Here is a 287,669-nt window from a genome sequence, read left to right on the forward strand (position 1 = left end):
TTTATGAGTAGTAATGTCTACATTGTACCGTCGTAGAGAAATTTAAACTGTTCTCTCCCCTTTGGCCACAAAGTCTTGGCAATGAGCAAAAGAATGGGATTGTGGATGCGAACGGCTGAAATGAGTTTTCTTTTCTCAGGGTGTCTGGGCTCACCCGTAGGGACGGGGTCGGGAGCTCGAAGCGGAACTGCCGCTTTCTCCCTCTCGTTGAAAAGCGTCTGTTGAGGTGATTTCGGCATCTAATTAGGATTCTTCCCTGTGGAGGCATACCAGGCCAACTGGGAGGGAGCCCCAGTTCCGGCCCAGAACACTCTGATGTGTATTTTATCTTTGGGGGGTTCTTAGCAGTGTTGTTTCACCTTCAATCACCGTGACCCGAACACGGACACGAAGCAGAAAATGGACGGACCGGTAGCTGGAAGCTGTGGCAACCACCATGATTAAGGAGTTTAAACTTGTAACACCAGTCAATCGTGCAAAAAGCCCCAAAACATACCACTCTTTTTTTAGATTATCATCCTGACAGTTTTGCTTTTTTTGCTCTGCAGAGAGTGACAAGAGGGACACGAGAGATGACATCGAACCAAGGTCCCCAGCCAGAGTGGAAGTAGAAAAAAACCATTTCCACCAAAAATGTTTCATCAATAGTTTTCTTTCTATCTTCCTATAATAGCAACATTGAATTCAAAGCCTTGTCTCTCTTAGCATCATCATCATCATCATCATCATCGTCAATCAATTCCTTGTCTACCTAGGCTGTGATGAGCCTATACTTTCCAAGTCCTATTATCTGAAGATAAATTGTTCAGTCAAAAGTCACATTCAATTACCACAATCACGCTTCCTCATTAAAGTGATTGCTCAAAAGACACCATAGTCAAGTGATCTGCACAGGTACGTGGGTTTCTTAGAAGGATAGCTGGAAAATGTTCCATTTTTGGGGGTTGATTTCCACCTTTATTTGACAGAATAGAAGCTGATTGGAAACGGGGCGGAGGGATGGGCATGCAACAAAGGTCCCAAGGCTGGAATTAAACCTGGGGCGTTGCAGTAATGTGGCATGAGCCAAGGCGCTCCAACAGGGACACGATAGTAGTAGACTTTTCTTCACCTTTGTGAGCACACTTCTTAATAGACACAATATTAACACAATTCTCAATATATTGTCAGGTTCCTCTGTAAGAAGCAGAAGGCAACCTCCGCGTCTGAAAAGAGAAGCCAATGCTGAAGTGCCTTAAACCTGCATTCTCTCTAATGGCCATTGGGGGGCGACTCCTGGTTGCAAAAAGGTACTTAGGACAAGAAAACAGACCTTACCCTGCTTTCCCTAAAAAAGTAGATTACCTTACCCAACCAAAAGGAAAAAGTACAGTAATATCCTTTATTTCTGATCCCCCCCCCTTATCATTTTTGTAGGGTCCCTAAGGTTTTAGACAGAGGTGGGAGTGGAGAAATCATAGTTTGCATGGCATGCATCTGAGAACATATAATACATCTTCAGGTATTTAAAAGGAAATAAGCACAGGGTTAAATCAAGGCCAGAAAAGAGACATTAAGCAAGCAGAAATGTCAGCACAGCAGCGGGAGATCTGCACAGGATATGAAGCTTCCACCGGCTACCTCTTTCTGACGGGAGATCTGCAGCTTTTAATCTCTGAGAAACAGTCGGACCAATAATAGTCAGAACACCGAGAGATGTTCAAAAATCAAAATCAAATGCAAATTTCCCCATTATCTGTTTTGTCTATAGAACTAACGGCTAACCCACAGCTTAACGGTATGTATTTAAATTGCTTTGGTTTATCCGACCAACAGTACAAAACCTTCCCCCTCATATGTTCAATAACCCAACACTACCTCACTACACTTATTTGCAATATGTGCCATTTTATTACTTAAAACAATATAATTTAAAACTGTACCCCAAACTCTACATACTAGCACCTCTCTTGTCCTTGTACATAGTACCACCCCTCTGTATACATCACCACTTCTGTACAGTGTTCTTTCTTATAATATAATGTTATTTATGAAACGCTGACTTGGAGAGCCCTGCATAAGAGTTCCAATGTGTCTGTTGGTCCAGACACAAATGGCAAATACAAATCTTGAATCTTGAATCTTTGAATCTTGAATCTTGAATATAATGAAGGAAAGTAACACATCTTCTCATTTGAGAGGCTTGAACCAGTGAATGTTTCTCTTTTTTTTTGCTTCCGAAAACCATGAATCGATTATCAAAATAGTTGGCGATTAATCAACTAATTGATACGATACAAACGCAACAAGTCCAGGTAAATTCCCGGCTTTATCAGTAAATCCACAAATCAGAAGTTCATATTGAGAGCACAATACCAACAACTGTTCCATTTCCCTCTTCCTGTTTCGAGATGAAAGGACCCTTCGGGCTAGTTTTAGCCTTGAAGCTATTGTGCAGTCCAACACACTTAGACCCCAGTGTCAAACAGCATTATTTGCACTGCAAGGCCAAACCTGACGCTGAGACATTTTTTGTTGAGGGACTCCATTGCAGGAGGCGGTGTTAAATGGAAAATGGAGATTGCGGCAAGCAACGCGGGTATTTGGGCCCCAAGGACTGAGCGATTTCTATTCCTCAGAGGCCCGTGGGAGGGCTGTTATGTATGGGGGACGTATTTTTGCTTTTATTGTTGTATTTGAATGGATTCACAGAGAGATTGGAAGCCTTGAAAGAGGGATTCTCCCCTTTTAGAAAGAAAAGAAAATGCTCTCAGGGCCTCGCAGGTTTTGGTGTTCTAAGGGAAAATGGCTGCATCGATTTAACCAGGCCCGACTGAATTCTAGGGAGGGTCCCATTGGTCTGTCCATCTACCGCTGCTTTCTTCTGCATTTTCCCTTCTCTCCGGCTGCATCTGCATGCTTTCTGAGTGAAATTAGCCCAATGAGACGATTGATGTGCCACTGGGGCCCCGCTGATGGCTGCCAACCACCTCACCTGGAGGCAAACTGCCGAGACGGGAAGCAGCATGCTTCCTTCCCAGCAGATAAAAACACAAACATGAATTATTATTATTATTGTCCTATCTCCCGTGTCTCAAATCGGCCCCAGAACTATTCAGCCACCGTCCGTCCCCTCGTGGGCTGTCAACAGAGGCGCCAAGAGCCTGCAAATCTGTCTGTTTATATACATCACATCAAGAGCAAATATTAATGCTCAATTTCCTAGCACTGGGCCATCCTATAATGCATTTATCCTCTGCAAATAGCAATGTCACGCTAACTCTAGGGAGAGGCGTCAGCTGAAATGTTATGAATAACATGATCAAATTACACAGTGAGAGCAAGAGGGGAATAATAAGGCTGGTGCTGTGGTGCTTGGCAGCCCAAAAGGGCCCAGCCAGGTTACAGCACCAAGCCAGACACCATGCCTGGAACTAAATGAAGCTGTTAAGAAATGCTACAGGTCCTTCCTCGGGGCCCGCCATCTGCTGACACATGAAATGCCAAGACAAAAAGATTTGTAATACTTTCTCAAGAGAAGTTGGACTGTTACGGTCCCTTCACCTTTTCCCCCCGAGAATAAAACTTTAACTAGGGGGGGTAAAAAGTATTTATAGCCCTTTTCTCCGCAAGCTAATTCTTTCTTTCCCTTTCAGGCCACCCTCTGCTCAGATATGTGTTTATTGTTCCTCACGTGGATGTTTGAGCTTCACTGGGCAGAATGGTGTATGTTCAGAGCTGGACACCGGGAGGCTGTTTTCACATGAATCCGCTGTAGAGGGAAAGTTCGCCCTTAAATCTTGACATCACAACTGGCTTTGAAGCCAACTGTTGACTCCAGTAAACTCACATTGGTATAATGTGGAAACAGCAGGTCACACACACTCAGATGTCGGAGACATCTTGTGTCTGGCATTGGAAATATATATTTTTTCTTCATATTCATAGATTCTGGACTTTTCTATGAGGTCTGAAGAGTATCTTTTTTTTTTCTTCTTTCCAACAAAGTCATTTAAGCTTTTTCATTGTTAAAACTACCGGTAGTCTTTCTTAGTAAGATTCAACAAAAAAAAGAATATATAACATGTGACCCAGTCAGTTCCCTCCTCATCAAACACTTGCCAAAAACACTGTCCAAGTATGTGGACGCGCCCTGAGCACACACACTTTTGTGTACTTTTGATCTGGGTATGTGTTCATAGTTTTTCTTTGTTCTAACCAAGTGAAATATTTAATGTGATTGCTTAATAGACGATTGAGTGTGCGTCAAACTTTGTGGCAACAGTTTGGCGGAGCTCTTTCCTGTTTCAACATATCCACATTCACAAAGCTGGATCAATAACATATGGTTTCACTGATGTGGCCGAACAAAAACAAATCGCTGCAGTTTGGTCAGGTTTTTTGTCTTACTAATGAATATATCATTTCTTTAATAGAGTATGATTATTAAAGACCAGATGCAATGCATATGGCCTAAAGGGTCAAGAAGTTTTGTTTTGATAACGCCACATTTCAGCCACGTGAAACCTCAGAAGAAGTCCAGAGACGGGGCTCAGTAAAGCGCTGCAGTGAATTATTTTATTTTTTTGAGATCTCAAATGACAAAAAGGGGTGTCGGGCTATAAGTCATTATGTTCCAGCAAACGAGTTCCCGAAAACTTTTCCCTTTCCTCACACTAATTCAATTATGAATCCAATATATTTTCTCCATATGCCAAACTACGTGCAGAATCAGTTGGTTTTGGCCAGAAAGATGTGAACTGAGGCATGCTGGGATGTGGCTGGCCCAGCTATGTTTCTGCAGGGAGCTTGATAAAGAGATTATACACCCCCTACGTCTTGCCTGAAACAAGGTCATCCGGGGAAGATACTGTACATAAATGTCTATCGATGTCATCTGCAGGTCTTCTCGCAGACTCTTAACATCCCTCTGCAATTATGAAGAGAAAACAGAAGACTTTTATCAGTGTGGTGGCTAAGTTTTTGGAGTTACTTCCCTCGAATGAGCGCTGACAAAAACAATATTTAGAGGAACAAAATCACTAGATGGCTTCAAACAAGTGTCTCAGAGCATGCTGGCTGCGTATGAAAGGAATGCTTTGTGTTAAAGCAGATCCAAAAGTATGTTAAAAGGGCTGTAAGTGGGAGTGGTCAGTGAGCTCAGATATCAGAAGATTTCTCTCATTTTTTTAGGGTTATGCCTCAGTGATCAGATGAGCTACTGATATCTGTCCGGTGGGACTTTTACAACCTGGAACTTAAAAATACAACAAATGAATGGATTACATATCACATATTAATTTAAATGAGTATGTCTAAATGTGCTAATACGGAATTAGCACATTTTAGCATGCTTGCTAAAATGCAACGTGTTCAGCCTCCCAGAGCACTATTGCTGTAAACTCTTAGTCTTGTGTATGTCACTTTAACTGTGGTTATGGATAACCTGAATTTAAATATTATAATATATTAGTTTTCGTAAGGTGAGATTTTCCTACACACACACAGCTTTTAGCTTTTGCCATAATGTTCATTTAAAATGTTATTTTCTTACTTACTCACTTACTGTACACACAAATGTGTGTCACAGGGCCAGTTCCAAATGGAAAAAATACTGAAAGTGGATTTACATATTAAATATTAAAATTTAAACGGTGGGGAGTCTAGAGGGGGTTGTCACCTCAAGCCAAACTGAATTCTTAAATAATCTGTATCATGAAATGTTTAAGTAACATTTCTATTGATTATCTTATTTACTATTTATTCATTTATTTCCCATTTTATTATTTTGAAATTCACATCAAATCGGAGATCTTTCAGGTCCCACAAAATCGGACGCAACACTGATCCTGACCTCTTGACCTTTACGTTCAGCCAATAGCGTTGCTGAGTGCTAATTACCAGAAAAAGACAAATGAAGGAGTCCCGTAAAGACTTCCTTTCTTGGCCCATTGTTTAAGACTCTGTCACCCTGATTGTGTCCTGCTCCTCATTGTTATTCATGAGCTGTCTCGACGTGTGCGAGGATGCTTTATTGCTACTCTGCCATTCTGGCTGCAATGACTCTGTGATGAGGCTCTTAAGCCTGTAGTCAAGTTCAAAGAGTAATTTGCCAGAGTGTTATTTCAATGGAGGGAAATGGCTTCTCATCATGGGCCCTTTCCCTCCCAATAATGCCAGGCAGCCGCACCGCCTGGCGCTGCTGGCACAGTGCATATACCTCAGAGAATCATGATGAGGTGGCTGTTTAACACACGCACACACACGCACACACACACACACAAAGGGTTCGTACAGGTTGGCAACAGATGAAGCCCACTGTTGATTTGTCTTGTATTTGCACTTTGCTGTAGAGAACAGTAACGCTGCTCGCACGAAACTGACGAAAAGTGTCAATCACGTGTGGATTGTTGCGGAGGCTTCTGACTTCTCCCGTTTTCCACGACAACTTCAGACTGAAAGAGCAAAACGCTTGGTCTCATCAGAAAATTGCAAGTAATATTCATCCGTGTTTCTTTGTCAAAATACATAATAATTGAAGCGGCATGCTGGTTTCTGTCTATTTTCTCTGTACGATTTTTATTTTCTCTACTTTGGATTTTGTTCCTATGGTTGTACATAAGTTCATTCAATAAAGACCTTCATTGGAAAGGGAAGAACAGCTCTATAATTAACGATACAACATTCCTGCCAACCTTTCCTCTTTTGAAGGGCAGTTAATTCAAAGTTAAATAAAAGTAGATTGGTGCCACGCAGCCAATAAGCTACGATGGCTTCCTCCGTTTTGGACTCTCCGTTCCCTCAACGGTCAAAATCAGTCAAGATGACTTGCTGTTGGCTATCTGGTGGACATTCATCAGTCCCAGAAACCTTAACATTTCCGCTGATGTACTTGCTATCAAATCCACTAATTGCTGTTATTCCAATGGACTGCATTGAATTTAATCACACAAAATGTGTCTGCATTGTAGACGGCTTCAGGAGAGGAGGATACAAAAGTATGACTCAACACTCAGTGAGAAACGTGAGGCCGTTTCTTCTGGGATTAATTTTGTCCATTTGCAAAAATGGAAAACAAAAACATCCAGCCATTACTGCAACCCAAAATGTTCATCAATCCACTTTAGCTCCCAGCTGCCACTCTTCATTCGTTTGTCTCTGTCGTGAGTGATCAAATGGTGAAAGCTCACCTGGCTAGCAACAACATATTGTTTGGGTATTTCTGAGATGGAGTGAGCTTGTGAACATATTAAGCACCGAATCACTAGATTCTTCACTTGAACCCTTTGGACCGTTTATTCCTGTAATTATCCTGAATGCATGTGTGAAAGACCTACTGTGGACCGGTCAACTACAGGTCAACACACACACACACACACACACACACACAAACAGGTGGACGGATGACCTTTCACCTGTTTGTTATGCTGCAGAAGCACCAGGTCCATGACCAGCAGAGGTGTAACACTGTCCCCTCCTCGACCACCTCATCTGTCTGGGTATAAATAACACTGAGTCAGACAGAGAGGGGCAGGAAAAAAAAAGAAAAGGCAGCGAGGCAGAAAGTTGAAAGCCAGAGAGAAAGAAAAGGGAAAGCTTGTCTATGAAATCGTATAATTGCGCTGCAGGGAATATTAATCAATTAGAACCGCAGAGCTAATTAAAGGCGGCATTGTGTTTACTGACTCAGAGCGGCGAGCTCAGGGGGGGGCAAACACAACACACACACACACACACTTCCTGTTGACACAAATGCCCCAGGCATATACTGAACCATGTATGTCATGGATCCAATAATGATTCACACCATTTTGCCATTTATGCCTCCATCTTTCCATTAGAGATCACACCTGAAAGCTTTAATAATGCTTTGAAAAAAACACACACCCACACACACCCACACACACATATACCTGCGTGGCCATGGGCTCCCGGATCCATTCACGAGCACAAAGCCCAGTCACGCTTTATCTGTCAGTGTTGAGCTGAGAGAGCTGACCCTCTCGAGCAGCCGGGTGCTGAATGTCTAATGGTGTTTGACAGTGTCCAAATGGACTCCGGTACAGTTCAGAGAAGGTCATTTACATCATTTAGTGCTACTGATGAAATGAATAATAAATGAATTACTGCCCCCAATGGGAGCAGGGGGAGGAAAAAAAAGAAAGAAAAAAAAGACAATTGAGACAGGAAGCTCTGCCGTTGGCTGTGAATTAAGGAGACGCAAACAGGTGCTGTGTTTACCACGCGCGCTCACTGAGGGGCCTCTCTCCAGCTGCAACATTTTCCTGACATCTTCCAGAGTGAAGGTAATTTCATTACCCGGCATCCAAACTCTACATGCTTGACTAGTAGAGGCGAGAAAGGAAATCAATAGACACTATTACCATGGTTCTCAGTTGAGGTGTAATGGATATGCAAACGTGCGCGCGCGTGTCTTTGTCGGTTGGTCGGTGTGTGTCTGTGTGTGTGTGTCTGTGTTGCAGTGTAAAACAAACCTCATTTACTGTTGACTAATGAAGATTTAAGAACCCGCTGTTTGTCTTTTTCTGAGCAGCTGTCAGGGGTTGATTACATCTTCACATCATAGCGCGGTCGTTGCCAGAGTATAACGGCGTCCTCTTACGTTGCACGCCTGTCTCCTCCGACCGCGACCTCGTGACCCCACAGGTCGATGGGGAGGGGGTCGGGGAGAGTCGGGGAGAGTCATCGAATCGCGCCACGTCGGGGCCACCAGACTCCTCCGTCTGCTATCTGCACTACGCCTGTCTGCTTGGTAATTAAAATGAATTACCAAAAATGAACTGCAGGCCTGCTTTCTCTCTCTACTGTCATATACACGCGCACACAGATACTACAGCAAGTCAACACACACACACAAAACATCTAGATAATGCGCTTTTGGCAAAGATCTCCGAAAGCTCGACAGTTACGACGCCGTCCTTGATGGATATCCCGTCTGCTCCCTCTGTTATCCGTATGGCTCATCGTCGCCAGCCGCTGTTTTTGTTTAACGGAGTTATCTATTTCCTGCTAAATTCGTCTTTTAATTCTGAGACAACATCACTTTGCATCTTTCATTCCAGAGACGGTGGGAGACTGACTCTGCCTCTCCTGACGTGAGCAGCCGTATCCGTGTCCCACTGTGATGTGTGGATTAACAAAAGCCATCCCGACAGTCGGCGGCACAGCCGCGAGAGAGCAAACGTCCTCACGAATCCACTCACCACATGCTGGCCTCTGTGCCGAGATGAAAAGCAATCTCCATAAAGTTCTACCAATAGGGATACATAATTGAGTTATCTGTTAGGCTTCAGTGAAATTGAAAAAAAAGAAAATGTAATTTTTATTTATTTTTTTATATTGTTTGGCATCAGTGATGATAACTTTTTACTCCATTACTGAGATATTGGTTTGAGAACATACTGTAGTCCAGCAGGTTGAGCCAAAATGAGCGGTCGGTCGCTCAAACAAGCAAAACCAGTTTCCCCACATTATTTCATCCAAATGTGTGAAAAGATCCACTGCATTGTTAAACTGCTCGCAATTATCCTAATTATCCATGTGTGCACTACAGGTAGTTAGGATAGAATACATGTTGGGGTTCATCTCAGAAAATAATGACAAACTCACATTGCACGTTGCAAGCTGACGACCAAAATCAAGATGGGTTCAATTGTATGGCGCTCTGACTCAAAGAAAAGCTTCTTTTGAGAAGCAGGAACCATCTTTGTGGCTTTTGTACTTGATACATGACTGGAAACAATATATTGATGATTCAAATTGACTAATTACTATTGTTTATTGCCTTTAGTCAGAGCCAGGCCAGCTGTTTGTACCTCCAGACGCCAGTATTGTTGCTAAGCTAAGCTAGCTATCTCCTGGCCCCATATCCATACACTGCCTATTAACGACAGTGTGAAACCTCACATTTAATTGTGCGTGAGTTTTCATATTACACACACACTGATATCAGTAACACAAAGGTTTGTATTAGCAAGTCAAATTAAACCACTGCACGACTTCTCTGACCTGCAACCCACGATGACAAAACAATGGCTTCCGGGACAAAAAAGGAGAACATAAAAGATTCAAACTTTACACATTAAAAGTTAGCCGGAAGTTAGCGGCCCACCTTCTCATTCACCGTTCAGCTTACAATGCACTATTAAGTCGAAACATAGTTGATGTGTGGCATTGCAATAAATTAATTATCCGCTAATCAGTTCATACTGCCATCAAACAAATGAGTTGTTGTGAATTAATTCAAGCAATAAAATGGGGGTAAGAAAACAATTTGCATTTATTAACCACACGCTCATGTGTCATTACTTTATCACTTAATTAGAGTGACAGACACCAATCATTCAGGTCTCTGACAGTAATGGTCACAGTTATTCATAGTCAACATAATTAACACACAGTTACAAAGTGTTTTACATTAAAGGACTTTAAACTAAATGTAACATTGTTGAAGTCTTCGGGGGGACAAAGTCTGTGGTGAAGGATGAATTTGTAAAGGTTAAGATATACAGCAGAGCCATTTTCCAGTCTTTTCTCGAGAAAATTTACGGGGCGGAATAAAAAAGAAAAAGTTCTGGTCCAGCACTTACTTCATCTTGGCAAACGGTTTCCCCCCATGAATCAGCAGAGATTACATCAAATAAATCCACTTAGACAGCAATCTGTGTGGTGACCGCTGTGTCTTGTGCTGCTGCTGCTGCCGTGATTCAGATGTTGGCACATTTTCTCCCCCCCCCCCAAAAAAAAGAAAAAAGAAGGTGAAACATTCATCACATTACTTGGAGGAAAAGCTGACAGCGCTAAGCAGAGCAGATCTGTTGTCGCGGCAGTTGAATAGCATGTATGGAAAGATGTAGGTGGACGACGTGGAAGCTAGAGAGACATCCTGCATGAGAAACAGTTCACTGTGTTTTCTTTGGAGCAGATAACAGACTTTCCTATCTGGGTTGAAAGTCGGCTTTTAAGTGTAGAACACACCTATTGGCGGGTTGAGCGGTGGTTTGTGAAATGCTTGGAAAAAGGTCAACTTTAACTTAATTTTGACTTTCCTCTATAATGACTGTAATGTTGTAATTGTCCAGTTCAATAGACAGAGAAAATGTTTTATGTGCGCATATAAATCAATGAAGAAGTAATTATTTAAGAAGTAATGAATTGCTTCCCAGTGAATAATTCCTGCTCTCCATTGAACGGCTAATGTTAAACAGGTCGGCATTATAATTTAAGCAGAATGTAAAAGGTAATGGAGGCATTTAGGGGATGCGTTCATGTGGCTGAAGAACGCGAGCTCGCAGAAGAAACCTGGATAAATACGGCGTAAACTCAGAAATCGGTGTCCTTTTAGTTTGATGTCCCTGTGCTATTCATCAGCACTCAAGGCTGCTGACAGCTTCTCTCTGCAGTCTAAATCAATACAGCATCACACACACACACACACACACACACACACACACACACACACACATGCCGTTAAAGGATAACCTTGAGACAGATTCCACAATGGTGCAAAAGAATGCAAAGTGAGTGAAAGAAGGAAGGAAGGAAAGTGTGTGTGCGTTTGTGAGAGAGAGGATGCCAACATCAGAACGCTAAAGCACGCTCCCAATGACAATACGACCATGCTGATGTTAAAGGAGCAGCAGATTTGGCAACGTCTAACGGTGAGGTCTCCTGGCTTTGCCTCCGCTAATGGCCCTGTCCGGGGCGAGTGTTTGGTTTGTCCTTTCTGGGCTACCGTAGAAACATCAGAGAAGAGGACCTGCTCCCTATATAGATACAAACGGCTCATTGTTAGGGAACAAAAAACACAACGATTCTTATTTTCTGGTAATCAATCATAAGAATCGTATTGATATAATCATACACTAGAGAGATCATGAGTATTCATATTATGTTGCCAATCATCTCTAAACCCAAAGTACAGCCAAAGTTTTCTCGATGTTGGTCATAAAAGTATTGGTCACATTACAATTCAGACGAAAGGTCAGGGGATCAACAGAGGTGTTCCATTAATATTGGAAGGGGCATGAATAGTGGTGCCACATTTCAGTAAAATAAAAAGAGGACCTAATTGTGGCGCTGGAAAAAAATCACTTATCCTCAAAGTCAATTCTGGGAATCAAATTCAGAGCCATTAAAAATATGTCAGTAAGATTGAAACATTTTGTTGTGTAAGATGGATCTAAATGCGACAATAAACATGAGCCTTTGCTGCCATTGTGATGAAAAACAGAAGCCAGTCAGACACTGAATGTTTAATCATGCTTAAAATGTGAGCTTGAGGTCATTAGCAGTGCACAGAACATAATTGTAAGATGTGTGATTGATTGGACGTGTTACTGTATGCTGACATGACCCTGGCTGTAGCTTTTATTTCCACAGAGTTGTAACTTTGACTCCTATCGAAGAACCAGACGTCTTCGAACACAGTTGTTCATCCTCCATACTGACGGTTCAACATGTCCATTCAAGCCTTGTACTTGCTTCAACTGCCAGTCAACGAAAATGACGACAATGAAAAACACGCAAAAAAAACCAAATGTTTTTTTGTCTTGAATGCAAAATGGATTTCATTTTCCTCAAAATCTGAAATACAACGTGTGTTGAACTTCTTAATTATGCTCTCCCAAATGTCATATTCTGATTCTATGAAACATATAACATATATGTATATATATTATATAACATTATATAACATATATATAACATATAACACTAATAGATGGTTTCGACAGAGAGGAGAGATACAGACATTCCCTGCTTTCTGAAAGTGAGGGTTACGGTTGACCGTGAAGAGAGAGTCTTAATTGTTTCCTTGGAGACGGGCAGAAAGTGCCCATGAGTTCAGCCTCTGACATCCACGTTGTTCTCATTAACGAAGTACCTGACATTCTGAGCAGGAAAAAAAGAAAGAAAACAACATTCTCCGGCGGCTCTCTCTCACCTCTAAAACTGGTTGACAGTCAGACTGACAGACGGAAACAGCGTCCTCATCATCCTTTTGTAATTCTTTGCTCGGTCGGCTGAGTCAACAGCCTTAATCTCTCTCTGCAGAATGATGGGTCTTGTTTATGTTGAGCTGTGTGGACCTTTTGACAAAGCAGCACCAATACGTTTCACCCGTTACGAGACACACGCCAGTGCTGCAATGCGACGAGAAGCATCCACGGTTACCATCATTTGATGTGTCTTTATTCATCCAAAACAATCAGCGGTCACTCCGTGACACCGCGTGAAGGCCTCAATATGCTGATCGTCTGAGTCTGGCAGAATTGGAATCATCTCACCACCTTTGTCACTTTTCCTCAACAGAACCCAACCCACTGACAGAAATAGTCAGGATGTAAACTGCTCCCGATCTCTCATTGTTTATTCTTCACACAATTCCATCACTTTTCACAATTCTGAACGTGTACGCGGTTATCTCCATTTATCCCAACTAATATACCTAGCATTGCACGCGATATCAGAGCGCATGAAGACTATAGTGTGTACAGGGATGATGTGGGAACCTTTTCGAGACATTTGCTTGCAACTACACAATGCATTCAAGAGAAATTCTGGTTATTTGTTAATCCAAATGTGTACCAAATGTGGTGGAGGTTGTGTGGAATAGTTCAATTCAATGCAATTTTTTTGTATAGCCCTAAATCCCAGATCCCACATTTTCCTTATAGGGCTTTAGAGTCTGTACAGGATACTTTGTCTCACAACCCTAGCATCAAAACAGCAACAACTCTCCAAATAAAAAGCCAATGATTTACAGTTTACAGGTATTATCTGTCGTGTGGTGACAACACCCAAAATCTTTTGCCAGATTTCAATAAAATATGTTCGAGCTTTTGGAAAAGTTAGCCAACTAACAATCAGACCAGCAACTGAATGAACCGTTGGTGGAGGTCGAGACAGTCTCTGACTACATAAAAGTGTTCAAAGGTAGCGGACCATCATTTCACAGTGAATCTTTTAACAAACATGTTAAGCCCTTTGTTATTTTTCTTCTGAGGAGGCCAGATATTTATAAATGATCTTTCAGCCAATCATTTTTTTTCACCGAGGATAAAACCATGTAACACTCATCTTCAAAATGATCGGTGCGAGATTACTGGCGCCTCTCCACTCTCCTCCTCCAGCTTCCACGTGTCCATGGCAACATTTCAGTTAAGTATTGATTTTGCTATTTGAACACTTTGCAGATCTTGTTATGCCTTATTATTGCTGGAGCAAAATGTCCTTCTCCAGCCACCGGACTGTGCTCTCGGTTCAGAGCCGCGCAGCCTCCATTAAGAGCAGGCCTCGGCCTATTTGGACCCCAATGAAACACTCTAATGGTGCCATTAGAGCAGGTAGATTAGTCACACATGAAGGTCCACTCACATGCGCTCGCACTGGGTTATACGTTCACGCTGTGAATGCAGTCAGAGAGAAAAGTAAAACGTGAACTTCGAGAGAAAGTACGAGCTTCAGGGGAAATTATCTTTATGCTATGTGGCAAAAAGCAAAACCTGCTTCTTTTTTTTATTTTTTATGACTTGCTGTCGTATGCATGAATCACGCAGGCCTGAACATCAACGGTCAATAGGTACCAAAGATGAAGGTTCGAGTTCAGGTCAACCCGGTCTCACTCCCAACCCGTCGCATAAGCCCCCCTTTAGCATCTGCATGGGATGCCCCGAGCTTTCAACTGACCCCGATGTAAACCCATGCGAGTCGTTATTTGACAGAGCAACTGATATAGTATAAACCGTGCAAACAGGTCAAACAAACACAGGACCTTCACCCAGGAGGCTGCTGTTTGTGTCCCATGGGAAACCATTTAAACTTATTTGACCATAGCATACATAACTTATTAACGCAACAAACGTCGTTATTTTACGCATCATACGGTAGTTACTTTTAAAAGAAACCGTGAGCTTTTCCTCAACCTAACAATGTCCTTTTGTTGCGCACACAAGTTAAGTTAACTCTTCACAAAGAGTGGAAAATGTGCGTTTGCTGTGAACACAGAAGTTTATTTTGTAAAGACAAAATATATATATATATATAATGAGCGGAAACTGACACACAACTGACGGTGGAGGTGTTTTGACAAGTTGGCAGTGAGAGTGTGATGCACAGTGGGGTTTACGGCAGCTGGAGCCTGTGAATTAATATCAGGTAACTCCAAGTATAATGTTCATGCTTTTACTAGGTCAAAGAATGGATTGTCCTTGGTGCCTGAAAAACCACTTCAAGACACAGACATCATAAATCATCTGTCCTTCGTACTCCCCGAATAGAAATGATGACTTATAATATTAAAATAAAATTATGGCAGGAGCATTTATTTGAGTTCTTTGAACCTGCCGCGCAAAGGGCTCAACTGTTGTCAAAGGAGAAATACTGTCTGCTGACAGTATATGTGATATACAAGACCGCCAGCTATCAGGCCTTGAATAAAGAAGTACATTTTATCCTTTCTATAAACAAAGTTATTGAAATAACCTACAAGGGTCCAATACATTGTCCACAAGTCATCAGAACATTTCATTAGCCATGCTCTTGTGCCACATTATTTTGTATTTTTTGACCTGCCATGGATAATTGATGACATTGTTTATAAAAAAAAAATGTATGTGTTGTTTTTTAATTCAGGCCTAATTTACATATATTTCTTAAAGGTTAGGTTTTATATGCCACGGCCTCCTCACTACATAAGTGTTCCTCATTAATATTTGTTTAATTTGTCAATTTTTATGAAACAGCAGAATTTCTATCTGTAACGAGACCATAATTCAGTCATTAATGGTTTTGTATTTGCGTCCATTTTAGATGAAATGTCCTCCGCAGGTCGGAGGAAATGTTAACCAAGTGGGAAAAGCTTAATTACAGACTTGATCCCACAGCGGCTCTCGTGAGCGCCCCTCTTTTTGTCCCCTCTCCTCCTGTCAATAGTTCAGCTGGGCGTCCGTTCCCCGTAGGCTCCGTTTAGAGGACTTGTTTTTATTTCTTCACACGAAAGATCACTCCATCTTTAAAGGCTTGGGGGTGGCATTTCCCCACTCTGACCTTTCCCTTCCAGTCAATAAAATGAACCCTCCTTTCATCACCAGTGCCCACGGGAAAAAAAATAATGCATGATTTGCTGCTGCTGCACATTTGCTATAAAACTATTGATTCTGGATATCTCCATCACCACAATTCTGCTGCTGTTGGCTTTACTGGTGAATGAAACATTTTATTTATACAGCCAAAACTCACAAATACAAAAAAAAAAGTGTTACCGACAATGAAGCAAATATACTTTGTACAATTGAAATATGTGTGATGAAGGTGGTACTTTACTGAAATATTTTCCTTTTGGATCTTTTGTCCTCAAATACTGCTGCCAGTACACTGTAAATACGTTTACATTGGACACCTAATGAAATACTTACAAATTACACGTATTTCTCAAAATACATGGATTACGAGGTACAGGCCCAGGGGCCAAAAGAGGTTAGGGGGCCCCGATCCAGCGAGACGTGTTGACATTGCTCACTGACAAGGCACAGGGCACAGACAATGATCGAGATCCCACTCCCTTTAAAGAGAAATGTGTCACTTGTCCCATCATCAGTGATGATGGTAAATGTGGTGGAGTCAAGCAATAAATGCGTGCCATGTTGACATAGGAAGCTGAGTTCTCACAAATCTGTTATACTTCCTGCATCCATTGACGTAGCGACAAGGAAAGAAAAGTGCTCTCGATGCTGCTTCAGAAGCTCTCCATCTTCCCAGACCGACGGTGGCCTCAAAGGCCCAGATGTATGTCTGACCTGTGCAGGTCAGATGGCACACGGCTGAGGGGACGGAACATTGCACTGACACTGACTGAACTGGCGATGGGCAACACATTGATGCTGCATATGGGATCCTATAATCATCCTATATGCAGATGTGTTTCGTATTCCATTCCTCGACCTGTCTCGCGACATGTCTGCAGACACACTCTCTCGTTTTCAAAGTTGTTCCGGTTTCCCAAACACCCTCCGGACATGAAGAGTTCACAGCTCATTGAGGAGGAGTTGTCGTAGTAACGCTGGTGTATCCCAAAACATGGTCATGTACCTGCTGCTGCTTTACAGGACTCTGGGGGGGGGTCGTGGGGATGTAGCACGAGGATGGGTAGATAGCCATCAGTGGCAGCATCAGGATCAGGATCTTACATCTTCCATTCAACACACATACCGCTGATCCTTCTTGATCTACTATTTGGTTTTCATTGGAGGCGGTCATGCAGACTAGAAGTGCACTACTGTCCTCTTCTGGTCAATGAATGCAGAGCAGACAACTTTCCTTCCCCTTTAAAACAAATATAAATGTTTTTTTTTTTCCCTCATCACCTGAAAAGAATAATAGTTAATAGTTTAAATAGTTAAAACTAAAACAATTGCTTACTTTACAGAGTAGACTAATAGGCTCATTCATGTGGGCTCGTTTAGGTGACCACATTTATTAATGAGCTAAGGCTCTGTGTGGATTACTGGCAGCTTAATGCAAGAAGACGGCGAGATGCTTTCTCTCTTCCATGCATCGAAGAATCCTCAGATGCTTTGAACTTTGCTCACCACCCTCTCAGGTGGAGTAACGTAAGCTAACTTTAGCTGGTGCCGGTACTTAACCCAGTCCCTGTCACCCATGAAACATGGCTCCTATGATATTTTTCCAAAACCTATTAACAACATGTCTTAATAACACAACATTGCCCAGTAAACAACAGACCCCATCACCCAATCAGCCTATTGTAAGTATGCCCCACTAATCCCAATATACACCAGACATATAGCTGACGCGCCATAGCGTTTGGACACACCATACATATAATACGACTCGTACTATCTGAACTGTACAAAGTTAAGCACATATTAGCAGTGGCTAACGTTAGCTAAGTAGCTCACTTTGGCGAACTGCCTTCTACACTTAACGTAGCTATCTCCTGGTGGTTCTCTTAGACCAGGGGTCGACAACCCATGCGGCTCTTTAGCCCCTCTGTTGCAGCTCCCTGAGGCTGACAAAAAAAGAAAAAGAAAATATATATATATAGATTATTTATTTATTTTTTCCCCAGTGGACAATCTTTCAAAGGGAACACCTTATCTTTGAGTTTGATATATTGCTGTGTCACTGAAAATAAAAACATGTTTTAATATTTTTCTACTAAAATGTGTGTCACATCCCATTACGTTGCTGTCAAGCGTCTTTCCCTGCAGGTGGCTCATCATGACTCTGTGGCAGCTCGTGAGGCCTTGAGGAGTCAGTTAGTGAAAACGTGTCATAACTCCTTCGTCCTCGGTGCTCTAGTATAAAACTCCGGCATAGTGAGGACGCTCAGTGTCAACTATGCGTTTTAAAATGGTTTCGTAGTAGTGTGGACATGGCCGAGTTATTTTATTCAAATAATAAGTTATCCATCCTTAGCATTGTAGAATCAGTGGGCTACAATGCTAAGATCAACTGGGGGAGCAACTGGGGGTTCAATGTCTTGCTAAAGGAAACTTTGACATAGGAACTGTGTGGTGGACCGGTATCAAACCTGCTAACTCGTGGTAACAGGACAACCACTCTACCCCATGAGCCACACATATGGGGAGGGTTCAAGACCTGCATAGTTGTGTGTTGGATAAAAGCATCAGCTAAATGTAATTTAATGTAATGATTAATTGACCTCAATGTAGGCCGAAACATGACAGTGTATTTTTTTTTTCTCCTCTTCATAAGAGTTTGATATTGTTATAACCGGTAAAATAGCAATACAATGTTAATTGTCTTTATTTTGGTTCTATAATTTCATAAATACAACACGCTATAGAGCCAGGACCAGCCTCTCGAAGCACCTCATGGTGATGATGGGTGTAAGTGCAACAGGGCGAAAGTTGTTAAGGCTCGCTGTAGTTGAGTGTTTTGGCAATGGCACGATTGAGGTGGTTATAAAGCACGTTGGAACAGCTGCTTGGGCCAGTGACAGGTTGAAGATGTCAGTCAGGACCCCAGTCAGCTGCCCAGCACAGTCCTTGAGCACACTTCAAGGGCCCGCTGCCTTACGTGCTTCGATCCTGCTCAGCGCAATCCACACATCTGTGGGGGAAAGGGTGAGGGGCTGGTGGTCTGCAGGGGGCACAGTTATGATGGCCACCTCCTGGTTATCCCTCTCAAAGCGAGCATAGAAGTTGTTCAGCTCATGAGAAAGGGAGGCATCGCCGGTTGGGTGGGTGGTGTTGGAGGGTTTGTAGTCTGGATGCCTTACCACATGCGTCGGGGTTGTTATAGAAGTATTCCTCAACCCTTAGCTTGTGGCTGTGCTTGTCCCTCGTGATGCCCCTGTTCAGGTTGGCTCTGGATGAGCTGTAGGCTTGCAGATCACCTGATCAGAAGGCGGTGTCGCGGGCCTTCAGTAGTAGGCGAACTTCACTGCTCATCCAATAGATAGGTAAGATATGATTACAATATTACAAAGAGGTACAGTGGTCACAGTGATTTGATCATTTCTGAACACTGTGAGAGAATGAAAGTGCAAAAGAAAGAAGAGCATTGAACCGTATGTTTAGTGAAACATGTTGTGTACTTCACTCGTTACCTTCAGTGCATATAAGGCTCCTACAGAATTAGAAAAGGACTTTTAAAGTGTGGCAGAATTAAGGTCTGACGCACTGGCGGAGTGACGCATAGACGACCACAAAGATTCGTACACTCACCTGCAAATTATTACATGTCAAAGGGCTTTTAATGTGAACGGTAAGAACAGTAGGAGAGGATCTGGTATGCGCTGCCTTTTTTCAGATTTGAAGGAGTGATAAAGTTGTCCAACTTGGTTCAGACTACAGAGCCTTTGTATTGTTTTATAAAAATAGACGCAACTTAACCCGTTCTGCACACAACGTCCCAAAAAAATCCTTCCTGGTTTCATAAATAAAATGATGCATTGTCGCCGCATAAAATTCTGGATATGTGTAAAAGTACTTATGACAAAAACAGCCTAAAGAAAAATGTATTGGCATGAGTTGTCAAAGGTTTACTCTTGTGATTTTATTTAAGATTTTAAATGGTGGCCTGCGTACTATTGTGTAATTGAGAGTTAATATTTTTAGGCAAACCTTTATGCTTTATTTTGTGTATCAACTGACAGCTGGGTGGGTGCAGACTACAGATTGGAATGCTTTATAGTGCAGCGCCACATTTGCATTGCACTTTCCAAACTCAGCATTGATTCAATGTGTGTGAGCTGTGGGCTCGGCCTGCTGTTTACAATTGGACCCACATATGTTTGATATTGTTGCATAATGCAGTGATGTAAGTGTGCTGAACGCTCGCATTACCCTGATCACTGCGGACTGCCGGCTGCTGACTGACTGACTGATGGGCCGTCCACAGGAGGGGGCGCAGTGAGTGATAAAGAGCTCGACAGAGTTTTAAATAATGGTGTCTATCCAAGGTCAGAGTTAGTGCGTCGGTGAGCCGGGGCCCCTGAATTGATTGATCACATGCTGCTCTCACAGTGTCACATGCCCAGTGTGACATACATTGATCTGCTTCTGTGGCCTGTGACAACACTCCAGATACAAGATCCAGCCAGCCATTAATCCATTCACCCGTCCGCCGCTCATTATCCTTTCATTCGTCCATCTATCGATACATTTACCCAAATGCTGACAAATCTACCATCCACCCGTTCATTCATCATCCATCCATTAATTCATCATCATCCAACCATGCATCTATTTATCCATCCATCCACGCATTCATCCTTTTACCCATTCTAGCAATCATCCATCTATAAACCAATCACCAATCATTCATTCACCCGTCGATTCATTGATCGCCTATCTTTTCACTTATACCATGCATTCATTCATTTATTCCTCCATACGCCCTTTTATTCATCCTTTTACATCCTCTGTTTACGCATCCATCAATCTATCAACCCATTCAATCATCCATCCACCATCGCACCCTTCATCCATCCATCCAATCATAAACCTTAGTATGTACAGAAATAAACTGCGGTCAAGTCAAATGAAATAACCTAAACTTGTGAAATAACTGATAATCTACACGCCAAGTCTGTAAAAGTGTGTGTGTATAGAATAATCTTAAAAGAAGAACCGGTATTTGCTCCCTCGATCTCTGCAGACAGGCCTCTCCAGAGTCCAGGAGCTCCCACAGTGAAGGTATGATTACCTGTGTGACTAAATCTGGGCTGTGGTTCGATGGTGCCTCTGCATGCTGATTGCCTTTTCTCTGTCCCCACAGTTCATCACTCCTCAGTCAGTGACACTCTGTCACCACACGGCTCCAGCTGACCGTCGGGGTAGTGACCCCTGAAACTGTCTTCCATTAATCACAGTTAGACAACACGCAGGTAGCCGTATTGGACGAAAAACAAAAGCAGCTGGAGGTCAGTCTGGCAGCCAGCAGCAGGTTTGCTGCAGGTGGGGAAGCTGCTGACGTTTCTGAAATGAAGTGAAGCAATAACTCCTGTCTGTATGCAAACTCATCAATGGCGCAATATGGGCGCTTATACCCAAGAAGAATGTTCCTATACAGGAGCATTATAAAAGGAAAAGCTGCGACATGCTGAGTAAATCCCCTTGTAAGTCATTAACTCTGAGATGACTGATATTTAATTCACTGATCTCTTCCAGAATTTTACTCCACCAATTGGATCATTTTCATGCTATTTATGAGCGTGGGAAACCAGCGGGAAGTCTCGACAGCACATGCTCAATGGGCCCAAATATGCAAAAGCCCAAGGAAGCCGGAAGAAACTTTTCTGCCGTATGAGAAACTTTCATCTGAATGAATGGGGTGACATCTTGGAGCCTTGGAACCAGTTCTCTTAGGACATCCGTGCTGAAGATCGGGTACTGTTTGACATCCTAGCACCATTATGATACCTGTAGGTTTTGGTAAAGATACTGAAGCTTTTTGCTACACTTTATACTTTTGAACCAAACCTTGAAATGTTTCATTTAAACCTGCAATAAGAACAATGGTTGCCACATGGGGGAAGCGGAAACAAAGCTGCGAACACAACACTAACACATTATAAGGTATGTCGAACAGGTGCTTATTTCATTTAGAGCCTTGTTTTTGTCTCAGTCTCAAATTTAAGTCCAATATTCACTCTCCTTGTAGCTCTGTTTTTGGTCTCCACCAACCCCTGGGGAAACATCTGTCACGTTGGCTGTTAAATGCTCCGCTGTGTTCACCTGCTTGTCGCTAACTGCGTGTCTGATATTTGGTGGTGAGCAGATAGGCCACGGTGGGCTTTTTAGAGCTTGTTCTTTTTTTTGCTTTCTTTTTAAAATGAATATGTTGCAAAAAGAGAACGGAGAATGAACCACAATTGAATTCCTGGAGATTCCAAATTTGGATGAAAAGCTGTTGCATCATGACTTGGTTTTTAAAGCACTGCACAGAAAACCCCACGGTCATCAAATTCCTGTCATTTTTGCCAGCGAAAAACATTTATGAGTTGCTTTTGCACCTGATATCAGAGGCCATTACTGTGGCGTCTTCTGAACTCACAACCCCACTTAAGGGAACAAGTCCCAAGGAAGCTATCAAACAGCAGGATAGCGTAGCTTTTTCCTTTTAAATTTATTTGCTATTCTGTCTTTATTTATTATTTAATAATAAACCAGATGAGGAATTTTAAACAAGCTTGCATGCGAGGAGAACTTCACCTTGGTGCCGGTTGGAGGTAAATCTCCGTAAAAAACTCTGAATTCTTTGCGGCATTAGGCGGTGCTGGCCTAACGGTTATGCAAAATGCAATAAACAGGCATTACAAGCGTGTGACCTGCTGAGTGCAGCCCGAGTCACCAAGGAAACAGTTGGCGCTGCCGTTACCTGTGAGGACAAAGCTTTCATTTCAAGATCAAACAGCTTTACTTTTTTCATGCAACAACCTTTTAGGGAGCCAGCTAGTGACCCCAGTATTGATCACATCCAATCACCTTTCAAATAGTGTATATCATTCTTGATTGACTTTGACGATTGCTTTAAATCTCTGCATCTCATCTTACTTTGCTTTTTTTTTTTTTTTTTCTTTATTTAACTTATCTTGGTTTTCTTTTACTCTAAACTTGGTTTTGTTGTGAGATATGTATTTGTGTGTAAAAGGTAGCTGACAAACAAAATGATAAATACCTACAGGTAGGCCTATTTATCATATTTTTGTTTAAATCATTGTATATTATGATAACTCAACATCCAATTATCTCATTTATGTCTCCCATAGTCTCTTGTAAAGTAAAATCCTTTTTGTAGCTGCAAATGTTTTTGATACATTTTACAACTGGATATTTTATGAAAATAACGTCAATATACCCGTTCATAGTGTTTATCTCATCCTGTTCCATGGACTATAGGAAAACCCAATAACTATTTGTGAACATGAGCTACTATCTTTCTTTATTGGCAGGATTAAGGAGGGAGTTGCTCATGTTCACTAATATTTCTGGACTGTCTCAGACCATATAAATAACATGTTTGAATTTTTAAAATGGCCGTAGTTCCCATTCAACGTTACAGCTGCTGTTCTGTCTGTTGGCCCTCTAGCACCATCTGCTGGAGGACTTGATACAACGGAGTCGCATTAAATAACAATTTCTGATTGACACAACTATATTATAGAATAATTATTACCTGAACAGGTTGTCCATAATCAACATCAAGGCAATTAACATGAAATGAGGAGAATGTCTGGGCCTAAACATGAACACCTGACTAAGTCCTTTATTTGTGTGAGTTAAGGTTGTGAAAGGTTAAAATCATCCGCCCAGAGAAATATATGTATGTTTGGAAACACAGTTTTATGAACTGCCCCAGAGGGAGCCTGTGTTTTTATTACCTCATTTAGATTATTCTGGTCGAGATATATATATATATATATATATATATATATATATATATATATATATATATATTGTGGCATCACAAGGGGACAGGTAGTGGAGGGGCGCTACAGAGTGGCCACCAGTGCAAAAACTACATCTCCCAGCCTGCCTCACCGCTCACCCAGCTGCAGCTGCTTAAGGCACCTGATTGAGGCAGGGCTGGGAGACTTAAGGGAGAGCACCTGGGAAGGAGAAAGGAGAGCGGAAGGTGAACCCACGAGCACCTGGAAGAGGACAACAAGGGAGAGGACCTCGTAGCCTGGATTCACCAGGATTGAGTTTTTGTTTGGTTAATTAACTACTTTCTCCTCCGGGATGTTTTGTGTTATCTAACTGGACCTTTTTTTGATACTTTGTTGTTTTTGGATGTTACCTTGCTGGTGGGATGGGAAATAAACCTGGACTTTTGTTAAATACCCTCGGACGTGCCTGTGTTCATCTCTCTCTTTGCACCGCCCCAGGCTAGCCTGTCCTAGCGACAGCCCGTGACACTACAATATATATATATATCCGTTGCTGTTTTAGTCAGGGGCCTCATACCCTACCCCGGCTCACTGTCCTCCGTGTAGCTGCTCCTCGACGCCAATCCCAAACCCTCCGTTCACTCTTCCGCTAACACACCTGTTCTCCCACTCTCGAAATCATCCCCCGAACTCTAGCTTCACCTCCCCTTTATCTTCACTCACCTCCCTCCTTCTTCTGATTGGCTCCCCACCCTCTGGACACCTGAACCAGCCCAGAAAAGTCGGGACACAACAGAACTCATAACAAAACGCACCACCACACACATGTAATCAAATCAGCAGGGCGCTACATATATATACACACACACACATACGCATATGAGTATCTCTCAAGTGATGCAGAACTATTTGACTGCTTTCCCAGCATCTCAGTCCAGCAGTCAGTCAAGACGCACTCTTTTAATTTGATTATATACTTCCTGGAATATCCAAGCAGCATAAATTAAGCTACTGTTGCTCAATGAAACGTTAATTCTCTTAACTGTGTTTGTGTCAGCAGCTTCTTTCTAAATCCCAATGTTGTTGAAAGTCACCGTCTGCCCGGTGCCTTTAAACGAGGTTGGCACAAAGAAGCAATAATTAGCTCAAGTTATCTGCTTTCTTTCTCGAGGCCTCACTTGTCTCCCCCTCCCTTTGTTTAATGGCTAAGGAAATTAACCACATGCAGGTCATTTACGAGAGTCCAGTAAAACCAATCAAGTGAAAAGAAAACATTAAACACGATAGAGCAGTGAAGTCAGCTCTTTACTGGTGAAGAACAAACTTTAATGCGTTCACCTTTTCAGAAGTCAGTTTGACCACAGTGGTAACTTTGGGGACATTTTGGAGGCAGTCACGTTAACTGGTACGCGATCCGCGGCTGTTTGGATGTGTTTGGGCTTTTTAGGCCAGACGAAGAGAAATCTTGGTGCTACAATAAAGTAACCAAACCAAACCAAACAAAGAATCTAACTTGAAAAAACACAAATGGATGGCTCAACTTCCTGGTGTAGACTTAAAAAGGCAACAGCGTCTGGTTGTCATGACTGAAAATATTGTTTCCATTTTTAGTCACCTTACATTTTGTGTAATCAAGAAACTATCCAGTTCAGACTCAAACAGGCTCCACCCTCTACTGGACTCTATGGCAGAGCCTGTGCTCACAGAACTAGGGTTACAATATCGTAATCTTGGTTAGACGCCTTAATAGTGAAAATGCCACATTGAATAATAAAAGCTTTATTATAGTAACCAGACAAAATTCTTTGAAATTTGTGTTTTTATCTGATACTTTGCAGAATTTGGGTTGTTAGTTAACTTGGGCAACCACAGTTACTGGTGTACAAAATAGCAGCGGGCGCACCTTTTATCAAGTTCTTCATAGATGACCTCCAGTCTGACCCTGAAACCCCTCCCACATACAGCTGAAGAGCCAATGACCGTCGAGCCCTGCTGAGTGTTTCAGGGTTTCACTGTTTTTGGCCAATCTAGATAATTATATACTTGCAATGAAGTCTGCAATGTTCCAACACATGACCTCACAGCATTTATTGCCCCGTTTCCATGTAGAGTACGTAAGCGTACAAGTACGCCGATGACAAGCTTTAGTTTTTCGTGGCAGTATTTTCAGTCGGCTCCTCTGGCAGGTGACCCCTCTGGTGTTTCTTGAAGTCGCTGCAGTGCATGAACCCTTTGCCGCAGGCCGCGCAGAAATACGGCTTTTCCCCCGTGTGGACCCGCCTGTGCAGCTTGAGGCCGATGGACTGAGTGAAGCGCCTGCCGCAGATGTTGCAGCCGTACCGCTTCTCCCCCGAGTGGATCGCCGCGTGGATCTTGAGGTTGCTGGGGTTGCTGAACTTCTTGTCGCACTGGTCGCAGGCGTACGGCTTCACCCCCGTGTGGATGCTCATGTGGTACTTGAGATTGACCGTGCAGCGGAACTTCTTGCCGCACACGCCGCAGACCGGCTGCTGCCCGCGCTTCCTCCCAGTGTGGATCCTCATGTGGTTCTGGAGCGCGCTGGCGTGGCCGCAGCGCTTGCCGCAGGTCTCGCAGACGTACGGCTTCTCTCCCGTGTGGGTCAGCATGTGGTGCTTCAGGGCGCTCCGGTGGCTGCAACCTTTACCGCAGACCTCGCAGGAGAAGAGCTTCTCCCCGGTGTGCTTGCTCAGGTGACTCTTGAGGACGCCGGCGTCGCTCGATCCGAGGCCCAGCACGTCGCAGCAGTCGTCCTTCTGGCCGTGGGTCACCCGGTGGGTGGTCAGGGACGAGGACGAGAAGAAGCTCTCGCCGCATACCTCGCAGACAAAGTCTCGGACTCCGGAGTGGAGGTTCTCGTGATCGGCCAGGCTCTTCCTGCACTCGAAGGCCTCGAGGCAGAGCGAACAGACGAACGTCTTCCTCAGGGCGCCGCACCGGTGCCGCTGGAGCTCCAGCGCGCTGCTGAACTGGCTCTCGCAGAGCGCGCACGTGCGGGCGCTCGGCTTCTTCAGGCTGTGCCGGCGCATGTGACGGGCCAAGGTGTATTTGTAGGCAAACTCTACCCCGCAGTCGGAGCACTCGTAGGGCTTCTCCCCGGTGTGGCTCCTGGAATGCGCAACGAGCCCCTGTTTCTCAGAAAAGCATTTCCCGCACTCGGCGCAGAGGTGTGGTTTGGTGTGAGTCAGGTGGTGTCTGTCCAGCATACACTTCAGGGCAAAGGTTTTGTCACAAGTAGGGCAGTTCAATGGCACTGTGGTCTTCTTCTTCTTCTTCTTCATTTTGGATGCGGCAGTCAAAGAGCCTGTATCCTCTTCCTCGCTCACATCGGAGGCGGCCTCTGTTGACATGGCGTCAGGTACAGACGGAGAGCCAGAGTTACTCTCACGTGTGGCCGCATCCGCTGAAACAAACAAAAAGCTCCATCAGTTTTTAATGTCTAAAAGAATCACCAGGATGGATAATCTTCATTGACATGATACTAAGCAACCTGGACTGGATTTAATATGGAAATGTACAAGATAAACCACACTTAGAAATGCTTCTTTAATATTAGGCCGTCAAAAGCCACATTCTAAAAACACGTTTCATGTAAAATGTTCCGTTCTAAATTGTCTAACTTCTGACTGTCTAATTTGTGAATGTTGTATGATAACCAGATGTGTGAACTACTCTTCACTGCCATTTCGAACAGGTCGCTCTTCTAAATCAGACAATGTTTCTCAAGAGACTTCCTGTTTAATTAAAAGGTGTTATTGTGTTTTTATTATATAAACTTGTTCTAACACATACATGAAAGTATTTGTTCTGCTGGTTGGTGAAGACGCATTAGTTACCAGGTGTGGTCACTGATTCAGAGTCTTCCGCTGCTGTTGTTGGTTCTTCTGGATTTTGCTCTTCTGAAAAGACAAAAATCTGAAATTAACTTCCGCGTATCTCTCAATAAGGGAGCAGTTTGCCCAATCCGAAGCAGTCTGTCCTGCTCCCGCCGCCCATTACAATTGCAGGTAAAGCAATTCATTTTTTTAGTTGGGTGCATCATCTGAACATTTCATTTTGAAAATGTAAACTAAAGGCAACAGCAAAGCTAAAACGTGGCTGTATGGCTTTGGGAAACGACACGACTAACGGAAGCTGTGAGCAGTTAGTAGTTGGATGTAAAAAGGGATTCTAAACATGTGAAGGTCATTGCTTAACTATGTACAAATGATTCTAACTTGAAACATGCGTGGCTGGCACATACACGCCTTCTTTGACTGTTCGGACTACTGAGCACACTGGAGATCAACAACATGCAGCAACACACACTGCGTGTTCAATACGATTTAATGTAAAGTGTGTCCAATACCTCTGTAATATATGTGGTCATTCGGCTTTTTCGGTGCCGGCTTGGATCCTCCCTCCATTTTCTTTCTCTTCTGTCGAGAGCTTCTTGTCGCAGATTCTGTAATTTAACAGCAACATATGATGAAAGTGAACATGAAAAGCCCTTACACACACACACACACACACACACACACACACACACACACGCGCAAGCACGCACGCGCAAGCACGCACGCCTCCAGCTGACTTACGACTTTTCGGCCCGGCCAGTCGCCCCATTCTCGTCTTGGCGCTCGCCCGTTTGGTCTCGCCATCGGGCCCAGACCTCCGCTCTGCACCAGGACCGTCCTCGGCCTCACACACGGACCCTTTCAACATCGTCAGTATTTTCCGTACCGCACCTTTGGTCCACGTTTCCATGAGGGATGCAAACTGGCCCTGTGAAGTACCGGGGTAGGAGAGAACGAGGACCCAGGAGCTGTTACGTGTATATACATGTCAATTGTTGAGTGACTGAACATTTTTCTGCACAACGCAACCCGGCGAATAATCGTTTCGCAAATCTATCGAGGAAAAAATAAAAATCCCAAACCTTTTTGTCCCACGTGAGCTCCACACAAATGTTTCAGATGTGTTCATTTAAGTTAATATTACACTTGATGTTATTCTACAATAATTATATACAAGTGAATATTGTCACATCAGTATCCTGGAATAGATGGAATTTGATTCATTTGTTTATTGCGTGTGCAAATGTTTTTCTTTTCTTTTTTTGCAGCATCCGTCATTTCAAAATGTAAAAGCATATCAAAAGAGAATAGATGAAGAGTAAATTCATATATATATATATATATATATCCATCCATCCATCCATCCATCCATCCATCCATCCATCCATCCATCCATCCATCCATCCATTTTCAATATCGCTTATCCTCATTAGGGTCGCGGGGGTGCTGGAGCCTATCCCAGCTGACATAGGGCGAAGGCAGGGGACACCCTGGACAGGCCGCCAGTCCATCGAGGGCACATGTAGGGACATACAAGCATTCACTCTCACATTCACACCTATGGGCAATTTAGAGATCAATTAACCTGCAGCATGTCTTTGGACTGTGGGAGGAAGCCGGAGAGCCCGGAGAGAACCCACGCTGCCACGGGGAGAACATGCAAACTCCACACAGAAGGACCGCTCCGACCAGGAATTGAACCCGCGGCCCTCTTGCTGTGAGGCGACAGTGCTAGCCACTACACCACCGTGCAGCCCGGTAACCTCGTAAAGTCGTCATGCAAAATGTGTTAGCGGGAGATTACGATGCATCCTCTTTCATAAGTCAAAATGTTTGGGTGTTAAATCTTCATCTGCAAAGTAAACCGGTGACTAACAGCCATCACGTGTATGATGCAGTGGAGTTGAACATAACATTAAACCAATTACATTTATAGTATTGATTAATCTGTCATTAAAATATCATAAACAGTAAAAAATAAAATGTCTTTAGTCTGAGCAACATGAGAGGAGGACGTTCTCAACAGTCAGACCCAGAACCCGCGACCCTCTTGCTGTGAGGCGACAGTGCTAGCCACTACACCACCGTGCAGCCCACATATGTTGTTCTGAGTTTGGACTCACGGTTTAATGCACTTATTGTAAGTCGCTTTGGATAAAAGCGTCAGCTAAATGACATGTAATGGAATGTAATGGAATATATATACACATACATACACACGCACACACGCACGCACACACGCACGCTCTCAACAATATGCTGCTTCTCTAAGTTGTATAATGTCTAATGCTGAAAAAATAATAAGTTCTTAATTAAAAAATAAATAATAATTTCAAGGTCCCTTCACTTAAAACTTAATTCACATGTTTTTAAGGGAAAGCTGAGAGAGTTACTTTGAGTAAAGGTTTGTTGGTTGTACTTCATCACATTTAGTGTTACGAGTCATATAAATTGGTTATGACGCCAAACAGCTGCCACACGTCAACGTGCGAAGCTAATGTTTCGCACACACCGTGAACGTTACATGGCGTATAGGTTACGTGCAGTTCTTATGTTCTTCTTATGATCGGCATAGCTGTATTCCTCCATGACGTGGGCTAGCCAGTTGTCATTAGAGTCGTCGTTACCGTTACGGCTTCATTAAACGGGCGCCTCTCCTCCGCCGGAGTCACTTCGCTCTCGTCCTCGCTCTTCACCCTCGACACCGGAGGAGCAGCGCGGTGCCGGGCGGCCGGCATGGCCGAGCACTCCTCCAGAAGTCTGCGGAGCTCCGTCACCGTCACCTCCACCTCGGCCTCCATCAGAGCAGATATCTGACTCTCGAGGGTCTCCAGGCTTAACATGTTTGGGACGGAGTTGGTGTCGTAATTCAGTCAATATTACAATTTTTTTTTTTCTGCAATCGGCAAGTGGTTCCGGTCATGTTGTTGTTGTTCCGGTTCTTCTCTCTACTTCTTCTCCTTCTTCTCTCTCCTTCTCCTTCTTCTCCTCTTTCTTCTTCTTCGCGTGATGATTTGTGGCAGTCTAGGAGGACTTCCGCCCCCTAGAAGAGATGACTGCAGGGTGTATTCAGCAGTTATATCTTAACTTGTTATATATTTGGGGTGTTGTTCCATAAAATGTGATTCCACCTATTCATTAAAACACAAATTAAGTTTAGCTTGAATCATTTAAAAAACATTTTTTAGAATCAAATCCTGTCTTGCTACCTAAATATGTCCTTTGACGATTCTACTTAATATAATTATAATAACCACTGATGGAAGCACATTTATACAAACGCAAAATGTAAATGCATCTATTTTTATTTGACCAGAATATGTGTAAATATCAGCGTGCTGTTGTAGTTTCTCACTGCAGCCACTAGTGGGCGTTGTACATTTACTATTCTGAATACAGTGGGGACAACCTACAGCTACACGTTTAAACACCACCATTTACAGGTACAGAATGCAGGCACACAATCTTATGATACATATATATTAATATATATATATATATATAAATGTATTGTGTGGACAGTATCTTACATAATAATAATTGAGGATAAACTATCCTGAAATAATACCAAACAAAGACAAAATGTGCAACTTGTGAACAAGAAGAGATTCCTCTGTCAGTCTTTCCCTTACTGATACAGTGGCTGTAGCAGGCTGCGTGGCACAGCCACATGTTCATTGTACTTTTCCTCCCCGAGATGTCGCTTGGCATGCATGACAACATGTTGTGTGTGTGTAGACTATGGACTCAGTGTGTTTGATCAAACTGCTATCAGCTCAGAAGACACAAGAGGGAGGCCAGATGTTTCCTCTGAGTGATCACCGAGTGTCACATTCTGCACATGATACGAGACATAGCATGGAATTATCATTTCCGTGCCAAACATATTTCCTTTATTGTAATAAAAAGTAGGCAGCTAAACATCAAGCCCTCTTTATATTTCCAATGAACCATTATCTTATCTTTGTCCATCTGTCCTACAGGATCTCATTGTTAAATAGTTCATCTGGCAGCATTGCAAAATGTCAGTCATTGTGCACAACAAAGGGAGAGAAGTTACAGAATACAGAACATCTGATCAACCTGCAGCTGAAACATTATAAAAATGAGCTTTTCATGAGGTGTGGATCTTGTTAGACGATAATAAAAATCCAGTAGTTCATCCAAAACGTTTAATTTATGGTAGACCACAAATATGTCTCACAGATAATTATCCATTTGTCTTGTTGTGGGGCTTGAAGATACTCGCAGGGATAGCCAACCTTTTTGGCCCACGTGAGCTCCCGTCCTCCACATAAACATTCCAGATGTTATTACACTTGGGATTATCCAGAGGCCCTTTGCTACTCAGTATGACCAAGGAATGTTCTAGGCGTTTTGTAGTTTCACAAACCTTTTTCTCTGGAACCGCCTTTTTTAAAATGGCAAACAATCCACAACAGGCCGTCATCTATGAATTGTGAGCAGAGTACATTTTTTTGCGTAAATGAACGCTCCTCGAAAACTTTACTTCACCCTTTATTATCTTGAATAGTTCAAACCATTTAATAATTGGAGTTGTTTTTCATTGTGATGGACTTGAGAAGATTAATGTATCCTGGTGATGTCGAGGAGGAGCTTTCCTATTAACAATGGACGACCTAAGTGAAAGAACAGAGGCCAGGCACACACTCAGAATGGTAAGTGTAACCTTTTAGTTAACATACAAATAGTTAACTGTGTAATAATAGTCTCGGACTTTCTTCTACTCGCAGGTATCATGTTGAGTGAAGGAAGAACTGTATCATGCAATCTGATGACCGTATGAAACATGACTGGATGATAGTAAACTCATACTGAGCACACAGATGTTTACAATCATGCGATAAAGTTAAACAGCAGGTGACACTGTCAAGAGATGTGGATATTATGGGATTAATCCCAGTGAGTAAATATCATGTGATGAATCCATGTGTGTGATATATTGTAGAGCCCTGATGTAGTTGAATTGATGTATAAAAGTATGGAAAAATATCAATGTTATCAGAAATTGCTAATTAAGTGATGATTGTTTTGGCAAATGGGTCACAATTGTTTGCTGATTTTTTTGAATTATCGGAAGCAAACTGCCTGTATTTGTTTTGATTAATAATTTGAAGGGACATGTCTTTCGCATTATGGAAAATTGCATATTGATAAAAAGAAGCAATGAACCTGAAATAGTCTCATACTATACTATTTGTCGACTTTTTTCAACATACTACATTTCTTATGATTTATTTTACTATATTACTTTTTTAAAGCATATCAGTCTCCTTTAGAACACTCAAAACTGAAAATGCAGTCATCTGTACTGTTGATATTAATAAGACAAACAGCAAAAGTATGAATGTTTATTTGTAATACTTGAACAGTTAAAATGCAATAGCTGTACAAATTCAACACTGATGTACCCCCGACTTTGTAATAATTCCTGTCAACCAGAAAATAGCAATCCAAAATATTTTGGTTGTCAACTCTAAAAACAAATGAAAATCATGGTTTGTAATAGCATCAAAGTATTATGAATCTAATTTTGTTATGCTTGACCTTTTAAACAAGTACAGGTCATGCTTTATTTCACAGCAACAACAAGTATATGAACCCCAATAAGTAAGTATATAAGTAAAAAAATAAAAGCATGGTTTCTAATCAGTTAAGTAACACTTTCATTTTGGCAATATTGATCTTAAGAAATTAAAACATTGTGAAAACCATAACAAATGTTGGATTCATAAAAAGAGGGCACATTATCTTTCACAGAGTATATCAATTAGTCATGACCTGATGTTATTCGAAAGAAAGCCTTCGATATGTTCAAAATGATAGGAAATAACCATGTCACTGTACAATTACTTAAAAAATATACCCAGTATGAGTTAAATGACTACCTATAATGTCAAAAGGTGGGACAAAACCACAGCAACTCTGCTGCTGTAGAAAGATTGTTCAGTCTCGTGCTCAGAATGCAGAAGCACCAAAAACGAGCAACGAGCTGGTGAAAACATGGCGGCATTTAGCTGCCAGAGCCCGTTGTTCTTCTGAGGGCTTGATGGAGACCAAACCAGAGGAGTTAAAGGAGAGCGAGTGTTGAACTTGCATTCATCAACTCGACAAAAACATAAATCCAAAAGGGCAGTGTTTCACCTTCCCCTTTCCACATGTGCTAACTAAGCCTCTCAGAGCCCTGTCAGTGGGAGCAGGAGCAGCAGCAGGTCAGAGGTGGTGACATGACAGCCACAACTATTTTAGGAGAACTGACATTCAACACTCAATCTCAAAGCCAGTTCCCGAGCTTCTCTGTGCCTTTGAAATGTAATATGTCTGGACTGCACAGTTCACCGCTGGTCTATGGGGTGACGCTTCCAATGAGTTCAGGGGCCAGGTAGCCGTCTGGTGTTGGCATGATTTTTGTGATTGTCAGTTGGGGGGAAGGTATCGAGTTGGGTGTCAGTCGGAGGCTGTTCTGCCTGCCAACAACCTCGACAACGGTGTAGACAGGAGCGGGGGAAAGAGGGGACATGGGGGTGGTATCGGATTTCTGGTAACACGACAAGGACGGTGAAGAACATGTTTCACTCACGTCTCCTGGGGACAATATGGGGCTCATTTTCCCCGCGTTGAGCTCTGAGGTGTAACCTCTGTGATCTGGATACGCCACCAGGAGCTGAAGGCCCTTCTTCTCTTTCTCTTTCCCAACCGTGATGTCTTTCCCCATCTCAGTCTCTTCCTCACGTGCCAGCAACACCTTGCCAGAGGACTTCACTTCGCTCACCTGGGTGTACAGCGCCTCTCTGCCCGGTGCTGCAAAACAAGGCTCACAGGCGGTCGGGCACGACGCCTCCTTACTGTGGGTTTGATTCGGAAGGAGAGAAGCGAAAGGGCACGCTTCCGGGTCGCTAGGTAGATCTGGGTCGCAGCAGCTGGCGCGGCCCGAGTCGTCGTCTCTGAAGCCGATGGAGAGAGGAGAGCAGTTGGAGGACAGGGAGCGCTCCATGAGGCAGTCCGTGTCCAGGTCTGTCAGTCGGTCACTCTGCTCTTCAATGTCCAGATCGATGAACTCCACCCAGGGGTCGTTGTACAGCTCCGGCCTCAGGTCAAGGGGGCCACCCAGGATTGACGTCAACTCCCTCAGCTTCCCGTTCTGGGAGAAAAACAAAATAGAGTTGATACACATTCAGCTGGTGAGTCAGGTTGGCAGCTTCAGGCATAATTACAGTCTATTATTATTTGTGTAACGTTGTTCTCAACAATTTAATTGCTCGGAACTGGAACATGAGAATAAACAAGGTCAGGAAACACAAGCAGCCTGAAGGTTTTCCACCAGCCCACAGGTTGGCCGAGCATTGTGCACATAACACACGGACACACCACCTCGCCTGACCAACCCTCACAGAGCACAACACAGGACAGAAACGTACAGATGAAATAAATACCCCAAAACCTTTTGGAGTTTCTAAAACGTCCGCCTTTACCCCACCACAATGGACTCAAACAGAATTGAGTCAGTGGTGCTCAAATCTCAACATAGTACACAACCCTCGCTATAGAGTATGGATGGGTACGATTAGATCTGTAAACCATCATAAAAAGTATTTTCCGATATCGAAATTAAAATTTCTGTGAGCCTGAAAATGGTTTCCCTTTTACATTTTTAATACATGCCATGATCGACCATAATAACATCTCGAAGAATACCTTGAGTAGTTCAGGGTCAATCCCTCTTATTTTAGGTCCAGGAACAGGAGGCAACAGAATAACCATAAACCTTAGGGGGGAAAAAAAGGAGTGTGAAATTTGACGCGAATGCCAACAGAAAACAAAACACACTTGAGATCTCAGTGAACACATTGCAGAGAGGATGTACAAAACGTCACACTTCTCCACACGCTTAAATGATAAAAAAAAGGCTTTTTATCAAGGTCTAGCATCCCACACAGTGTGCTGGTCCCTGAGCAGCACACTGCACTCTCATTTATCCATTAATATTATAAGAAAAGAGTCTTACAGTCCTACACAGGCATCCTGAGGGCTAAAAAATACGTACTTCTCCTGCTGCGATATGATCACCAGCATCAGGATGGTCACCAAACACAAGGCACCAAAGATGAGCAAGGCCACCACTGGGAATCTCGACACTGGGAAAGGAAATGCACACAAATTCACGAATACTTTCAGGGTAACTTTGGTATTTTTCAACCTGGACCATATTGTTTTATGTTTTTGTGTCGAAGTGACTAATCAGTATTGAGGGATGACTGTAACAGGTTTCCCCGTTACGCCGTGAGTCTCGGACGTAACAAAGGCAGCAACACGGCTTGACGTTTGTTCCAAATACCCCCCCCCCTCCCACCCCCCCCAACACCTCTCAGTCTCTCTACAGCTGAGTCTAACCACACCCCACTGTCACAATGACATAACCAGCAGAAAGGAAAGGAGCTGCGAGGGGCAGCAGGACGTCCCGGCATTGTTCCTCTGTGGGCATCGGGTGACAGCACCCACAGGAGCTCTTCATCCGTACTCTCTGACTCAAATAAATGTAATGTAATGTAAAAATAAATAGGGGCGTCCATCGAATTCAACAACCACATTTGAGCGAGACACTTTCCACGATGTTATTAGTCTCTTAAAGTAAGTATTAAAGTAGTATGTGGCAGTGGGGTGTGGTTAGACTCAGCTGTAGAGTGGGTGGAGCGGGGGTGTGGCTCAGGGAACAGTGCCGGAATGATGTCTAATCAGTCTCAGCTGGGGGTTAATCAGCCTCAGCTGGGGTTAATCGGGTTGTCTCTTCTCAATAAAGAGCAGGAGGGACTGAGAGGCGAGAGGAAAGAGCGAGGAGCGTCACCGAGCCTGTATGTGTGTTTGTTGGTAATAAAAGCATTTTGGAACTACCTCAAGCTGTGTGCTGCCTCTGTGCAAGTCCGAGACTCACCGGGTAACAGGGAAACCTGTTACATAGTATTATTCTATTACTATCCTTAAATGTTAAATTGTTTGTTTGTTAGAGGAAACATTTAGTTTGGAGCAGCAGGACAGAAGAGTCTTGAAGTAATATGAGACGTGTCTTCAAAAAGAAAGTAATTAATAAGAAACGTGTTTTTCCGCTTGTTTTTTTTGACGATCGAGTACAATCGCTTACTGTGTCTCATCAATGCAAAATTCTCAAATATTTAGGTATTATTTAGGCATAAATTAGGGCTGGATTCCCTCATGGCTACATTGTGATCACAGCATTAAGAAGATCACAGAGGATCAAGCCCCGGGATCCGACATCAAATTAAAAAACGTTTTAAAGAATTGAACTGAGTTGTGATGGTCCTTGAGGGAGTGGGGGAGAACATTTAAAAAGTGGTAGTCCCAGGGCCCATGCTACTTTAATTTGGCCTTGAACACGCATAACTACTGAAATATAATACATTTTTAATATAGTGATTCTGATGCTCATCGGAAGAGTGAACACAGAGAGTCTATTAATGGTGACGAGGACATTTGGCCGCAGCTTCTGCAGGAATAATGTTTAAAGAGCTCTTTTGATAGCGTTTGGAAGAGTTTTTTCCTCATCCAGCCTCATGTGAAGCGCGTGTTTGTTTACCTTTAAAGGGAACGTGCACAAACACAGAGTCACTGAACTCGCCAAACTCCTTCCCACCGAACATTTTGCACCGGACCCGAACCTCGTGGTTGACGTCAGTCTGGAGCCCGAAAATAGACCGACGTGTGCTTTTCACAAGGTCGCTCTGCGGGGATGAGAAATAAGGATAAGGCACGCGAAGCATCACAATGTCCCCGTTTAAGAAACGTCCGGTCAATGTATATTGAAAATAAAACTTAACTTATGCACACAAATGTACGATTTAATATGATGCCACAATTCAACTGAGGTGGTGATAAAGCACCCCGAAGTAAAACGCCCACCTGTTCCCACAGCTCAGAGTTGACGTTGCGGTGCTGGACCTCGTAATGCAGCGTCATCCATCCCATCTCCACGTCTGCAGACTGAGGCGGTTTCCAGCTCACCTTGATGTCATAGAAAGTGCCGGTGAGGCTCATATTCAACAGCTCCCAGTTCAAGTCGACTGGAGGATCCGGTTGCACTGCAGGACAGAAAATCACCGTTTTACCGTCAGGAACTAAGCAAAACTCTCAGTGTTTTAACCTCAGAGCGTATTTACACGTGTGTATTCATTTTGTAATACAATGGAGGCATGATAGTTGGAGTCAGAGAGTCTCTACTGGTTTCAGGCTTTCCACCAGATTTTGGAACCTGGCTGCAGGGATCTGTTCCCTCTCAGAAACCATAGCATTAGTGAGGTCGTCCTTCAATCAGAGGATCGGCGGTTCGATCCCCGGCTCCGCTAGCCCATGTTGGTGTGCGCATGTTGAGCAAGACACTTAACCTTAAATGTGTGTGAATGTTCGTTACTCCTCATGTGCAGGGGGATACCTTGCATGGTGACTCCTCCCATCAGTGTATGAATGGGTATGAATGGGTTTCAAGCTGTGTTATCGCTCTGAGTGGTCGTACGACTAGAAAAGGGCTACACAAGTATAGGTCCATAACATCCAACGACATGTTGCCATGACGCTTCGACAGTGTGCAAAGAGCTAAGACTCGTGGGATATAATTATCTGACAATACGGACACAAGTTTAGACCCTTCGGAGAGACTGATGCTTGTGAAACAGTCGCTCATCTGGAAGTTGGGGAAGAGCTTTGGACCTTTACCAGGCTGCCAACACGTCCCATCTTTAAACTTTGGTAGGCACAGCTACGGGAGCAATTTAAGAAAGTAGCGGAAGAATATGGGAAAACCTGACATGGGCATTCAAATCCTGTAGATCTGAGCAAACTCACCGATGTCATGAACGTTGAAAAGGTTCTCATCATAGAGGATGGCTTGATCCCTGGAGCGCAGCTGCACACTGTAATACGTCCAGATGGATGTGTGGTTCTCATTGAAAAAGCACTCGTTGGGCCTGTCGGTGCTGTAGTGAGGACACTCACTCCACTCTTTAGGAGAAGCAGGGGGAGGTCTGCAAGGGGGGGGAGAGACAAGATACCGTCTACAAAACAGCATGAACAAGAAGAAGAAGGCGACAGGAAACGCTCATAAGCATGCATACAAATTATAATATAAATGAATACAATATAAATTGTATTGTATTACGCATTTAGGGGTTGTGTTGAAATTAATTCTATTGGATCGGGTCTTAAAAGTGTTACTTTTTGAAAGTGAAAGCCTGAGCGTAAGTTAGTTCCCAGCTGAGAAAAAATACAAAAATAAAACTATAGTATTGTGAGCATATTTTCTTTTCTTTTTAAGATCTACTTCTTCATTGGAAGCGGTGGGCTTGAGGTCGGGAAGACTAACACATTGTCGAGTCTTTTTAGTTTTTTGTGGGATGTGTTGACAATTAGAAAATAGCATAATACGACATATAATAAAAAGACGTCCATCGTTAGGAAATCTCGTGGCCTCATGGTGTGCATTTATGAATTTTGTTCCCCAAGTTGGTTAATGGAAACTATTCATCCATCCATCCATCCATTTTCAATACCGCTTATCCTCATTAGGGTCGCGGGGGCGCTGGAGCCTATCCCAGCTGACTATTCAATAATAGAGAAACCCGACTGTGTCCTCAGATATAATGAGCCTGAACTGGACCTTTGCCTCATCAACACAGACGAGCAGGTGCGCCAAATGACAGATAAGGCTTCCGCGTGCAGTGATCCTGCTGGACCTTGAAAATGTGGGTGAAGAAGTTTTGGTGTTTTAAAATGGTTTACGAGTCAACTGTATCCTACGTTTACTCCCACCTACATGCACAGTTCTGACAACTGGCCCTTCTTTTCTTATCAGACATTTACACTGTGTATGACACATGGAATGCATTGTTTTCGTTTCTTTCCTGAAACTCTTCTTTTTGTCTTTTTTCTGTGTCACACATCCTGGATAGACCAAACAAACATATACAAACATATATACTTTTTATATATATATGGTTTGTTTCTTTTATTATAGTTCATACCAATGCAAAACACTTGTTTCTTATTATATATAAAAAATATTTTTTTTTCCTAGCTGTTGAAGTATTGCTTTCTTTTATTGTAATTACTATCTGTCCTTTACTCTTATGCACATTATTGAAAAGGCCGGGCTTTTATCTTTTCTTGTAGAGACGACATTATTTGTACCCGGCCTACTTCTCCTCTCTTCCTCGTGGTTATCTGTGACCTTGACTTGGGGGAAGGGGCACATCCGTTTAGCCCGTAAAGCTTTCTCCCTTACTTTTTGTTGATGTAGAATAAGCGCAGAGCTCCCGGCTCGGAGAGTTTACGGGAAGTGCCGACATTCCATCTGCAGCGGAAAGTCTCCATGTTGGCGGAGACGCAACCAGTGACCTGGGGGTGTGTCTGTGGGAGGACTGCAGGGAACGGAGAGAGAGAGAGAGAGAGAGGAAGGGAGAGGGAAAGAGAAACATAATCATATATTCATCACATCTAATTCTTTGTTGATGCAGTATGAATCGGTGACGCTCTCTTTCTGGTGTTGCAGCTGATCGTTACGATGCATCATTGCTGCGCTGCACTTCAGTGACGGGACACCAACTATTTGAAATGTTTATCCATCACTGTAACCTAAATCCAGGAGGCACCCCAGGGCGAGTGTCGGCGGCCTCTTGATGTCGTTTTTACGGCTCTTCATGCGAAAGTTCGCACTGCCACGGCTCTCGTGGAATGAGCTAATTGCTCTCTCTGTACTCTGAAGCCCTCTCGCACATGAAGTTCTACTCCGATCCTGTTTCACAGGCAGAATGAACTCCAACCTTTGTCCACCTCTGCTGCAGCAGACCAGCGCTGCAGTGCGTTCACACTGGCAAAGAGACGACATGAGGTATATGCAGTATGCATACTGAACAAGCTTGAAGTGCACTGTAGGTGAATCGTATTGTCCCACGGAAAGATTGAGTATAAAATATGTATTAAGTAGTTGCATTGTGGGTATTGTATGCACCAGAAGTGAGTTATAAAAAATAAAAGAGGAAACCGTTTCTGCAGAATCGATTCATTTCTTATTTTGACTGACTGATTTTCGGTGGGAAGAAAATAATCCTCCGATGCCGCTCGTGGTATCTACGGCAACTGCTGACTGTGAGGTCTGTGGATTGACCCGAGTAACTGGGAAGAATATCGTAAAACTAGAGGCCTACCAAAACATGATTATTATGATTGTGGCAGTGGGGTGTGGTTAGACTCAGCTGTAGAGTGGGTGGAGCGGGGGTGTGGTTCAGGGAACAGTGGAGTGGATTTTTTGTTCCCAAATATATACCCCAAAAATATAAAAAAATATATATTAGCCAAACCTTTTATTATTATTTTATTAGCCTTTATTTAACCAGGTCGGTCCCGTTGAGATACAATGACCTCTTTTTCAAGGGAAGCCTGGCCAAGACAGCAGCTGAAATCACATAATACAGATAAGTTAAGTTCTGATTGTTTTACAAAACAATCAGAACTTAACATAACCAAACCTTTTTCTAAAGCACCTCAAATAAGTGGAAAGGGTTTTCTCTACAAATCTACGCTACTGTTATCGATACGTTTGTAGGCTATAATGTGGGCGAACTGGCCCTTTTAAACAAAGAGCCGAGGGAGCTCTTTCACGTGCCTGATTGTGTTCCTAGGAGGCTTTGAGATATCAATAACTCCCGGGACGGCAGCAGCAGTCAGCTGACCACATCAACATGGTCAGAGAGGAACAACACTTGGGCCCCTGCTGGCCCGCTGAGCACCGAGGCGTGCAAAGAACAAGATGGCTCCTTCACAGCTGAGGAGGCATCACCCGGAGCAGATGAATACATCCGACCTGATTAGGGGGCTTCTGGGAAAGGGAGTCACGGGTTAAAAATAACCTGTTTACCAGATACCCGACTCCTCTCCTCCCCGAACTCTGCCTCGCTCAGGATTACAAGAAAAGTCCATTTGATACTCAGCTATGCGGAGCATTTACGTAGCTCATTTTACCACGTGATGGGGAAATGCATCGCATTGATTTATTAGAACTTTTTTGGGACATTTGAGAGGTACATTCCTGTTTTAGTATAATTATTATAAATATAATTATTATTGAACTTAAAGATCTAAATTAATGAAATATCCACGGCTGAGAACAGCAGATTTATTCAAGTACTGCGCCACTACTGTGCCAAATCTTTAAAAGGAAGCTGGCAGAGGGTTGCACAACGCCATGCAGTGTATTGCGCTACACACGAAAAGAAAACAGAACAGAATGCATATTCCTGTACATTATTATTTTCTTATCAGGAGGAATGTATGAGCGGAAACAAAAAAAAACGCTGGTGGATTCTCAGAACCCCGAACGCGATGGTGCGCTCTGTGTGCCCACAGTACATGGTGTACTGTGGGCACACAGAGCGCACAGGTGGGCATCCTTAGTCCCATGGAAGGATAAAAACAAAAGTGAGTGAATTCGTCACGTTCAAGACTTTGCCCTTTCCTTGACCTTAAAGTCTGGGTAAAGCCATACTTTAAATGTATCGCACCACAGATTAGATTAGGGTTTAAATCCCGCCCCCTCACACCTCCAAAAAGAAAGCAGTAATCCCAGCTCTGAAACGCTGAAACGTCCGATGTGCTATACTGGAGACAATATAGTAACTATATAGTTCAGTCTTTTCACGTGGTTTCAGCTATTAATTTCTAACATGTATAATGCGTTTGAAACCATATCTAACAGCAATTTAACCAACTGCTTTGAAGCGCATGACGTTTAATCATGTGTTGGTTTAAACATGCACATATTGCAGATATTACATTACATAGAAAACATACATTTCATATTTATATATACATACATAACACATAAAGCTTGACCTCCACCAGCTTCAATATTAAAATGATATATGTGGTCTATTTGATATATATAGAGCTAAAATAATACTTCGTCATTAGCAACAATTGTAATACTAGATTATTTAATTTATCATAATATGATATTAAGTTAAGCAGCAACAAAAAGCAGCAACAAAAATAATCTAGTAAAATATATCAGATGTACTATTATGTGGAGAAAGAATATCAAGGGAACAAAAAAGGAAAACAGGTATTGCCCCACGATGCCTGATTCTGACCCGGTCCGCCTTATCAACCTGCAACTCGTCACTGTGCTGCTGTCCTTGTCGAGCTGAGTGCCGCCGTGTTTGCTCACCAGCTGCCAAACAGAGTTCACTACTGGAGTAAGTAAACATGTGTGCAGCAGAAGCCCAGCACTTTCAGGTCACAGTCATAAGAGCCACAAAACACCCCCCCCCCCTCCCCCCCCCCCCCTCCCCCCCCCCCCCCCCCACACACACACACACGCACTTTCCAAGCAGGTAATATCACTTTATAAGATCTTGTCATTGCGGGACTCGATCAGGAGAAGAGCCGAAGAAGTAAACATGTTTACGTCAGCAGGATTTCTCTCGAAGCTCCGCAGAGTGTCCACACCCGTCTATTTCAGGGTGAAAGAAAACATCCTCGCTCACTCTGTTTGGCTAAGCCCACAATATGTTTCCTCTTCGCCGACATTCCCAAGGAAGAAGGAAACAGTGGCCAGTATTAATTACCTCTAAAAGGGCTCGCCCGTACCTCCGGCTGATCCCATATAGGATCAGGCAACACAATATATTGCCTTCAGAGTGTGGTTTTTGTTCTGATTATAGCATCCAACAACATCTGCACTGCCTTCATTAATGTCTTTACTGTGACCACGCAAGGCAAAAAGGTCACAGAGTCACATGTTCAGACATCAATCAGTGCACGCTCGAGAGGAAATACCTCATCCTCAGCATTTAGGCAAAAGCCATTTCCTTCCTTGGCCGAGAGCCACCGTCCATGTTCTCAACGGTGATTACTGAACCTTTTACTATCCTAACAAGCCCCCTGGGCGAAGACAAGAGAGAGAGAGAGAGAGAGAGAGAGAGAGAGAGAGAGAGAGAGAGAGAGAGAGAGAGAGAGAGAGAGAGAGAGGAGAGAGAGAGAGAGAGAGAGAGAGAGAGAGAGAGAGAGAGAGAGAGAGAGAGAGAGAGAGAGAGAGAAGGTGACCACGTAATCACATCAATAACCAGTGTCATGTTTCCTGGGTGATATAAACAGGGGTGCTCAGGTGGTGAAGAGTAAGAATCACACGTCCACCGCCTCACGGGGAGCATTCCAATCTCCAGAAGCAGCATCCTACGTCCTCCTGCTGCTGCTGTTCAAAAAGACTGGAGGAGGAGAGGAGTTATTTTGAGCTACCACTCATCTAAAAGTGTCATTCTGTCGGCGGACTGACGCAGGACTCGCATAGCTTCAACAGACATGAAGATAGCTTCTAATATTAAAAAATGAAACAAATCAAAGCCTTTGGACATGAAACAATGTAAAGACAGAGGTCCACTTTAGTAAGAAACATCCAATCACGATTACATTTTGTAGAAACCTAATGAGAGGATTCAGCAAAGATTGTTTTAATAAAAAATCACATCAAGCCAGATTGGCAAAAGCCAGCCGGCTGTTTCTTGATATTCTCCGTCTGCTGACGGGCGCTGGTGGCCTCCGTGTGCACGATGAAGTGCTGACTACCTCTCTAAGGAGGTACTGAGATCCTGCACGTTACATTTTTGCTCTTCAGCTACAGAGCGGCTCGTCTCCACTAGCAACGCCAGGAGGCTTGAGAGCGAATCGCTCAACATGTGAAGATGAAGGCGGCGTTTCAGGAATCTGCAGGCTATTAATTAAAAGTTGGCCAAACCTGCTCCAAATGTTTTTTTTTTTTTTTTTAAACGTGGCTCCAATGAACACTTTGGCAGCGTATCCTCACTTATTATTAATCGACAGGAGGAAACACTGGAGCCTTGTTCATACAGGAATGAAAATAAAGCCACACCTCACTAAACTACCCACAGCATTATGGAACAGGGCTGAGCACATGGACGTCCGCACGTGACTTTAAATTTATATCTGTGTAAAATACAAGGCATGTATACACGCACACACACACACACACACACACACACACACACACACACACACACACACAAACACAAACACAAACACACACACACACACACACGCACACACACACGCCTTTCCACTGCCGCCGAGGGACTGTTTTGCAGAAAGCGGGGCCCCGGACACACTGAACAGCTTCCCATTGTTCAGCAGGAGAGCAGCTCTCTGCTCTCTTCTCTCCAGAATTCCTGGGAATCCACTTCACGAGAAACTCTGCTGGCAGCCCTCTGTGTGCAGAGGGCTTCGCTGTTGTGCAACACTTCTCTTTTCTTTTTAAAAAAAAAAATATTCATCTGAATGCTAAAGCAGCCCCGAGCACACAGTAACAATACATGTTTGACATTATTCCAGGGCCTCTGTTGCCCCCGTGACTCGTTAACAAGCAGACACCTCGGATTAGTTCCATCTGCTGTCGTGCAATTTATGAATCCAAAAGCAACAAGAAAGTGTACTACGCTACACATGCATAGAAGCTGCACACAATATTACACAACATTATTATCATTATTGTGTACGTTATACAATAAGCGTAAACTCAAATCTGTCTCAAGTGTTTAAAATGAGAAAAACTAATGTTTTTAAAATGCTGATCTTCCGAATAGATATTCATAAACATACCTTGCTCGGAGGCCGATTCCCATGCCGAGAGAGTGAAGACGTGAAGGAAGAAGAAGAGCACGGGTAGAGAGGCAGCCATGGTGTCGAGCTGTGGAAGGAGACATGTGGCCAATGTTATAGTTTCTCAGCGCGTCCCACCCAGCTGAACCACATAGCCCATGAAGGCCCAGCCCACCACCACCATCACACACTCCTCAACCTTTTTTTTTTTCTTCAAAAAGGAGAGGCTGAGTACACCCATGGTACAACTGTGCGGAGTCACGGAGCCGTCGAGTCCCATCGAAGCATTTAGCATTCAGGTGTCAAACGCCGCTGGGACACGGGCGTTCACCTGGAGGGACTCTGGTCCCGTGTTGCAATTACATTCGCTGAATACCTGCAATGCGTTAGCACAGACACCTTTGTGCCTTGTTGGACCTGTTGAGCTGAGCACTATTTACTGTTGCACTGCCCTGCAATATTCAAGTCCTGCAGGTCTTTGGGGGGTTTATTTGACGACTGAGTGTGAAGTTACAGCTTTAAAATCATCTTATTTCAAACTGAAAGACACTTTCTCTGCTCTCTGTTTCTACACTTGAAGTGACATCTGCAGAAAGATCTTTTCAGAACCCTTCACACCAACTCGTCCCGGCTCTGTTTTTTTATAACTTGTACTTTTCAACTCAATGCATTGCTTTCACTTCATGTTTGTACTTCAACTACTACTTCACATTCCTCTCAGCAGCTACACTTCAAATACTTGAAATCACAGTCAGTGCCAGTGAGACTTCTGTTGCTTCAGCTTCATTCGATGCGTCCACTTTAAACATTCTTCAACTCTTTTCAGCACTTCAATTTGAACTACCGCTTCCACTACTTTCAGAAATGGTTTTCCGGTGTTTACACTTAAACTGACACTCGGGCTTTGTTGATGCTTTCTATTCACTTGGACTCCTTTCAGCACATTCACTTCAACCTCATTCGCTGAAACTTCAACTGCTGGCACTTCCACTGTAATTACTTCACTAATTCTTTACACACAGTCACTTCAAATGTCTGAGCGCTTCAACTTTAGACACAACTTCATTTTCTTCATCACCTTTCATATCGTTTTCATTTAAAAGTCGCCAACGATTCAACGTGTTAGGAAATCAAATGTCTTTTGCAACACAGAAAGTGTTGCAACATTTGAAATACATTTGAGAGCTCTCCAATGTTTGACATTGTTTTCCATCTAACTCCGGAATAACACGGAATAGTAAACTGCACTTATTGCACCAGCATGTCTACATTGGAAAGCGAGGATGTTTTTTTTCCCCCATATTATCTTTGTGGTATTCACACTGTTTATACTGCCTTGAAAAAAACAAGTTTTGTTGTAGACGTGACATCCATCTCCAGCCAACACTTCTGGGTTCCCGCCAGCAAATGTGCAATCCATCCACGACATTACGGGCCTTGCTTAGATCTGGCTTACTGAGCCTTGGATTCATATCATTTTCATCTTGAAAAGCAGATTTTTCTTTTTGTGAGCTTGTGATTGGGACACCCGCTTGATCATTTATCATTTATAGAACCTGACTAAGAATGTGCATAGTCTGATTGGTCAAGTCTTGCTTTTGCTTTTTTCTTGCTCATTGAGGGCCCTCTGTTTATGCTTTATGTATCTCTAAAAAAATGGTAAAAACAAGAAATTATTGTCCGACACACATGTTACTATTGCTTAGCTGCTGTCTCAGTGCCTTGGCACGGGGAAGGGTCAGTCAACAGTGAAGATGTGAGCCAGGAAACACGCTTTTCTCGCCTCCCTGAGCTAATTTTAGAGACACATTCATACATTCCAACTATATCTAGTGCTCTGGGAATGCTGCATTCCTTATGGGAGTGCTCCAACTGATACATATAGGCCTATTCTTTGATTTTGAAATAGTCTTATGCCGTTATTCATGAACAATGAATCATCTTATAACCCCTAACAATATAAAATACTTCACCGCATCTCTATGAACCTGGATTGTTGGGACGGTAAAAAGACGTATAAAGTCTTTTTGTTTTTGACAAGTCTTATTCTCTGTCTGTCGAGTTCGAATGAACTGTGCAAACTTCCAAACACCGGCTGGTTATTAATCTCTCGAGCGTGTGGATTACTGAGCCTTTGAACGCCTCTCAGATGTAATGTTTGACTATTTTAGGAGACGTAGCTGTTCACAGGCACACGTGTTGTGTTCAATTGTGATGCAGTCACATGGGGGGCACTTGACATACAGATGAAATCATATAACCTATTAATGATTTACGCGTCTCGTCTTCCTTGTGATGCCCAGTCTGATCTCCACACACCCGACTGACGCTGACCGAGTGAGCTGTCTGGTTAGTTCTGTGTGTTTGCTCTTCCTTTCACAGCGCTGTGGATGGAGGACGTGCAGCGTCTTCATAGTTTATCACATTGTACTTTATTCATTCTTCGGGTTTCCCGGTACACAGTACTACATTATCATGGTTATCATCCTAATCATCAATATGTGTATTATTATTCATTATCAATTGAATTATTATCAATGTCCCTTAAAGGAATAAGAGCCAAAATCAGACTAATAAACAACGATTGAAAAACCTGATTGAAAACAAACAGCATGCAACTATTATAGAACTAAATAAAGTTAATTTACTTGTTAGGTTTACGACTAGATGGAAAATAACATCAGCTGTGAGCTTTTTAAATAATATCCTTTGATTATTATAATTAACATATGCAACGGGAAAAGAAGGGTTGGATTATAGATTGAGGAACGAATTTCTTTTCAATCGCTAACTCACTAAAATGACAACTGCTACTCGGCAAACAAGCTGTGTTTGTGTTTATATATTAAGAATACCTTCAATATTTCCTATGTCGTCCTCAAAAGTTCAGCAGGCTCTGTGTGATTCACATATGCAACACGCTAAACATATTTACTGTCACATATTCTTCCACTACTCGTGTCGGGTTCTGATGAATACATATTGATATCCGATGCCTGAATGACAGCGCTCAGCAGCATTGCTTTGTAATCTCCGCTCACTACTGTTGGGACCAGACATCTGGGATGTCTCATGCTGATTGGACACTCAACTACCCTCTTAGCTCCAGATGGCACTCTGTTAAGATGAACAGGTGTGTGCTTTGCAAACATGCTCGAGGTCATGACAGGAAGTTTTGGGAATACCCATCGCAAACTGCGTACATGTACTTTGCTTACGTTTAGCCCCGATTTATTTCCATACACAGAATTATAAAAAATAAATACAACTATTCCCAAACAATCCGTCTTGAGCTTGTTCTTGTGTGCAAGCGAGTACAACATAAAAGCGTCCCCGATACGTGGACCGCACAAGCGGGGCCCATGTTGTCTGTGTTGACTGTTGATGTTTTGGAGAAGAAACCCCAGCAGGAAAATAAACCCAAAAGACTTCTATGCCAGATGTTGTTGTTGTTGTAACATGAGTATGCGCACTTCAAGAACATTATTGTAGCTGCGTGCACGTGCATGTTTGTCAGGGTCTTAAATAGACTAATTGTTTTGTTTACACAACACACTTCTCAGCAGTTAAGACCAATTAAAGACACAGTGCGTATACAGTGTTTTTTGGAGAGCAGAACAAGCTGTACCCACAGCACTGACATATTATCACCTCGTAAAGTCCATCCATCCATCCCATCCATTTTCAATACCGCTTATCCTCATTAGGGTCGCGGGGGCGCTGGAGCCTATCCCAGCTGACATAGGGCGAAGGCAGGGGACACCCTGGACAGGCCGCCAGTCCATCGAGGGCACATGTAGGGACATACAACCATTCACTCTCACATTCACACCTATGGGCAATTTAGAGATCAATTAACCTGCAGCATGTCTTTGGACTGTGGGAGGAAGCCGGAGAGCCCGGAGAGAACCCACGCTGCCACGGGGAGAACATGCAAACTCCACACAGAAGGACCGCTCCGACCAGGAATTGAACCCGCGGCCCTCTTGCTGTGAGGCGACAGTGCTAGCCACTACACCACCGTGCAGCCCGGTAACCTCGTAAAGTCGTCATGCAAAATGTGTTAGCGGGAGATTACGATGCATCCTCTTTCATAAGTCAAAATGTTTGGGTGTTAAATCTTCATCTGCAAAGTAACCGGTGACTAACAGCCATCACGTGTATGATGCAGTGGAGTTGAACATAACATTAAACCAATTACATTTATAGTATTGATTAATCTGTCATTAAAATATCATAAACAGTAAAAAATAAAATGTCTTTAGTCTGAGCAACATGAGAGGAGGACGTTCTCAACAGTCAGACGTCGTGAACCTTCGAGGCTCAGCCCAAACCGAGGGGGGCCCGAGAGGCCCCGCGAGTGGTGGGATTTCCCATGAATGGTAGTGATTTACACTCTATGCTTAAAAATCTGCACATCACTTTGGAAAACCGTGATGGTTGCCAAGTTAAAGAAGAGTCCACATCCTGTTCTCCGACTGTCTCCATTAGTCCGATACTGACTTTGATTCTTACCCGGAGTCGTTGCGTCTTTGTGCTTTCTCGCCTCACAGGTTTCACAGGTCGTGGTCCATTACTGCTTTTACTATTATTCTACCATATCCACTGCTGCTGTTATTATTAGTAGTGGTAATTGTTCCATTATAATTCTGCTTACGACTCTCTCGTATGAATAATTTCGTTCATATGCATTGAATGTGTTGTAACTCTGTTATGTTGTTCACGCTGTACACATCTATTGCACTTCCATCCTGTGAGAGGGATCCCTCCTCTGTTGCTCTCTGAAAGGTTTCTTCCTTTTCTTCCTCCCCGGTACAGTTTCCTGTGCCAATGTGAGGTCCCGGGACAGAGGGTGTCGTATGTGTACAGATTGTAAAGCCCTCGGAGGCCAATTTGTGATTTTGGGGGCTCTATAAATTGAATTCAGTTGACACCAGACTGACCCTCACAACTGAGAAGTCGGTACGAGGCACCATTTGACATACATACTGATTGTAAAATTCCCAAATAATTGCCATTTAATGTTGGGACATTTGTTTACCAAGTAATCGTTTAATAATTTAGCAATTTAGTAATCGTGCTTTTTACTTTCCACCCTTTACCAACTATAGACTTGACTTAATACTCTACCTCCAGACTACTACAGCGGCTTCTTCTTCTTCGCAGTGTCCGTCGAATGAGTTTGTTTACAAGCCGCCTCGCGGTTCACGGGTTTCCCACCCGTGCGCTCCCTGAGATTGCGCAAGATTCGTGGCACGATAACACGCACGCCAATAAGTACGAGCCGCCGCTGCAGTAGTAAACAGTTCAGTGTTTAAGTGTATTTCACATATGATCAGATGCGGTCTGTTAACACACGTACGCGCGCGTACGCACACGCGCGCGCACACACACACACACATGCAGGACAGACGGGAGAACTAACTCACCGCGGAGGCGAAGCGGTCCGCAGTCTGCTCCCCGTCACTCACAGGTTTCCTCGATACCGCGCGGCACCATCGAAGTCTCTCCACGCGCGGAAGGACACCGCAATTCCTTCCGAAAACCGACCGCGTCACAGCCCTGCAGGACTCGACCGAGAATGTGTTTTAACCGCGAGGCGGTGCGGTGTGATACGTCTGGCGTGGAAAACCCTGCCCCTCGGTCGGCTGTGCCTCTGCAGCAGTGCACACAGCTGTGACACCCATTCCTGGGGTTCAGGTGGTGGGGCGAAGGGCGCCCTCTGCTGGCGGAGTCTGGGTGCAGCAGGGGAGCGTCAAAGCCCTGTTCAATATGATACTCAATATGATACGTCAAAGCCCTGATAATATGATCCTTCACTTCGAGCTCAACACTCAACAAAATCACGACTGTTTGCTGTGCTGGCTCCTCATTGGTGGAACGAGCTCCCCATTGAAATCAGGACAGCAGAAAGTCTCTACATCTTCCGTCGCAAACTAAAAACACATCTTTTTCGACTATACCTTGAATAGGGAGGGTAGAGCCGTAGTAGCACTCTAGTAGCACTTAAATGTCCCTTACCGATAGCACTTTGTTGTTTAGCACTTTAGTAGCACTTAAATGGCACTTACGGATAGTACTCTGTAGTTTAACTTTATTGAAGAAATTGTACTTGCTTGATTCTTGTTGTTCTGAGTTTGGACTCATGGTTTAATGCACTTATTGTAAGTCGCTTTGGATAAAAGCGTCAGCTAAATGACATGTAATGTAATGTAATGTAATACTCTTATATAAAAAACTAGGGTTACCAATTGATTTAAATATTTAATTAATTGTCGAGAATCCAAATGAATCAGACATTGACTGGTACATGTTGCTTTAAGGGAGATTTTTCAAGTATTCAATACTTGTGTCAACACGAGAGTGGACAGATGTTCTTGGTTTAAACTCAAGCCCAACTGGCAACAACTGATACAACCTGCTAAAAATCATTAAAGTGTTCTTATGTGTGTCACCTAATTGGATACTGATCCAGATGTGGTGATGATGCTTGTTGTGCAGTTGGTCCTACTCTCTGGGACCAACTGTATGATTTGTCAGTACTGTGTCCTCTTGGTAAACACGTTTATCACTGTCTTTTTGTTTATTTTTGTAGCTGTTGTATTTTTTCTTGTATTTTATTCATTATATTCCTCAGGACATGTCACTTGTTGCTGTATGTGTTTGAATGTAATGCACATTGAGTTTTCTTGTGATAAAAAGATTTTTAAAGGATTAAGTTGCACAGTAAATAACGACACATCATGTTTTTAATTGTTCCCCAGGGGAAAACAAAATATTTGACTAGACTTAAAGACATTAAAGGAAACATATCTATGGAACTGAGTTGTATTAACACAAATAAAACAATACAAAAAAAGACATGACAATAGGGGCTGCATGCAGGTGGTGGTGTGGCTAGCACTGTCACCTAACGCCCGGGTTTGTTTCCCAGTCCAGCAGTCAGCGTGGCGACCACGTGCTCCACCATTGGCCAGGACAGCATTATCAGCTGAGAGAGCAGTGCAGAGCGGTGGCTGTGAGCTAACCAGTGGGTCACGCTCACGTGCACTAACATGCACTAAAAGGCACGCACGGCCGGCCGGGCTGTGTTAACAAAGCACAGAGAAGATCGGATTACAACACACGGTAAGAGTTGTTTGCTGCAATGTTAATGCTCTGAATAGAGGGCATTTAGATGAATAGTCACATGAAGTAATAATTAGGAAGTTGTAATTACAAAGGAAGATGTGGATATTATTACCACATGCATGTTGTGTTTACAGAGCAACAGAGTCAGATGCATTCCAATATTGGCCAAATGGGGATTTCTTTGATCTTTGCCCGAATCATGCAGCTTCTGGTGTTCTTATCCAAAATAAACAATTGTGATGCAACTGGTGCTGTCACACTCCAATCAAGCACAACTTGTTATTGGAAATGAATTCAAGGTTTTTGCGGTGGAAAAGAACACAGGGTCTCTGTCCATGACTCATTAAGTGAACAGAGGAAGTCCAAATCTGGTTGTTCCGATTCGGTGGATGAGGATGTCTTTACAAGGGTGATTCCTGCACTCTGGGATCTGTAGTCTCCTCCCCCTGCTGGTTATATGACCCTCAGTCTACCAGTGCTGGACCAGATGCGAGGGCCAGTCTGAAGAGCACATCATGAAGGTACTGTGAACTCCACCCTACACAGTTACCATTCAGATTTGAACTAACAAAAAAAAAATCAAAATTTCCAGGCAACAAAGTATTGAATTAAGGCTTAGAGTTAATCTAAAGTAGAATTTTTACTTCTGGTAACTAACTACAAGTTAAAGTAATATATTATTCTATATCATCCCAATTCAGAATCTCACCCAAAGTTCGGGTGAGTGGAAGCGTCTACCTTTCTTCATCATCATAGTTTTAGTTTCACTCAGAGAGACGACCTTTTCACTCCTCTGAGAATCATATCACATCATGTAACTTTCAACATATCAGAAAAAGGACAGATTTCAGATTTGCAATGCATACTGGGAAGTATATGCAAATATTCTTCAAATGCTCTAAATAACTATGAGTTAAGTACAGAAAGTATGGGAGTGAGTAAGCTTTTGTTTATATGGCAACTGTAAAAACAAAGTTACAAAGTGCTTCACAGGAGACGAGTGCAGAAAGATAAGAAATATTCACATAGAGCTATAAATGCAAGCGAAGATGTGATATGGGACCTACGGTTGGATTTAGTTAACAACATGGCCGCAGCGTTTTGAACGAGTTGCAAGTTTCACTGAGACAGGAGAAAAGAGAATTGCAATAGTCTGGGCATAAAAAAATATAAGGGTATGGATTAGTTATTCTAGATCTCTGGTTAATAGCATTGATTTAAATGATTGGGATGATGGGATGCTGGAGAGGTGGTAGAAGCAGGTTTGAAGAAGCCTGTTCATGTGAAGGTCAAAGATCGTCTGGACATTAAGTCGACCATTAAGCTCTGGAAGTTATCATTAAAAAATGTAAGCAGGAAACTGATACACACACATTCTAATAAAAGGAACTGTTGTTGATTACTTTTGTAACTTCTGAGATTACAGAGCAAAGGCTAAAGTAAACAGAGGGAAAATGGGTTTCCCCTCATTCCACAACTGAAGAGTTCACAGAGCGTTCTTGTTTCGTAATGAATCACAGATAACATGTTCAAAAGTATCAGGACTCATGATGACTAAACACAACTCACATCTTCTTGAATGTACTAGGACCTCTATTCATAAGGAATACTGACAACATGGGAAGTGTAATAGAACTGTATGATGGCTGCTGCCAAAAGCCTTTTGACAAGAGTATTTCTAAAAGTATGATTCAGGTTGAGTTAACAGTGTTCTTGCTTTTGTCTACAGTTGGATTTGCCTTTGTCTTCTTTGGCATTGTTGGTCATCTTTCTGTCTTCAGTATGGTAGGTTTAAGCTGTCTCTGCATCTTCATCACTTGGATAATAATGTTCTGACGATGTGAAGAAATGTCTCTCTTCTCCACATAATCTATAACCCTACGACCTAACAACTTTTAAAAAAAAATATTGATACAGTTCAGTTAATTGTCAAGAGAAGACTATCATATGAATCATTGTTTTTTTTAAATAATATTAATGTCCATTCCTCTCAGCTGTCAGCGGCCTGTGAACTGCAGATGGGGACCTTATGGAGAATGGTCCGAGTGTGATGGCTGCTCCAGTACAAAGGTACTTCACAGCGCACACACACTCATTGTATCGACTTGAATTCATTACCTGATGGTGTGGTCAAAAGGTAACCCTAATTGTGCAATACCTAAACCCAGCCCTTAACCTAACCTGCATTATTCTAAAATTACCTGTAATACCAAGTTTTAACCCTAACATACTGGAGAGTAAATGGCTAACCTTGAAGAGACTAGAGTTGTGTGTGAACAGGCTTTTGTCCTTTTGCAAACCTATATTGCACTTGACACAAAAGGTTTGCTCAGATTTTATATTTGCACAAAAAAAGCATATGCGTTGACTGTGGTTTTGAGTGCTGGTGTAACGGGGCCGATACACAGTTTCTCAGCTTATCATTGGACATGTTTAAGACCGACACAGTGATCAATGATGACAAAGAATGAATTCAGACTCTGCCAATCATTTCATTTGTTCACGTCTTTAGTTCATTTCACCTTCACGGCCGCTTCCTTTTCCAGGTGCAGACTCGCCATGTGGAGGTGTACGCCCAGTTTGGGGGTGTGCCGTGTTCAGGGGAAGCCACTCGAACACATCCATGCGTCCCACACAGAGGATGTCCCCTGGCAACAAGCTGTGGAGACAGATTCCGTTGTACCTCTGGTATGTTGCAACATATATTGTATTTAATCAAATTGAACTAAGCTATTTTTTTCATACCATTGCTTTGAATTTAACATTTAACAACACGAGTGCCATGATACCAATTAGTTTACCATTGTAGAGTTTGTAGAGTTTGGGGTGGAGTCTTTGTGGATTGAAGTTAAGTTAATCTTTGTCTCTGTTTTCTCAATTCTTTTTGACACTTCATATAATAAAAAATACTTTACTTATTAAATAAAAGGGATTCCCCTGCCCCCACCCTCCCTACATTATGTATCTTGTAATGTGGAAGGAAAAGTCTTAAATGAAACCCTGATGCAGGTCAGTGTATCAGCCAGTCTCTGGTGTGTAACGGAGACCACGACTGTGAGGACAGCCTGGATGAGAGAAGCTGTGATCAAGATGGTAGCCAGTACTCATGTGACCTTGACAAAACACCCCCCAGCTCTGACTTCACAGGCAGAGGGTGAGTAGCTAATCCAAGCCAGTTTTTACTGTAAATAACAGCTTGGCAAGTGATGCTTGGTCTGAAAAAGCACACCAGCTATGAGATAACAGTCCATCAACCGATGTGTCCCGTTGTTGCTTTCCAGGTACAACGTGTTGACAGGCAAACTGAGGGCAGGCGTGATCAACACTCTCAGCTTCGGAGGGCAGTGCAGGAAGGTGTTCAGTGGTGACCATAAAGTCTCTTACAGACTGCCACAGAACATCCTCAGGTACAGCTTTGAGGTGAGTCAATGTGTGGTGTTCATGTTCACGGAGGAGGGGCTAAGGCCGGACTTCTCAACTGCACAGGTGATATGTTTTAGATAAATACTATTATTACTGAGGTACATCTGTTTTTGGTAACCTTATCTTTTGGCCACTCAATGAAACCATCATAGACCTCACAGCATCAATATACAGCAAACCTAGAGCCATGCAGCCAGCATGTTCTAAAAACAGAGTAAATACACCGAGGATGATGAGCAGCTGCTCCAATGAAACCACGCGTTGCCTTTGTTGGCGCCGCAGGTGGAAGTAGACAATGAGGAGAGCGATGAGTCCTACGACAGCTTCTGGTCCTACGAGCAGCACATCCAGTCCAATGCCTTGGTGGGACACGACCGCCGCACGTTCCACAAAGAGCTCCGTGACAATAAGGTGATAGATGACGAGACCCCGATTCACTAATCACTTATCTCAGATTTCATATTGTAAGTGTTGGACAAAGTGACTCATATTGATGTTGCTGTCCTTGGGCTCTGTCACTAGTTGGGTTAAATTGTTGGCCAGCTAATCACCTAATTTCAGAGAATGACATCACTTTTTTTTTTTTTTTACATATGTCATCCAGGCTTACAGATTTATAATCATGAAGAATATAGTGAAGCTGGCCCAGTTCCAAAACTCTGCCCCTCAGTATTTGACGCTGGCTGAAGGCTTTTGGAAGGCCTTGTCCTTGCTGCCCAACACGTACGACTACTCTGCCTACCGCCGGCTGTTTGACACGTACGGCACACACTACCTCTCCGAGGGCTCACTTGGAGGCAAATATCAAGCCTTGTTGGAGTTGAACCGCCAGGCTCTCGAATCGACCGGTAAGAACTTTGATAATAATAATGATGTTGCTCGACGGACACTGAAGTCGTGCTTCTGCAAACTAAATCGGAAGGCGATACAATGTGGGTTATTTTGGGAATGTTGTGAGTTAATTCCTAGCTTTTGCTAAAAAGAAGCAAAGTCCCGCTTCTTCCAGTTGACGTTGATGTTTGTCAATTTAAAAGATAGGGACTTTGACTTACATTACAATCTTTCAATTTAGATGAGTTCAATACCAATAAAATCTTAAAAATATCTCCATAAATATTACGTTCATATTCTCGATGAACTGAAATGTGGTGCCTGTCATCTGATAACTTCAGAATTCTGAACAGTTTTAAATCTCTTGCCTTGTGTGTGTAAAGAAACAACAAATATAGATTACCAGAGGTGTTGGCGAAAGGTGAAACGTCGTTTTTTCCGGAAGAAAGTCAAGACCGTCTGTGAAAAACTGACAAAAGCTCTATCAAACAACCACGGTGAGTGAAAGCGTTCTTATTTAGAGCATTACACCACACAGTGGGCTCTTTAGGGTCAAATGAGTCCGTTTTAAGATTCAATGTTGTCAAGTTCAATAACTTATTCAATAAATTATATTAATTTAACGTGGGCATCACACAGAGTAGCCTGAGCTCTGTTGCCACTTGCCTGCAGGAAACAACGTGAACAAGACGTCCATAAAGGTCAACGTGTTTGGAGGGGATCCGACCTTTACAGGCGCTCTGAGTCTTCTGGATCTGGAAAACCCAGAAGCTAACGGAGAGATCTACGACAACTGGGCCTCCTCTGTCAAAGACTTCCCTGAAGTCATAGACCAGAAGGTATGACAGTCAGCTAGTGCTGCTTATAGTGTTTGGTTAGTTGATATAAAAGCTTTAATTTTGATACATATTGAGTTTTTTTTCCCATTTCAATATTTTGTTGCGATTACCTCCATCGTCCAGTTCAACTGACCCTTTGCTGAGCCCCGCACCCCTTTGGTCACTGTTGCTGACACATTGTACTCACTAGCTCGCTCGCTAAATAGCATTACCTCGGTGAGTTACCACCAACGGTGTTTAGAAATCCCAACCTTGGCAAAGGCAGCGATATGGCTACATATATGATATGCTATGCTAAAAGTAAGAGTGATTTACCAGGCCAAACACATCTTCACCATGGACACAAAGGAGCTGCAATGCTGTTGTATTGAACGGTGGTGATATTCAGCCATTATAGAATACAGTAGTATGATAAAAACATGTAAAGGTTTTATTCAAGCATAACCCCTGTTAGGTTGAAAATAAGGTTAGATTGGTGTTTTATTGTTTGCATTATTATTTTATTTGTACAAATGGCTTTTAACATATTGTTATATAATATATGTTAGATAATAGAGATAACGCTAGGCTACTGTCGGTAGTTAGCCAAATATTCTAATGTTTGCACGTCCTGTGAGTGTTGAAAGATACAGGATTATTTTATAAATATTTTGTTTCTGTTTTTTATCAATTTTCCCAATATTGCTGATGATGTGAAAATGTTAACTAATATATTAATGTACTTATATTCGGTGTATTTCTTCCGTTTCTTTACGTCCGCATAAATAAAGTGTCAACTTGTTTCCCAGCTGCGTCCTCTGCATGAGCTGGTGAAGGAGGTGCAGTGTGCGGGTTTGAAGAAGCTCCACCTGAAGAGAGCCACGGAGGAGTACCTGGCGACGGAGCATCCCTGTCACTGCCGGCCCTGCCATAGCAACGGCCAGCCTCTTCTAACGGGCTCAGAGTGCAGCTGCATCTGCCGTCCAGGAACCTCTGGACCAGCCTGCGAAATAGGAGCCGTGATCGGAGAACAACCTGGTAAATGGACACTTTTGTTTGGGTTGAAACCCCCCCCAAAAGAAAACAGATGCTCTGTTCAACAATTAAATGTCAAAGATGTCCAAAAAAAGTGTTATTTCATGTCGTCTCGTCAGTCACAGAATAACAAAGTGAATCTTTCTCTTTTTCTCTCTCTCTTTCTCTCAGGGCTGATCCATGGCAGCTGGAGCTGCTGGTCCTCCTGGGGATCCTGCTCTGGGGGTCAAAGGTCAAGGATCAGAAGCTGCAACAACCCCGCCCCCAGTAGAGGTGGCCACCAGTGCTCCGGACTGCGGCTGGAGCGGAAGCCGTGTGAGGATGCAGACATCCACTTCTTACAGTAAGGACATGCACACACAAACGTGACATGTAGTATTAGGACATGAATCCAAACCAAAATCTTAACCAAAACAATTCCTCACTCTAAAATGTAATGGTTCATTTTGTGGGAATGAGATTTGTGTCTCGGGATAGGAGACTTTTTGCAACCAAAGCAAGATTAAAACCAGGAAATAAGACCTATTTTACTGCTCTCCTGGATTTGATCCTAGATATAGATTTTAAAGTGATCAATTATTGACCATTTCCTCACGAACTCAATGCTCATTAAGCAGTACTTTAGTTGTCTCACTGTAGTTGTCTCACTGTAAACTGTTTGTGTGCAGGATGATGGAGCCTCAGTGCTTCAATATCTCTGTAACTCCACCGATGACATGTGGAGCGCCTCCAAACCTCAGGAACGGATTCATCCAGGTTAGTTTGCTTGACTGATGTTGTGTTTTCGTTCATGTAAACCTCGGAGACCTTGTAGCGCTCTTCTTGCAAATATTCCACGAGGTGACGAATTGAATGTCTTTGAGCATAGCTAGCTACTGCTGTTTCATTTCTTTCTCAGAATCCCAAAGACTTTTACCTGGTTGGAAACACGGTGGAGTACTCCTGCATACCAGACCATTACCTCAGTGGAGACGCTGTGGCTCAATGCACTGAAGACCAGAAGTGGAGGACAGGCCCGTTGGTTTGTAAAAGTACGTCTTCACCCCATCAACTCCGCCAGGGATGCGTTCGGTTGTTTGTTCATTAGCAGGACATCTCAGGAGCGACTTACAGTACAACAGATTGAAATAGAGTTGACTGCCATCCCAGTCATGGCCTAAATCTAGATTTGAATGCAGAATAAACATTTTGCACTCAGGATCACAATGTCATGTTTCCCTCACTTCCTCTTGCTCAAGTTCCCCCTCTTCTCCTCACAGATTCCACATGTGGGATTACTTCACTCAACAGCCAAGTTATAGCCACGCCCACGCAAGCAGCCTATCAGATTGGAGACAGAGTGTCCCTCTCCTGTCCTGTGGGGTCAGTGCTGGATGCTGAGGTGTCAGAGATCGTGTGCAGTCCCAGTCTGCAGTGGTCTCCTTCCCCGGCCAGCGCTCATTGTAAAGCCGGTATGTTCAACAAAAGCTCCCTTCTCAGATGCTGTGAAATATTTAACTGGATAATTCTCACTTACTCTGCAGCTCTAGTGAGCTTCTTTTTGTCTTCCTCTTTCAGCTCATTGTTTTGGTTTTGAGGAACATTCCCTGTATAGTTCAGTCTCAGTGCTCTCACCAGCCCTTGTTTCCAGCTAAACAAGCTCTGACAAACCAAACAACAGATGATGTCAGCAACAACAGCCCATTGAGAAACTGGTGCCATCAGTCGCTAAAGAGACCTTGAGGCCGAACCACAGCGAAACGGAGAGCACACTTGCATTCATTAAGAGAACACAGATACGACTTCAATGAGACGACACGGAGTCTACTGGATGTGAAAATAGGCATATGTTTGAAAAAGTTTGTTTTGTCAATATTCTGGCCTCCATCGGCAAACAATTACATTACTGCAGCAAATTTGATCAAAATAACTTACCGGTACACTTAACCTAAAGTTTGACTTACTTATTTAAAAAACGTCTGTCTTACTTTATTTAATTAGCAGTGTGAATGAACCAAAGTTGCAGCTGGAATACCAAAACAATGAGCTGAAAGTGGCTATTATGGACTTTACGGCTAAGAGGAGCTGCAGTCGGGTTATTATTTTTTGTGGATTGATTGCTATGAGGGACACCTTTCACATACAATGCTTACTGTAGATCATGTGATCTACTGTGGCCAATTGTAAAATGTTGATTGTAGTGGCTTAAAAGTTTTTGAATATCTTATTATACACATATATATATATATATATTTATTTATTTTTTTCCTTTTCAGCACCCTCTGCTCCTTCTCCATCTGGCCTGAAGTGTAAGTTGTGGGAGAACGTCGGAAGAACTGAGTGTGTGTGTAAAATGCCATCTCAGTGCCTGTGAGTATTATTTTCAGTATATAATAATACATCTGCATCACACACACACACACACAGTGGAAACATGAAACAACATTGACACTGCATTTTCCCATATATTGTCTTCATTTAGGCCTTCTCTGCAGTTGTGTGCCAGACTGGGCTCAAGCCGAGCCCGTTTGCTTAGCGTTTGTCAGCTTGGTGCTCTGCAGTGTTTGGGGCGGAGCTTCGAGTTGGCCAGTGACTGTGATTGGCCAGAGGAGACGCCCACGTCCTGCGCGAACTGCCAACCGGGGACAATCTGTCAGAGTGAGTCTCCTGGACCGTCTTAAAAGGATCTTCCTATTAATTACAATCAGTTTGTTTCAATTGGGGTTCTTGTTGCTTTGATCATTAATGTAAAAGGTTGCCAGATTCATATGGAGTTAGAACAGTGACTTTACATTTTAGCATCAGAAATCAAATTTGGCAAAACCTGAACTTAAAATGGACAAATTAGTATTGAAGAAAGTTCTCCAAAACAAAATGAAGGTGGAAAACAAGTCAATGTAAATTATACTTACCTAATACCTAATACCAAAGAATGTATACATTTTTGCCAACATTATTATAATTATAACTTAAATTGTTCCGATACGAATGTTTCCTCAGTTCAAGTTTTATTTTCAATGCAAAGTTAAATTTTCAATGCTAATTTCCAGGTTTCTACTTGGATTTGGATTGTTTTACGTGTTTACATGCTTTAATGTTTCTTTTCTATTCTAGAATCGAAGTGTGTTTGTCAAAACGCCTCAGAGTGCCCTCTTGACTCCGCCCCCCTGTGTGTGAACTCTGGCGTTGGCAGCGTTGCCATGGCGATGACCGAATGTGAGGTGGGGGCCAGACGGTGTGCCGGGGAGAAGGTCAATGTTTTCAGTATTGAGGCTTGTCCACAATGAAGATGGCCGTTCATTTATTGTTACGGAGCGGTCTCACACTGCGTTCTTTCTTTCTTGTTAGTAAAATCTAATCTTTTTTTCTCACACTTGAATGATGTAAAGATGTTCCTCTGCCATCTTGTGTTGTCTTTTTATATTTGTCATGGAGGAGTGATGATAGAAAAGCTATTCATTGGGCTCAAGCATAGCCAAATAGCACTGAAGGTCGGGGCTGGACCATCAAGAGACGGAGTTAAACTCACTGGTGGATGTGTGAATGCACCATAAGCACCACCACGCACCATTCAGTACATTCAGTTTGGCAACAATGTATGAAGTATGAAGAAAGCATAAGGACAGCACATTTCTTGAAGCTTTTTGAAATTGCATTTGAAACAGCTTCATTTTACGAAAACAAAAGAAATCCGTGCATTGAGGACTCAGACTCAATGAAATTACTTGATAAGAGGCATATTTTGTAAGTGTTTATTTATAGTATTTTGTTTCCTGCATTGTCTTTGGCCTCCATTCAATGATCGCCAAGTATTGGGTGTTTTTGATGCTATTTAATCAAATGTTAGTCTTTCACATTTTAGAATACATTAGATTAGATTAGAGATACTATAATCATCCCAGGGGGGAATTTATTTGTAGCAGCAGCAGGCATGTTTAAAATATATGCAATTCAATAAAATAAAATAGCAGGGCATATTACATTTAGGAATTTAAATAATATAGGAAATGAAAATGAAAAAAAATAAAAATGAAAACTGTATACAGTGTATCTACGTGTATATAAAGTATATAAAGTGAAGCGGTGCAAGTGTTATTGATGTTGTTCAATTTGAGGAGGATCAGTGGTGATATATTGTACAGTCTTATTGCAGTGAGCAGGAATGTTCTCCTGTACCTGTCCTTGTGACAGCAGAGCTGAAGCAGTCTGTTGGAGTCATTTGTTTATTTGAGTCATTATAAAATAAATTTTTCATTTAATTTAGTCTGGTTCTCTGTATCTCTTTGTCACATCAATAAAGAATTCCTAGTATGACTAAGGGATGGAGATAGTACATGTTGTGGTCTTATATGCCTCAAGCTGAGAGCAAGAGAAGCAATGACAATCTCAAAAGAAATCAAATATCAATGTTTTTATTATTGCGTGTGAAGCACATTTAGCAAGCAGTATTTTCCTCTGTGCCTGTTGGATCAAGTACAAAACACATGGTTGGAGAACAATAATGTTTAATCTTCATGCTACTTCAGTGTCCGATCTGAAGCAGTTGAGGTATTCCTGGAATATTAAGGCTTGCATCAATGGAATGTTATAGGTCTATATTGTGCAATAACCAACAGGTATTTCACACACTGTTCAAATGTCACCAAATTTGACATACCGATCCTGTTTGTCTACCAGTAAAGTCACGCCAACTTGGTGGTCATCCAACAAAAGGGGTTATAGTTGCTTTCACACATATTTGAATGATTAATGATATTTTTGCACCAATACATAATCCAAATGACACACATTGGATATGCTTGACAAGTGCATCCGAAACCTCCGGATCAAGCACAATTCAGAGTTGCTCTTGATTTTCCAAGACTTTTATTTTTTAAATGTAGATTTTTAAAGAATAGCAAAGTTAGCTGAACTCAAGGATCATCGGGACTCACAGGCGCCTTCATACAGAATCTCCATCTGATAGCGGGAACATTTGAGGGCTGCCGCAGAACAGAAGTCCATGCTGCGAGTCCTCTGGGTCCTGGTCAGCTTCACACAGAACATTTGCTCTTGAGCTCTGGGGCAATCCCGAGCCGCTCTGCACTCACACTTCTTAAATGCTGTGGACAGACATGAGTTAACAATGAACAATGTGGCGTAATATATACGCGCAATGTCTTCAAACCACCTCATTTGTGTTCATTAAGTTGCCTTTTGAAGTTTTAACACTTTCGAAGCGATGACTCAAGAACCCGCGCTGACCACGATTGCAAGTTGAAGATATAACCAACACCCGGTTTAAAAATGAAGGGGTCATTCTAAGCTAATGAATACAACGATTTCTGGTGATTATTCAATAATAAAAACATTTCATGACTATTATTTTCCATTTCTTCCAATAAATCCCTTTCAAACCTAAACACTGGACCTTTAACACAGGCATAGGCTGGGGTCAGTGACCATGTTTGCCTCACACTCGCACCGTGAAATGTTATCATAACCCCTCACGGCGACAGCAAAATAATAATGTAATACTCTGCACTAAATCATTGAAACAAATCAGTGTTTGTCAAAAGAGTTTCATGTCAGACGAACTCACCGGAGCAGGTTTCCCATTCATAACAAGTGTCCAGGCCACATGGCTCCTGAACAGAGCTCTTAGAGGACATGTTGGCTCGGAACTGTGCCCACTCCAATTTGGCCAAATCGGCCTCGTCACACGCGCCCTCATTGACGAAGAAGAGCGGATCGCCGTGGCAGCGCCCGCCATGGAAGGAGCAGAGGGACATTGCCACGGTGACCCCGACGTCCAGGTTCAGGATGCAGAGATTCTCCGGTTGTGAGCTGCGCACAAACACTCACGTGTCAGTCAGATGTCAAATAGAATGACGTACCACACTCGGCTATTCAATAACATTTATGAACAGAGAGTTGTTTTATGCAAAAACGGAGTGAAATAATTCATAAAAGCTTACAGGCAGCTCTCCCGTTGAATACAGACACATTTAGAGTCCTCCCGTTTCTCTCCGAGACCACACAGCCCCTCCGGAACAAATGGCTCCTCTGCACACAGGAAGTACACAGAAACAACGCCATATCCTTCATACAGAGTGTTTGTCATACAAAACAGACCCATGTGTCTAATCCAGTGTGTGGGAGTAAGTCTTTTTGTGGTGGAATAGGCTCATTGGCGCCTCTTGTGGTCGTTCGGAGAAAAACACCGACAGCAGCTGTCTTGCTCCCCCACCTGGGATGCAGTGAGCTGATTGGGACTTGGGCACCATAGACAGAACTCATAAAGATGGGATTTTTGCTTTCTCAGAAGGGGTTTCCAACTTTAAATAAAAGACTTCAAGGTGGTTGGACCACACGTCTTCCGAACTGGTTCTGATCAGATCCCAGTGATCTGGAGCTGAGAAGGAACCACGAGTATCTTTCTGCAATATGTTGAGCTCCTCTGTGAATCCGCCTGCATGGAAAGCTTTGAAGTATTAGCGTCCTAATTTCTCAGGACTGTGAGAGCTCAAAATGAGCAATCGACTGTACCGTCGGTGCAGCGGAGGTCAGCAGGTAGTGGAGGCTCCCAGGTGAGACCTTCGCTGCATTTGTAGAAGCCTGATGGCTGCGGCATCAGGTTCTCCTCGTTACAGTTCAAACCCACTGATTGCCCCACTTTGTACTGGTCTTTGCTGGGGAACAGCGTCATGCCATCGGGGATCTCAGGAGGAAGGCAGAGTTTCCCTAACGGGACAGAAGGGCAGACTTTAACCGGACGTAGAGATCCGGTGCAGACACATTACAGTAAATGGCTTTCTAAGAAAGGTGTTTAAAGCAAATCCACAGAGTTCTGAGACCACCGTTCACTTGTCTGGTGAGAAAACACACTTACTGGTGCAGCTTCCGCTCGGTTGACTCCAAGACCCGTCAGGAAGACAGTTGATGTACTGAAATCCTTCCAGGGAAAATCCAGTGAAGCACTGGAACTCTTCGTCCTCACCAAAGGTGTAATACTGCTTCGCTTTCTGTCAGAGAACGAAGTTACTAAATAATAATAAAACTTCTGATAAAAGTGATATAATTTTGAGATTAGTATTGTGTATAGTTATTTCTACTGTACTATGGTATATTAAAATGGATAATTATTCATAGTTTTTTGTTCGTTTGCTTAGACATAAGGAGTCTGGAGCGTTGTCACCCAAATAGGAACAGCTTTCAGAGCTGTTTTTGGAGAAAAGATAATGCCATAGTACAGTAAAAGCAGCGGTGGTTATTGTGACTCCAAAAACAAATAGCCAACATCAGGAGCCTCCTCAGACACATTTTCGTCACACAAGCTTCCACACAACAAGGAACATTTTTTATTATTTGGCAAATTTGAGTTTCTATTGCATATTTTAATCTAGCATTTTAAATATTTTGTAGTCAATTTGTTATTTATTTTTAAATGCCACACTTGACAATTTAACTCCCCCTCTGTGCAATCTTCCGATATGCATTTATTTCTTGTCAGTAATGAACTTCCACGTGACAATGAGGCAAGCCTGCAGAAGTGAGTATTGCTCAATATCTTTGTCAGGTATGCGATAAGCAATAAACTACAGTATCAATGTTTCTCTCGCACTGGCCCCGTGTTTACCCTGAGGTAGCTGTTGGCGGGCCTCTGGGGCCTCAGACAACCCTGCACACCGGGGGGCAGCTCGTCCCTCCAGCCGACAGTGAAGTCGTCGTCGTTGTCACAGGACTCCTGTCTAGACACAGAACAGTAAATCTAAAGTTAGAGACAAAATACACAAAACTCCATATTTTGTACATTTGAGTTTTCTTGTCTAAAGCAGCAGCAGTGCATAGTTGCATTGTATATGCACAAAAATAGTGGTCATGTTGTAAAAAAAGGGGCAACATTTCAGAGAACATACATGTTTTAATTTGATCACTCTGCAGTTCAAGAGTTTGAGTTAAAGTTCTGTCTTCCAGGTGTGGCATGAAAACGACTAAAATAACTTTTCACGACTGCATCAAACACATTTTAAGCAAACAGTTCGTCCTACTTTTCAAAGATGGAGATGTGACATGGATCCTCATGCCTGTCAGGACCCTCGCAGGGTTGGCCTCCTCTGAGGGGGGCGGGGTTATCGCACCTCCTCCTCCGATGTCTCTTCATTGAGGCTCCACAGCGACTCCACGGCCCCCAGCAGCTCCAGTAACCATCCACCGCCTCTGTGGAAATCACACAGAACAAAATTTCTCAGACACAAACGCATAAATGAGGTCATAACATAAAATCCCCTGCGTTGTTCAATTTATCCGGGAGACACTTGGTTGTCCTCCTTTTTCTTCCCTCGTTCAAGTTGTGCAGCGGTCCTGCTGTACCTGAAGTGAAGTCGGGAGCTCGTGTCTCACAGTGAGAGCCAAATGTGCCGGTTTGGCAAACACACTTGCACTCTGTGCCGGAGAGAACCGGCCTGGCGTTGTTGGGGCAGGGAGAGCACTTGCAGGTATCAAACTCATCCAGGTATTGAAGCAGGGCCTTCCTCAAGTGCCTCCTCTTTGTGGCAGCACACGGAATCCCTCGAACCACATCTATAATGGGAAGTGCCTACAAACACACGCGTGCACGAACCCACCGTCAGCTTTTTACTTGAGTTATTTTGTTTCTCATTTTGTTTCTGCGTGATATAATAGGCATTTTAATGGTGTTTAATTTCACCTCGGATTCTACCACAACAGGGTTGTCGAGAACAGACTTGGCCCAGTTCTTGTAGGATAATCGGTCCGGAGTGGCGCACTGCCTGTCCCAGGCCAGAGCCGCTGCCTCTTTGGTTCGACCTCCTTTCACCATGGAGAACGACTTCTCCGCTGCCTGAATGTACGAGCCTGGGCCACAGAAAAACGTTGCAGGCATGAATAAAAAAAAAAGGCAATGTTCTTTCCACAGCCTGTAAGCTGTGGACCGCAGAGTTGAGAATAAAGAGGGAGTAAGTCATTATAAAAAACCTTTATAATTCTGAGTCATCCTGTCGTCGGAGCATCGGGTGACACTGCTGTATTCTGTGTAGAGGATCACGGTCCACATGGTATCTCGGCCCAGGCAGCTTTTGATGCGCTCTTCCGTTACACCTGGTGGAGAGAAAGAGTGTCGAGCCACATGACACAAAGGAGCTGACAACAACACATTACATTGCACAATAAGGGTTGTCTTTTATATTGGAATATTACACTAGATTTTCCTCCAGTTCTGTTTATTCAATAACTGTCCACTCATTTGGGGTTTCTTGCGTGCCGACTATTTGTAATCTAAGGACCAGAACCACATGTTTATAACATGAGTCTGATTTACATTTACATTACATAAATCAATACGTTTGGGTTACCGCTGCAGCTCAGGGTGTCATTCTGAATGTTGACCACCCAGCTGTGCTGTTGTACCTGAACTGGAGATCTTCTCTTGGCTGTACTGGTACAACAGGTCGTAGATGCCTCCCAGTTTCCCTGAGCTGTAGTAGTGTGTTCCAAAGCGCTGGAAGATGTCCCTGTACAGGGCGTAGTTGTACTCGAGAGGAAGAGCGTGAAGGAACTGGAGGAAGGGCTGCGACAAGACGAGGTCCCCCGGGTCTCTCACCTTGAACGTGGATACGGGCAGAACCTGGTGCACCCGGAAAAATTTGGAGTCCTACGGAAGGAAAGATAGGAGACAAAGAAGAAGAAAGGAAAGGTGATACAAGCACAGATGTGTCTTTGTTTTGCCTACATTGTGGGGACATAAATCTGATTACGCAGTCACATGGTTTGTGGGACAAAATGGGGACAATTGCACGTCCCTAATATGTAAATTATTACATTTCAGGGTGAAGACTTGAATCAAGGTTCGGGTTAGGTTAGGTTTAGGCTGGTAGCTGTGTGTGTGTGTGTGTGTGTGTGTGTGTGTGTGTGTGTGTGTGTGTGTGTGTGTGTGCACACACTCATGAACGTGAGGACCATGTTTCAAACTTTTAGAGTCAGGACATTGTTTCTGAGACACACATTTCTTCGTCAGGGGATTAGGTAATGCATTTAGGGAATGAAGGTCCTCACAAGTGTATCGCGGCAAACGTGAGCGTCGCTGTTTGAGTCACTCACCGTTTTCTTTGATGCTTCGAAAGCGTCCTTGCTCGAGCTGGAATGCTTCATAGAACTCAAGCCCAAGTAAAAGATGGCGAATAAAACGCTGTTCTTATTTTGCGGTCTGTTTACAGACGAACGGGACGTCTTCATGTTGATGGACTCTGTGTGCAGCTGCTGGGGCTCGGTGTTGAAGTCTTCCAGCCGTCCGACCTTTACAGCCACAACCACATCAGTTAGTCCAGGTCCATCACAACCAGAACAGCGAAAGCAAAAGCCAAAGCTGAAAAGACATTCTCTGCAAACCACTGATTGAACAAGGATGACATTGAAGCCCCCGAGTGAAGGATGTGAAAATGTCTGACCACGGCTCCTCCTGGTGGTCACGAAGATACGACAGCCACACTGATACAAACGTCTCTTTTCACCAGGACTTTTACAAACACTATGGTAATGCCATTTTGTTTTACTTCGTCCATTCAGTCTAACATTGTGGTCATGTGAGGCGATTTCTGGTCGGGAGTGGGCGTTATTGAGGGTTTTGTATGCATAAAGTTATTTCCAGTGCTTGGATTGAAAAAAATAAGTAATTTACTCCATTGAGAATTGCGCTAGAAAATAAAAATAAAAAAGACTAAAAAGATGACATCCCCGTTTTTTAATTCTGCCTCCAATTAATCCTTCTCCGATTGGCTGGTTGCTTCTCCAAACATAAAAACAGATGTCAGTGGTTTTGAATCATGGAACAAATCTGAGATGTGGCTAGTTTTACTGAAGGGCAGTACATTTAAATATTACAAATAATAACTACCTTAATGTCAAAGCTCTCAAAGTTGTGAGGGATGCGATAGTAGATCAGCGTGTTCCGAGGCCTCTTGACGATGCAACTTCCTCCCATAAACATGTTGTCCAGGACCCCTCCCCTCGGCTCCTCTGCTAGAGCGTCAAAGCTACAGACACAAATCGATAAAAAGTCAAATCTCACTGACTTTTTTTGTTTGTAGAATCGGCTTGAAAGCCCAACAATACATTGAAAGACATATATTATGGGCCAATATGGGATTATTACTGGTATGTGAAATATACTTGTGTTTTAAGTTTTGATATTGTTTGTTTAAACAAATATATATTTATATAATAATGTTGTGATGTTTATTGTTCAGAATGTAGTTTTTATCATTTTTGTATTGTTCAGCTGTTCTGAATCACAAAATACATATTATGTAAACAAAATGTGGGCTATAATTAGTATAATTGTATTTCTTATCTTTGCAGCAGTTGGACAATAATATGAAATAATATGAATAGTGAAATAGTGAATATGAAATAGTGCAATAAATATTAATAAACATGTTTTGAAGAGGCCTTTGGAGCACTTGACAGAAAATTTATTATAGCTTAATTTATGAACACAGCAGGAAGGAATGTAAAAAGAAAAAGTCAGCAGTGACCTTTTGACCTTTAGCTTACCCATTTCCAACCAGGTCCACCCCGGGGACCAGCCTCTTCTCCACCGGACACACTATTTTGAAGTCGCTACAGTCTCTTTCATCAGAGTTATCGACACAGTCGTTCTGCCTGTTGCATGTCAGCGTTGAGTTGATGCAGCGTCCTGCAGCAGAAAGAAGATACATATGTGTAAATGTGTCTTTCTGTGTCCGTTCATTGTGACAACAGATCAGAGATTAAATCATCACTCATGTTCAAACACTATTTACCATTATCACACGTAAAGTCTCCTCTGCAGTCGATGGGGGCTAACTTGCACTCTGTGGAGGGGTGACAGGGCCTCTCCTCGGCCAGCTCCACGCTGCAGGCCGCTCCGCCAAACTGGGACGGCCTCTGGAGAGACCGCGTCCGAAGCTGTAGCCACGACATTTGTGAAAGAGACTTTGAATCAAAAAACATGTACACTTTTAAATGTGTACCCATTACCAACTTAGTGGTCATTTCTTTTAATTAAAAAAAATGAAATGGTTGGAACAGATATGGGGACAAAGTTTTATACAAGTTTGATATACTATAATACACATCATTTATTTTTCTCCCCATTTTTAATTGACAAATACATAAACATTACCATAATGGGTTAAGTTTGATCACCACTCAAAACCTGCAGAGAACTGTACATGAAATGAAGCCTCAACTATGAGAACATGGCAGGGTTCTGCAGGGTTCTGCACTGCAATCCATGTGTTTCCTTGCCTGTTTCTTGGCGCACGGCGAGCAGTCTGACCACGCCCCGAAGTCCGTCAGCAGGCAGTTGATTGGACAGTTCTGCTGGTTACAAGCTCTCCCGTCATGTTTCTTACACAGCTGATGGCAGCTGCTCTTCCAGTAATAATCCTCCTTATAATTAAATGTCCTGTCGACAAAGTGTGAACGTCCCTTTTAGATACAGAAGCTGTCGGCATCATCTGCATTAGGTATTTTTTGTGTTTCACAACAATAACTGAAAACGGCAGAGCAAAGGCTTAAAATAGTTCTTCATTGCAGTATTTCACAATTGCTTTGGGCTCGGTTTCAATTCGTCGTGTCTGTCCGGGGGTCTCACCTGTGTCTGTGCTGTGTACCGTAGTTGCAGGTCTTGGAGCAGGCGGACCAGGTTCCCCAGGGGTATCGGTCACAGAAACAGGCCATGCCGACTGATATCCAGCTGAGGAGCTGTAGCATCAGGACCAACCGGCCGGAAGCAGCCATCGTGGAAAGTTCACCTCCTCAGAAAATAACCTCATGAGCAGAATCAACATGCATTTTTTGGGATCTTCAATACACTGCTAAGTTGTTCTTTCAACTTGCACTTTCACTTGACAGTATAAAAACATCGGCATTTATTAACAACACCGAACATGAACTCAAAATTCAAAATATGACTCCCACACATTCTCCTCAGAGGAACATCACAATGAGCCGTCCTCAACATGTGAACATGACGACTGGACTGAGAGGACATGCATTAACCCAAACCCTGAACTTAAATCTACTAAGTATAATTAGATTTGCTACTTTCCCTTCGAAGATGTTTGTTCTTGAAGATAATATGTGGTTCGGATGCACACAAAATGGCTTTTAAGCAAAGAAAGGCAGGTTTTAGTTTTAGCACATGTCATTTATCGAGGGAATTGAGTGTTTCTCATAACGCATAACAATAAGGCAAAAAATTATAAAGACATACAAAGCAACAAAGAGCTTTGTTAACAAAAACTACATCTGACCTACCACGTCTCTTCAGAAGATATAAGGGAATATGATTCGGTCCTCTTACTGAGTCCACGCTGCACTGGAGGCTGAACACATTCTGACTTTGGAGCAGCAATATAAAGCCTCCCTCTGGGATTTCTCATGGGAATCCAGTTGCTTTTTGACTCCCATTGCCCAATCTGCATCCATAAAAATCTCAAATATATAAATGACTTTCTGTTATTAACCTCTCCCTCATTGATACGGGAAGTCAGGAGTCCTGGAGTTTCCCGGCTGAAGAGACGTGAACCAGATGTTCTGAGTTTGAGACTTGACAGTTCAGAGACGCTGAGGGGGAGAAAACCTGTTTCCTTTCCACACTTTCTTTAGTTATCCAAGTATTTGCTCAATCTGGCACTTCACACAATCACAACATGTTGTAAGAGTCTCAGGGAATTTGGCCCAATTTGTAAAACTGCAACAAATATGTGTATATAAAGATATGGGTTGTCACCACGTTTATGATTGGAACATTTTTGACTTCCATCCCACTAATTCAAGTAAATATTATTATTTGGTTTCGGGTTATTGCTTAATTTCCCGAGACTTTGGGGTAGGGGAAAAAAAAGTATCATATGACCAAAAGTTGATAATTTAACAGATGAAGTGGTGCACAATGGGATAGACGTCTAGTCAACATGTTAAATATATATTTTTAAAGAAATGGAGAACCCTTACAAAGAAATAGTCTCTAGATAGTTGAAGAACAACTCTGCACTTTACTCAAAGGCATTGAATTGATTATTGCTCCTCTCATCTCACTCTTGGAAATAAAGCAAATCAATATTAAAAAGATGTTGCATTCGTCCTTGAAGAGAAAGACAATTAAAAAATTAAATATCATCTTACTTGTATATAAAACTTTATTCACATTATAAAATGTCCTAAACTGTACACGTTAAGCTGTGTATTCTCTACATTGCAGGACACATTAACTACACATGGCACCACCACTCTAGATAACATTAAAGAAAGAGAACATCACAAACACGTATTTACAAATTACAATATACATTCAATGAGCAAAAATGCCTCTAGTGAAGTGCTTCTGATGAATGAGTTCACTTCAATTAGTTTTTAGTATGTGGGTTTTTCAATTCTTCTGTTTATTTATGTGGAACAAAAAAAAAAAGCCCTAGTGAAGGAAAATTAAGCTGAAAGGAAGACTGCAAATGACGTGCTGGACATTTGTGTACAACCAGACTAAAAGCCCTGCTAGGCCGCAACGGTCATTACACGCCGAAATATTAAAGGTGCTATGTGCGAACTTCAGAGCATATCTACGTATTGCCTCTCAACGGCTCTCAACATGGCTGCAGCTGAGCCGGTGGCTCACAACTAACAGTGCTAACAGTGCTAAACAGCAATAAACAGCGCTAAACAGTGCTAAACAGAGGTGACAGGGATAACAGTGTTTACCTGAGGGGACGGGGGTCGGAGGTTATCAGCTGAAACCGCTGTATGAGTGGCGTACAGAGCTGCGGCCACTAGCTAACCAGCTCGCAAACTCCACTATAGGGCTCGAGCGGCTGGTCCTAACAAAGCACAGAGAAGCTCACATTACGCACACATTGGGAGGGTGACTTCATTTCACTGCTCAGGTGGACGCGCTCCTCCATATCTTCACATCGCAAATTGTTGTTCGCTGCCATATCTATGCTCGGAGTATCGTACGGAGAACCTTGAACAGAATGAACACTGACGATTCAGCTTTGGAGTATTGGAGTAAACAGCAATTATAATGTAATTTTACAAGAAAAAGTGTAATAATAATAATAATGATATTATACAATTGAAATGCTTCAAATATCTATAAGCTTTGCAGCAGCTGCTGGTACTTATTTGGCTTAACGTTTATTTTTACCCACACACTGTTGGACCAATTCAAAATCCTTTCTTTTTTCCTATAGAAGAAAAAAAATCAATAATTATCGGAGCCATTTAAGAGTACACATCATAACACTGCATATTAAATGCTTTGTGAAAGAGCTTTCCCACCACACAGGCAAGAGCCTCTACTGAATGATGTTCAGTTATGTTACTTCAGGAGGTCATTGGGACTAAAGCGTGTCACAGTGTGACACATTCAAACATGGAGGTGTGACACAAGCACGGTAGCCTGAATATGTACATTTTTATTCTTCCATAATAACAAAATGGCACAAAAACAGAAAAAAGATTAGTTGGAATGGCTGCATACGTGAGAAAGAAAAGGAAATAAAATAAAAAGATGACTCCAGAAAACAAAGTAGAGTTCTGCACAGTACTATATCTTTTGATGCATTTGATTCATTACCGACAGTTAGCTCGCCAGGCTAATGCAACACTTTGGCTTCACTATTTTCCCCTCTCCACTTGGTATTATATATGAACCATCTACTCTGAATACATATTAATGAAATACATTTGAAAATAACCAAACTCGATTCAAGCCTGAAATGTTACGCCACTAAATGGACGGAACCGGAACGAGGTGGTTCGCAGAACTCAAGTGAAAAAAAAAGCTAACATCAAGATGAAAAAGACAAATGGCATAGAATTAGATAACAGTTACTACAAGATTACAATTTCAGATATCATCTTATTTCATTGCAATGAAATAAGATGAATGAATCCCGTATGTATGTGCGGCCTGTAGTGCAGCCTTCAGCCTCTCAGCCAGACACCATGCAGCAGAGTCCGGGGAAGCGTCTCTTCCTCTGTCTGACCAGCGGGAGTGGAGTCAGATTCAACAAGCTGCTGTCGTCTGGAACAAAGAAACACGTTTGTGATGGAAGCACTGAGCGGGTTGACATGATGACGGCCGACTGCATTGACACAAGGTCCGCTGTCACTCGTTCCCACTCTATTTACTTGTGAACCCCTTCAAGTTGGAGCGCTTTTACATATAGATGAACGTCCGTTACAGTCAAGGCCGAAAGAGTGAAACAATATTGAATAAAGAAGGGAGATGCATCACGCTCACATACGCACTAATGTCTTAAACATGCATCAACAGCGTTTGTGTAACAACTCTCACTGCCAGAAGGGGCAAGACAAAAGTTCCACACAACAGCTTTAATATTGGACCTGTTAAACACGTCTAAGAGTGGTGAGCAGTTATGTATGTATCATAATAATGATGAGTATTTTTGCTTAATTTTTTTCTATCTTAATTTGGGATTTGCAAAATGTACTATTATTTTGGCCTTGATACTGAGTTTCCCGATTGGGAAGAACATGTTGAAAAGGTTTTTGTGTGTGTGTGTGTGTGTGTGTGTGTGTGTACCTCTCTTTAAATTGTGTGAGATTTACCAGCAGTCTCATCAAGAAAGTGAGTAAGAAGATTTTAATGATTCTCAGAGGCCTGAAGATGTAAAATGATAGTTTGTCACAATAAAACAAAGTCATTAACACCTGATTTTGTGTAGGAATTTACAATTTCTTACCCTGAGAAACATACGACAAACCCCTTTAAAATCATCCATGTTGGGAGCGACTGCATCAGCTTTTAGGTGTCAGTTAATTTCCTCATGGAGGGCTCCTTTCATCAGTGAATATTAACGCCTTATTAAACGATGAATGAGGGCTGTATCTACTTCAATGGCCAGTCAAATCCAAACCAGTCGTAACCAGTTTTTAAAAAATTTAGTCTCAGTCCATTGATGCATCTGTTGTAAATAACCTGGGATTATGTATGGAAACTTCAGAAATAATTATGGAATATAGTGCTACAAAAGTCATTCGCAACTGCAACACTAATGATGTTATGAATCTTCATCTCCCACAAACATGACACACCTTGGTTTTTCAGGGGCAATGGCATCGTGTCCCTGAGTTTGCTGAGTAGGTTTCTCATCTCTCGCATGTCTCTGTGAAACCAAAAGAAACACCGGCTTACGTGAAGTCCGACTGAATTATTATAAATTCACCGCAGTATAAAAATACAGTTAAACGACGGACAAATGAATTGTGAAAAAGCAGATGCAGTCGGTGTACCTCTCTATGTTTTGAATATCCATTCCCACCAGCCACTGCTCATGGGGAAAGTCGATGGGGGAGGAGGATCGGTCTTCCAGGATGGGAACGTCCGAGCTCTCATCCAGCCGGAGGTCCAACCTCGGCTCCGAGTCTGTTCCTTCAGGTCGGAGCAGAGAGGCATCGGCAATGAGGACAACTCAAACACATGCAAAGCATTCCTCCAAAGCAAAAGTTCACGTGCTCTTCTGTGTTCAGTTTTTATGTGTACTTATTTTTTTTCTTCTTCAAATCAGTCTTTTAAATTTAATAATGCCTTGTGCCATTGGTGTTGTGTTTTCCTTTTGTAAAACATAAATTCAATGTGTGATAATCGTAAAACAACATGGGCTTTTTTTCACCGCAGACATTTGGACCCGTCACAGCTGTTACTAATAACGTTAACAATGGCTCCGCTCTATTCAAAGGGTGCCGGTGACACAATAAAGTCCTTTTGTTCCTCCCTCTTCTCAAATCACGTAAGCCGGCATCTTGGACAATTTAGTTTGCCTGGAGTACACCAAGGAATAGAACCGATCTGTCCTATTATGACTTCTTCTTTTAGTTTCAAGCAGCTAAATGGAAGACACCATCAATTACTTTAATCTTTACACGTGTATCTGTCCCGCTGTCACTTCCCCTGGATAAAAAAAGAAAAAAGTCAATGTAAAATATTTTTTACTGGCTTTCTTTTGTTGTTATTGATAGGGAAATATTCCCAGTGAGATCTAGTGACACAAACCAAGTACATAATTAATTGATTATAGGCAAAGTCCTTATTATAGCAATGGGATTCACATGGAGGTGGTTGCACTGACTCCGCAGGTTATGTTGTTAAGTGTGTTGAAATTCGATTACGTCTAAAAAAAGTCATCTGCCCAAGCTGATCAATTATTTTTGGAATTGGCTTGAAAAGTACCATGGATCGTCATCCCTCTGGTAATTTTTGTGGCGTCATAATGTTGTGATATTTTGGAGATGGTACTTTTTCTGTGCAGCTGCAGCACCCCCAGCAGACACATGGATTTGAGCATCTCTGTTATGAACATCTCCAGACAGCACTGCAGCTGGATGAAGAGCCTACAGATCTCGGGGTGGATCTCTCCGTCCTCCAGACTGCAGCATGGAGCAAGGAGGAGAGGAGGGGGGGGGGGGGGGGGGGGGGGGGGGGGGAGAAAGGGGATGAAAGGGAGGAAGGAAAAACAAAGCGAAAAAATCAAACAAAAAGAGAAGTGGGATGTTAGTGTTTGCATCCCAGCTGGCTGAGTTACAAAACATCCAGCAGATTAACGTTTTAACAGACAGACACACACGCACACACACACACACACACACGCACACACACACACACACACACACCTAAACCACCTTGCAGAGTGAACTTCTGTCAAAGGTCACAGCAGCATTGTTTATTAACATTTCATTGTGTTTTTATATTCATCTTTTTACCTTCACACTTTTCCCGTTTTATCTCATAAATATAAATTCTCTCTTTTTAATGATCTAGTTTTACTGTCAATCACTTTGTTTAGAATAACATGTATTAATTGCATTACTATTTAAAGGGTGAATTAATGGGTTAAAGAGGTTAAAACGTGCTTGGAAACAAACACGGAGGGACAGCTGTTAAGTATTATGTATGGGAGCCAACATATGCCCCCCCCCCATAACAACCGTCTTTGGCTTTGGTTCCTTCTTACCCTGACACAGAGATGACGGTGAGGTCCTGGTGCGCGGCCCGGGCCATGGAGCAACCTTTGGACCGCGTGTGGTGCATCTGAGCCCGCAGAGACGGACAGTCGGCGGAGATCTCCCCGACGGAGATGACCTGCTCCCGGTACAGCGCCACGAGGGTGTTGAATTCCTGCACCGTCTGGAGAGCAAACACACCGTCAGACCACCGGGCGCTGCTCAAACCGGAACAAACCGAGAATGTAGTATCTTCAAAGGAAGGCGAGAACAAAAAACGATGGCAATAAAAGGATGCTAAGAGCTGTTGGTTTTATTTGTTACTAGTGTGGTCCCTTTTGCGCCACTGCTGCACCTGTGCACCTGTACGTGATGAGACCAAAATAACGGCTAAATAACAAGCACCTGTGCTCTGGTGCAGAGCGATGCACGCCGACCACGGACCACTTGCTCATCGTGCACGGGGAAGACTCATTTCGGTGCTCACCATCCTGCTGCCGTCCACGGCCCCCTCCGTGCTCTCGCGGCGCTCCGGCTCCGTCTGCGCCACTTTACTGGTGGGAAAGACGCTCCCTGCAGATCTTGGGCGCTTTTTCCGCCCGTATGGTGCGGAACACATGCATGCACGGCCACCACCTGAGCCCAGACAGACGCAGTCACACAGAGAGAGAGAGAGAGAGAGACAGATAAAGAGAGAAAGAAAGAGAGAAAGAAAGAGAGAGAGAGAGAGAGAGCGCTCTTTTCTTTTCTGATAGCCGCTGTGTCCTCTATAAAGAAGGAATGTACCCGCTCGGACGCAGCGGAGTCGCGGGGGTTTGGTTGATGCTCAAAGGACCCCACTCCCCATCCCTCCTCCCCCTCCGCAGGGTCTGAGTGTCGTCTATTCTGCCCGGAGCAGGACCGTGTAGCGGGCCGGACGGACCCCCAGCAGCTCGCTCTGCATTCCAGCCGAGAGGAGAGTCACCTTCAGCCCCTCCTGAAGGCCGAGAGGGAGGCTCCTCCGTCTTCCGCCGCGCGCTCACGTGTGAGGAGGATTCGGAACGAGCCAACAGCAAAACAAGTCGTCACCCTCCGACTGACAATTAACTGTTTAGGAGCATCCAGAAAAGAAAAGAAAAGCCAGGTTTTTCCTCTGTGACATTAACGTTATTTAAACTCAAGGATGAAGGTGCATTTAGTGCATTACACGGCCCCATTACAGGGGGGAACACGACGTTTCCACAGTTTATAGAAAAGTTCAATCAATATTGGGTAACACGAGCGACCGTACAGCCTCTCTAAACACATATGATGTCATCAGGAATTAAGTCTGGAGCTCCAATGAATGAAAGACGGATTATTTATTTATTTTTTCTTCCTGAGCTTTAATCTATATTGCTGTGAAACAAAAAGGACCCGTATATACTCAGAACAGACCCCTGGTGCTGACCGTGTCATCCATAATGTCTTTCTTCAAGATCGTCTTTAAAGCAGTTCCACACTTGTGAGGGGTTCTTTGAGCATCAACCAAACCAACAAATGACAATAGCTCCCCGTTCACTTAAATACGATTGTTTAACAGATCAAGTTATTGGTGTTGATAGACTGTTCTTTCTTTCTGTATTTACAGCTGCATCCGTTATGTTGGCTACTGGGAGGGGAATAAGCTGAAACCCTGACATTGTCCATTATCACCATATGAAGTTGGCTATAGTCAAGCACACAACTGCAGATGCAAAACAGTATTATAGCACCGTGTTTCGTGCTTAGTATTCATATATTATATATATTTACACTTATTCTTTCACTTATGTAAATATCAGTTCTGTCTTTTCACGTTACCTGTCCAGCTTTGATGCCCTTCTGCCTTGCTGTTATTTCTACTTCTGTGCATGTACATTGAGAGAGATGGAAAAAAAAACAGTCAGAGTCCTTGTGTGTGCAGGCATACTTGGCCAATAAAGCTGACTCTGAATCTTAATAGCCGGCTGCTGGTACTGGAAATAGTGTTTGCTAGAACACAGAGACTGAACAGAGCAGTGCATGTGAAACCCCAAACTATGAGCTAAAAGAGTGTTGCGATTCAAAGCGCGGTTGCAAAATAAATATTTAAGGAAAGAAAAACATTGGAGGAGCCCTTTTTTCACTTACACCACCGTTCCTTCAAAAACAGACGATTAGTGATCACTGAATGCTGTAGTATTTTTATTTGAGGCCACCCATGAATACAGAGTATTCTGTGCCAGGGAGCTGCTCACTTCCCGTTTCATATTACTTATTAACAGAAGGCAAAGACTGAGCAAAGGCACCATTTCTTCTTGTTCTTGCTCAAACACCCCCTCATTCATTCATTCAATCAATCATGATTTCCATCCATAATAACTGCTACTTTTTTCACTTGCTTGATATTTGATTCCTGACATAGCACTTCTTTGTAAATAAAACATGTACAAATATAGAAGCAAAACTTTCTCAGCAGCACATCTCACTGCAAAGGTTAAAAAATACACCCATTGACACTGCTGAGGCTCACTGGTAAACAAGTTGCATCTCGTTTGTTTGATTCATTTCTTACATACATAAACTTCTTATCATTCGCCACTTCCCTCTGCTTCCAGCCCTTATGCTAAGCTAAGGCTAATCGCCTCCGGGCTACTGCACTGTTCCGAACACACAGAGTAGCATCAATCATGTACCTCTCTGAAAGAAAGGGAGCAAGCATATTTCCCTAAAATGTTCAACTATTCCTTGTTAAACAAAATTGTCAGATTATATTATGCATCAATCATGTGATTTTCTTTTCTTCTGTCGGATCATCACCTACCACTATTAACAAATAGTTCTACCACAAACCAAAGGTTTCACTAACAAACGGCACACATTAGACAAGGTTTTCCTGCTGTCCAAAGTAACAGAATTAACAGTAACACTACTTTGCTTCAGGCCGGGGCTTTTTTCTGAACTCTAGACTTACCCGTTATTTCAGCAGATCAGGACACCTCATTGGGTGTATTGCACTTACACCATGGGTGTATAACTCTAGCAAAAATAACCTCTATTTGAATCATGGTCAGAATTATAAGGTTGGCATATTGTAAACTTTTCGAAACACGTCAAACTCGCTAATGTTCAGATTCCTGCTCCCATGCGTGTCAAATCCACTTCTCCTATTTCTGTGATACTTCCCCACTAAAGTAACTGGTGACTTTAAAAGAAAACCTGGACTCCAAAACTCACCAGCAAGCCTCGGTGCCTTTTAAAAGAAGAAGTAGTACATGAGGAAACAGAAGAAGAGGAAAGCCAGGATCCAGTTGACCGAATGGATGTAGATGATGACCAGGCCGATGTCGAAGAGCCAGCCGCGAATGTCGGTGAAGTCCAAAGTGTCCAGCGTGAACCCTCCGTGGACGAAGTGCCAGCGCCTCCCCGCCGCCTGCCTCTGTTCTCCTGAAGAGAGACGGATCAAATGACCATCTGTACTTAAGATTAAGCGCAATGTCTCCTTTATTTGGGTATGAAATGTTGTGTCGGTAATGTATCTGAAAACATATGGATTGATTTGTAGTGATTGATTTTGTAGGGTTGTTTAATTTTTTTTATTTAGAAATAAAATGGCCATTAAAAAGAGAATTTGTTTTACATTTTCTTTAATAATGATCTTAAATGAGGACATATTTAAACTCAACATTTAAAAAAATCCAGTTTAAGGTTTCCAGTGTAGTCTGCACATTGCAGTTTTTAAATATCACACAATAATTCATTAAAATATTTCCTTTTAATGTACCACGTTCATCTCACTGGATTTGATTAACTGCTGTTTTACCGTCTGTTAAAGTCCTTGTGTAGGATTGTCAACTACTGATAACGTTCATCATTGACACTAAATTGTAGGAGCAAAGCAATAAAAGTTCTGCTTTTCTTAGGAAACGAGGGAAAAGGGTGCGATGCGGTCAGGGGCATTCCATCAGAAGTCACTCACTTTTCTACATCCTTGAACCCCGGCAACACATCGCTGTCCAATGTGCCCGGTGTGCCCGGTGTGACGGTTGTACGTAGAAAATAAAAGGGGCGGCGTTTCTTTGTCCTCAACCCTGTCATGTCTCGTCACACTAAAAAAAACACATGAACTTCCTAGTAAACAAAGACATCGTGTACCTCTGGCTCCCTCCCACTTCAACTGAGGCGTGGCTCCAAATTACTCAGAGTGAGTTCAGACACTTTAGTGCATTTATAAACAAACATAATATTATGTAAACCACATTGTCATATTGCTTATTACTAATGCAGTACTAAGTTGGATTTAGTGCAGTGACGTCAGCACAGGTTGCTGAGGAAGGCTTGCATTAAACTGGTACAATGGACCGGACTGGGACGGGAAAACCAGAAGTTGACATGTAGGACTGATTTCTGATGGAATGGTCAGTCAAACGGAGAAGGTCACTAACTGAACCGCCTCTTCTCCGAAACAGCACCATAGTTGCTCAGCATGATCCGGGGACTTCACTATCAAAAAAGGATGAGTACCACTTACTCGACAAAAGAAAAAGAAAAACGCTGACACAACGATTACAAACTCTATCTCACCCCAGAAGGTACGGAAGCGTTTGCGACAGCTGGGCAGAGACCATTTTGCACACGAAGCCTTCTGGAAGTTCTGCCTGCGGGCGGAGTATACTTTCGGGAAGAAGGTCTCGGCTGTTTGGTTGAGCTCTGAAGAGAAAAGAGAACGGTAAGTACAGTCACTATCAGATTCAGACTATTTCCTTATTACTGTAGCTCATTGCAACAAGGGCAGGGCTGCGACTAACGATTAATGTGATGAATATTGTTTCAACCGTACATTATCTAGACCTGTTTATCCTGTGCAGGGTGGCAGACTGTCCAGGTATACACCTAGAGGTCACCAGTCTGCCCAGTCAGACAACTTCTCACACTTAAATTCACACCTACAAGCAATATAGTCTCGTTTTGTCAAGATATTGAATTTACAATGATATAGAAAAGATTAAAACATTTCTTTTGACAAATCCTAACATTAATGATGCTGGAAACAGCAAATATTTGGTATTTCTGATTATAACTGCATACAATTTAATTGTTGGTAAAATGTCCATCTATTAACACGGGTCTCAGGCAGTCGTGGAAGAAGCCTACCTGTGTGGAAGGTGGTGTGTGAGATGAGGGTGCGGCAGAGAGGGCAGGGGGTGTGTGTGGGCCGGTTCTTGGCGATTGAGCGGAGACACGGCTCGCAGAAGACGTGACCGCAGGGCTGACAGCTGTACGGGCTGAAGTAGACCTCGAGACAAACGGCGCAGGTGAGGCCCTCTCTGTCCTCCTGCTCACTGGACAACTGGGAGGCGCTCACACTCTCGGCCTGGAGGGACACGCACACACGCACGCAGCGCACACACACATCCAATAATCCGGAAATTTTCACTGTGCAAGCATGCAATACATATATTTTTTTCAAATCTGAAATGTTTTGCTACAATGTGGCAATACATCAGAAATGTTTAAAATCTTCACATTACTATGTATCTCACAAAGATAGTATTCCTGTTTTTCCAAAACTTAGTTCACCATACTTTTCTGAGAAACGTTTTTTTTTTTGTTTTTTTTTTTAAATCATTTATCGTTTTTTTTTTCTCAGTGGGAGTAATTTAGAATTAGACCCACAATGCATCTCACCTGCTCCAGCTGGCTGTGCAGCCATCGCTCTCTCCTCTGTTTCCTCCGAAGACTCTTCAGGCGGTTCTTCTCCTTTTTGCTCAGTCTGGTCGAGGCTGTGGAGGCCATGAAGCCTGAAGGCTGACAAGGGTCAAACGAACACACATATCAAGCGTCCTGATCCATGACACTGATTCAACAGCTGAAACAACAGAACCCACGAGGGACATTCATTGTAATTAGCAAGTAAGGAAAAGACAAATGGGTTTTGCTTAAATTAAACAGTACCTCTACAGATGAAAACCATGGTTAACAACAACATGAAACAATAATCTTAAAGTAATTATCTTGAAGATTTTCATTTAAATGTCCGTTAGGTCCCCATCTATAGAGAACCGCTCATCGCTTGCCGGCTCAAGGGAAGTGAAGAAGAGTTTGGTTAGCAGTGAACTGCAGACAATGAGCCGCGGCCTGTAAAGGCAGTCTGTGGAAGACCTGAACCCTAACCCTTATGTCAAATTAGTTAGGAAGCAGAGTTAGATAACATAGCCCCCATTGGGTTTCAGGCCAAATGGTCCACCTCTACTCTAAAACACTGTGGGAAACCCTAAATGTGATGATTGTTGGGTTCCTATACTGTTTCTATGTTTCTTTGTATTACCTCATTACATAATTTTAAAAAGGTAAAAAAAAGAAATACAAAAAAAAAAAGAAATGAACACTGACTAGAATAATGTTAATATAATGTGATAATACATGAAAGTAATCATTAGCTTCGGTCCTAATTAAAGCAGATTTTTTCATATTCACTGTGATTTCCAGCAACATACCACCACTTCCTCGTCCTGCTCGGCCACACTGTGAGAGATGGACCTCCCTCTGGGGAAGAGGGCTGAAACAGGAACCTCCTCGTGGACGGCCGCGGTCTCTGGAGAAGACTCAACGTCCTCCACAGTTTGCAGCAGCTGCCGATCCAGAGGTGACCACGTACTTCCAGAAATGAACGAACGGCAGGCGACCGCGTCGACTGGGGCTTCACCATCCGTGTCAAACTGCTGACTCGTGGGATACGAGACGGGTGATTTTGGAGACTCGCGTGCTCCTGTATCTGCACCCTCAACGGCGGACTTGACCGTCAGGCCTGCGGGACAAAAACTCGACGACCCGATGGCGGAATCTTCTTCCAAACTGCACCGTCTCCGATGAGAGATGCAGTGCAGAGGGCTAAAAGAAAACGACTGTGTGTTTTCACTGTCTGACAGTGAGTTAGAGGCCTCAGCAGCGCTTATGTGTGACATGACCGCAGCACAGTTGAGCTGTAAACTGTCTAGCGCGGTCCTGTTAAGTTCAGGCCTCTGCTCTCTGCTCTGAGAGCCACCTGTCAGCAGACCGGCCCGTTCCTTCTCAGGCCTCGTCCTCCTCGGCTGGACGATGAGGACGTAGTGTTTGTGGTCACGGTCCATGCGGCTCTTGTTGAGGTGGACGGTGGCGTCCCGCCCGCAGGGACATTTACTGCTTTTAATAAAGTTGAAGCCTCCCAAACGAGCTCCGCAGTGCTGGCAGTTCAGTTTTCCTGCAGTCCACTGAGCCTAGACAGAAACCAGATATGGAAATCAACGTTATCTTCACATCGATAGATTTTTAGAAGATTAAAATGTCCAATCCAATTTACTTTTTAAACAATAGGATATGGATTATTTTCCTTATCGATTCAACTGTTGAATCGAACCTCTTCACTTGCAATTTTCACTTTGCAATCTTAGTAAAGTAAGTCCACTATTTCACCAACAATACAATCCGTTTCATTTTATTGTATAAAACTAGGGTCGACGTATTTGGACAACCACCTGTGAGATTGAAGCTGCAAGATGTAAAAAGGAACAGGGAGTGGCAACGAAGCACATTAAAAACTACAAATATCAGGTGTGAAAATATCAATACACTTAAGGTCTCGTGAAATTAAGTTTTGTGATACTGTATCCATTCTTAAAAAAAAGGCAGATTTGTAATCAATAGTTTACATGCAAAGATTTGAGAGAAGGTAGCGCCTTCATGCTGGATGTTACAGGGAATGTGATAAATGCAAATCCTACTGTTCTGATTGCAGAAAAAAAGGAAATAGAATATCGTTGTGTCTTTGTTATACTGTGATATATAGTATTATTTAAATGTAACTAAAATGTATGCATACAATTTATGCAGTATAATTAGAAAATCCAAAAAGTCTAAAACTGTATAAAACATAATTTTCAGAAACTTGAATACACATGACTATCCATCCATCCATCCATTTTCAATACCGCTTATCCTCATTAGGGTCGGGTAATTTAATTTAATACTATTGGAAATGTGAAAGTCTATGCATCTGAATCTAAAGAGAAAAAAATTGCTTTGCAGTGTGCATGGACTGAGGCACACTTCATTACCGAGCCACCACACTCACCTGATGAACTGAGGTCAGTATCCACTCTGGCAAGGCGTCAACATTCACGTGCCAAATACTGCAAACGGCAGCTGAGCTTTCGTCTGTGGCCTCAACCTGATTCCACATGAAGGACACGCAATCAGCGAGAACAGCTCCCACCAGTCAGAGTTTCTCTGACACTGACAGCCGGCCATCTTTTTTTTTAACGACTGAAACACAAGCTCTTATCTTTGGGTTTTCCCAACCCCAATGTCCGAGAACAATGTCATAGGCTATTCTCTATCATTAGGGCTGCAACTAGTAATTAATTAACTCCAGAACGGGCGTCACTATTTAGATGGTCTATTACATTTCACATGACATAAAAAACAAAGAAAAGCACGACATGCTCACACTTTACGCTGAAACATAGAAAGTTTGACATTTTTGCTTGTAAAACGTGTTTAAAACAACTGGCAAAATCATTGCCGATTACTTTCCTGGTGACTGGCAAAGTGATTAATCAAACTAACGGTTTCAGCACCGGCTAAAAATATGAAAAACAGATTAATAAATGCCTCAAAAGCAAACAACTGTTGAACATTTCCACCAACCATTGACAGACACGTTGAGTTTATGATGCCTTTACGACACTTCCTGCAACGGAGCATGGTGGTCTCTCTTCAGGCTGTCTGAGTTTTCAGTCAAGCTGTTGATGAAAATGATGATGAAAGTCAAGACACACAACTGAAAACACACTTCACACTCTCAGGCACTGACAAGAACTCATTCTTTAACATTTAGAGGGTATTTAGTTTGATAGTCAGAAAGGAAAAGTCATAATCTACATATATTTTTATTATTATTATAGGCTCAGCAGACTTGACTTAGTTTTGCGCACGCTTCAGCATGTAGCATAAATGCAGCCAAGACAAACTTAAGGACAGCATGTTTAAATATAGGCCGCTCTTGCATTACGCAGTAAGTGAGACAGTTATTTACATAATGACGTAACCTGATGCTGCACCTTGTTGGCCTACGTGTGTTTTTATTTGGCTATTTTTAGAGTGAACCAAAGAGAAGGAAAAAAAAAATATATATATATATATATATATATATATATATATATATATATATATATATATATATATATATATATCTTGTTGTGGAAATCCAATTAATAAATATACACGTGATGTCATCATAACAGCACGTGACTCTAAAGGGTCATGCAAGTGAAAACAGCTGTGTGACCGAGTCCAGGTGTTGATTCTGTAGCAGGTCGACAGCATTTCCCGTTTTCTCTCAAAGTGTTGAAACTACAACATTAAGAGGACTTGTGTAGTTTTCTACTGCACGTCAGTGGCTGACAGTCCGAGGTGGCATAATAATAACACTGTCTTGCTAACTTAGCACAACAGACCTCAACACACTCTCTGGTAGTTGTCGACAATAACAAATACGGTTCTTAAGATAATGTCACTCCGCGTGTAGATACTTTCACTACTCGGACTCGCCTACCTGACGGCTGCGAAGACTTTTGGAGTCGTGGAAAGGAAGAAACCCGGTGCACAAAAATCAGAAAGTTCAGCAGCCTTTCCGCTTTAAGCGAAGCTGTGACGTCGCGTCGAGTGCGGATCTACGGAAAGTCTAGTAGGCCAAAATGAGGCGCCGACCGGTATTAAGAGCTTTAAGGGTTAGTTCGAAGTGATTGCAGGAGAGACACAATAAATAGATGAGAAAGGAAGTACAAAGACAAATTAATGAATATATTTAGACAGGGGCTCAACTGACAGACATTGTTTTTTGCACACGGTCCTGGTCATGCCTGAGTGTAAACCAATTAGAAATTAAGCAAACATACATATACAAAATGTACTATTACTATTAAATTACTATTAACAAAATATAATAGCAGGAATATTCACACTTTTAAAGCTGTCAAATTGTATGTTGAGAAAAAAACAGCAAGGCTGGGCTAGCTTCTGGTAAAAAGAAACACCCCAACATATCTTGTAGTTTGATTTACTGGACTAAATTCGTATGTGATATATACTAGTAGGCTCTGTTATTAAATGTCACAAGACAATGTAACTGTATTTTACTAATACGTACATTGCCAGAAAAAAAGAAAAAGAAAATCTAATAGTTTGAAACAGAAAGTAGACGCTGGTTTGTAAACTTTCCTTTTATTTGACAGAATGCTCCATCGTTGTATCTGTTTTTCTTAGTCACTTAAAATAATGAAGGATTGCATTACCATGTTTTACTGTGGACCAACGCCAGGTGGCAGTGTCACACCTGTCGGCCCCAAAGCGCTGACCATGGTGCTGAAAAATGAATTCACTTTTTAAAAATACAAAATGAAAATGATTACGGTCAGACACATCTGAGATTTTAAAATATCCTATAATAACTGTTAACAATGAAAACTCTTGTAAATTATGTTTTTTTTTTTTAATGGTTCGGCAGATAAGAACAAAAGTGAATTCCACAAAAGTTTGACTATCAAATTCATATATTATTATTATTATTATTATTATTAATAATAATATTATTATTGTTAATATTCTTACTATTATTATTATTACTACTGTTATTGTTGTTGTTGTTGTTTCTCGTCAAGAGCATATAAGACCCAATAAATTAAAGTGGACAAAAGCAAACTTAGGAGAATAATAACATAACAGAACATAACATAGTTGCTGTTGTTGTTGTTGTTGCTGTTGTTGTTATCAAAGTAAATACAAGTTTGTATGCAGTGACATGTATTCTTTCTTCCTTCTTTATTTCTTATTTGTCAATGCAATGCAGATCAGTTCACGATCATCAATAAAATAAAACTCAAAACGTGTTTTCTGCCACAAAGGACATTTTCTGAAAGCTTTTTTCCTCACCGAAATGGCAACATCCACTTGTTTCAAGAAAATGTGATTATTAAAAATAATTCGGCATATTGATTTATCTTGCCTGAAGAACAAAATAGAAAAATAAAATATTTAAGTTGTTCCATGTCAATTACTCCCACATCTGCACTGCCTCAGCTGTCGACTAAACAGACACAAACAGTCACTCTGTTAAATCCTCGCAGACAAATGACGTTTTTTCCATCACTGGTATAAATACGCAGCATCATTCTCCGTCAGCAGCCGAGACTCGCAGTTCAGGCTCTCTCTACTGAACGAGACAGTCCAACAGTCCACTATGCGCTCTTCAAGGTGGGACGGTGTGGTGCGCACCAAGCTCTCTATCCAGTAACGGAAGCTCTCCAAACACTTCGAATTTACCAACAATGGAGGGCACCACAAACAACACGACAGTCTGGTCTCAGTTTGACAACTCTTCCAGCAAAACACCCAAACCCGAAGACGAGGAGGTGAAGCTGAGCTATCAAGTAATCACATTATTCCTGCTCGGCGCGCTCATTCTGTGCGCAATATTTGGGAACGCGTGCGTCGTTGCAGCCATCGCCTTGGAGCGGTCTCTCCAGAATGTGGCCAACTACCTGATCGGCTCTCTGGCTGTCACCGACCTGATGGTGTCGGTGCTCGTGCTGCCCATGGCAGCGCTTTACCAGGTGTTGAACCGGTGGACTCTTGGTCAGATTCCGTGCGACATCTTCATCTCTCTGGACATGTTGTGCTGCACGTCGTCCATCCTGCACCTGTGCGCCATCGCCCTGGACAGATACTGGGCAATAACCGATCCCATAGAGTACATGAAGAAGAGGACGCCGCGGAGAGCCGCCGTCCTCATCAGTGTCACCTGGCTCGTCGGATTCTCCATATCGGTGCCGCCAATGTTAATCATGCGCTCCAAGCCCAGCAGCATGGCGGAGGACAGGGCGAACCCCAAGCAGTGTAAGATCAGGCAAGACCCCTGGTACACAATATACTCAACTTTCGGGGCTTTTTACATCCCGCTGACGCTCATGCTGGTTTTATACGGGCGGATATTCAAAGCTGCCAGGTTCCGGATCAGGAGGACGGTGCGTAAAACGGAGAAAAAGAAAGTGTCCGACTCCTGCTTGGCGCTGTCCCCCGCCCTGTTCCACAAAAAGACTCCCGGAGACGCGCAGGGCAAGAGCTGGAAGAGGAGCGTGGAGCCTCGGCCGCTGCCGAGCGTCAACGGCGCGGTGAAACACGCGGAGGACGGCGAGTCTCTGGAGATCATCGAAGTTCACAGCAACTCCAAAGGCAACCTGCCGTTGCCCAACACCCCGAGCTGCGTGCCGCTGTTCGAGAGCAGGCACGATAAGGCGACCGAGGCGAAGAGGAAGATCGCGATGGCCCGGGAGCGCAAAACGGTGAAGACTCTGGGGATCATCATGGGGACCTTCATCCTCTGCTGGCTGCCCTTCTTCATCGTCGCCCTGGTCATGCCTTTTTGCCAGGGCTCGTGCTACATGCCCCGCTGGCTGGAGGATGTCATTAACTGGCTGGGCTACTCCAACTCTTTACTCAACCCCATCATTTACGCGTACTTCAACAAAGACTTTCAGAGCGCCTTTAAGAAAATAATTAAGTGTCATTTCTGCAGACCGTGACGGCCCTCCGTGTGAAAAGAGGAGCAGCCCTAAAAAAACAAACAGCTTATAAAAGAGATTGTTCTGAAGACGGAGTGACGATGAAACGGAAAAGAGGGCTCGCAATGATTACTGTCGATCATCACCATCGTTCAGTACTGAAATCCGTAGCCTATGCATATAAAGCTGTGATTGAAAGCTCCGTGTTCCTCATCCTGTTCTGTAATGTTCAATAAAGAAATACTTTTTTCATCATTTTTCAGGGGTCGTAATTTAAAAACTATCTACAGATTGATGCTTTTTTTTTACATCATGCATGCAAAGGGAGGAGAAAGTGAAGGTCAGGCACGTCTCCTGCGGACAGAAAATCAACCGATAACAATTTTGAAAATCGATTAGTCATTTAAGAAGCATCAATTGTGTTATTTGTTTGATATATCGGTGTAAATTGAGTTTTTTATGATTTGGGACTGCCGGTCAGACAACAGGAGATATGATGTCCTCACCATGGGCTCTTGTAAATTGTGATTATTTTCTAACATTGTACATCCAAAATCCTTTTTAATAATAGACATTTACAGATAATGACAAAAAGATTAGTTGCAGCACGCCTCACAGTATATTATATTTCACTCCACATGTTCAAACACTTATACTGTATATGTAGCAATTAGGAAAAAGAGAAATAAGGATCCACCTGTGCAGCACTCAGACACATTTACAGAATTTAGCTCAAACTCTTATCCAGGGCAAATTTTCATATATATTCTGATTAAACATCTGCACTGAAATATGAAAAAGTTCCTTGTTCCTTAATCTTCACTCGTTTATTCTCGGCATGATTCTTCATGATTTTTCTAATTGCCGTGTAGATAACGGTCACCCAGCACCTGCAAACGACTAACGGATGTGCATGGAAATTATGGCATTGAACATATCTCACAATATGACACTTTCTTTTCCAATGGAAGCTGTCAAGTGGAGCGTGACTGTGCTGCTTCCAGGTGTGCATTTGATTAGATTTATTCTCTCTGCGTGTCTAAATAACCTTTTCAACCCTATATTGACCTTTTGGTGGAACGGCAACAAACTCAAAGCCATGCCGGTGAGCATTGTTTAAACCCACATAACTTTATTTTCAAAACTAAAAAGGAAAGCTGTCGAGACATATAGATTATTTAAATTGGATGGAAAGGTAAAACACTCAATTTAAAAATGTCTCAGTGTAAAGCTTCAGTGAGAGCGTGGAAAAAGATGCTTTTAAAAAACCTTAGAGTAAAGGCAACTAAAAGAAAAGTCTCGATGTTACGGGGTAACATACGTGGTATTTGTGAATTTGAATGAATCCCAGTGGGACTTGTTCTTGTCTTAAAGTCTTCACAGGATTGCACCCCCCGACAACAGAAAATGTGTCATCCTCCTCAAAGTGTCTTCAAACAGCATCGTGAGCCCCCAAAGTATTTCACCTGAGCTCCACCTGAGCTCCACCTGCACACCGATCCTCTCATTACATGCATGTGTGGATCTGCTGCTATCTCAGGTCTGATGCGAGTCAAAGACTATCCTTATTACAGTTTAAAAGCAATAACAAGCATTGTGTCATTCCAGGGGTGGGGGCCACCCATTTCTGGTGGATACAGACAGTCAGTTAGAAAGGGAGAAAACAACAACAACACACTGTCGTCACCACACATGACATGGAAAGGTTACTGTTGAAGTGGTTTTCTCTTCCTTTTTCCTCCGTCACTCACAGCCTCACAACATATAAGTCCATCTTTTAAAAAAAAAGGCTGAAGGGGGCGCACAGATGAATGCTGGAGAGGTGGTCGCCATAGCGACATATGGTGGACACAAACTCCGAGGGGCCGGAGGTGCAATTACCTGATCAAAGGCCTGCAGGAATACAGAGGTGTGTGTGAGGGGCCCACAGCTGCAGCTACCGCAGACAATAAGCAGCTGTGCTTTCTATTCTCTTTTTTTGGGCTTAGAGTGTTCCACAGTGACTGGAGAGTAGGTCAGTGTCGTGATCCTCTCTCAACAAGAGAAGCACAAACTTTTGTTGTTGTTTTTCTCCTTTAATTTCCCAATGAGTAACCCTCCGAGGTTATTATACTGACCTTGTCCAATCCCCTCTGACAGGATCACATGCACATATGTTCTCTTTCAAGCTTCATTCAAGCTACATGTTTCGATCCACGTTTTATTTCATGGCTGCAAATGGAAACATCTTTAAATGTCTACATGGTTTTAAAATAAAGTCTGACCGAAGCTTCCCTGCATGGAAGCTTCGGTCAGAGGTCAGAGGAGAAAGCATAGTTTGGTGACACCGTGGGTTAAATGCCAAGCTCTACAGAGACATTGGCAGTGGTGCATAGTCAACAAAGAGGACATTGAGCTCAGGTCTTCATGCTTTATTTGGGATTTAAGGGGGTTTATTAACCTTGAGTGAGTTTGTACTTCACAGTTCGAATAAAACAAATAATAAATAAATAATTGATAAAAGGATCAGCATTCAGTGTGCAGACCACGGAAAATAGAAACAAACAGGTCCAAATGATACTGGAATACACAAATGAATGTTATGTGTGGCATTGTGGGGACTGGAACATCCTAATCTCAGTATTTATAAACGGCTCCAGACGTCACTGAAAACCAGTCAAACAGGAAGCATGAGCAGTCCCATCACACGTTGTTTTGTTTGTTTGTTTTCGGGAAATATATTTCTACCAGCAAACTAAATGCGTAGAGCCATGATTTGAAATCAATTTGCATACATGAATAATTTAGCAACAACAATGAATATTTTGAAAAAAGCACTGTGTGTTAATTGAAAAGAACATAACTCTATAGGTTGAATTATTGGTAATCGTTGTATAGCTCAGTGTGTTAACATATCACCATTTTGAATTGTTCTCCAGAAAAGCTCATAAAATATGTTGCCAACAGTATGGTAAAGTTTTATAGTGGAGAACTGATAGCTCACACCTCTGACTGTCTGTCAATATCACAGAGAAATCAGTAATAAAGAGCAAAACAACACTTTTTCCCCCTCTTGCAGTAAAGCGCCGCATTATTGTGTGCTGTCACATCGAGACCAAATATATAAAATAAAAACACCAGTCCGTATTGATGCATTTCCTCCACAACACAATTATCATGCTGGGTCTTCAATGCCCAATTCCTCACGTTTCATTTCCTCCAACCAACAGTCACATTGTGACATTTCAAAAACACCATTTGTTTCCTCTTCAAAACAACAGTAAACAACAGCTTGGGGACAAACATCTCCTGCTGACTGAAGCATTACACATTTCACATTCCACAAAGTCCTCTGTGGAGTGTGCAGGCCCAAGTTAAAGACTCACACGACGTATTCTCCAGGTTTCCTCCCAGAGCACTTGGCTGTAATCAGTTCGCCTGTTGGAGGAGGTGAAGAGTGTGCATTCATTTTCATCCACACTCTCTTGAACTATTCAATCCCGTTTCCCTCACAGAGGCGCCCGTGGCGTGCTGCTGTCAGAGGAATTACGTTACGGGCTTCCACAGCCTTGCAGGGATAAAGCCCCCCTCGTCTTTAAAATAAATAAATAATGTTTTATTATTTCTTCTTGGAACGGTTAAAACAAGCTTAAAGGAAAACAGCAGAACAGCTGCAGATGATTCTCTTTTGAAATGGAAGAACCTTACATTTGAAACAGCACTGATATGCATTTTATCACAGGGGGCAAGACAAAAATACAATTCAATATGTGAGGAGAATATAGAATACATTTGCCCGGGAATAAACCACAGCATATGATCTCAACACAACTAACTGGACTTTGTATATTTTGTAATATATAATCACATAATTATGAGGGGACTTTTTCAGAAAATTAAATTGCAGACTTGTAAAATAAATCATTAAAATAAACTATTAGTGCCACTTAGCAACATGTTATTTCCGTAATGCTGGCGACCCTCTGACTTCAAAGTGAGTCAATGTAACTTTCACTGAACAGTGGCCACAAAGGCAACAATTGACATTCATGAAATTAAACTGAATGCCAGACTACTCAGGGCTTGACATTTTCAGCCACTTGCAAGGACACAACACGCACTTATCAGAAAAGGAAAATGTAACCCTATTAATAAATAAATAAAATCATACGAAACAGAAAACAATGACTATATGCTCTCCTCAAAGCCAAAAGACTCCACTGACAGAATCAGCTCGAAGCGGGACTGAGCTGCCCACCGTCATCCAGTAATGTAATGGTATATCATTTGTTTACACCACAAGCTCCCAGTCGTACCAGACCAAGTGAGTCCAATATGTAAAAAGAAGAATCGGCTATTTGTTTTTCTCATAAGTTGCATTGTGTTACATTATTATCTACTCGCAGGTCAGAGCTCCTCCAACAATAATGAAGTCACGACTGATGGCGTTCTTTATTAAATGAACTTCAGCGACCCCGTGGGCGGTTTTGCCGGGGTCCTGCAATTCTGAGCTAAAAATATGATTTACATCCGAACTTCAGCGGCCGTGGTCCGGCTCAGCTACTTCAATTTTCTAAATATATTTTCAATTGTTTTTGTTCTTTGAGACGCCGCTATCCCACTTCTTTCAAAGTCCTCTCTTCAATCTTAAAGGGTGGTCTGTTTTTGGCTCCCGGAAGCGGACCCCAGTCGACCTGGAGCCGCTGTCGGTGATGTCACTTTGTTTGTTGCATTCATTTTAAGTAAGACGTCAAAAGAGAGGCTCAGTGTTTGTGGTCTTGCCGTTTCATACCCACTGCAGGTGTTTCTTCTCTTCTGCAGCTGAATGTGTCAGCTGCAGTCACCGGGGGCGTAAAGCGAGTTGCAGGTGAAAATACATACGAGATGCAAAGTTATGACAAATTAAAAAATGACATTATTTTATAGTCTCAATTATCTTATTTTGCTTATTTTTAAAAAAACATACACAAATTCATACACATTTAAAAGCTTGTGGTGAATTGGTGACACCCCTAAAATTGGCGCTTATAAATATTAAATACATATTTAAAAAAAAGAGTTTATAAAACACTATTATGTAGTTAAGGACCTTTTAAGTTTATTTTCTTCAATGTATGACAACAATTGATACATTGTATATCATTACAACAAGTTTTACTTGCACTTCTGGCCACAGGAGGTTGCTATTTTCAACGCTTGTGTCTGCTCACATCCACAGTATAGTGTGTTATACATCTATTACATATACTGCTTATAAATAGGGGGATAAGTTTATTATTATTATTTCACAATAAATTGACCACTAAGTGTTTTTGCAGTCTGTGTTCATTCGCCCCAAACAGCCAACTGTGTAACTCACGGCGGAAACTCAAATTATTTTGGGGCATTTTTCCCCATGTCTTTGTCCTTTTTACTCTCATCTCTGTATGTTAATTCATTTAACTTATTAAGCCTTGAGAGGAGAACCATTATTTGAGCTGACGTGTGCCTTTAGCTCGATTTGCGCTGGCTCTGGTCAACATGGTGTCTATTTGTCTCTTTCCACTGATTACATAAGCAATCGTGTCTTAGAGTCGCTGAACACGCCTTGAGAACAGCTAAATCATGGGTACGTTTGTTCTGTCCAAAACATATATAGCTCCCTACCATGGGTGTGATGAATATAGCAGCCTCTAGGGGACTCTAGTGGGGCATACAAGTTGTCATCTTGCTGGACATTATCTGTCTAGTTATAGTTTACAACACTCATATAGTATACACAAATGCATAGACATTAATAATATTTTCACAACACTGCTGATGTAATTGCTGAGGGTAGTGGTGGGGGGCACTATGATTACTAAACAGACAGCGAGTAGATTTGTTCAATAACCCTTTGTGGTCAGTTCCTACATAGAAAAACAAGATTCTGAATTTTACATCATAAAACAATATTTGAAAATGTCCAAAGCAGAGCATCGTTTGAAAACAGTGAGGTCTGTAACTTGGAAAAAAAAGCAACTAGCAATTTCCAGATGTCCTCACTCAGAGGTATTACGGATGCATGACATTTTCCATCTGTCCCTTGAATCTGACTCCCGAGTCTCTGAAGTTAAAGGTCTAGTTCTGTTTTTCAACCGTTTTGTGACTGCATGATTCCCACATTCTCTGAGAATTGCCTTTCCCTTATGGTTGAATATCATGCAGATTGTTGTTAAGATCACTGTGTTAAAGGATAACTCTGAACATATTCTATCATTTTCTTTCTGTCACTAAATCATATAATAAGACCAACGCCAATGAATCGATCCTACTATTGTTTGTGTCCAAAGCCTGTTATATGTAACTAACCGCAGGGGCTCATTGTTCCCAAACACGCCAATCATAAAAGCATGAACCATCAAACTTTAGGTGAAGTATTTGATGTGGTCAGTAGCTAACGTTAGCAGGATGGGTAACAGGCTACTTGTGTTTCATGGACTTGTGTCACTCAGCAGATCGAAGAAATAGCTCCTTACCAAGCTTAACATGAGGTAAACTTCATTCTGTTGTTTATCATATTAAACAGAGAAACGGGACAAATGTGAAGAAACTAAAGAAATGTTATGCTGTTTTGATTATGACAACAGATAGACATAATATCTGTGTGTGTATGGAATAAGGATCAGAAAATATGTTTTGAATTCTGTATCAGTAAATATTGTAGACATGAGTTTATGGTCTCGATCGTTTGTTTCAAGTCTTCTTCAATACAGCATGATGTTCATTGCGTAAATTATGGTCCAATTTAGAGTAAGATAGACCATAAAGCAGAGTATGCTTAAGGGCGGGCTTACTGTGATTGACAGGACGCTGCCGCTACCAGAGCAGTATACGGTGTCTCTACGTCACTCAGTTCATTGGTTGCAAAAGAAACAAACAGACATGGCAGTAGTTCAAGATGGAGATGGCGAAATCACCGAACTCCAGGCTCCAAAACAGGAGGCCACAAACAAATAGGTGACTCCGATGACTACGTCCATGGTTCCAACTCAATAGTCAAATTAAATACACTACCCGTCTTGGGTGACCACACAAAGGGCAAATTGGAAAAATGACAATTTCCTCTCACTGAGGCTGCAGAGATGAGAAGAGGACAGATGTGTAACAGGCTCCTGGCTGTCACATGCAGGTTTCTCCCCCCCCCCTCAGCACCAAAGGATGAGTATATTTTGTAATATTCTTTATTGGCTGCAGACTGTGCCTCTGCGCTCCTCTTTTCCCACCTCCATCTGTATCCACCTTATATAGGGCAGAGTCACTCAGGCCTTGATCCCCTGCAGCTGAGGCCAATTAGGCCTATTCCACTCCCCCACACCCTTCTGCAGCTGAGCCTAACCACGCAGGTGGTGAATTCTCCCTCCAAAGAAGGCTCACGTTTAGCTGTAGACTGAACAGCTCACTCTGGTGGAGAAACGGCAAGATGTGAACGGGTGAGTGAGGGAGTGAGTGAGTTACAAACCAGTTCTAAGAGGAGCTTTAAGTTATACTATATGCAGAAGTTGAATTTTAAAATGTAATACATCTGCTCTTCGGGAACCAACATGATCCATGACAGTGGCCCAATATTTTGTGAAGAGTTTCTATGAGCATTCTAAAATGGATAAATAACATTTGAGAACCCTAAATTAATAATATTCAGATCCAGGACAGAAACACATTCATTCTTGCATGACCTTGCCTTGTTTTATTTAATTGCAACGGCCGTATATTGTTACAAAATGTCTTTCCTGCTCAGCTTACAACCAATTAAGAGACAGTGCTGCAGTCCATGAACAGATTGAATTAACTGGCTTTTAGTGTGGAGACAGTGGCCTCACTACCGGACTGTGATGCAGACTAAGGAGGAATGGCACACACAGTCTCGGTTTTCAGCGGAAAGCAACTAACAAGCGCCAAGTAAAACAACGTGCGTCCTCCTTGAATTTACAAACTATTGTTGAATTATAAATGAAAACCTTGCTGGAAACGCATTATGAAATATAAAGAAAATTTAACTTAACAGCTTGTTGGGGCCTAGGGGCACTGCTCAGGCTGTCATATGAACAAAAGACAGATGTTACCCGTGTTTTTTCGACCGGGCTACTTTAGAGAATGATCAATCTGTAAATGTCTTAGTCTGGTCACCAAGGAACAAATTATTCAGATGCAGCTCTTGTACTAATTACATATTCCTTGCACTATGATTTTGAATGTATTAAAGAGACACATGTACCATTTTAAAATTCATGCCTGAGATTGCGACAATTGCTTGCATAAATCTTCTAAATCATAATATAAGACCGTTAGTGAAGGAAATGAAAAGTAAGACAGCTGCAGAGAGAGAATCAGAGGAAACACAGAGCATGGTGTGAAACAGGAAAAACCGGCTGAGGAAATGCCTCCCACTTGGGTAAACAATGGGCTCTCCTTAAATACCTACACGGAGCAAAGGAAGACGTTATAGCTCCGGAATATAAATAATCAACATTTAAGGATACAAAAAGCAAGTTACACCCACAAACCAAATGTCAGGATTGTGTCACAGATAATATATTTGTCTGCGAGGCATTACACAGAGAGAAAGTTTATTTAGTTGCAGAATGCAGGAGGAGTTCACACCTCATGAACTTTACTTCAGGTTTCTCTGACGCTGTCCTGTGTCGTTCCATAATTCATCAGCTCATCTTTCGTCATTTCTGGGCTTCTATCTGTGAGTTCAGTCTTCTGACTCGCCGGAAAGTTTGACATTTTGAGAAAATACACACACACATAATATATATAAATAATAGTTTGCCGATACACAAGGTTATGTACCGAGCAATATTTTTTAACCACGACCAGTAACTTCCTGGAGTCTTCATTGGTTGCTTGGCAACTGCTTGCAGCTTTCTCATCTAATTTCTTCTCATCTAAATCACCTCCAGAATGTCAACTATTACGAATAATGAGCTGACAACCGGTCGTTGAGCTAATTCATCAAATGAAGTTGGTAAAAACATTGGCGGCATGCACGGTATTGCGGCTGAAGTTCTCCAGAAAGCCTCTGACCCAATTTGAAACAAAGCAAACCATGAAGACCATTAGCATCCATCCAATGTCACAACTGTTCTCTCTTCAGAAGACATTTGAGCAACAGTTGTAAACCTCACCGATTTTGGTCTGAAAGTGATTCGTTGAACAGAAGAGCAAACGCTGCAATTACTGTATGAGGGGTTGTAGCACGTGGGGACATCGGCCTTGACATACTGGGACCAGACCAGTAACTACTGGTAACGGACATTCAGTTCCCAATGTTGCTATTGACAATATAAACCGAAATGCTGAAGATGACACTGGAGATGGTGAGGCTCTCAGTGATTAGCACTTATAAGGCACAGCATATCAGCATTAACTTTCTTATATACCACGAGAACAAGTTTTGACTGAGATTGTAACATTTCGGGAAAGGAAACTCCCGCCGTGGGACTGCCACTGGGAATTAGGAGACAACTCCACTCTCCAATGGAGCAAAACATAAATACAGATGTTTTGCTCCTGACTGCAATTTTCTTGCAGAGGTCTGGCACAAAGTCCAGAGCTGGTTAAAGGATACACAGCATAGTGTTTTTTGATAATCACTATACAGTCTTCTGGCATGTTCCGCCTCAAAGGTCAGAGAGATGAGTGCTCAAAAAGGATGACTTTCGATTGGTTGGAGAGGCTGGAGAGCCTAGAGGGTCGGAAAGCTCCGATCCGAGAGTACACATCTGCATCTGAGCAGGCGCCCCAAGACAGGTGAGGGCTGGGCGGGGCGGTGTGGATCGCAGGCAGGTGGAGAGGGAAGGCCAGGGTGGGAGGTGTCAGAGTAAGAGTGGGTGGAGTCTGGCGCTGCGGTGGAGGCAGGACAGGATGTGGGGGGAGTGGCAGAGGGGGTGGAGAATGCACGGGTGGCGGTGGAAGTGGGGCGATGACTGCGTGTTTCACCGTGGTCACGGTTTGCTCAGGTGGGGTAGCGTCAGGGACTGCCCCTTCCTTGGTTGGCAGGTCATGACACGACGCTGCGTGTTTGAGTGTGTAGGTGGCGGAGTGGTAGAAGCTGTAGTACTCAAGCGCGTGGCTCGCCCTGGCCAACATCAGTCTGCAGGACACAACACAAGTCAGACACAAGTTATTGTTGGGTTTTCTGTTATTCAACCCACAGACTGTAGTCTTGGTTTTGAAGCCTTGAGTTCAGCATTTTGTGACCGTCTTGTTTTTTTTGCAACCAGAAGTGATACGAGAGGGTGGAGCTTAATGCAACCAAGCGCTTAATAAGAACTTTTTTGGCAACCAAAATGCTACAATTAACTTTCATGAAGCCCAAAACACACTGAAAACCCAGACAACACCGAGACAGGACAACAACAACCTGTCACTCACAAGTTAACTGCTATATTAATAACGCCACGTCTCTCAACCATAGAGCCCATGTTTTAGTGCCTGGAAGTTACCACTGCAAGCCCATCAGACATGAATTATTCTTTGATTACATTTTCAAAAAGCTATGAAGAAAACAGTAAAGAGGGCGTGAACAGCAGAAGGCATTTGATCTCAGGGGATGTGGATCAGGTTGGTTTGTTACATCACATATTGTTCCACGACATGCACACACCTGTGTCTCAGCTGTAAGAGTTTGTACAGCAGCAGCAGAATTAAAGCTGCAGCCAGAGTCACCAGAAGCACGGCCACCCTCGCGTCCAAGCTCCAGCATGACTTCCCAGCAGGTCCGGGTGAGCTGCAGGTCCTGGGGGGCTGCGGTGTCTGCAGGGGCCCCTCCATTCCTCGCTTAGGATTGATGATGTCCTGGACCAAGTAGGGCCGGTGGGTGTCCAGCAGGATTGGGTGCCGGCTCCTGAGCACAGCCGTCTCAGGCTGGGGAGGGATCTGGAGAGAGGTGCTGCCGGTTGCCTGATGACCAACCGGCATCGCTGCCAGGTTTGATCCAGGGGATGAAATGTCGTTTGATGTCACACACTCACAATGAGAAGTCTCCGAGGAAGGCTTTTAGTGTCGGATGCTCTGTAACGAAAAAGAGGCATCCGATCACTGCATGTCTTGAAATGAAGTCTAACATAAGACGAATGTGGCTTTTGTGTCGTTTAACTTTGTCTGTTTGGTCACAGGTGCTGAGAAGGTAGTGTACAGTGAGGTTTTCGAGCTTTTTGTCTGTAAACAGATGCCTGCTGTGGTTGAAAACAACACTGTGAGAGCAGGGAGTGTAAATCAAAACAGTAAAGTTGTGGGCCGGAAAGCTTAACACTGATCTGAAACTCTCAAAGTGATGGGTTCATCGCTAGGCCACAAAGTACCTCAATTATCCTGATTTTATGAACAACCACGCACTAAATGGCTAATAATCTAAGTTTATTTCAATTTAACTGTGATTGTTCGTCATGAGTGTATCGATCTTCAAGTGGAAAAAAAATGTAAGACAGGAAACAGAATTCTACCCGTCTTGAAAAAGTAATTTTCTGAAAATACTACAGAAATTGAAACTTACTTCATTGAAATGTGATGGCGTTGTAGTCGGTACATTCAAAGTGCAACAAAATAGAATCACTGAACACAATAAGAGAGCTGGTCAAGAACTGAGTGGCTTTCCAGGACCAAATGGTCCTTGCCAAGCAAACACCAATGGGAGGAAGCCAGTGAAAACAGCAGGAAACAGTGCACTTCCCTCACACAGCATACAGAGACGTGATTGGAGAGCACTTCCTATCGCCATGGATACAGGAAACTGGTCAAGGATGTCTCCCCCCCCTCCACCCCCCACCCCAAGGACTACATTTTGAGTTGTGTGGGGTTGAAGGAAAGACACACGTGAGCGCACACAAACTAAGATAAGCGTACAGCGGTTCTGCTCGGAAAAGAGAAACTCATTATGAGGCAAGTCTTTTCAGACAAGCTCTAATGCCCGCTCTAATATCAATGCACATCATCCATCAATGTACGATAAAAAAGCAAATTGAGATGAAAGCCAACAACTTGGGCTACAAAAAAGAAGTCTTGCGTTGAGCAAAACACCTAATAGCATCTATAGAGTAGTAGAGCCACACATACAGATCTGACCTTCAGATCGGAGCATTATCTGAGGAGGGGGGGGGGGGGGGGGGGGGTACGAACACATTGAACAAAAGCAGTTTCAAAGTGAAAGGGAAACGGCTGTTTCAGTGGCACCGATGCAGCCCACATCAGTCCCCATCTGTGCCACTGCAGGTCAACGGATGCAGAGCGATGGTGGCAGCCGTGAAAGGCTGGCCCGCTATCTGATCGAGCCAGTATTCAGGGGACGAATAAATGACACGTGGGAACAGAAAGAGGCCCGCTCCGACGCAAGCCCGGCTCTCATTTATCTGTCTAATAAGTTTTGATGGCGGGCCAAAGCCGAAAGGGAGACACTCTTAGCTCTCACTCAATATCCCTGCCTGGCACACGCACAATCCTCTGATATTGGAGAAGAGAGTAATATTAAAAAGATCTGTTATCAGAAGCCCAATTGTAGTACGGAGGAGGGAGGTGATCCGCCCAGACAACCTGCTAGAAAGGGATTCTGGACCCATACCGCTTCTTAAAACCACTGAGACGATAATAGGAACAAGTGTTTTCATTCTGATACCTTCAATTAGTTTATTTATTCTTAATGGCTTTTCAAGTTCAGGTTTTTGGGTATAGGGTCATGAGAACAAGGGATGGACAAAAGAAAAGGAACATCTTGTGTCCAGGGTTCTTGCAGTCTTTGTCATCTTCCCCATACGCTATATGTTAAACCACTATAGCAGCTGGAGAGACGAGCAGCTAGAATTCCTTATTTTCACAACACCAGTGAGTACTGGGAGGAGCGGCTTGTCACTCACATGGGAATAGCTGGTCAACCTTAAAAGGTCAGCTTGAGGAATTGGAGCATATATTCAGAGACAAAAAGGCTAAACTGTACACACACTGCACTGCTACGTTCACAGCTATAACATTCGAGCGCACACTCGCTTACGTTACACTCAACGTACGAGCTATTCCTTATTGGAGCTACATTTTAGTAAATAAATGCAGACGCTGTTCACACGAGCATCTGCATTTATTGGTACCTAACCTAAGTCGTGTTGTTGTCTAAATCTAACCAAACTGTGACTTAACCCCAACATTGCTCCCGTAGCTGCCGACGGTGTGTGAATGTTAGTTACTGCTGATGTGCAGGTGGAAGCATATCCACTGCCATCAGTGTATGAATGGGTGTGAATGGGTGAATGATGTCATGTAGTGTTAAAGCGCTTTGAGTGGCCGAAGACTGGAAAAGCGCTACACAAGTACGGGTCCATTTACCATTTACTCAAAACTGATGATAATAAAACAATTTAAAATAAGAAGTCAACTGATTGTAAAACAAGCTTCTCCAGGGAGAAAATGTTGAGTTTGACTCTTTCATCCATAGTCTCTTAGATACTTGTGGCAAAAGCCTTTCAGCTAGTTAACAATTGCTGAATTAAGTAGCATTTTCAACTTGGCCGGGTTAAAATAGCCAAATAGCTGCTGTGTGACTATCGGCACGGGGCAAATAGACACACTCCCAACGGGCCCACCAAGCAGAAATCCTGATATTTACAAAAGTGTTTCAACATGCAATCTATACATCTCACAAACAACCATATTTATCCAGGTTTCTTAGTTTTTGTGACCACCAGATCCCAAAAGAATGCTTACTGGCATTTATTCGTTTTACGTGTGTTGTATTACTAATGTTCGGGATTAATTTGTTTGTGTGATGATGACGATGTGGCGACAATGAAAACACAATAAAAAGGATGAAGGCAATGACGAGGCTCGCGAAGTAATGATGATGTTGACGAGGAGGAGGAGGAGGACGATGAAAGTGAAAATGAAAATGGCAATGCAGATGAGGATGATTGTGACAGTAATAACGAAGAGAAGGATGATGATGCTGTTATTGAGGAGGATGAAGATGAGGCTCTAACATTGATTGTGTGCATATTTAAGACGGCGTGATTTGAAAAGCAGTTGAGAGACTCGTCTGCTTAATGATGATCAATCTATTCATGAGCTCTTCACGTGAAGAGCTAATGTGTGGAGCTGCTTGCTCCGACAGGCTGATGCGGGTGGTTGAAGTAGGAGTTCAGTGATTGGACTTTAGTTGTTTTTTTCGGTGCGTATGACTAAAGACAACCCGGGAGTGCTCTTTGACTGGACGTCCACTGTCAAATACAAAGCTGTTCACTACATCCCGCTCACTGCAAACACTCTTGCAAGTCTTTAGGTAGAAGAGAGTGTGGGGGAAGAGACGTGAAATGTAGCTTGTGAGCATTTAATTACATAATAGACCGTCTATGCGGGCGCATGGACGTTAAATCACGAATAAATCAATGTTTGGTTATACAACAGCTTTATGTTGTTAATAGGAAATGTGGCTTTGAGGCTTGCACGATTTGACCCGTTGGTACGGTCTTTTAAAGAGGATCACATATTGGCCAGATGTGACCAATCCATATTAAGTACAGGTTTCTATTCTGCTCCGCAGCTGATGTTGATTGAGAGCTGCTGACACAACGTCCCTTTCTGAATGTGAAAGCAGGTTGAATAGACAAAAAAAAAAAAAGGCATTCACGGATAGCCAATATAACGTCACCAAAAACGTAGTAGACAGACGGGCTGCCCAAATGTGCTGTTTAATAATAAATGCATGGCACTTTCTGTGGAGCTAAAGTGGTAAATGGATTTGTAAATGCGACTTCAAAAATAATTAATTATATACACTATATAGCTGAGTGTCCCCTAAACCTGTGTCCGTGTCCCCTAAACCTGAACTTCCTGTGAAGATGGAAGTTTATTTTGAAAAAGCACTATGGATGTACTTTGTGTGTATTGACACCAACACTGACACTAGAGGGGTATGTGGAGCTTCATAGTTTGAGGCTCTGTGCCAGTGACCAAGCTACGTTATGGGACACATTGGTGTGAGAATGTGTTGCCATTGGGACAACCTAGGGTAGCTGTGAGACCATCTTTCCTTAAAAGGTACGAGTCAGCACTGACCGGAAGTACCTGAAGAGCTCAGCTCATACGCTCTAAAGACAGGACTCCTGAGCCATCCGTTCATCAATGAAGACCACAACAAGCGATTGAATGTTCCAGAAAAAAAGAGCTAATACTTGAACCTTTAAATTGAGAATATTCTGTTTTACAAGCACATCTTGCATTTCCCCAATGTTGTTTTCTTCTTGTCAGAACAGAAAAGAGTTTTCTGTCTGTGTGTCAATCAAAAACATATTTATGGTTTCTTCTTTAGTTTTATTGTAGTCTTGCTAACCAGTCTCACATTCGCATATTGTGATTCAGTACCATAGCTGGCATTGAGAACACTGCAGTTATGTACTCTGTATTGTTTAATGTATATGACATTTGTTTTTTTATCATTAATAGTTATATGCCTAAGAGTTAAAAGTGACAATTTTAAGAACAAAGAAAAGGAGTGGAAGTGTGGAGAAAAGTAGGATCTTCATAAAAGTTACAGAAAATAAATGAACTATGTGCTTTTTGGTGTTCATACCATTTAATGGTCAAATACGACGAGACAAAAATGAACCCTTGATCTTTTGTATAATGCTATTACCCATTCTCATCTATCGCTGCTGTTATGAAGGCGTAAGGCTTTGTTCGTATCAACTATATTTTCTTAAAAAACAAAAAGTGATCTCTATGCGGGTTTCGAAAGCAATATCCAACTATGACATTTATTCTGAAATGCATGCAAAATCTGACACATGCATTAATGGAACTGTATTTTGCATAAAAGAAGACTCAATCCAAGCGTACGCTTATTTCTTTTAAGTCTCAAAGGAGTGATTAGGCCTCATCTGTCAAGTCCACCGTGAGAGGGTAACGTGACTTTACTATGGAAATTCCACCCGAAAAAAGCATCCACCCTGGCACGCTGCAACGACTACTGCAGCAGGGACTGAGGTGTTTAATGGTCAATAATATCAAGTCCAGTTCATAGATGGAGAATGTGTAGATAGAGAAACTCTGTGATGCATCCGTTACATTAATCAGGAAATTGAACCCATTGCTGGAACTCCGACAGCTCAGGAGCAAAGTGTTCCGTTAATGTGGAGCTCAATAACGAAGCACAGAGCAAGCAGCTGAGGGCTAAAACCATTCGAGTCAAAATGTGCGATAGATGGGATGTATACATTTAAACTTCTTAATCAAAACATAGCTAGATGATTCTTGATCAGGAAGACTGTTATTAGATTCATTGCTCATATGATGTTTATATTGAACAAAGGGATCAAGAGACGTTTTTGATGTGAATCCTAATCATTGAAAAGCGCATTCCAATTTAATGAATATATTTTTCTTTGTTGCTTCCAGACGTCTGCTCTGTGCTGGCCCACACTTAAGAGGAGCAATTACAGTACGATACATTGCTGGTTACAAAATTTAGCTAATTATATTCTGTTTATTGCCAACACAAACCAACAATGGATTTCTCCTAGCTAGCTCGTCTGCCAGTGTTCACGTTAAACAATGTCTTCATCCACCACTCGGCCCTGCAGTGGGCTGTGCTGCATAAGGCAAGGCACGTTTATTTATAGAGCACAATTTGTACACAAGGCAATTCAAAGTGCTTTACAGCTACATAAAATTACAAAAAAGGCAAATAATACCATAAAAACATAAAAATAATCATTAATTAATTATATTAAAAGCAAAGTTAAAATACTTTCAGTTGTCAAATAGAACTGTTTTCAGGCTGGATTTAAACATTGTCAGAGTTGAGGCCTGTCTCACATCTTCTGGAAGACTGTTCCAGATTTTAGCATAAAACTGAAACGCAGCCTCACCGTGTTTAGTCCTGACTCTGGGCCAGCAGGAGACCATAAATCTACTGGACCCTTAGATAAGGCGTCACTATTCTTTCGTGCTGACCGTGGCTGGCACCACCGACTCAAATACGCAGTTCCATCTGAAAGCCATGGCCCGCTCAGCTGTCCAACCTCCATCGCTGTTTATTTAGTTACACCAGACTTACAATTAGCCACTAATTACTGGGATAAGAAACTTTTTTATGACGTCCTTTGACCTTTGTCTTACTCAAAAAAGGTCTCAATATAAATGTGTGTGTGCGTTAGAGTGCAAGCGAGTCTACAGGGTGATCGAGTGGGCACCCTCTCAATAACTGGTGCTTTGTTGAGTTGGTCCCACGTCCCTCAATGTGTTCCAGCGTCCAACACGCTAATTAGAATATTTTCGTCTCTGGCAACTAGACAAAAAAACGAAATGAAAAACAACATTGAAGTAATGTAATAACATTGTGTGGTTGTTGCACGGCCATGTGCGGGACCAGGATGTTGAACTGTTCCTTCAGGACTGCTGTTGTAAAGTGCAGCTACATGAAAACAGATGTTATTCAGTTGCTGCATAATTTATCTTGGCTGCATAATATTTAATAATAGTTCTTTATTTTAGCGACTCACTCCACCTGTGGTTGCTCCATGTGAGTAACGGTGACAGCACTTTTTAAAGAATATTTTAAAACATCCTATTTTTTAAATGTAACATTTTATTCATGAATTCAACAAAACATTTCCCCACAAGAAAGTGATGTTTCTCTTTAATGGTATGCCATTCTATTGGAGGATAATAAATCCCCATAATTGTAATCTATTGCGTGTCTGCATTAAAAAGATCATTTTAAGAAATGTACCCAAAAATGATTAGATTCATCTTTAAAAATCTAACGTGTATTATGTGTTTATATAAAATGTAAATTCCATTTGATGTCATGTGTGTGAACAGGACCTCAGAGTCCTCAGTGGTAGCAGCCGGGTGAAGAAAGAATTGCAAAGAATAGACGAAAAGAAAATTAAAAACTATAAAATACATCATATATGATCAGGACTGCCTGTCATTGTGCAATAGAAGTATTCAGCAGTGATACACACAAAGAGCAATGCTGCCTTCACAGTGGCGTTAAGATAAGAAAATGGGTTGTGTCCTTTCATCGGAGCCAGTTTTTGGCCCTATATCTTCTCATCTGGCGACTGTTCTGTAGTTGATGGACAGTCAGTCAGGGCTAACGCCTCACAAGCTCAATATCTCGCTCCCGGACCTCTCAACACTGACTGAAGTCTCGACCCGGACCGAATGCGTCACAGTCGCGACTCCTCACTGGCGATTTTTCAAAAGCGAGCGCTAATTGTTTAATTGAGGTGCAAAGCGCCGTTGTTAACGGCACAACGCCTCACAGTCCTCCTGACACCACGTCTGACCATCAGTCAGCCTGAGTCCTGGTGGCGATCTGCGCTCCCCACATGTGTGTCTGGGGCCCCGGGGCCACGCGCTGTCAGATCAGCTTTCCGCGGCACACAGCACAAGGTCATCAGACGACGACCCTCGGCCGGGGCTGCCCCGCGGTCGCTCAGCTGTCCAGATTCATTCTCAGTCAGTCCTGCACTCATACCAGCCGTCAGGGCGGCACCATTCTGAAGCCTCACGAACACACTTCAAGCTAAATGTCTTCCATCTAAAAGCACCTCCCGACATTTTGGGAAATTCACTGATTTGCTGTCTTACCGGCAGTGAGATATCGATATTTAGTTTCATCTCTTAGCACCCAGTGTAGAGACAGCTGCGTGTTTTAGGAGCGCAGAAGGATTATGGAATTACCACTTCTCCTGTATAGGGGCTGAAACTAATTATTTTCCTTATTGATTAATTGAAAGATTGTATCCTCACAATTATTTGAGTAAGCAGCTGACTTGGTATACGCCGGAAATAATTAATCTGCCATAAATCTCATTAATTAATATACTTTATATGATATGTCATTTGCTTAATCTGTAGAAAAGTGTTACATTATACATTTAAAACACACACTACATCAACTTAGCATCATAGTGTTTATATAAAATGACCAGACAAGATATAATGTGTTAATTAGCGATCTTTAGAGATTTTATTAGCCAGGCTGGCTGTTTCAGGTTAGCTTATGCTAAGCTAACAGCCTCCCAGGCTGTGATATATGAGATTGTATACATCTCATCTTACTTTTGCCAAAAATAATAATAGTTCCCAAAATGTTCCATCCATCCATTTATCGATGTAATCAACAGCAAATAATGAAACATTTAAGGTAATGCCACAAGGTAACAGAGCAAGACAGATGAGATGTGAAACAACTCATAGGTGGACATTGATCCTACATATTTGTGTCAATACAGACATGTTCACAACCTGCTTTCCATAATTAAGAACTGTCACACATTGCACCCTCATCTCTCTTTTTTTATGAGTTTAGAATTTTCATATGTGAAAGATGGATGAAATAACAAAGGAAGATGTAGATATAATAGTTTGTTTCCGTTAATTGTCTGACATGCGGACATCAGCACAGCATTGAAGAGTCCATCTCTGATCACCCGGCTCTCTCCTCCCCGCACAGAGGAACAACACATTCACAGCACACGGTCCTAACAGACAAGTAGAGGACAGAAGACGAGTTGTTTAGGACTCTTGATTGCAATCATTGGAAATTGGTGCTGCCGTTTAATGCGTCTCCGTGTCAGACAGAGAACACTAGGGAGGACTGAAGAGGTTCACCTTCCAAAGCCAACACACAAACACACACACACACGCACACACACACACACACACACACAGCTAATGTCCCAAAGAGGCTGCTCTGGTCATCACATCCGAAGATGAGAAACAAAATGAAAGAGGTTTAAAGCAGAATTGATTGGCATTTATTCCATTCAGTATACAGGGTAATGGAATCACGTTCCTTCAGTGCTCTGGTGTAAACAATAAGACACAGAAAACAAGGACAAAGACAATAGCGCAAGTTATTTCATTTTGATTGCCTATTTGGTCAAGTACTGTTGTCTTCATTCGCTCGTAGGTGGCAGTCTGCAAGTTTTGCAGACGATATGGTCACCTTGAAAAGATGGGGTTTATCTTCTATCGCACAACATTGAAAAGTCTGCCTTTGAAGACCCTTTGAGATTAAACATCTTGGGGCTTAAAAACTGCAGGATATTGTTGCCAACCAAACCTGATAAAAATGATCAGATTTAATGTGGCGTGAATCTCAGGATCTCAAAGGATCCTTCGTAGAAGATGACCAGGTTAACAAACCTCTACACAAATTGAGCAGTCATTGGAGGAGAAAAGGCCTATATGTGCATCACCTGTGTTAAAGTGTGGGAAATGTGAACTACCACAGTATGACAATCTTAATTAAGTAATTTTCAGGATCAACATCTCTTCAAAGCAGTTAAAAAAAAAATATACAAATATTGAAACAGGAATACCAGTGCTAAAAGTAATTATGGTTTGGGACTTTCATAGTTTGGTCCAATGTAATTAAAAAGAAAGAAAAAGAAAGAAAGACTCGCTGAGCTGGTTGGTGAACTGTGTGGCAAGTGAACAAATCGCTAACAAGCAGGATGGTGCATTATATAATTTATATTTACTGTTTGTCAACCGTTTGCAATGTTATTCACTTTGATTCTTGCGAGCATAACGTTAACTTTCTGGCTCGTAACTGAGTCAAATGGTTCTAGGAACTGAGCTGATTAGAAATATCTGCTGTTGCCAAGTCGTATCTATACGGTCTGTTCTATTAACTGGAGCAGTGAACGTTTGCATTGCATGAGGACCTTGTGAGATGGTAACAATTGTTCCAGGAGTGCATGGCCTCTGGAAAAACGTATGAAAATAAAAACTAACAATAGTCAATTGTTTTCCCCTGACCGCAGTTTAAACGGGATAATGCCCTACACGGTGTACATTATTAGGAGTTAATGGAGCTCGCGGAGGCAACCGTCTGGCATTTTCCTTTACTTGTATGTATGGCCACAGTCCACATTTTTACACTTCACAACTCTTTTAGAAGTTTAACTTCCGCAACTTGTTCAACACTTCGAGCTCTGAACGTGTACTTTAGGATCACTTTTCACGCCTCGTGATTCCAAGTGGACGTTAGTGTCAGACCTGGTTTGGCGTGAATGTGGAGATGAGACGTGGGTTAAAAGGCTTTCATTAGTCTCTAACCAAATGCTTTATAAATGCTTCACACTCATTAAGCTTTGGTTCAATGGACTTTATAATTCAAAAGCTCATTTCCATATTCATGGTGGTGATGTAGGGGTGAGAGTTTGAATTATTGTCATGGTGCCCTTTGGACAGATTTTATGTTAAGGGTGTCTGGTTCAGTCTTAACAAATACAAGTTGTGTTCATGACCTTGTAAACAGCAGAGAGGTGAAACAATCTAAACTCAAACTGTTCCCCTGGTTAAGAATGAACCTTCATGCTCAAGGTCAAGGTCTAATTGTCCCAGAGCTTTTGACCATATCACATGGTTGTCATTAGTGGATGACGTTTGTAGATGTTCAAACTTTCCATTTTTCTGAGCAGACGAAAAGACCTGAAATGTCATGGTCAAACTGATGAATATCTATTTAACCCCATAGTCTGATGAAGACTGTGATATGATTGAGTGAGCTCATAATACCGCTTGGTATGCAATTCGAATTAGTAAAATGGAAACCGCCAAAAAAAGCACATGAAAACATGCGAATAAAAATAACAGAGTTCAATCTAAAGAACAAAAGTTTGCGGTTAAATTAAAACACACACACACACACACACACACACACACAACGTATAACATTAAATCACTTCCAACAACCATCTACCGTATGTCTGCGTATCACCGAGGTGGGCTGTCTACCGACCTGCAGTCACCAGCCCGACGCATCCCTCTCCGTGAATTACCTGAAAAGCTCTGAATCAAATGGCTCTCTGCGGATCTGACTCATGACTTTCATCACTTCAGTGGCACTTTCAGTCACGCCGGTGGCACCTTCTTTCTATGCAGTAACACACACACACACACACACGATGATTTGTTCACAAAGGTTGAAGGGGAAAAACTAAAGCGCCACTTTTTTTTTTAACCGTCTACCCAGAAGCAGGCAGCAACTTCAAAAGTTGTTTTTTTTACAGTTTTTCCCAGGACAAAACCAACAAATGACAGAGTAACGTACAGCATGCTATGGTCACAAATACATATATTACAATCCATATATGCATGCATGACAAAGATGTCACGTCCACTCTGCCTACTTTCAGTCTGTCTCTGTCAGGGCACCGTTGGCTCTTGCCCTGACTTCAGCGCACCAGAGGGTGTAAAGCTTGGGGGATGTTTTGGAACAGAGCTTTCGGATGTGTCACTGCGTGCCAACAGCCTCTTCAGAGAGGTCCAAATCAGTTCAGCTGCAAAAAAAAAAAAGATGCCCATCTGTGTGTGTATAAACACGATAGGAGAACTAATCTGAATATAGCGTTATAAGCCACAAAAAAAGAGCATAAACATATCACCTCACCGCATACTACGCGCAGTAAAAAACATCCTCTCTAATCCTTTTAACGGCGTCTCTCCTGCTGAAAGGAGACATACCGGCTTTTGTCTCACCGAGAGCAGCATGAGGACACGGGAAGAGACAGTCCAAAAAGCAGAGTGATTACAGAATGTTTGGGAGCAAACTCAATCATTTTCTCTGAATGCATCCTAGGTGTTAATTTTAGATGTGTGCTCCTCCTCCTCCACCTCCTCCGATGATGTCTACACAAAGTGGCGGAGTGGGAGCCGTTAGAATGAATGCAATTTAAAATCCCCACTTTCTGTATGAGAGAGGAAAAAGAAATGGATAATTTTGTCAGCAAATGTTAAAGAGACACTCGGGTGATTTAGTATTGCATTTTCAAATGCTTTGGAGGCTTGTGAGCAGTCAGCCCCCAGTGAGAGTCAAGCTCCGAAAACAATGGTTCCTACAATTCCCACAATGCAAGCTGATCTTTCATTCTCCTTGCCGAATGAATGCCCACACGTCTTTCTGTTACATCACATCCATTAATGTTCAGGGTCGTCACACTACTTGGAGAACCTCTGCAAAAGGTCAAAAAGGTGTTCAAATTACACCGTATTTTGCAGGGATGGGGGGTAAGCCTACGAGCAAGTATATACAATAACTATTACAATTAAATTGGAAAAATTAAGAAACGGAAAACAAATATTTGCCGTCTTTTGTTCTTGGTAGTCCGGAATTGCAGTTTTGCATTTGCGCAGAAATAGAAATTTAGACAAAAAAAAAGAAAATGGTTTTAAAAATTCCCCTAAATTCATGTTTCTGTCAGGAGAGCCGGGCTGCCCCTTCCCTACTTTCCATCACTTTACGCCCCTGGTTGGATTTGGCAACGCAAGACGGTCTCTAGTTTGATATTAATATTGTCTGTTAGCAGATATATTTGTCTTAGTTGCAGATAGACTCCATTGTAATTCCTCTGCTCATACCCTCGGCGTTAACTTTGTTTCAAACGTCTAGTTTCCTCAATGAGGGGAGAATCAACCACCAGCCGTTCAAATATGTGGTTTCTAAAACGACGTATTAGGCCATTGGGGGTAATAAAAAAAATAAAAGTAATCGGGATCTTGTAAGTTCTTTCTTGTAAAGTTGACACTTTAATCTCAGAGAAAAACCACGTTTCTTTCTCACGTACGATTTCAATCTCAGAAAAGATTTCCTCTGATTATAACCACTTCCCCTCTGTAATTATTGTTTCTTTTTACCTGCAATGGTGTTAATACACCTTTTTAGGTTTGCATCCTGACAGCCTTGTTAAATCTTAAAATAAGCTCTTAGTCCCGTGAGGAGTGGGAATGTAAATGCTCTGAGAGGAAAAAGTAATATGCTTTTAGTCGCCATGGTTACGGCGCTTACATTTTATTGAACATGGGTCATGTGGTTTATAATGGTCCGAATGGAAAATGTCTGACAAACATGGGTAGGAAAATGTAGGTCAGCACATGTAAAGTGCATCCATTTAAGATCATTTAGCCACAAGATGCTGGAAAGACCCTTGGCCTCAACCGCAGTTGTGCAAGCAGCCAGTACGAGGGAGTCTGCTGGAGAGCTGCTCCGAGGAGGAGGAGGAGAAACAGGCTCAGGAGGAGTCAACACACGAGAGAAAGAGAAAGAGGGTGAAAGGAAGCTCTAATAATCCCTTGACATTGAAATCTTCCGAATCAGAGTGAGGGTTCTGAGGCAAATTATGTACTCACAGTACGGAGAAATACACAAGTTATTGTAGGATGGATAGATTAGTAGATTAGAATCATACAGTTGTGACAGTATATAAACATCCAAGTATACAGCGTCTACTGGGTGCTGGTCTAGAAGAGCGTGCAAGACAACATTGGTTCACGTAAATACTGTATGGATTGTACAATGCATTATATATAGATATGTTCACAGTCATATTCAATAATGTAAAGGGATATGTATATACACAACCTGCATTGTAAGTCATGCTTTAGTGAATCCATTCATGTATTAGGTCTCCGTCTTCATTAGGTGACCATATGCATGAATGCCAACGGCGCAAAATTATCCGCATGCCAAATTATCTATTTCACAGCCATCGGCGGTTGCACGTATTTACAGTTTGATTTTTTCCCCCACGCTCAACACCATCTCTGATTGGCCGGTGCTCATTGCCGTCTTAGCATTTGTTTAGCAAGTTTATCGCTGATGAGTGTACAATTGGTGTAATGATTTCAACTCAGATGTGGATGTTTTTCATAAGGAAGGCGCACTTCTTGTACAGCGCTCATGTAATTGGTATATCCTGATTATGGGTGAAAAACATTTACAATTACTTTTTTGCTATGCTCGTTGCCTATATGGATGAAATTAAAAAAAACAGAACTGTTGGAGAACACTTTTATGTGGCGTCACAATTCAACTTAACGTTAACCTTAATGTTGATGTGGCTCACTGATGGAAGTTTAAAAATGGCACTTCATATCAAAAAGGTCACCCACTTCTGGATTAGAATGGAAAATAAATAAATAACTATTTTAGACAAATAGGGAGAGATGAAGGTGCATAGGTAGCAGAAAAATACAATGTAACATAAATGGCTCATGTGTATATTAATAGGTGTAATTCTTCCTGAGGGGAGTAGTTCATATTGTTCAGATAGATTGAGAGATGATGTGCAGTGACTTTTATTGCTGAGTCAAACCAGACAGTGATGACTGGACAGGATCCGACAGAGGTTCGTCGGACAAATGGTGCCCCAGGCCAAGACCCGCCTTACCAGCGCCCCACTGTGTGTGTGTGTGTGTGTGTGTGCGCCTAATATGCTATACCATGGGGGAGGAGCGCTGGCCTGGCACTACGGTGTGTGAGTGATGTTGCCTGGAGTGTGAGGCTGCTTTTTTGAAAGGCGAAAAATCTGTGTTCTCTCTTGCTCCATCCTACCAGTCTGCATTCAGCCACAGTGACGAGCTCACGGATACGAATCAAGCTACAATTATGAGTTTGTCTTTCTTTTTTTTTTTAAATGTGTGAGTCCCTCTTCTGTATCAACATTACAATAGAAGCTATATTCATGTTCTTCCACAATTATCCTTTTGGCTTTTAAAAGTCAAAAGGACTTTTAAAGCTGCAGCTCATTGACTTTAAAATTTAATAAGCAGTGACTTTTGCACTTAGAACCAAGTCTTCAGGGTATATTCTCAGTGCACAAAGTTTGGCTCATAAAGGAAGTTCCTCTTCAATAATGAGGCTTGTGAATTCAACAACACACTTCCAGAATCTCTGTAGCTCTGTGCACTCCCATGAAGAATAATTAATGTGCCTTTTTTCACTCTGCACTTAACAAGGAAATCCGATACAATAGGGAATATGTAAGTTAACCTGCTAGGTGTAAAATAAGTTTGCATTAACCATTTCTAATGTAATAACTAAATTTGTGTAGAAAAGGACTTATTCATCATTTCTGTGGAGTTAGGTCTTCACTTTTAGTCATTCAAATCTAGAATACTTTGTTTTATTTGACCACTTCTATTATTCATCTGTAAAATGAGTTAACTTAATTAAATTGTTAAAATGGTGGCCATAGGATGTTTTTTTTCTCTTGCTTGCGTTAAACGACTATATTTTTACCAGTATGCAAAAGAAATATTTGCCATCTCATGAAGACGGGATATTGACAGTGACTGTAACGTCACTGTAGCTTTTCCTTTTCAATTGAAATAAAGTGTTGACCATCGTGCGGATGGATGAAAGCAGATAGGGTATTATTTATATTTTCTTCTGCTAATAGATATTTACACAGTTAACCGTTGTAGTTAATATTACAAAAAAAGTCTGTTCCCGAAACACAGAACAAGCTTCATTTCCTGCAGATTTGTTTACTCGTAAAATGTTGTTTTAGTGTCAGAATGTAGAGAAGATACGTGGCTTGTGATCGGTCTAATACATACCCAATTAAAGAATCATTCATTATTATAGATTATTATTATGATATGTTAATTTTCACTTTTTCCATTGGGGTTAATAGCTTCAGTACCTGCAGGTAGTATCCTAGTGTGGCAGGGCGGTGGTAAAACCCACGTGACACAGCTACAGTAAACTGAGCCTCAGTGGGCCATCTCTGTTCTGTCTCTGCTTCAGCCATGCGTGTCGTGATGTGTCACCAGGGGCTGAAAAATGAGATAAGAACTCAAGGTCCTGACGCTGTACCCATCCAGTAACCCGAGTGTTGTTCTGAAAGCTTCTTCAGTCGGTGTTGGCCGCAAAGTGCATCACACTCACTAGTTTGAGGACTCTGTTTTTACCAATATAAATGTGAAGCAATTATATTGCCAGAGCTTCAGACGAGACGGACCCCAGCCATGAGTCTCCACCCCCGACCGTTCCCTCTTACCACCGGACGCCAGCAGTCTCCCATCACACCCCTCCAACCCTCTCTTCGCGACCCCCTCTACCCTTCTCGATCCGGCTGATAATCATCCCTCGATCCCTTCATTCATTTATCTCACAATAAACCAACTGTAATCTCTTATCGCTATTGCCGTGGTCTTTGTTAGTGAATGCTCGTTTGGTCGTGACTGCATCCTGCTGCGAGTCGGTTTCATAAAAGATGGCCCGCTACAACGCTCACAGTTCTTTGCAATGCTAATAGTACACATAATAATGTCCGCTGCTCCAGAACAAGACATCAACAGCAATACATGCACACAAGTGTTTTCACCAAATGCAGAAAGATTCCATGTCGAGTGTTTGGTCTTTATCAACACTCTGGAGCAATGTTTATGAGTGGGTCCTCATTTTCTTTGCTCAGGACATGCATGTGCATGCATGCGTATACATTGGGCCATGCGTATGCAACATTACAGTTATCAACAAGTGGCCGTACCATATCAAGAAACACACGAATGCAGTGAAGAAGACAGCATTGTACACACGGATAGAAGGAAATGCACTGTGTCATTATGAGTGACGTTGAACGTAAACAGAAACAGCATGCTTACCGTACGGATCTGACTGTGAGGAGGTTTATTTTTCTCAGAAAGCTTAACTGATCTTGTGTTTGGCCATGAAGTGCACGACCCCTTTGCAGTTTGCAAGACTGGTGATGTTTGACAGGAACCACCCCAAATCTGCATAGGTTATGTGATTTGGTTCAGACTACAGACCGGACAGGGTTTTTGCTGAGTTAAAACAGAGCGATCAGACAATCCCGAAAGGTAGAGCTGATTAAATAAACCCGGAGAGGGTTGCGTAACACTTGGTATGAAAGAAATATAAAATAGTTCTAAAAGTATTTTGCGTGTGCGGACAAAGATATAGACAAGCAGAGCCACCAGCTGCTGGTGTGTCTTTGCTTTTCCACCTTCTGGTCGGGACTATATTTGTAATATTTTCTCAGGACCCCCACAGCTCATTAAAACCCAGTGTGATTATGTTGTGTGAGCGCCAGGCTGCGAATGAGCCGCGTGCGAACCCCAGGGTGATGCAAGTGTGAACGACATGTGTGTCCACCTCAGAGGAGATGACACACTCAGATCATTTCCCTGTGTTCGTCCACCAGCTCGCATCAAAGTAACCAAAACTGAATGATGATTGGTTTTTAAACGAGCCGTCTAAACGGCTGCTTGCTCAACAAGATGATGATAATTCTCATTACCCTCAGGTTATGAAATCGCCGTGCTTTGTTATGCCCACGGAGGCTTTTTACACTGGCGGCTAATTATCTGTCATTACCTATGACAGCGTCTGACACTTGATCGCATACAGGATGCCTCAATCTCAAGTGACAAAGAAGCAATAAACAATTATTAATTATGTCCCATAAACTTCTGTTTATTTACATTCAGGATATGCCCCTGAATCTTGTGCCTTTATTACTGGAGCACATATGATATTATGACAGAGTATACTCATCAACATCGGAGAAGGAAGCGTGGGGATTGGATTAATTTGTGGGAAACTGACCTTGAGACGATCACCGCCCACGGCTGACCACCCAGCCAGACCGGCTGGACCAAACGCCACTGAGAGGGTAGTTGACTGACCCAGGAGCAGAGGGAGGAGAGCCAAAGTTGCTTCAATGATGTGACAAAGCGACAACCAATCATATGCTTTTGTTTTGTAAGGTGGTGCGGATTGGCTCAAAGGGCCGGGTAGGTGCAGGTATTTAAAAAAAACCTGACTCGCTGACTCACTCGTGGGTTGAAATATGTAATTGCTCACTCAAACCCGTTTGGTTGTTTGAGCTTGTCAGAACTATTGGATCTCAATGGGGACACTGGAGACACATTAATACAAGGTGTACATATAATCACTTTAAATCATGTACCGACACAATCTGGATGTGAGACACATTTTCATACAAGATCTAAAGGGGTTCATGGAGACATCCAACAAAACATAGGAACATTCACAAGGTTGCAACTGCTCTATGATTTGGTCAGTACATATTGAGCCGTTTTTAAGTAGAAACAGTAACAAAAATTGATCAGGATAACATCCATCATTTCATTCTTGTTTTTCTGAGTGTGTACGCTCGGTTGAATGCACTGTAAGTCGGTTTGGTTAAAAGCATCAGCTAAATTAAATGTAATATACAAAATATTATACCATTTGACAAAACTAAACTCAGCTTTTCGAGCACTTGGCCACAGAAATGGCAATAAATCCATCTGGCATAAAAGGTTGCGTTTGTTTCTTACGGACACATCCATGATATCTCGCTGAGTCAAGCCTATTTCCTTCTAAATCATTGTTTTTCAACCACCAAAAATAAAAAAAAAACTTAACAGGGGTTAAGAGAATATATTATAACAGAGGCCATTTTAAATGGGGTGATAAAAGCATGAAACGATTTCTTAGCACAAGTTGTATGACATTTACCATAAAGTGCACCATGTTTACCATTCACCTTGTATGTGCGGGCACACCACATTTGTTTTGCTATGACACCCACAGGGTACATCACCTCTCCCAGCATAAACGGGGAAGATGGGCTCATTTGAGAGAGGAGAGTTATCAGGCGGCATCTCTCCCACACAGACCCTGATAGCTGCAATCAGCAGAAGAAGGAAGAAGGGGACTCGAGAGGGCAGCTCGTCAGCTCCGATAAGGCCTTTTTGTATCAACTCTGATTGAGTTGGAACACTTAGAAGATGCACTGTAATGATAGTCATCTCGGCTATCGTGCCCGTCTAAGGATCTCGGCTGTTTTGTATTCATGTGTGTTTGTAATAGCGAGGAAATGAAAAGAGAAAGCAAGGACGTGAGAGTGTATGCATAAGTCAAGAAACTGTGCGGGGAAATGTAAACACGACACGGCTGCTCGACCTCCATCAAGAGATTCAATCTAATGTCATGTGGGATGGAATGTGGATGCAAAATGAGGCCTGTTGTGAAAATAAATACCCCACATCTACATTTACATTGTGGGTGTTTTGATGAGGCTGCTATTTAGAGGGCTGCAAAGTGACTCCATCAACACATAGTTCTTCAATTTACAATTACCTGGGAACCTTAAGGATTTCATTGGGCAGTTGCTCTTATGCCGACCACATCACTTGGTTTTCCTCCTCCTCCCACAGTAATAAAGTGTTTCAAATGAGTGATGTCACAATACCAAAATTATGACTTTTATATAACTGCCTTATCATCTTGATACTGAAATGGTAGCCCGGAAAAAAATTTAAACGGCAGAAAAAGTTATGGAATAAGAAGACAGAACATGCAACTTAAACTTTTTTTTTTATCATTATTTATTATTAAATACTTTTCTAGTATTTGTCTTCCAGAATGCCAACATAACCGAGGTTGCAGCTCCTCACACGTGAATAACAGCTGGTTTCCTCGGTCTTCTAACAGTGAACAGTATCTTCAAGTTGTTCAGACAAAACAAGCAAAATTAATTACAGTATTTTCTGAAACTGATAATGATTAACAGATCAGATAATCCAGCAATCAAATAAAACCTCTAAAATCCCTGCCAAATACTACAATCAAAGCTCACTGGCTGACTGCTAGCAAGTCACGGATCGGCCAGAGGCCGCCTTCAAAGAACCATAAAACCACCACAGAAAAGGCAAAGTGATCTACTTCTAAGAAACAAACCAACCCAAAAGGCAAACTGAGGCATTCGCAGGAGGATCCGTTACACAGGCTACAAATTGGACACTGATAAACTGTTGTGATCAATGACTTCAAAGCTGCTATTGTAAAATAAATTCAGATCATCTCTTAAAACAGTGAACATCTGTGAAATAAGATTTGCTAACAGTCTAAATTGCTGCAGAAAACCAGTCGGATTTTTGACTGGTTAGCGCGACGACCAAATAATGCGAGATAATCCACGGGGAAAATGCTGCCATTTTACATATTTATGCACTCTGGTAATACTATTGATAGTAATCCACAAGGTTGTGCATTTTCACTGGTAGATTAATCTAAATAGATTATGACACTCAAGTGCTTCTGTTAATTTACTTTTACTGGCCATAGAATAACATATCAATGACTTAATATCTACAGGGGCCTTGAAATTCCTTTCACATTATATGAAGTACTTTGATCCATTTTTAATATGAAGTTATTGATAGGTGCAGCTGTAACACTAAACTCTCGTGGAATAGAAATCCAGGAAAAAAAGTTGTTTAACGTATTATTGTATGATGTATTATTGTATGGTGTAGCATTGATGCGTACCTTCAACGAAACCAACAGGCCAAAACATGATGAACAGACACTTGTGTGCAGAAGCAAACAACTTCCATCTATTTTGAGTGCCACTGTTTGCAATTACCTTATTTCCATGATTGTTGGTGGAAGAAGACGTTGTCTGGTGCTTTGACTCACAGCATGTTGACGGTTTCTCAGAAGGCTCTTTGGCATCATGGAGCTGTCAAAACGTAGACGGTCCAACGCAGCTGAGCGTGCTGCAAGCAATCATATCCACAGATGACCAAGGCCATCCTAATATTATCTGATGTTGCCATATGCAGCTGGTATGATGTGTTCTCATAGGGTGTGTATGATTGGATTTCGTTGTATATCTTTATTAAGCAAATCTTAAGCTTTTTTAAAAAAAAAAGCTTACAGTCAGAGTATAGTCTTGCATCCAGAAACAAAATATGAATTAAAGCTGCGAGCAGCATTGATCGGGCCCTCAACAATTCTCGCACGTCGAGGATACTTGCTGGACGCCGGTTCACGCAGCCGAGTGTCTGCGACTGTCGGACCAAGCGTCCACAAGTTAGTTTTTTTTCCTGCATAGTGATGCTGGAAAAGCATCTTCATTTCATAACTGTTAACCACCAAGGTTTTTAAATTGTACTGACCACATTTGAAGCCTATCCGATGATTTGCCTAGGAGGAATGGGCTAAAGTATGAAAAGAATCACACAGAAATCAAAATGTCTGACTTCCGGTACAGTTTGGAGCATGGTCGCATGAGACTTTCTTTTTCGTTTACATGTGTTACATATACCTACCACGTTTTAGACATGTAGGCCAACCGTAGCACTGGGGCTGCTTAATATTTGTAGGGGGCGCTATGACTAGAATTCAAAATTAACATGGATGTCTTCAGTATGTCATGACATATGAGAAATATGGAGCAGATTACATAATGTATGGCCGAGTTAAAACAACTTCCATTTTCATGGCGAATGGTCAACATATTTGTGGAGCAGGTCCAAGTGGACATGTGTACAAAATTTCAATTAAATCGGCCATTGCTGAAAAAAAGTATTAGCTTTTCCAACTCAAGGGGGCACTACCAAGCTAATTTTTCCGACTTTTTCCCCGACACCCCAATCAGATAAGTATTTTCACCGATTCTGATATGTGTGGACATTTTGAAGTTTGCAACTTTAGGCCAAGACCCTCTTTTCCCCATGCAAAGTACCCAAATAATAATAATAGTAATAAGAAGAAACATTCGAAAAACAATAGGTCCTCGACCGACTTCGTCGGGTCTCGGGCCCTAATAAACACAGAAAACAGAGCACACAGGAAAGGTTCACATTAACTTGACGAGCCAGATGGTTTGTTGCACAGAATCATCCAAGAAGCCGTTATTGGAAATTGTTTGGGATAAGGCAGGCCCTTTCAAAAAGGCACTCTTGCTGAAGCCAGTCAGGGGATAAGAGCGAAAACATCTTTTCCATCGAAGACTGCCTATGGTGCTGTTCATTGCCCATCTTGCAATGAAAAAGTACTCTCCAGTTCTGATATGACCCATGCTATTGCAGCATTTACGTTAAGATCTTTAATCAACGCCATCGTTGTTTAGAAGCAACAGTTGACTCACACATAAACCATGCCCATAGCTACCAGTAGCTCCTTACAGGATGCTGATTGGTTTGATCACAAACACAGAGAATGGATTTTCCTGTGATCTCATGATCCTGATGGATGGATAGATGGGCTGGACGGACAGAGATTGATGGATGAATGGACTGATGGAGGGAAGGACTCCATTCAAAGCTGCGGCCTCTGTCAACTGCGTTTCAAGCTCCCACTGTTGCCACATTTGTGTGAGCTATTTTCTCCCAGTTACAAGTCAGAGCCCAGCTGCTAACTATGGGGCTCGGCCTCTGGTGGAGAAAAGAAAAAAAGAAAAAGAAGTCTGTAGCTTCTTTTGGCATTGGAATATTAACTTGCGAGGCCTCTATGGAAAGCCTCTGCTTGTCCCCAAGAGCGTCATTCTCTCTAGACCACTTTGAACAATTTGAAAATGTTTATCTACAAAACTTTCTCAATTCAACAAAAGAGGCCCATGTTCTCAATGTTGTCCAAAATCAAAATCTAAATTCAGACAAAACATCAAATTCTTTAAAAACCTGCCAATGTCTACACTTAAGACTTGGTTGCACCTCAAATAATTATGGCAACAGGAATAAATAATCACTTTTGTCATGGACTGGATCATGAAGAGAGAGAGAGAGAGAGAGAGAGATTCATAAATAGAATTGCACAAACTAGAAAGTACATCATGTGGGTCTACACTGCACAGTCGGGGAGGTCTGTGTAGAGTTAAATAACACAAACAGTAAATAATCACAATAACCAAATGAAAAGTACCTGTTCACGGCAAAAACACGATAAGTGGCACAATAATAAAATGCCCATGCAAAATATATGGCTGCTCTAACACTCTGGCCCCCCCTTCAGCCCAGCACAAAATCCCACAAGCTAAATTAAAAACATAAAAAGGCGCCCATGCAATTGACAACTTAAAAACACTAAAATATAATAGGTCCGGGAAAAACAGTGATTGTGCCTTCAAGGACTGTCTGAAAACAAAAGAAACACAATATAGAAAAGGAACTTGCACATAAATATTTCATAAGAACATGCGTCGAAAATGTTTCATAAAACCATGCATCGGGAGAGTAGATCTACCTCTATATTGGTGGAACACAGACCCCTCCCCCTGTTGGAAAACATGCTAGTGAGTTTTCTGGAGTATTAAGCAATTCCTCCACGTTAACGTCCCTCACCGAACACGAGGACTGATAAACACATTTATGATTTAGTACAATGAACTTAAAAGATTATATTATATTTCTACAATCGTGCTTTTAGAATATGCAAAAAAAGAAAGCAGAGCTTACCAAATTCGCCCCCCATCAAGGCTGTCCTCAGCTGCTCTCAGGTGTTTGACTACCCAGGAGGAAATGGCCCAGGTGAGCTTCCCACTCCTTTTAATAAGCTCTGCCCCTTTTTCCTGGGTCCTTAATTGAAGGCTGCCTGTGGCCTGCCTTACCACAAGTGTTTGATATATGTTAAACAGCTGCCTCTGTTTGTTATGTAACTTCTGTACATTGTCACGTTAAGTAATAAAACTACGGTAAAATAAGTAAACGTTGACTTGTTTTTACACGGGACCCGAACAACAGGTTCCTGGGTCAAAGTATTTGAACTTCTCCCCGAGCAGCCACGTCAGTTGCTCTGACCGTCTAATAATGACGTGGATGGTTTTACATTGGAGTAAGTGGAACGCCTAGTGAGTCCCATACTGTAGAGTATGCCTCAGTGCGTAGGTATCAGAAGCTGAGGGCCACTAACCAAGCGTTGGTAAATTACATGTTTGGAGTGAGAGCTGGTTGCTTTAGAAAGAGTCCCGTATGAAACATTTTGGTGACTTTCTTGTCTGTGTTTTTTCTTAATTGATTTGACCAGCATATTAAATTTGGTCAAGATCATTTCTGGCCAAACAAACTCTCGAGGGCACGTTTTGTCTTTGTGACTAAAAGTCAGCCCAGAGTACATTCTTTAAAATGTGAAAAAAAACACCCTAAATGTGTTAATATACAAACTTATCACACATAAATAAGGTTACCTGTCTGTATGACAAAGGAATTAAACTTCCTCAAAGTCACGACATTATAAGCTGTTCGAGGACACTGTCGGAGTAATTAAAACAGAAAATAATACTGAGTGTGTGTGTGTGTGTGTGTGTGGTGTGTGTGTGTGTTTGTATCTGTCAGCATGTCAGCAGAAGAATCTCATTCAGTCAATTAAAAGTACCCTGTTAAAGGTAATTGTGTTAGGCGGATATCACAATATGGGACCTTGATTAAATATTAGACATCTCTGATAAAGATAATGATATTCATAATCATTTCCGTGCTACAGATAAAATAGGATTAGCATAATGGAGGTTCAATTAATGAACATGGAGCATTTAAACAAAACTATGTTTGAAATAAATTCAGGGACAGTGGTGATGAATTTGTAACAAGCAATTATAATGTATACATTTGGATTTTGATAACATTTTAAACTATTTGTATGCTTAGTATGGTCCAAAAAGGCTGCAGGTTTATTTTCAATATTGACTTGGTTCAACATTAATGTTGCAGATACAAAATATTGTATTTATTAGCGGGTTATAAAATAACAACAAAGATCAAAATGTTTTGTCATTTTTAATCTTTACGTAAGTAAATGCATGTTGGAGTTCTGTGCAAATCCTTTAGCGCCACCCAACCTGACTTATGTTTCCAGGATAATTCAAATGTTCGCTTATGCTTCAGCTCATACATTTTCTACACATGTAGAGATCAGACACCTGCCAGAGATATACTCCAAACTGGTGTTGGTCTTCGTCACCACAGTTATTTGTTGCAGGAGTAGCAGGTGCTTCCATTTCTCCTCCATCATGAAATCAGTCATCTACTCATGTAGTCGCTCGCTAGCTAAGTTAGCATCCTGGGCATCACTGGGAATCAAAAGAACGCAGCCTTGAGAGCACTTGTTTGCAATTGCGCAATAACGTGATTAATCAATGATTTAACTTGCAAGCTAGGACCACTGATTCAACCTGCTTGCTTGTAGTCTGTGTTCCACCACAGTCCCCAACGTTGGTCTCGTGATTCATTATTTTTTTAAAGATAGATTTGATTTTGTAGCGAGTAACAAAGATTTCAGGGGAAATGCATCAGAATCAAAGTATCAGTTTTCTTTGCAAAATGTAGTGAAGTAAAAGTGAAAGTCAACAGAAATATAAATAGTAAAGTACATATATCCAAAAAAATGACTTAAGTAGAGTAACAAAGTATTTCTACTTACTACAGAGATGAAAGGGAAGCGAGATGGATCCGTCCTTCGCTACTTTTCCAGCAGGCCTTAGAGTTCGATAGCAAATAAGCAAACTAGTATCTAACTGTTCCTGTCCGCCAATCGGTGCTTAGTAGGTAGTGTACAGTGGGGTTTTAAAGCTGTTTGGCTTAAACAGCGACCTGCCACGGCTGAGAATGAAATAGGGAAACTATGACAGATGTGAGAGTGAATGAAAACTCGCAGCCGGACGGATAAACAAGGAGCTGAAACTCACTATGAAGCTCTGCAAAGACGAGAGGAGCTGCAGAATCTGGTGATAATTCTCTTTAAGTGCATCACTATGAGCTCTCTGACATTGTCACATTGTTTTCACATTGTCATTTGGACTATTGTTATTGTAGCCTCTTAAGCTGCTTCAAGAATACTCTGTATTATTTATTGGTTTAGTTGCTGTGTGATTAAAACCTTTTCTCACATTGTCATTAGCAATGTTAGAGGGAGCAAAACTCTTAAAAAATGTCTGTGTGCTCTCTCCTATTGGTTTCTTCCAGAGCAGATATTGATTGAGCATCGCCATTGACCCCAATCTTCACGACGACCTTTGGGACTATATTAGAACAATGTGTGTGGTGACATGAAATAAAGTTGTCTCGTTTCATCTTGGCTGGAAAGACCAAATGGTGCCCAGATGATCCAATATGTCATTTTATCTGACTATGTCCAGGCTGCAGCCGCTGCAACCACCACTACATCAATCAACATATTCGTCCCGTCAATATAAATGCAAATCATACAATCTGGATATCCTGTGTGGATTATGATTTAGCGCTAGACTGCCTGTGCAAAATGAAGCTGTGAAAGGTCACGGACTCATTAAGTTCGGGCGATTGCCAGAACCGGAACACCGAGCATAAGGGGGTGAGCTGACACTATTGCCGGGCCTTTTCAAGATGTTCAGAGCTGGGACTGCTGCATCGGGTAGCAGCTGTATGATGTGTCTGATCACTTACAGTGAGGCAAACCTGCACACGCAACTGTGTGACCTTTTGTCAACTGATTCAATGTCCATATACATTGGAATGGAAATTGAGTTTGTTCTTTAGCTTAACTTTTCATACAAAGTTCTCGACTTTTGCCGTTAACAGATGATGCTTCGTTACCTTGTTTTCAAGAAAATAGGCAATAAGAAGTCAAGAGGAGAAATCTGTCTGGGGAACAGTTTTATACAGGGTGGAAATGTGTAACAAAAAGCACATGACTTGAATGATAAACAAAATACCCTATTTTCCAGAGGCCACATTACACGTTGAAAATTAATATTTCACATGACTGGGCTTTGGATGCAGTGAGACACAGACACACACACAAAGACACATGAACAAATGTGCTCAAATGTTTGTTTTTTCTTTTCTTTTCTTTCCTTTGTAATTACATTTAGTAGTAGGTTTGATAATTGTTGTTTGGACCACTTGATTGTATTCTGCAGAAATGAAAAGGAAGGACAGATCCTGCACTCAGTTGGTAATTTCAATGAACTGTACTGGTATACCTAAATAAAGGGATTGTAAGAGGCCGATAGAGTGCAGGGTTTATGGTTCATTTTCAGTTGACAAAATTGTTGACCCTATTATATAGTAGTGCTTTTCTAGTCTTCCAACCACTCAAAGCACCTTAAGACTACATGACATCATTCACCCATTCACACACTGATGGGAGGAGCCCCCTGCCAATCAGGACAAACTAATATTCACACACATTAGGCACAGCTACGGGAGCAATTTTTGGGGTAAAGTATCTTGCCCAAGGACACATCGACATGGACTAGCGGAGCCGGGGATCGAACTGCCGATCATCTGATTGAAGGACGAACCTGCTCACCACTAAGCCACAGTCGCCCCGATGTCTTCAATTACATGTTTTTTTAATTTTTTTTCTTCAAAGCAAATGTTTTTAGCCATGCTGGTGGCAATGTTGCCCTCTTGAGAAAGAGCATGCACCTTTTACACTCTACGAGCTAACTCTGTCTGCACACAGATTCTAGGCTTTATTTCAGATTTTTTTTTCTTTCACACACACACACACACACACACACACACACACACACAGAGAAACAGACACCTCCATTCAGGACTTAATCTAGTGGTGGCTAAACTCCAGCCTCAACCAAGCAGTCCACTCCAGGGATAATTACCCCCATTATTCCATTGATGAAGTGGCACCTGAAAAATCCCTTTAATGTTTTACCCTCTTTGAATGTTGCAACAGCAACAAACCTTTGTGCTGCATGAAGCAAAAGGTTCTTGAAAAAGCCGTCTGTAATGACTGTGTGGGCGCTGGGTCAACGTCCAGAAGAAGCAAAACGTCGCCCTGTATCATGCGGTTAAAGGAACACCAGACTTCAACGGCTGCTTTTCTGTGCTTTTAAAATACCATGCCAACAAAGTCCTTGTCATCTATTGTACTATGCACTGTGACTATCAATATAAAACACTGGAGAAGAATATGAAGTTTCTCCTTACATATTAAAGAAGTATATGTCGTTCATGCAAGCCCCTCCTTCTCTGGCCTTCCCCACTGAGGTATCAGTGGCACGGCAGCCGTCCTCATTTGTTTTGCAAACTAATTCAGGGCTATATGCAGCCAGGCCGATTAATTATGCAATCGTTTAGGAGCAGAGGGACTTTGTCACAGCGAGGTCCCTGCATGAGGTGTCCATTATTCCCATCTCTCACCGAAGTGTATTTAAACCTGTGCCTGTTGGTCTTTATCAGCGAACCCACGGCAGAAATGTCTTAACATTACTGTGCATTAAAGGACTTCAGTGCAGTCCTTCTTCTAAATCCTTTGGTTATAACATACAGGTCATAGTGGCAATCAAGCTACATTTAAACCCTTAGCGCCAGATTGCGCGTCAAAAATCATACTCCTTCTCAGAGTTATCCCTCAGTCAAAAATGAACACCCATACAGTGCTACGCATATTTTTGAATTCAGTGTAGCTTGCACCTTTTGAGGTTATCACTATCTATACACGACAAATACACGTCCACAGCGTGCACAGCTTCATTGAAAGAAGACCCTGATTATAGATCCTGAACCTGCCTGAGAATTGTTACATTTCAAAGTTTTCTTTAGTATCAATGTCATCCAGTGAAAGTTTAGATAGGTTTGCCTCATTCTTCTATGATACTGACAGGCCTCAGCTAAAAACGTGGACAAGGTACCTCTGAGCTAAAAGTAGATTTAGACATTTCTCTATTTGACCAAAAGTGATATGAAGTTTTCTGTGTCATGGTTCCTTTAATCTCCACTGGTTTTCACTGGCTACTTTATGAATGAATATGCTGCTCTCTTCTGGCTTACAATATGAACTACAGATAATAAAAAAAGCCACAGCAGGTGAATTGAATTAGTAAATATCAGAATATCAGAGCAGAACAACATTAAAACATTCAATGTCTGAGGCTTTACCAGCTCACCACAGGATCAGAAGTTTCTGACAGACTGAAAGAATGAGACTGGTGAATCACACCAAGACACACATCAATCAGTTTACAAAAAATTAATCAACTATTTGGTTTGATAATTTATAATTCAATCACAAAGCAAAAATGCTTCTCAAATGTGACGCTTTGCTGCTTTTGTCTGTTTTATATCATTGTCAGTGAATTTCCGCTGTTCATCTAGCAATAACCTGGCAAGAAACTGAGGTCCACTTTTCACAATTTCCTAACATTTTACAGACTAAATAATTAATGAAAGTAATCAATCGTGGCAGTCCATTTTTTTGTCAGATTCTGATTCAGGTTTTCTGGAATGAACAGACATCACCAGAACATGCCTTACTGACCAAAGCTTCTTGGTTATTTTGGAGCATGACTCATATAATCTCTTATGTGGCGTTCCCCAAGGCTCAATCTTCTGTCCACTGTTGTTCCCAAATCATACCCTGTGCATTATCATAACTCTTTTGTTACATGTCATTTAGCTGACACTTTTATCCAAAGCGACTTACAATAAGTGCATTTGACCATGAGTACAAACTCAGAACAACAAGAAACGAGAAAGTTAAATTTCTTACGCAGTGTTGGGCAAATTACTTACGGTAAATGTAATCAGTTACTCATTAAATATGATTAATTGAAAAAGCAATAGTGTTACTTTATTAATAATCTCTAAACAGATTTTGCACATACATGTAAAATCTGTAGGCATGCGATGAAAAAAACAAATGCGGTTGTCACAGCCTTCGTCACAGCGGACGAAAAGTACAAAGAAAGACGGATTTCAGTAATAATCGATCACATTTTAAATGCCAAATAAAACCGTCAGTAAATCCTCATTTGATAAAACTGTTTTAATTATAGGTTTGCTGTGAAGTGCAATTCATTTCTGCTGAAAATGTTCCTGACTATGATACAGTAAACCCCCCCAACTCTGAACAAACCCAACTAAATGTAGTCTTACCAGTGGCTAACATAAGCAAACCAGCCAAGAACACACAACATATTAACATATATGTGGAGGTCGCCGCCGATCTAAGTAATGTAGCCTAACTGGGATTAGGTACTGTAATATAATTACAGAATTTCAAATTGTAACCCCCCACTACTTGTTGCCGAAAACAGTAATGACATAAGTGTAACGCACTATTAGGTAATGTGTTGCTGCCCACTAAATATCCATGTAAAACGGAGCTCGATAGCCAATTCAACTTCAAGTCAAGCTGCTAAACGAGCCGTTGCCTTGGAGTTAATCATGCCTGGAACCACCCAAAATGACCTTGACATAAGACATCTAGGTACACGATTTGGTTCGTTCCAATTAAAATGTGTTTATCATTCGTTAACCTTGAGTGGTAACTCATCTTTCCTTTGCTTATCTCCGTGCTCAGACGGTTGCCTCTCCCTTTTCAAAGTCGCATCCCATTATCGCGTCATTGCTTACTTTAAAATCGGCCATCCGACAGATTCGGACTTAACGGCATTACATGATCTGATCCTTTAGGTCACCATGAAAACAACCTTGGATCCTTAGGCAAAGCCGTCTAGATGTGTTCTTCATGTCCAGGATATAGAGACAGGGCTGTTAAAACCAGGGCTTCTGCATCGTAGAAGGACTTGCCTGAGATACGGTTAATTAATGTAAATCTGGAAATAATGTCTGTATATGTATTGGTTGGCAGGAGAGTAAGACTGGACAATGTCATTAGCCAGTGTAGGTGAAGGACGAATTAAACTAACTTCAAGTTCTCTATCAACAAGTACGTTTTTACACGGTGACGAGCATTCCAGCTCATCATGGTCAGTCCGCCTCCATTGTTTGGCCTCACCCCCAGGCTCTTATAATCAGTCACCTATGGTCACAATCAGCCATACTGCTGCTGCTATCCACGGGAAGCACGGAACTCAGAGCTGCATCCAACACAACAAGTCTACAATTTGGGGTAATACACAGTGATGAGGGTCAGAACGCACACCCTGCTAGCATGTAAGTAAACTCGGCCATGCGCACGCACTTGAATTTCCATCATTGTATGTTGTTTCAGTTGGTGCTGGACCCTGAAATTGTGTTGTACTCATTAAAGGTGATCTCTAGACCCATGTTGCTAGCTAGATGGCAATTTTTCCCAATGTGTAAATGACCTCTCTTGACTTTGTAGGGCTGCGGTTCTGCTTTGCCTCAACAGGACAGAGTGAAGCTACCTCCACCCCACTATCTTCATCAGCCACACCATCACCATCCTCAAATACACTGCAAATCTCTCACCCTCCCACAGCTGTTGCTCTATTGGCTACTGAGGACGATGTCGCCACCATTGACTCCCAGCCTGCACCAATCTCTGTTACTGAAAACACCACAAGAAGCAACACAACAGTGGAGCTTAAAGTCGATGAAAACCCATTTGAACAGGTGACGGAGGAATCCTCAGCTGCAACACCGACCACAACTCTCCGGTACTCATTCACCCAACCTACTCCGTCACCTGTTGAGGGGACCACGACCGATTCAGCTTAGTCCACCATTGAGACTGACGCCACCTCTACAGTTTCTACTCAATCCACTGAGGGAGTGACACACAGGGTGGGAGAAACCAGAAACACCAGTACTGTCATCCATCCAGCTTCCTCACAAGTGGACAACTCCTCAATGTTTTCTTCTTCCGTATCCCAATCCAACTCTACTTCAGGGCTTGATCCAGCACATGTGACCAGGACTACACTAGCCACCATCACCTCAACTGGCAGCAGCAGCTCTTTAAATAAGGAAAATGTCTCAGTCAGCCAAAATTCCTCAGGTAAGTTGATCGGAACACAAAATATAAAAGTGTAAGACTCTACAGACTCTAGCGCCATGCTTGCAGAGACAATGTTAACATGTTGATATTTGACACACATAATGTTTATCTTCTAGGTTTAGCATGTTAGCGTGATACCATTTGAATCAGTACAGCTGAGGCTGACAGGAGTGCCAATAGTTTGGCTGGTATTTGGGTATAAACGAAAGTATTGGACAAATCGAAATCCTGACCTGATGATTTATTTATGCTGGACTTGGGATTGAGAGTTGAAAGAGGGATCCGAAACAGATATTTTCTAAAATAATTCCACACAATCGTCTACCTGGCAGTTACACCAGCAGGGTCAGATATGTGTGTGTGTTATGCTAGTCGTGGCTCCATGTCCCCGAGGGCCAACAGCCTCGAGCAGAGATGAGGAGCGGGATAGAGAGGTCTCGTCAGGTCGTTCACTTTCAAAGTGTTCACCTCCAACCAACACTGCCTTAAGTGATTGGGGAAGCTGCATGATTCTACCTATTTACGGTGTAAAACAGTTTAACAGATAAATTATTAATTAATAATGTTATCAATCTTCCTAGTTTATCTGTGGACTGTAATACTGTTGTGTATTTATTTGACTATGTTTTATTAAGTCTCCAATACCTATATATGTGCCATATACAAACACACACACACAGTGTCACATACTTTTAAGAACATTGAATTTACTTTACACACATGAAACAAGTAAGCTATACTTATTGTATGATATGTTACATGGTGTGTATTTCAAAATTGTTGCTAAAAAATATATACTTAAATACAGGGATATTTTCGAGGTATTACACTGATGAGGGGTTGAGGAAATAAATTAAACAATACATCAATCCTGCACTCACTTTATAATATGGCAATCACAATTACAATCACCTTTATGGATATTAGTGAAACAATATTGAATACTATTAAGTACAATACGCTCATTAGTACTTCACTTTCACATTCTTACTTCAACTGATAGTACTCAGCCTTGGAAAGGAAACAGTTAGGTATTCAGTTGGATGCAATCTGCAGCGCCACCACTAGATGCCACTAAAGCATGCACACTGGTCCTTTAAGTCATGATTAAAACACCTTCAAACCAAGACCGGACTGCCCTTTTGTTTTTTCTGTTGCGCTGACTCAGTCATCACGTAGCCTCGCCTCCAGGCTCTTGTAATCAGTCACCTCCAGTCACGCACAGGCAGCCAAACACACTACATCTGTCCACGGGGAGCACAGAGCGCAGAGCTCCAGCTACACAAGTGCTTGTGGAGATTGAAAAGAGCACTATGATGAGGGTCATCCTGCAGGCTCTGATATCATGTAAGTAAACACTGACATCAATGCATGCTATTTGATGTGGTGACCTGCCTTGACATCTGATTTCTCTCTTTGAGTACAAGATTTAGTAAGTCAGAAGAATATGTGGAAGATCCCGTATCAATAATTTGAAGGAACTTTTTGCTGGGGGAAGTGGAGGGAATGCAGACATACCACTCCATTGTAAACATGGCTCTCTTACTATTTGGTGTTGTGTAAACTCTTGGAATTGTTAAAAAATCTCTTAAAATTTCTTTTCAGTGGCTGTTTGCCGGAGATTATTTCCCATGTACGAGGCTTGTTTCAAGACTTTTTTTTCAATTCAAGCGACATCTTTTTTTACTGCTTTACATATTTATATGATTCAATACCGTACAGCCGGCTCTCCCTGATGAGGAATGCTTATTTGTTGTGTAACATTTGATTTGGTGCTGAGCTGTAAAAAAACAACAACAACAATGTAACACGTGAGAAAGTACATTGGATATTTTCACTCTTTCAACTTTGTGATGATTAAACACATTTGGCACTAATACACAGGAGGGGGATATCTTTTTGTTTCTTCGTAACTTTGACTGTGAAAAACACAGTTTTGAAACCTGGGGGGTAGTAATGGAGTTCTTGTATCGTGGGATAATTTATTGAGTTGAATCATTTACTTTATGTCAGGGAATCGTGTTTTTATTCACTTCCAGTAGAATTGTGTAATGAATTGTGTAGTGACGTTCTCTCTGATCCACCAGAGTACGAAGAAGAAAACCTTGAAAGCATACATATATACGTATATATATATATATATATATATATATATATATATATATATATATATATATGAGCAACTCTGTTGCTAGCCGTGTTTGGCCTTGAAGCTAGCTAATTTTACATCCGCCCACCTGTTTAGCTGATACATTGTTCTACCTCATCGTCCTTGTTTGATTTGAAGGCATTTTATTTTGTTTTATTTCTGTTATCAGTGGCGAAACCCCCGGAGCTTTCAAGTGTTTCAGGTGTACTGTTTGTAATTGCCACATTACAAACAGTATATATAAAAACACACACAATTAATATTAATGGGGTGCTCAAGCGATTTAGTATTTCCCCTCCATGTCATCATCATTATATCATAATGACATCTTCCATGACATGACATCGCCAAGGTTATTTTTAGGCGAGGTCATGCTGAGTAAACTGACTGTAATGTATAAAATACATGGAGTGTAAGATCATTATCATCTCTCTATGGTGTCCTCAGAGACTGTGGGGATAGTAATAACAACAATAATAGCTGTTGTATGCTCTTATATCTGTTGAAACGCATTGCCGCTGCAATGTACTTTAAACATAATGGTTTTTTTTAAATCGCAGGTCTACTGTTGACAGCTGCCGTAACACAACAGGGGTCAACAGCACCAACTACTGAACCTCGTGAGCCAAGTACTTATGTCGCTGAGCAAACGTTGTCTTCACTTTCTTCCTCATCCCCATCTATCACAACTGACACCCAAGACTCAAGCATCAGTAGCAGCACCAACCCCACCCCCAACACAGAACAAACCGCCAGCCCCATCACCACCCAAAACACCGGCACAACAAGTACCACCACCGGCCCCATCACCACCCAAAACACCGGCACAACAAGTACCACCACCGGCCCCATCACCACCCAAAACACAGGCACAACAAGTACCACCACCGGCCCCATCCCCACCCAAAACACAGGCACAACAAGTACCACCACCGGCCCCATCCCCACCCAAAACACAGGCACAACAAGTACCACCACCGGCCCCATCCCCACCCAAAACACAGGCACAACAAGTACCACCCCCGGCCCCATCCCCACCCAAAACACAGGCACAACAAGTACCACCCCCGGCCCCATCCCCACCCAAAACACAGGCACAACAAGTACCACCACCGGCCCCATCCCCACCCAAAACACAGGCACAACAAGTACCACCCCCGGCCCCATCCCCACCCAAAACACAGGCACAACAAGTACCACCCCCGGCCCCATCCCCACCCAAAACACCGGCACAACAAGTACCACCACCGGCCCCATCCCCACCCAAAACACAGGCACAACAAGTACCACCACCGGCCCCATCCCCACCCAAAACACAGGTACAACAAGTACCACCACCGGCCCCATCACCACCCAAAACACAGGCACAACAAGTACCACCAGTACCACCACCACCAGCAGCACCACCACCACCAGAGCCACCCAAACCACCACACTGGTACAAGGACATGAGTCCGAGGCTCTGAGCTCAGGTATGTAGTGACAAGAATGCTAAGGAATTCATCCATTAGTGACCTTGAATATATGTTGGACATTTCAAAGCAATCTATACAAAAGTTGTAAAGATATTTCACTCAGAGCAATGAACATCAGCGTCATGGTGATGCAAGAGGAACAGTCAGGGCTCAGCATATGTACTACAAAAACATCAATCCGTCAGTTAGAGGAAATAATATGCACAAATACAAGCGAATAACTTCCCACCACTCATAAATCCATGCTCACCTTTATAACCGCGGTGGTTATGTCAAAGCGAGCAATGAACACGTCCAATTGGAAATTAAATGCATTACGTTATGTTTCTGAGCACAAGAAACCCTCGACCCGGGTGTGTTTCAGGGGCAGATTTAATGACTTTTAAGGCAAAAGGCAAACACTCTTACTTTACCTTTCACCCTTTCTCGAAGTGGGAATGTTGGTATTGGCAGTTTTAGGAGTCCTCAAACCTTTTTTTAACTATTAAAATTAAAACTATTATTACTGCACAGTAAAAGTATTGCAGACAAATGTTTATTTCAAATGATGAGTTAAAGAGAGGTTTTATCAGCACAATGTACTGACAAATCTGAATCTGCAGCATATCCACTAACCTTTTCCTGTCGGGTTGATTTAGTATTAATGTAAAGAAGTAGTAATGTTGTCCTATGAAGTAGAAGTGCACAGTAAGTAGTAAGCTATATAGTTGAGTTGCATATTTGTAAGTGCTTTGGGCACCTTTTGTGAGTTATTCGGGGATATAATGTAAGGATAGTAACATAAATCAATAGTTTTCATATCTGAACATCAGAATATATTCAAGGCTCTTTCAGTTGGGCCCCCAGGGCCCTTACCTCTCCATTTAAAAAAAAATAATAATAATTGTATAAAAAAAGAAAGTCAAAGCATATTGCCGGTAAACTGCATGTAATCTCAGAAAAGCATTTGTTTTGTAAATGGTCCGTCTGTCCTCAAACATCAAAATGTGACGCCCTCTGAAGGGAAAAAAAAGGAACCAGACAACAAAGCGCCGGTGATGACACCCCTCTGATTAAAGAGGTCAATGTACAAATGCAGTGTCCATGCATCGGTTCCTCCTTCTCTTTGACCGATTTCAGCTCTGTGTTGGTCTGTGGTTAATATTTGAACACAACACGTTACGCTCACACTTCCTTGTTTACTTTGGAGTTGAGTGTTCGCAAGTTGAATGAGTGAAAACTGACAATATAAGTTAGTCAGTTTTTTCCCTGCTCATTCGATCTGTTTTTTCATGGCATCCAGTCATTGTCACCATGTCCTTCTCATTACAGGCCTATAGTCTATGGTCTATACTATAGACCATAGACTATAGGCCTGTAATAGACTATAGACTCTATGGTCTAGACCTTTAGTAAATGCTAGGAGTTGTACAGGCAAACCTGGCAAGGAAACGCCATCAGCTCGATGTCACTGCAATTGAGAAACTTTTTCCATGTTTCTGAAGTTGTATGTTCGGTTATCTTCTTTGGACGTATGGTCTGTTTTTTCATATTAACTTAATCTTTGCAGAGACACGTTAAGCAAGCCTCACAGCTATTTACATCTATCCATTCTGAATACTGTTTTTTTAACAGAGTTTGAACTCTGTCCCTCATGTGCGCAGGAATGTGATAAGATAGTCCCGTCATTAGCAACCATTGAATCTAATAATGCATCTGACTCAGAACTTTTATGACGTACCTCCAGGGCACTTTGAACTTAGACTCTTTCTAGGCTAGGTTTCCAATGAAAAGTGTGAAGTACTATGAGTCACCCAGTGGCAAGAAATAGCCCCAGAAAGTTAATTAAATGTAGAATTATTTCTCTGCAATTATACGCTTTAGCAGAACTGAAAATAATCCTGTTTGATTGGATCACATGAAAGCAAATTAGACTGGTAACAGTTTAAACCGCAACGGTTTCTGGTCCATCGGTCAGTGCATGCCCCTGGAGCAGAGACTTTTAGGGGCCCAGGAACTCAATTTAGACCCTTGTGCCTCCAACTGAAATGAAGGGAAAGTGCCGGAGCTCCTACAAAGTTTTCTGGAGGAGTCACAGTGCCACAGTGAAGTTAACAGTTTTGTTTTTTAACGAAATGTCTCAACAACTACTGTGTTGGTTTCCGTGAAATGTGGTGCAGACATCCATGTTCCCCTCAGTAAACAACTGTAAAAACATTCCTGCAAAACTAACAACATTCTCATCAGCCTCTGCTGTATTTAGTGCTAATTGGCTAATGTTAGCATGCTTACACAAAAAATGTTAGAAAACAACCAAGTGAGCAATTGCAATTGTCTTGAGAGCTGGTTTCTACAGGTGTAACTTATCGTTTCTATTATCATTTTTATTGTCCATTTTATGCCCTTATTTGCCAGCGACATTAGAAAGATGACAGGAAATGAAGGGAGCAAGAGATGGGGAATGAGCTGCGACAAAGGTCCCTGGCCTGACTTGAACCAGAGAAGTTGTGGTTTATGGTCAGCGTCTTACGTGGTTTAAGAAACTATTTTATTATAAAGTTTTTCATGTAATATTTGCATAGTGACGCAGCTTTTCTGCAATTGTTTCCGTGTCAACACAAAATAGGAGGGACTTGTATCACACGAACTTCAGTCTTCCACTCCACCCACCTAACGTCAAATGAGTTCAAGGATCGGATCGCTTTGTTCCATGACGAGTTGAAGATTGATTTGATCAACTACAGCAAACAAAAATGACATTTCATCAGAGCATCCAACAGAGCCCTCAAATCCCTAAAGTGTCCTCCCAGATCACTGCTGAAACTCAAAAAAGTGATCTATTACTTGGTTGTCTGTCAGCCAAGCAACTGAAACTTTGAACTGAGAGGGAGATGTTAGAGACAGCTTATTTTCCCAAGGTGGTGTTTATTGATTGAATTATGCTTCAAGATAAGAGAAGTTACTTCGAATGTGACTGCTGTGTGTACATTTGTTCTGGGCATCAGTGCCATCTCACACATAGTAATAGACCTGCAGCAATGTGCTTGATTCAGTTTCTGGCCACGGAATGACTAATTAATACTTCAGCTCAAAGGTTAGCGTGGTCTGCTGGCAGATAAATTATCTTACGGTCATGGTACATTGTACCAGGAGAAGATTAAAGTATAATCATGGGTCCGACCAATAAGGAAACGATAAGGCGTGTTTGGAAGATGACATGATTTGCAACCTCATGAAAAACATAAATGGCAGTTGGACTTTGTAAATCCTAAACAAAAATAGTCCTGTAGTATTATTATTATTATTATTATCAAATTCATTCTGAAACTAGATTTTTTCTGTGCATTGCTAGTGTCATGGCTGTATGGCCAGATATCCATTGGTTCCCAGGCGATCCCACCACTGTGAGTTTGACCTCTGAGCTTTTGTGTTGTGTTCAACAACTGAAAGATGGATTGTCATGAAAATTAAATGCAGTCCTCCTATTTATTCGAATGTAAATAGTGTGTATGCACCGACTGGAGATGCCGGCAAATAACGCAGCAGCCTTCCTAGAAAATCTGAAACAGAAAATATTTTTGCAGAAACACAACCCCACGTCACTTTGCGTTGACCAATCACGCAACCAGTGATCAGTGGGCCATTGCAAAAGGTTAAATCAAATAACTATCACTCTTATGGGCAATTTAATTGACTCTCCCACACCACCGCACAACCCTGGGCCTTATAGCCGCAACGCCTGATATGGTGTGAATGCGGCCTAAAACCAGCACTACGGCCGCCTGCCGGCTCATGTCAATCAAACACATTTAGTGACACGCCCCTCCAGCCGACTACGACATCTCTGATATTTGCCCAGATACCTTTTTTCCTTCCTTTTTAATTATAAAAAAAACAATTTGCAATGCAGGATTATTGTGTAAGAGGGGGAAAGTAAGTAATGTAGGAAGAAACGTATTACTTGTTTCCAAGACTGAAACCGTTTTTTACAAACAATGGATGTTATGATACTTATTGTCTCTCTCTTTCCCTCTCCAGGAATTATTGCAGCTATTATTGTTGTGTTCATAGTGACTATCCTCCTAGCGTTGGTTGGGATTTACTACTACAAAATCCGGTGAGTCCAGAGCTCGAATAAATCTACTACGAGTGCAATAACACGTTATTGTGTATGTAGTAAAACTCAAGTGATGACATTATGTGAGTGTTTCATTCGTCAAGTGTTTTTTTAAGATATCTGTCTCTGAGATTTCTGCCACCACAATGAAGATGAATGGAATTTCATTAGTTACATTTTGTGTGGTATCTTTATTACTCGTCTTTATTTAAGGACTGTCATCTTATTCCTCTCTCTCCCTTCAACTTCTCTCTCTCTGTGTTTTGTCTCTACTCCCTCTCTCTTCCAGACGTAGATCTTATGGCCCTCTTCTGGACAACAACACACAGGACACTTTGGCACACTTCAGCAACCCAATGTATGACCCTTGATTCCTTATTTTTGAACCTCCAACTCCAGAAGTGACCTTCTAAACCCAGAGCCCTCCGCGTTTGGATGGAGACGTTCTGATCAGAGTGCGTTTTCAGTAGAATGAGTTCAGTGCCTGATCGCCAAAAAGCAAAGAATGATATGAGATGTTTTCTATTGATCTTTGTGAAAGTAGTCTAATTTCTTTGTATTGCTAGGTAGAGTAAACATAGAAGGACATGTTAAAACAGCTCTGGCTGCATGGACTTACCGCATAATTATATTACCACAACTAAAAAGTAAAATCACAGTGAAAACAAGCGTGTTCACCAGTTTTGTTTGACAAAAAGGAGGGATTTTGTAAACTCAACCAGGATGTTTTTACAGTAAACGAGTACAAAGGCTAGGAGTTGTAATAGATGAGGAAGCTATGGCTGGTCTTACCATGGATTGTTCCTTATGGGCACTTGAGATACCTTTTTCTAAATTAAACTGTGAAATGATGAGATGTCTGTCGCAAAATAGATAATTGTGCCGACATTAACTTGAATGTTGCCAGCCAGACAAAGTTCAAAGCTCAGACAGCACTCATCTACAAATCTCAGAGGAGACGAAGATTTATTTCATACTATTTTAAGGAAAATGTGTTTCATTTAAAAGAGTGTTTTTACATTTTAAATGACATAGTGTTTCTCTTGTACCTGATCAACTTCAACTACTATTTATGAGTGAGTTTTGTATTATTGTACTTTACTAGTGTGACGTTTTTTTTAATGTTTCAGTGTGATTTTGCTTTGCTGGGCAGCTCACCCAGGCTGTGACAACATCGTATTGTGCAATACAAGTATATATATATTTGAAGACATTCATGTTTGTGACTGGATTATTTGCATTTTGCATTTTGCATTTGACTTTTCACTTGGCACCATCACCAGTTAAAATTGCAGGCTGTCAAGGAATTTGATTTATAAATAAATACTTGCAAAACTCAACTTCAAAAAATATTTATGTCTGTTGGATTGTAATGACACAATAAAAAGCAGCTAGAGGAAATATTGTGGGTCAATAAACTGAAGAGGTTCCTCTGTGGAAGAGAAGTCCCTTCAATCTGGTCCATTAGGTTTATATTTATTTATCATATTTATTTGTATATTCATTATAGTTATATATGTTCATCATATATCATGTGAACTTTTATAAAAGTGCCAAACAAGAGATCAGAAGTCTCCTCCGGAGACCATAACTACCAATAAGTAAATAAACAAGTTTATTTGTACAATATTTGACTGCATTGATTTGTCTAATTACGAATTATAAAGTCATGAAAAATAGTCTTGGAAAGTAAAAGTACAGGCCTTCAGCGACCTAAATGCATCACATATGAATCCCTGCTGTGAGCAAAACTAATTACAGTACATCATTTGCATTCATGCATTCAACAGTCAAACAGACACTCCTTGAAAATTGTTGATGCCAAAAAACAGATTGTTTACAAACATATCTGCAGATGGCAATACTGTTAGTTGGCCATGTGTCTATGTTTGTCCAATGATCTTTTATATACTTAAATCAACCAAGGAGCAAAATAGGCTACATGCTATGAGCATGAAAACAAAATATATATATACATGATAGCTTTTGAAACATACCGATAAAGTGATATGACAACACAGCGTGTGTGTAAACACTAATGGATACTAAGGCTGTCTTCGATGTCTTCGTCTCTGCTCCTCAACGGGCTGTAGAGCATTTATTAGTGGAAGCTTTAATACCAGTACTGTCATTACCGCCCTCCCATCGTGACTGCTTCTATTCTTCCTCTTTCCAATGACGCCCTCCTCTCCTGCCCAAGCTCTTCTTCTCTCTTCCTCCTTCAAACCACTGTTTTTTTTCTTTCTAACCTCCCATCTTCTTTCCTCAACTCCATCGAGATTCTAAAATTGTCAACTCTGGCTTTGTCATTTAGCTGACGTGATGAAATTAACTATTGATTGTAGTCATTTGGCCACAACATCCATGGTTTCATATTGCTAAAATAGTGTACTGTGACTGGACATTCATTGACTGGTTAACCTCAGCAGAGTCGAGGAAGAACCTGAATGTCGTTATGATTATATCTTTCCTAACCTGCGTTACAGTTTAACGCTCCCCTCCTATTTATTCACAGGTTTACTTCCTGTCATATTCTCTTAATCTAAATTAATTCTGAACACTTCAAATTTAGAAATGAAAACAATTATGTGAGTTATATAGAAGTGAGAGACCAGACCTCTGTAATAGCATAATGAGTTGCTTTGCAAACTTAAACAGGTTTAAGTTAACTTACTAGCAGATTTTCCCATTTACACCTATAAAATCTGAATTCTCCAAAAAACTATAAACCCTGCGTTTGTGTTACAGTTGACATATTTGCACATTAAAAACACACCATAAAGTAACACTAGCACAGGTTGACAAAAGCCATGACGCCAGCAAACAGTTACACAGCAATACCAACAGTTGGAATAACATTAGCCACCGTACCACACCAAGTGAGGCTACAGCAGGAAAACCACCAAGCCTCTTGAAATGATTCAGGGTGCATTTAATTGCTTATGAATTCAGCTTACAGTAATGTGTGTAGTTTTTACAAGTGCAAAATTACATAAAATAAAAGTACTCAAGCAGATGCAAGTACCTGTACAAAAGCATAGTCGTCTAAATGTACTTAGTTACTTCCCACTGCTGCTACTACTCGCCTCTCAATTTGTTTCCATTACTGGGCAGCAGTAATAATAGAGGGTGCAGATTTCTGTGATGCACTGCTATTATCAGGCCTTAAATACTTTCAGGACTGTGTGTGTGTGTGTGTGTGTGTGTGTGTGTGTGTGTGTGTGTGCTTCATTATAATTACACCGAGGGAAGGGCTGCACCATTGTTTTGCATGGAGTCAAATTCTGTCCGAATGTATGTGCACTTTGTGTTGTATTTTCTTCCTGTAGCCTAGTAGAAGCAACATACGAAACAAGAGGAATTAGAGTCTCACGGGCTGGAAGTGATGCTCAGTGAAAACACTGCAATAACCATGTGTTTTATTCTTCACTTCTTTTACTGCCCTCATTATACAGAGGAAGAAGCGACACAGGAAGAGGTCTCTTCCTCTCTCATTCTGCACTTGCTCGGGGCTGTTTGAAAACCACATCTGATAACGTGCAGCGTCGACATGATAACAGAGAAGCGTTTTGCATCTAATCAAGAGCCTGCAGCCATTCAAGCAGCTCGGTGAGGCTCGGACACAGTGGCCCTTCAAGCTAAATGCTAACGTTGGCATGCTAACATGGTCACAATGACAGTTGGCAGGCATGACGTTTAGCATGTGCACCAATACAGTTAAGTGTGGTAGCGTGCTAAAATGAGCTAATGGGCAGTAAACACAGCGGAGACAGTTGCCATTATAGTTTTCAAGGTGTTTTGTCATGAACCAAGTTATATTGTGGGGCTCTTGGGTAATACACTTAAAGTAGGAATTTTGTGAATTTATAATAAAATAGTTCGACAACCATGTACCAATTGCATTTGGAAACCTGAACCATACAGGAAGCCTCTGTGAAGTGCAATAAATATCTCTAGCCTGATGCCTTCAAAACCATACACACACACACACACACACACACACACACAGAGTCTTTTTGCCACACGTCTACTACCAGAATGGAAACGTCTGCCGTTTCATTTACATGGAAAAATTGGTTACAGGTTTCACTTTCTACTTGCCTGCCTGCTGAAGCTTCACTGTTTCCAGTTGACTAGTGACCCATTTGATAAACTCCAAACTGAAAGAAGTACATAAGAGGGGGAGATTTTTGAGATGTGGTGAAAACAGCTGCATATTGGTGGCTGTTTCATCAGTGAAGCGTTAACTTCTTCCAGCAAAGCAACCCACTGTTAATATTAAGTATTGCTACTCATGCCAAAAGTGTTAGAAAGGGTTCTGAAAGGGATCAGAAACCTGCAAAGGTCCTCTTTCTATTTTGATGTGAGCCAGGAGAGGTGTTTCTGTTCATTTGTCAACCCCCTGATCACTAGTATGTCACTAATCACCAGGTTTAACAAACCAGATACAACACAGAGGAGACAGCTGAGAGGAATATAATGCTTCAGACAAGTGTATATTTGCCAGTGTTCTTGGGTTAAACACAGGGGAAATTTAATTTAGACAATGAAGAAGCAATCCAATGTTCTGCTAAGCGTTGGGAAAGTTATGATTAGCTGTTTCAGTTATGTGAAACATGACTGTGGGGCTGCAGAGGAACACCTTTGTGCAAACAGCCAATTGAGTTATTTTTTAATATAACAATTTAATCACATATGTAGGTATATATATTATATATATATATATATATATATATATATATATATATATATATATATATATATATATATATATATATATATATATATTTAACCCTTACATACTGTTCGGGTCATAACATAGGCACTTACTCTGAGGGAATTCTTGATCTGGTTTAAAAAAAACATTACATTTCATTTAGCTGACGCTTTTATCCAAAGCATCTTACAATCATACACCGTAGACACAGCTACTCGGGAGCAATTCAGGGTTAAGTGTCTTGCTCAAGGACATATCGCCGACTAGGGCTGGCTGGGGATTGAACCATCTATCCCCTAGATTGAAACACGGACCTGCTAACCGCTGACCCACAGTTGCCCAAATAACCCAGACCATACCGTGAAGGCATGAAGGGTTAAGTGGACCTCAAAACCTCAAGTACCCCCAATTAAACTCGCCTGGGACGGATTGATATTGATCCTTTAATGTTGATAATTCTGCTCCTCAGTATGGGATGTTTGTGAATGTGCTGCATGGCCTCCGCCACCAGGTGGTGCCTCTGATTAAGTCTAAAGGGGAAGGGCGGTGCTCAAAGTGGGCAAATCACACTGCAGTGCTGGATACTTACAAATGTAGGTTCTGAATTAAAACATAATAAATGCTTTGCAGACAGAAAACTACACCGAGTGCCACTGGTAGAAATTGTTCATATATCTTATATATAGGTAATGCTGTTGAAATATGATCTTGTGATCTGTTCAGTGAGTCAATGCCATTCTCTTGTTTGCTTTATTGAAAAGTGTTATAATATATTAAAAGTAACAGATCATCACGCACGCGCACACACCCACACACACACACACCTACACACACAGTCAGATTACTAATTAGACTTAATGAAACCATTAAGCCACGTTTCACTTACACATCCCTTATTTATCAGGTCCTGGACAGCAGTATGCCTCGATTACAAGTGGATTTTTTTTGTCTGTTTATTTGTTTAGGAGATGTTCTTTTGCAGTCGAATCACATTGTCTGTTAATCAATAGTCTCTTTCCATTGTCAAGGTCAACTGACGGCGAAAACATGTTGCCGACGTGTCTCCTTATCCATCACATTCTTTGCAAACCCGTTTGTTAAAATAGTACTTGGTTTAATAACAACAAAAATGTGAGGCAGCTCTGTGTTGCTGCAAAAAAACTTGTGGGATACGCTTGGTAGCCAACGATGAGCCACAGCCTACTTATTTTAACTTTACATACTCGAATGAAAAGCAAGAGCAAGACGTCTTAAAATAGCAGGCACTGTTCTCGAAAAAAACAAAGTCTGAACTTTTATTACCACAGGGGAAAGTACGTTGAGGGGGAGACTTTTACTGTCAACTCCTACAACCTTGCCTCAATTCTCAAATACTCAAGGTTTCTATTGAGATTGTATTTTACTATTTAAAAAAACAGAACTTTACGTTGTTCGCTGTCCAACTTCCAGAATATCGTTTACTTGTTTAAACTGACCAGTTCACTTAAAGACTTCAATGGGCACTTCCTGTGCTTTTCAACCATGCCTGAGTAAAGACTGCTGTGGTTGGAGGACGGATGTCACCACAAAATGTTAAACTTTGACAATGAAAAGTCAGACAACCAGTTAAGTATTAGGATGCGTCGTCCGGGAACCATCGACATCTTTCTTTGCCAAAACTGTCAACCGAAAAGCTAGAGGGTCGCCAAAATTCATTAGGATTCACCCTCTGGGACGAATATGGATACAAAATGTCATCGCAATCCAAGCTCTTGTCGTTAAGATATGCCGGTCTGACTGACCGACTGATGCTGCCATCTCTCTTCCTCCTTCTGTTTCCTTCTGATCGTGGTTTATGCCTACTACTAATTATTCATACATTTCTGTCATATTCATTGAATGTGTTGTAACTATGTAACGCTGTTCATCTGTATACATGACATCTGTTGCTTCTGTCCATCCAGGAGAGGGATCCTCTCCTGAAGGTTTCTTTCGTTTTTTCCCTGTGGAAAGGTTTTTTCTTGTGTTTTTGGGAGTTTTTCCTGATCCGATGTGAGGTCCTGCAGGGATGTCGTATGTGTACAGATTGTAAAGCCCTCTGAGGAGAATTTGTAATTTGTGATTTTGGGCTATACAAAATAAACTGAATTGAATTGAATCCCTAAAGCTGTGGCTAAGAAAATACCCATCATAAATTCCCAGAAGCAAAGGCTTGTTTCTGCTGATCTGTGTCCTTAAACTTGTTATTTGTCAACTTTTCATGATTCATCCTGAGGTGTTTTCGCAAGGAGAAGAAAGAGAAAGAGAGGAGTGGGAAAGTTACAGAGTGACGAGGTAACACAGTGGTGTCACACACACACACACACACACACACACACAGGTCTGATCAAAGTGTGGCTACACTCTGACTCTACTGTAACATTCCACTGACTGCTCAACCTTGAATCAGCCAGTATGTTGGATCATGTCCCTCCATCACCTCATTCAGACTTCCGTCTCCATTCGTCATTTCTCAGTCGCCTCCTATCGCCATGTCACATTTCAGATCAGCCTTTGACACAAAGCGTCATCCATCTAGTCCCACGATCAAAAGTTCTTTCTTTCTACAATATCTGCAAATAGCAACTCTGGTATGGCAAAGGTTTGGGGAAGATTGTGGTTACGGTTATCTTTAATTAAGACATGTCCATCCATCATCACCCCATCATAAGCCCAACTTCCTGACACCATGACTCATGAAACATAACAAATTAAATTTCCACTGATCCATGCATGCTTTTAGGTGACCCAAAAGTGTGCGGTAAACTTCCTCTCCTGCCCCTCCCCTCCATTCCAGCTCCTGGAAACCCAGTCTTGCTCAATCCTCCCTCCAGGCCCCCTGCCCGTCACAGCCCTGCCCAGGCCAGCCTCTCCATCCAGGCAGCATATATGAGCAGCAGACAGCCTCACATGGAGGTCAGACATCTTTCTGCATTCAAACAGAGAGTGATCACAGCTGCACAGGATCCCATCGATTATATTTAGAATATAAAAACTAGGGCGACAGAAAACTAGTGAGTTCTTTTTTGTATTATTTCAAATTGTAAATTAATTTAGATTTACACGTCTGTTTCAATATACTGTATATGTCTTATGTTGGATGTTTTATGGATTTACTTCTTCTAATAAGTATGTGAGTATTTGTCTCTTGGGAAAATATGTTTTCATTAGATAGATTATTGCAATTCTCTGATGTATATCTGATTTGTATGCCTCTGGCATTACCTTGTTCCTGGTTGTGTGCAAGTGAATGTGTTTTTGTTTGTGGCTTCCTTCCTTCGCAGACGAGAACCAATCAGAAATGCAGCTTCTGATAACCGCCCTCGTCATCGCTCTTGTGTCTACAGCCGTCGCCAAGTCGGTAAGCTCATCCTCCTCCCTCACCGCTCTCTCGCGCTCTCTCTTACTCTTACTGACTCAGCCTCGGTTTCCCCTCTGTGGTGTTTTGTTGCAGTCACCCTGGAGTCAAACTGTGGTATGTTTTTATATGAATATTTACAGATTAAAATCATCTCTGTTTGTTGATGTGTAGTGTGCACGCTGAGATAATTCCCTGTCAATGGTGAATGTCCGATGTCTCCAACTGCTCCAGTGCTGTATTTGTGTTGATCTTTACTCTTTTGATTACAATGATCACAGGACCTTAACGCGAGTGCCACCCGAAGGAAACTTTATCATCCTATAATTTCCCCATTACTAACATGCCTCTAAATAAAAAGCATATTGCTGATAAGCCTCCGTTTTAGGGAACCGTTTGTTTCAACCAACACATTCCTGTCATGGGATGTAACATTGTAATCTCCAGGAGGGCACATTATGCTTTAGATTTTTGGTTCTGTTCATTAAGTTATTTCCCCCCATTCAATTACAAATATCACATAATAACATAAACTAATTGATAAACTGATCTATCTTAACTTGCTCACTAATCATAAACTAATAGACTTTGAAATGGTACTGAATTTAGATTTAATTTATCGGCAGCGGTGTTTGATTGGACTCAGTGTGTAATTCCCAAAAACAAGAAATTGATGTTGAATTCATTTTTTTGCCATGGTTTTAACTGATGATGTTTGACTGGTGCAATGTCTATAAAGATGGACAATAAAAAAGTAAATTCCAAAAGCCACACAGGAAGTTAACAAGGTAAAGGCCAATGGTGCTATGACTCTGTGCAGGTATTGTGATTGCTGGCATACAGTTTCTTCCAATGACGTTCAACTCTCAAAGACACCATTGTTAAAATGATGTATCTCTGCAATGCCTGCAGATTGTAGCCTACTGACTGTAGGGTTTAAGGCTATGGTTACAATGGAGAAAAAATTGAGATTGCATTTATAACATAATAATAATAATAATTGCAAAAATAATAATTTATGAAAACATAATTTACCTCCAGCCTCGCTACCTACTGTAAAGAACACACTACCACTTGGATGTGCCGCAGAATCCTCACATATCAAGGCATAATGGGCCGAGGGGAAAAGGGGAAATTGACATCTCTATTTGACAGCATCAGAGAGTAATGCTTTCATTGGATATTCCCTCCACAGATCCGTTGGCCTCGGCATCATGATGCTGACATTGCTGACAATGACTTGACACAGGGATGGCTGGGCAGGGATAGCAGGTGGTCTTGGCGGTCTATTGAATCTTCTCGATACGAAGACTCGTCCTCAGAGTCTTCGGAATCCAGTGAATCTTCAGAAAGTCGATCTTCCGAAAGTCGATCTTCCGAAAGTCAATCTTCCGAAAGTCAATCTTCCGAGGAGTCCTCTGAAGAAGATCTGATCACAGATCAGACCACTGCCGTGACAACTACCGTGACAACTGCCATGACAACCACCGCTACGGTAGAAGGAAGCACGTCCACCTCTGAACCAGACACAATTATTACAGATGAGCCAACTGTGATAGTGACAAGTCCCCCGCCAGCAACACCGACCACACCCGTTGGCTCGACGTCACCTGGATGTGTGACTCATTTTTTCACTGAGGAGATTCCAACGGTAGCTCCCATCACAGATAACAGAGGAGACAACTAACTATCTAACCACATAACCCTCCTGTTGCGGGTCAAATTGACATTTTTAAAGTTTGAAAATCTAGAACAAATATGAAACTTCTTCTGCTTGCCTGAATTAGTGTAATTAATGTAAACAAAATAAATCAAAGTTTAATGTCATGCCCCCCCCACCCACTCTCTGCAGGTTTATATTACAGAGTTGATGTATTTAATTCCAATCTCACATGCACGCACACTCTCTTTCTCACTACCTAAACCTGTGCGAGAAATACAGATAATATTTTGACTTAGCAGGGGAGGGCGAAACATAAAAAAAGGTTGCTGGGAGTCCTACCAACATTACAGATACATCTGCAGATGCATACAACTCAGCAGCTTACTGTAGGACAACATGAGCAACAGAAACAAAAGGATGACAACCCTGGAGGCTCTGGAGCAAATCCTTGATCACGACAGTGAAATATAGAGGAGGATGTGTCTGAAGATGAAGACCACCTTGAGATATACCTGTTCCTCCAAGCGAGACATTTGTGTCAAAATATTGTGAAATACAGTGGTCATCCTCACCCAATACACGTCAGCCAAGACTGTCTGAAAGAAAATATTATAAAGACAGTGCCAGAACCCACCAGGATGACTCTGTCAAGTCAGCTTTTGAGCTGGCCATTCCAAAACTCAATACAGAAAGTAGTTTGAGAAATGACACTATAACTACAACAATATAAATAAAGTTGACTTTCAATACAAATCCGTACGACTCATTTGGCTTGATTTTAATTGAGCGGATCAATATGAGTCTGAGTCATCTCTATGTATTTACATCACCCCATAAAAAAAAAGGTTTCCAAAGGCAAATAACATTTACATTACATTACATGTCATTTAGCTGACAGTTTTATCCAAAGCGACTTACAATAAGTGCATTAAACCATGAGTCCAAAAATAATTGTTATGGTAGACGAATGCAATATATATAGATGTTTCCAATGTACCTAAAATTGTTTGAACATGTGTTTTTCATGAAAACAAGTGAGTTATCCTAGTTGAACTAGGAGGGATGAATAACTCCATTCCACTAAATACTGATTGAATTGTTAGTAATGGTACAAACTATATTTATTCAGATTTTATGGTTTCTGACAACGATGATCAAACATGCACCGGGTCACATTGACCCGGGAACAACATTGCTGTATGAAAAACAAACATAACAGGACGGTTAAAATATATTTCCCTACGGCCCACTGATGAAAACACTTGGATTTGCAGTATTTCAAACTGGGTGGCGACATCGCTGGGAAAAAGGACAAGCGATGCTCTCTGAGAAGTGAGATCACATCTCATATTATCGCTTATCGCCTAAAAAACGTGATCTTCAAGATTGTAATTGTAAACCACAGTGGGCTATCAAGCCAAACAAAAGGTTAATACATAAGTACAGATAGTCAGTGCAGCCGGTGGGAAATAAGAGGGCCCTGTTCAATACTTAAAAACAGTATCACTAACTGCCTCAAGATTGAGGGACGAGGCGGTCCCGTGCGAGGGACGTTGGCATCAAGGGAGGAGGGGGTCATGGTCAAGATACTAGAAGTCGAGGGACGAAGCGGCCCCGAGACTAAAGTTGAGGGACGAGGCGGTCCCGTGCGATGGTTGTCCCGTGCGAGGAACTAGGCGTCGAGGGACGAGGGCGTCGAGGGACTAGGGCGTCGAGGGACTAGGCATCGAGGGACTAGGCGTCGAGGGACTAGGGCGTCGAGGGACTAGGCGTCGAGGGACTAGGGCGTCGAGGGACGATGCGGTCCCGTGTGAGGGACTAGGCGTCGAGGGACGAAGGCGTCGAGGGATGAGGGACAAGGGCGTCTGGGGACAAGGGCGTCGAGGGACAAGGGACGAGAGCGTCGAAAGACATGGCGGCCCCATGCGAGGGATGATGGCGGTACCGTGCGAGGGACTATGCGTTGAGGGACTAGGGTGTTGAGGGACGATGCGGTCCCGTGTGAGGGACTAGGGTGTTGAGGGACTAGGCGTTGAGGGACTAGGGCGTCGAGGGACGATGCGGTCCCGTGTGAGGGACTAGGCGTCGAGGGAGGAAGGCGTCGAGGGATGAGGGACAAGGGCGTCTGGGGACAAGGGCGTCGAGGGACAAGGGACGAGAACGTCGAAAGACATGGCGGCCCCATGCGAGGGATGATGGCGGTACCGTGCGAGGGACTATGCGTTGAGGGACTAGGGTGTTGAGGGACGATGCGGTCCCGTGTGAGGGACTAGGGTGTTGAGGGACTAGGGTGTTGAGGGACTAGGCGTCGAGGGACTAGGGTGTTGAGGGACTAGGGTGTTGAGGGACTAGGCGTCCAGGGACTAGGGAGTCCAGGGATTCCAAACAGGCCAGGTCAAACAGGCCAGGCCAAACATATGTGGTAACTTTAAATAAACAAATCTGTAGCTTATTAATGTTAACCTTCAGGTGTTAACTGATCAGAAAAGCACAGGGATGATACTTTGGTGGATTCCTTTCAGTGAGCAGCGTAAGCGTGTTACAACAAGTGCATTTACATATTTTAACAACAACTAAAATAGTCTCTCTTCTGCATGAAGCATCCAGAGTTAGCGTCCCACAGCAGTGTGTTTGTAGACTGGGGAGGGTGCGTCCTGTTTGTCCTCAGCATGCACAGGCAACTGACAAACGGAGTTATTGCCACAGTGGGTTGGTTTAATTATGGGTTATGAATTTATAATTTCCCAAATTAAATATGAAGACTATACCCAAATGTTGTCGGTTTGTTTGTTTTAACATGTGTTGCACTTTTCTTTGTTGAACTGAATCTACTGGATGTGCAAGATGTGTGTGTCTAAATTACAATAAAAGTCATATTTTGTAAAATAATATACTTTGCATTAAAGAATTCCTCTGCACTGTAAATTTCTGCTCCAACTCATATGTTCTGCTTAAGTGACCTTCAGAAAGACAGCATACTGTGGCACGCTACATACTGTGTTCGCAAGAAATATTGACCTTTCAGTCCTTAAAAGTAATTATAATTGCTCAAAAGACCAAAAAATGCTCCGATCATTGCGTAGCATCCTGTTTGTTCGCTTTATGTCAAATCTAGATAATAAACATATATTATTATACATCCAAAGCAAGCAGGGTGGACCAGAAGCTCTTGCTAATGGCCTTTGAATGAATCGCCCCCATCTATTGGGAAAAGTCATGACCTTAAACACTGACTGTGAGCAGGATCATGTCACCCGACATCAGTGTTGGACCTCACCAACGCTCTTATGTCTGATTGGGAACAAATCCCTGTGACCGGGATGTAAAGCTGATGGCCAACATTTAAAGTAGCTGATGGGGCTAACATCAGAGTATTTTCCACATTGTTCATTCATTGGCAACATACCAGAGCACTTTACATTAGCGAGGTTACGTTAGAAGGTTGCACTGCAGGCGAAGCTGCAATAGGTACACTAAAATCCCAAATGTTATATTTTCTTTTCTTTCTCTTGACAGATGGGACTCCGAACACAAAAGTTTCCGTTTAAAAAAACACAGACACTGTTTCCAAAGACTGGATTTGTTGATCGGTTCGTCACGTCTCAATCCCCAGTGCAGGCGTACACAAGTCTCACTATGACTCATCGATGAGTATGGTAATCACAATGAGCCTATTACTCTTTTGTTATTACTTCAGTTTTGAACATAAAAGCTATGCTCAGGCATATTTCTAATGCTTGGTGGACCTCCCTGAAGGAGTGACCTCCCTGAAGGATTGGCACGCTGCCGAGGTGAAGAAGAGGGCAGAAAGGATGGACTTCTAAATCTGCAGGGTTTTAGGACATCATTCAATACATCTAAAATATGTTAAAACAAACACTAAAATACTGTTTAAAAAGTCTGAGAGGGTCTACCAGACTGGTAAAGTATTGAACCGATAAAAGACTCAAATCCTTATTTTTTAACCTCATTTCTATTTCTTATGCTTCACACCAGATCAAACTGACAGACGTCCTTCTGCACAGCTGCAAAACAAACACTCACAAATCACACAGAGTCAACAGCTGACTGAACAGACCAGAAACACACACACACACACACACACACACACACACACACACACACACACACACACACGTGTAGACTGCAGCGGTAATTAACACAACAGCTCCATTTACCGCACCAACACAAAGACAAAGTGCATTTAGACAGTATTTAACATCACACTCTGACACACGTGATGCGATGCTGGAGCCCATTGTCCTCTCCTCCATGGTGAAGAAGTGATCGATGTCCATTATGAATGGCGTCTCGGCAGTGCCGTAGCGGAAACACATGAGGCCCCCCTGCAGAATAACCGTGAATTTATTCAATCAGAAAAAACAGCTCAAACAGAGAACAAATGTATTCCAACAGAAACAAAACATATGCTAGGGCCTATCAAACAGCTCAAACAGTACATGTGTTACAACAACATAACAAATATGCCTACATATAGTCGATACACCGGTAGGCTACTTTCTACAGGTTTGCATTTGAATACACATGTGCGCGTCTTTTAGCAAATCTGTGTGCAAAGTCTTTAACCACGCTCTTTACATCTAAACTGCGCGCACGTTTATTCTCTATGCTAAGGATGGCCACACCTGACAGCCTCTCTTGTGACATGGAGCTTCTGACATATGTTTTGATCAGTTTTAGCTTGGAAAATGACCTTTCTTACTTAACGGTTACTTTTATTATTTTGTACAGAGCCGTTGTCTTCTCAAAAGGGTTGCAGTGTTGGACAACGTGAAATGAAGTTAAACAACGATGTGGTTGTGGAGATAATTAAGGAAACGTGTCCGATAATGGGCGCAGGGGGTATAGTGAGCGCATAGGTTTAATAAGGTTAATGTATTTTCAAGCACAACACATAGACAGAGCAGTACAGCTGTCAAAGTATAACGTTAGCTACGTGGTAATGTTAGCTATAGCAAACAGTACAATACCTGTCTCTTTTGGCAGATGAGTGCATCCTTCACCAGCTGGTCGAAAAAGACTTGTAATTTTGGGAAGTTTGGCATTTAATTCAGAAATGTTCTGTTTTGAATGCCGCTTTTGGGCACCACTTTTAAATGTGCGTTTCATTTTTCCTCAAGAGAAATTTCCTCGTAGTTCTCCCAGAATGCACCGCGGCCCAACAATGACACCAGTCCGCGTAGCAGGAGGCCCTAGTGGTTGCCTGTTACGATTGCCTTTACAACTATTATTTAAAACTTATAAAGCCAGTTTAAAATACTTTTTTTTATTGTGTAGCTTTATATGAGAGAGACAACTTTGAGGGATATCTTAATGTTATTACGTAATGTAATATTATTTATTTATTACATTATTCGGCCCAGATTAGGCAGCCGATAAACCGGTTGCCATGTCTCAGACAGAATCTGCCCATGTCCGTAACAGCTACACCTGGGCCAGACATGGCAACAGTGAAATGTGCCAAAGGTGGCTCACATTTGGCCGCATCGAGCTGGAACACAGCCGAGTCAGCCGACACTTAGCCGCAATACGGCGGAGTGCGCTGGCTAGTGTTGGATTAAAAAAAAAAAATTGCCATGCGAGGCCCCCTGTCACTGCGAGGCCCCCCCGCAATGCGGGGGCTGCGGGGGTGATCTCTACGGGCCTGCGTCTCGGTCAGACCTCCATCACTGCGAGCAAAGCGGCAACAGCTGCTAACTCTGAGTGCTCGTTTCATGGATCACTATGAGGCCAGAGAGTAACTTACTTCAGTTCACGTCCTGTTGTGTAAAGTACCCGGACCACAGTAACAGCACATCTGACTCTTTGATACTATCTTGTTCTTATTAGTGTCAACTTCGTCTGGTTTCTCTTCGGTAGGCACGACGTGAGAGGCTCGATAGGCCCCTTTGAACACAGACTGACTGTCGTCTACCAATTATGCGCCAGGGGGCGCTGTTTCCCCCATTTGGAGAAACTCAATGAAAAGTGGGGAACAGAAGGCCACAAAACAAAGTCGACAAGGTCTAATTTACGTGACTAAGAAAGTCATTGAATTAGTTTTTAACCAATTTAATGAGAACAACCATGTTTTACTGTAATAGGGAGTCCTGCGTTGCCTTTGTTCCTGTAATAAAACGCACAAGAGAACCACTTGTGCCACCCGTACATGATAATCGGCATCGCTGTACGAACAGAGGTGTGTCTTTGCACATTAATGCTGCCTTTTTTCATGCATTCAAGTAATTTACAGTGTCTGTCTTTATTTTCTTATGAAAAAAAATACTGTACTTGTTATGTTTGGGGAGTTTAAAATGTGACCATGTGGGTCTTAAAAATGTAAACACACACAACACACACACACAAACACACACACTCACACACACACACACACACACACACATACAGATGTGAAATCAGGAAGACTCCATCTGTTTGTGGTGTAAATCAGGCACACGTTTGTTATCGTAACCCACCAGTGACTTGCATCGCCCACATTGGTGCACGGTCCAGTAACACCACCATGTGGACAAGAAGAATAGGTCATGTTGGCGTGTTTTTGGCATGTCGGCCACACAGAGAAAGCTATGTTGTACTGCGGTGACCTCTGTTTCCTGTCTGCCAGATTTGAAATGTCTTCCTATAAAGAACCTCGTGCACATTTGGAAACACATGGTGAGAGAGACTGCAGGTGCTGGACACTGAGCGTGTAGTGCACTGCTGCACCTGTTGTGCCTCAAAAGCGTGGTTATAACCAATGCCTCTATGGTCACAGTCTTGTTTCCACTCATCCTGTGTGTCCGTGTGTCTTTTTATCATATTATGCGAGGTCTTTCTAACTTTATATATAATCAGCAATCCAAATGTGATGACTGTACGATGTACAGTTTTCACTATTAACCTTAATATGCACAGATGTGGTCTTGTGTTCTCTGCTGTAAAGGCTGTATATTAATCTGTGTCCGGTGTCCTGAGGTTGCAGGTGATGTCAACAATGCAGCATTTGATTCTTTCAAAGGTGTCTTGGGTGGGAACTGGAGGGTGACCGACAAAGATCAGTGTGCTTTGAAAGGGACATGAGTAGTTATTAAGTGCACATATGACAATCCTTGGGGTCATATTGTCACTGCAGTCAGCTGGTCTGTATGTAGCTGGCGAGTGGAAGAAGTTTCTCCTTTCAGAACTCACATCACTCCAAACCCCTTTACAGCCAAGCACTGTGACTCCTTCTGTCGTCTCCCTACAGTTTTTGACATTTGGTTGCACACATTTGTGTAAACTGAATTCACTTCAGCATTATGCAGTTCAGTCAGCACATCCTCGATGCACTAATACAAATAATGAGGATCCGGTTGCTTGAAGCTCACACTCTGCACTATATTTAGAGACTTTACGGACTATAGGATTATCAAGAGGATCATTTAATAATAATGAAAACATAAAGTTTTTAATTATAGTGTAATTTCAAATGAATTGTACACTATATTATTATAACTATATCTTCTTTCTGAATTCTATGATGAGACAAAATAAAATGTTACTAATTTGAACTGATCATTGTACCTGTCTGTGAGTGTTAATTAACATAACATAATGGGTGTCATCTTTTCCACAATAATAAGAGGGTTAATAATAAAGATTTGAATCGTACCACCTAAACAGAAGTAAGTCAGAAAGTGGAAAGAGATCCAGTACGTCTACAAAGTCGTGACAAGAGGCCTATTTCGACAACAAAAAGTAAAGAAAGTAGCTGTGTTGAACCAGACTTCAATAAATAAACTAGAGGCTCATAAATAACAACAATTTCACAATATAAAAAGTTTAGAATCCACAAAAGTTTAAAGGTTTTTTTTAACCTGCATTTAATGTTTCACCTTTGTCATAGAAATGTTGAAGGTTACTGTATCACGCAATCTGCTGACGTTATGAAAAACATCAACTGCGAATGACTGTGCATGATAGTAAACACATACTGAGCACACAGATTTAAAAAGATTTGCGATAAAGTATTGATCTTTATTTAAAATAACATTTTAGGTCAATTGTACTCACTCCTGCCTTGAACTTGAATGTTAAAACGTGAGAAGTTGGATCAAGTATCTCAAGATGCAAGGAAGTATGCGTCTTTGTCCAAAGAGAGCATGTTATTGTTCCAGAGGCCTCCGTCTCTCAAACACACCCAGGCCCGACAGCCACATAGAGCTGCTCCTTTTCCTTTCAGCTGTGGATAGTTGTACCAGTGAATCAACATCACTGTCGGTTCAGGAACGTGTTCCGCATCCTCCAATTAGCAGCTCAGAGTTGTGACAGGAACATCAGTTTTCACACATTTTTTTACCTGAGGGGGCTTCACCGCTGCAGTTTGGGGGCACAGACGAGGCAAAGCCTGTAATCAGTCAGAGCTCCCTCTGTGTTTATGTGTCTATACCGAGAGGACATTAACAGATGAGAACATGAAGTCTAGACAAAAGGGCTTCAATATATCATTTCTGTCTAAATCACTCTCGTATTGCTGCTTGTTCTAGACATTCCTGCCTTCAGAGGACTCTGGCAGGTCTGCACTCAAGGCTTTCACTTTTTACGATTTACATGCATAGTGTAGGTTTGGGTCAAGTTTGGGCCAGTTACGTGCTGTCGTTGCAGCAATATTGCCAGGCAACAAGCAGAGACAACCTCATATGTCTTCCTTACATATCTGTTGGTATCCTAATACGGTGGTTGTTAGCCCCCGCAGTGTTCAGTTCAAATGAGTACATCTGTGAGGTAGAATGAGTATGTTTGCTACGTAGCGTATGAGGTTCGTTAACATTGTGAGTCACATGATGAAATGAAGGTCAAATGAGTTGACCTTTCATAGGTATGAGTACAAACAGTGAATGAGGACTTTGGACAGAGCCAAGCCAGTTTCAGCCTGATTCCAGTCTTTATGGTAACAAATGCCTTCTAGCTTCTGCTCCACACGTAACACACAGACAGAAGAGTGGTGTTGATCTCCCTATCTTAATCAAGTACATTGTCATTTATGGTTATAAATGACTTGTTATTATTTATCTTGTCTTACCAGACTTTCTGTTTTTACATCTAAGACAAATGTTATCAGCCAGCATTTCTTTTTATGAAAAAGAACTTTATTCATATTTTAGAAATGGTACAATATGATACATTACAGTAAACAACATGGAACAAACAACATGTAGTGTAGGTAGGTTACTGTGCAAATGAACGGGAATGGGTTGTGCGTGTGTGTGTGTGTGTGTGTGTGTGTGTGCTGCGTCTATACCTGACTGAACTGATGGGGTGTTTCTCTCGGTTTACATCCTTTTATCTACACCACCAGGTTTGATACTCGTGAGCATTGAAGCTAAACCACACAGGCAGCAAATGCATGGCCTAATGTCAAGTATAAATTCTATCATGCAGAAAATGATTACAATAGATGGTGCACTTTTCGCTCTCGTCTCATAAGCACAAGAACCATGTTGCAGTTATTAGGTAATGGTTAAATGCAGTTTGTCTTTGTTCTTTTCCAGTTTTGACCTTTAACCCTACAGTAACACAGGGGAAAGGGGCGGGGACAATGGTCATGAAGTCATTCAACCTCCACGTTGCAGTCGTCAGTTTCAACACCCTACCACTTTTCCCTTGCGGGGTCAAACATGGGATTTACCAGGGCAACCAGACCACAGGATGCAGGAGTTATTGGTTTATTCAAATACAATCCAGAAGGAAAAGCATTTCTGTTTACCAAAAGATGCACAAATAATCACAGGAATATTGTGTAAACACATTGAAATTAATAATAGTTATGCGTGGCGGTCCCTGTTTGGCCCCACAGTGGGAAGTGGCCCTGGGAGAGGGGGGGGAGCGTTTTGCACCTGGATGCAGAGTGTGCTCTTTATGTGACTCTTTCTGACACCGCCGCCCACTCCCATTTCCAGGAATGATTATCTATTTGGCAGTGATGAACACTGGTATGTCAGTGGTGGCGTCAGGTCCCACCACCTCCTCATCTGAATCGGTCTCGGGGCTCTCATCTGATTCGCTGTCAGCGGCTCCGGGTGTGGCCGTGGCCTCCTCGCTGCTCTGGCTGTCTTCGTCCTCTGACTCCTGACTGGTGCTTGCGCTGGTGGTGCTGTCGCTGTCGCTCTGCTTCTCCTCCTCCTGCTCCTCTTCCTCCGGAGCACTGGTGCTTTCGCTGGTGCTAATACTCTCCTCCTTCTCCTCCTCTGGGAGGGAGGCCTGGCGGGGGCTGAGGTCCTGGTCTTGAGAGGAGATGTCGAGGCCCTGGATCTCCACCTCAGGGGTACTGGTGTCCTCCTCCAGGATGTCGTTGTGGATCTGAAGAGCCTGGAGGTGAGGCAGGGGAGGGATGGAAGGATTAGTTGGTTTGATTTGTCTGCACACAGTACATACACATCTGCACTAATGGTGGAGGTGTGTGCAGTGCATTTGTTTTTACATCTTGGTATATTCAGGTGTGCAAGCTAAAAGGTAGCACTTCTGTGATTATTGGCCAGTTAGTGTTTAAAGGCTTTCTACTGCACATAAGATTTAATTCGGACTCTATGGAATCTCAAACTAACCAGTACCTTGTACACCTTGAGTGACTTGTCCACCTCATTGCCCTCTGTCATGTCGTACGCCATCTTCTTTCCTGTGCCAATATACTCGTAGGACTTGTAGGGAGCGGGGACCTTGTGGTAGGATTTCTCCTCCACGAAGTTCATGGACTTGTAGTCGCTGGGGTAGCCTCCCAAGCTGTCGCCGCGGGCGGTTTCCGTGTCAGTGACGATGGTAGGCACGATGGGTTCGTCAGTGGTTTCTGCAAAGGGTTCCTGTGTGACGGTGGTGGGAGCGAGGGTGGAGGACTCGCCCGACTCTGAGCTTTCACTAGATTCATCCTCTTCGGTTTCCTGGAGAGAGAGAGAGAGGTGGGAGTTGAGCTGTCGGAGAGTTGGCGACTGAAAATGTGATTTGCTGTTTCGGAGCATCCAGGCAGATAGTCTCTGTCAGTTCTATTTGCCGACGTTGCATTTTTTCACAAATATTCTACTAGATTTCGTTGGCCACAAAGGTCAGGCAAAACTACTAGCTTGTTACTGTTAAGTAGCATTTGTAGCTACTGCTCCTGTTCAAAGTCAAACCAAACATTTGATTCGCAAAAAGGTTACCATGAAAAACGCGAGCTTATAATGCTATACTGAATTAGGTAGTACTCAATATTTAAAGAAATAAATGACGAGGCACTTATAGCAGGCCTACAATATTTGATTTGTTGACAAATACGGACAGTCTATGTTGTCCGTATTTATTTGACAGTTGTGTGTGGCGCCATATTTGTATGAGTTAGGGTAATGCACTAGACACAAACCTGACACGATCTATATGAAGCCAGATGCGTTATCGGTGTGACTTTTACTCACATCATCATCATCGTCATCATCATCGCTGTCATCACTGTCCTGGCTGTTGACAGAGGCTGTAGCTGGGGATGAGGTTGTGTCCGGGCTCGCGGATTCCAATCCTACGAGCGCCTCTGCTGCCGCCTGCTGCAAGAATCATGAAAAGACATAAAGTCATAAACTTCACCTGAGCTGTAGTCCGCAAAAGACATGGGAAGGAAAATGCATCGTGATTCATTCTCAGTGATCTGATTGGAAAAATAACCTTGATGACCTCAACAACGAAAACATAGGACAGTTGAACTAAATATGGCAGAATGAAAAATAGTATAATATTGTACCTCTACAGGTGCTGCACGGTCCAGAGGAACCTCTGCCGCCTTACTGAGGGTTTGAGGTTGTCTCATCTGTGGACGAAAACCAACATTATTAAAATTGGAAGTCTCTCTCTCACTCTCTCTCTCTTTTTCTGTCTCTCTCTCTAGGTACTCACCACTTCCTCAGAGCTCTCTGAACTGCTTTCACTAACTTTTCTCGCCTAAAAAGCAAAAGAGACACATACAAGTTAAATTGAAAGTTTGCTTGTATGTCAACAAACCAAAATGTCAAATGTAATGGGATGAAGCTTTTCTTAATTCGGTAAAGTTTGGACACGACAGAGAAAACAACTCACCGGCCGGCAGAGGACTGTGGCGAAGAGCATAACGAAAACTACGGCCGCTTTCATTGTGTCACAGTTGGGTATCTGGGGACAAACAGAGAGGTTGAAGTAACACAATGAAACAATGAAACATAATCATGATGTACAGAGCTCGTACGACACCGAAATCCTCGGAAATACAGTGGCATGTCAAACTGAAAAAAAAGGAGCTGCACATGACAGTTAACTAGCAGTGGCACTTCCTGAGGCCTTGGTAGTTCCCAGGAAGTCATGAAGTCCTTAATTACAGACCTAAACGACTGGTTGTGTGTCAGAGTGAGAAAATCGCATCATTTTGGTGGTTTCTCCTGGGATGAGACAGGATGTTTCTGGCTGATTCTGGTCAAGAAGATGTGAGAAAATAACAGGTATAGGTTTTTAAAAGAGATTAATGTGGGTGTTAGGCTGAAAGGATTTAAGACAACATCTAGAGTTACAATTATCTGAGTCCAGCTTATATGTCAATCAATCACTCTGCAAAGCAATCTCTGAGGAAGTATACTCAGCTTTATGTTGATTATGAGATATTTTAAGCTGTTGTCCTGTGAACAGATCAACAGACATCCACTGCAAAAATACAAAATATTACAAACTTATTGCTTCTTCTTTTTTAGGCCTTTGGGTGAACACCATATTTATCTTGAAGTCCACATGAGCTCAGTGCCTTGTTTCAGGCTTTAAGAAAAACAGGAGGAAATATTCTTTAACAAATTATTGTTTGGGACTATTTTCAGCAGAGGAGTAGCACACATGTGTTTCTCTTGTGAGTTGTTACAGCGTCAGGACGATGTGTGTCGGATTGACATGTCATCCATTGTAACAGTGTGGCTCATTAATGTGTTTATAGAAGTTTTTGGACAACAATGGAGCTCAGACTTAATATATATATAAACATATAAACATTTATATTTTTCTCTGTTCCCCTCCCTGACTGTAACAAGATCTTCCTTTTCATATTTGTGGAGGCAGGAGCAGTCTGAGTGTCTGCGTCTATCTTTAATGGTAGACTTTTCCTATACTATGTAATTCAGGTTATAACTGGAAACCCACAGAGCACCAGAAACACGACACATGGCCATACGACTGGATGCGTGTGTGTATTTCAGTGCGTCTGCTTTTGAAACGGCCAATTAAGCTTCAGACCTCGAGAGTATGGGCAGTGTGTCTGGGCTCTTCTTTCAAGGGCTGCTTAGGTCAGTCTAGGTTTTAGGGTAAAGGTCAGAATTGTGTTGAGTTTAAGGGTTATGTTTAGACACAGAGCTGTGGTGGTTCAAGAGATACCTCATCATTTTAGGACATCTGCCTATTTGCTTTCTTTCCAGGAGTTAAATGAGAAGATCAATACCAGTCTCATATCTATACGCAGCATATATTTAATTTAATTTTTTTAATTTAAATTTGTAAAAATGATGTAGCTGAAGCTAGCAGGGATGACGCTCAGCTTAGCATAAACACTGGAAGCAGGAAAATAAACTTTTAGCCTCAGTCCAAAAGTAACTAAATCCAGCACTCAACCCTGCACAGCTAACTAATTAAAGTTTGGGTCCATCTGCGTTCTTTTACAGGTTTTTTAAATGGAAACAACCACCCAGCCGTTAGCTAACCTAGCAGTGACGTAGGTTAGCAAAGTAAGCTAATCGATAAGGTTATTAATAATGTCAACCCGAACACCAGCAGAAGCTGAGTTGTATCTGTACACCCGAGTTCTGCCTGGGAAATATTTTTTGTCTGAATGGAGTCTGTTAGCTTTGAAGAGAACAATGTAACCGCTTCAGTTCCTCGTTGGACCGGGCTGTCTGAATGCAAGGTAAAGCTTTTGGGAGTGCGTACGACAAGCATCTAAGTTACTGTCAGTAACAATACACACTGTTTACAGGTAGGGATATATTACCCAGTTGTGTAGCTACAGAATGATAATAACATGTCATATCTCTTCTATTCATTCTACAAAGTGTTGTGCTTTTACGAGGGATTATGGGCCAGACTATTTCCTGTAGGAACATTGACTTCTTGGAGTCTTGTCATCATGGGGAGGTTGCCAGGCGATCTGCGACTTTGACACTTAATCACTTGGCCACCAGGATCAGGACCATCACACATCTTATTTTGAAAGTGGACTGAGGGGCTCTAACAAGATGATGTCTCTCACCTCTTTCTTCAGTCTAAAACACTGGTGACTGAGCTGGTAGTTGATCAGCATGTGTGTGTTTGTTGTCAGTGTGTTTACTCATTGTGGTTAGTCGAGGCTGGAACCGGTCAAAAATCCAGAAATTAGTATTCTGCTGCCCACAGCTTCCCCTTCCTGCTTTGGTGTCGCCTTGAAGCTAATCAGCCAATCAAACGCCTCCAGCTTCACTTCTGACCAATCACAGGCGGACTTTATCAGCCGTAAAGTCTTAAACTGCAGAGCTTTCATGGTGGATAACCAAACCCAAACCCTCTTCAGGGTTTCACTACACATGTGTTTGTTAGAAAACCCTCCGCTATATTTAGACTCTATACCTTTTGGACTTGTTTGGACAATGTTTTATAAAGAAAGGTTATAAAGAATATAAAATATGCATTTATTTATTTTGCAGTGTAGTGTTTATAAAAATAGATTTTTGATTACGTACATTCTCGGTATGTACGAAAATACACTACGTGGTAAAAAAGTATGTGGACACGCTACATGTTCACCAAATGTGATTAACATTAATCTGCTGCTAAAACAAGTGTCACTTTTCTAGGAAGGCTTTCGGCAAAATGTTGGAACCTGGCTGCATGAAAGGGGTCCAACACTGATGTTGGGTGACGAGGCCTGGCTCACAGTCGGAGTTGAGGTCAGGGCTCTGTGCAAGCCAGTCTAGTCTATCTGGGGAAACTATTTCTTTAAAGAGCTGACTTTGTGCATGAGGGGGAAGGGTCCACACACTTTTGGTCATATAGTATATTTAAAATGCATTAAAAATACTTATCGCACTGCAAATTTCTAAATGTTAAATTTAATCATTTAAACTAAATAAAATACATTCCCAGCAGCAAAATGAGCCTGCCCTCCCACTTCTCATCACACCACCAGTGTTGCAGAAAAACTCCAACCCAACACTGGACACAATAAATATAGTATAAGTATACATTGTAGACATTCATTCTGACCTTGTTCACGATGGGAGGAAGCTTCGGGAGTTCAGCGGCTGCAGGTTGTGGAGCAGATAGATATGGTTTGTCTTTAGTTTATCTCCTGGGTTGCCCTGGATGTCGTTCGCTGCTGAGTGATGGTGCTGCTGAAAGCGATGCTCCTGGTTGGCTTATAAACCCTCCAGCCTCAGGCAGCAGCCAATCAGCTCGGAGCATGTGATGTCATGAGGTTAACCGCTCCGTGGTCCACCTCTCCTCTCCCTCTCCCACTCTTCCTGTGGTTGGTGCTGTGGTGGTGTGGGGGCAACACACACACACACACACACACACACACACACATATGCAATGCAAAGACAAATACATGGATAAAGACATGCAGACATTTACAGCCCAGACAGAAGTATGTGAATGTACTTTTTTCTCCTTCACTCCTCTTTCTCCTTGTGTGTGAAGTTAATTTAAGGACATGTAGTGACAGGCTCTGGGAAAATAAAAAGTGTCGAGTGGTATGACAATGATTCAGCTTCCTCACAGACAGACGGAAATCATCTGACTGAGGTCTCTTTGGATAATTGAGAATGTGTCTGCAAGTCCAGACTGATTTGTGTGTGTGCGTGTGTGTGTGTGTGTGTGTGTGTGTGTGTGTGTGTGTGTGTGTGTGTGTGTGTGTGTGTGTGTGTGTGTGCATGTGTCTCTGGGTGTGTCTGTGTGTGTGTGTGTGTATGTTTTCAAGTATATGAATATGTGACCTTTCGATTTTTTTTGTGTGGGTGTGTATGAAAACATCTGTATGTATGAATATATAATATATATGAAAAGCTCAGTCAAGTTGTGCTCAAGGGAACATTCACTCAGTCTCCCATTCACTTCTAATGAAGCCCAAATAATTGACATTTGCAACAAAACCACAATGTTGTTACGTTTGGAGGGAATATATATATATTTGTTCTCGCTCATTACGTTTGAATTTGATTCCTGGGTGAAAACATTTACCGGTGTGAAAACCAAAAGTAACATACTTATTTTATCCGAAACCATGATCGTTTGCCAAGCCCAACCGAGTAGTTTTGTTGACTAAACCTAAAAGTAATTTAAGGTGCCGCACGTGACAAACACGTGTGTAGAAATGTTGATATGAAAAATGTTTTTGGTTCAGAAGCGTTGAGATTCATCCCTGGTCTGCAGAAACATATCATTTTATTCTGGCCACAGGGTTGTGATGCTCTATGTTTTTAAAAAGTCTTTATTTGAATGTGTTTCGTCACCATGTTTAGTGCAACATTGCACTACAAGTCCACAAACTGTAGCATCGCGCTCATACAGGCTACAGTTTATGATAGCTCTGTTCAACATTTACTTATTACATACCATGACATCACTTTCTTTTTTAAGATATTCTTTTATTTATCTAACCCCAAATCACAAATTTAGGGAAGAAATTGTACAATCCTGAGGAGGAGCAACAGATGAGGGATCCCCTTACACGTAAAAATACAATATAGAAACTCAGCACTATGAGGTGGATACAAACAATTCAAACATAAATCAAAAGCATGGATCAGAGTGGTGTTTAAATCAGACAATGTACAAGTCATATTTGATCTTGTGTGTGATAAAGCAGAAGTCAGGAGAGGCCCAAAGGTTTACACATATTGTTTCAATATCTTGAAAATTAGGTGTTTTTTTTAAAAAAGAAAATGGAAAGGTGGTCTGGTGGCTTGTAAGCAGGCAGACATGCATTCTCAGAATTCTTTCGTAATTTGGGTTTTATGATTGCAGCGTTGTTGAGAATTCACAATCGTCAGACTGGATTGCCTTGTAAAGTGAGTCTGACAGATGATTTACACTTCATACACACACATACACACACATACACACACAAGCAGATGCAGAGCTGGTTAGTGCACTACACCTCTGAGACATATTCCCACATATTTTGAGATTCGTGATCTAGAAAGACAAATTAAACCATCTTACAAAGGCACACGTGTTGACAAAATCTAGAAATACAAACACCTGGAAAAGTATTAAAAAACGCTTCAGGACCACGTTTTGCCTTCATGACACACACTCAAGACCCCAAGTTGAAATCAACACCAGCGTCGCTGTCGACATCAACGTATTACTCGAAGTCTGACAAGATGGATTTTCTTACGGTCTACTGATATCGCGACGATCCAGGAGAATCGAAAAAGTGATTGATTTGTTTGTAAAATGTCTGTGGCAGACGATGTGCTGTATTGTAAATAATACTGGCCCAACTGCCGTCACAAGGTGGTCACGAACAGCAGAAGTCACCCAACAAAACAAGACATGCTCCTTACAGGACATGCAAAGACCAAATGTCACACCAAAGTGTCTCCCTTTAGCTGGAAAACATAAAGTACAGTAGGATAGCACACATGTAGGGTTCAGACTATACACACAAACCCAATGACACACGCACAGATACAGGAGTCACATAAATTATAATTGAATGCATTAGACACACTGCTTTTTGAACACACACAAACACACAAGAGACCCATTGAGATGATCCGTCGACACCGTTAGTCACTGGGTTAACGCACTCACGCTCACAGTCTGATTACAGTAACACAGTGTGTCATCGCTCTGATATCGTACAGACGTGTTGAACTCTGACAGCTTGATGAGTTCTGAGGCCTCGCAGTCACAAACGTACAATTACGCAGCCACTCGAATCTAAAGCGTTCTACTTCTACCGACACACTGAGGTATGTCGCACATGAAACACAACCTGCTCGGTCTTGTTTGAACCAGGGGAGCCGTCTGATAATTGACGATAATCTTATAGATGTCTCTGTTGAAGAGTTGATGAGTATTTGTGCTCCCCATTAAACTACAGGACCTTGTGAGCCTTTATCGGGACAGCTGACTGACATTGTATTAGCTCCGCCGGGCGTAGGCCTTTGGGGAGATGGTGTGTCTGCATGTATCCGTCTGTCTGACCGTATGCTCGAGGACCTCAGGTGGATTGATACCGTCATTGACTGCAGATTCCTCACTCCTCTTAACCTAACTCACTTAATAGTAATCAACGACTGCTTCAGGAGCAAAAGGCAGTTCCGTCGTCGATCAGCTCGGCAACAAGCCTGTTGCACGTTTTTGTCCTTTGTCGTGACTTTAAAATGTGTTTAAAACATCATACTAGTTCTAGTTTTGAACCAGACTATCTGTACATTATCTACACATAGGCCTTTTCTGTTCGGGAGATGGACACTGCTCAATCCACTATACTCCATAGAAGGTCATCTTAACTGTTTCCATTTTGTAACTAATTATATCAGCTACTTTGTAGCAGCTTTAGCTTTTTGAAAGTGTATAGGAATTTGATCTCCATTGTTTGTCAAAAAAATATAAAAAAACACACCAGCTGGGGGACATTCCTTCCCATGAACACACAGTTCATTTTGACGCAATCCCACATACACTGTCCTGCTGCTGTAAATAACCACTAGAGAAATTAATGTGTATTATTCCTCCCCTAAAAATAGTCGTCAACAAATACACATCCTCCTGTTTGAGTGATTCAGTGATTCAGCTGTTTTAGGAAATTACTGAGTCTTTTATTTTTTACTCATATTTGTGAGACATTAGTACAGATGTACTAGGAATCAATGGGCTTGGGCCTGAAATCCACAGATGTCACAAAGTATCGTGAGGCCAACTAACACATTGATGGTTCTGATCTTCACAAGGGATTTGTGGACAATACAAGAAAACAATAGACTCATCCTTCAACAGCAATGATGCATTGGTTACTCCTTCAGCACATTTACAATACAACAGTGGTTCAATTGTTTCTTTCCGCGATGAACAATTGGAAATATTTAGTTTTTGTCCATCAGTGAGCAGTGGCTCCATTTCATTTCTACATTTGCATTGTAGGGCAAGGCCACACTCATGCTGCGTTCACACTAAGCGTTTGGTGTGAACGCAGCATGAGAATTCAAATCAATTTGGTCTGCACGCTCGCACGTAAATCATCAAACAGCTCAGTCAAAAACTCCCATGAAATCTAATCAACAAGAAATGAGACATGAAGTGACAAATAAGATGTCCTTGACTAGTAGCAGCATGCTTTTTCCACTTATTGACTGTTGAATATGAGGCGTGATTTATTATAAGTGGGCAGTGGGCCGCTGACCAAGTGAGTATAGGGAACTGTGATGCGTCAGTTTCTGATCAGAAATGTAAGATTAAAGAAGTAATAAAGACAAAACCAGTGACACCAAAACAGCCTAAAGAAGAAGAAGAAGACAACCACTGCACCAACGATTACAAAAATAAATGTAACAGTAAAAACATCAAACGTGATGTGCGGAGGACGGACTGGTCTGGGACTGGTCTGGGACTGGTCTCTCCTGTAAGGACTCCTGCAGTTTACAACGTTGGGAAGAAAAACAAAGTTAATGGAACCGTTTATTTGGAAAAACACAAAAGTGTCATTTTATAGTCCCCACAAAAAGAAACAACTGTACAAACTAAAAACAAATCAAGTCCACTAATATGTGTCTTATGCGTGTGTGTAACCAACGTATCCTCACGTGTGTGTTTTTCTCAGTCAGTTTATTTTCTCAGTCTTTTTGTCTCAATGTATGTGTGTGTATGTAAATAAATGATTTCCAGCTACATGCTCCACCAATAAACACTCTCTTTAGAGTGTTTGGTTCATCCGTTGTGTGTTCAACATGTGAAGAGGACCCTACCTATGTAGGTAAGGGCTCATTCTAAGCTTACGAAACACAAAGATTCTTAGTTTCAGGTGAGTATACACCAATGAAAATAAAGTATCATACTCCATTTCTGCTAATATATCCGCCAAAGTGTTACATACTGGACCTTTTAAGTCGATTGCAGGCTCCTATGGGGCTAAATGTCATAGAGGTGGCAAAGAGGCAGGCCTTGAAGTGGCTATAATGGATATTTTTATCACATCAATGTAACCAATGACAATGTGAAAAAACGTGGCCATGTGAAACTGTTTTCAGAGATAAAAGCTTGAACAATTCACTGTACTCTACCTCCTCTCCACCATATACACCTATAAATATATAACATATGTGCATTGTTTCTTTTCGTTTCCTTTGAACTGAAACTCACATTTAGGATTCTCAATGCCACCTGATATCAAATAGTATTATTCTTTACCAGAAAACACTTACTGAACTTGACACACACACACACACACACACACACACACACACACATGCATTGTGAAGCTGATGTAATTCTTCATTTTCTACTTGTTGCTTCTTGTTAATTGTATCAGAGGGGCCTCAATCTCTGTGGTGGCCTCAGAGTGGAACTATTCCTTTTAATAGCAACCTAAGGATTCTTGTGTGTTCATACAAATTGCTGCGTTAATCTTTAATAGTCCATTAGTCCATCAAGTTCTGTTATCGTAAAAAAGAATATATATATATATATATGAGAGTGTTAATGGTTGCTGGGACAGAGCAGATGTGGTCTGGCTGCTGGTGGAAATGCAACAACTTGCTGTGAATTTTAATACACACACACACACACACACACACACTCAAAGACATGTACATAATATAATGCATGCAAACACACGCAGAGGAACAAACACACACACTCTCCAAGCTATAAACACTAGCTGGCAGACAGTGGAACAAGAAAGTAACGAGAAGACCGTGAAACCCGCTATAATAAGAACTTTCCTAGACTGTGTGTAAGTGTGTGTGCGTGTCTTTGTGTGTGCGTGTGTGTGCGTGTTTGTTTGTGTGTGTTTTTGTATCCTAGAGGACAACACAAGAAAGATGAGAAAAATACTTGACTTGCTGCATCCATCAATGCTGTATCAACAACAACAAAATTCACATGATGTGATACTTTAAGTTGATTGCGGATGATAAAAATGCTTTTTGGACCATATGATGTTGAACAGAAAGTTTGACTATGCCAAAATCTCCTCATTGTTTGTATGATATCTTACCAAAAGTTACTCCTCATTTTTTGCGTGTTTTCCTAAAAAAAAACAGCAATACACAATTTCTGCTCATTACATGCAAACAATATCTCCTTGCTGACAGACGACAGTTGGTTGGACCCACCTCCCCTCCCCTCCAGTCCGCCCTGTGTGGGCTTTTGCGGTCTTTAATACTTCTTCGTTTATGATTACGAGGATAACGTATGGAAAAATGTGTGGGATATCTATGAATTACGGAGCGTTGTTTTTTTCGTAGGTGTGGCTACGAAGGCTGGACGATGGTATACCCGGCAGCGAGAGAAGGGCACAACCAATCCCACCGGATAATTATGAACCAATTGAAAGGTCGCCTAACTCCACCTCTTCCTGACCTCTCTAACTGCACTACACAACAATGCAGGTGAGCCCTTCATATGAATCATAAGTGGAGCCCATACAGCAACTGTCAAAGAACCAGTAAAATGTGGAAGGTCACATGACCGACAGTGGTTACGCTAGCGAGCTTCTTCGCTGACCACCTTCTGACAGTATGAGTAGAATATTGGGGTCTGGATGACAGAAGAGCAAGTTGGAAGTAGAAACATGAAACTGAAAGATAAAGAAGAAAAGAAAAAGAAAAGAAAAATAGAGATTCAACAAACAGTCACTGACAACATGTGCCAGCTCTTTCAGTTTGCACAAAACAAAATGGAAAACAAACCAAGCTCTGAGCTCATGTTGAAACCGGCCACAGTTTGGGTCTATCTATTGTGCATCCTCCATAAACAAAGTCTGGATGAGGCGCGGTTGTTGAGACAGGAAATAAATACATTGTGAAACAGACTCCTGTTATGTGACCGGGGTTGCCTATCTGCCGCGTACACCAACCGTTTGACCTCTGCAACACAAACACGGAGCTCAGTAAGAAATCTGGTGAAAAGCTCTTAAATGAAGAACGGTCGCTCCAAAGCTGAGCCGGACGAGGACCAAACCTCGCAAGCCAAGAAACAACTCCTCTGGGATGTTGTTACTGATTTTAAAGCAGACTTGGTTTTTCATGTTCCAAATGAGATATAAAATAAACCAATAGGACCAGTAAGAGGAAAAGAGAGACAAACAGCTCGTAGTAAAACGTGTTTTTGAAAAACAGAAAAATCAAATTGTTTTTATCACTTCCTGGTGTGATTATTTTCATGCTGACTGCAGGTTCACAAATCAGACACACACACACACACAAATACACAAGTCACACATACACGTACACACAGACACACAGGTCTGTCGTATGCTTAGCTTCAACCCCCAGTTTCCACCATGAATGGGTGGCGGTTCACTTCCTGTATCTGGTTTAGCTTCAGTGTCTCACTTCCTGGAACCAGCAGCAAGTTTCCATGGAATGACATGACTTTCATCGTGCGTGTGCGCATGTGTGTGTGTGTGTAGGTGTTTTTGTTTTTTTTAGGATCATGTGTGACAAGTCATGATGTCACAAAGTCATTTGAGTTTCCTGTTTTTGGATACAAGTTACTTCAACGTGAAGTAACTTGTATTCATATTATATAGCAATTTTTCTCAGATGTTCTCTAAATGTATCGAGGACAACAACGTTTAGACTGCTGATCCTGAAATCCAGCCCATGGTACAGGCAGTTGTTTTGACTCTCCTATTGCCAAAATGAATAAATAAATAGATACAATGGCAGGATGATGGTCCAATAAAGAATCTGCTTGCGCAGCATGTGACCTCTATTTACAAGCCCTGGATCTATTGTAAATGAGCAGTGTGAACCTAAACAGACTAAACAGGACTGCAGCAATAGAGTCGACATCGCTTCAAACCAAAGAAAATGGAGCTATAGTGCAAGTTCAGACAGGAAGACCATACCCCTCAAGCCCACCATTTATTCCTCACATGTCTGCCAATCATTTCTCACACATGCTTACTCATCGTTTACTTGCTGTCATTGTTCTGTGCCGTCAATCATGACACCAGCTGCGCAGATCAGCTGATCCCCTCTATCCAATAAGCACACGGAAACAATGACACTGTTAGCCAATCATCTTGCTGCTGTCTCATTTAAATATGACTGTCTCTCTACCTTCAGTTCATTCATGCTGCCGTTACGCACCCCTCCACCTCCCCATCTCCTCCCAGTCTTCACGGATCCATCAGCCTCATCATTCTATCAGCCTCATCACCACCAGGTCTGGACTCCACGGGGGGGGGGGGGGTCTATCTCGTTGATGATCAGGGCATCGGCCCTCAATTTCAAATCTCGCCGTAGAGTCCAAGCGCCAAAGACTCTGAGACTTCATCATTTCATATCATCTGTTAACAATAAAGATGTATCCTTTCTTTATCTAACTGGTCTCTCCCTGATTGAAATAAACGTCAGTGGTGGTAGAAAGCTTTGCCATAATGGCAGAGGTTGTGGAGATGCCGGTTTGGTGAAGGACGTCCTTCAGTCGGTCAGCAGTGGTGCGGGCTGATTGTCATGTGGTGGAAACATGACCGGGGTTTTTAATCACAGGCGAATTACAGGATTCAAACGGCCGTATGGTTTCATCCCTGAGTGTCTTTTTACAAAGTAAACCTGCAGATCCTGATCAGAGAGCAGAATTACATGAGTGAGATGTGCCAGTCAGTTTCATGCATTCACTCAGTCACAGTTTCATCTGATGCATTTTGTCTTTAACCGTCTGCTTCTTTTTTCTTTGCAAACACAACACAAAACTTAAGAGATGGTGGAAACCGATGCTCAAGGTCGTTGTCTAAATGTACAAATCGGAAAGCCACTCAAGGAAATCTCTCTCAAGAGTTCAGGTTCATCTCACAGATAAGATGCAGATTTACATTTTTCAGTTTTTTGTTTATGCTTCTGCTGAGTAACAAAGATTTTGTTTCATTTTCAGCGACTGCAAATGAACTCAACTAACTAACATCTTGTTCTTCTCTTTTAGATTCACTGACATTACAGCAGGTTGTATAATTACAGACGCTCATTTTTCTGCCACTGAGTTTCCTGCCCATCCTGCCAATTGTACAGTCTGTATATAGACCAGTGCAGCTGTGTGCATGCTGCATGAAGAAATTCACTTTTTCGGAGATTGAAATCCTGCCTGTTTGCACTGGATCTGAGTGTGAGTTGTACAATAATACTGCTGCTGTTTCACAAACTTCACAAGACTGAACAGAGCATTGAATAGACAGACAGAAGATACAACATTTATCAATATGAAACCTCTCCAGCTTACATTAAGACAATTATGTATTGTATTGCAAGTTTTCTGAAAGTTTATGTTTAAATATGCAGATGAAGCATTGTCATATTAAATATGTGCTAATTTGCATCGTTTCCCCGAAGAGAAATCTGAACATTTTGTCCATGATTTACAAAATACTATCAACAGCCATGAAAAGATACATTAAATACAATGTTCTATAAATCAGGCTATGAGTGATGTACTGAAGTGGACATGTCTGGATCAGAGGAGAGAAAAAATATTTTAAGAAAACTGCCCAAAGATAGGTCTTATAAAATGAACTACATTCAGCAAGACACTACAAAATAGTAAAATAATCACCTAAATGTGTATTTTAGGATGTAAGAAGACGTGTTATGGAAGAAAAATAGCCCCAAATCTCAGAATTGACCAGTATATGACTTCTTTTCTTTTTTACCTAGAATGTTTTCCCTTATCTCGCAATGTTATAAAAAAGTGAAATATAATTAGGTGAACCAAGCCAAAACCATAATCTCTTGGTGGAGGTAACCTATATGTTGACCGAAATGTAAGATGTGTTTTCTTGTTGAAACACATCGTGATTGACAAGTTGTTGTTGTGGGTTTTGGCAGGCAGCTGCTGTGCCCTCTTCCCAGTGCTGCATGCCTACGGCACTGAATCTTTTAGTGGTAAGGAGTACCAGACCAGACCAGCCTACTTTCACCCCTGCTTGTGTCTCAAACACAACTCTTTCTTTTCAGTTCTTTAATCTACTCTGTTGTTAGCAAGGATCAAGACCATGTTGTGGTTTTCTTTCACTGCTGGCTTAAACAGCTTATGTCACCCATTAGCAAGCAGCGTGAGCATTATTTTTAAGGCATATAATGAATTTTTAGAGTTTGTTCCTCACTCATTAGCGACCACCTTTAAGTCACTCCTGCTTCCTGACAGCTTGTGGTTTAATTTATTGCAAGCTTGCAGGGTTAGATCAAAATGGGACGAGATCCAGCAGCTAGTTATGCTCTTGTAGACGCATATTAAATCAGAGGCTTTGTCAAAACAAACACATTTAACCAGATTACACTGGCGCTAACGGCACTGATATCATTTCAGACTTTCTGTGTATGAGTGTCTCATTAAAATGTTATGAGAGTCTGTGTGGACAATTTAACTCTGGAGTGTGAAAGCTATCTGACAAAAGATATTTATGAAGGCACAAGGAGGGTTTTAAACATGAAGCTAAAAAAATATCGAGAACACCTTAGCAGTCACATTAGGTCACAATTCATAGTATTTTCTGAGTTTAAGATTATTTCAAAGCTATAACTTTTATTTTTGTTGAATTTATGTGGAGAAAAGGGTTAGCACCAGATTCCCGTTACAAAACCTCTCATTTACTTCAGTTGGACAGTCTGCCCTGCTTAGTCCTGGTTCTGGTTCCCACTTGTTTCCCTGCCCTCCAGCGGGTCCAGCAATAAGGCCTGGGTCTCGAGCAGGGTGATGTCGGTGTTGGGGACCGGCAAAGCTCTCGTCCTCCCACCGGAGCGCTGACTGCAGGTTGAAGGCAGGAGTGAAGCCGGATCTGGGTCTGTCCACGGCGGACTGGCCGCTTCCGGAGGCCCCGCCAGAGTCTGAGACGAAGACGTTTCTGGTGGACCTGAGTACTTGTTTCATCAGATTTTTAGAAATAGCTAATATTCTCACTAATGTTCCTGTTTGCTTATGAAGGTCATATAGAGGCATCAGAAGACTGTTTTTATAAGCAATTTAAAGTTCCTTGTCGTAACTTAAATCATCGAAATGATAAAACGATGTCAACCATCATGAACTCTCGAACACACTCTTTAAAATGTAATCGTATCAAGTAAAACCAGACAGAGTAATAAGCATGTTTTGCATATATATTTGTGAAATGTGTTAAACCACAGCTGAAGAGATATTTCTTTGGACAAGAGCAGGATGGTGCTCATCTCAGGACTGGCAGTTGACAAGTCACCGAGTCAAACTGGGAACAATAAAGGTTTCCTAAAAGGAAAGCCGGGAGGAGACCGCGTAGATGATCGGATGTGAAGAACTGGACCAACAAAGAGGAATTGATCTCAGACTGTCGGGTGGGCGAGTATTTTTGTGCTGCGCCACTCTGATGAATGACTTCAACCCATCCAACTCCCACTTTATAGTTAAGCGTCTGTTGTTTTTCAAGGTCAGGTAAGTGATGTATTGAGGATAGAAGCACTAATGGTGCGCCTGCAACCCAGTTCTGATTTTGGTCTAGATTTTGACATCAGGGCTCTGTACATCAAAGCAGACCAGCACAAAAGGGTACTGCAAACCAGCCTCTTATCTATGGTGGGTTTAGCTCAAAGCACATCTTTCTCACCAGTCTCACAGAGCTGCAAGCATGGCTTTAGACTCATAGTCTTGTTTCGGGTTCATGGATTATTCGTTCGGCCAGTCCGATTGCATTCCCATGCCATTAACACATGCACATGCATTTTTTGTTTATTAATATACAGTTTTAAGATACAGATTGCAAGATAATCCGAGTTGTAAAACGACTCTTTGTGCATTTCATCAAAGGAGACATGGAGGCTTCAGTTTTCAGATTTCTTGACGAAAACCTCTTCGAAGTTCTGAATTACCCAAAATCAATGCTAAAAGAGAGGGTATATTTCTTTTGTTTTCCATTATTGATCATTGAGCAGCTCATTCCACGCACCACCTCCCGATTCTTGATGCAGCTCGAGCAGCTTACATCAGTGTGTGAATGCAGGTGGGCAGGGTTCAGTCGGTCCCATCCCGTGTGTGTTTGTCACTAGGAGAGCATGCTCGGGGTTGTTGGTTTGATTGTAAAAGGACTCCTACTGCTCCGTGGAGACTGCTGTGTTGGGCGGCACTGGTGCCAGAAAGCACATTGACTGGTTGTACCACCAAAAAACCTTCTTGTGAAGGATATTCAGACCATGCACCACCAACATTGTGTTCTCCGGTCATGTTGGCCGCGGTGTTGATCACTGTTTTGGGGTATTCTGCTCACCAATAATATTTAACAAGCAACATTGTGGCATGGTAAAACCTGCCATACATTTAAGCTCCAATATTGTTTTACCATTAAGTTTCAATATTGTTTTGTTGTCAACAAAAGACACTGTGGTGTCAATATAACAAATAAATATGTTTGCTTGATTTGCTCCTGAAGCTCTATGAATCCTCATTACTTTAGTTCTAAATAAGTGGATACTTGATCAAGTTACTTCTCTGAGAAGATTTAGCTCTATATTGTTGCTCTATATATTTCCGGTTTAAAAGCAGTCTAGTTCACCACAAGCGCCTGTGTGAGGGTGTGGATGAAGAAGGGTTGCATAGGGTATTTTTGTGAAGATGGACGGCCGTGGTCATGTCGTGGTCAGACTCTCCGATCGGACCAGACAGTTGCGCAGTGCAGAAGAGAGAAAAGCAAAAACAGGAGGAAGGAAGACAAAAGAAGACAGGAAAAGTAAAGTATGTGGAGGAAAGTAGAGAAGAGAAAACTGTAACATTGTTTTAACAGTTTTATGGAGTTACTTTTTATTCTTCTTTCCTTTGAATAAAAGGTTAAGAGCATTAGCAATACATTATACACCGTTAAACACCTCGAATAAATGGCACATGTAAACATCCAAACGCTTCACATTAAGCCACATTTTGTAAATCATGCAGTATAATCATCTTTTCTCCATAAGCACTGAATTAGTGACTCACAGGTCAAACAAGACTTAAGTCTACAGCAACACTCGTGGCTATGTGAAGCTGTACTTAAATGTCCTCTGGTAAATCTGCATCTCAGTGACTTGTTTGCATTGAGTCTGCAGTTTGTTTTGGACGGCAAATGATGCAGTTTAGTCCCTTATAACAACAAGCCAGCCTCCTGTCATACGCAGCCTCACTGCGGTGTCTGAAACGGTATTATTGTGGCAAACTCTACATTGGCCACAGGTTCCTATCTATTGTTCTCCAAACCTAGAATATAAATTGTGGCGACGACCGTCGGAAATCCCCTACTTTGTGCTTTCACCAATTCTTTGTGTTACGGAAAATCCAGCGCGGAGGTCAATAGTGACTTGACTGCACAAGAGCGTCTGTGTGCATTGAGGTTAAATAGTAGACTTACTGTCAGATGGAGGAAGATTAACAGACGGCTCACATGTTCCTGTAGCAAATCAGAAACCGTCATCAAAAGCTGTTTTGTACATTCCATTACAAGCTGTCCAAAGTGAACAGGTACGAGACTTTACGTCTCAGAGTCCGCCCTGCTACTGTTTTGACCCCGTGGCCGAGGATGAATTCCAAGATGCACAATGTGTACAATAATCACGTATGCACGGAATCTTAAAATGTCCCAAATGCTCATTATTGGAATTATAAATAAACAACAAAATAAATAATGGTTGGGACTCTCAGCCCCGAGTGAATATGATTTGGACCAATTCAGGAAATCATACTACTGACTGTCCTACTGACAACACCAGTTTAAGCCCTGTGATGAACAACCTGTCTTTGTGTACCATGCCTCTGGCCCACTGATGAGCTGGGATAGACTCCCCTCTCCCGCAGGATAAGCATACTGATGAGAATGGAGGGCTGAGATGCTCAGAGGCATGGTGAGTTTATTTTATGTGTGCCAGAGCACATACAGTAACATGCCAGTAATTTTTTTTACACAGGAAAAATAACAAAATAATTCATCCAGTGTTTTGCAGTAATATACTCACATCCAGCTATACATGACAAGGCTAACCCATAAAAATAACTTATGTGCTTTCCCTAATTTTAAAGCTATATATAAAGTCCTGGCTCATAAACGTTTGGTTCTCAAACGTTTATACGTTCTATTCCAAAGTGACCCCAAACCTCTTTAATATTTACAGAAGATTTCCGACTAGCTTCTGACCCATCTAATTAATTAATTTCAAATAAACAGGGTTTATATGTAATATCTGCAGTAAAGTCGACCGCCGCGAGGTAGTAAATGTAGATTTTCATTGTGGAAAAACGTGATGCCGAGCATTATAATGACAAAAGCATCACAGCTGATACAATGCAACTGTGAGATCAGAGACCCGAAAGTGTTCGGCAGTTCTCTTGTTTTGTTTTCATAGTTGACCGCCGCCGACTTTTCAGTGTGTGGCAGGTCCTGACAGGTTGAAATGTATTCATATGCATGTGATCGGTCCACAGTAAAACAAGCAATCTGATTGGATAAACTTTGATAGTGTGGCAGAAAACTTAAAACTTAAACTGACATAAACTTGAACTTAGTGCTTTGTTGACCACTTGGGAGAACGTATTATCAAACAGTTGCATTTTTGTACACATTGATCGATAGAAAGCAACACTGCTGTATCTTTAGGCTATTGGGAAAAACGCTGCCTGTAAAAGGACATATGACCTACTGCCTTTAAAAGATTACCTTTTTGTGCTTTTATTAATTTCTTCAAACACAGTTTCAGTCACTTTTCATCTGAAGCCACAGTTTGGTGTTAAACTGCAGCAGCAATTTCCCTATGAATCAAGCCGGTTATTAAACCTGCTACAGCTGTTAGCATGTGGCCACGGCAGCGCACAGACAGAAATGTGGTGCTTTTAGGGCAAAAGCACAACAGCAGCTGTGACCCAGCCCTCAGAAACCAAAGTGAGTGGGCTGAGCTCCCAGCTTGTTTACATCTTTCAGTCCAGTCCGAGAAGAAGAGGCGGAGAAGGGAGCAGTTTTCATAACCTGGTGATGTGTTTTCAGAGACGGGGAAAAGATGCAGTTTTGTCAGTTTTGCCAAATATGTTTTGAGAAATTGTGTTTTTCAGAAAACTCTTTCAAATATTATTTAAGGACTTTTACAGATATTATAGAAAAAGAAATCATGATAAAAAACAAATACGAAAAATTCGCTGCCTCAGGTTTCCTCTTTTTTTCCCCTCTAAATTTTTTGGGGCATTTTTCTTTAAAAAGAAAAAGAACAGTACTTTAATTTAAACGTGTATTTTTTTCCAGAGACAAACAACTGTTTTAAACGTCTAATAATATCACTCACACACACTCACTCACTCACACACACACCACTAAAGTCTGTGCTCAGCCAGTGATTCTATTTCCATCTTCACAAGCTCATAAACCCTCTGTAACCTTATTGCTGTCCGCAGCATCTTCATTTACTGTATCCGTTATTAAATACCCACACAGGGAGACAACGTTTTTAATGTGGACAACTGTGACAACTTAAGTCATATAAACAGGGCCTGAAATAGACTTCATTCGGTCTAATTGATAACAAATGGATGTCAGAATTCCTGGCCACATTTAACGTTCATGACTGTCACAAAATAACTTGCCTGCAGGGCCTAATGTTAGAAAACGTGTAACTGACATTTACATTACCCCTCTCCATTATGAAAATATGTATCGAGGAGTGCGCCAGTTATAGGCCGCCATCGATGAAAAGAAAAACGTTGTTATTTATGTAGCATTTGTAGAATTCAAGTGAGGAGTCATACGTTGTGAGAGAAAGTCATGTGAGAGGAACTTTAATAGATTATGTTGTTGTTGATGTGACTAATTTTTTTTTAAGGGGGACGGTTCAGGCAGTTACGCCTCTTAATGTTCAACAGATGTCAGTTTTAAATCCTAATTTTCTTCTCATAACCTTCTCTGGGTTTGAAGTTACAAACAGCATTGTCTGGATTGTTTGACATTTAAATGATGTGCTGTGTAAATATATTAGTGTTTAAGAGAGAAAATTACTAGTCTTGAGCATCCTTTTTGCAACATGCATGAATATGTGTGCGTCGGTGAGCCTGCGTGTGTGCGCGTGTGTGGAGATATTTTAAACAGCGCCACTGTCTCAGTGGTTGAAATTCCACCGCTCGTGGTAATAGTACAAAATTACATTAAAGTTTTTTTGTGTGTGTGTGTGTGTGTGTGTGTGTGTGTGTGTGTGTGTGTGTGTGTGTGTGTGTGTGTGTGTGTGTGTAGTTGTGTGGTCAGTGACACATGATAGCAGACTCATCCTCTTTCATGAGTCAAAATGCACAACACCGTAAATGTCAAATTTTAGATGTTTGTCCTTGTTGATAGAACAATGTCAACCATCATGAACTCTCGAACACAACTTATGAAAGTACATAACACTTATGTAAAGTGTTATGTACTTTACATAACACTTTACCTGTCCTTCACACCCCTGGAGTGTAAAGGCCTAACTCAGCTGAGATTGATGACATTTGACTTGGAGATGTGTCTTTGTGTGTGTGTGTGTGTGTGTGTGTGTGTGTGTGTGTGTGTGTGTGTGCGTGTTTCATGTTTGTGTATTTTTGTTTGCAGTCATTCGTGTCCTCATTCCGTGCCGTGAGACAGTCTGCATGAGTAGCATTTTATGAGGTATTGTTTCATATTGTGCCGGTAAAATAATGGATCAGGATCAAGGATCAACCTATTTTAAAAATACCTTATTGTAAAATAGCTTTCCTTCTCAAACATTTATAAAAATATACGAAACATTTTTAAACTCAACTAAATGTTGAAGTTTCGAAGACATCGTTTCTTTGTTTCTTTTGTTAAAAATAATATCTTTTAAATTTAAATAGCTGAAAATGGACCAACTGAAGTCACTCTTTCAAAAAACTAATTGGCCCTTTCAGATCACAGAAAACATTGTTATCATTGTTGGGTGGAAGATCTTTAAGATGGCTCCTCGGGTATCCGTCTCTTATAGGGATCTGTGAAAAGTAGTGTTTTTAAAAAAAGGTCCCCTTCCTAGTCGATCAGTATCAAAGCTGATCTTTGAACCGTTCTTTTTTGCCTCAATTTGGGCCTGAAAAGCCTCTTTGTATCCGACAAACTGAACTACAACCAGTTTTTTTCTAAATGTACGAGGATTCTCCCTGTTTTGATCATCATGACCTGCATTTACACTCACTTCATGGGTCTTGGGCAGATAGGATAGCTATCTGATTTGAAAAAAAGCGTTGTGTAAATGTGTACATCTCCGGAGGTGGTTTGAGACACATTCTAGCGAGATGTTGAAAAAAGTGCAAATGCATCCGTCTGGCCAAGAAACATACGTAATCTTTACCCCTCCCGTAGTATTAACTGTGTCAGAGAGCAGTCTGTGGAAATATCCACTCGCTGTCTGGTTTTCATAATACATGCATGGTCTGTCTGCTCTGTCCTTGGGATTATGGCAGCTAAAGTTACAGATGGCAAATAATTGTGCTTGGACACAGTATGTGGCTATGTGTAAATGAAAGAGTCTTGAATCTCATCTGGATTTGTTCATACATGTCACTCGAAATGACAGATGTGAATGAGGCCCACGTTGCGGACTGTTAGCAGCCTCACTTCAGGTAGAATTGATACAGCTGTGAAACTATCTTCACTTTACTACATCAGCCTTTTGAGTCTTCGGTTTGAGTCAAACTTCATGAGCAGTATTTAAAACTGTTACAGTGACCGTTACACAAAGCATTATCATAACAAACCCTGCTATTAAAACTGAATTACTAGAAAACTAACCAGGCCGACCGACTCAAACAGTGCACTGCCATGACTTTGTAAAGATACAAGTTTAGATATAACGGAGATAAATGGGGTTTTGTTCAAGCCTCACCCTGAGAACCTGTTAATGTGCTCATTTTTATAAAACATCTTCTTCTACAGATTTATGATATGTATGTAATAGTATCCTTTAATACTAGGCTGTTATCATAGACTGTATACAAGTAGTGGACATAGTCATAGGACATAGTCATAGTCAAACCCATTGGTTTGTGGACTACGGTTTTGAAGCCTCTAGTTGGGCATTTCGGCTGTCGCCATCTTGGTTCTCACTGAATAAGACATTTTAGGTTCTTGGTTCTCACTGAATAAGACATTTTAGGCGACCAAAATGTTACCAGTCAAACAAAAGGTAGCCACGCCCTAAAGTATACCCTGCTATATGGTTAATTATACTCTAAAGGGGACGATAATTTAAGAAATGACCTGTACTATACATGCTGTATTGAAGAAGACTTGAAACTAGCGTTTACAATGTTTACTGAGGGAATAAATCAAGTGAGAAGTAGGGTCATTTTCTCAAAGGCTTCTATGCCACTAGAAATAATGTAAGTTTATGGCACTTCTGCATTGGCTTGACTTTTCAGAACCGGAGGTTGCCGCTTGGCTGCCATACAACTTTTAAAACGTCTCTTCCCTCTCTACCAGTGCAGCTCTTGCAGACAAAGCAGCATTGCATTCATTCGGAACAAGAAATCATGGTCTTGATATATAAATACAAATATGCTTTGTGGCTTTGTGGCTTCCATACCATAGTACAGTTAGGTTGAGGGTCAGCATTTTTGAATTATCCACTAAAAGGAAACACAGCAGCCATAATCATGCAGGCGCAGAGGCACACTAAAGGTCCAGCGTAGCTCAATGTGGCATCAAGAATTTGTGTTGTGACCACACAAATTCTTGAGGGCCTACCATCCTAAAATAATGCAGGAAGTGAAGGAGCCATTGCCTTTGGAGCTGCAAGTGACCTCATATAAACCTCATGTTTTCACTCACTTATGAGACCGATCCTGCAAACATCCTGTGCTGCCAAACAGCTTTCAGGTTGGTGGGAATATGTACGGCTAACCGTGATACACTGAACAAACCAGCGGAAACACAGGAAGACAAGCCTCTGTGGGATTCAATTCAGCAAAATGTATACATGATTTGGTATCTGCAGATAAAGTGGCGCAAAGAAGTAGACAGAAGGAGAACAAAATAGCAGTCTGAAGTGGCGCTGTGTTGCATGTCTGACTAGTGCTCACTTTCAGCCTGACATGTTAAATTGCACTTGTTTTGTCTGCTACAGCCTATTTGCTCCGTAAATAATGTGTCCTGTTTGCTCCTTTGAGAGAAAAAATCTATCTGTAACCAATAGCAAGAAATGTATATTTTAATGATTTATTCTATAGACAGAAGTGAATGCTTTGTTGATTGGCAATGTGGAGTTGCTGTGTAATATTGTCTGGCTACATGTTGGCTCAGGCATGCTGATAGCAGGCTAGGTGGCTGTCATCTCTCGTTGGTAGTGAGTTAGCTTTGCATGCTGTTAGCATGCTAGTTCACTTGGGCTAGTTAGTTTCACGGAGAAATGAACAATATGTTATTATATGGTGGAGTGCAGAGGCCCTGCACTCTCTTTTTGTATTTTCTCGTCTTGTGATTCTACCGGGTGCCACAAGAATAAACAACAAAAATGGTTGATTTGGTGGCTCAATAGTATTTCGGTCAACATTTTCACTTATTCTGTGAAATATCTCATGTCAGCATGCTGATGTTAACATTCAGCTCAAAGCACATTGGTCCCTTAGTACAGAGCAGCTGACATGGCTGTAGGCTCTTAGTCTTGTTTTAAAGAACTGTGACCAAGTAGCCTACTGACCAAGACAAAAAATAAAAAATAAACTTGTTCTCTGGCGGACTAACAATATACAGGAGGCACTAATCACAAAATACCGTAAATAAATATCTCATTTATGTTTGCTTATCAGCCAACTTATATATACTGCATACTGTATACCAGTATATCTGGACTAAGAAAAAAAAAATAAAAATCTGACAATAGATCAATACTAACAAGTGTCACTTGTTTCGTGCAGGGTTCAGACGAGATAAAACCAAACCTCTGACTTATAGTAATGACCCATGCCTACTGTAAAGCCAGCTGTTCTGGGAAATGACTGTGAAACCCACTGATACAGACTGGCTCAGCTGTAAACCCATTTACCCCAGACTGGTCTCTGTACTGTCCCATGGTTTGGGACATTTATACATTTTCAGACCTGCTGTAAATGCATCACTGAGGTTCATACATGCTTTGTCATTTACCACTGACCACCACAGGGCTGAACTGTGCCTTTGACGACCAGTCAGCACATTTCTACCAGTACAACGTAAATGTGACGCCTACCAACGTGTTGTCACATGTCTCTGAATGTATTTTGTTTTCATGTGCAACCAACATGTTTTTACGACGCGCACACTTTTATAAATGACTGATGTATGGATACTATGTACATCCCAGCATGTAGCCAGCAGGGTGGCGCCTTACTTTGCTTTAGGCAGGCCTTACGACGGAAGAGTGATTTACGTCTTTAACGTGGCTATGCTGTTGTTTTCCTAATTCTGCTGAGCGAGGCTAAATGGACGGAGTGAAGTTGCTCTCCTAACCACTTTTTATTACCTCGATTGAAAACGTCATGGAGGTCAAGAAAGGTTAAGAACCATCCAAAGCAAAAAGGACTTTTTCGACAGTAGCATTTGTCTCATTTATTTGTCCTGGGGGTAAAAATAAATTAAAATATTCTTTTAGTAGCTGAGTAACCAGGAAACAGATTTCTGTAAGGATATATTAACTTGGGTGTCTGTGAGTGAGTAGCTTCCTTTTCCGGTGTGCCGTGTTCGTAAAGATGGCGCCCAAGTAAGCTTTGTTCCATGAATATTTCTGTTGTAAACTTTTGCTATTGTGTAAAACTTTGAAGATGTTTTGGTAGATTAACAAACGTTGAAGGAACCAAATAAACTAAATGGCCATATACTAATTTCATTTATTGTTGTTTACATGAGGCAACCTAGAAGTGGAGCAGTTATTGCTACTATTTTATGTTTGTTAACTGAGCCAAAAAGTATATACACTCCCCTCATCATGCCCATGTATGTAACATGGGCATGTGCAAGTGTAAGCGTATTATATGCTTAAACATGGTCTTCCTCTCCATGTGTGAACATGTGATTACATGTTTACACATATGTGTCTCAGCTCTAATTTGAGACGTGTTTGGAGGAACTTCCTCTACATCTGCACTAACACTAACGTGGCTCCCTGAGACTCCGGCCCTCATTGGACCAGCCTACAGTAATTACAGACCACCAGGCAGAGGACGCTGGCACTCCCAGTCAGCGAGCCCAGCCAGGAGGCCCCGTTTTAGGGGGAGGAAGTGACCTTACATGGGCACTCTTCTGGATCTATGGCCTGTATCTCTCCCCTCTGGTTCCCTGGAGCTGCTGACCTACAATAACCTCACGCTGTGAGTCTGTGAGCATAGAGGCTGAGGTGATGGTGTGATTCTGGAATGAAAATGTGTTATTCATAAAACCGAAAAAGAGGGTACAAGGAATGAAGGAGTAGAGAAAAGAGGGTGTGAGCAGTGCTGCCAACTACACTGTTTCTGCAAAAATGTCCAGGGTAATAACAATAATCAGTCTAAATTTGAAAATCAATTGACAAATTTGATCAAATTTGGTATTAATGTGAATTGTCCCCAGAGAGGGAATTTGGTCAATCACAGATTTTAACAACACACACAATTTGTTTGTACTGTGTTGAAGTTGTCGCACAACTATACACTGTTTGCCTGTCACCGACTCCCTCCAGTGTTATCAAAATCTCTAAGAAGAAAATTGTCTATATATATATATATATATATATATATATATATATATATATATATTTCCTCAGTATCAAAAGTAAGCTAGGGATTGTTGTCTGTGCATATATGGTACGCTGCAATTTCGGTTCAGATCGGTTTTGCAGTTCAGGATGAAGCAGGACTGATGTTGCTATCTTTACCCATCCCATGTAGGTATAAATTAACCGTGTAAGCCTTGGGACGGATATAAAGAACAGAAAGCCTGTCGGGTTCAGGTCTGGGTCGGTTACTCCTCTCAGACTAAACAGAAAAATGTGCTCTGAGCCGCACGCTAGTGAGCTTTTACAGACTCGCAAACAAGTCAGCATGGCTGTAGAGTTTTACAGTATTGTTTTTTGCTGAGAAATAACTACAGGTTTGATTGTGGTGAAATAATACCTACATTATGTCACACCTAACATCTCACTGGTATGAGCACGAGAAGAAAAGACACAGTCCATCCCACTGAGCTAAAGTTGGATTGTTTTACCGTCTTCCATAATCTCAAACCTGGCAGCGGGACAGGTCAGCAAGCTGAGCTCGAGTGAACCAAAACAAAGTCAGCTTTTCCACTCCGATCTGAAACAGAGAGAATCATCAGTATGAGGAGGAGAAAGAGGGAAAGAGGGTGAAAGAGAAACAAAGGACGAATGAAAGAAAACAGGAAAACACAGAGAGAAGGAACAGACGGTCAATCTATTTTCTCCATGTTTTCCATGTTTAGGCCGGCACAGATGATGAGATGTTTTCCATTAATTGGAAGTCCTTACCTTTGTTTATGTGAGTGGGCGGTTACGATCCTGTGTCGTCAGCGGAGGTTTAGGTCAGACTCGGGGGAAGAGGTTCCTCCCAAAAATACTTAACTGGAACAACATTTTTTTTTTTAGATGTCACTTACTTGTTATTTTTACAAAATCAAAGGTAATCACATGAATTTTAATGTCATTATTATGTGAGTAATAGCATTTAAACCTGCTGCTAAAATGACTATCCTAGACAAGTTTATTTTAAACTCCATTAGTCATTTTGAAGCTGTAGGTGTGAATCTTTTCCAGCAGTTAAAAAAATAGAGGAAAAAAGAGCACAGTAATAAGAGAATGAACATTTAGAAATGAATCCACTTTTCATCACAAACACATGCAGCTGTTTACAATGCGCTTCATCCAGGACAATGATCTAAATGTCATGTGTAGCCGCAGGAACTGAACTCAAACGCCGACAACTTTGAAAAAAGGCAACTTTATTGCTCGCTCTATGAATAATTCCAAGCAGAAGAATCACACAAGACGGACTCACACACATTATCTCTAGTGATCATTACAGTTACGAACCGACAAAGTGGAATGACACAAACAGGGTTTAAATACACAGGGATGGTGCAGGTGATTGGACACAGGAGGAAATAATCAGGGACATGGCAGACGATCACCGGGACAGGAAGTGCAGAGAACTAGAGGACACGAGAGACGGGAACTTCAAAATAAAACAAGACACACAACTGCAGATCCTGACACTAAATGTTTCATAAGTGTATATGATTTTCCGTCATTCATTATGATGTGCGAAGTTTGTTGGCATTTGCTTTCCAATAGTTTTATACATTGATGCTACAGCAATATGACATTTAGTAGCCTATATGAATAATTAACATTACCTGCACTAGCTATTGTAGTTATTTGGTGAGCCTCAGCTTGAAAGCCATTCAGCCAGGTGGCCGTTTGGCCACTAGTGTTGGTGCCATGCTATTGTTCTGGCGACACATTAATCTGAAACTCCAATAGTAGAAACATGGCCCATTGCAGCGAAAGCCCTTGGCTAGAACTTGTTGCATCCATGGATTGGGTTGGTTAGGTTTAGGCATGAGGAGTGAGATACTTCTGGTTAGGGTAAGGATATCAGTGTGAGCCAATCAGAGGCAGAGTTGAGCGGGTTGTGCTTTTGGATAATCGGCTGTGGGACAAATGGGCACTTCCTTCAGGCTTTTCAGTTAAGCTACTGTTGCCAACAATACTGTCCTTTGTATATTTTTACACTACAATTATTATTATTATTTAACGAACAAAATGATGTGTTGATGTAAATTTACATTGTATGTTTACATGTTAGTTTCAGGGCTTCATACCGTATATAATGTCTGGTGCTGTTAATTTACACACTGAGATCTCATTAAGACAGAGATACTTGTGTGTAAGACTTTCCTCCCGGGGGACCATGCAGAGGGCTCTCAGCGCTAACTTCAGGGGTTGACATGAGAGTATTCCACAGACGGAGAGCTAAATATACACTGTGTAATGTCAGGTCTGAGTCTGGACCCGTGAACAGCCGGAGTGAGGTTTGGGTGGAGGCCACGCACATCTGTCACCTACTATACTGTGTGTGTGGTATTCTGGCTTTAGGACAACGATGAAACCTCACACTCGATGCAGGTTGAGGTGAAATGTATCTAATGTTATGCTTGAATGTTTAAGATCTGGTCTTCAAAAAATAATTAACATTTTTCAAATTAAACACATCAAGTTACGGAGAAGGAAAATTAGAGCAAACGAGTTATCTCGATCAACAGCTAATTGACAATTATGCCATTTATATCATGAACTGCTCCATGCAGTGCAGAGTGAGAGCTTTGCAGAGATCAGCTTCCTGCTTAACCCTAGAAAGGTCACACTGTAATGGTGTTTACAGGACAAACGCAGCGTGTAAAGGTTTCATTAGAGGAAACACTGTCTTTTGTTGGTGGGTTTTATTGTGTTTTTCCCATTTTATTTGATGTGCTGTGCTGGTTCTACAAAGCTACCATTTTATTCACCAATGGCTTTCTAGTTGGGCTTTGTTCAATTTCCTGAGTTTTAGCAAAGCTTGTAAAGAACAGTTTTTAAGAGCTTGAGAAGATATGAGGAGAGAGAGAGGGAGAGGGAGAAAGAGAGAGAGAGCAAGAGAGAGATAGAGAGGGGGGGACTAAACAGTGAGGTTGAAAAAGGAAGAGATGGATGGATCTTATTTGACACATTTCAGGTGTTGATGACAGTGTCTTTGCAATAAAAGTGAACGTTGGGTGGCATGAGAGGAAACAACACAGGTCAGTCAGATTTGTCCCCGAGGAATCATAGATGTCTGCATAAAATTGACAATCCATTCAATATTTGTTGAGATATTTCAGTCTGGACCAAAGTAGGGGACCAACTGACACTGGTTCTAAAAAGGCAAAAAGAAAATGCAAACAATGTAAAGTATATACAGTGAAATATAATAGGTATTACATTAACTAACTAAACAACAAAAGCGGTGCTTGGGTTATTGGTATTGATTCAATTGAAGGAGGATCTGGCCAGAGGTGATTTATTGTGTGTATACTCTTTACACTCCTGTATCTGTCGCAGGAGTGTAAAGAGTATACACAGTACACATAAGACAATATGTACTGCCTGTCTAAATTAAGTGAATCATTTGACAGAGCATTTTGCATGAAGTAGTTTTGAAGTTGTGGAATAATATAGTGTGGAGTTCATGTTATTGACCACTAGATGAGGCTAGTCTGTTAGTTCTACATTGACGTTTTCATTTGCCTCATTATTTTGGCTTTATACCCCATTTGCCACCAGAGGGGAGCATCTTGCTCTTCACAGCTCCCATAGGCCTCAGTAACCTGGTCAAACAAATCATGTGGGTTGAATGGTCAGAATTTATTGTTTCAAAAAACGTCATTGGCAATAACTTTCAATACTTTTGTCATGTCTGCGGTGTGAACATGAGTTTCTTTAAGTGTAAATTCCCTGTAGTGTGAGCGTACTCATCGGAGAGTTTCCTTCATCAGTGCTGAAAAAAGTGTGACAAAAAGTAAATGCGGGATCAAATCCCCAATGAGGAAAAGGTTGCTGATAAGTTGGTGTGATTCCATGCAAGGAAACACTGAAACAACTCAAACCTGAAAAACTCTAAATATTTACCCTTTTCACATTTTTATTCCGTGTTAAGAAAATCCCTAACAAGTAGGAATATTCATGTTGTGATGCTTACAACTTCTAATCACAAATCTGATGTAATACTGATGTTGAAATCATGGGTTTATGCAAGAAAAATGAATGACTTTAATGTCTAACATTTGAACATTTGAATTGAAGTGTTTATACCTTAGAGAACCGGCAGAAATGCCACATTTATAACGGGTTGGAATGAGAGTTTACTATCAGATGTGTTTAATATGAAGAAACATTTTCTTTTCGTGAGCTTAGAATGAGCCCTTAGATCCACATGGAGAGCAGCTCCTCTTCACAGAGTTCTCCGTGTTTCACCACCACGTTTCTATTCTTCTTGTTTTCTACTTTATTTTATGTGATTGTGCATAGTGGCCATGATTTTTATTCCTGGCAAGGGCAGCAATTTAAAATAAAAAGTGTAAAATAAAAGTGTTTAAGCTCAAAGAGTATATGCTCCTAGTGATGTCCTATTTCTCTCCTTACCAAAAAGAACAACATACATATCTGCACTTATAATCTTAACTAATAAGCCTATAGTACAAGTGTCAAGTAAATACACAGTTCTCCTGGTGGGGACTGAGGTAGCATTTGCATTATAACAAAAAGGAATATTTTAAACACTGTCCAAAAACCACAAACAAACAACTTCTCAAAAGGCTCCAGGTCACAATAAGCTAACTTAAAAACATGAGGCATGAAACATGACATTTTAAATACCAAAATGCATAGAATGATTAAAAGACTGCACAAATCAATTGGGTGACCTATTTAGGTTTCAAAATGTTCAAAATGGTGAATTTCGCCCATGGAGGAGTGAGTGGAGGGGTACTCAGTTGGTTGGGAAATAGGAAACACGTTTTAGCTTGGTGTTGAGCCTCTAAAATCATTTTCTATGTCATGCTTTGTGCACTAATGTGTGCATTACTTTGCCTGCATGCCTTGTATTGAAGTCATTACCATTATCGCCTCCCACAGAAAATGGATGGATGGATCAAGGGCGTATAGGTTTGCATATGGTCCATAGGGACTAGTCACGACCAAAGTTTTGGGACAGACACAATTGTCCCCACCAATATGTGGTTAATTTGAAAAAATAATTGTGCACAATATATTTGCAAACTCATTCGTATTATTATCTATAGCCTACTATGTTCGTCGCACAGAAGAGTGAAAAATACATTTCCCCGTTGTCCAAAGCGAACCTCGAGCCTGCGAGACATGATGCTGTCATTTAATTGGCTGAAGAGTCAGAAACTCCGTGAATCGTAACTTGCAGAAAGAGAGCTGGCCGGAGTCACGGTGAGCTACTAAATACGAGAGGAAATAATAAACGCCTCATATTAGTATTTTCGTTTGGTCTCAACATTGATATTATTGACCCTGTTGTGCTTTGTAGTGACACCAAAAAAGAAAAGAGATATCCGAAGTTTGTTCACCACCCAGAGGGTCGTTGTTAGTTAGCTAGTAGCAGGCTAACTCCCCACACAGTGCAAACCTGCCTCCCTTTGAGATGCATTCAGGTGCAGATGTAGTGCAGGTTGAGGAAGCAGCAGCTGGACCACCAGGGCTCCAGGTGAGGTCTTACTCGTGGTATGTTGTTAAGAATGACCATTTTACCATGCATTAGCAATGAAACTGAAGGACGTTTGGGGAATCTGACCTCATGTCAGCACTTTTGGATTGTGAATTATGTGATGTTGAATAAAAAAAAAAACAAGGCTGTTCCATAAAACCTGAACCTATTACCTAAATATTCTAAATTGCTTTAAAAATAAATACATATACTACTCATAAGGTCTACATTTATTCATTAAGGCATTATTTTGAAATGCATGCAGGAAACTCAGGTTGAGGAAGCAGCAGCTGGACCATCAGGGCTTCAGGTGAGGTCTTACATTGATTCTGTGTTGAGGTGTATTATCATGGCTGACAGTGTAAACATTGTCTGCCTGTTTTAAGTGAATTATTAGTAAGTTAAAACATGCATGTGCAGACTAGGATAAGTTCTCTTTGCTCTTTAGGGAACAGTTAGTTTGAGTGACAGTGACCGTCATGAAGTGAGTGTAGCAGTGTCCTGGACATGGGGACTAAACCATACCATCCTGACCTTAAATACATCAGAGTACAGCAACTACAGTACAAGAAGTTACGCTTTCTGGCAAAATGATACAGTCAGTATCTGTGGCTGCATTGTAGCCCTACTTTGAAAAAGGTACTTTGTGTGTCAAAGCATAACCATCAAAAAGATCACTTTGGACAAAAAGAATGACCCAGCCTTCTGATCAAATGGTTTTAGTAATTGGAAAAATGCCATTGAAAGCTTTAATCGCCATCAAGCAAGTAAAGCACACCATCATGCTGTAACACATGCATTGGAGAAAACGCCAGTTTACACCCAAATACGACGTGCAATGGCTAAAACACAGCAGGAGGCCCTGTCTAATTATAATGATAGATTTATTTAAAATGTTCTAATTTCTTTGGTCTTTTGTTCACTACACAACTGGTAAAAGTTGTTTATATATATTTTGGATGTAGAATATACTGTTACACTATATTGGCATTTTAGCAGAACTTTTCTTATTCATTTATTATTATTATTTATTTGGTGCAGAATAGTGTTTTGTATTTAAAGTAAGGTTTTATTACTGTAATTATGTTTAAATCATTTCCAAGTTACACAAATGTTAATATATTTTAATAAAGTTTGCCTGTTCAACATAATATCAACTACGTTTTTATTTTTATATGGGTGGTGGGGGGGGAGCTTTCTAATGAAGCTTTCTTTTGTGGCCATTGTTTCATTGTAGACATTAAGGGCTTAAGACTAGGGAGCGTTGGTGTAATGGACTTTTTAAGCATGGATGTGAAGAGGCCTTTGGTGACTGTAGCTATGATTAAGGAACATACATACATAGAAACTTCTCTTCTGATGTGAAATCAGTATGATTGAATAGCAATTATAGTCACATATCTCTGTACCCTTCTTGCAGGTGAGCAGAGCTCCAATAAGACCTGAGGCAATTTCTTTGGGGGCATCCAAGTGAGAGTGGTAGACCGATGTCAGGCAGTTGGCATCGCCATCTGTGGGGGCAAATTCTGGTCTGACCTCCCAGCGGTAAGTGTAGCGGCCCCCGGGAGGAACCGAGTCGTCCTCCTTCAGCTTGGGGAGGGGGGGGGGGAGTTTTCCTACCAATGCTGAGACCAAACCTACGCCCTTGGGAAGGATATATTCAGGTGGCAGCCGAAGCCTCACAGGCGGATATCTCTAACCGTCAACAATAAAGGAAGTCAAATTAAAATAAAGCGAGTGAGAATATCAGGGGCATTTTCAGTTGCGGTAAAAGAAACAAGGCCAACACAAAATAGACGGACAGAATGCATTAAGACAGACGCCAAGACGAAGGTGGGGAAAAAACTTTCAGAAAAACAGAAAGTTACAGAGGCAGAAAAGGAGAGCTGGAAGGGCAGAGCATCAAGCAAAACAACAGAAGGGAAGAGATGAGTCAGAGACCGAGAGACAAAGACGGCGAGTGAGAGTCGGCTGAGTTCACTAGTGTGGTTCAACGTGTTTCCTGTCAGTGATAATAATAGCACTGTGTGTTCCTCTCTGCGAGAAGCGTGGGAGGAGGAGCGGCAATGTGACGACGTGGGACGGCCGCTTGTTGCTGTCACTACAGGGGAAACAGCAACATCCTCTTTAACACACACACACACACACACTGGCTCTCACACATGTATTTGCATGCAGCTTTTTTGGAACCCCAGAATGCTCAGTTTGTTTTCTGAATGCATCATAAGTCCATTAAAGGAGCACTACACAACATTGGTATGGGGTTAAATGAAGTCAAATGTATTAAATACGTTCAGCCACCAGTGTAAATGAGTTTAGAACCAGTTTATATTCAGGCTCCTGTGTCGTGAAGGCCAACACAGAAGAAGAGGAGCCTCGCGTTTATTGGCTGAAGAGGCCACTGGTGGTTACACTTGTACAGCGGTAGTTGGCAAGCATGTAAAACGTGGAAGATCATTGTTATACCACAAGTGTCTTTAGAGAAAGACACAATAAAACATTGGGGAGGAGAGCATACAGTATAGTGGTGTGGCATTTTTCGTCTTGGGCGCTTTTATTTAGGCTGGTGTGAAAGCTGTTAATTAATCTCCGAGCTAAACCAAACAACTGAATCAACCTGAAAAAGTTTGTTGGTCTGGTTCCAAGTGGCGGGTTCTTGCATTCTGGGCTGAGCTTAACAACACATTTATTTGCACTGGAGCCTGGTTCCAGATCTCTGAATCACATATCTGATGTGTTTCAGTGATTCAAATAGAGAGGCCAAGTCCTGATGTCCCTTCCTGCATTCATTCCATTGGTAAAAATTAAGCGTGATCATGATGTTTACTTTATATACACATTATAAGACACATTGTTATCCCCTTCAGCAGTTTTATTCGAGGTTGAAATCTTTGGGATAACAACAATAACTTTGTTAAACCATAGACTGTATATAAGAAGTGAACATAGTCATCAAGCTGTCACGCTTTGGTTTTGTGGACTACGGTTTCAAAGTTCAGCATTTTGGCCATCAGGTTTTTGTTTTGTGTCTTTGCAACACGATACTTTATTTTCCATCTGGTAAAAGACACAGAGAACCAATCAGGGTTTTATATGCAGGATTACAAGACGAGCTAGTCGTACGCATTAAAAATAGCTGCAGAAAAAAAATAGCCACGGAAAAAATAGCCACAAATATAGTGACGAGTGTAGATGAAATTGACACAGTTGTAGGTTGACTTAAATTAAAAAATACTTTGTTTACTAAATCGATAACTATCTACTCCTAACAACCACTATTACAGCTGAAAAATAGCCCTTCGATATATTTTCAGAGCTGGTTGATATAATGAATAATTAACATAAACTAAGCTGCCTGAAACTTATTTGGATCTACATATTGTATCTGTTGTGACTACACTATCACTCTAACCTTTTGTGTTTTTTATTGTGTTTATATTTTGGAAAATATATATGCACATGCATGAATTCACATGAAGTTAAGATGGATAAAGGCCTCAGTGGTCAGAATGTGACACAGCAGACATTTTTGCATATTGTTCGAGCACAGGAAGTCAACAGTTGTGTGGTTACTTGTGTGCCATACGTCTTCTTGTGTGCATAGAAACACTCACACTGAACCTCTCCCCACCCACAGAAATGACCTTCAGATAACTAGATTGGCACTAAATATAATTTTTTTTAAGTGATGCAGATGTCATCACTTCCAGCTGTGTTATATAATAAAAATAGGTTGTACTGACAACTAAGCCCTATTGAATTTATTATTGTTAACATTGAAGAATTGTATAAGTTGTCTTTCAAAGTGAATGAAAGGTAATCCGTTCCAATCCTCCTGCAGCACAAACAACATGAGAGGACATAGTTATGAACTGTAAAAGAAAAAAAAGCTTGAATAAACAAAGATGTTCATAAATCATCATCATACTGTACAAATGCAACAACAATGAGAAACCTGAGCAGCTTCTCCACCCATCTGTTCTCCTGCCTACAGTACCTCTACATAGCACCCACCTTCCCACGTATACCCACCACATGTTTGCACATACACCTCCACCTTTCTTCAGAAGAAAACTGCAACATGCAACTAAGCCATTGCATGGTAACTCCCACACAGAAATATATATTTGTACGACAATCTATTTGAATATTGTCATAAAGAAGCCGTTCTCGCATCACGCCCCCATGACTCCCATAGCAGGTGTGTGGACCTTAATCCCACAGCAGTCGATTTTGATAAAACACAATGTTTAAACCGATTGTTAGACCCTTGCATTATGGATTTGGATGAAAGGTTTTCAATGATGTATTATACTGTTAGACTGCCAGACTAATGTGAAGGTAGAACATGATATTTTTCTTGATTCTGAGTAGCTGGAAAATGTATTCATAAACTGACCCCAATAACAGAAGGAGTCCAATCTAATAATTAGCAGACAGATCGTTTCTCCTCAGGTCTATACAATTATTAATTTGAACAAAAAAGAAAAATCAAATATGTAAAAAGTAATTCACAACTTATCTTTCTTATTACCCTCTGACAGTGTTACATTATCATCTTTAACAGCTATGCAACACGTGAACAAAAACATGCACACCTCCAAGGAAAGTTGTGGTAAAAACACAACACAACACTGTGTGTGAATACCTTATTAATGATTGACCACCCAGCCAAAGAAGTAGGTATGGTCTGCGTACTTGGAATTTCCCTGTCTGGGGACAAAAGTAGGTCCAAGTGTTCAGTCTGTCTTGCTTTCCCATAAAATCTTGTTGCAGACACACGGCAGACAGAGCATGTGCACCAAACAGGGGGAAACTAAATAAAACGGAGAGGCTTGTGGGTTACCACTTTAATTCTGAGGCAGCGAGGTTCATATGGTGGAGTAGACTGGCAGACGTTACTGCAGAGCTGTATACACATAATGACTGGTTGTTATGCCATGTGCCGTGTCTACTATGGTTGGTCCTGCTGGTTCTGTTGTGTAGCCGGGTTGCTGTTTTTTTCAAGTGGATGCACGAAAATGAAACCGTTCCAAAACCACAACCTTTTACAGGGATCGTTGGTAGTGCTCCCACAGAGCAAACCAGATAAGCCCAACCAGGACACGTGACGGGTGACTGCAGGGGAGATTCTTAGGTGTACTTAGCTCTTGCTTTTGTCACTTCTGACCTTTTTTTTATTGCTCCTGAAACAGCTGTTGTGACTATGCCGTATGGGTGTGTCCATGGTTTTCTCTAGAAGTCTCTGGCTTTCTGTTAAATCAAGCAGCTACTTGAGGCAGGAGCTGAAACCCAGCAAGACAGTACCCCCATCCGATTGCTCATCCAATCCAAGGTATTTAAAGCTCTCATTTTAGCTTCTTAGCAGTTAGGAGTGTGTATGTGTGTGTGTGTGAGTGTGAGAGAGAGGGGTAAATATGTCTTCAAGTCAATATTAAAAAAGGTTTGCTTGGCATCCATAGCACAGTAGCTCGACTTTTTGTTTACATCTTAATGTTTTAAAAGAGGGATATGTTTATCTTGTGGTAAAGTGATCACATTTCTCTAAACCAGCACAAATGCCAGACGAGACGTCGCACTCAGACGAGCTGCGGTTGGGGAGAGTTCAGCTTTGTTCACTGTAGCTCCCTTGCACTCACAGATACTGTGATTACTCCCTGTGCACTGACAAAGAAGTAGGTATACTTTTTTCTGTCAAATGACTGATTTTCAAATTCTACTGTGACAAAAATGATACCCCATAAATGCTACTGAAAAGACGTGGAGTCTGTCTTTACACAAACAGGATGTTGATTTTTACAGCTAAAAGTGGAGCCCAATTCATGTTCTACGCAAACGGTTAAAGTTGTGAGGAACTTTGAACTGATTATGAATTTAATACCGATGCCTCTTTAGGATCTACATAAGTACACAAGACCACCAGCAAGAATATTGGCTGTTTCTCCTAGTTATTCTTAATGCTTGCCATCGGTGCCGCATGGTCAGATTACACACAAAATTACACCAAAATGTGCACGTTCATAAGATACTGCTTCAGCTCAGACTCCAGCGGGCCTCAAGTTTCACCGCCTGCTGCACCAGAACAGAAGAAAACTGCTAAACATTGAAGTAAATAATGCTCAGAAAAAACATGTTATTTTTACTTGTGTGTGCACTGTTAGACAAGTGCTTTTACTTTTACTTAACAGTACTTACATTACACGTAAAAAGCACATCACACATTGTGATGAAAACACGTTTTCAGACATGACAAGACACAACACAACAATATAAATTGTTGCTGTAGAAGACACAAAAAAATACATGCTATTCAATTTCAGTTGGACTTTCACTGAAACACTTCTTTTCCCAGTGATTTTCATGACTATTGTGTCACTTTTGGGGGCAAACTTTATGTTTAAAATTATTTTTCAACAATGCTTTTTTGTCAACACACACACTAGGCCATAAACTACAGGGAAACTATTGTGTGTGTGTGTGGGTTGGTGTTTGTTTGTGACATAATTGCTAACCAGATGTGAGAAGGAGTGGTCCAGCTACACTCCAATGGGGAAGTTAGTCATGATGTTCTGGCTGCAGTCATGAAGCCAGTGAAACTTGATCCACGTATGTACAAAATGCTCTCACTGCTTTGTGGTATCTGGAGTAACAAAATTTGGCAAAACAGGGTTAATGTAACAAGATAAAATAGTTAATGCGGCCGAGGAGTGTTGCTCAGCCACGCTTTGTATTTTTATGCTCAATGGTTTGTCTGTCTGTCTGTGTTTAGAGCGCTGCAGTCAGTTTCTCTTGTGGTTGAATGGAGGGTGTCGTGACACTTCATAGAGTAGCTCTGAAGCGCCAGGAAGTGAACCGGACAGAAGCCTGAAGCGCAAAACCACTGATGACACCGACAGACACAGAACTCCATGGGTAAGTTGAATTAAACATTTTAACAAGACTATGCAAAACGTGTGCCTTTTTATTTTCTGTTTGAAAAGGTATAGCTGCAGGGCTTCTAGGTCTTCTAAAGTACTTGCTGTGTGAAGCACGCTCTCCACAGATATGCAAGTCTAATATGCAGGTTTTATTTTATTTATTTTTTATGGACCAATTCATGGATCCGGGGAGAAAAGACGACCAGTAGTGTTAATGCTCGGTGGACATGTCAGTCCTGAACAAGGCTTTACTTAAACCCCCCAAAAATGACGCTGTTAGCTAACGATATGCCAACACTTAGCCTTGAATGTATGGCTGGCTAAACATTCTCTTGTGTTTTGGTAGTAAAAACAGGTTATTTAAACATCAGACCATCTAAAGTGTTCCCATACCATGAATCACTCAGAATACAGCCCAATGCACACCACTTTTTGCAGGCTAACTGGAAAGCATTCTGGCATCCAATCCATGCTAACGTCCAAGCTCACCGACAGACCTGAAAACCTCAACACGCTTAATAACTTCAAAACAAATACAGCGGGATATTTATTTTATTTAAACAGCGGTCTTTATGCTGATTTTGCTTGACTAAATGCAACAAAAAATAGACTTCAAGTGCAAAAATCGCGTTGGATCTGTTAGCTTTGATTAAAAACCCAAATGCAACATGCCTACACTGCCTGGCTATGGATATCAACATAGGACTAGTCAGATTCCAACTATTTTATTTTTTTTAACACATTTATCATATCCTTGTTAATATTTTTGATGATGATTTTGCCGAGCCCTTCTGAAGCAGCTTGTTGGTTGCCATGCTAAACTATGCTGGTGGAAGCACTGGGCTCACAGTTGTGGGTTGATCTGTTTTCCACTTTATTGAGTATTTTGTGGTAAGAAGGTTATAAACTTTTGGTTTATATGGAGCCACGTGAAGTGAGTTAGAGTGATGTCTGAGTGGGGCTCATTCAGTTGCTCTCTCTTTTAAAAATTATAGGTCATATGCGTTGTGGTTTCAGACTGGACAGATGGCTCGCTATAACAGGAACCAGTAGGCCTTACCAATATGGTATATCAAATGTCACACCGTACACTCCATGTGTCTCTGCTGTGTGTTACTGCAGATCTTCCCCCATGAGCTCATACTGTATATAGACTCTGTGATCTGAACTGAATCCTGACTGATCATGTTTACCTTTATTCATTTGATTGTAATAATTTCCTGTGAGTAACCAGCAAACAAGCCAGTCATTGCAGTTACACACTCATCAGATGAATTCTCAGAAAAATACAGCCTGAGGTTTTAAAGTAAAACATTGCTGGTCTGAACACTTCAGTTTAGTCTATAATGCCCAAATATGGGCAAGCAATTATTTTCCAAATATGGAATTATGTAATTGATGACTGACAGATCAACCCCCTCCAGCTCCAGCACCAATCTTAACAAGAATCTCTAACTAGAATTGAACAGGACGATTAAGACAGGATGCAGAAAGTACTGGTCACCAGCCTCTCGGTCAACTTCCTCTCGGTCAACAACCGTACACAAATCCACCACAGTGACTTTTGTAAACTGGTATTTGACAGGGTTGATTGTCAGCAACGTGCAACACATTCTAAGTAGTCGCTGATCTTTACCAGGTGTTACCGCACACGACCATGATCTAGATACACAATGCAACCACACACAACCGAGTGACCCTAATAAAGGAAGGTTACACGTGGATCGACACAACACAGACTTTCTTCTTTTTCTTTAAAGATCAGAGACACAAGCATATTCTGCAGTACCCATCTGATTCACACTATCTGTCATTGGAACAAGTGGAGTAGGGAAAGCACTTGTTTGGCTTTAAGCTTGCAATAATCCTTATCTGGTCTATCTGTCAAATCTGCTTTCTGAAACAAAGGGCGCAGCGAGGCGCAGCTGGAAAGGGAAGGTTCAGACTGATGAGTTAGGTTGTCTTTCAAACATCTGCAAATTATTAAACTTAACACTTGTTTAGTTGACTTATTGAGCATCATCAATCCTCACAAGATAAACCCACATTGGATGAGGCTTCTTAAGCACATCAGTCAATTTCGCCTTCAATGCCCTGTTAACAAACATAAAAACACATAACAAAACATAAAAAAAGTGGCATGACACACATGAGAGTAGCAATAGATTACTTGAATAACACCCTATGTGTATGAATAAATGTTGTACCTTCAGCATCAGCATCATTCTATTGCTTTAGGGCCTTGAAACCCTTGATCAACCATTCTAACAAAAGTTGTTGAAAACAGAGGACTGTATTCTATCTGATGCAGTCTCTGCTGACCCTCAACGTCAAACCTGGTGATTCAGCTCAGCAGCAGCAAGAGAACCATCTTTATGTGGTTTCAAATTCTAACTTTAGTGTAACACCTCACCGTTTTAGCTGGGACAATGGTTAGAGGTCTCTCAATCAAAATAAGACTGCGCTGCTGCACGTTGTTCTTTGTAATTTAAGGTTCACTCGCATTGTAAAAATAAATTGAGTTTCTATTATGGTTTGAAGAGAAAAAAACTGTCTAGCATCCATCACACGCACATCACATGCATACAATGTATACGAAAAAACACAAGGCAATATAAAAATACACTTAACAATAACAGGATGTAAAGGATTAAATGTAAAGGATTAAATTAAATTCAAATATCAGACTGGAGTCAACTAAAAAAGATGGATTAATAAGTAGAATACAATTGCTGTGTTGTGCCGGACTGCAATAAGTCATTTAATTTGCCTGGAAGAAATGATTGGACGGGATGCCTGTCTGTCTACCTACCAACCTGTTGCTAACTTAACAGCTGTGAACACTGTTTCTGGACACTATGCATGGTTTCATGCTTCATAGTTTCATAGGTTCATAGGTTTCATGGGCCACTGTATTGTTCCAGTCTTAAGGGATGGAAAGTCCCCCAGCTTCTTTCTCAGGCCCTCTGTGTCCGAGGTGTGTGTGTGGTGGTGGTGGTGGTGTGGGTTGTATCCGGCAGCCAATCACTTACGAGCTCTGAGGAAACAGGAAGGAACATGCTGCAGTCTGTTGACCAATGATAATTCAGAGCTTCAGGAGGAGGCCCCTTCAGGAAACCACTGGCAGAGTATCAGGGGTTCAGACCTCCAACAGACTTCCTTCAGACATCAGACCAACACGACTCATTGTTCCAACTTCCCGTCCGTCCGCTAATTCATTGTTCTCTTTCCAGTCACTCTGTTCACATTTACTTCAATCTTTTCTTGCATTCATCTGTATTCTTGCTCGTCCTTCCACATCTTTCCGGTCTAATCCCTCTAATCTTGACTCAGCATCTCTATCCACTCTGTCCGACCGTGCATCTGTCCTCCGTCGCTCCGCACGTTTAAAAAGTATGGTGGTGAACTGCACCGTGCTGCCCCTGTCATGTCCGCCGACATGTCCGCTCCATCCGTGAGGAAGAAGAAGTCGTTTGCTCGGAGCTACAAGCCAAACGTCAGGATGTGTATTCGAGAACAGAGGGATGTCATGTAAGTTCAATCTTTAACTTCATCTTTTGATGTGCACGGGTTGTTACTTTATGTATGGGTGTATTCCAAGAAAAGTCGACTGGAGGTTCTCCATAACCGCCAGTTTGAACACCCGTTTGTAGGTTGGTTTCTGTCTCTGTCTGGGATAGCTTCTGGTTTCACATAATCTGGCCTTCGGTGGTTCTTTGTTGTTGGGTACATGGGTTTTACGTCATCTGTATTAGCAATAGTTTGATTTGGTAAAATGTCTTCCCCTTTACAAAAGATCAATGAAGCAACTGAGGGATTTCCTGTCTTTACCTGTTGATTGGTGTGGGAAACCTGAGAATTTTAGTTTAAGATTCTCCTCGGTAAAGTTGTCATTTAATCTTTTTACTTTACTATTTCACCTTCTTTTGAACCTACGTTGTTCATTTGACAGCTGCCTTTTCTATTGTAGCTCCCCAGTCTACAGCTCTGATAACATGACGAGGCTTTTTACCAAGTCAGGTGGTCAGAAGTAAACATGCACCCATTTTCTCACGACGCATCTGAAATAGTGGCACAGTGACACAGTGACAGCTTTTCACCGGACGTGAAACTTTGCTCAAAACATTACTGAGCAATGTTCATTTCAAGCAGGCTGAAAAGCAGTGCCTGCACTGCAGCAGCAGGGACACATACTGTATTGGATACACTCCCTCAGTGTGCAGACAAACACACACACTGTATAGAAACTAAATTAAACGGTCATGGTCAAGAAAAGTAGATTTGTTTTGGTTCCAAAAGAAACTCCTTATTGGGCGAGTAGAGGAAACGGTTTGGTGTTATAGGCGTCATTGATACAGTTGCAGCAGAGCGGAAAGGCACAAACACAAAAAGGGGAAGCTAGGGAATTGAACCTGTGTACTTTTAGGTAATTATACTGAATGAGGCCTGATCACAGGAGACCAAATGTGGTGCAGTTGGTCATATCCTCATTTTGGACTAACCATAATTAGTCATAATTTGGTTCTGCCCATCCAAAGGGACTTGTTATCTCAAAGAGTCCTGTGTAGACCAGATTTTTATTTTATTTTTAGGAGGGGACGGGCTCTTTAGGTATACATCCTCTGAAAGCTGAGAACCCAAGGATACATTTGAGATGCAGCTGGGCAGTTTGTGTTTAATGGTTCTCGTCATAGATCAGAATAGATCAGGAGGGCTTCAATAGACAGGCGCTAAAACTGAGTGTTTCACATGGATGACAAACATAATGTTTTTTTAACATTAAAGCATGTAAACATCTTCCAGTAGAAACCCAAAGCGCAAGTATGATCCTGAAAATGAGCATGATATGTCTCCTTCATCCTATCAGAAATGTGAGCGTCAGGTTAATTATCTATCACACTGTGACCACCAAAATACCTTTTGTGTGTGTGTGTGTGTATATGCTACTCTGAGATAAATCCAGCCATTTTGGAAGTGTGTCCCTGTGGATTAGAATTGCCATATTTGGACACAGGTAGTGATGATGCGTAGTGGAGCCGCCAGGTACTATTTCAGCTCTCAATAAGCCCAGTATTCTAGGTGTGTGTGTGTATGTGTAAAGTCACAACTTTTTGTTCCTGTTCAGTTTTTATTTTTTCGAGAGGGAACCAAAGTTTCCCAAACCCTGTCGGTCACTTGGGGTCACTTTATTCCTCGGACTTCTTTTTTTTAAAATGTTTTTATTTATTTATTGTAAGACAAGAGACAATACATACAGTCCTCGGAATTTCACCAGGTAGAATGTATTCAGTCTAACAGCACCGGTAGAATACAAACTAAAGGTACTAAAGGTATTTGCAAATAAAGTCCAACACCAGAGTCACAATTTTGGGCCATACAAAAAAAAACATGGAGTTTCAATTCTTCAAAAATGTTGCTGGCACAGATGGGCACGAAATATGGATGTTTCATGGTGTTATGAGACTGTTTCTCAACCTACATCGTCCACATCTTGTTTTGATGAATTATCTGACTCATAACCACAGGCTGAGAGTATACCTGCAACAACCACAAATCAAAATATTTCTTTTTTAAAGTAAATATTCAGATGTATCTGATGGGTTTCCCTCAATGTCTTCAGCGTGCGGACATTCTGTCACAGCGTTGTTAATCATCCATCAGGATGAATAAACCACAGTGAAAGAGCAAACACTCTCAACCTACTAACCCGTACGTGTCTATTCATGTGCTCAAAGTGTCAGTGAACATGTGAAGCTGAACGGTGGGGGAGGAACCGTTGTGGTCGGCCGTCGCAGGGGGAACAAGAAGAGAGCGCACGCTCGGCATGGGGATTTCTGTTTCCTGGGCAAGACATGAGTTTGTACTGCTTGCGCTGCAGCTCGGACAGCGGTTTCCCTACGACCTTTAGATCTGCTCGTGGGGTTGTGTGTTTTACAGCGTGTTCAGCACACGCTTGCACTGAAAGAGAATTGGTTAGCCACACACACCTGTCAGCTGCGTGTCTTACCATCACAGATGTTAATGTGTCGGCCCATAAGCAATCAGACTTCGCCCACAATTAGACCTATTTAATATACACACAGTTGGGAGATGCTAAGCACGTCACTTCAGAGCTTTCAGCCGCATGGATCAGCTGTCTGCTGAGCGGGAATGTACATGCGTTCTACAATTTTCATGTTTTTATTGTCTATGCTGATGTTTCCCCAGCACTTTTACAGTTATCTTTCTCTGAGTTTTTATTAAATGTTGTGTTTTTAATATGTACTTTAAAGAAAGTGCTAGAATCACAATTAATGTAGCCTCCGTTTACAAATAATGGCATAATATTTTAAGCATACACTGTGTTTGTTTAAAATTATAATTATTGAGTACATTTCGGAGACTTTTTGTGATATGTTGGCCATATATTGGTTTTAATGTCAAACTGTTTAGTAGTGTGGTATAGTTATTTTGAAAGAAAATACATTTCCTATGGCACAATAGGGTTTTCTGGTCTCGAAACCCAGATATTCTTAAGGGTGAAAGCTACGCGTTTTGTTTTGCTATACTCTCTTCACCTAATATGCAGTATACGTCCTGCTACTCATACAGTGCACTGCGTCTGTATATCTTACAGTACAATAATACAGGCTTACATGTAGGAAATATTCAACAGTAATACTGTCCTGCGATGTGATTCATCAGGGGATTTCCATCACACAGCTGTGTTTCTATTTCACTTGTTCTGGTCAGTCAGTTCTTATGAAGCCAAATTGGCCCTTCTTCTTGTAACAGACTTGTCACGGATAAGAGGAGGAGACGCGTTCTCCGAAAGCCTTTATTCAAAACATAACATCACTGGGTTGGGAAGTGTTTTGTGACCTCTGTATGGCTCTTGGGGGTAGGGACATGTCAGAATTTGAGGTTTCTGTAGTCTAACAGCTTCCGTGATCTCATTAGACAAGCCCAGGAGATTACACTTTCATGTTGGTCAAAGTCCCACCACAACACCTGCCCGTCGTTTCTGACCAGCTGTCATCGAGGCTTGCACTTCTTCCTTCTTCTTCTTGTTATTACATTCAAACCAGTAGTTAGTTGATCTGGACATCTGCTCCTCAGCCACATCACAGTGAGTTAAAATTCACTTAAAAATGAACGCCACTTTAAATCCCTGTTGAACCCAGACATTGTGTTACGTCGGTGTCTGTGTGTGTGTGTGTGTTTGTGTGTGTGTGTGTGTCCAGGGAGGAAATGTGTTTGAATGGGTCTGGTATGTGCGTCCCTTCCTGACAAACAGCTGCTCTCTGATTAGCATCTCTGGCTCACTAGCTTCAGTTCAGGGTTTTAAAAAAACATTAATAATAATAATTGCGTGGTGAGAGGGTTCAACCTGGAGGTCCCGACCCTCAATGGGGGTCAATCGCAAGATAATGCGAGATGAATTAAGATATTATAGACAGATGAATGGTTTTACCATTGCATCGCCTGCACCAGTGGTATTATTTGGTAGATTTTACTAAGTGTGTTTGTGTGATCAAAACACACTCAATGAAATCTATTCTGGAGGGTCTCGAGCACCAACCTGATCATTCGGAGAAAAGTAAATGCACCAAAGTTGAATGAGTCATTTCCTGCTGTTGCTGTTCCCTTCATGGAGTTTCTCAGCATATGAACATTAATCTTGTAAAGAGAAGTGCATGTGACGTGTGGAAAGTCTCCGCTTTGCATGCAGCAACTTCTCATGTTGCAGTGAGAGGAAATTGTTTGGGTAAAAAAGACCTTGGGATATTTTTTCTGGGGAAAAAAAAAGAAGTTTAGCACATTTTGACAGAATATGTGTTGAACACATCGAGACGGATTGTTCATTGAGATACTTGGTGTTTCTAGGACTTTCTTTGTGATAACATTTTTGTCAAAGTATTTACCTTTTTATAATAGTAGAAATACCGTTTTTTTGTTAGATGCAAACAAATGTGTGTCAGTGTCATTTGAAGCACTGAAAGGCAGTTGAAAAAAGCAGTTGAATTGCCCCAAAGCGTTTGGTAAAGGTTAAGTGAGGAAACACTGAAAGCTGCTGCAACAGTGAAAGACACTGCAATGTAATCAAACCTCCTTCAGAGGTCCCTCCTGTGTTTACCTGGGCGGATCTCTTTCCTCTGGTGATGGAAAAGTTGCTGAGACGTAGACTTTCAGGCTTTCCTATAGAAAACAAGAAAGTGCACAGTCAGAGGGCCGTCCCGCTGCTTCTCTAGGACTTCAGGAAATCCTTGTATCGAGGATCAGCAGCTGGTGGACTTTGACCTCCCTCCTACTGAAAGTAGGTTTTCATGTATCTGTGTGTGTGTGTGTGTGTGTGTGTGTGTGTGTGTGTGTGTGTGTGTGTGTGTGTGTGTGTGTGTGTGTGTGTGTGTGTGTGTGTGTGTGTGTGTGTGTGTGTGTGTGTGTGTGTGTGTGTGTGTGTGTGTGTGTGTGTGTGTGTTGTGGCCTGGCTATCAGTAGGCAATCCACATGATAGCCTCTCCATATTTTCTTGAAGTCCTCACACACACACGCAAACACACGCACACACACAGTTCACTCAGGGGTCAAAAACAAGCAGCAGCTCCACCCTTGTGATGTACTGTGTCTTTCTGTTCCCTCTCCTCCCTCTCTCCCTCTCTCTCCACACACTCCCATGTTTCTTCTTTCTTTATCTCTTTGAAAGGGAGTGGAATTTGGCAAGACATCCGGGTAATTGTGGAGTTCCTCATTCCTGGGTTTCGCACGCACGCACACACACACACACACACACACACACGCACCCCTCTCTCTATCCCTCTGAGGTCAGTAGATGCCGTTGATAGACTGGAAGTAACACATAAACACATTAGACGATGAAGAACTTCACTTGATATGTGTATTTTGATTACAGCTCTCTCTGTCACACACACAAACACACACACACCTAATACTGAAGCTTTGAACACATGCTGTGTTTCTTGTCTGAACTAACTGTGTGTACATGTAGAAATCTTTGAGAATGCGTAAGTACACTATCGCCGTTTGAGTGTGTTTATGTGCCAGGGAGGGCGAGAGAGATCAAAATCAACAAAGGCAGCCTGAGAGAGAGAGAGAGAGAGAGAGAGAGTGAGAGATCAGTCGGTACGGAGAAAGCATCAGGGAGTGAAATGAAAAAGAGAGCGTGATCAGAGGAGGCAGAAAACCAGACAGACAGTTCCCATCTCAGTGTTTGGTTTTTTGATGCGACGCAACAGTGAACCCACTGAGGACAGAGAGTCTCCTTCATGGATCTTCTGCCGGCGTCGGCATCCGCAGTGTTAGCCTCCACAGTCAGCCTGTTGAGGGAGAGCGCTGCCATTCAGAGCATCAGCAGGAGGCTCAACAGGAGGTAGGCAACACCTGAAGGAAAAAGAAGAAGAAAAAAACTTCCACAATTGCAATTGCTTGAGTTTTTTTTTTTTTTTTGTCAAAACAGAGTGGCTTAAAAAAAAATTGACAATTGTGTGTTCACTACTTTCTCATACTCTGCTTATTTTAATAAGATTTCAGGAACAGAGAGGTTGTGGGTTCTAAATCCTCTCTGGATCTTCAAATGTCTTGTTTTTCTCATTTTATCCTGACGATGTTGTGCGACTCTTGAGCTGACGGCCTTAAACTGCTCGACCTGTCACGCAGCCATTCAGTCATAATAACAACCACTCCCGTCTTCTCCTCTCTGGCAGAACCATGTCGTCTCCAGAGATGTGCTGGCCGGTGCCGATGCCGGCCATCGGGGCTCAGAACCTCCTCACCATGCCAGGAGGCGTTTCCACTTCGGGATACCTCCACAAGAAGGGAGGCAGCCAGTTCAGCCTCATGAAATGTGAGCTCACAATAACAAGATTAAGTGTGGGTGGACAGAACAAGCAGTGCGTCCGAGACTATGTCGTATTTTTCAATTATTTTGATGCCTGTTGTTTGCTGTCTTACAGGGCCACTGAGGTACATCATCATCCACAAGGGCTGCGTGTACTACTTTAAGAGCAGTACCTCTCCTGCACCACAGGGGGCATTCTCTCTAAATGGCTACAACAGGTCGGTGCACATCTGCTAAGAGTCCACCTTCAGTAATTTGTTGTTTTCAGCATCCTTTCAGACTCCCAGTTTGTTAACCACCTGAGTTAGTGGTTACCGCTGTATACCTTTATACACGTCTCCACAACATCCTTTTTTATCTATTTTATGTAACTACATACTATATTCTCCTGGGACGGGGATGTCATATGTGTATAGATTGTAAAGCCCTCTGAAGCAAATTTGTAATTTGTGATATTGGGCTATACAAAATAAACTGAATTGAATTGAATTGAATTATATTGAATTCATACCAGATGAACTTGGCTTGAGTGCATTCACGCGCACAAAGAGTTTCAGGCGTGAGCTTGTGGGCGTGTTGGCATTTGAATGTGAAGTATTAGTGCAGGGCTTTTATCAGAAGCGTTTTTAAAAATGTTGTCAGAGCATAACACATTCCTCCTCTTCCACAGGGTGATGAGAGCAGCAGAGGAGACGACGTCCAGCAACGTGTTTCCCTTTAAGATCGTCCACTTCAGTAAGAAACACAGGACGTGGCTTTTATCTGCAGCCAGCGAGGACGAGAGGAGGGTGAGAACAACCACTCTGCACATGTGCTCGGATACGGACACCTTGTGAGAATCATTTTAAACTGACCACACTAGCTCTTAGGCCTTGAGTTATTGAAGTGAGCTGTCAGCCGTCATTGGATCACAGAGCTCAATGCAGCGGCAAAGGCCCTTACTGTCCTCTCATCTGCTAAAAACATCTTTATACTATGTATTGATATTTCTTTTACAGAAATGGATGCGATACCTGCGGAGGGAGATAGATCACTATAACGAGAGAAAAGAGTCCCACATTCCGAGGTAATGGCCCACTGTACTTATTTTTTTCATTTCTAACACATAATGTTATCAGGGACATTAGCAGCTCATTATATAGCTTTTCATTATATTGAGTGTCTGCGCTGCCCAGGGAGCCTGTTGAAAACAAGTCAGGTTTTCTCCCCTCATATGTGTTTGTAATTTGACAGGAATACATTTTTATTGGATATGATGCCAACATGTTTTATGCCGAACTAGATTTCCAGTAGTTCAACATTAATGAACAGAACATTGCAATAAAAAGAAGCCAGCCTAGCTTTCAAACTGGCATAGTAAATGACAGAATTAATAACAAATTAAACATTTAAATTACAAAAATAACTAAATTACTTTTGTATATTAATTCATACTGGCTACCTCAAAAACTAGCTTATAGCTATTGCAGCTGGTCTGAAGGAGCAGAACTGCTCATGGCAAAAAGCTTTCAGATTGCATGTGAGCTATAGACGTCATTTACTTATTCAATGTCATGACCCTACAGCCAACAAAATCCACTAACTCGATGTTCAAACCTTTTACTGAATATCACGTGTTCATGATAACATTTTCTTTGTTGCCACAGTGACTCAGATTCAGATGCCGAGAGTTTCTATGGCACGGTTGAGAAGCCCATGGATATCCAACACCACGTCGATAACGCAGAAGATGGTGAGACCATCGAAATGACTGCATGCAGTGACACGCACGTTGTACTTGTGCGTCATTACACTGTGTCTGTCTGTTCTTTCTGTGTAGAATATGGAGAGGATGACGACGATGACGATGAGGACGACTATCTGGAGCCAGATAGTGACTGTTCATCGACGTCGACCTCTTCAGGTCGACCCGCGGGTCCGCCCCCCTCCTACCCTCCTCCCCCGGTGCCGGTGTCATTCCATCTCCGTCAAGACTCCAGTCCAGGTCTCCACAAAGGCCCGCCTCCTCCCCTCCCGCCGCTACACAGGATCCCAACCAGCCCGCTGCCCAAAAAACCCCAGTTCTCTGTCCCCTCTCCCTCCATACTGAAGGACCCTCCCAAAGGCACGCCTCCTCCTCTCCCTTTCGCCCCCCACCTGCACAAGTCCGTGTCTCCCACCCCTCCGCCACCTCCTCCCCCCAACGCAAAGAGAACTTTCAGGGCGACATCCGTTGGGGGGCCTGGGAACGACAAGAGAGACTGGAGGCCTCTGCCGGCCATGTCGATCCAATCCCCCACCACTCTGCCTTTCTGTGAACAATTGGAGACCAGGATGGTCTTAAATGGCCCCGCCCACTGCTCCCTTAATGCTAGCGGGAGCCAATCAGCGGGTAACAACCACCACGGGGTGATGAGCAACCACCGCAGCAAGCCGAGCCTACCTCCTCAGTATAACATCGGAGGGTCCTTCCTCAGACCTGTGATGTCAGACTCCCTCTTCCTCAGCAAGACGTCCTCCGGTCACCCACCACTGCCGGGCCCCCCTCCACTCTCTCCTCTACTTAAACCTGGACTTCACAACAAGCCAGGGATACCCAAACCTCCTCCGCCAACAGTCAAACCCCCACTGCCTGCAGTCAAGTCCAAGCCACCAGGAACCCCGCTGCAGTAAGTTGGACTCAAGCGCACAAAACATTCCACACAGAATTCTTTACAGAAGGTTGGTCAGGTTGAAGCTACCACACTAAGGTGCATTTCCCCCCCCAGAAGAGCATCTCCGGACGGCCAGAGCTTCCGTTCGTCGGGAGACGAGACGCCCACTGAATTCAGGAGGAAACGAGACTCTGAGAAGTCTGATGACGACTACGAGAACGTAAGAGAGACCGAAGTGATTTTGCAACTGATATTGACATGCAGGCCGCTCGATTACTGCGCGTATAGATGTTGCTTTAAGCCTCCTGCAGTCTCCAAGACATCTTTTTATCATGTTGACGTGACGGTGCACAAACGGTATAACTGACCAGGTGTACTGATTACAACATCATCAAACGTATAGAAATCCAAGACCGGATTCAATTCACAGTGACCAATCACGTGAGAGGTCACTGTGAATGCTGAAGACAGGCAAAGCTAAACTGTATATACCTGCAACTTGAAAGTGTGTGTGTGTGTGTGTGTGTGTGTGTGTGTGTGTGTGTGTGTGTGTGTGTGTGTGTGTGTGTGTGTGTGTGTGTGTGTGTGTGTGTGTGTGTGTGTGTGTGTGTGTGTGTGTGTGTGTGTGTGTGTGTGTGTGTGTGTGTGTGTGTGTGTGTGTGTGTGTGTGTGTGTGTGTGTGTGTGTGTGTGTGCGTGCGTGCGTGTGTGTGTGTCTCATATTGGCATATATCTCAATCTCAAGATCTAAATGGACCTTCTTTGAGCCAGCATCAGTGCTCCAATGCGTGTTTAACGAGGTGTTTCTATCTGCAGATGCAGCTGCCAGACTCTGTGTTCATTGATACGACTGAAACCAGCTTTATAGAAAAGTAAGACAGATACACCTTTTTTTTTGCAATAAAGAAGTGAAATCTGAAATATCCCTGCAGCAGGCCACACAGCTCTGCAAAGCATTTCTGCCATCTAGTGCTTTGTTTCATTTGACGTTGTTATTTATGAAGCACACGTGCCGTCACATGTGTTGCTACATTGTTCTATCGTTCTTATTTGCAGCAATAGTTCACCACAGATCAGACCAATAATGTCATTTGAAATAAGAGACACGATACTTAAAGCTTATCTGGGATGACGCGTAAGCGGCACGTGTCTCTATCGATAACTTGTAACCTGAGATGATGTTTGTACCCGCAGGTTGTTCAGAGAGAGCGCCCTCTCTCCACAGGACGGAATGTACTGCATCCGAAACTCAGGAACTAAAATATCAAAGGTAAAAAAGATTAATAAAAATCTGCGACTTCGATAATAATATGATAAGTTACTACGGTATGGACAGGACTTCTCTCAACCAACCTATGTAGGCATTCTTATGTAATATCTTTAGATAAGTCTACTAATGAGGGGAAATGCAAGTGTAAGACAAAATGAGCGATATGCAATAATCCAATATTTGTTATAGTTCTACTGTCGGACCTTCTCAGTCTAAGGTCATACAGTTTATACAAAAGGGCACAACTGGTTGGCAGAAATAGGACATATTATGTTCTGATATTGTATATGTTAATAACTAAAGTCTGTGTTACTAATAGGACATTTAAGTCAAAACATAACCCGGATTCTTACAACTAATACATTATTTTCGGTGTGTTTCCCAGGTGCTGGTGGTGTGGGATGTCAGTATAGACAAAGCCAGGAACTATCGAGTGTTTGAAGAGGTGAGCCCTGCTGTCAGCCCGCTGTTATATTCATACGATTATAATCTTTTTCTGTGCACAGATTAGGCAGAACGATGACGGGACATTTTGCAGGATTAAAGTCTTCTGTTTGCTGTGGGTGTTTTTTTTGTTGCCAGGAGGACCGTACGTTTCTGGACAACGAAGTCACCTTCCTCACTCTGTCGGCTATGATCGAACACTACCACAGCCACCCTCTTCCTCACCACGGCTCGCTCTGCCTGCAGAAGCCCTACGAGAAGACGGCGAGCCTCTGATCAACGCCGTCAAACCAAAAGGGGAGCGGCGAGTCCGGCCCTTCTCTGCAAGTGAAATCCATCTCCGTCGACCAGCGGGAGCGTGGAGATGAAGTCGCTCACACAGATGAAATAACTGTCACATTGTATCAGAACAGATCGTGCCTCCCACTGTTTAGTGGAAAAGACCTGCTGTTGCACCAGAGTATAAAGCTTCATGTTAAACAGCAGCCATCGTAACCTATCTAGAGTTCTGAGTATTGAGGTAATTATTAGAAGAAGAAGAAACTTTCACAATCAACAGCTAAAGGAACATTATTTACCTTACTTTAACGCTCACAATACTCTTATCTTAACACAGCGACATAATCCTCATGACAAAGATAAACTTGTGCCAGATTTCTTTTGGACTCGCGATGCCCCAGGATAAGCAGGTTGGTTGGTTGTTTTGCTCCGGACGCCTGCTCTGTTTCTGAGACATTCATGCTGCTTCATGCAAAGTGTCATCGGGAAAATGTGTAATGTGATGAATGCTTTATTTTGTCCTCAAGGGGGCGGTGTGACACCATATGGCACACAAAAAGTGGAAAAAAAGTCCATCCAGCTTCATGTGGGATGTGGTTTTACCTATGGTTGCTTTGGGTTGTGCACACACTTCAAGTCCCTGTTTGTGTGACGTATTGTCAACTGCCAAAAGCCTGTTGATGTGACACAGCGAGGCCATCACGCCACTCGTGATGAATCATTTCATTTTTACAAAAAGGACAATTTAGGTAGAATCAACCAATCAGCATTACTGTTACATTCAGATTACACAGATTAACAAACTAATATGTTGAATTATCTCTCTATATATATACACATAGATGATATATATATTAATCCAGAAAAAATATTATCATATTATCATCTATCCAAAAAGAATAATGTTAGGAAATAGTAATATATATTACTCAATGAAAAAAAAGACATACAATTGTAAAAACTTACAATTAGATCCATTTAGATGTTTGGAAAAGAAGGTAAAAGTGTCAATCATACTTTTTTTTATCAACAAGAACTGATTTGTGAGGTCACAGTGACCTTTGAACTTTGACCACCGAATTTGAATCAGTCAACCTAATTAATTTCAATAATGAAGTTGATGTCCCCTCCCCTTCTGGATGTTGTCACATGCCCAGTCCCAAATGTATCTAAGCGAATGGGTGGCGGGGTTCTTTTGATCGTTAGTACGTATGTGCTCTGAGACACGGGTCTGTTTTCATATGAAAGCCAAGCACGTGGGCATTTGCTCATACAGATGGCTCCATTTGTGTTAGAAGTAATGATATCATTAATATCATGTTTTTACAGGAACCCGGATGAGTAAATGAACGGCATTTAAAAGTGACGCTCCATTGTGAGCACTGCGCACACTTTCATTTCCCATCTGGAATGGCCGACAAGAAAGGAGTGGATTGTTCTGTAGGGAGGTCATCTCTGTCTATGAGATCGTGAATGTTTTGACCTGACTGTACATAATGCGTGGGGAATATTTTATAAACAGAATTTAAAGATTTGGATCAGAATTCCCAAAATGCCAGTGTTGTCACCCAATCTCTTTTAACTCTTTTCCCAAATGAGAGTAGTTTAGAGGATGCTTACATTATCTGAATCATTTCTTCAGGCAAGAATAATGCTCCATGAATCCAACATGTCGTGAAGAACTTCTTTTGATAGTTTTAGATCTGTCGATAATAAACACAATCTTGTGGGTGCTACTGCCAACATGTGGACCGGTGTTTGACGGCAACATATTTATATATTTCACAAATCTAAAACAAGCCTGTCGTCCTGACTTCACTTGTCTCTGTGTAATCAACACATATTTATTTACTGTGCAGAACACATACACCAAGTCCAAAAACTGTAATTGAGATTTTAGCATCCCAGGGGCATGTAACGCTTCAATATGTTGTACTTTTTCTTGCAAGTCCTTGGAGGGTAGAAGACATGTTATTAATGGTGCAAAATTGTCGGATTGATTATGAAGACATTTTATTTTGATTCCTTCTCAACTGCTAACATATTGACATTCTGCAAGTACAGTTTGCACAGCACTGCCTTTAATGCTGTAAATCACTATATTTATATGTAAATGTTGTAAGTACTGTAAAAAAAACATGTATAAATGTAAATATATAGTTTTCTACAGAAATATATGAGAGTGTATAAAGGATTACTCAGAGCCTCCTGTGTTTTTTATTTTATTTATGTATCTAAATTTTGAGGTTGCAGCTTCCTGAGTATCCTGAAAAGAAAAAGTCACAGGTGTGTGCTTCATAATGCACATTTACTGATCTTGAGTAAGACACCCCTAATAACTTGTGATTTACCTTTCAGCAACTATTCAAATGTCTTTGACTCGCAATATTGAAATAATTTAATTTGCTATCTTGCACGGATTTAAGTCCCAGACTTTCCCCCACTGTGGACCAGGAGCACCAAACCTCACACAAGCATCAATTTGTATGAATGGAAATGACATCACATGGTTATTAATACACAATACAAACAGAAAAAATACAATGGCAAAAACATACGTTGTCCGTGTAACTAACTGAAATGTAGACATGGTGTTACTAACACTGACTTTAACAACTTGTCAAAATATTATTCTGAAATGTATGGAATAAGGAGACCTTAGAAGACAATGTGGCCACATGGTGGGCCTGGTCTTGAATTGATGTTTACGCAGTTCGTCCAGTTCTCCTCTCACAGAGTCCGGAGACAGGTCTACTCCTCTGGAATCACCTGTTGGGTAACTTTAGTGGGGGTGTCGACTCATTTGAAGACTCATACAGTGTCATTCAGTCCTACTTGATGAGAATTCTACACCAACTAGTCGGCCCCTGTCCTGTTTTATGACTTGATCTGGTCAGGGTCTTTTTGACATTTGTTTAGAAATGAGAGGGGGGGGAGAGAGGTCATGTGTGTGTGTGTGTGTGTGTGTGTGTGTGTGTGCGTGTGTGTGCGTGTGTGTGTGTGTGTGTGTGTGTGTGTGTGTGTGAGTGAGTGAGTGAAGAAAGGCCTCAGTTACTCCTTAGGGGTCTTCACATCCTGTTGTTGACGTTGTTATCTTGTCTTGAAATCTTTCTCTTCGGGCTGTGGAACGTCACGTTTGTCACCTTTTACTGCTTAAAATGTGAGAGTAACATCTGGTGTGTGGGAAGAGTCTCTGAGAGAGTTTATTCAAAAGTCCCCTGTTCTAAGACACCGGGCCGTCTCTGCAGAACTTCTCTCAAGGGTTAAATCCAGCCTGCTTGATCAGTATATGAATTTAGGACACAATTTGCTTTTTCCTTCTCTTTTCCTCTTATAAAACGAAAACTTAGTGTGAAACAATACTGACAATGGAGCATAAATCATACATTTGGGCGGCTTGTCCATGTGTGATTCGAGTGTGGCTTCTTCTCCGCTTCAGTCTGGTGTAATAAGTCACACAGGGATCATTTCAGCCGCCTGTGACCGGAAAGCAATATCCATACTAATACACTATTTAGTATGCCAGAAAGATATTCAGTACGTCCCAACACTTAGGCAAATGGAAATGCAAAATGTATAAAACACCAGGATGTCTTACTGCATCTAATTGTTTGCAGTATACAAACCACCAGAATGCTTTTCAGGCCATTCTTACTCTGCACAGCAGATAAAAGCAAGAGGATCGAAGTTCAAGGTGCCATGTGAAGTATTATGTCATGCACTATGCGTCAACTTTTGATGCATAGTGCATAGTGCATAGGGGCAGCTGCAGTGCTATGTACTTTTTCTCATGAACAGTTGTTGTGGGTGTTATTTTCCCCCAAATCTGCCTCTGAGCCCTTTCCCAACTCAAAAAAACTAAGTTGGCAAGCCAAACAATCATGAAATGTGTGCATCACCAAAAGCGTTTTCAAACAGTATTTTTTGTTTCGAAAAGAGAAAAAGCTTTGAGGAAGAGAATTAACTGACCACTGTCACTGAAAGCACATTGACATGGAGACAAACAAGATTATAAGCAAAAAATATATAATAATATATATATATGTATTAGAAGTGCATGGTGAAAAAGAATTAGGTGCGTTACATTTAATATTTTTCTTTTCCTCTTTTTTAGTCTTTTTTTAGTAAAACTTTCAGTGCCAAGACAATTATTTTTTAAATACAAGGGATTCAATGACACCGACTTAAATTCCTTGTATGTGCAACGCACTTGGCAATCATTTTAAGTTCAGACTTTGTTTTCAATTGCATTTTGTAATGCCACAAACTATAAAGTCACTGTCCTGGCTGCATACAGAGGACCACCTCCACAGGGGCGCAGCTGGAAGCCAAGGATAACCTCAGGGAGATGGACGTTCCATGGTATCTAAATTTGGCATGGAACAAGAAAACAGAGCAGCCAATAAATACCATGAGTGCCATGTCCGGCACGTTCTCACACTGCCGTGCAAACGACTTCAGTTCCTTGACTCCTTGATTGAGAAGTTGCAACAGCACCGAGAAGATGCAAGATTGCGGAACCGGCTTTGTGTGTCGCTGTCTGTGGTGCTGAACGGCACTTATGAGGCCAAACAGAGATCCCAGCAGGTTTCTAGACTGATCACTCATGAGCGAATTAGCATGCTGAATATGGTCCAGCCATCCAGAAATTATATATAAGCATCCATGCATTCTATGCTTGTTTATTATTCTGACAATACGTTTGTGTTTTATTCCACCGCCACTGTGCTTTAGAGTACTGACTTCTTCTTTTTTTTTTATCTACTCCTAATTTAAGTGAAATACATTACTTTATATACATCAATGCTGTGGCTCATTATAATAATTATTTGACAAGGTCACGGCTCATTTTGGAGAAGATAAATCAGTCTGGTGTGGTATTAAGTCCCAGCAGAGCCTTGTTTTCCTTCTCTCGACGGGCTAAGTAGAGAAAATACAAATCCCCCCCCCCACCCCCCCCCCACCCCCACCCCCCTACCCCCAACAGAGAGATAAAGAAGCTTCCCCTTTGGCCACAAGCATCTTCAGAAACCTGGCCCTGATCTGGGTGTGATTAAATATATGCTTGCAGCCAGTGACGAGAGCCCCCACAGCTTCCCGGTGAGATGAGGATAAAGCTGTTTGGTCTGGAGAAGTGTTGCTATCTGTGGGCTGTGTGCAGTCTGCCTTGAAAGTGTCGCTTCATGGATTTGAACATGATGAGATGAAAATGACAAGCTAAAACCCTGCTGGGCCTTGTTTTATAATCCATCTGCAGCTGAGTTCCATTGCTTTTTCTTTTTGTTCCCCTTTTGTAACAGACGGCTCTCTGTTGCTTGTTGTTTTATATAACCAGCCATCAAGCTGCTGTTTCATTGCACATTGCTGGACACTACTTGACATTGTTCTCCACCCTCCTGCTGGGAGCCGCTCCCCAAGGGCCGGGCCTTACAAATATATTTGTTTCCAAGTTATACGTGTAAAGCCTTGACGCCAATATACATTGGTGCTTTGCAAAGTAAACATAGTTGTGATGTAAGAACATTGTCATCTAGTAAATAACTAGGATGTCTTCCATAGAAAATCAAATTATTCTCTTTCTAATCCCACATGACACTGACAGAACAATTATAGTTGAACATGCATGTGGGAGAAAAGTGGCTTACACAGAGCCACCTGGTACTGTAAATGTTCACCTTGGGTGGTGTGCAGGTTGATTTCCATGCGGTGGCATCTAGCTGCCATGTTTAAATAGAATAAAATCATTAGCTTCTCTAAAGCAACCAATCAGCTTGCAGCCAACACAGACTGGTCACAGTGGCGTGCTCCGTTTTTGTTTATACCTTTTATTTGAAAGCATTTCCATAAATGCTAAACTCAGGGCAACCTTCACATGTCTCAACGCGTCGAAGGCTGAGCTGGCTGACGGGCCTTTAAACTCATGGATTTATTACATTTCTTGATTGGATTTCATTGCCTCCGTTGTGGTATACGCACCCTCAGCGTGCTGATTTGGTTCTGAGCACCCCAACCAACGCCAAAAGAGTGGTTGATTTCACTCAATTCTGGTATGTTTACTGATCAACAACCGCATCTCCCCTAGAGATATACGGTGACCACTTTCTCTTTCTCTCTACTCATTGTTTCGCCAACGCTCTTATTCCTCCCAGCAGTTACTGCGCTTGTTATCAAGTGAAATAAGAAGAGCGGGTGGATTTAGATTTCTAGTGTCATCTTCACTGTTCAGCTCCCTGCCAGTGAGCTTGCAAATAATGATTTTCCACAGTTGTATTTTCATAAAAGACTGGATTTCCAACCGTTATATATGACATTGGTGTGTGTGTGTGTGTGTGTGTGTGTGTGTGTGTGTGTGTGTTTGGAGGTCTCTGCAAGAAAGAGATACTGACAGTCAGAGAGAGACACTTCCCCATAAAGAATTTTACAGCAGTTTGTGTGTGTGTTTTTTTCAGGGGATGTAAAAATCTGGGACAGATTGAGCCTTGGGGTGTATCAGCAGGCGTCAGCCATCACTGAAGATGAGGCTCAATCCTGATAAGAACTGATGGGAGCCTATGAAACCTGGCAGCACGCGCAGCCCTCTGGAAAATCCAAAAGGCATGGTGATCAAAATGGGGAAAAATGGCATCAGGCACACGGAGGGAAGAAAATGTAAGAGCTGAGTTTGGTTACGAGATTTTAACTCATTGAAAAAAAGCTGCTCTCACAAGATGATCAGCAATGCAACCCACAGGAAACAGATGGTGCTTTTGAACTGTTATGGATACTTTTATTCTATAGCTGCCCAAATAATAACTTGATCTTCTGTCATTTTGATATATTGATGATAATTGTGATTTATTTTCTTTCTTTTTCTTATTTGTATACAATACCTGATATATACATATATATATATATATACGTATATATATATAGATAGATAGATCTATTAGAATAGTAAATAAAGTATGTAAATAAAGTCGATATCATCATAATTGTATTATTTTATGCGGATGGTGAAGGGTTAACACTGTTCCAAGACGCAGCCTATAATGAGGGAGGAATAACATCCTCAACCGTGACGGTCTCCGTGAAGCACCATTAACAAACCGGTTACCGGGGCCGCTCGTCAGCGTCAACTTTTAGGAAATGGGTTTCAGCTTGAGAGGTGTGAACCGGAGCCAGGACGGCCCCCACGGCGCGTGGTAGTAGAGCGAGCTCAAAAGGCGCGTGGTCTGCGCTACGACCGCCTCCGTTCAATTCGCACTGCCCCTCTTTGAGCACAGTTCTGTTCGGCGCGTGCTGCTGCTCGGTCGGTTGTCTCTGCAGGAGCCGCGAGTCTGTTTTACGTGTGCGGTTTGCGCGTGAACCGACCGAATCAAAGCCGAAGCAGGCCGGCGCGAGCCAGCAAGGCAGATCGGCAGCTCGCGAGCGCTCAGCTAGCAACCGCACGTTACGCTGCGAGAGATGGTTACGTCCGCTCCGGGGATCCTTCTGCTGCCCATGCTAATATGTCTCCAGCACTGCATTCACGTCCACGGTGAGTCTCGAGTCCTCTGTATGCGCGTGTGCGTGTGTGTGTGTGTGTGTGTGTGTGTGTGTGTGTTCGTGTTTGTGTGTGTGTGTGTGTGTGTGTGTTCGTTGAGAACGAAGGCGCTGTGAAACTCGCACTGTCCTGTGAGGTTAGCTAACATTACCCAGCTGTACACCTGTCTTGGCTGCTCCTTGAAGGAATGACCGTGCTTGTCTACACCTTGGGCTCGGCAACCTTGCGCCTCTTCTTGCCCCCCCCCCCCCCCCAAAATACCCCAACTAACGTCTTTCGGGGGGCTAAAATCTATTTTTTTGTGTAAACGTAACATTTTATTTAAAAGGAATGTGTTCGTCTTTAAATGAGATTCATTAGGCTTGAGTGTTTGCTCGCCTGTAGAAATGCAATGGGGTAGAGAAAGGGGGGGATGGAGAGGCCCGTGTGGTTTGTCGCCTGCTGAACAGCTACTGCTACTCATCCATGGTTGGTTAGCCCTGTGGTTAATTAATTTCACCCTGAAACAGACACGCAGTCCTTACGAATAAACCCATTCTTCTTGTCCTGCCTTAGCCTCTATGCGTGTCCTGATTTTTCTCTTCCACTGTGGGGATTCTCTCCTGCCTTCACCACCCCCAGCGAGGCTGGTAATTTATTAATTTATTCCTTCCCCATGCCTGGGATGGCATGGGTAAGGGTTTACAATGGCTTGATATAGCGCTATAAAACTGGTAGGTTGGAGCACCGCAGTCCTGGTATGGAGGGGGAGGAGTTATCGTGGCCAATTACGGGCTGCAGGTGACCCCCGCCCCCAATAAGGGCCTAATTGAGTGGCCAAGGTTGATTTTACTATTACCAACTCCTGGTAATTGAGTTTGCAGCAGTGCTGCAGATGTCAATACTTTTCAGTTAATCAGAAATAAACGAAGATTACTGGTTGCTTTTAATCTGTGAAATGATTATCTGGAAGAAAAAACAAACTTGTTCCAGCTCTACACATTACTCCATTATGTTCATTTAAAAAAGACCCCCCCCATCTTTTACCATCTTCTCTTTAATTTGTTTCTGATGACTATACTGACTTTGGTTGGTGCAGCCAAAAATGTTACACTACCTTATGCCAAAAAGATTGCAGTCCATTGAGTTTTTTTTCTTTTAGTACTGTGACTAATTTTATGAGCTGTTCAATGAGTTTGAGATGGAATTGCAGGACCGTGATATAGTATGAAGATGGTATGAAAATCCTTGCTCAAGCCTAGTTGCTGACATTGGAGGTTCCTTTCTGGCTCCCATTATATGGGCTATGTACACAACATTGGCATAGTTATATTAAGGCAGTCAATAATAATGTCAGTTGTAGTTTTGCAGGCAGGTTAATTATGAAATGGTGCAGAGGGTTGTGTTGGGCTACTTGTGTTTTGCAGAGTCTCTTGAAAGCCTACCTACTGTGGAAAATGTCCCTTTGGAGGAAACGGTGAATCAAAACTAGTGCTTGCAATGTGCACACTCTCCCAGTAGCATACACCCACCACCTAATTCTCATTCTCAGCTCCACACACAGATTGAGATTGTGTGAGCCTATTTGAAAAAGACGTAACACAAATTAGCACCAAGAGCAGCAACGCTTGCCTGATTTAAAGTGGATGTATTTTTCCTCCACGGTTACTGTGATACTATGAGACCCAGATCCTCAGCTATATGGGGGGAGGTGAGGAGGGGGTGCACTTGATTCTTTATGTGGGCGGAGTGGTGGACAGAGGGAGGAGTACAGCGCAACCATTTCTGTTACTGGGGAAAATTGCATTACCATGACCTCCAGTGTGACAGCATTTCTACAGCGCACAATGATCCACTATTTGGGTAGACGGTCCATTTGAGCTGTCTGTTGAATCTATGTTTACAAACCCACGGGGAATACTAGCAGGGGAATAATAATGTGAAGTGAGCTGTGATTTTTACTTGCATCTTCTGTTAATTGCTGTATAAAGATAATTGGCCTTCTAGGTTAATCTAGATTTTCATCAACACCTTTGCTTGCATGCAACAGTAAGTGTATGAGGGTCAGTCAGCAAGAAATCAATTTCATATTGCATCATAAGAACATTTATTCCTTTTAAGAAGTCATAATATTTCAACGAATGCCACATATTTTGTGTGACTCTGACACTATTATCACAGTCTTGCTGTCTGTCCAAATGATTACCTGGAAAATGGACCCAAACATTTACCCATGCGCTATACAAATGTCCTTTTATTCAACAAATATGTTTTAGACCACATTTTAGGTTTGGACTTGACAGTCTGCAGCCACAGGAGAAATGTTGCTGGCTCGAGTTATGTGTTCTAATGCATCTTTAACTAATCTTGCATTAATTTATGTAAACCCACAACAAAAAAGACAAAGAAATTGAAGACATAGAAGCCATGCCATTAATCATGCAAGACAACATGTTGAAGGCTTCCTTAAAGTTACTATTTAAGTCTTTTGTGTTGCTGATTGGCTCAAAGTGCAGGGTGTGCAGTTTTCCAGACAGCAAGTCAATGGGTTTCTGTAGAGACACTAAGATAGTAACCCCAGATAATACACCCTTGAAGAAGCAAGACACGGTAACGTAAACTTCTTTGACATGTTAGAAAATGCTAAAACTACATAAAGTACACATTATTTGTACTTGAGGCGCTTAACTGTGTATCCGTCAAATGAACTGCTGAAAAAACTCACTCCTCAAAGTCTGCTTCCTTTTTTTTTTTTGATACTTCTATAGGTCACATGGTGGTTTGCTCTTTATCAACACGGGACTAACTGGTCACCGGGTGCCTGAGGCTCCGTCTGCATTAAATGTGCGTCAGCAGTAGGTCAGGCTGAGATGAGTCAGGACCTTTTTGGTTGGTGTGAAATATTTCACTTATGAAACGACTCATGATGACGAAGACAGGTGTGTTTTGCTTCAGGCTTTTTCTAATGTGTAAGAGTTTGTGCCTTTTGCAGCACAACTGGTGTAAGTGGTCCCTTCCAGTTCCTTTCCTGTTTTTTGTTTCTGGCTTAATTGCATCATGTGGTTAAATAATCTGGCACAACCAGCGCTCCACAAGAACACTGGATAGTATACACAGGGTAACTATCATCCAAGGGTGAACAGTTCCCATACCTGTGCATGGGTATCTGTGACTTTAATAATCACACTTGCCACTTCATGAGCAGATTACATGGTTTTTAAATGGATAGATAAAGTTGGAATCTGAAAGCAACACGCAAGTCAGGATTTGATTAAATCTGTCTTTCTACATCAAGTCGGGTGACATTTAGGGCTTGAGGTTTTTGTAGGATAAAGAGTGAATTGTGGCATTAGTGAAAAAGATCTTTGAGCGGTATCCCAGTGATTGTGGTGCCGAGGCAAACTGAGTCTCAAATGGACAAGATGTACCACATTCTTGAATCGGCCCAGTGTGTCTGGTTAAGTATAGATCATTGTATAACCAGAACAAGTTGCTGTACAGGGCCCGACTTGCATCACCAGTGGGATGCTCTGATCAAAAGCTTGCAAAACCAGACTTCAGTTCAATTACAGCAACATTTTTGTGAGGTGAAATTTCCAGAGGCCCTCCAAGCTCAACCCACTGAATGCATGGCAGTGAGCCTCTCAAAGTACAATTTAATAATGGTCTTTCTTTTCCTGGTTGGCTTAAAAAAAAATACAGGAAGTTACTAGTTGTGCCTTGACTCATTTGTCTGTTTCCTCTTTGCATGACAAGGTCTTGGTCAGATACATTTTTTTTTTTTTTTTTTTTTTTTACAAAACTTGTAATGGTTTAAAATGCATTGTTTTAGTTGGATAAATCTGTCTTATTTCCTAAAATGGGTTATTTTACACTTGCAAACACAGGTATGCTGTATAGATATTACGACTAAAGCTGGCCAAAACAATGGAGGGAGATGTATTTGGCAATTACAAACTAAAACATACGAAAATAAGGCTTGTTAAATGTTTGTGTAAAATGAAACAAGGAAACTCAAAAAAGCAGACTTTGGTTAAAGGTTAAATAATCCAGTTGGCACAATGGCATCTCTGCTCCAGCCAGCCAAGGACCTACGTGATGCAGTACACATAACCAAGGCAACAAGACTCGGAGGTTGTCTAATTTAAAAAATGATGTCGTACAAATGTAGACAGTTTTCTGAAATGTGTTTTCCTGTTTTTGTTATACTGAAGAAAAAAGATGGAAGCTGAGAACTCCCGCACCATCTTTTGTCATGGTTTTGAACTCGTTTGGCCCTGTCGTTTCCTCTGTAGCTCTCTATACTCCAATGCTACCCATTGCAAATGTCTGTCTACACAAGGATCTGTATGTGGCTTTTCGTTTCGGTTAATCAAAGTGAATTGTTCTTGTAGATTAAGTAATCAAATGACAAAGCCAAGGTTTCAACTTATCCACTGTCAGTTTTTAAAGATGAGAATTAAAGGTAAATGCTATTTCCCTGCGCTCCAGGAATTTGTAATGGGCAACTCTTCATATTTAATTTTCTGACATTTGTTGAAAACCAGCATTTGTTGCGGCTGCAGTTGGCCTGACATTCAACCGTCTTTAGCTGCAGCACTCTTTGCTATTGAGTTTCTTTACTGGTCAGAGGGTCGCACGGTGAGCAGTATGAACTTTAATGAGGAAGGTTTTCCTGCTCTATGGTGGTAATCAACGCGTTTGGTTCCCTCATTATCTGTCCATTTGTAAATAGTTTGTCCAGATTTAAAACATTGATGTATTATGCTTCAATTGGTGTGCTAGAAATGGTTAATGTGGATGAAAGGTCAGCGCGCCCTCTCCTCTGTAACATGACCGTGGTGTGCAGCTGGTGTAGTCTTGGTTGAATGGAAGTCTGCAGGCTGTTGGCACTGTTGGCTGTATTTCTACCGCCTCCTATGCTGTGAAGTGGACCAGCCAACAGTTCAAAGCCCAAACATACTCTCTGTACAGTGCTGTTTGTGAACCTGAAACTACATCCTATGACTGGTGGCTCCAGCTACATAGTCGGTAGAACCATAGATTGTATAACTTGGGCACCATTTTTATTTATGCAGGTCTTCAGTTGTGTGTTGCTGGCTCAGTTAAAGGACCTAGGCTCCTCAGGTTAAAATTGAATCAAGAGCGAATGTTTCTCTCCCTCAAGGAACTGCTGACCCACTTAAACAGTTTTCGTCATAATGTTGTTTAGTGACTAAATGCAGTTTTAAAAAGCTTTTTTCCATTCGTACAAGAATACAAAACTGTTGTAAAAAAAAAGCTTATTTACTCCTTTTGGCCCCCAAATTTGTTTTGTCTCCTTGCAGCCCAAAAGGTTGACTGGCACAATGTGATCACTTTTTTTTAAATAAAGTAGTTGACCTCTTCAGTGACTCGGCTGCATCTGAATGCTCCTGGGTTTCTATCCTCACTGACAGACACGCAGTCCAGACTAAAACGACTGTCAAGGTCAGACGGTGTTATTTTAAGGCTGCATGCTGCAGTACTAAAGCTCCCTCTCTTGTGGGAGGAGAATTGTATTTTGTGACTTTAGTTTCTATTGTAGTTTCACTATTGTTTCTACCAGACTGAGAATTGATGCTGACACACTTTGACTTCAGCATCGATGGATGCTGTGACTTGTATCTTGATTTCCATGAGCTCGACAATAGCCACGTATTCTCTCCCTCGAATGTTTTTAATCCTTTTGCTTTGCTTAATCTTCAATCTTTTACAATATACCCTTTGGCGTTCATAGGTTTGCTACTTTTTATTTTCGAATGCCACCTCGCTGTTACGATGGTTTGTGATCGATTCCACCGTAAAGTACAATGATAAATCACTAGAAATGTTTTACTGCAAGTCAGGCAAATGGTTTTGGATAATGGAAAGGAATTCCCCTGGTTCCCCTGTTTCCGCTGTCACTTTCTGCGCCCTGCCAGACAGTTAAACAGATGTTAGCCAGTAGACATTTTCAGGACACTGAGCTTTAGTTCCCCACTAAAATATAGATGTGTCATCTTCAGAAAACACAGGAGTGTTCATACATCAGCAGTGTGTGTGTTTAAGTGATGTTTTTTCTCTTCTGTGCATTGCGTTTATAAATGACTGGGATGTTTCAGCCAGTAGGTAAAGCATGTTTCTTAAGAACCTTCTCTGGAAAAAAAACATGTGGAGCTCCCTCAGTGATGGCTGAGATTGGCTCTGACTGCCAGCTTTAAGTACTGCAGGGAATCTTGCCAGGACTAAACAAGAAGCAAATTACATTAAACAAATGGTAAATGTTAATTCTGTCTACATTTTGCACTATAATCGCATACTGTGTCTTCCTCTGCAGGTACGAAGACGGAATGTGAGGCCAGCCAGTTTCAGTGTGGAAACGGTCGCTGCATCCCGTCCGTCTGGCAGTGTGACGGAGACGAGGACTGCACCGATGGCAGTGACGAGAACTCCTGTGGTGAGATGCTAAACGAGCACTGCTCACACACCACTCGACATGTTCTTTTATTACCATGAACACACAGTAGTATAATTAATCCATCCCACATACACCGTCTTGTCTTGCTGCTGTAAATACTATTTGGTTAGAACGCCAAATGTGTATTCAACAACTGAAAGTCTCCATCAAAATGCACCATTTACTCGTGTGATTAAAATGTGCAATCCTAAACTGCAGTTTTGAAATCCTACAAGTGAAACTAAGTTGGTGAGCAGTTTTTGTCCTCGGTAGGAACCTCAAACGGGGACGCAAGAAAATATTAAGTAGGGGAGTTGCACATTGTTTTGTTCATTTGAGAATTTTAGACTATGATAAAAATTGAACACAAGCTTTATCCTTTAATTAAATCATTGTCTCTTACTTATTTGCCTCTTAAAAGTGCTGACAACTCATGAATGTTAGGACGTTACAGTTTGTGCTTTTTCTGTTGAGTTACCATTGCTGCTGTGCAAGACGTGGGCTGGAAATGAATCGTAATGCAGTTAATGTGGCCTTTGATGGAGTGTGGGTGACATAATGACAATCCATCTTGGTTACCATTGAGCATGGTCCTGAGTGCCAAGTGAACAATGTGTAAATTAAGTTAGAAATGGTGTCTGACTGCCAGGTTAAGATTTTACTTTGGTAGGACTGGTGCAAGGAGCTATATTTTTCCATTTATTTTTCACTCCTAGTTATTGTAGCACCACAGCATAGGGTCTTTAAGCCGCTTTACCACCAGCTTTACTTTTTAGTCAAAATGTATGAAAATATCTTGAGCGGCAACAAAGGTCTTTAGCTCCTGTTTTCTCAAACTTAAAACTCAGTCTGTCATGGTATTTAACGTTCTGTTAGGGACCACAGATGATGTAGTTGGAAGCATCTAGGGACTTGTTTGCTCATTATTTCTCACTGGGGTAACGTTACTCTGTAGGTTTCGCCACCAAATCTGGGCTATACCAGTATAGCTAACACTGGGGCTCTTCAGGTTGCATTTGCGATCGTTTGTCGTTAATGTCCTTCCATAGTTTGACAAGCTGTTGCACAGACTTCCAGATGCAATCAAGCGCATCATTTATTTATATTTTATATATCTATATATAGATATAAAAAAAAAAAATGTAATTCAATATCAAATGCCAACACATAGAATTGCATGTTTTCACTACACATTTAAACACTGATGTCGGCTGACATTCAGTATCAGAACCCGCCATGTTAGCTTGGCCCCATCAGGAGACTTCCCAGCATCCCTTGGGACAGAATGACCTGGTGATGGGAAGGTAGCAGCGCAGTGCTAAATATGGATACGGTGTGTGTCCAATACATTTCAGATCTTTCTCCATTTTCTTTTGTCCCTCATCTATCTGGGTCATATGAGACTGGGTGGGAGAGGAAAGAACACGTGAAGGGGGGGGGAAACAGCTGATTGTACTGCAGGGCTATAGGAGGGAAATCGCATAAGCAGAAGGCACCCTCTGATATACATATACAGGATTTTGAAGTTTGAAACAGACTCATTGCTGCGTGCGGTTACAAGTCATGGCATCTCTGATCTCCCATTGAGTGAATAACAGACAGACATGTGAAAGATAAGAATCCAAAATGAATTTGAAGAAGTTTGTTAAAGAGGCCCGCTGCGACTTGCTTCTGTCGTGATGCAAATTGGGAGTTGGTTGTTTCTTGGGTTCCTATTTGTATTCTGGTCAGACGGACTGAGCAAAGACCTCAAGGAGACGCATAAGGCCAGTGTAAACATGGAGCTGCTGTGAGTGCAGGGGTTACCCTTGTTATAAACTATAAATCCCTCAAGTTTGTCCTGATAAGTTTGGCTGTTAATTTGCAGCTCCATATATGTATACTGTAGCATACCCTTTTTTACTTGCCTGTAGTTCATATGGTGCAAACTCTTGGCCTAATGGCTAAACAGTTGTCAGAATCTCCCATTAACTATGAAGCACTGAAGCTAACTTTAATGTTGGCTTAAGCTGCTTCGGTACCGTTATGTCAATAGTAGATTAGGGCAGCCTCCAAATGGGTCGCAAGGGAAATCTCAAGGTTGCCAGATGTTGAAAAAGATATAAAACCAGAAAAAAAATCTCATGGTCAAGACTGAGTTTTCTTTGTCACTTTATATGTGAAATGTGTTTGCAATTTTTTTAATTTTTTTTTAATGTAAAATTCATACAGCAGTCAAATCTCAAGGATAGTTTTGAATGCCAATGTGGCTCTTGGGCTCTTAATCAGATTGCAACAAATTATAAACGTGTGACCTTTTCACCAGGCGGAGGCTCTGGTTGGGTGTACTGCAAGTCATATTCATGAGATGTGGCATTTAAGGCTTTGTTCTTTTTTCCCCTTCTCTTCCCATTATTCATGCACTTGTGTTTCTTTGCAAGATGTTTTATTAAAGAACATGACGTCTCTCTGTCCTCTCTATAATGACTCTCTCTTTCTCCCATTCCAGTTAGAAAGACTTGTGTGGAGATTGACTTTGTGTGTCGCAACGGCCAATGTGTCCCGAAACGATGGCACTGTGATGGGGAGCCAGACTGCGAGGATGGGTCCGACGAGAGCGTAGAAATCTGCCGTGAGTAGATGGTTTCCTCTTTTACGAACTGCACATGTTTCAATTAAGCTTTTGTTCAGAGTTTATTATGATTTAACTTTTTCAAACCGATTTTAATTTTCCATCATGCTTGAATATTTTCAAATTCAGATTTTGCATCTAAAATGTGATGTTGGATAAAAGTAAAATTGGCACCTCGTCAACCAGTTTGGCATCAGTAATGATAAAACACGAAGAATTTAAGTGTTCACATGGGGAGATTCTGCATAATGAGTAATTGAGTATGTAGCTGCTGAAGTGATATCAGGACATTTGGTCAATTTGAATTTCAGAGCACATCAACTAAGACAATATAAGATAACTAAGATAATATATTGTAAACAAAATTTCCATGAGGCCGAAAGATGTGTAATACATACGGCTGATTACTCCCGGAGTTGGCTTGGCAACCAGCAGAGCTGTCTGAGTGCATCGTCGAGATTTCATGCGGTTTCTCACCGTAGCAGAAATTCAGACACTTAAAAGCGGTGTGAGGTTGGGTCCCCTGTGAGCTGCTCTGTTTAAATGGAACTAAGGAGAGCTGCTGAGCTTTAAATGGTACAGCTGTGATGTGAGGTCTTGTCGTGGTGCTTGTTGGTATCAAAGATGAGCGTGGATGAGAAGCGTTTACTGGAGTTGTTTTTAATGAGACTCGTCTGCGCTGCTGTCACTGTTGACACAAATGGACTATGGCGTCTCCTCAGGTACAGAGATGAACGGCAGAGGGAAGATGAAGGCACTTCGTCAAATGCATGTTGGTTTGATATTCATGCTTCCTTACATCTTTCTGAATGCCAAAAGCTTTTTTTTTTTTAAAGAAAACTAAAGATACTGTAAGTAAATAATGAACATGATGAAACTGTCAGCAGCTTTCTTTTAAAACCTTTTTCGTACTGTTTCTTGGGTGCTTAAGCTTTTCTGTATGCCAGTTCAACACGCCGCTGATTGATTTTACGGCAATCTGAAACAAAACGATACAAGTTTCCTGTTTACTTTGACTTGACTGCTTTGGCATATTTGATTATACTTTTAAGATGGTCACTCAGACGTACAAAAGTAAACTACGAGATGGACTATCTAGGATTATTAAGTTTACACTCTTGAGAAATAGCCTTTCAGCAGACTTGTGGTGTTGGTAGAAGTACCAAATGATGCACCTTCCTTTTTCTCGAGTGTTATGGAATATTTTCTAATATTGACCGTCTAGGTTTATTTTGAAAAGTACCCAGCAGGAGTTTAGATGTGTGAAATAGAACACGCCTTGGAAAGGAGAACAAAGATAATTCAACAAATTCTTGATCCAGACACGGAATATGAAGTAGAACCTAGAGTAGTAGAAGTAGAGCTATCAATTCCTCTGTTTGTGAAGGAAAAATTAGCTGTGTGTGTCAGCTATTTTCAGAGCAGTTATCATTGGTTTTTGCTGCAGTGTCAACACAGCAGGTTGAGTGCACAAACTTCAAAACAATGCAAAAATAAATTCTTTACCTCCTGGCAGAAAAGAAAACAACCTCCCTTGAGTTGGGGCTAATCCCTCCTGCACTCTTGGAGGGGGATCTGTGCTGCCCAAATGAGAACAGTGCAGTTTGGGGAGTTTAAGAGTTATTCAAAGCTGTTGGCTGTGTATGGTTGCCAAGACTTACCCGGGTTTTAGTGTGAGAAAGACGGAAGTAAAATGGGTACTGCGCAAAATAAGTAGCTGGTGGTTAAGCAATAGTAGTATTCTATCAATATACCAGAAGATGGATCATCCCGTATCGGAATTTATATTCTTTTAAAACCTCTGTTCTGTCATCTTGATTTGAAAGGGGTGGTTTTCACCTTTTGAGCCTGTTAATGTTTAAGAGTTGTCAAACAAGACTCCGCTGAGCACCTGCTAGGAACCATCTGACTCATAGGATCACATGATTGTTTTACTTTGGATAAAGCTTTTATTAGTTCAGCAATTGCATGACTGACTTCGCCAGCAGCATGAAGGCAATAAAATGACTTCTCCTAATACTGCAGAGAGCAAGGTTTATTGATTTTATTTACTACACACATGGCTGTCTGAGTTGGAATTGTGCATCTCGCTTGTAAATGCAACATAAAGGCTTTTATTTATTTGCTGCTTTTGCCTTTTTTATATTGCCTTTTTAAAATGGCCATGAGATATAGAACCTAAATGTCATTAAAATGCTTTTAATAGGTTAAATGGTCGGTCTAAAATGAATCCCAGTTTAAACGGACGGCAAACAACACTAGCCTTTATCAGTTTAGTCTTCTCCTGATAATCTTGTCCCTTTATTTTCCCCAATTTGTGTAGATCCCACATTTGTCTCAAAGGGCTTCACAATCTGTACACGTATGACATCCTGTCTGTGGCAAGAAAGCGCAAAGTCAGTAATGTGCATTGATGCGACAAGTTCATACAGGAGATGGAGCTTGGTGTATCCTAAGATGTCCCCCAGCAGTCTAGGCCAAGCAGCATATCAAGGGGCTGGACCAGGGCAGACCTGAGCCAACCTGAGCCAGGCCTAACTAAAGCGTTATCAAAGAGGACAGTCTTAAGTCTACTCTCCTCATTGCCCCCCGGACTGAAAGTGGAAGCTGGTTCTATAGAAGAGGAGTGTGATAACTTAAGGCTCGGGCTCCCATACTGCTTTCAAGACTCTAGGAACCACAAGTAGCTCAGCTCTCGTGGGGTAATATTGTATCCTACATTCATTTACAATAATGAAGTTGCCTGCTGAGAACGCCAATTTTTTTCTCTTTTTTTTTTTTTTTAATATAGAGGCGTAGACTGTCTAACATCCGTCTGTGCTTGTCTAGCTTAAATGTGTTTCTGCTTTCACTTGGAAGTGTGTCTGTCATCACCTTGTCCACATTGTGTGTATTTTAAGAGGTTGTGTTAAGTTCCAGCCATAGCTGCAGTGGTGTACGTGCAGTTCAACCCAGTTCAATCACTGTACTGTTTGATCAGCTGTTACACTCGGCAGCTGGGAATGGAATCTAAAGTGTCTGTGTGCAAATGTCTCCAAGCAGTTTGTGGAGTGGAGGACCCATGCTGTGGTCATGTTCACGTCAGTTGTCTTGCGTGTTAAATGAAGGATGAGAGACTCTGCTTCTGTTCACTTAGTCATTGATGGAAATGCAAACAGGACGTCGGCCCTCTCTGAACTCTAGTTTAAACCTGGGTTTTAGCTGACTATCTGTTTGTTTACACGGGCTCACACTGTTGTCTACATGTAAATCCTTTTCAGTTTATTTTGAGTGGGGAAAAAAGCTACAAAAATACCAACAGAAAAAATGTAAAATTGTAAGCGTAAATAAAATGTGACTCGATACCATGATCGTATATTAAATGCATAAATCGGCAAACCGTTCTGACATCAATTTAATTAACACTGGTTCATTGGCCTATTTTGCTAAACTAGTGCCGTGCGCGTTCGGAGCGGGCCGATTTCTTGGCTACTGCAAGTGCTGCTTTTTACGTCAGGGAAGTGTGTGTACGTTGTTATATCGAGCAGCAAAAGTGAACTGCAATGAGCCGTGGCCTGTAAAGGCCTGCTGCAGACAACCTGCTCATTCAGTCCTGAAGCACAGAGCGCTAACGCTTGCTTAATTAGAATTTATTGATACGTAATAGTTCTTGAGATGGCAAGGGACATGTACAAACAGACCAAATGAGATTTCTTGCTTTATAGTTGGATGAAAAAAAAGTCCTTGAGCTTGGTGTTAAAAATTTTTTTTTTTTTTAAAGTAACAAACTCTGGTATCACATTTGCACCATATTGAATATTTTCAAATATTGCAGCCAATTAATCATTGAATTGGCTGCATACTACGATATGCGTGACCTTAATTTCATCAAGGAGCATGTGTTTAGACTGGATATGATCAGTGGAGTGGTCCGGTTCGAGACAAGTCTGATGCAGAAAAATCGGTATGCACTGTCCTACATTGACATATTTCTGAGTCCATTCTGGTGCGTCAGCCTATTACCTGGCTGTTAACAAAACTACATCCTCATAGTCAATAATTCACGCAGCTGTAGGAACTACTTTTTTATTCACCTTCATGTAGAGCTCCATTGAGCCGCTCTTATCACCGGGCAGTCAGATTTTCTGTGCCTCGCTGCTCGTTATCTCCCTCCACAGTGCAAGATTGCAGGGATAAGAGGCAACCCAGGTCTTGAAACCAGCACTGTGGCATGAATATGTATGCTGAGATAAGTTGTTTGCTAATGATGCATGAGAGTTTAACCTCCAGGTGACTTGTATTAAAGGCCGATATGCCCCTTATCTGGAGGGAAAATACTCTTTTTAATTGACAGATATATATATATATATATATATATATATATATATATATATATAATTTTTTTTTTTTTTTTGCATTTGACTGGAGAGAAACCTAGTTGTATAATGTGATTTTTTATTTTTCTCTACCTCCACTGTTCCAGCTAAATGGATTGTGGACCAGAAGTGAGGACTTAATGTTCTCCATCACTCCTCTCTTTTTGTGACGGGTTACTCGTAGCTCAACGTCAACATTAAGCTGCCAAAAGCTGCTTTATCAACACAAAAAGTCACATATGCTGTGTCCTTGTTATGTCTTGTTTCAGGCACTGCTATCGTGGGGGAAATGCACTCCAAAGGCAACAAGTAGAGCCACTGCAGCCGTTAGAGTCCATACATGACACTACTTGAAAATGTTACTTTTTATTGATTTTCACAGTTCTGCATAAGCATCACAGTATGTATGTCAAACTATTGGATTCAGCAGTTGGTTCACCTTTGAACCGATTAGTTTTGTACTATAAACTCTGCTTAGAATAAAGTATTAAATAAAACTATGCACAGCCCTATAACCCTTGTAGTTTCACCTGGGAGATGCGTTTGTTCCACAAGCTTTTTTTATTTTTTTTGTTTAAAAAATAAACAAACTACAAAATATTCACTATTAAAAACAAATCTTTTAACTGAGAAATAAAGTCTTTCCAATCATAAACTCTGGTTTGGTCAAAACGCGTCCAGATTTGGATGTGAAAATAAGTTTTCCCCTGCTGTTCGTCTCCCCTGCAGACATGAGGACGTGTCGTGTGAACGAGTTTAGCTGCGGAGCGGGCTCCACTCAGTGTATCCCCAACTTCTGGAAATGTGATGGTGAGAAGGACTGTGACAACGGCGAGGACGAGGTCAACTGTGGTAGGTGCAAGCACACATTACGCAGGAGAGATATTGGTTCACGAGTCTCACCATTTTAAAATGTTTGTGTATATATCGTGTGTGAACGGCAGGCAGCATGTCTTTCCCACTTAATGTGTTGGTTCTTCAGAGGACAGGGAGGCCATGCTGAACCTTCTCCCATGGTCCAACCTTCAATTGAGAGCATCTAAATGTCCTTTGGTTTTGTTACTGTAGTCAAGGCAATCTTCCAAGTTAATTACCAGGCATGCTGCTGTCAAATGACATGATGGTAATTGCAGTCTGAAAGCTAATGATTTCCCATGTTACAGTAAGGTTATTTCACTTAGTTTATATCCATCTAGCTTTGATTATCTGGTTGATCCGAAACAACCAGTGGAGCTTGTGCCTGGTTACCATTATTTACAGCCTGCTGTGGCTTGTTGGTTTGTCCAGATCATGTCATGCATTTCGATAAGCACTTTAAGGCAGAGGCATGTAATGACCTACAATGTGGTCAAGTGACACGTGACCTTGAGCTGACACGGATTGCCTGAATGCACCTTTTTAAAATAATGAATCTGCCTATTGGCACCCTTAATATTGAGATGAGGGCTTCAAAAATGCTATTCTGCAATTGAAGCAAAACAATGCTACACAATTATAGTTGCTGCATCTGAACTCTGATGCCATCTTTGTTCCAAAAATGTTAGTCACTATAGTGCGAGGCCTCTGGATTTGTATGCAGAAACAGAACTCAACTTCTCTGTAGCACATTATTCACTTAATTAATTTCATATTAAATCATTCTAGGCTCCAGCTATAGTCTCTTACGGCTGACCTTCGGTCTGATTTAATATTGTCGAAGGGACCGATAAAAACACAAGACTGGTGTGGCTTGGAGTGCAATGATGTATAGGTGATCCAAGTACTACTTCAGCACTGAAGCTGTTTCATGGATGTGTGTATCAATTACTTCTCATCCTCCAGCTGTTTATCCTAAACACTGCAGCATAAACACACTGACAGCCTTTTGCGCAGAGCACGGAGCTCTGCCTGGACAAACTGTAAACTAAAATAATTGGATGTGACAGGAAACTCTACAGCAGCCTATAGCATGCTGTTAAATTGTCTCCATCCATCCAATTGCTTAGCAAGGCAGTCCAGCAACATTTATCCAGCGCCTTCCTTCAGATGAGGAATATGAATTTCAAAATAAGGAAAAATGGTTGCTGCACATAGAATTTAAAACAAAAGTCGATTTTACTTGGCAGTTCAGTAACTTTGGATAGAAATTTCTGCTGACGATGGAAGATGTTAATTACTTCAATGAATATGACCTTCCATCTGTTGGCATAAGGAGTTGTAGATGGTATCAGAGTCATTACTACTTATATTGTTAGCATCTTTTCTGGCTGAAGACGCTCATCTGTGTAATCGGCTGCTTTTGGTATGGGGAGACATTTATCTGGTCTCAAATATGACGTATGATCATTACTCGTACAGTGCAGCAATAAGGCTTTGTTCACCTGAAGCATGGGCATTTCAAAAATGACCCCTGCAGAGTTTTGGATAGCTCTTTTTGCAAGAGTGGGTCTTCGTATCATTTAATGTTGTGTACAAGGATGCAGATGGACGTGGGGTCCTGCCAATGGTTTAACACTGTTCCATTAACAAGATATGCTTCAATGCCCCAGAAAAAATGGAGACTAAGCAAACTGATAACAAATTAACATGGATGCAAGCAATACTAGATTTTAAAATGCAACAGTCTTTTGATGACTAACAATTAATGTAAATGTACAAGAAGGCTTTTCAAAAAGCTGCTATGCTGCTATAACGGCCTCAACTTTTCACTTTCTGAAGCAGAGATTTCTTCTTCAGCCTCAAGGGCATTATTGAGGTCAGTCACTGATGTTGGTTGATGAAGCCTGGCCATACAAATGGGTTTGGCTGGTGTTCAGGTTGGGGCTCTCTGCAGAGCATTCGGGTTTTCCTGCACCAAACTGGGAAATCCCTTTTTTTTATTTATTTATTTTTTATAAAGCCGGATATGTGCAAAGGGTTTTGTAATGAAACAAAAGGGTCAAACTCGAGCTAGGAAGCACCCCATTATCTAAATTCCTAAACCACGGTGAACTGCCTCAGACAGTATTCCTTCTCTCCCAATATTTACAGTTGGCACTGTTCAGGCAGAAGTTGTCCTGGCATCTGCCAAACTTGTAAACAGGCTTCACCATCCAACCGAAGTACACTTTGCATTACTCAACCTTGCAATTATGCATGTTTATCGAGAGCTTGTCTGTGCAAACGCATGACATGAAGCTTGTGACTTTGCGAGGCCTACCGCCTCACAGCTACTAAAAGCACTTGTTTTTCAAATTTCTGCTTGTGTTGATTTGCTAAAACTGACTTGATGATAAATTGCATCCTATCACTGCAGCACACGACCCGTTCTACTGCAAATATTTTTCAATGAAGATCGCATGAGTCAGTGGAACCCACATACTTTTGACCACACAGCGTTTCTAATCTTATGTCCCCTTATTATTGCAGCAGGAAACGCCTTATTTTTATAGTGGACCTGTGTATGGGTTGTATTCTAGGACATGTACGAAACCAGGGGGCCAGTGGAAGGCGTGTGCTGTAGCTGCATGCAGCCTCAAACCTGGTCATCGTAGCAAGAGTTCAGTTTTTTTTTTTAAATGACTTTCCAAATGGAAGGAAAGTCGACTAACTTGTGATGTAAAATATGGAAATTGTAACCTGTTTACAAGATGAATAGGATTTTTGGGAAATTGCTGATTTAGTCAGATAAGCAATCAGACTGACCTTGAGCTTGCTGTAAAAAAAAAAAAAAGGTTTTAACTCTCATTCGCCTCCTGTCCCCCTCAACTGCCTCCAGGCAACATCACCTGTGCTCCAAATGAGTTCACGTGCGCCAGCGGCCGCTGCATCTCCCGCAACTTTGTGTGTAACGGCGAGGACGACTGTGGCGACGGCTCTGATGAGGTGGAGTGTGCGCCGTCCTCCTGCGGTCCCAGTGAGTTCCAGTGTGGAAACTCATCGTGCATCCCCGCCAGCTGGGTGTGTGACGACGACGTTGACTGCCAGGTAAGGGGATACATGATGGAAAAGCCACACATACACACACATTCTGGAAATGGATTTACATGCTGTTGGCAACGTTATTAAGGTAGATCACGTTCTTTCACCAGAGGACCCCTTTTATTTCAGTGATGTCATTATTGGCCGCAGATTTGGACTGCAAATGTCTGAGAAGCCTGATTGGCTGACAATAATCACTGATGCACTAGAGTGGCATGACAAGATGTGGGAGCGGATGTCTGGCTCTGCCAGCCTAATTTCTTCTAACTGGTCTTTTTCAGGACCTTTTCAGGGTCTGACAGCAAAAACACTTTCTTCCAATTTCAATCCTGGACTCAAGACTACTGCAAGAGCAATATGTTGTCATGTTCTGCTCAAGGTGTACTTTAAGGTGCTGGCTCAAGTTGTCTTTGCAGAGCAATGTATTATGAATTGCATGTTCGTTCAATTCCTAAGTCTGGCTCTAACTTTCCTCGCTCTAAATTTTAACCTGGGGCGACTAGTGTGGCAGAGGGAGAGCAGGGGCATCTGGCACAACGTTCACCCCCTGGCAAGGTGCATGGCTCAGGGAAAACAGTTTGACAGCCATCTCTGGTGACCTTCGGGTTATCAACCAAACAAAAATGTTTTTGTGTGAGACTAAGACTATTGCTCTGGCTATTGGCTTTAGCAACGCTCTCTGAAAGAGAGCTTAAACTACAACTTGACTGGCTGGCATGCAACTGTAAGGCGCTAATTCTAGTGAGTTTTATTTACAGCATTTGAAATCATTTTCTATCTACGGACAAAACATAGAAAGCAATATGCAGCGTAAAATCCCAAAAGTCATTTACATTGTCAAAGATAAAGACTTTATGTAGAAATCATAAAATTGTAGTTAATGTATTAACATATCCTTTTGGCATTCCCTCGGTTTAAAAAACAAACTGTGCAGCACGATATCCCTGGGCCCTCACATTACACACATACTGGTTCTGCTAGTTTAATGTTCACAACGCATGTGGTTATTGACCTGCCCACACAGTCACTGACTTCGACACTCCCATCACTTTTTCACACACGGCAGAAGTTCCAGAGTCTGCAATTTACCTTAATTGGCTGTGTGGTTATCACTGACTGCCTCGCAGGAAAATGAAAGAGAAATAAAACTGACATGCTCACACCCACAACTATTTAATACGCTGTGTTTAATGTGAAGGTTATTGTTTGCTCTCTTGCACCCAGCCAGTCCTGAGTCAGTGTTATGTAGATTCAGACGCAATCTCGCACAAATTAATCTGCTGAGTCAGTGACTATGAGATCATAGTGTGAGAAACTCATCCTGCTGCTCCCCTTAATCCCATTCCATCTGATCCCCCAGATCACCCATCAAACAACTTGGGTGAACCACATTGTTTGGATTCTCTGTTAATGAAGTTGGTGCTTGCGTTCGGTAAATCTAATTGTGAAGTCGTTGAATAACATCCTTGAAGGTGCATAATACGTGATGACAGGCAACCAAAATGCCTCCAATCAACGTGGTTGCTGACCTTGCGGCCAGTTGGTCGAGACGGGGTTATCGGCTGCAACAGCCGAATGAAAGTGTGGCGTAAAGGAGCTAACCAGGAGGGCACTCATGAACAATTGGTGGTTTGTTGCTAAATCAATGCTCTGAATCCTTTTCAACAACGTGGTGATTTTTGTTCTATTTTATATTCCTTTGTCAGGATAACATTTAGCATGGTGGCCCCTTGTAGAGGTTAGGGAAACACTGAGTCTAGCAAGTGGAGTTGGGCCGAGGAAAATAAAATTAATACAAAATAAATTCAAACCGGTTTGATATTAAGCCAAAGATTGGGCCGGTGCATGACATTTCTGTTAAAGGGCTAAAGCACATGAGGGCAAACTACAAAATCATTAAAATGATATTCTTTAAAATAACCTAGTTTTTTTTTTTTAGGCTAAATCTGATCAAATAGTTTTTGCTTTCACTTGCAGGATCAGTCGGATGAATCTCCGTCTCGTTGCGGCCGTCACCCGACGCCGCCAGCCAAGTGTTCATCCAGTGAGATGCAGTGCCACTCAGGAGAGTGTATTCACAAGAAGTGGAGGTGTGATGGAGACCCCGACTGCAAGGACAGCAGCGACGAAGCAAACTGTCGTATGTACCGACCAGCTGTCGCACTTAAAATCAGGCATTTCAGGTCATAACCACTTAAATTGTTACCACGGCAGCTTGATTCAGCGTTGGTATGTGTTGATCTGCCTTTCAGGAATTTAAATTTTACAGATAAATGAATGAGTTGTTTGTGTAAGATAAGCTTAATTGACATTAAAAAAAAGAGGAATTAAATTCGGTATAAGTTTGACTTTATTGATAAATGTCTACGTTACAATGGTTGTTTGATGCATGATTAGAATTAACAAATTGATTATGCACTACTTTTCATGTGTAACTTGTATCCTTGGCAGCTGTACGCACTTGTGGACCGGATCAGTTCAAATGTGATGACGGAAACTGTATCCTGGGCAGCAGGCAGTGTAACGGCCTCAGAGACTGCGCCGATGGATCAGACGAAGTCAGCTGCAAAAACAGTATGTGCTGTGTGTGTGTGTGTGTGGCTAGGCTATGCAAATTACTTATTTCTAGTTTGACATGTAGGGCAGAGTTGGTAAAAATGTCAGTTAACCAAGATGATGCAGAATCGAGCTTTCTAAAAAATATATTTGGATGCTCTATACGTACTACCTCGGATTGTCTTGAGGTTCAGAAGCTGAGTGTTTAGTGTACTGAAGAAGCTGCAAACATGCAAGTTTAAAAAAAGACATCACAATCCTCCTCTGCTTTTGTACCTGAGCACAAGCCGAGTGTCGGTTCAGTGTTATCTGAAAGGCTTTTTTTAACAATACAAAGATGTGTATTTGTGCTCCAAAAGAAAATGTACCAAAAAACACCCGTTTCCATGAGTGCATTTGTTCTTGCTCCAGGAGCATAAATCTTTGCAACAAACTTGTAACTCTTTAAAGTCGTTTTTTCAAAGATCCTCACTCAAACGCTGAGATTACATGTTGGTGAGGCTCAAAACATAATGGTGTTCTAACTTAAAGTATCTTGATTTCTTTCACAGTCTAGCCTGGAAATAGTTTGCTGTCTCTCTTGCTAAAGTTCAGATTGGAGTTAAAGATATGGAGGTTTTTAATGAAACATTTTTGGGAATGCAGTTCAAAAGCGAACAACTTTTGAGTTTGATGAGAAGATTATGCGCTCATGTCTTTTGTAGCAAGTACAGCAATAGATCTGTAGGGAGCTTAGCTTAGCATAAAGCCTGGAGGCAAAAGGAAACCTCGTCTTGGCTCTATAAAAAGACAGGAGAGCAACTGTTAAAGGAGTTATATCCTGATGTACAGTGATGGAATGTAGAATATTTAAAATGTTGCATGTAAGCATTTACTCCCCTTTTTACTTGTGAAACTCTTTATCTCTCCACAGTGACTCAGTGTATCGGACCAGAGAAGTTCAAGTGTCGCAGCGGGGAGTGTATCGAGATGAGCAAAGTGTGCAACAAGGCCCGAGACTGTCCTGACTGGAGCGACGAACCCATCAAGGAATGCAGTGAGTAAACGATTACAAAAAATAATAAAAGCACAAATCTAGGTAATGCTTGTATGAAGCCAGAAACACTAGAATGTGCTTGAAGATCCAAGAGATTCCTCGGTTCTGTGAAAAATGTATCTCCTTCAATCTGCTCTTGACGAACTCTAATTATTGTGCGTCGGCATCGGAGAATGCTGTTGCCAGATGGATTATGTTTTCGGGTTGTCAGTGTCTCATTAACGCAATATCTCAGGACGGATCTTCCTCAAATCTGGCACAAACATCATTTGAACGCAAGGATGAACTGATCAGACTTATAGTGGTCAAAGGTCACTGTGACCTCAACACGGTTTTGGCCATAACTTGAACAGACATTGATGTGAACTGCAACTTGAGAGGCATAGAAACACGATTATTAGAATATTTTCACAACCTTCCCAACTGAGTGGTAGAACAAATGTAGATTGAGCGCCATGTTTAATTTTTGTATATTTGTGTTAGTCTGTGTAACTGTGAAATAATGGTATTGTACTTGAGCTGTGATCAACCCACAATGCATTTGTCTACTGTAATCTGCAAATGTCACTTCTTTAAAAAAAAAAAAAAAAAAATCTTGTACTGCTTCCCCAGTTGGCATCTCCAAATGTCAGCAACATGAAACGGTTTGAACTACAAATATTTGAGGTTGAGTTTCCAGAATGCAGATTGAACCAAAGCGAGGAATGAAGACGGGCCACTGGAGAACACAACTTGCTTTTCAGTTGGTTCAAATGTTCTTTTCTGAGTCCAGGAAAGTGTCCGTAACTGAAAGAAGGGAGTTTCATTTTGGCAAACGGGGTAAACCTACATGATGATCTCTGTTGCACATTGATTTATGCTCATACAGTGTGGATTTTTATATAAAATCCCGCCTCGTGCAGCTTTAATGCGTCCTTCATTTCAGCGTGCGAGAACGAATAGGAATTCTAAATAATTCTCTTTCATGGTTCAAAGAACTCGGCCAACAGTTATGCTTTCCACTATCGGAATACTAAACTACTCTAGATCATACTGCAGCTCAGAGAAAAAGATTGGCATATTGTTAAACTATCAAAGTATAATGTATATGCATATTAATGTCATGGTTAAAGTATGCATATTGGACCATACCGCCACATCCTTCAACATCAGTTTGAAGCCACACTTTGATCGTATTGTCGCTCGCTCTCGTTTCCTGTCTAATCTGTCAATGCCTGAATGTAACCAAAAATCTGCATTTGTAAAATGTTATAACTGTTAAATGACCTGAGTGTGATTGGATTACTAATCTAGATATCTCCAGTTTGTCTCTTGCTTTGACAACTGTCTTTTAGCTATGACGAAGCCCCGTTTCCTTGTGTTTCAGATCTAAACGAGTGTCTCCTGAACAACGGCGGCTGCTCTCACATCTGCAAAGACATGGTGATCAGCTTTGAGTGTGACTGCACACCCGGACTTCAGCTCATAGACTACAAGACCTGTGGAGGTAGGGGACCTATACATTGTCTAACTGACTAATGGGGACAATACATTTTTTGAATTGGTCCAGTATTGAGGGAGAACTCTGTAGACAGCAGCTGCTAAACGGGCTGTAACGTAATTGTTCAAGGCAACTCCTCGGCGTCAATGCTCGTCCACTAAGTCCTTGTTTTTGCCACTGCCGGGCTCTGATTATTGTGTCTGAAAACATGATGGAAAGCAAAAAAAAACATCAAAGCCTTCTCTGATGTTGCTGAAGCAGCATGTGTTCAGAGCTGACCCCACCAGACACGTCAACCCTGTTTACACTTTGTTTTAAAAGAAGTCTCGGTCGATCAGAGCACAAGTGGACAGCTCGGCATTCAAATGTAATGTCTTGGACACATTTGACAAAGGTTGTAATGTTAGTGCATCCTGATGCGTCCCCGACAAGGACTTAATAAGAAATTCCGTAATGATTCCTCCTTCTCAACTATAGTTGGTTTTCAAATTGCATTAACTTTGTCCACGACACACTCGTACTTTATCTCAATTTATCAAGTCATACTTCCCTGACTGCTCAGTTGCATATGAAATAACTTGGACTTTGGTAATTGATCAACTAATAGCGTTGTTGAAGTGTGTTTAGATCAATTCAGTAGTTTATTTGCTAGGTTTGTTTGTTTACAGGTTGACAATTTTTATTTTATTCTAGGCATGTGATTTAGTCAACCCAGTTTAGTCGGCTTCGTTCTTAATGTTTACGTTCAAATTCTAAATATATTTGAATAATTTTCTATTTCTTTTGTTTAAAACCAGTGTTTCTGAATGGTTGAGATAATGATGCACTTAAATTATACAATGTGTATAATTTCCATGGAAATGGAAATGTTTGTCATGCGATCCAAAAAGGGTATAGGGGCAAGGTAGATGTAAAGTAGATCAGACAAAACTGTTGACTCTAAACATCACAAGCACTCAAAATCACAACGTCCTTGTCGGGTTATCGTCCTGACTTTATTGAAAATGGACTGGAGACGGACAGATTATATATATTTTTTGTCTTGTTTGAAATCACAAATCCAGGCTGGGTCAGACATACTGGTGTTGTGTCTTCAATAATGTACATGTTGTGCACTTCTGGCCTCAAATGTGACTTGTGTCATCTGTTTGTTTTTTTTAAGTCCATATCCTCTGTTATAGAGGCACTTATCTGACAGTTTTGTTGTTGAGCCAATCTTGGCCTCAAGCACTGCTTTGGATATTAGGGAATGTGTATAATCCCATCTGGAATGAATCCCACTGGTTGCACAGGCGCTTAATCTACTCCCAGGTATAAACTAACCTCTTAAACCCCTGAAAAACATGTGGATATTTACTTTTAATTCTGAGAGCAGCTTGTTGCTAAAGAGCGTTCTGGGGTAACTGCAATTATAGTTGGGTAGAATTGTCACTTTTTCTGGCCCAAGTTAATCAGCTCGCAATATCATGCAAAGGGAATCATGGGGATGCTTCAGAAAAGTGTTCAATAGTTTTCCTTGTGCAAATGTCTATTGCTAAAATGTAAGCGTTCAGCAGACTTGCTTATTGAACATGTCAGATACTAGCTGTATTGCCTGTTTTCTCCTCATCGCTTCGTCCCTCTCTGTTTGCAGACATTAATGAGTGTCTGAATCCCGGCATTTGCAGTCAGATCTGTATCAACCTGAAGGGCGGATACAAGTGCGAATGCCACAACGGCTACCAGATGGATCCGACCACCGGAGTCTGCAAGGCTGTCGGTGAGTCAGCAGCTGAGAATACAAACTGCCTGAAATATGAGATGCACACTGAAGTATTGCACCAATTGTTAAGTGCCTTTTATTTGTTCTGTTTTGGAGATACAATGCTTGCTGTTGCATTGTAATGGGTTATACTGGAGTATTTTGTCCACCCATTTATCAATGTAGATGGATGACATATAACATGATTTGGACCTGGGCTGTTGTATTGGACTGCTTTGAATTATAACTCTTTAATAATGCTTTGGATAACACACAAATAATACAGTGTGTTGGTTAAAATGTGGATAAGTATTTCTTGCATAAACAAAATTGTCATATTAAAGAATTATTTGAGTAACAGAAATGTGCAACTCATAAATTGGTTTGGTAGAAATAATGTTGACCACCTGATTAAGAACCACTGCATCATACACAAATAAGTCAGTATTTAAGCTAATTAAAGTAGTTTAAATCTTAAAAGCAGCTTTGAAAATGTGGGCGAGTACATGAAATGAACCTCAAACAACCTCAAGTGATTATCATTAAATGATAAATAAATAAAAAAACTCATCAAAGACGAGTTGTCCTGCTGCTGGAGATGTAGCTGTCGTCCTCTCGTCTAGTGATCACATGCTGTTTGGTCACTCCTTCAGTAAAAGGACCATTGTGTTGCCTGTTGACAAAGACCACCACTGTCCTTCCAAATGATTTGTCATACAATCCTATTAACTCTTATAATACAATCACTAATTTGAATAACATGTTTTTACTCAAATGATATCCTGGTTATAAGTTGCCAACAGATTGGTAAGAGCTGTTCTCCGTTCAAACAGATTTTGGATAATGTGAAAGAGCGCCCACGCATTTAACAACATTATTTAAAAACAATTGAGTCCACTGAAGACCTTTCAATCAGAGATTCATGTCTAAAAGTTGCATCAGTGAAACGGAGCAACCAGAGTTACATTTTGAAGATGGGTTAACCTTCTCTTTCTCTCCATTTAACCTCGTCCTCCCTGCCCTCAGGTAAGGAGCCCTGCCTGATCTTTACTAACCGACGTGACATCCGTCGTCTGGGTCTGGAGAGGAAGGAGTACACGCAGATTGTGGAGCAACAGAGGAACACGGTGGCTCTGGATGCAGACTTTAATCGGCATATGCTCTTCTGGGCTGACCTGGGCCAGAAGGCCATGTATAGGTAGAGTGTACTGACTCACACTAGCAGCATGTGAAAGAACCCGAGAAAGCACAAATAAGTTTCACGGTCACGTCTGATTTTACAGTTCAATCTGCCGATCTCTGTCGCATCAGGTTTGTTAAGGTGGTTTTCTGACATGATAGAAACATGGTGGCATGAAGGCAGTGAAACATGTATAAGTGTCAGTAGTAGCAGTCAGTCGCCTGCTGTTTCCACTAAATGTGACTTTTTTAAAGGCTTTTTTTTTCTCCTTGTCTTTACTTGGAGTTCAGACTGAAATGTATCCACAGCCTTTGGGATGGTTCACTGACGTTTAGTACACATGCTCGTGGTCACCACAGCATGAATCCAATGAACCACGCCTGCAGCATCATTGACTTTGGTCTACTGGCGTCACCATGAGGTTGACACAAAAATATAGAAATAAAACGATGGTACAGACTACCATGACATTTGGTACAGATATCTGGTCCCCAGGGGATGAACCCTAGTGGCTTTGGTGATCCCCAGACTCATCAGGTGCCGTCATCAGGTCAACGTTTTTAATTTGCCAAATGCCTACAATACTAATGATATTCCCATCAGCCTCAGCTGTACTTTTATGTTTAGCGCTGATTAGCAAATATCACCGTGCTAACGAAGATCCTGAACCACAGCAGGTACTAGCCAAGTTGGATATGTCAGACTTGACTTTTTGAGACGAGGTAGAGACTTGCCCCACATTGTTTTGTGGAAAATAAATGAAGAGGAATTCCAACTAATGTGGCCATGTTTTGATTCAACTGAACGTTTTCCCCTCGCAGCACTGTGCTGGACAAACGAGGAGACGTCGGCATCCACAAGAAAGTGATCGACAACGTCCAGACTCCCGTTGGAATCGCCGTGGACTGGATCTATAAAAACTTGTACTGGTCTGATCTCGGCACCAAAACCATTTCTGTAGCCAACTTCAACGGAACCAAGCAGAAAGTGCTCTTCAACAAAGGCCTCAAAGAACCGGCATCCATCGCTGTGGATCCGCTGTCTGGGTGGGTGAAAAAGTTTGTGATTATCTTGTGAAAACCTTTTTAACTTTAACCAATGCTGTAAATGTACTACTTGCTGTGTGTGTTGGCACTGTAGGTTTCTGTACTGGTCCGACTGGGGCCAACCAGCCAAGATTGAAAAATCTGGTATGAACGGAGTGGACAGACAGGTTTTGGTGGCGACGGACATCCAGTGGCCTAATGGCATCACCTTGGGTGAGGAACGCACACGCAAACCAATGACTCATCCACATGTATGCTTATACATCGCACCACTTCACTGCTGTTCCAACAAAACAGGAACTTTGAACCTAATACTTTATTAAACAGCAGCCATAGTTCATCTCATTCCTTCCTATTGTAGCTGCTTTTTCAGCTAGTTTATACACTTCTCTTGTTCCCAGTTAGACTGCAACTAATGTTTGGACTCCTTGGCATTTTAAATTGTATCTGCTCCTTTTAATTTAGTTACCTTTTTTTAATTTCAACTGCCACTTCAATTAATTGTAGTGCTTATCTTTCAGTGATTAAAATTAATAATAATGCATTTAATTTATATAGTGCTTTTCGTGATACTCAGACACTTCACATAACATAATTATAAAATGAAGTCCTAAACTATTACGCTTCAACTTCAGTATTTCAATTGTATCCATACCATCCAACATCACAATGCTCTCCTTTGGTGGTCTCTTTTTCTCCCTCTTCGTGAGGAAAAGCCATTGATTTTGTCCTTAATGAAATGTTGTATTGATTATTTCCTCTTATCTCTACCTGCCATCCCTCTATTCTTTCATTCCTTGTTCTCATTTCCTGTCGACACACTTGTATTCAATGTTTATTTGGTCTTCTCCCTTGTGTCACTCCTTTCTTTCTTCGCGTAATTATTCTCTTAATGTCTTTCTGCCCTGTCGTCTTGCCACTCCCCTGTTTCCCCATTTACAATCTACCCTTCTGTTATTTCTTCACTCCATCTTTCATATCTTGCCTTCTCTGACGCTCGTTTCTTTTTACACTTCATCTTCCTCACAGATCTGATCAAAGGCAGGTTGTACTGGGTTGACTCGAAGCTTCATATGCTCTGCAGCGTTGACCTGAATGGAGACAACAGGAAGAAAGTACTCCAGTCTTCGGAATACCTGGCTCATCCCTTTGCTCTCACTGTATTCGAGGTATTGCTGCTGTTAGTCTCTTTTACACAGGACCTTCATATGTGCAAAGGTCCCTCTTCAAATTCCTGAATCAGGGCTGTGCAAACAGTGAAGCGTGTCTTGAATTATTTTTCCGTTTTTGTGCAGAAACGCAACAGACGAGAGCATTGATTCCCAAACATTTTCTCTCCAGCTGCCCCATTTCCTTGAATTAAACCGAACTGACAGTTCAAAGTGATATAAAAGCTTCTAATGGAGTAGACGAGTCGTGCGGCGCCACTTCTAGAAAACTGAAGACGCGATCAGGCTAAATGCATTGCTACATCAATCTGTGATTTACCATCAAAGGGCCAGAGGCACGGCCAAGGCAATGTGGTTCTTTCATTGTTACATTGTCGGTTTCTACAGTAGAAGGTGGTACTTAAGGACATTTGGTTGAGTTTGCCAGCTTTCTCGCTACAGCTGCCCTTGTGTGCATAGTGATAAGTCATGGAGGCACACTTGTTCACTTTACAGTTGATCTTCACCATTTGTATGAGCCAAGACCAAAAACACCAACACTTTGGGGATGCAGCTGCACTATCTGAAAACTATAATAGCCTAATGTTAAGGACAGTCACACCAACAATGATATCTGCTGGTTAAAACCTGGCTTTTCACATATCAATAGTGTCTTTCATATCTTTCTAAATCATGGACATGTGGCTTATCGCTGTCTCTCTCGCCTCCACCCACTCATAAAACTGCTCCCTCAGTCGTGCTCAGACAGCTGCCACATTTATTCACATGCAGGCACATGTGCTTATGGTACAGCTCCAGTCTGAACACTGTAGTGCACACTTAACATTAAATAACTAAACCGTGTTCAGTGACACTATAGTTATAGCTCTACTAAAACCATATTTTGCTTCCTTAATTCAGCTAATGGAAATGTCATCCAACTTCTAATCACTCACTTTTTGCAGCATAAACATGAGCATGAAAGACACTTCAAAATTGCCACCTAAATCATATTTTGATTGGCATGTCTCTCCAAGGTGCAGGAATGGCCGAATCTGATGTAGAGTCCCTCTAGCCCCTTTTGAGCTCACTATTTATGCGCTACAATCCCGCACTCCATTTGAAGGAAAATCAGCCAAACATAATAAGCAAACATCAGGTAAAGGGGATTTTTAAAAAGACAACTTTCTCAAATCCGGGCGCAACTCTTGCTTGTCAACTTTGGATTCCATATTTTGTGTTCGGCAGGCACCAGATTGTGAACCCCTGTGACAGTTCGCACGAATGCACAAACTGTTACAGCCTTAGTATTTACATTGGTTTGCATCACGATTACGTCAAACGACTCAGTTACCACAGCAACAATACATTAGTTTGTTAAACCAATTGGTATCGATGGCTATTCAAAGCCAAAAGAAGTTTAACAATGGCTGTCTGTTTCCTTTTTGATGAATTCCATTGTAGTAGAATGCCTTCTGAGGGATCCTATATAAACCTTTCCAGCTCTGTAGTTATTAGCTATGAAATGGAAAATGTGTTTTCTCTTCCTGTCCTCTCCCCAGGATCGAGTCTTCTGGACAGATGGAGAAAATAAAGCCATCTACGGAGCAAACAAGTTCACGGGCTCCGACGTGGTGACGCTGGCCAGCAACCTGAATGACCCCCAGGACATCATCGTGTACCACGAGCTGATCCAGCTGTCTGGTAAGACCCTGCTGGGAGTGGAACGAGTAGAGAGGCAGAGGGGGAAAGGATGGACATGAATGATTGAGTTGGACAATTGTATTATTGGAGAGCTGCAGGCTCGGTGACACCAGAGCAACTTCAAATTCAGAGCTTTTCAGATGCTCTTTTTTTCCCGCTAGCTGCTGCTGTGATTTAATGACGAGAAAGTGAATCAGAAATTAATAATTACCCATGACGCAGGTACAGTAAGCGTTTTTGTCCAAATCATGCAGCCGTGATTGACACTAGCCACTGATTTATGGAAGGAGGGAACCAGTAGGTTTTTGCTTTTTGGTAAAACGGTCTTGTGCGCTTACTTGCTATCACACGGTCATCACGTTAAAAGTCCAATATTTATTTGGTTATGGATGTAAATGTTCAAACTTTCCATTTTTCTGAGCAAAAGACTCATTTTGTTTTTGGGCCTGCACATGTGTGACAAACGTAGGAGCTCTTCTGCTACATTTATCATACAGGCATGCAAAATATTCACCAACTCCAGCACTGGCTTAATCATGTGCGTTGAAGGACTTCTGTCCTACAACTTGATTGCAGATTTTCTATTATATACTTTTCAAAAATAATCAGCGCTGTTAACCCTTGTGTGCAGGCACTAACTGGTGTGTAGAGAAAGCTGAAAACGGAGGCTGTAGCTACATGTGTCTGCCTGCACCGCAAATCAACAAACACTCCCCCAGATACACCTGTGTGTGTCCAGAGGGACAGGAGCTGGCTGCTGACGGCCATCGCTGCAAACCTGGTGAGTCACAGCTGCGAAAAAATGTTTAATCCAAGTCATGTTTTACACCTGAACCAGGACCACAGCGATGCAACATGCAAGCTACAATTTGCAACATTGGATTATACCTTCTGGCAATCATTTAGTCATATTTCTATAATCAAACCAAATGCCATACTTGTGATCTATGCATGACCATCTAAGGGCTTGCAAATGTATTGCCAATTTGCGAGCAATCATTTGTCAAACGTGACGCTTGCCAGTAGTGGTGAGAAAGAGGAAACTCATTCATCCAACTGTAGATCTGAAAAAATGTGCATTTTTACAGGGGAAATATTTTTCGTTAAATTGTTGAGTTCATATTGTAGATGAACGATATAATTTAACATGACTACAATGCAGAGTATGAAATGGATGAGCTGCAAATGATTGTAACAATGACCAACAATCTGACCGTCTTTAATTTGTTTTTTGATGCCTTTAAGACTGTGTGGATCACATCATGGGAAAGTTGATTGTATGTCTGGGTAGAACAAACCGGATAAACCTGTAGCTGCTCCACGTGCTAATTATTTAAATTACTGTACACGCACTGTGCATTCCTCTCTGCTTCGTCTCCCCTTACACTGTGCTGCTTGTCTTAAATGTGCCACATATACAATTTAAAAACAAAAGGCAAAGGGGCTGGGCTTCATGGTGGATCTCATCCCCCAAAACACAGTAATTTGTAAGAAAAGGAATTAATTGACTCTAATTCTTTGGGTTGAACTTGCTTTGATGCAACAAAGGAGATTTATTCTCACTCCCCTTTTTCCTCTGTTTTCGATCCTCTGAAGCATGTTTCTCTGAGTGTTCCCTCTGCGAGTGTAGTCTTTATCTGTATCTATGCCAGCCACAAACCCAGCTGTCTGTTAGTAGTCTGACAGCTGAACAGAAGCAATTGTTGTGATCCAGTTTTTCAGTGTCTTTTTGGCAAGTCTCGACACCGTCCTTGTTCACATCTCGGCTGCAGCTCCGTCTCCTCGAGTCTTGTTTTGGAAGGTTAAGAGTTCCCCATAGGTGATGCTCCTTCCAGTCATTCCTGGACTTGTTCAGCACTGTCCTCTGGTTAATTTAGTCCTAGCCTGATCTACCGTCCATTCTCCTGGACTCATGAGTGAGATGTGACTCTAAACAGCCGGTTGAACAGGGCATTCGAAAACCATGGAAGTTCTTCTGCTGCAATAAAAGCCTCCACTGTTGTGGGAAGGCTTTCCACAAGATGTTGTAACTTGACTGCAGGGCTTTGTTCTCTGTAGCGAGCCTGGCTCAGTCAGTGTTCCCGTTCATACCAAACGTGTTTGGTGATTGAGGTCTTGCCGGAAAGTCAAGATCTCACACACCATTTCTTTAATATTAAATGGTTGTCCCCTTTTAACCTTAGTGCTCAAGTTCGTTGTTTTCTCTGACAGTCAGTTGTTTGATCATTACTTTCCATGTTGCGTTCAATATGATAAAACTGGCGTTTATAAAATATATAATCTTGAACTGTAGCCTGGCCCTCCATCGGTCTCTTTTTCTTTGCTGTGAAAAGGTTGCTGGGAAACGTTGCTCTCTCCCTGATCTACTCTAGGTGTTTTAGTCTTTAACCGCCCAGCTCCTTGCTGCCCCCCAAAGATTAGCCTTTTCATACTGAAGCAGCGTCTGATAGGAACCTGATGGCTGGATTCAGTGCACATACACTCCTAATTGGACTCAACTGCAGAGCGAGACACTAGCGTCGACAAAGTACTGCAACATCTCCCTGGAAACTGTCCCTGAGTGAGTCTGCCTAGTTAGCCCGTTCAGTTCTTTAAGACTTCTCCTCTTTACTTTCTTCCAAGTGAGAACTGAGACTCCGTTTTCAGACTTTCTTGACAGTTTGTGCAGCCTGTCTGCGTCTTTTTCTGCACCAATCTACCTCAAATGTTTCTCAGATTAATTTTGTATATTGGTGAAATGAGTAAAAATGTTTGGGTGTTTCTTTAATAAAATCATTTTGAACATGCGGAGGAAATTTAGACATTACTTAGCCCCGTCTTTTTAGAAAGACTAAGTGCAGACCTTGTGTCCTGAATTATAAAGCTTGACTGATTTTTGTCCGGATTGTTACGATTCAAATAAAAGAGGTGGCACACTGTTCAAATCAATGCTAGTCTTGTACATGGCTCACTAGTAACAACTGATTTCTGTGTTTTATTTGACTTGGAGACCAGCGTTTGAAAGATTTGAGTTTATTTGGGAAGCTTTAACTACAGGGTGCAAATGTATCATGACTCAGTCTGGATGGCCACAATTACAGGAAAATCTACTAGAATTTTCCTTCAAACCCTAAAAGGCATTACTAGCTTAAGAATCAACAACTTATTGCAGTGGCATTTCTTTCAATATATTTTGTTTATTTTAGCATAGGGCCCTTCAAATATGGTAACAATTACACATACTTAAGACTCTCTCCCCTCGAAGACGTTTTGTGGTGTTTGTGCTTGATTGTCTGTCGGGTTTCAGACGCCGTTTGACGAGCACGTCAGTTGAAGCAAACAGACACTCGTACCACTATTGCATGTATTTGACCACAACAGACCCATTTGTAAGATTCAAAATGTATATAATTGGGAATGGAGGTATGTAACCAAAATCCGGTACCGTAGGGAGAACCTAACGCTCTGCAGCAGGCTTTACAGCCTGCCTGGTCTACAGAAGTGTAATGGTCTCTTTGTCATGAAGTCCCTGCAGCTTGACTCGCCTCCTTGTGGGCTGTTTGGGAATCTGGAACTGCCTCCAGGCTTTTTACGGCTGCTGTGATAACTGGGTACCACCCGGACCGTGTGCTTTCCTGCTTTTTTCTTTTTTTTTTTTCTCTGCAGGAATAAAGACACTTACACACTCTGCGCTATTTTATATAGCTTGTGAGAGCATGCATTCAGCTCCTAGGGTACGTTTCTGAGCAGGTTTCATGCAAACTCCTTTTTATCCAAGACTCTCCGTCTTGAGAGAGTTTGGGCACTTCAAGTTTTCATGCATGCTCGGGTTGTCTCGTCAGCGTCTTTGTGTGCATGCGCGTGTTTCTACAGCTGTGTTGACAGTCTGTTCTGGTACAGTTTGAATGTGCAAATAGAATATTGTGGAAGGGGTTAAAGAGGGATGCCTGTCACTGGATAAATGCTCCTCCAGCTTGCTCCTAGTTGGGCTGTAGCCAAAAGTCTCTGCGCTCTTTATACCACCAGCTGACATATTTATCCCATTTCACAGCCGTTGAAGCTGAAGAGAGTAGGAACTGTAGAGCATTGTGCGGTTGCAGCTTTGGCCGCCTCCAATCTCGTTAGTGAAGAAGGTAAAAAAGCAATGCTCTTCACTTCAGGGGTTGAACCTGAGCCTACCATTGCTTTAAATAATCGCCTTTGAAGGCAACTGGAGATCTTTCCTTCAGGCTGAACAAACTCGGGATAAAAAGTTTCTTTGAATCACCCACTTAATTTTTTTTTAAACCTCCAGCAGTCTCTAATGACTTGTTTCCTTTCAATATTTCACAGCAAAGACCTTTAGCCAGTCAAAGGCAGAAAAAATAACCTTTGTCTGCATCTTGATTCCCTTTTTTTTATTTCTTGGAGCAAGACTAGCACAATAAACTGACACTTTTGAGATGTTTCACTGGGTTGTACACTTAAAAGTGTCTACGTAGGTTGTGTGAACGGGGTAAAATAAAGATCAAACCACTCCTACTCTGATTGTCGTTGTCAGTTTCTGCAGTAGCTGATGCACACTGAGGATCGTATCCCAGCTGACATTGACCCTGGACTAGTCGCCAGTCATTTACAAGGCTGACTACAACGGACACAATTACACCAGTCGCTGATTAACCACACTTGCAAGCGTTTGGACTGTGGGCAAGCCTGAGAATCCAGAGGAAACCCACATTGTTGAAAACATGTTTGCCCTTTTTAGTCTAGGGCTGCGACAAGTTATCAAACAAGTTTTTTTATTTTATTTTTACAATTTCCCAGAGCCCAAGTTGGCATTTTATATTGCCCTTTTTTTTCCCCCAACCAACATACCCAGAGTATTGATAAAAGGAACCTAAATATAGCAAATTTCAAGGGGAACTCCGCTAATGTACTACACAACGTGTTTTGGGAAGCACTGATGCACATGTGAGTGAATAAGGTTGTATTGAGCACTTTGACGGCAGCTTTCAAACGGGAAGAGTCTTTATTTCCGTTGCTCAGCTTACTGATGACTTGTTTCATTACTAGTTTAGTGTCTTGTAGCTGAAGGCTTTGGAAACTGTGCTTACTGTTGTATTGTTTGGCAGTAAGACTGATGCATTATTTCCAACTCCTACACAGGAGACCTAACGGCCCTGTGAGTTTTACAGTAAGCACAGCAACACACCGCTGCTTCTGCAATCAAGGCTGCATTGATTCGCGTATAAGGGTTTTATTGTTGCTGCAGCTGCCTGTCGTGATTGTGGCGGTGCTGATGGAGACGCTGTGATCAATAGTTTACTGTGCAATGTGTCTTTAGACCCGTTAATTTCCTTCTGAATGTAGTCCGCTCCCTTTTCCAGCTTTTTTTGTCTGCTTGATTAACTGCAGGCAAAATCCTAAGTATTGTCTGTCGATGTAAAGCTGCTTTCGTTTGTGCGCGTTGTCGATGGCGTTATGAATGTAGGTCTTGTGTCTTTGCTTGGTGATGGCTGCTCTCTCAACAAAAAATGAATCCTGCTTTCATCTATCAAGCGTTTATTTACTACTTTAGTCCCCTGAGATCTGGTCTATTTTCAAAGGCCTACTTTGCCCGTGTGTGTACGATTTGAAAATGGGGCAACTTCTGTAGCCTGTTTAGCTGTCAAAAGCATGACTCTTGGCTCTCTCTGTGACAGAACATTCTACCAAAGGTCCCTCAAAGGATGATGGGAAAGCTTCGGTACAGCCACCACCAGGTAAAACCGTCTGCTGCCGGCCTCTGACTCGCTTTTAAAGCATGTTGGGCGTTGTTAAAAAAATGAAATAAGTTACTCTTCTCCCTCACTGTGGATGCAGGTGCTGTTTTTCTATTTTATTTGTTAATCTGGACATCTGTCCTTTTAAATTGTTTTTGCTGCAGCTTTAGTTTCTGTGCATTTAGTCTTTCTTGGCCATGTCTATTCTTGAATCAGCCATACTGCCAAAATTGAAGTCCTGTCTGCTGTCCTGTATAGAAATGTTTAATATTCTGGGTTGAACATCTTTTTTTTTCTTTAGCATATCCATAATTGCTTCGCTCTGTGCTTTGGTGTTTGTTGGCCGGTTATGACGCACGTTCAGATGTGTTTAGATCAGCAATTGAATTCTATTCCAACTCTCCTCTGGTCTATGGTTCAGACCTGAAAGTTGTGATCATAACAAGTCTATAGTGAGTAGTAAAGTCACTTTGCTTCATCCTTTTGACGCACTGTGGCTGAAGTCCTTGCTGGTGTGCTGGACTATACTCATGGTTTTTTCTCACTGCAAAAATGTGTCATGTATTGCTTTCTACACATTTCTCTTTGGATTGTATCACAATTCATGTGTAATCTATTCAAAGATCAAATTAACACAGGCTTTGTGTATCACACTGACGAAACTCTGCTGGGGAAATGTTTGTTCCTCATGATGTTGTGATGTGAGACCAGAATCTATTCCGGGAGGATGCTCCTACTTAACGATTTTATTTTTTGTTCATGGCATTCTGGTACATTTGGATGTAATCTAATTGCTGTTAGTCTTGGGTCAAATTTGAGGCTTTGACTTGAGCTGTATGTAGATTTAGCCTGCGTGCTTGGTCCTGTAAACACTTAAAAATGTGTTTTGTAAACCTGTGCTAGGACGTGTTTCCTCTCCTAATCCTCTGAAAAGGCAGTTGGTTACAAGACCTATTCCTAATCGGCAACACAAGGGGGGCTGAGTTCTTATTTCTAATTCTTCTCATGACTTAATTCAGTCAGTTTGACTTATTTTGTTGTGTTTAGGCCATATTGGTAGTAAAAATCCTTCTGCTCACTTGCACATGCAACACTATAGACATCGTTGGATGCATCTGCAGTGTGACGTGTTCTCATCATTGTTGCTGTAGAAAGCTGCTGAGGAAGATATTTTCATTTGGCATCAAACTGTGCCAGAGAATGTTTGTCTGAAAGTACAGCCCAGTAGCGGAGCACCACCTAGTGGACGACACTGGGAAGTACAACAAACAACCAAAACCAAGTTCCACTATGGTTCTAGTTAAATTAATGTGTTTGAGGTAACTGGGTTGTAAGAGATGCGTACAATGACACAAAAGAAAATCACTGATTTCATATTTCTGGGGAACACAAAATAAACTCGCAGACTTCCATGAGTAAAAAAAAAAAAAAGTTGCGAGTTGCAGACCTTGGTTAGTATAGGGTCTACACATAAATAACTAAAGGTACTAAAACATTGAAATTAAAATGGATTATTAGCCGACTTCTTGTCAAATGACAAAAGATTAAAAAAAGATCTTCTGTGCCTTGGAGCTCCTTTGTTAAAACTGAGTCACTGGTGAACTGGGTGAAATGTTCCTTTTTTCTTTTTTTTAATACTATGAATGCAGCATTATTCGACTCAATCCCACGTACATCGTCCTGCTACTGGAAAAACTACAAAGTTTAATTTCTTTCAAGGCCTTTGTAATTTCCTGTGAGCTGTTTTGTAAAGATTTAGAGTTTTTTTTTATTTTTTATTTTTGCAGCAGGAGCTAATGGGCCGATTGCCACAGTTTGGATCGGTTGCCAATAAGTAAAACCAAAGCTTAATTTTTTTTTTTTTCCCCAACGCATTCAAATGTTTTAGTTGGCGTGTCGATTACATCACTAAGACATTTGGCAGCAGAGCAGACCGACTGGCAGGAAGAACATGAGTTAACAGACCCTGTTTTTGGTCTTTGTCCTGAAGTCTTTCAGCAGAGCTGTTTGCCAGTCATGTCACTCACTCGTCGCTGACACAAACACTCAGGCTGGATCATGTTCACCCAGCGGAAGAATAAATGAAATCAGTTTTCGCCAGAATTTTTTCTTTTTCTTTTTAAACCAAATTTTTAATCAAAAGAGGGCATTTGAATATCCTTTGGACCCGTGATCGCGGTCATTGTGGCCCCGTTTGCCCAGTATCTCAATGAGGACTCCTTCCCTTGAGGAGTTTTAGATCAGCTCTTTCTAGTAATGAACGCACACACATCTGACATGGTATGCGTCAGTCTAACTTCTGACTAAACCTTTCTTTTAAAGATGTCCTTTAACTGAACAGGTGTCCTGAACGTGTGTATTAGGTTTAAAGTGTTGACCTGTGCTTTTGTTTTTGTCTTTTGTCTCAGAGGCAAACGTGAGCACGTCGATCCAGGTCAACTCCACAGCCAGAGGGTCTGCTGCTGCCTGGGCCATCCTACCAGTCTGTGCGTACAACACACACTTTCACAAATATGCACACACACTGAAGACTTTTGTATTTATTGAAACAAACCAGGTACCCTGTCATGTAAGGGCTGTCGTCGAATACTGTGAAAGCTTGAAATGCCGTTACAGTAATGGAATGAGACCTCATCTGCCAAGCAATTTACTACAGGAAAGGCTACATGCAAACATCTGGCTACACATGTGGGTACCATCAGCCCTGATGCTGAATATTATGGATTATCTGACGGCGGTTGTGTCCCCTTGTCCCTCTGCTCAGTGCTGCTGGTGATGGCTGCGGGTGGCGGCTACCTGATGTGGCGAAACTGGCAGCTAAAGAACCAGAAGAGCATGAACTTTGACAACCCCGTCTACCTGAAGACCACAGAAGAAGACCTCAACATCGACATCACCCGGCACGGCGCCAACGTAGGGCACACCTACCCTGCGGTGAGTAAAAGGCCTCTTTTGAAAAGGCCTCTGAGCACAGATCGTCAAGGTTGAGTAGGGTCGGCAAACAGTTGTTCATCTCCCCACCAGTTGCAGCACTTTTTAAAGAGCCCTGTGCCCTGAAATCACGACGAGCCCTCTTGTATGATAAAAGGTTACCCCTCAGGAAAAGATGAGCATAGCATAAAATCCCCAGAAAGATTTCCTGTAGAGATCAAAGGGGAATCCCTGACAACATCCTAAGTATTCGCCCTTAGCTACTTGAGCAATCCATAAGCTAGAAGGTCCTTAGTACATGTTTTCCTCAGAACTTTTTTTATTACATTTTCTTAAGGGTGAAATAATGAGTGGAACATAAAGACAATGGCTGAAAGTATGGTATTTGAAGATGAGGAGGTGCTAAGATTTAGGAACTGGAATACACATGGCCAGCCTTTAGTTATTGGCACCGTTGGCCAAACGTTAACATAACTCTCACGTATTAACATTAGTTATATTTTGTTAAAAGATTTCTCTCTGATTTGGTCCATCTTGCCACATCTGTGTATTTGTAATGGCTGTTGAATTTACTTTGTTATGTGCTTGAGCTTTTCAGTCTTTGGACAGAAATCACAATGTGGTTCTCAGTTCTTTGAGCTTCTTTGATTTTGTATTCTCTCTGTTCATTTTGGAGACGCTAGCTAACAAGCAAACGTGAAAGAATGGTGACGGGAGTAAAGTGTAACCATGGCAACTGAAGTGCACATGTACTGTGACAGCCTGAGGCTGAACACTTCGGCAAGGAGACAATCTTAAGAGGCTTTATGCAACGCTCCTTAATGAACTCCTTTAGGGGAAATATTTAGCAAAAGGGACATTCTTTTTTTATTTTGGGTAGTTTGTACAACTGGTCAGTTTACATAATTGAAATCTGGCACAGACGCTTTAGACTAGATGTCAATTACCACTACTCTCTCACCCTGACCTTGTGGCCTTCAGTAATCCTTAGTGCATTGAGAGCACATCGCTCTGTACAGATTAGAGATTAATCTGAACCCAGGCAAGATGGACACGAAGTCGCCCTCACAGCTGCAGCATACATTTCTCTTTGTTTGACGGTGAAAATCAAGATGCAACATGTTGGTTGAACTTTTAGAGGTGTTTTCACTTGCTCCGTCTTAACTAATGACGCACAAACAGCCACAAAACATTGGAATAAACCTGTTCGTTCTCTCCCTCTGTCTCCAGATTTCGATAGTGAGCACAGAAGACGATTTATCATGATCGTTTTGGAGTTTGGGCCTTTTCTTTTACGGCAACCGTAGTGTTGCATGGTGCCGCCTCGTTCCCATGCCGACGGTTGTCCGTAGAAGCAGCCCTTGCAGTCCGACCACATGCCTTCTGAAGTGCATTATGTCATTATCTGTGGAGAGGATGACTTGAGGAAATGTTATTTATTTATGTGAATATTACAATGAATTGTGTGTCCATAACTGCTTTCACTCCAGTGTTCAGGTTTAGTTTATTTTTTGTGGTTTTGTCTTATTTTTGGGACACAGCTCCTTGTTTTTTGCCCCGTCCTCTCAAAGGAGTCCGATGCCATCTTTTCACTACAGTTGAGAGAAGCGCGGTGAATTTCCACAATTTGATCCCCTCTTTGTGTTCAAACTGACGTGGAAGACTCAGTGCGTTTCTCTGCAAGCGGATCGACTACTGGACAGGATTTAAAACTGGCTCTAAACCTTCCGGCGTAACATGTGTTAAAGACTTCTTTTTGAACATGGAGGAAAGAGGGGTCAGGGGTCATTGAGAGGTGAGGCGTTCAATGGGAAACTTAATCCAAACTTTTCTTTCTTGCTTCCTCTGATCCAACAGGCTCAGATGTATGATTATGTAATGATTTGGGCAGTAATATCGTTTTGTTTTTTTTGCTCTTTATATTTTGTTTTCCAACAGTAGCTCGTGGAGAGCATTCTTACAAGCTTTTCATGCCAGTGTTCAACATTATTATTATTATTATTATTATATTACTGAAGCTGCATAAGAATCTCATGAATACAGCATTTGTAAACATTGTATATATTTACCCACCATCCCTCAAAGACATGACAGTCAATCAGGACTCTCTTTAATGCACTTTGATCAAATGTTCCTTGTGTAAATAAGATTGTATACATTTGACTTTAAATCAATTTTTTGCTATGGTCTGGCATCGTACCGGAGTTGGAGTTCAGATGTATTTAACTAGAAAGAAAAAGCTGGGGAAAAACAAGTTATTTTGTATGTTGTGCTGTTGCTGTGAACTTTTTCTAGCCTTGTACAGTGAGGGGGGGGGATACGACTACAACTTAAAAGCTCTGTATCTGTGAAGAAACTGATTTGAAAAATCACTTGAATTAAAACTTAATATACAACGTTGTTCAAAACATGGCATCCTGTATTTAATGTCAAGCATGCATGTGTAAATTGTCTGTAAAGGTGTGACCACATGCAGTGTATTAGTTTGGTTCCAATGAAGGGAAATCGCGAGGTCCTGGTACATTTCTTTGAGACTGGAGGCACGTTGTCATGTTCTCGTTGAGCTTGGCGTCAAAAGCTGACATGCGCTCCAGAGGTGGGCGCAGTGCACGTGGAAGCGCCACCTTGTGAGGGCAGCACAGGTGCTACTGGGTGATGTCCTGGGACTATGTCAAAAGAAAAAACATTTCAAATATATGTTAATGCTTTAAAAAAAAAAAAAAACTTCATTAAAGAGATACTTTGCCCCAAACTAAAAAACAAAAACAACATATACTCAGTGTCACAGCACAATCTATCCAGCTAGGATATACCGTGATTTCAAGATATTGGAATAAATGTGCATTGGCATACATATTATAAATTGATTCCCCCCCCACAAAAAAAACCCATCCGAAACCCTTAACGGAAGCAGAAGGCCTCCAATCTACAGGACCATTGATGTGGAGTCTGTCCACAGATAGTATGCAATTGATCAATAAAACAAACAAATATTGTTTTTGATCTATTCACAAGCATGGACACTTGCTGGTTCCCTCTTTGTGTCAGTGTGCTGCTTCTCTGCATTATATATAATTAAGTGTTTAGGTTCTGGACTATCGCTCAGACAAAGTAAACTTCCTAAAGAAGTCAGCTCGAGGAAATTGGGATGATTTATAGACCTGTGTAAAAGTTCTGTGGAACCAAAAAAGTGCTTGTGTGAAAGCGCATCACGAAACTGGTGAGCGACCGATTGGTACACTAACACCTGATGAGTAAAGTCAACTAAAATAGTTTGAGGAAACAGATTGTATTAACTTAAAACATATTCATTTAAACTTAGTAATGTTTGTGAACTCATTAACATTATGTAACAGCAAATATGATTAAGTGACAATGGTATAGCAGTAACTCAATTTAAGGAAACTGATTGCCTAGAACCTTTAAAGTTGCATTAACTGATACAAATACTCGGATACCCTAACCCCTAACCCTAACCCATTTTTTTTTACCACAGCTGCCAAACAAAAAATCGTCTCCTGTTGTCGTGAAACCGAACTGGGCTGCTGAGCTCAGCGCATGCGCCTGCAATTGAAACAGTATTAAATGGAAACGCCACTAATGGTGTATAATCACACATCCCAAAATAAAACCAGACGGATCAAATGCATTGTTCTCACGACAAACATTTTTTTTTTTTTAAACTGAAGAGTCAAAAAAAATTTTTATTTTTTAACTTTGCCAGCTAGGTTGGAAATTGACAATATAAGAAATTGCTATCGCCAATAGACTGACTCTGAATCATCTAGCTCAATCTTCAAGGCCTGCAACTTAGGTTTGAGCTGCTTTCTACCATCATCCAAATTTAACAGGACAACCTGGATGAATTCAAAGAAACATCTCAGCTTCGCCGGATCGCTCATATTGAGAGCATAGATTAATCCAAACGCCACTAGTGCGTCAGTCCAAGATCCCTGCAGCCTTGTCCATATCCGCCACCACAGCACCCACCTGGAAGGCTTCAAACTCCTCCTGAAAGAAAGTACACATGAGGTCCAGAAAATGTGTATACCAAACATGCCAACTATGATAGGCTAATAAATAAGATATAACCCGTTGATGGTACTGGGAAATATACAACATGAGTGTGCTTACAAATATTCAATGAAATGCAAAATTGTCTGCCACACCATGAGTCACTGCCTGCTACACTTCTCTCACTAACATTAGGCCTGTGTACTCTTGACATGTGTATCTTGAGTGAATTAAAAGTGCATATGCAGTTGTAATACAAACATGGTAAGGGAGAAACAGTAGAATACTGGCCATGTTGGAGTCTGTAATGTCTCAGTAAGACTTTGATGGGACTAACAAAAGCACATAACTTACATTTCCACATGACCTGGGTGGGTGAGCTCAGTCACAACTGAAATGGAAATAATACATTCAATTTATTAAAGATAGGCGTGAAAGAAAGAAACAAACACATAACTAACATAAGGCAGCAACGTTAGCTTGGTATAGTTGTGTATTAGCTGTACAAGCAACACATGGAACCCAGGACAACCATGCTAACGTAAACAATGTTAAGCAACACGTGTTGAATGCCTTCAATAATCAACCGTTTGATATCATTTGTATATTAAAATATCAATCCCATTGTCCTAACTGTGCACGTGGCGAACACTGCCTGTTAATGAAACAGAATGATCACCACTGGAGCCCAGCACAACCATGCTAACGTTTACAGTGTTGAGCCTATTGGGTAACATGAACTTAAGCTAACGGTTGCTAACCGCAGATAACAGTCACTTCGGGATTATTGCACACTGGCAATGTAATTTGGATTACAAATCATGTGCCGACGTCAACAACTCTAACGGGTGAAAAAGACAAATTGTTTAGCAGATAAACTAAACGTTAAGACAACGAGAAAGCTTTTAGAGAGTAATGTTCGTTACAGTAATGCTAACGCAAGCTAACAAAAGCTAATAAAAGAGTCTTGCCTTACTTGGTTTAAGGACAGCAAATGGGTTTAAAGCACCGAAGATCTGCGATGTGAGTTTCTTTCTTCTCTCTTTACTTCCTGAGCTTCATCCCAGACAGACAGGTGTGTGGAAGTCCTCTCCTCCCCGGCTGAGCGGGTCAACGTGCCGTGTAACGTAACCTGGCTAGTTCAACTTGCTGAAGTAAAATTGACACGAACATCATTGCTGTACCCGACAAATGAACACAACCAGCGGGTTAGGACGGGTGTCTGACGAGAGATGTCTTACGGTGACGGTATATAAAACACGTTGTTTTCGACCGGTCTTTTAAGATGGCGTGTAGTATAACGGGGACGTTAGTACCTGAAATAACGTTAGACTATCTAACCTGGCGAACGTTGGCTGACTGACGGACACTGTCAGGCATACAAAAAAACGTATCAATATTATGTTAACAGGCAAACTTTATTAAAATATATTAACATTTGTGGACTTAGAACTGACTTAAACAAGAGTAATAACACCTTAGTTTGAATACAAAACAGTATTCTGCACCAAACAAATAATAATAATTAAATAAATGAAAAAGAAAGTTCTGCGAAAATGCCAATATACAGTAACAGTATATTATATATCGAACATATATATATATAAACAACTTTTACCAGTTGTGTAGTGAAAAAAAGACCAAATTAGAACATTTTAAATAAATCTATCATTATAATTAGACAGGGCCTCCTGCTGTGTTTTAGCCATTGCACGTCGTATTTGGGTGTAAACTGGCGTTTTCTCCAATGCATGTGTTACAGCATGATGGTGTGCTTTACTTGCTTGATGGCGATCAAAGCTTCCAATGGCATTTTTCCAATTACTAAAACCATTTAAGCAGAAGGTGTTTCTGACTCTTCAGACAATTAAATGACAGCGTCTTGTCTCGCGGGCTCGAGGGCGCTTTGGAAAACATAGTGTATAACATATAATAATATATAATATAAATAATAATCGTATACATAATTGTGCACAATATATTTGCAAACTCATTCGTATTATCTATACTATATTGTAAATATCTTACGTACAAATTACGTGTAAGAAGTGACTTCTTCCCGTAATGCCGATGACATGAACGACCCTGGGAAATAAACCTTCAGCGGGGAGATTTACCAGTTGTAAAATGAGACAAAAGGAGAAAACATTTGACAACAAAATCCTATTTCTGATGTTCATTTGTGTATTATTTCCCCCAAGTCTCCTGGTAGAATAGGTTGGCCTTACTCAGAAAGAAGAAGAACAAATAGACTTTAGACTTTACTCTTTGTTTCTGGTCAAATAATGGACAGTAATAATTGTACCTCTAACAGTTTCAAGAAGTTGAGTGGGGAAATGTCTCTTAATCTGCAAAGTAGTTATATCTGTCAAATAAATGAAGTAGTTTAGTCGGAAGACAATGCACTTGCAAGCCCGTGATTTATTTATCATATTTGCCAATCATCAACAAGAAGTATACAATAATAACGCGCCATATGCTGCGTGATTAATTACAAATAAAGTATATTTCATTTGCCATCCAGTTTGGCTTTACAGCTCATAGCTTTACTGAATAGCAACAGATCACTGACAAATAAAATAATAATAACTCTAGTATGAATCGAATACAAATATATATTTCTATAACTCTCTTTCTGTATTGCTCAATCGCACGCAAGCCCGTGCGTCAATGCCATGGAAACCGGACCGAGTGCATTTAAGGGCCGCGGACGTTCTGATTCGTCCCTTTGCACTTTGGACTTTAACCTGAGCGGAACCCTGAGAAACCTCCTGTGGACCCTCCTGTGAACCCAAAATTGGAAAGGAAAACTCTTTGATTTTTGAACTGCTTGATACTTTTTGCTGGAAACGAAGCTTGTTGGCGAACAGAACTACTATATCACGACTATCCAGAGCATCAGAGACCCTGAGAAAGGCCTTCGGACGACTCCAGACCGAGAACCAGCCCCTGCTGAAGGGACCGGGCTGTGAGTTGGTCCATTACTGTGCAGGTAAGACCATTTTTATGTTTAATTTATCATTTTTACTATTAACGTATCCCCTTAAATCCTTAAAAGTGTTCTCAGTTTAGAAATCAGTGAAACCTTTTGAGTTTTAAGGTTAAGAATTAACATGATGACGTCAGACAATTTGGGGAAAAAATATCTTTTGTGAAAAGTGACTCTCAGTCGATGATTTCTCCTGTAAAATGATTTCTGAGCCGCAGAATGTCTTTTAAATTGCGGGAGATGTGCGGAATGTGCTAAGAATTAGTGTAGATGTTCCAAAACCCTGTTATTTTGGTTTGAAGCCATCAAAACGTCGAACTTTAATATTGAAATTACAGAAAAAAGATGGCGCCTGAACCATATTTATAGAATTCTAAAATCAAGTATGTAAAATGCATAAATTGTGCACCATGGAAACCATATGGAACGTTCGGGGGTTCGGATCGAATCCAGCGGCCACCTGACCTGCACGTGACCCTGAGTTGCTTTGTTTTGACTGTTGAAACGTGACTTATTGTACAAACATCTGCTCCTTTTACTTTATCATATTAAAGTGATGTATTTAACATTTAACATTGAAATGCACGTTGCTCGTTGTTGCGGTGCTTTGTTTTCACGGGGACAAGAGAGCGATCTGTTAAGTAACTGTATGGGAGTGCATGTGCGCGTGCTGCCTGCAGCATCTCCTTCACGCGCTCTGAGATGCACCTCATGAACTAGAGAATAATTTGTTATAACGAAAGAGGTTACTGTGGTCATGTTGGATTAATATCGCCATGTTTCACTGTGCGTCATGACGCACGTGGTTTAATGTATATTAAATACGTCCACGCCGTTTATTGCGAACAATTGGTCGTTTAGTTCACAAACACCGAAGTCCTGACACTTGGTCCAGAATAAATGTCTTTGAGAGCTCACGAGAGCTCAACTGTCGGTTAATTGACCACAAAAAAGCAGTGAAAGGCACCAAACTTTATGAAGCCCTCTTTAATTGTGAACCCTACTTTGTTGTTTGGGACATATACAAATATTAATACTGCTGACAATATCAAGCGATAATAATAAGTATTGCCATTGGAATAAATCTATATTATGTAATAATAATAATATACATAATATAGATTTATTCCAATGGCAATCATTATTATTATTATTATGGTAATAAAACGATTTTTTCAATATTAACTAAATGTATTAACTACAATGTTTATCATTAAGTGTCACATGAGCAGCATTAATGATTCTGATTCCCTCTTATGTTTAATTAACAGAGGCAGAACTGCACTATGTTTGATATCAATGGTAAATGTTTAAAGGCACAGCCTCTTGTCTGTCGTTTAAGGATATGCTGTTGTTTTTTATTATTTATAATAATAATATATTATTGCTCAATGTAATCAAGAAATATTTATTTTTATGATAAATCCTTACGGTTTTAACCTTTCCCTCTTAGCGGGTGTGAACTAGATCATGGAGCGCCCTGCAGGAGACCCCATCAGGATCGCCTTAGACGACGAAGGTAATCAAGGTGAGGCTTGGATTGATTTAGTGGGTCACATACTGCCTTTGGGTTGGGGTCGCGGTAGGTTTCGTCCATGGCACCTATTTGATGACGACGAGGGAGAGGGCGACTACTCGGACAGCGAGGGAGACGACTCGGACAGCGAGCGAGACGACTCGGACAGCGAGGGAGACTGGGAATCCGAGGATTCCGGATACAGCTCCATGCCCGAGGAAGAAGAGGAGGAAGAGGACGAGGACTACGAAGATGACCCTCCCCGCCATTCTCCCATCCCCCGCTTTGGCGAGGCGCCCCCATTCTTCCAGAGGCCAGAAGAGTCCGCACCCTCCACGTCAGGCCTCGGATCCTCCGCCAAGAGGGCCAGAGAAGAGGACTACAGGGACTCTGCACCCTCCACGTCAGGCCTCGGATCCTCCGCCAAGAGGGCCAGAGAAGAGGACTACGGGGACTGTGCACCCTTCAGAAGATACTGGCAGTGGGATGAGGACAGCGACTCGGATTGAGACCGACAGCCTGTTTGCTCCAGGATTTTAAACCTTTATGTCTGGCAGGACTGATAAAGCGCCAGACAGCCTTCCCTCGCGTCTGGCGGGGTTGGCAATAGGTTTCATCCTGTAGCAGAGGTTTTAGTCGGGAACATCCTGAAGAAGCTCCGCCCCCAGTTGTGTACTTTGGAGTCCCAGGGACAGGAGGACGCAGTCCGGTCATTCTGCAATTACAACAGCAGCTCACTTGATGACATCACCACCTCAGCTTGTCAGTATGACAAGTAGACAAGAACGCATTTTGAGAAACGACCATGGACTCCACCCTCCACTTCAGGCCTCGGGTCCTACACAAAGAAGAGGAGGGAGGTCCAGAGGTTTCTCAATACCAAGTACAACAAGTATGGACTTGTGTACTCTGGAGTTTGGACGCAGTCCGGTCATTCTGCAATTACAACAGCACCTCACTTGATGACATCACCACCTCAGCTTGTCAGTATGACAAGTAGACAAGAACGCATTTTGAGAAACGACCGTGGTCTCCACCCTCCACTTCAGGCCTCGGGTCCTACACAAAGAGGACCAGAGAAGAGGCCTACAAGGAGTCTCCACCCTCCACGTCAGGCCTCAGCTTCTCCACAAAGAAGAGGAGGGCGGTCCAGAGGTTTCTCAATACCAAGTACAACAAGTATGGACTTGTGTACTCTGGAGTTTGGACGCAGTCCGGTCATTCTGCAGTTAGAACAGTAGCTCACTTGATGACATCATCACCTCAGCTGTTCTTGCTAATGAGTTTACTCCGGTTCGTCACTGTGAACTATTTTTAACATCAAACCACCAAATCGTCGGAGCACATTTTTAAGGAGGCTTAATCTTGACAAACCGACCACAGATTTGATGTCTAAACAAATAACTTCTCACCTAAAGAAGTACAGACAAGAACACATTGTGAGCTACAACCATGGTCTGCAGCCTCCACGTCAGGCCTCGGGTCCTCCACAAACAGAACACACTGGCAGTGGGATGAGGACAGCGACTCGGATTGAGACCGACAGCCTGTTTGCTCCAGGATTTTAAACCTTTATGTCTGGCAGGACTGATAAAGCGCCAGACAGCCTTCCCTCGCGTCTGGCGGGGTTGGCAATAGGTTTCATCCTGTAGCAGAGGTTTTAGTCGGGAACATCCTGAAGAAGCTCCGCCCCCAGTTGTGTACTTTGGAGTCCCAGGGACGGGAGGACGCAGTCCGGTCATTCTGCAATTACAACAGCAGCTCACTTGATGACATCACCACCTCAGCTTGTCAGTATGACAAGTAGACAAGAACGCATTTTGAGAAACAACCGTGGTCTCCACCCTCCACTTCAGGCCTCGGGTCCTACACAAAGAGGACCAGAGAAGAGGCCTACAAGGAGTCTCCACCCTCCATGTCAGGCCTCAGCTTCTCCACAAAGAAGAGGAGGGAGGTCCAGAGGTTTCTCAATATCAAGTACAACAAGTATGGACTTGTGTACTTTGGACGCAATCCGGTCATTCTGCAATTACAACAGCAGCTCACTTGATGACATCACCACCTCAGCTTGTCAGTATGACAAGTAGACAAGAACGCATTTTGAGAAACGACCGTGGTCTCCACCCTCCACTTCAGGCCTCGGGTCCTACACAAAGAGGACCAGAGAAGAGGCCTACAAGGAGTCTCCACCCTCCACGTCAGGCCTCAGCTTCTCCACAAAGAAGAGGAGGGCGGTCCAGAGGTTTCTCAATACCAAGTACAACAAGTATGGACTTGTGTACTCTGGAGTTTGGACGCAGTCCGGTCATTCTGCAGTTAGAACAGTAGCTCACTTGATGACATCATCACCTCAGCTGTTCTTGCTAATGAGTTTACTCCGGTTCTTCACTGTGAACTATTTTTAACATCAAACCACCAAATCGTCGGAGCACATTTTTAAGGAGGCTTAATCTTGACAAACCGACCACAGATTTGATGTCTAAACAAATAACTTCTCACCTAAAGAAGTACAGACAAGAACACATTGTGAGCTACAACCATGGTCTGCAGCCTCCACGTCAGGCCTCGGGTCCTCCACAAACAGAACACACTGGCAGTGGGATGAGGACAGCGACTCGGATTGAGACCGACAGCCTGTTTGCTCCAGGATTTTAAACCTTTATGTCTGGCAGGACTGATAAAGCGCCAGACAGCCTTCCCTCGCGTCTGGCGGGGTTGGCAATAGGTTTCATCCTGTAGCAGAGGTTTTAGTTGGGAACATCCTGAAGAAGCTCCGCCCCCAGTTGTGTACTTTGGAGTCCCAGGGACAGGAGGACGCAATCCGGCCATTCTGCAATTAGAATAGCAGCTCACTTGATGACATCACCACCTCAGCTTGTCAGTATGACAAGTAGACAAGAACGCATTTTGAGAAACGACCATGGTCTCCACCCTCCACTTCAGGCCTCGGGTCCTACACCAAGAGGACCAGAGAAGAGGCCTACAAGGAGTCTCCACCCTCCATGTCAGGCCTCAGCTTCTCCACAAAGAAGAGGAGGGAGGTCCAGAGGTTTCTCAATATCAAGTACAACAAGTATGGACTTGTGTACTTTGGACGCAATCCGGTCATTCTGCAGTTAGAACAGCAGCTCACTTGATGACATCATCACCTCAGCTGTTCTTGCTAATGAGTATACTCCGGTTCTTCACTGTGAAGTATTTTTGTACTTGTGTACTTTGGAGTTTGGAGTCCAGACTCCCAGGGACGGGATTCATGCTGCAATTAGAACAGCCGCTCACTTGATGACATCATAATAGTATTTTTACCACCAAATCGTCGGAGCACATTTTTAAGGAGGCTTAATCTTGACAAACCGACCACAGATTTGATGTCAACTAACTTCATTTTCAAAATGTAAACTTTCAGTTGTTGTGTGTTGTCTTCTCTACATTTGTTCTCTATTGCTGGTGCGAAATGCATTCTTGGATATTTGGCTGTCCCAAGTAAGGACATTTCATCCGGGTATTTGGACCGTGGTTGTCTAGACGGGGACTTTGAATTGGAACAACTTGACAGACTTATGAAGTTTCACAAATTCACAAGAACAGACAAGAACGCATTTTGAGAAACGACCATGATCTCCACCCTCCACTTCAGGCCTCGGGTCCTACACCAAGAGGACCAGAGAAGAGGCCTTAGGAGTCTCCACCCTCCAGTCAGGCCTCAGAGGAGGGAGGTCCAGAGGTTTCTCAATACCAAGCACACCAAGTTTGGACTTGTGTACTTTGGAGTTTGAACTTGAGAGTCCAGACTCCCAAGGACGGGATTCATTCTGCATTTGTCGAACCTCAGATTCAAGAGGAGCAGTGCGTATTTAGTCCCGGTTGTGAAACAGTGGACCAGCTCTTTACCCCCGAAAGACTACTGGAGGGGTCCTGGGAGTTTGCCCAACCAGTCTACATGTGTTTTGTGGACTTGGAGAAGGCTTTCGTCTGGGTTCATCTGCGTTTTTTGTGAGGAGTGATGCGGGAGTATGGGGTGCCGAGCTATCCGGTCTCTGTACGACTACAGTAGGAGCTGTGCTTGTATTCTCTGCATTAAATCAGATTTGTTCCCGTTGTTCATTTTAGTCTCTCTGTTTATTTTTATAGTTAGGTGAAGGTGGCTGAATCAGACAGATGTGTGATAAAAACTACTAACGTTAAGAAAAGTCTCCAAGTCTCTTTTACTCAGGTATCGATGGCCGTGACACAAGAAGCAATATCCAGGGTCTCCTTGACGACGGAGCAGATGAGAAGGACTGAGCACCACAGGACCAGATGGAGAGCGACGGTCGCCTTTCTTTCAGTGGGCTGAGTAAGTAATTCCTCTCCAAGACTACAGAAGTATCACTCATACGATTCCATCATTGGAGGCCATATTCAACACAACAATGTAAAGGCTGTGTAGTTGAGTACAACAGTATTCATGTCTTGTGTTTGTGTCTCACGGGGCAGGACTCTTCTGGGCTTTTGTCTCTCTCTTGGGGAAGCTGAGGGTGGACGTCAACCAACCCGTTAACCCAGGACGACCCATACCCACAGCCGACCTCTGAACCCCTCACAGCACCCCAGAGAGTCCGAGACCCAGTGATTAAGGTCTTCCCTGCCCCTCCACCCCGACACCACCAGTCCCACCCGCCAGCCGAGAGGACGAGGAGGGTCCCGTCCCCACCAGCACAGAGGACGTAGTTTGTTTCCATCTGCTTCTTCTGTGCTGATGGGTTCAGGAAGCTCCTCACACACACAGGAAGCTGTCATCCGCTGTTTGCGTCTGCTGACAAGAAATCAAGGAGACTGACGGTTATTATCGATGGCCGTGACACAAGAAGCAACATCCAGGGTCTCCTTGACGACAGAGCGGATGAGAAGGACGGAGGACCAGATGAGAAGGACGGAGGACCACAGGACCAGATGAGAAGGACGGAGGACCAGATGAGAAGGACGGAGGACCACAGGACTAGATGAGAAGGACTGAGGACCAGATGAGAAGGACGGAGGACCACAGGACCAGATGGAGAGCGACGGTCGCCTTTCTTTCAGTGGGCTGAGTAAGTAATTCCTCTCCAAGACTACAGAAGTATCACTCATACGATTCCATCATTGGAGGCCATATTCAACACAACAATGTAAAGGCTGTGTTGTTGATTACAAAAATATTAATCTCTTGTGTTTGTGTCTCACAGCGCAGGACTCCTCTGGGCTTTTGTCTCTCTCTTGGGGGAGCTGAGGGTGGACGTCAACCAACCCGTTAACCCAGGACGACCCACACTCACAGCCGACCTCTGAACCCCTCACAGCACCCCAGAGAGTCCGAGACCCAGTGATTAAGGTCCTCCCTGCCCCTCCACCCCGACACCACCAGTCCCACCCGCCAGCCAAGAGGACGAGGAGGGTCCCGTCCCCACCAGCACAGAGGACGTAGTTTGTAAACCATCTACTGACAAGAAATCAAGGAGACTGACGGTTCAGGCTGGACGAGAAATAATTCTTCTAAAAGCTTTAATGTATTTTATTTGTCACATAAATTACAGAATGTTCATGTACACTGTCTGTACAGTATTTATACAAAATAAAGAAATGTATTGAAAATAACTACATGGTACATTTTTGTTTTTACTATGCAACAAACAGGTCCGGCTCAAAGAGTATTGCCAGGTACATACTGGCCTAAATAGATCCATGAAACATTTTAGATGTCACGATATCAAAAGGAAATTATTATTTATGAGATGACAAAGCATCTCATAATTGTGAACCATCTTGGAACCATTAGAGGTGGTGGTGGAGAAGACAGGGTCCTCCCGGACGAGCACTTTCAGTAAGAGACTGATCCAGATCCGCTCCTTCCAGCTGCCATATCACTGTACAACCAGTCCAAAAAATATACTTTTTTTAACAAAGGTTAGCCAAGGTCACGGCTGTGCTGGAGACGTGCATTGTGCCAGATGGAGTTCACACAAAACTAAATGATTCGACCACAAATCTGAGACAAAACTAACTTCCTGCAACGTAACGTAAACACAGACAGCTGATATGATGATGTCATGCCTCTAAATGAGAAGAAGCAGCAGGTAACCCCTCTGTGTTAAGGACCTGCCACAAAAATGAACTCTATAACTAACTAACTAACTAACTAACTAACTGTTTGACTGTCTCTCTCTCACTCTGTCAGTGATGCAATATATGCATGGCATTAGCTTTGCTGAATCTTCCTTATACATTTAGATTAAGATTGATAATATAAAAATCAAGTGAGTGTCAAGTTAAATTGTGAAACCCTGAATTGTAATCTGTATGTCAGAGGGGTGCTGTTTCAACTCTTTTTGGGAGGCTGTTGTTATCGATAGCATTGTGTCAAAATGTGGTGCAATAACGATAATAATGTTTTCTCCTGCATATAATTCAAGTGGACAAAATATCAGATACAGCTTTATTTCAGTCCAATGCAACACCACCCATTCAAAGCACTGCCTCAGCAACATGGTGGATACATTCACTCCTCTTTTAACCAATCTTAATGATTATTTCATATACTTTATATACTGTTGTGTAGCAAACATGTGTGACAGGTTAGGTATATAGGGTGTGAACAGGTTAATTTGATAGATTTTCAGATGCCTAAATAAGTATGTCAGAGCAAATTAGGAAACATGTCAGTTATATCGCTTTAATTATATTAGGAGAGACTCTTTATGTTTAAGTACGTTAACAAAAATTGTAAATATGTGAAATAAATGTAGTGGGGTTACAACATATTTCTAAAATCTAGTAGAGAAGGACTAGAATATGTGTGTCTCTTTGTACATGTCACAGATTGGCTGGGAGACACAGGAAATAGGACTCAAAATGCAGAATAAAGAGGCGGTAGTCAGAACTCAGGAAATAGGGGTCTTTACTGGGCAACATTAAGAGACGACCTGACACAGAACAAGGGGTTGACACAGACTAAATACACAGGGAAACGAGACACAGGTGGAAACAATGAGGGCGGGGTCTGCAATCACACATGAGGATGACACACGAGGAGGGAGGATTCTGACACCAGAGACAGGGTAAGTGACAACACAACAGAAAACAGACAGTGAACTACACAGAAGGTCTGGGTGTAACAGTACCAGTCCCTCAAAGTATTGAGTAAATGCACTTTAATTTTCCACCACTATTTTACTTTACGGCTCTAAATATCAGGATGTTTTTCAATAATTCTGGGGGGACATTTAAATTATTATACAATTAATTTTAACATATGAGGTACTTTACATGTTACCAATAATATAAATTAGAATTAACGGCTTTCAGAATACTTCATTAATAAAACCCAAATCCTGTAAAATGAATGAATTTCCTACATTCTTAACTGGAATATCTTGACAAATGTATAATACATAATGGCTGTATAGCATCTTGTTATAACTCCTTTATTGTGTCACTTCTCTGCAATTCAATGTAGACAAATCATTCAACAAAATAATAACTATATCAGTTTGACACGTTTGTAAAGTTCTGAGATGTTGGAGGAAGTGGGAGGAGATCAAGAGATGGATATAAGAGGATAAGCTCCTGCGTCCTCAGTCAGCTGCATTGGAGGACAAGTCGTTTCCTCCCTTATTACTGTGTGTTTGTGTATGTGTGTGTGTGTGTGTGTGTGTGTGTGATTTCTCTCTGAATTTCCCATCCTTGCATGTTTACTCATTTGTCGGCTACCGTGGTCTAACGTGCGTGTGGGATGAAGGTGTTGTGCACGTGTTGTTGTTGTTGTTGTTGTTGTTGTTGGGCGTTGCAAGCATGTCTCTGCTCGCAGGTTAATTTGAGTTTTAGATCCGGGAGCAAACCATGTTGACCCACCTCAGAGCCCGGAGCAGGAGCTTGTTCTCCGGCGGCCGGACTCAGTCTGTCAGGGAAGAGGCCGACTATCTGGACTTCAGCAGCTCCTTTGTGAAGCCATGGAGCTCCATGCAGGTCGGACATTTCATTTATTCACAAGTAATGGGGGACGACAATCACATTGTGTGGACACAATGCATCTCCTCCTCATAACATATAGTATTACATTTAAAAGTAAAGACGTGGTTTAGAGTTAGTTTTAGGGAAGGGTTCGGATTAGGCTGCTAGTGGTTATGGTTAAGTCTCTATTGTTCCCAAAGGTCCTGAACACATGAATGTGTGTTTTCTTTTCATTGATCTTTTTGTGCTTTCTTAAATGTTTCACCATTTTCGTCACTTTACAGGATTTTGTTGTTTCCCCTCTGTCAAGTTAAATGCCAAATATTCAAAATGCATGGCTATGTTATTGTTGATGTGTGAATGGATAGATAAAACAAATTGTTTCAAGGTCAAACATTGATATACTGCTCATTATTAGTAGGGCTGCTACTTGTGAATATTTCTATTACTGATTAATGTTCCAAAGCCCAAGAAATGCCTGGATAAAGCAGCAACTTCACATATTAGAGAAGCACTCAGACAGTCACATGCATGTTTTAATCTTTATCCCAGTGGTGCACTTGTATCCTGCTTAATTTGATCCCTTTATTTGAACTAATTCAGCTTGTATAGAAGCTTAAAATGCTGAATTCATAACCAAAGTCGTTGTGTTGTTTGTGAAGGATCTGGGCAGAGACATCTATGATCTCTACGCTGAGTATGAACACGAGGAGGAGGAGGATCGAGTCCCGGAGTCTCCCTCCTGCCTGCTGCTTTCTCCGACCAGACACTTCACTCTCAACATCAACGTTGGAGGAATGGTAACTTGGATGCGTCGAAAACCACACTGAGCTTGTATTTGTAACTCCTTCGCACATTCTCCACCAGGGGGAGCTGTTCAGTCGCTGTGGGGTCAGTCCTACACCTGCTGACCAGCGCCACCTGGAGGAAAGTAAAGTAGACGTGTGGATGCCGCCTCCTACAGGCAAAGAAAGACAGAGCTCCTGTAATTTGAGCTCTTGTGCCACCTGCTGGAAATGCGTGGTACAGCTGCGGTTTCTTTTCTTTTTTTCCTAGTGTCGCTCCCCCTTGAAATGTAGCAAACAAAAATATCAAACCAGGTTCTGGTTTCAGCCTCTCAAAAATTTGCAACTTTTTTCAGTTATATGCCATTAACAATTATTGGGGAGGGGGGGGGGGGTGTTGGACAAAATAACCAGCGTGAAGAAAAGACCTTGTGCTCCGAGAAACTGTACACAGGTGTGATCTGCAGTCTTTAGATTACATGCGTGTGCTTCTTCACCGTCGACAACTATTATAAAAGCCTCCAATAGTTAAAATGATCCTCTTACTTTGCCCTTATGAATATATTTTCCACCCATATTATACCTCACTATATTCTCTCCTGTCTTCCTCTCCTCCAGGTTTACTCCTTGCCCTACAGGTTAGCAGCCAGGTATCCGAAGACACGGATCGGCCAGTTGGCCACGTACACGGACCACAGCAGGAAGTTGGAACTGTGTGACGACTACATCGTCCAGAGCAACGAGTTCTTCTTTGACCGAGACCCTAAAATCTTCCACAACGTCTTCAACTTCTACAGGTGAAAATAAAATGCGTAGTAGGATGGAAGAGGAATGGGATTTTCTGTCTCCTTCGAATGGCTCCTTGGAATAATTGTGGACCTCCTGTCTCTGTCCTCCCGATCAGAACTGGAGTGTTGTGCATTAAAGACGAGCTGTGTCCGCACAATTTCCTGGAGGAGATAAACTACTGGGGCGTCAGAATCAAAAACAGCCAACGCTGCTGCCGCATCTCCTTCGAAGAGAGGCAGGACGAGCTGAACGACCAACTGAAGATACAGAGGCAGCTGATCGCAGAGGTGGGTGATGGAGAGGCAGGTCGCCTACCAGTAACTCTGGAAGATGCAGGAGATGAAGCCAGCTTCCAGATCTCTGAATTATCGTTGACGCGTCCACAGTCCTCGGTTGAGACTCTTTTTCTCTCCGTGGAGAATAAATAAAGCATAAACACAGATGATATGGCTGGTGACGTCAGACACAATGTTGTGAGATGTGCTACAGGATGTCATGGCCCCCCTCCGGATGTACAGAAATGAGTTTGTCGATTTACTTTTTAATCCTCCGGCGTCGTCACGTCAACATGCTCATGACCTTAATACCTGAAAGCTGTAAGGACCTTCCCACCAGCCACAGCTGTCCTTTGTGTTTAGTGCTAGTTAGCATATGTTAGCATCCTATATGTTAGCACCCTAACGCGCTAACCACCGTAAAAACAATGTTAACTTGTGAGCAGGTTTGCATTTTAGTTTTGGGTCTCGGAGGTGAGAGTTCATTTGGCATGTTTCTCACTTCGCTCTCGTGTTATCCATCAAAACATATAGTTTGGGTTTCATTCTTTTGAGAGGCATGTCTACACCCAAATACAATGGAGGTTAAGGGAAATTAATTTGTAGTACCCATTAAAAAATATTACATTCATGAAATTAAAATAAACAGTGTCCCAGTTATTATGGACATTCTGCAGGACACACTGGAGGCAGTGTTCAGTGGAACTGAATAGTCTCTATGAACTATGTAATTAATGAGTTGTTTTTGTACGTACTCCTTGGGACTTACGAGTCCCCAAAACTACTGCATATGAAAATGCCAAAAAGTCATCCCCATTCCAGCTTCAGCTTCTTTATTTGCACCTGTGAGATTTTGTTGGTAATCTTCTGACTGACCTATATTATAAATCACCGCTCTGCTCCGCCGTCTTGACAGATGGAGAGCGGAGAATAAGCTTTTTCTTGGCACAGATTTAGACAGATGTTTTCACAACAGAGGTCCCACTCTGATGCAGTTTTGTCGTACCAGTTTCTTCCCCGCTGTGTTCTCTCGACATTCAGTTCTCTCCTCTCTGCATTTTGGTTTGTGATCCAGACCTTTGTTTGTCTGCCCTCCATGTTTTTGAAAGACGGTCTTAACCTCGATGAAAGTGGCTTGATTATAAAAAGAAAAAAAACATTTAATTTACGTGATCATGGCCATAGTTGGCAATACAAAAATGGCCAGTAAAATTCTGTGAATGGGATGCCTTTCTGTCTCGCGTCGTGCAGCTGGAAATGGAGGAAAACGAGGTACTGTTTGACGACTTGGCCTTCGGGTCGACCCGGAAGAATATCTGGAACCTAATGGAGAATCCGTTCTCCTCGGTCACCGCCAAGCTGATGGCAGTCGCCTCCTCCATGTTTGTGCTGCTCTCACTGGTCACCATGACGCTCAACACCGTGGAGGAGATGCAGTACAAGGTGCGTGTTTAACCTTGTGTGAGAGTGTGCATGAGAGGGGGCAAAAATTTTCTGAGCACATTAATGAGAGGGATCAGACAATGCTCTTATGGATGTCGCTTTCAACATGTTAAAATTAAGTTGCCATGCTATATTCATGCCTTTGAGACAACAAATAAATTGTGTAAGAACACGAATCAGGACGCTTTCATTCCTTGTTTATTTGCTCTTACAGACTGCGTCGGGACAGCTCAGCGGCAGATTCTATGGCGAGTACGTGGAGTCGTTCTGCATCACCTTCTTCACCCTGGAGTACCTGTTGCGCCTGGCGTCCACCCCCGACCTCAAGTGTTTTGTGCGCAGCGTGCTGAACACCGTCGACCTGGTCGCCATCCTGCCACACTACCTGCAGATGGCCCTGGAGTGCTTCGAGGGCGAGGGCATGCACCTGCACTCGGGGGACATCGAGGCCGTGTCAAGTGTTGGAAAGGTAGAAGTGTGGAGTGGGGGTGAGGATAGGATGAGATGATTTAATTTATTTGTCATCCACATACATTGGTTCTTCTCCTGTCGTCTTTTTCTCTAGGTTGGTCAGGTTCTGAGGATCATGCGTCTGATGCGAATCTTCAGGATCTTGAAGCTGGCTCGTCACTCCACAGGCCTCAGGGCCTTCGGCTTCACACTGAGACAGTGCTACCAGCAGGTCCGACTGTACCTACTTGTGGTTTTGCATTTTCAAATACTTGAGTTCAAGCGATGAAGTGTTGCACATGTTAAAAATGCCAGAGAAGCTGCGAGTGGAAACGGCCGAGATGAATCTAAGGCTTCCACGCCTCACAGTCGTGAGCGAGACCGTGACGCTGACATGCAGGGAAATGCTAAATATGAATGTTTTTGTCTGTGTGCAGGTGGGCTGTTTGCTGCTCTTCATCGGCATGGGAATCTTCATGTTTTCAGCCATGGTGTACACCGTGGAGCACGACGTCGACAACACCAACTTCACCTCCATGCCGAACGCCTGGTGGTGGGCCGCTGTGAGTCCACAAGCCTTAAACATGCACACACATTAGAGCAGCCTGTCAATCATCCTGCTTTCTATCCAGTTCACTGCAGCCGTCACGTTCTGCGAGTTCCATCCCCTTCGGACAAGTGGCAGCATTGGCGACATGCCAACTGGAAGATCCAGGATCTACTCCATTTTACGGGGCATCAACATAAGCCATCGTAGCCACACCTGAGGAGGTGTTCGTAGTGAGATCTGTAGCTGCAGCTAACCGTGGGCGGGCACGCTAGTGGGTAGAGGGTCAGGCCGTTACACGATTCATTCAGACTGCCGTGGGCCACCCTCTGACCGCGTCACCCAGTTGCAGGTCCAGACCTTTCAGAATGGTTGATGATATCCACCCTTTATGAGACCCGTTTCGTCCGTGTGAATTAGATGAGATATGACTTTGAGATCACAATTAAAAAGGAGAAATGAGCGCGTCCTCAACATCTTATTGTGCCTTTTGTATTAAGTATTTTCTGGTTCTCCTTCATCCTTTCAGGTGAGTATTTCCACGGTGGGCTACGGCGACATGTTACCCGAGACCAACCTGGGTCGCATCTTCGCCTTCGCCTGTATCTCCTTCGGCGTCATCCTCAACGGCATGCCCATCTCCATCCTCTACAACAAGTTCTCGGACTACTACACTAAGCTCAAGTCCCACGAGTACACCGCCATCACCAAGGCCCGCGGGAAGGTGCGCTTCGCCAGGAGGGCGGCGAAGAGGCTGGCCGAGTGCTGCGAGGACGTCGCCCAGCCAAGGACTTCCCACCTGCGGTGAGCCCGGTGGTAGTCAGAGATGTGGAGAACTCTTTAACATCCAGACCCCGTGGCGGCCATTTGAACCAACAACCTGCAGAGGAATCTATAATTGTCTAAACCTCAGTGAAGAAAATTTAAAATGTCACCCCAACCATTCCTTCATACCCTTTAAGCCTATCCCAGTATGCACTGGGGGAGAGGTAAGGAATGACCCTTGGAATTGGTGGGGTGTGGAGCTGATTGAAAATGTCTTTAAATTCTTACTTTACTTGGCAAAATGCTATATGCTAATCCTCATTCTTTTTAATCTACATTGTACATCTACTAATAATCCAGGATTCAACAGCGAGCGGCCTGAAATAATAAATTGAAGACCCAACATCTGGACGATGGATATTAGACCCGTTTATTTCCCCATACGTCTCTCTCCAATAATAAAGCTTTGTCTCTTCATTAAGCTGTGCAGCTCTCTCCCTCCGTTTGTGTAAAAGTCACAGAGTCCCTTCTTCAGGAAACATTTAACACTGCATCCCCAACCAGGACTGACAATACTCAAGTCATCAGTGTCTCCGGATCTTTTTAGCAGCTGTTCCGCTGTAATGAACGGGATGTGGTCGAGTCCTTATTAAAAGCTTACTGAGAGACAGCTGATGCCACATTAGGGGCCGATCAGTGTTTGGATTGGTGGCTACTGACATTTTGGGAAATGCAGATATTTGCCTTCTTGCAATGAGTTACATTAGTACATGTCTGAAGCAGCAGTCAGCAAGCTATTAGCATATTAAGACTGGAAGGAGGGCATGTTTTGTTTTTTAGACATACAATTTTTTATTTGCATACATGTTCTTTTCGTCTGATACAATTACCATTCAGAAAGCTATAAAATGTTCAAATAAAAAGGTGGCACAAACCGTCGGGACTAATGGACAATGTGCAGCAGTTTAAATTACAAGAAAAACTGTAGTTTGTATTTAGCAATGGTTTGGGTTTTATTTGTCCAAGCTTTTAATGTGGAAAAATATTGAGTTTGATTGAATTACATTATGTGAACACAAGAGGCATCTGCGTATTTTAACCTGTTTTCTTGTAGCGTCACCTCGTTTCATTACTCAGGTACAATTCTCAACATTTACACACAAATTCATGTCCGCTTCTCCACATCAGGGACGGACTTGACAACGGTGCTTCAGGTTCAGGTTGTAGCCACTTCCTGTAAAACGCTCGCAGTCTTGTCTGCGTTTTCTGGTAAAAAAAAAAAGACCCACTGCTGCACAGGAAGTGATGCCTTTTAACATCACAAGTCTGTTTTGGAATCAAAAGTCTCTACTTGTTCAGATTTTCCAGCAGGATCTCAGCTCCTTTATTGTTGCCAATGCTGCTGAGCTCCGCTTTGATGGACTCCAGCGCCGCCTTCACCTCTGCGGCCACAGACTTGTCGTAGCTCTTCAGGAGGCTGCACACAGAAACGCAGGCAAAGGTCACAAAGGTCAGCTTGGGGCCAGATATCCAAATATTATCCAATAAATAGGATTTCCTACATTGAACTAATTATGTGTGATATCGTGGCTTCATTGTTTGATTGTGTTGTTACCCATTTCTAGATAAAGGGCTCCATCTTTGGGTTGGCCTGTGCAACGCTTTGTTTATAATCAGTTATATTGTGGTCACTTTAGGTGTCTGATATTATGGAAAGGACTCTAGAGAAATAAAACATTATCCTGGCCACACAAACACTAAAAGTGTCTATCTGATCCTTGATGGAAAAGCAGTGTAGGATGTAATCGGATTTTCTTTTGTGTGTGTGTATATATTCACACTGACCTGCAGAGCACCATGGCTCCTCTGTTGGCCTTGACCCAGGTCTTCAGATTGTCTGTTCCCACTGTGTCCACCAGTATCCTGCCGAACCGCTCTGAGAGAAGGGAGACACGGTTACTGTTGAAGTCATACTTTGTCGTCTTTGTCTTCACTGATTTCAATGCACTCGAAAGTGTGAGGCATACAGGCAACGCACTGTAACATTCTTCCTCGTGTTCGTGATTCTATTTTATATCACAGTTGCCAAGGGAAGTTTTTCAGTGACTCCAAGTCTCTCCAAGTTCATTTTCATAGCATGCTGCCATAATCTGATCCTAGCCGTGCCTTTACCTTCCTTGCCGGCCTCTGCCAGCGTTGTGTCCTGCTCCATGAGCCATTTCAGCACCAGGTGTCCTGCTGGATGCTCCGCCATGTGAAGCTGCAGCAGGAACAAAAACTCAAGCGTGAAGAACTGCCCCTTGTGTTGAAATACATTAGTTTGAGGAAAACCTCCATCCTAACACACACACACACACACACACACACACACACACACACACACACACACACACACACACACACACACACACACACACACACACACACACACACACACACACACACACACACACACACACACACACACACACACACACACACACACACACACACACACACACACACACACACACACACACACACACACACACACACACACACACACACACACACACACACACACACACACACACACACACACACACACACACACACACACACACACACACACACACACACACACACACACACACACACACACACACACACACACACACACACACACACACACACACACACACACACACACACACACCTCTCCGTTGGTCCCTCCTGGTACCAACTCGTGATTGGCCAGCTGAGCCACGGCTGTCATGGCGGGCCGCAGGTCCCCGCAGGCCGACGCCAGGATGTCACTAATGGTGACGCTGGACGCCTTGTCCGTCACCATGGTGGCAGCGTTGTCGCGGAGATGATCCAGCAGCGGCGGGGAGACGACTTCCAGCAGCTCCTTCCTCCGAACGGCCATGTCCTTTTTACTGATGGAGGAACGCGGAGCCGATCATTTGCTTGGACCTTGAATACTCTGCCAACTGATTAATTTCCCTTCAGGAGGCATTTCTATTCCGGTCATTATAAATTAGCACTTTAGATGCTTTTGTTTTGTCGAGTTGTGAGGCCAAAATAACATAACTAGATTGTCCTCGGTTTGAGGTGCGAAACTTTCGCATTGGAAGTTGAAATATTTCAACTCTGGCGAAATTTCGCAACGTGCGAAACGCATCTATCGCTACGCTCGCCGAATTTTGCAACCAAACGCGTTGACTTTACATGGGATCCAGACGCGCGAAAGATTCGCAACACGTTTGGTGTGAACGCCCCATTACACAAGATAATCATGGAAGAACTATTTTCTTTCTTCTGAACTACATCCGCCAACCGGATCACTGCGCAGAAGAGCCGTGCGTCTACACTCGATACTGCCAGCTTAACTACAGTAGCACTACGGCGCTTGTTGATGCCAAGCTCGGCCGAGGGGAACGCATCAGTGTATTTACGTCACGAGAAATAAAAATACATGGCAGTGAACATTGTACTTCCTTCCCTTTCGTACTGACAGCAGTCAGAAGCGTTGCTCGTAGCTTTAACAGCGACAGGATTGGTTTGGAAGATGGAGTCCGTTACCTGTGTGTGTTTCCGTCTCCTTGCTGCAGCACCTTGATGATCTCCGGCAGCAGGTGAGCAGGGTCTCTGGGACTCAGCAGGTACAGCAAAACCTTCTTACCATATTTATTACAGATGACCTCATCCAGAGACAACAAGATCTCCTGAACAGGTGAGACAAGATTATTAATTGTTTTAACATTAACATCAGCTTTTCTCACTGACTTCTTAAGTCTCGTGCTTTGTCATCAGACCACATGACTTCACACTTACTGAGAGCACGGCCTGTTTGACAAGCTTGGTGTCGTCCACGCAGTCGAACATGGCCAGAAGAACCAGGTGACCGAACTCTCCCTGTGGACAAATGACTCGTGGTAAATAATCAGCATTTAGTTTCTGATCTTTTCTAAAAAATAATGAGCTCATAAAGCATTGACAGCTCAGTTGCATTATCAATGAGAGGAGCTTTGAGAACTCACCGTGGCAAACTTCACAATGTAGGTCTTCATAGTTTTGATAATAACTTTTCTGTCCTGAAAATATAAGTAAAAAAACTTTACTAATTATACAGTCTGATGGATATTTTTTTTACAACAATGAGTTTAAAAAAAGAAGGGACAATTCACCATCTTTTATGTGGATATCCAATCTGTGTTGATGGTAAATGTAGTCTTTAGAAATACCTCGTTTGTGAGCCATGTTGACAGAAAAAAGCAGAGTTCGCATCGCAATCGTTTTTTTCTTCCTGCGCGTCGTTGGAAGAACTACTGCATTTTGTCTGAATGTTCCGCCGTATTTATTGGAGCCTGTGGTGCGAGAATATGCAGCGGAGAGACCGAGGCTGCAGCTGCATGAGTCGTGCAAGAAGATTTGGTCGCCAGAGACTCTACGGCCGCCAGAAGATAACGCAGTGCACCCTGGTACATGTAGGCACTGCCTGCACGGCTCTGCGAGCAGGAGAAGTCCACTTGTCTGTCTATATAGCGCGTGCAATGCTTCAATTGACTACATTTACCATCAGCACTGGTTGGACAGCCATTTTTCTTTGTTTGTGTGTGTGTGTGTGTGTTCACACACACACCTTAGCTGTTCCGTGCCAAAAACAGTGCATTGCCACTCGTGCGCCGTCGTGTGTGTGAGCCATGTAGACGACAGACTCTCTGATCGACTCGATCATCTCCTGCTCACATCACAACAAAGAGGAAACACATCATTGGTAAATACAGTGAGCACCTAATAAACACATCAACCTGTCCTTTACTGTAAAATGTTGTGCTGCTACAAAACTGTAATATTTGTCATCTACAAAAGGTCAAATTTCTGCATTTGTATGTATTTTACAGCACACTGCATGTAGCCTTCCTAAAAGTATTACTAGGGAAATAGATTACTACTCAAATGTGTGTCAAGCGCTTCTTACCGTTTTCGGTTTGTCGGGTGCCAATAGGAAGAAGTCCAGAAAGACTTTGTGGACCAGAGAGTGTTTGATCACTTGTTCTCTGAAATGCAACAACAGCAAAGGTTGTAGTCGCATGGTGTACATTTTTTTTACATAGACGTCTCTTTTCCCCCTCCTATTCCTCCGTTTTCGTCCCTTGACGCAGATGAAAACAGTTGAAAAATGGCCACCAGAAGTGCCGAGCGTGCGACTTTGCTTTCGTTTTCTCGTCTTACTTCTGAGCCATGGGTGTGAGGATCTGCTTCATCTCGTCGATGATGTTGTTCAGCTTGTCCGGGTTCGCCTCTGCGACTTTCTCGATGGTTTTGCACACAGACGACTGGACACAGGGGCAGAGAAACGTCCACAGCAGCAGATATTACACACACATAACCATATTTGATCCAATACGGTACCATCGACATTGTCAAATACCGTGACACGTGTGTGTGTGTGTGTGTGTGTGTCTGTACCTTGCAGATGGTGAAGGTGTTCCCGTACAGCCCCTGGGTGAGCATAAGTCTCTGTGCGAGCACGGCTTTGTCGTTGTAAGCGTACTCGATGATGGACGAGGCCGCGGCGTGGCGAAGCATCGTGCGCACGTGACCCCTGAATGTTTTCATCACAACTGCCACCAGCTCCTTGTTCCTGCAGATAAAATAGATACACACATACACAACTTAAATAACATTGATATCTTTAAACTGAACCAAATGCGAGTCTGATTGGAACGTGGACGTTTGCAGAAGAAACCAATCCGAGCTGACTCACCCGTACATCAGCAGTTTCTTCACCACGTGTTTGCCGTACTGCGACTTACACAAATCGACGACGTCGCCTGCGGGAGACAACAAAGCACCCACGGTTAAGATTTGTTAATTAGCATTAGCTGCTCTACTCGTACGGCAAAGAAAACTGTATTAGCTACATCGATAAAAAGGTTTAAACTATGAAAAGTTGATTCTTCAGCCACAGAGGAAACTAACCACAGCAGGCTAGAAAGGTAGCAGATGAAGAAGCACAAAACGTGGAGGCTCACCTTTGAGCTCCTCAAACAATTCCTGTCTCTGCTCATGGCTGCCGAACTGGATGAAACACTGCAGCACTCGCACAGAGTCGTGAGCGAATGCCATCTGGAGGCAGGAGGGCACAGTCAGAGAGGATGGCCAAAAGGAGAAGCCAAAACATAAGTTGGGTCACCATTTTCTCCCCCTGTACAACAAGGTGTGAATCTGCCTTTTGTTTTATGACCCGTCACTTTTTTTTTGTTGGTGAATCCATAATAACTTATGAACAAACCCATGAAAATAAGACCCAAGTTGTAATAAACTAGAATGATCCTGCCTAAAATATAAGTTAAAAACACATTTGTTCTCTTGGGGCATGTGGCCACTTACAAATGTGTTTGTTCCACTCAAGGGCCACTCAGTTGCGTTAGTGAGCACTTTTTCCTGAGAGAATGCACAAAATAGCAACGCTGTAGTAAACGGATGAAAAGACAGTGACTCACCTGTTTGATCTTCCCGCGGACCAGATCGTGAAGCTCTGTCATCAGTTTAATCTTCAACTCGTTGTCGCACTTCTTCCTGTTAATACATGCAAACCACCATCATCATGATCATCAGTGACCAGCCTGCGTTTTTTGGCAACAACATTGTGACATCGCCACAAATGTGAGGAGAAGAATACGTTTGCATGAGCAGTAGATGGTTTAGTCTGGTGAACTAGGTCACGCTCATTCCACCCTACTTTAACCTCCTACAAGTCATCAGTAATCATCTAGCGCCCCCACAAGAGCAAGGGGGTGCGGCCCAGGAACAAAGAGGACAAGAATTGTTTCTTGGGAGGGAATTTTGGTCTTGATTGTGTGGAGGAGTAAAGTTGGAGCCGGGCAGCCTTCTAGTGGAAAATATCCACATTTGGTTCAGTTCTTTGGCGGTACCAGCAGGGAAACCGGCGTGTGCCGAGGACCATAAAGTGAGCTGCAAAATTAAGC

General features: G+C 42.0%; 15 protein-coding genes and 1 long non-coding RNA gene across 34 annotated transcripts in view; 8 read left to right on the plus strand and 8 right to left on the minus strand.

Moving 5' to 3' along the window:
- Positions 1 to 25,185: 25,185 nt before the first annotated feature.
- Positions 25,186 to 30,726, minus strand: LOC117740900 (zinc finger protein 345-like). Its single transcript, XM_034547553.1, has 5 exons — positions 30,363 to 30,726; positions 28,477 to 28,663; positions 28,248 to 28,343; positions 27,736 to 27,798; positions 25,186 to 27,302 (listed from the first exon to the last, which is right to left on the minus strand). Exons 1-5 carry the CDS (start codon positions 30,576 to 30,578, stop codon positions 26,026 to 26,028), a joined length of 1,839 nt encoding a protein of 612 aa, XP_034403444.1. The 5' UTR covers positions 30,579 to 30,726; the 3' UTR covers positions 25,186 to 26,025.
- Positions 30,727 to 33,093: 2,367 nt separating this feature from the next.
- On the minus strand, positions 33,094 to 51,111 carry ghrb (growth hormone receptor b). Its single transcript, XM_034547535.1, has 9 exons — positions 50,856 to 51,111; positions 45,427 to 45,514; positions 40,043 to 40,178; positions 38,608 to 38,786; positions 37,669 to 37,847; positions 37,346 to 37,490; positions 35,801 to 35,891; positions 35,452 to 35,521; positions 33,094 to 34,897 (listed from the first exon to the last, which is right to left on the minus strand). The coding sequence occupies exons 2-9, from the start codon at positions 45,503 to 45,505 to the stop codon at positions 34,103 to 34,105; spliced, it is 1,674 nt and encodes a 557-aa protein (XP_034403426.1). The 5' UTR covers positions 45,506 to 45,514; positions 50,856 to 51,111; the 3' UTR covers positions 33,094 to 34,102.
- Positions 51,112 to 52,989: 1,878 nt separating this feature from the next.
- Positions 52,990 to 62,975, plus strand: c7b (complement component 7b). Its single transcript, XM_034546656.1, has 18 exons — positions 52,990 to 53,078; positions 54,287 to 54,342; positions 54,552 to 54,627; positions 55,104 to 55,245; positions 55,567 to 55,711; positions 55,839 to 55,977; positions 56,263 to 56,391; positions 56,585 to 56,828; positions 57,195 to 57,308; positions 57,484 to 57,650; positions 58,439 to 58,667; positions 58,836 to 59,007; positions 59,333 to 59,420; positions 59,563 to 59,695; positions 59,924 to 60,115; positions 60,920 to 61,013; positions 61,126 to 61,301; positions 61,758 to 62,975. The coding sequence occupies exons 1-18, from the start codon at positions 53,073 to 53,075 to the stop codon at positions 61,928 to 61,930; spliced, it is 2,475 nt and encodes an 824-aa protein (XP_034402547.1). The 5' UTR covers positions 52,990 to 53,072; the 3' UTR covers positions 61,931 to 62,975.
- Positions 62,976 to 63,556: 581 nt separating this feature from the next.
- c6 (complement component 6) lies at positions 63,557 to 71,423 on the minus strand. Its single transcript, XM_034547145.1, has 17 exons — positions 71,278 to 71,423; positions 70,929 to 71,088; positions 70,442 to 70,586; positions 70,194 to 70,335; positions 69,535 to 69,673; positions 68,742 to 68,936; positions 68,052 to 68,295; positions 67,620 to 67,742; positions 67,333 to 67,499; positions 66,996 to 67,221; positions 66,674 to 66,842; positions 66,262 to 66,373; positions 65,515 to 65,647; positions 65,172 to 65,366; positions 64,601 to 64,688; positions 64,225 to 64,469; positions 63,557 to 63,745 (listed from the first exon to the last, which is right to left on the minus strand). Exons 1-17 carry the CDS (start codon positions 71,421 to 71,423, stop codon positions 63,564 to 63,566), a joined length of 2,811 nt encoding a protein of 936 aa, XP_034403036.1. The 3' UTR covers positions 63,557 to 63,563.
- Positions 71,424 to 74,080: 2,657 nt separating this feature from the next.
- LOC117740633 (regulator of G-protein signaling 7-binding protein B-like) lies at positions 74,081 to 79,514 on the minus strand. 4 transcript variants are annotated; one of them, XM_034547151.1, is made up of 7 exons: positions 79,470 to 79,514; positions 78,136 to 78,734; positions 77,660 to 77,832; positions 76,945 to 77,075; positions 75,942 to 76,080; positions 75,744 to 75,814; positions 74,081 to 74,709 (listed from the first exon to the last, which is right to left on the minus strand). In XM_034547151.1, the coding sequence occupies exons 2-7, from the start codon at positions 78,265 to 78,267 to the stop codon at positions 74,618 to 74,620; spliced, it is 738 nt and encodes a 245-aa protein (XP_034403042.1). In that variant the 5' UTR covers positions 78,268 to 78,734; positions 79,470 to 79,514; the 3' UTR covers positions 74,081 to 74,617. The 4 variants fall into 4 exon arrangements, with proteins under 4 accessions (XP_034403042.1, XP_034403040.1, XP_034403041.1 ...); XM_034547149.1 differs by having other exon boundaries at positions 76,879 to 77,075; XM_034547150.1 differs by having other exon boundaries at positions 74,120 to 75,814.
- rnf180 (ring finger protein 180) lies at positions 78,181 to 87,330 on the minus strand. Of its 5 annotated transcripts, none has more exons than XM_034547147.1 (9): positions 87,220 to 87,330; positions 86,313 to 86,407; positions 85,738 to 85,833; positions 84,125 to 84,883; positions 83,316 to 83,435; positions 82,782 to 83,001; positions 82,212 to 82,337; positions 80,865 to 81,074; positions 78,181 to 78,284 (listed from the first exon to the last, which is right to left on the minus strand). In XM_034547147.1, exons 2-8 carry the CDS (start codon positions 86,367 to 86,369, stop codon positions 80,884 to 80,886), a joined length of 1,569 nt encoding a protein of 522 aa, XP_034403038.1. In that variant the 5' UTR covers positions 86,370 to 86,407; positions 87,220 to 87,330; the 3' UTR covers positions 78,181 to 78,284; positions 80,865 to 80,883. The 5 variants fall into 5 exon arrangements, 2 of the variants coding, with proteins under 2 accessions (XP_034403038.1, XP_034403037.1); XR_004610636.1 differs by lacking the exon at positions 78,181 to 78,284 and adding an exon at positions 81,607 to 81,736 and having other exon boundaries at positions 80,961 to 81,074; XR_004610635.1 differs by lacking the exon at positions 78,181 to 78,284 and adding an exon at positions 81,607 to 82,130 and having other exon boundaries at positions 80,961 to 81,074.
- A 1,660-nt stretch (positions 87,331 to 88,990) lies between these two features.
- On the plus strand, positions 88,991 to 90,244 carry htr1ab (5-hydroxytryptamine (serotonin) receptor 1A b). The gene has a single exon (XM_034547087.1). The coding sequence runs from the start codon at positions 88,991 to 88,993 to the stop codon at positions 90,242 to 90,244; it is 1,254 nt and encodes a 417-aa protein (XP_034402978.1).
- Positions 90,245 to 97,988: 7,744 nt separating this feature from the next.
- Positions 97,989 to 155,854, minus strand: LOC117740230. Of its 3 annotated transcripts, none has more exons than XM_034546489.1 (4): positions 155,720 to 155,854; positions 154,190 to 154,298; positions 100,833 to 101,239; positions 97,989 to 100,319 (listed from the first exon to the last, which is right to left on the minus strand). In XM_034546489.1, exons 3-4 carry the CDS (start codon positions 101,144 to 101,146, stop codon positions 99,854 to 99,856), a joined length of 780 nt encoding a protein of 259 aa, XP_034402380.1. In that variant the 5' UTR covers positions 101,147 to 101,239; positions 154,190 to 154,298; positions 155,720 to 155,854; the 3' UTR covers positions 97,989 to 99,853. The 3 variants fall into 3 exon arrangements, with proteins under 3 accessions (XP_034402380.1, XP_034402379.1, XP_034402381.1); XM_034546488.1 differs by lacking the exon at positions 155,720 to 155,854 and adding an exon at positions 154,944 to 154,994; XM_034546490.1 differs by lacking the exons at positions 154,190 to 154,298; positions 155,720 to 155,854 and adding an exon at positions 101,721 to 101,823.
- Positions 131,638 to 141,409, plus strand: parm1 (prostate androgen-regulated mucin-like protein 1). Its single transcript, XM_034547269.1, has 6 exons — positions 131,638 to 131,668; positions 131,841 to 132,135; positions 133,645 to 133,823; positions 135,186 to 136,097; positions 140,118 to 140,196; positions 140,486 to 141,409. Exons 1-6 carry the CDS (start codon positions 131,638 to 131,640, stop codon positions 140,565 to 140,567), a joined length of 1,578 nt encoding a protein of 525 aa, XP_034403160.1. The 3' UTR covers positions 140,568 to 141,409.
- Positions 147,766 to 150,127, plus strand: LOC117740232 (osteocalcin 2-like). Its single transcript, XM_034546491.1, has 3 exons — positions 147,766 to 147,945; positions 148,216 to 148,292; positions 149,485 to 150,127. Exons 2-3 carry the CDS (start codon positions 148,233 to 148,235, stop codon positions 149,974 to 149,976), a joined length of 552 nt encoding a protein of 183 aa, XP_034402382.1. The 5' UTR covers positions 147,766 to 147,945; positions 148,216 to 148,232; the 3' UTR covers positions 149,977 to 150,127.
- Positions 155,855 to 159,109: 3,255 nt separating the features above from the next.
- spp1 (secreted phosphoprotein 1) lies at positions 159,110 to 165,309 on the minus strand. Its single transcript, XM_034547003.1, has 7 exons — positions 165,193 to 165,309; positions 162,028 to 162,099; positions 161,848 to 161,892; positions 161,696 to 161,761; positions 161,376 to 161,501; positions 160,542 to 160,865; positions 159,110 to 160,299 (listed from the first exon to the last, which is right to left on the minus strand). The coding sequence occupies exons 2-7, from the start codon at positions 162,079 to 162,081 to the stop codon at positions 159,901 to 159,903; spliced, it is 1,014 nt and encodes a 337-aa protein (XP_034402894.1). The 5' UTR covers positions 162,082 to 162,099; positions 165,193 to 165,309; the 3' UTR covers positions 159,110 to 159,900.
- Positions 165,310 to 197,591: 32,282 nt separating this feature from the next.
- On the plus strand, positions 197,592 to 215,953 carry sh3bp2 (SH3-domain binding protein 2). 9 transcript variants are annotated; one of them, XM_034546292.1, is made up of 14 exons: positions 197,592 to 197,707; positions 197,926 to 198,047; positions 199,142 to 199,284; positions 208,991 to 209,130; positions 209,240 to 209,342; positions 209,795 to 209,912; positions 210,123 to 210,190; positions 210,771 to 210,856; positions 210,944 to 211,772; positions 211,872 to 211,977; positions 212,573 to 212,628; positions 212,951 to 213,026; positions 213,412 to 213,471; positions 213,609 to 215,953. In XM_034546292.1, exons 3-14 carry the CDS (start codon positions 199,256 to 199,258, stop codon positions 213,744 to 213,746), a joined length of 1,809 nt encoding a protein of 602 aa, XP_034402183.1. In that variant the 5' UTR covers positions 197,592 to 197,707; positions 197,926 to 198,047; positions 199,142 to 199,255; the 3' UTR covers positions 213,747 to 215,953. The 9 variants fall into 9 exon arrangements, 6 of the variants coding, with proteins under 6 accessions (XP_034402183.1, XP_034402184.1, XP_034402185.1 ...); XR_004610540.1 differs by lacking the exons at positions 197,592 to 197,707; positions 197,926 to 198,047; positions 199,142 to 199,284 and adding an exon at positions 199,313 to 202,820 and having other exon boundaries at positions 213,609 to 213,990; positions 214,087 to 214,159; positions 215,079 to 215,953; XM_034546293.1 differs by lacking the exon at positions 197,926 to 198,047 and having other exon boundaries at positions 197,608 to 197,707.
- Positions 215,954 to 220,825: 4,872 nt separating this feature from the next.
- Positions 220,826 to 261,559, plus strand: vldlr (very low density lipoprotein receptor). 2 transcript variants are annotated; one of them, XM_034547314.1, is made up of 20 exons: positions 220,826 to 221,265; positions 227,588 to 227,707; positions 230,196 to 230,318; positions 235,403 to 235,525; positions 238,410 to 238,618; positions 240,590 to 240,752; positions 241,064 to 241,186; positions 242,082 to 242,204; positions 243,571 to 243,690; positions 245,318 to 245,443; positions 246,452 to 246,623; positions 247,427 to 247,651; positions 247,746 to 247,864; positions 248,681 to 248,820; positions 250,362 to 250,503; positions 251,135 to 251,284; positions 256,164 to 256,223; positions 258,632 to 258,709; positions 258,988 to 259,157; positions 260,385 to 261,559. In XM_034547314.1, exons 1-20 carry the CDS (start codon positions 221,193 to 221,195, stop codon positions 260,418 to 260,420), a joined length of 2,595 nt encoding a protein of 864 aa, XP_034403205.1. In that variant the 5' UTR covers positions 220,826 to 221,192; the 3' UTR covers positions 260,421 to 261,559. The 2 variants fall into 2 exon arrangements, with proteins under 2 accessions (XP_034403205.1, XP_034403206.1); XM_034547315.1 differs by lacking the exon at positions 256,164 to 256,223.
- A 10,879-nt stretch (positions 261,560 to 272,438) lies between these two features.
- LOC117740778 lies at positions 272,439 to 273,286 on the plus strand. The gene is made up of 2 exons (XR_004610639.1): positions 272,439 to 272,742; positions 272,878 to 273,286. It is a non-coding gene; the product is annotated as an uncharacterized LOC117740778 (long non-coding RNA).
- Positions 273,287 to 275,527: 2,241 nt separating this feature from the next.
- On the plus strand, positions 275,528 to 280,735 carry kcnv2a (potassium channel, subfamily V, member 2a). The gene is made up of 9 exons (XM_034547258.1): positions 275,528 to 275,653; positions 276,301 to 276,438; positions 277,042 to 277,220; positions 277,328 to 277,499; positions 278,739 to 278,930; positions 279,145 to 279,399; positions 279,496 to 279,612; positions 279,818 to 279,943; positions 280,457 to 280,735. Exons 1-9 carry the CDS (start codon positions 275,528 to 275,530, stop codon positions 280,733 to 280,735), a joined length of 1,584 nt encoding a protein of 527 aa, XP_034403149.1.
- Positions 280,736 to 281,519: 784 nt separating this feature from the next.
- Positions 281,520 to 287,669, minus strand: part of pum3 (pumilio RNA-binding family member 3) — a 9,477-nt gene continuing 3,327 nt past the window's right edge. Inside the window, exons 5-18 of the mRNA XM_034546263.1 lie at positions 287,184 to 287,259; positions 286,713 to 286,806; positions 286,445 to 286,511; positions 286,147 to 286,321; positions 285,910 to 286,013; positions 285,656 to 285,734; positions 285,317 to 285,415; positions 284,715 to 284,768; positions 284,509 to 284,589; positions 284,257 to 284,399; positions 283,388 to 283,610; positions 282,865 to 282,952; positions 282,538 to 282,628; positions 281,520 to 282,169 (exon numbers count right to left, since the gene is read on the minus strand). Coding sequence (XP_034402154.1) covers positions 282,040 to 282,169; positions 282,538 to 282,628; positions 282,865 to 282,952; positions 283,388 to 283,610; positions 284,257 to 284,399; positions 284,509 to 284,589; positions 284,715 to 284,768; positions 285,317 to 285,415; positions 285,656 to 285,734; positions 285,910 to 286,013; positions 286,147 to 286,321; positions 286,445 to 286,511; positions 286,713 to 286,806; positions 287,184 to 287,259 — 1,504 coding nt within the window. The 3' untranslated portion in view covers positions 281,520 to 282,039. The remainder of the gene's footprint in view (positions 282,170 to 282,537; positions 282,629 to 282,864; positions 282,953 to 283,387; positions 283,611 to 284,256; positions 284,400 to 284,508; positions 284,590 to 284,714; positions 284,769 to 285,316; positions 285,416 to 285,655; positions 285,735 to 285,909; positions 286,014 to 286,146; positions 286,322 to 286,444; positions 286,512 to 286,712; positions 286,807 to 287,183; positions 287,260 to 287,669) is intronic.

This window comes from Cyclopterus lumpus, chromosome 12 (assembly GCF_009769545.1).
Source record: "Cyclopterus lumpus isolate fCycLum1 chromosome 12, fCycLum1.pri, whole genome shotgun sequence".
Classification (NCBI taxonomy): domain Eukaryota; kingdom Metazoa; phylum Chordata; class Actinopteri; order Perciformes; family Cyclopteridae; genus Cyclopterus; species Cyclopterus lumpus.

Excerpts from the sequence above, each read along its gene's own strand:
- LOC117740900 (XM_034547553.1), bottom strand. The coding sequence starts at position 30,578 with ATGTTAAGCCTGGAGACCCTCGAGAGTCAGATATCTGCTCTGATGGAG. Across the intron at positions 27,799-28,247 it reads TGACCACATATATTACAGAG|AAGAGCAAAATCCAGAAGAA; the intron begins GTATTGGACACA and ends TTGTCTTTTCAG. Across the intron at positions 27,303-27,735 it reads TGAATCAGTGACCACACCTG|CGGATGCGGCCACACGTGAG; the intron begins GTAACTAATGCG and ends TGTTTGTTTCAG.
- ghrb (XM_034547535.1), bottom strand. The coding sequence starts at position 45,505 with ATGGCTGCCTCTCTACCCGTGCTCTTCTTCTTCCTTCACGTCTTCACT. Across the intron at positions 38,787-40,042 it reads TTATTCTACATCAACAAAAA|ACCTCCCCCTGCTTCTCCTA; the intron begins GTAAGGGAGAAA and ends CCCCCCTTGCAG. Across the intron at positions 35,522-35,800 it reads ATCATATCGCAGCAGGAGAA|GTTTATGGTTATTCTGTTGC; the intron begins GTACGTATTTTT and ends TTCCCCCCTAAG.
- c7b (XM_034546656.1), top strand. Across the intron at positions 59,421-59,562 it reads TCAGGAACGGATTCATCCAG|AATCCCAAAGACTTTTACCT; the intron begins GTTAGTTTGCTT and ends TTTCTTTCTCAG. Across the intron at positions 59,696-59,923 it reads AGGCCCGTTGGTTTGTAAAA|ATTCCACATGTGGGATTACT; the intron begins GTACGTCTTCAC and ends TTCTCCTCACAG.
- c6 (XM_034547145.1), bottom strand. The coding sequence starts at position 71,423 with ATGGCTGCTTCCGGCCGGTTGGTCCTGATGCTACAGCTCCTCAGCTGG. Across the intron at positions 64,470-64,600 it reads ATTCAACGGGAGAGCTGCCT|CTCACAACCGGAGAATCTCT; the intron begins GTAAGCTTTTAT and ends GTTTGTGCGCAG. Across the intron at positions 63,746-64,224 it reads TGAATGGGAAACCTGCTCCG|CATTTAAGAAGTGTGAGTGC; the intron begins GTGAGTTCGTCT and ends GTCTGTCCACAG.
- LOC117740633 (XM_034547148.1), bottom strand. The coding sequence starts at position 78,267 with ATGTGTTCCGCACCATACGGGCGGAAAAAGCGCCCAAGATCTGCAGGG. Across the intron at positions 76,081-76,878 it reads CAGAGGGATGACGATCCATG|GAACAGACTCGGAGCCGAGG; the intron begins GTACTTTTCAAG and ends TCCGACCTGAAG. Across the intron at positions 75,815-75,941 it reads GATATTCAAAACATAGAGAG|AGACATGCGAGAGATGAGAA; the intron begins GTACACCGACTG and ends TTGGTTTCACAG.
- rnf180 (XM_034547147.1), bottom strand. The coding sequence starts at position 86,369 with ATGCTCCGTTGCAGGAAGTGTCGTAAAGGCATCATAAACTCAACGTGT. Across the intron at positions 85,834-86,312 it reads ACTCAACGTGTCTGTCAATG|GTTGAGGCCACAGACGAAAG; the intron begins GTTGGTGGAAAT and ends ATGTGGAATCAG. Across the intron at positions 82,338-82,781 it reads ACACACCACCTTCCACACAG|AGCTCAACCAAACAGCCGAG; the intron begins GTAGGCTTCTTC and ends TTTTCTCTTCAG.
- htr1ab (XM_034547087.1), top strand. The coding sequence starts at position 88,991 with ATGGAGGGCACCACAAACAACACGACAGTCTGGTCTCAGTTTGACAAC.
- LOC117740230 (XM_034546489.1), bottom strand. The coding sequence starts at position 101,146 with ATGCCGGTTGGTCATCAGGCAACCGGCAGCACCTCTCTCCAGATCCCT. Across the intron at positions 100,320-100,832 it reads CTCTTACAGCTGAGACACAG|ACTGATGTTGGCCAGGGCGA; the intron begins GTGTGTGCATGT and ends TGTGTCCTGCAG.
- parm1 (XM_034547269.1), top strand. The coding sequence starts at position 131,638 with ATGAGGGTCAGAACGCACACCCTGCTAGCAT. Across the intron at positions 133,824-135,185 it reads CCTGCAGGCTCTGATATCAT|GTCTACTGTTGACAGCTGCC; the intron begins GTAAGTAAACAC and ends TTTAAATCGCAG. Across the intron at positions 140,197-140,485 it reads ATTTACTACTACAAAATCCG|ACGTAGATCTTATGGCCCTC; the intron begins GTGAGTCCAGAG and ends TCTCTCTTCCAG.
- LOC117740232 (XM_034546491.1), top strand. The coding sequence starts at position 148,233 with ATGCAGCTTCTGATAACCGCCCTCGTCATCGCTCTTGTGTCTACAGCC. Across the intron at positions 148,293-149,484 it reads CTACAGCCGTCGCCAAGTCG|ATCCGTTGGCCTCGGCATCA; the intron begins GTAAGCTCATCC and ends TTCCCTCCACAG.
- spp1 (XM_034547003.1), bottom strand. The coding sequence starts at position 162,081 with ATGAAAGCGGCCGTAGTTTTCGTTATGCTCTTCGCCACAGTCCTCTGC. Across the intron at positions 161,893-162,027 it reads CCACAGTCCTCTGCCGGCCG|GCGAGAAAAGTTAGTGAAAG; the intron begins GTGAGTTGTTTT and ends TTTGCTTTTTAG. Across the intron at positions 160,866-161,375 it reads ATGATGACGATGATGATGAT|GAAACCGAAGAGGATGAATC; the intron begins GTGAGTAAAAGT and ends CTCTCTCTCCAG.
- sh3bp2 (XM_034546290.1), top strand. The coding sequence starts at position 202,717 with ATGTCCGCCGACATGTCCGCTCCATCCGTGAGGAAGAAGAAGTCGTTT. Across the intron at positions 202,821-208,990 it reads CGAGAACAGAGGGATGTCAT|AACCATGTCGTCTCCAGAGA; the intron begins GTAAGTTCAATC and ends CCTCTCTGGCAG. Across the intron at positions 211,978-212,572 it reads CTGATGACGACTACGAGAAC|ATGCAGCTGCCAGACTCTGT; the intron begins GTAAGAGAGACC and ends TTCTATCTGCAG.
- vldlr (XM_034547314.1), top strand. The coding sequence starts at position 221,193 with ATGGTTACGTCCGCTCCGGGGATCCTTCTGCTGCCCATGCTAATATGT. Across the intron at positions 227,708-230,195 it reads CAGTGACGAGAACTCCTGTG|TTAGAAAGACTTGTGTGGAG; the intron begins GTGAGATGCTAA and ends CTCCCATTCCAG. Across the intron at positions 242,205-243,570 it reads CGAACCCATCAAGGAATGCA|ATCTAAACGAGTGTCTCCTG; the intron begins GTGAGTAAACGA and ends CTTGTGTTTCAG.
- kcnv2a (XM_034547258.1), top strand. The coding sequence starts at position 275,528 with ATGTTGACCCACCTCAGAGCCCGGAGCAGGAGCTTGTTCTCCGGCGGC. Across the intron at positions 277,500-278,738 it reads AGAGGCAGCTGATCGCAGAG|CTGGAAATGGAGGAAAACGA; the intron begins GTGGGTGATGGA and ends CGCGTCGTGCAG. Across the intron at positions 279,400-279,495 it reads CCGTGTCAAGTGTTGGAAAG|GTTGGTCAGGTTCTGAGGAT; the intron begins GTAGAAGTGTGG and ends CTTTTTCTCTAG.